General features: G+C 33.9%; 17 protein-coding genes, 6 long non-coding RNA genes, 2 other non-coding genes and 3 pseudogenes across 35 annotated transcripts; 14 read left to right on the top strand and 14 right to left on the bottom strand.

The window, feature by feature from the left end:
• Positions 1-18,945: 18,945 nt before the first annotated feature.
• LOC146909072 (uncharacterized) lies at positions 18,946-19,508 on the bottom strand. Its single transcript, XR_015020577.1, has 3 exons — positions 19,383-19,508; positions 19,166-19,292; positions 18,946-19,068 (listed from the first exon to the last, which is right to left on the bottom strand). It is a non-coding gene; the product is annotated as an uncharacterized LOC146909072 (long non-coding RNA).
• Positions 19,509-22,557: 3,049 nt separating this feature from the next.
• LOC146909070 (uncharacterized) lies at positions 22,558-30,344 on the bottom strand (annotated as a pseudogene). Its single transcript, XR_015020570.1, has 5 exons — positions 28,405-30,344; positions 24,231-24,828; positions 23,830-24,141; positions 23,652-23,751; positions 22,558-23,568 (listed from the first exon to the last, which is right to left on the bottom strand). The product of XR_015020570.1 is annotated as an uncharacterized LOC146909070 (transcript).
• On the bottom strand, positions 25,190-26,797 carry LOC146909071 (uncharacterized). The gene is made up of 3 exons (XR_015020578.1): positions 26,390-26,797; positions 25,736-25,793; positions 25,190-25,594 (listed from the first exon to the last, which is right to left on the bottom strand). It is a non-coding gene; the product is annotated as an uncharacterized LOC146909071 (long non-coding RNA).
• Positions 30,345-40,981: 10,637 nt separating the features above from the next.
• LOC146909069 (uncharacterized) lies at positions 40,982-47,127 on the bottom strand. Its single transcript, XR_015020579.1, has 3 exons — positions 46,807-47,127; positions 45,774-45,976; positions 40,982-41,926 (listed from the first exon to the last, which is right to left on the bottom strand). It is a non-coding gene; the product is annotated as an uncharacterized LOC146909069 (long non-coding RNA).
• A 2,915-nt stretch (positions 47,128-50,042) lies between these two features.
• On the top strand, positions 50,043-55,822 carry LOC146909068 (uncharacterized). The gene is made up of 6 exons (XM_085729322.1): positions 50,043-50,510; positions 50,628-51,438; positions 52,192-52,310; positions 52,438-52,978; positions 53,618-53,791; positions 55,719-55,822. The coding sequence occupies exons 1-6, from the start codon at positions 50,043-50,045 to the stop codon at positions 55,820-55,822; spliced, it is 2,217 nt and encodes a 738-aa protein (XP_085585448.1).
• A 1,813-nt stretch (positions 55,823-57,635) lies between these two features.
• LOC146909067 (LEAF RUST 10 DISEASE-RESISTANCE LOCUS RECEPTOR-LIKE PROTEIN KINASE-like 1.4) lies at positions 57,636-58,400 on the top strand. The gene has a single exon (XM_085729321.1). It carries the CDS (start codon positions 57,636-57,638, stop codon positions 58,398-58,400), a length of 765 nt encoding a protein of 254 aa, XP_085585447.1.
• A 2,157-nt stretch (positions 58,401-60,557) lies between these two features.
• LOC146909066 (PR5-like receptor kinase pseudogene) lies at positions 60,558-64,918 on the top strand (annotated as a pseudogene). Its single transcript, XR_015020571.1, has 2 exons — positions 60,558-63,494; positions 63,595-64,918. The product of XR_015020571.1 is annotated as a PR5-like receptor kinase pseudogene (transcript).
• A 40-nt stretch (positions 64,919-64,958) lies between these two features.
• On the top strand, positions 64,959-73,999 carry LOC146909065 (LEAF RUST 10 DISEASE-RESISTANCE LOCUS RECEPTOR-LIKE PROTEIN KINASE-like 2.4). The gene is made up of 3 exons (XM_085730493.1): positions 64,959-67,167; positions 70,815-70,847; positions 70,972-73,999. The coding sequence occupies exons 1-3, from the start codon at positions 66,396-66,398 to the stop codon at positions 72,132-72,134; spliced, it is 1,968 nt and encodes a 655-aa protein (XP_085586619.1). The 5' UTR covers positions 64,959-66,395; the 3' UTR covers positions 72,135-73,999.
• Positions 74,000-79,020: 5,021 nt separating this feature from the next.
• LOC146909064 (short chain aldehyde dehydrogenase 1-like) lies at positions 79,021-80,659 on the bottom strand. The gene is made up of 2 exons (XM_085730497.1): positions 80,234-80,659; positions 79,021-80,153 (listed from the first exon to the last, which is right to left on the bottom strand). The coding sequence occupies exons 1-2, from the start codon at positions 80,332-80,334 to the stop codon at positions 79,334-79,336; spliced, it is 921 nt and encodes a 306-aa protein (XP_085586623.1). The 5' UTR covers positions 80,335-80,659; the 3' UTR covers positions 79,021-79,333.
• A 2,704-nt stretch (positions 80,660-83,363) lies between these two features.
• LOC146909063 (uncharacterized) lies at positions 83,364-85,128 on the top strand. Its single transcript, XR_015020580.1, has 2 exons — positions 83,364-83,507; positions 84,073-85,128. It is a non-coding gene; the product is annotated as an uncharacterized LOC146909063 (long non-coding RNA).
• A 21,347-nt stretch (positions 85,129-106,475) lies between these two features.
• Positions 106,476-117,405, bottom strand: LOC146909062 (receptor-like kinase TMK4). Its single transcript, XM_085730492.1, has 2 exons — positions 115,927-117,405; positions 106,476-107,787 (listed from the first exon to the last, which is right to left on the bottom strand). Exons 1-2 carry the CDS (start codon positions 117,287-117,289, stop codon positions 106,574-106,576), a joined length of 2,577 nt encoding a protein of 858 aa, XP_085586618.1. The 5' UTR covers positions 117,290-117,405; the 3' UTR covers positions 106,476-106,573.
• A 19,243-nt stretch (positions 117,406-136,648) lies between these two features.
• On the bottom strand, positions 136,649-140,962 carry LOC146909061 (uncharacterized). The gene is made up of 2 exons (XM_085730499.1): positions 139,197-140,962; positions 136,649-139,120 (listed from the first exon to the last, which is right to left on the bottom strand). Exon 2 carries the CDS (start codon positions 138,815-138,817, stop codon positions 138,092-138,094), a length of 726 nt encoding a protein of 241 aa, XP_085586625.1. The 5' UTR covers positions 138,818-139,120; positions 139,197-140,962; the 3' UTR covers positions 136,649-138,091.
• Positions 140,963-142,782: 1,820 nt separating this feature from the next.
• Positions 142,783-142,889, bottom strand: LOC146909060 (small nucleolar RNA R71). Its single transcript, XR_015020811.1, has one exon. It is a non-coding gene; the product is annotated as a small nucleolar RNA R71 (small nucleolar RNA).
• A 14,633-nt stretch (positions 142,890-157,522) lies between these two features.
• LOC146909059 (receptor-like kinase TMK4) lies at positions 157,523-161,587 on the top strand. The gene is made up of 2 exons (XM_085730491.1): positions 157,523-159,264; positions 160,228-161,587. The coding sequence occupies exons 1-2, from the start codon at positions 157,821-157,823 to the stop codon at positions 161,367-161,369; spliced, it is 2,586 nt and encodes an 861-aa protein (XP_085586617.1). The 5' UTR covers positions 157,523-157,820; the 3' UTR covers positions 161,370-161,587.
• Positions 161,588-161,899: 312 nt separating this feature from the next.
• LOC146909058 (LEAF RUST 10 DISEASE-RESISTANCE LOCUS RECEPTOR-LIKE PROTEIN KINASE-like 2.4 pseudogene) lies at positions 161,900-170,420 on the top strand (annotated as a pseudogene). Its single transcript, XR_015020229.1, has 2 exons — positions 161,900-161,921; positions 169,258-170,420. The product of XR_015020229.1 is annotated as an LEAF RUST 10 DISEASE-RESISTANCE LOCUS RECEPTOR-LIKE PROTEIN KINASE-like 2.4 pseudogene (transcript).
• Positions 170,421-170,580: 160 nt separating this feature from the next.
• Positions 170,581-176,236, bottom strand: LOC146909057 (plastidic glucose transporter 4-like). Of its 2 annotated transcripts, none has more exons than XM_085730494.1 (13): positions 175,871-176,236; positions 175,083-175,197; positions 174,623-174,690; positions 173,956-174,088; positions 173,774-173,873; positions 173,562-173,674; positions 173,001-173,094; positions 172,204-172,357; positions 171,756-171,902; positions 171,596-171,669; positions 171,240-171,328; positions 171,037-171,151; positions 170,581-170,872 (listed from the first exon to the last, which is right to left on the bottom strand). In XM_085730494.1, exons 1-13 carry the CDS (start codon positions 176,001-176,003, stop codon positions 170,690-170,692), a joined length of 1,518 nt encoding a protein of 505 aa, XP_085586620.1. In that variant the 5' UTR covers positions 176,004-176,236; the 3' UTR covers positions 170,581-170,689. The 2 variants fall into 2 exon arrangements, with proteins under 2 accessions (XP_085586620.1, XP_085586622.1); XM_085730496.1 differs by lacking the exon at positions 175,871-176,236 and adding an exon at positions 175,406-175,850.
• A 6,221-nt stretch (positions 176,237-182,457) lies between these two features.
• Positions 182,458-183,270, top strand: LOC146909056 (zinc finger protein 6-like). Its single transcript, XM_085723885.1, has one exon. The coding sequence runs from the start codon at positions 182,480-182,482 to the stop codon at positions 183,176-183,178; it is 699 nt and encodes a 232-aa protein (XP_085580011.1). The 5' UTR covers positions 182,458-182,479; the 3' UTR covers positions 183,179-183,270.
• Positions 183,271-188,218: 4,948 nt separating this feature from the next.
• On the bottom strand, positions 188,219-188,290 carry TRNAD-GUC (transfer RNA aspartic acid (anticodon GUC)). Its single transcript has one exon. It is a non-coding gene; the product is annotated as a tRNA-Asp (tRNA).
• Positions 188,291-188,425: 135 nt separating this feature from the next.
• LOC146909054 (chloroplastic group IIB intron splicing facilitator CRS2-B, chloroplastic-like) lies at positions 188,426-190,958 on the top strand. Of its 2 annotated transcripts, none has more exons than XM_085725258.1 (9): positions 188,426-188,482; positions 188,579-188,804; positions 188,972-189,056; positions 189,159-189,226; positions 189,419-189,469; positions 189,563-189,636; positions 190,113-190,171; positions 190,262-190,338; positions 190,718-190,958. In XM_085725258.1, exons 2-9 carry the CDS (start codon positions 188,583-188,585, stop codon positions 190,832-190,834), a joined length of 753 nt encoding a protein of 250 aa, XP_085581384.1. In that variant the 5' UTR covers positions 188,426-188,482; positions 188,579-188,582; the 3' UTR covers positions 190,835-190,958. The 2 variants fall into 2 exon arrangements, with proteins under 2 accessions (XP_085581384.1, XP_085581385.1); XM_085725259.1 differs by having other exon boundaries at positions 188,426-188,486.
• Positions 190,959-191,925: 967 nt separating this feature from the next.
• On the top strand, positions 191,926-192,974 carry LOC146909053 (homeobox Hox-B3-like protein). The gene has a single exon (XM_085727573.1). The coding sequence runs from the start codon at positions 192,057-192,059 to the stop codon at positions 192,621-192,623; it is 567 nt and encodes a 188-aa protein (XP_085583699.1). The 5' UTR covers positions 191,926-192,056; the 3' UTR covers positions 192,624-192,974.
• Positions 192,975-193,767: 793 nt separating this feature from the next.
• LOC146909052 (uncharacterized) lies at positions 193,768-198,845 on the bottom strand. Of its 2 annotated transcripts, XM_085723674.1 has the most exons (6): positions 198,405-198,545; positions 198,192-198,373; positions 198,022-198,077; positions 196,139-197,911; positions 194,724-194,835; positions 193,768-194,636 (listed from the first exon to the last, which is right to left on the bottom strand). In XM_085723674.1, the coding sequence occupies exons 2-6, from the start codon at positions 198,343-198,345 to the stop codon at positions 193,900-193,902; spliced, it is 2,832 nt and encodes a 943-aa protein (XP_085579800.1). In that variant the 5' UTR covers positions 198,346-198,373; positions 198,405-198,545; the 3' UTR covers positions 193,768-193,899. The 2 variants fall into 2 exon arrangements, with proteins under 2 accessions (XP_085579800.1, XP_085579799.1); XM_085723673.1 differs by having other exon boundaries at positions 198,192-198,845.
• A 12,502-nt stretch (positions 198,846-211,347) lies between these two features.
• LOC146909051 (uncharacterized) lies at positions 211,348-213,497 on the bottom strand. The gene has a single exon (XM_085725674.1). The coding sequence runs from the start codon at positions 213,000-213,002 to the stop codon at positions 212,232-212,234; it is 771 nt and encodes a 256-aa protein (XP_085581800.1). The 5' UTR covers positions 213,003-213,497; the 3' UTR covers positions 211,348-212,231.
• Positions 213,498-228,560: 15,063 nt separating this feature from the next.
• LOC146909050 (small ribosomal subunit protein mL104 (rPPR9)-like) lies at positions 228,561-230,675 on the top strand. Its single transcript, XM_085730490.1, has one exon. The coding sequence runs from the start codon at positions 228,845-228,847 to the stop codon at positions 230,576-230,578; it is 1,734 nt and encodes a 577-aa protein (XP_085586616.1). The 5' UTR covers positions 228,561-228,844; the 3' UTR covers positions 230,579-230,675.
• Positions 230,676-233,300: 2,625 nt separating this feature from the next.
• LOC146909048 (uncharacterized) lies at positions 233,301-236,214 on the top strand. The gene is made up of 2 exons (XR_015018191.1): positions 233,301-233,628; positions 235,259-236,214. It is a non-coding gene; the product is annotated as an uncharacterized LOC146909048 (long non-coding RNA).
• On the bottom strand, positions 234,404-235,549 carry LOC146909049 (uncharacterized). The gene is made up of 3 exons (XR_015018192.1): positions 235,411-235,549; positions 235,183-235,292; positions 234,404-234,707 (listed from the first exon to the last, which is right to left on the bottom strand). It is a non-coding gene; the product is annotated as an uncharacterized LOC146909049 (long non-coding RNA).
• Positions 236,215-236,371: 157 nt separating the features above from the next.
• On the bottom strand, positions 236,372-241,403 carry LOC146909047 (uncharacterized). Of its 4 annotated transcripts, XM_085724711.1 has the most exons (15): positions 240,919-241,403; positions 240,344-240,426; positions 240,209-240,276; positions 239,955-240,124; positions 239,802-239,873; positions 239,567-239,710; positions 238,651-238,710; positions 238,327-238,460; positions 238,160-238,242; positions 237,927-238,068; positions 237,677-237,834; positions 237,401-237,521; positions 237,140-237,310; positions 236,946-237,056; positions 236,372-236,841 (listed from the first exon to the last, which is right to left on the bottom strand). In XM_085724711.1, exons 9-15 carry the CDS (start codon positions 238,171-238,173, stop codon positions 236,659-236,661), a joined length of 900 nt encoding a protein of 299 aa, XP_085580837.1. In that variant the 5' UTR covers positions 238,174-238,242; positions 238,327-238,460; positions 238,651-238,710; positions 239,567-239,710; positions 239,802-239,873; positions 239,955-240,124; positions 240,209-240,276; positions 240,344-240,426; positions 240,919-241,403; the 3' UTR covers positions 236,372-236,658. The 4 variants fall into 4 exon arrangements, with proteins under 4 accessions (XP_085580837.1, XP_085580836.1, XP_085580838.1 ...); XM_085724710.1 differs by having other exon boundaries at positions 240,209-240,426; positions 240,919-241,143; XM_085724712.1 differs by lacking the exon at positions 239,567-239,710 and having other exon boundaries at positions 240,919-241,143.
• Positions 241,404-243,335: 1,932 nt separating this feature from the next.
• Positions 243,336-247,364, top strand: LOC146909046 (RNA-binding (RRM/RBD/RNP motifs) family protein). 2 transcript variants are annotated; one of them, XM_085723446.1, is made up of 8 exons: positions 243,336-243,525; positions 243,617-243,714; positions 243,799-243,850; positions 243,977-244,047; positions 244,344-244,434; positions 244,514-244,589; positions 245,308-245,386; positions 246,366-247,364. In XM_085723446.1, the coding sequence occupies exons 1-8, from the start codon at positions 243,381-243,383 to the stop codon at positions 247,092-247,094; spliced, it is 1,341 nt and encodes a 446-aa protein (XP_085579572.1). In that variant the 5' UTR covers positions 243,336-243,380; the 3' UTR covers positions 247,095-247,364. The 2 variants fall into 2 exon arrangements, with proteins under 2 accessions (XP_085579572.1, XP_085579571.1); XM_085723445.1 differs by having other exon boundaries at positions 243,784-243,850.
• A 1,199-nt stretch (positions 247,365-248,563) lies between these two features.
• LOC146909045 (peptidase M50B-like protein) lies at positions 248,564-253,751 on the top strand. Its single transcript, XM_085723444.1, has 11 exons — positions 248,564-248,699; positions 249,600-249,695; positions 250,929-251,013; positions 251,564-251,685; positions 251,798-251,822; positions 251,912-251,995; positions 252,122-252,151; positions 252,250-252,355; positions 252,898-252,962; positions 253,050-253,101; positions 253,470-253,751. Exons 1-9 carry the CDS (start codon positions 248,610-248,612, stop codon positions 252,959-252,961), a joined length of 702 nt encoding a protein of 233 aa, XP_085579570.1. The 5' UTR covers positions 248,564-248,609; the 3' UTR covers position 252,962; positions 253,050-253,101; positions 253,470-253,751.
• Positions 253,752-261,219: the final 7,468 nt, after the last annotated feature.

Genomic DNA, 261,219 nt, shown 5'->3' with positions numbered 1-261,219 from the left:
ACACCATAATAGACCCCTGTTTTATCTTGGTTTTCGGGTGTCAAACATTGATTACGTTTGAACCTTTTAAACCGGTGATATCTTATTTTTTCTTGGGAAGGGAAAAAGTAAGCAAAACCCTTGAGAATCGAGGTCCGGGAGTTGTTTTCGCTACGGGAAGGTGTTAGGCACCCATAACGACTATAGTAACCTATAGGAACCGTCTTTAATTTCTACGCGCGCGCTTTATTTTTAAATGCTATTTGAAAATGTTATTTACACCTAAGAGTTACTAAATGAAGAATTGGAGGGAGAAGAATGTTTTTGGATTTTTATTTTAGTTGAATTGAAGGAATTTTGTTCCTTGCCTACGTACCCGATTAAAGGATCAAATCCACCGTAGTTCTCTCTCAAAAAATGTTTTTGTTGGTTGATTTTAAGTTTGAAAAATGGAGTTTGAAGAATAGAAAGAGGCCTCAAGGGCATGAGTTTAGGAAATAGTGAGGTTGGATTAGTGAATTGCAAAAGAGGTCAAAGTTTGATTATTTTCATTGAAATTTGATTAAGAAAATGGAAAAGAAAATACAATGGGATATTGGATCCCAAGGTTTATTTGGAAAGGGTTTGAGTGAAGTTGTTCACATTTGTTTGGAAAATTGGGTTTTTTCTAAGTATAAGTCCTAGGCATTCATCTAAACATACAATCCTAAACATACATCTAAACACGCATATTCTAGCTATAGTGGTGTGTGTGCATGTGTCGGTGTTTGTGTCGGTGTACATCATTAGAGTCCATTGTCCTTTACATCATACCCTAGATACATTCTATGGCCTCTTTGCCAAGAAAATTAAAGTGCATAAAGGAAAAATATTACAAGAATTCCTAAGTGTTTACATTCTAACTTTGGTACAAATTAAGTTGCAAGAAAGAAAAAGAGATGAATATAGGATGAAATGGAGATGCTCATGAAATGATGAAACATGAAATGAAAGGAGTTAGTAGGACATGACAATATCAAAGAAGTGAAATAAGAGAAATACTAGAATATAAAAGATAGAAAATAAGTGCAAACATGGCTAAAATTTGTTCATAAAATGCAAGAACCAAGTGACCTATAATTCTCACATTTCAATTGCATTTTAAAGGTTTAGAAACAAGTTTTGGAATGGGAATTAAGGCTACATGATTTACTTGACATTTTTAAAACAAATTTGGAGCATATTTACATTATTTAACTACCTAATGACTTGTAAGCTAAGTAACCTACCAAAATTCACAATTATGCAACAAAATTAAACACAAACAGTAGCTAAACCTTATGAAATCAAGTGGCATAGGTCACTAAAATTCAACAAGCAATTTGGATTGAAATCAAGCAAAATTTCACTTATTTTTAGCACAAAATATGACAAAACTAGCAAGAAAATTAACACCTCATTTTTTAACCAATTTTAACATGTGAAAATTATCACAAAATGCTACAAAAATATCAAGAAGCCTACATGAATTTTTTTGGAATTTTTTAAAGGTTTTTTGGACTAAAAAGTGCAAGAAAATTATTAATTCTAACAAAAATAAGAGAAAAAAATGCTTCAAATATTTTTCACAGGCTTTAGCACAAAAAATACCACAAAAATGTTAAAGAAAATATCAAGAACACATAGAAAAAAATTTAGGAATTTTTTAAAGGATTTTAGGCAAGGCAGTGGTGTAAAAATCAAAACACAGTGTAAAAATAGCAAAAAAAATGAAAGAATACGAAATCAACAGCAACAATGGGCCCAGGCCCAACGCTAATGCTGGATCTGGACCATCCAGATGCCTCAGGGGCCATTGGATTGATCCAGATCTAGCAAACCCTAGATCCAACGGTGAAAAACCACACAGCATGTGATAGGCTTAAACAAGCACAGATCTGGACCGTACACAAGATCAGGCAGCAAGATCAACGGTCATAAGGGCGAGGGAGTAGGGGAATACAACGCACGCGCGCGCGTAGGAGCAAACAGGGAGTATATAAGGGCAATCTCTTCTCAAACCTTCATTTGAGAGTTTCCTTTCTCTCTCTAAGCAAACTTACTCTCACTTCTCTCTAAAAAGGCTCGGACGGAGAAGAAGAAGACAGAAATTCCGACGCGGCGGCCGGCCGGTTTCCGGCGGCGGCGCCACCGCGTCGGAAGGCTTAACTTGCTCTTTTTCTTAAAATTTTTTATGGAATCTGCTTCTCTTCTCCTCCTCTTTTCAGTTTTGCACTCGGATCTTTGAAATCAACTATGTATTTGTCTAGATCTAAGCAAACATGTACGGAAATGGAATGATTAGTTACCTCTGGATTTGTTCGGATCTTTGAACCTCTGAGCTTTTCTGATGCGTGTTGTTCTTGTTAGGTTGCGAGTTCGTTGAACTTGCAATCTTGTTGCGTTGATTCTGCGATTCTGAGCCTTTGCTGGATTTAGTGTTGCAACTGGATTCGAATTCGATCTTTCTTCTTCTCCAGTTCACTCCAAGCTTCGAATTCCTCTTCTTCTCCTCTCAGCTTTACCTTTCTGTGATCGTGCAGGAATTCTGCGCTGGAATTGCAGAAAGATGCGATCCGATGATGAAGATTCGATTGAATCTGAGGATTTCGTAGATTTCGTTGCAATTTTCGTGATTGAATGTATCAGTTTGTGGTGGAATTGACGTGAATTTGACGATCTAATGATGAATTAGTGATGACTTGATGCAATTTGATGTGTTGGAACGGTTAGGGTTTGGAGGTTGAAGATGAATCTTCAACCTTGTTCTTGAGGCTTTTCTGCGTTTCTTTTGCGTTTGATCTGCGAGAAAGAGAGAGAGAAAATGGAAACTGTTTCTGCTGATTGTGCAGAGTAATGATTGGTGAGAGAAAAATGACTGCATTTGACTGTATTTATAGGCCTGTTGACTGAACCTTTGGACCAATTGGGACCTGACACGTGGCATAACTAATTCTTGAACCAATGAGGGACTGACACATATACTGGACTAATGACATGGAAAAAATGGACTAAAATGCAAATTTAGAAATTTAGGACTAAAAAATAAAATAAAATGAATTAAAATTGGTAACCGGAAAATAACGTAAAGTGAAACAATTAAAACTGACAAAACGGACTAAAACGAACCAATGGCCTAAATGAGGTACTTTAAAGTACCTCTCTGCCGAAATTTCGTGTGAAATGACCAAAATGCCCCTGGGGCTAAAAACGACTAAAAATGACTCAGATGCAAATTTAAAATGGATTTTTAACAGGAAAATGAAGCAAGAGCCTATACAAACAAAGTTAAAAGACTCAGAGACAAATTTTTTTGGATTTAAACAGTGACTTGACACTTGAAATGACCAAAATGCCCCTAGGGGCAAAACTGACTCAAAATAACTTCAAATGCAGTTTTTGAAATGGATTTTGACATAGAATGAAACAGAGGCTTATTCACACTACTTGAAAGGACTCAAACAAAATTTTGAAAGACTGAGAGAAATTTGACACAGGAAATGACTAAAATACCCTTGCATGTGAATTTTGCAAATAACATTGAAACAAAATGCAGAGAAAGATGCAATTGATCAGAGATAGTTCAAATGACTTATAATGCAAGAAAAGAGGAATTGAGTTAGTATTTTTAGGTCCAAAATTAGGGTATAACAGCTGCCCCTATTTAAGTTTCTTTGTCCGGGGAGTCAAGAGACGAAGTCTTAGAGTTGACGGGACGAAGATACTTAAATATTAACATTTGCACTGCTTTTGGACATAAAAATACGCTTTCAGAGTTTCAAAGACATGAATGTTATGCAATACTTTGATTATGAATGCAAGACAAACAACTGGAGTCTATGGAACCTATCATGTCACTGGGGATTCAGGTGGACATTGGCAGGGTAGACAAACCAGGGATAGAAAATAAGGTGCAAGCTGTTCTTTGGGTCGAACTAGTCACTTGACCAAGGAATACAAAACAAGAGATAGGTGCAAGCTGTTCTTGGGATTGAACTTGGCACTTGACCGGAAACATAGACACATAGGCAGATACGAGCTGTTCTTTGGATCGAACTTGACACTTGGTTGAAAATACAAACAGATAGGCAGACACAAACTGTTCTTTGGGTTGAACTGGCCGTTTGGCTGGAGACATAGACAAAAGGGTTGATACAAGCTGTTTCTTCGGATCGAACTTGCTTGTCGGATTATCACCACATCATGTGGGAAAGTGCAGACTGTTCTCTTAGATCGAACTTGTCGTTTGACCGATAACAAAGCATAAGCTGGGTACAAACTGTTCTTCAGATTGAACTTGCTGTCTGACTGATAACAGAGCATGAGCTGGATACAAACTGTTCTTCAAATCGAACTTGCCGTTTGTCCGGTAACAAAGCATAGGTATATAAGCAGGTACAAGTGGTTCTTTTTTGGATCGAACCTGGCACTTGACCAGTAACAAGATACCGATTGAGAGTCTGGTTTAACAAGATACTAATTGAGGGTAAATTGTCATTGACTTGATTTGAGAATAGACATGACCATTTTTGTTGGCCCAAGAGTAAATTGAGAGTGAATTGACATTGATTTGAATTGAAAATTGACATTGAAAGTTGAGATTGAAAGTTGAGATTGAACAGAGACATAGACATAGACATAGACATTGGATTGAGAGTTGCAATTGAAAGAGACATTGGAAATTGGAATTGGATTGAGACATAGACATTGACATTGACATTGGATATTTGACATTGACATTGGATATTGTCATTGGAATTGGAATTGACATTGACATTGACATTGGATATTGTCATTGGAATTGGAATTGATATTGACATTGACATTAGATATTGTCATTGACATTGGAGATTGAAATTGGAATTGAAATTGGAAATTGGAAATTTGGCATTGACATTGGAAATCGTTATTGAAATTGGAGATTGACATTGGAATTGTCATTGGATATTGGAATTGAAATTGGAGATTGGAAATTGCTTCGAATTTGACAGTTTGACATTGAATTTGGAAATTGCTTCGAATTTGACAGTTGACATGGTTTGAAATTGAGATTGGAAGGTTGAGATTGCATCGAATTTGACAGTTGAAATTGAATTGGATTTGACAGTTGGAATTGGAATTGAAATTGAGACTGAATTTGACAGTTGACAGTTGGATATGCAATATGTATGTATGGTATAGCCAGATTATTGGATGTATGAGCACATAAAATGCATAATTATGCATGTATGAATGCTTGAAATGCATGATTGACTTGTAATTTGACAGAGAAGTTTCACAAAGGTAGATGAGACATTGGAAAATTGGGCACATAGTGGCTCGTGTTGCAACATATTCACAGGGGAGAACCTCTTTGGAGAGACCGTCGTTGAGAGACGTATCAAAACCATGGCTGAGGGCAAAAAAACTTGTAGAGGAGGGAACCTTTGGAAGATCCTTGGGTACAGGTCGCCGCTGCTAGGCGTGTCAGTGCTGGGTAAACATTGGATGTTCGCATCTGTGGTCAATGCTTTTCAATATTCTTTTCATTTTTCATTTTCAAACCCCTATTTTTGCCTGAACCGCCCATTCGGGTTTTCGATTCACCGGGGAGTAAAGATTCTTTTCATTGCCCCATTTTTGCCTGAATTGCCTTCATAGGTTGTTAATCAGCGGGGTGCTCATTTTTGCCTAAGCCGCCCTTTCGGGTTTTCAACTTAGCGAGCTTTTCATTTGCATTTTTCACTTTTCATTTTCATTCTGTTTTTTCATTCTTGCCATTGACCACAGATCATCCTGGGGAGTAACCTGCTTGTAACGTGTATTGTAATAGACATTGATGCTCATTCATTCATGCATGTTTCATTGAAATGTACCCTATTGCTCAGGTTTGTTTTCAAAATAGACAGGGAAAGATTTTTCAGTTTTCAAAAGATGTTTGTTTCAGACATTGACATTATCAAATAGAAAGAAAATGTTTTGTGTAAAGCATTGAAAAATAGAAAGAAAATAGAATTTCAAACAATAGAAAGGCTCAAATTGATGTAGAAGAGTGAAAGTCGGCCAAAGGCGTGACTTCACGGATTTACAAAGCTTGGAAAATGGTAATTTTATTGGTTGGTGATACATTGAACACGATGACCGCTACATTTCATAGAAATTTTGAATCCACAAGTACAGAAGCCTCTGATGAAGAAGATCATTGACAGTTGCAGATGCCCCAAGGGGTGATGGTGATTTGCCAGATATAGTTACTCGTCTTTTATTGTCAACCTCATTTTTGCATGAACCGCCCTTTCGAGTTTTCGGCTCATCGAGGCGCTCATTCTTGCCTGAGTTGCGTACAATCTCAGCGAGCTCTTTCATATTCATTTTTTTGTCCCTAACTTTTGCCTGGATCGCCCTTTCGGGTTTTCGATCCACCGGGAAGCGCATTTTTGCCTAGGCCGCCCTTTCGGGTTTTCGACCTACCACGCTGTTCTTTTCTTTCTAGACAAAGTATTTCTTGACTATATCGGCATTAACAGGATTTGGAAGCTCAACACCATCCATGTGTGTAAGAATCAAAGCACCACCAGAGAAGGCCTTCTTGACAACATAAGGACCTTCGTAGTTAGGTGTCCACTTGCCCCTTGGGTCGGGTTGCTGACTTATCCTTCTTTTCAATACAAGTTCGCCTTCCTTGAATTCCCGAGGTCGGACTTTCTTGTCAAAAGCATTTTTCATTCGCACTTGATACAACTGTCCATAAGCCATAGCATCCATACGTTTCTCTTCAATCAGATTCAATTGATCGTACCGACTTTGACACCATTCAGCCTCAGTTAACTTTGCTTCCATGATCACCCGAAGAGATGGAATCTCCACTTCCAGGGGGAGAACTGCTTCCATACCATACACAAGAGAAAAAGGAGTTGCCCCGGTTGAGCTGCGCACTGTAGTACGGTAACCATGCAGGGCAAAGGGTAACATTTCATGCCAGTCTTTGTAAGTAGTGACCATCTTCTGAACAATCTTCTTGATGTTCTTGTTAGCGGCCTCAACTGCACCATTCATCTGAGGTCTATACGGAGAAGAGTTGTGATGTTCAATTTTGAATTCTTCACATAAAGCTTGCATCATGCTATTGTTCAGATTGGAACCATTGTCAGTGATGATCTTGTTGGGAACACCATATCGACAGATGATGTTGTTCTTGATAAACTTGACAACCACTTGCTTGGTCACATTGGCATAGGAAGCAGCTTCCACCCACTTGGTGAAATAGTCAATTGCCACTAGAATGAAACGATGTCCATTGGAAGCCTTCGGTTCAATTCTTCCGATCATGTCAATGCCCCATATGGAGAAAGGCCATGGGGAAGATATAACATTGAGAGCGTGCGGAGGCACATGAATCTTGTCAGCATAAATTTGACATTTGTGGCATCTTTTAGCATGTTTGTGGCAATCACGCTCCATGGTGATCCAGTAATAGCCGGCTCTTAACAATTTCCTTGACATGGTATGACCCGAAGCATGGGTCCCGAAAGTACCGTCATGTACATCATGCATCAATTTCTCAGCTTCTTGTTTGCCAACACATCTCAACAAGACCATGTCGTAGTTCCTCTTGTATAGGATTTCTCCGTCCAGAAGGAATCTACTAGCCCATCGTCTCAAAGTCTTTTTATCCCTGTTGGAAACATCAGGTGGATATTCACGATTCTGCAAGAATTGTTTGATGTTGTAATACCAAGGCTTCTTATCATTCACACCTTGATCAGCTTGATCTGGCATATTTTCAATAGTAAACACATGAGCGGGTCTATCGAGACGCTGTACTTTGATTACAGGCACATCATTCCAGTGATTGACTCGAAACATGGAAGACAAAGTAGCAAGAGCATCAGCCATCTGATTTTCATCCCGAGGGATATGGTGCAGCTCAACCTTTGTAAAGTACGTCAACAGGCGTCTTGCATAGTCACGGTATGGGATCAGCTTCTCATGATGAGTCTCCCATTCACCCTTTATCTGATTAATAACAAGTGCAGAATCTCCGTAGATGTCAAGGTGCTTGATTCTCAGATCAAGGGCTTCTTCAATGCCCAAGATGCATGCTTCATATTCAGCTATGTTGTTTGTGCATTCAAAGGTTATTCGAGCCGTGAAAGGAATGTGGTGCCCCTGTGGAGTTACAATGATGGCCCCAATTCCTTTACCATAAGCATTAACAGCACCATCAAACACCAATCCCCATTTGCTGTTGGGATCTGGCCCTTCATTGATCAGTGGCTCTTCACAGTCTTTTGCTTTCAGATACATAATCTCTTCATCAGGGAAATCAAACTTAATCGGCTGGTAGTCATCAAGAGGTTGACAAGCGAGATGCTCAGCAAGGACGCTTCCTTTGATTGCTTTCTGAGCTTTGTACACAATATCATATTCAGACAACAACATTTGCCAACGTGCGATCTTTCCAGTAACAGCAGGCTTTTCAAAGATGTACTTGATTGGATCCATTCGGGATATCAACCAAGTTGTGTGATTCACCATATAATGACGCAGGCGTTTGGCAGCCCAAGCTAAAGCACAACAGGTCTTTTCAAGCATTGTATACCGAGTCTCACAGTCGGTGAATTTCTTGCTCAGATAGTAGATAGCATGCTCTTTCTTACCAGTCTCATCTTGTTGACCGAGAACACAACCCACTGAATCACCTAGCACTGACAGATACATAATCAATGGCCTTCCTTCCACTGGCGGGACAAGGATAGGTGGTTCCAACAGGTATTCTTTGATGCTATCAAAAGCTTCCTGACATTCATCATTCCATACAACAGGCTGATTCTTCCTGAGCAATTTGAAGATTGGTCCACAGGTAGTAGTCATGTGAGATATGAATCTTGAAATGTAGTTCAGACGTCCGAGGAAACCTCTGACTTGCTTCTCAGTTTGAGGGGCCGACATTTCTCTGATGGCTCGGACTTTGTCAGGATCAACTTCAATGCCTCTCTGGCTGACAATGAAGCCTAGCAACTTTCCGGATCTTACACCAAATGTACACTTGTTAGGATTCAAACGCAGCTTGTATTTTCTCAGTCTTTCAAACATCTTTTTCAAATACACAACATGCTGCTCTTCATCACTTGACTTCACAATCATATCATCAACATATACTTCAATCTCTTTGTGAATCATATCATGAAACAGAGTGGTCATACCCCTTTGATAGGTAGCACCGGCATTTATCAAGCCAAACGGCATCACTTTATAACAGAACGTTCCCCATGGAGTGATGAAGGACGTCTTTTCTCGATCTTCAGGAGACATTCGTATCTGGTTATAGCCAGAGAAACCATCCATAAAGGAGAACACTTTAGACTGAGCAGTACTGTCAACAAGCACATCGATATGAGGCAATGGGAAGTTATCTTTTGGACTGGCTTTATTCAGATCTCTGTAATCAACACACATTCGAACTTTCCCATCTTTCTTTGGTACTGGTACGATGTTGGCAATCCACTCAGGGTATTCAGCTGTCATGAGGAAACCCGCATCAATTTGCTTCTGTACCTCAGCCTTGATCTTAAGAGCCATGTCTGGACGAGACCTTCTCAATTTTTGTTTGACAGGAGGATATTCAGGTCTTGTCGGTATCTGGTGTTCCACAATCTTGGGATCTAGACCCGGCATATCTTCATAGGACCATGCAAAGACATCTGGATAATCATGGAGAAGCTGAATAATCTTCTTTTTCACCTCTGGCTCAAGTGCCGCACCAATCTTGATCTCTCGCTTGTTCTCTTCAGTACCCAGGTTGATAAGCTCAATCTCTTCCTGGTGAGGCTGAATGGCTCTTCTTTCTTGCTCAAGCAGTCGAGTGATCTCATACGGTATCTCTTCATAATCATTATCCTCATCTTCAGCTTCATATACAGGGAATTCAAAATTTGGAGGAACCATAGGGTCACGGTGTTCAACGGGTTTATTATGGTTCAATCTGCATAATATGATTGGGATGATTTTTTAGAAAAATGTTTTCTATGCAGATTTTTGAAATTAATAAGAAAAATACAGATGTTTTGGTTTTTTCTGGCATTACCATTATTTCCAAGAAAAAGGCACTAAAAAGTAAAAAACAAAGAGTCGTGAGAAAAACGACAATCTTTTATTGAAAACGGCAATGCCGAAACAAACACGCCCTTACAATGATATCACTTTCGCCTTGGGCAGAGCGAAAGGATTGTTATTTTGAAAACAAAAAACATGAGCAACAAACACATTACATGGAAGCATGCATGACTAAAGGGACATCAATGGCTTCCCAATTTCGCACAGTGCCTCCTGGTATAACAAATGCAGGCACGTGACCACCCTCAGCAGCATCTTCAGTAATAGCATTGATGTACCCAGCACTGTAGAAAGTTCCCTTTGAAACAGCAGATGTCGGGGAGAATCCAAGGCCTTCTTTACGCTTGTTTTCCAGAATTTGAATCACTTTACCCCAGCCTGCAGCTTGCCCTGCTTGAACAGCCTTCTGGGCATCTTTCAGTGAAACCGTGCTAGTATCAGCCCTCCGGGGTTCTGTACCCTCAGCAGTCAAGCCAATCACGCATACATCACTGGTAATCAAGTGCTTGTCATCCATCAGGCTCTGGATATCATCTTGCACAACACAGCAGCCCATAGGATTCCGAAGACATTCTGAACAAGAATTATGATCATGTTTGAACAGAGAAGCCTGGCAAAGCTTGACATGTAATGGCACCAAGGGAGTAACAACATTGCGGACATCCAACACGGGATCCTCTTGAGGAACGGGAACCCCTTCAAAGGCCTCAATCATATTGACAGCAGCATGGTTTGGAAGCGGGTTGTCAAGGACATGGGGAACACTGTTCTCAAAAGTCAAACGTCCCTTTTCTATCAAATCTTTCACAATATATTTCAGAGCAAAACAACCTTCAACATCATGGCCTTGAGCACCCTGATGGAATTCACATGTTAGGTCTTGACGGAACCTGGGAGGCAATGGATTAGGCGGAGGCTTGCCTGGTCTAGTAACACAGTGTCCCTTAGCCAATAGAGTTGGGAGCAGCTCACCGTACCGCATTGGTATTGTTGGAAAAGAAGGTTTGGGTCGGGGACCCTGTTGTTGCTGCCGTTGCTGTTGAGCAGGAGGCTGTTGTTGTACTTGTTGAGGAATGGCATTGACGGGCATTGGTGGTTGACCCGGTGGCAGAGGATATTGCTGGTAGAATGGCGGGAAGAAAGGATGTTGAGAGTACTGCATGTATTGATAGGGCAAAGGTAGTTGCATGGCCGCTGCAGACGGGTTACCAGACACCATTCCTACGTCAGATTCTTTCCTCTTATGATGACCATTACCGTACTTCTTCGGTGCACTGTTTGAAGATTCACCCTTCTCAAGGACGATAATACCATCTCGGACGGCCTCCTCTAGGCGAGTTCCCATTGTAACCATATCAGAGAAGTTGTTTGGAGCAGAGACTATCATTCTCTCCTTATATTCCTTCTTCAGAGTCTTCAGGAATGTCTGCGTTAATTCTTCCTCATCAAGTCGAGGAGAAACACGGGCAGCTGCCCCTCTCCACCTTTGAGCGTATTCACGGAATGTTTCATCTGATTTCTGAGATAGGGCTTTAAGAGAGTCCCTGTTTGGCCTCAGACGGGTGTTGAACTCATATTGACCTTCGAAAGCAGCAGCGAGTTCCTCAAAGGTGTGGATGTTATCTTTGCTCAGACTAGTGTACCAATCTGCTGCATCATCTGTCAAACTACTCTGGAAGCAGTGGATCATTAGTGCATCATTGTCGGCATAGTTAGCCATCTTTCGGACATACCGGATAACATGGTTATGGGGGCAAGAAGTCCCATTGTACTTGTCAAATTCTGGCTCTTTGAATTTCTTCGGAACCTCAAATCGGGATACCAAGCATAGATCACGAGCTTTAGCAGGAGCACCATTGTTTCCTCGGCTAGCCTTGACCTCACGGAGTTCTCCAGCCGACTCCCTCAACTGTCTCTTCATAGCTTCCAGTGCGGGATCTTGTCCACGCGGAGTATCAACATCAATCACTTGTTGCACAATGTGTACAATAGGGTCGGTAACAACAGTGGTCACCTGAGGCATAGCAGTAGACACAGGAATCTGTCCTTGACCAGCAAAACCAGAGACACCAGCAGCAGTATTAGGAGAGTAGAAAGGTGGGAGTCCGTACGGACGGCCGTTGGGCATAACAAAACGAGCATCAGTAGCCACAGTAGATAGTGGGATAGAGGGAATCACCTCAGCAGTAACTGGAACAGAAGTGGCTGGCTGTTCTTGTGAGCGTCATGAGCCTTAGCCAAGTCTTCTTTCATAGCAGCCAATTCGGCACGGAGCTGAGCATTCTCTTCTTCAAAATTAGCCATCATCCTTCTCTTGTGAAATCTTGTTTGATGAATTCTACTTGGTTGGTAGACTTTGCGAACACGAGCCACTTTTCAGACTGCGGCGGACAAAACCAGGAGGCAATGATCACGAGAGAAGTTTTTTGTGACTGATGAGTGCATATGATGCATGAAATGTGTTAATGCATATGCAAAAAAGACTCTTTTTGTGTTATCAAAGGGTTTTAGACAAATTATAAACTCGTAAACATTACTAAACAACAATTAACATAATCGGGAAACAAACAACCAACATATAGTTTTACAAGACAATTTCAACATAAACAAATGGAAATAACAACAGAAAATGGCAACCCTCAAGCATAGGAAGTGGAAACGTCGTCCTCAGACTCAGACTCATAGTCGCAGTATCGTGCATAGAAGTCACGGGCACCCCTAGCTCTCTTGGAGTCCCTCATAAGCAATCTATCTTTCTCCTCAATCTCTCTCTTAGCCTTAGCTAGCTCTTTCTTCAGTGTCAAGACCTCATGAGTCTGCTGCTCACCCTTTCCATCCAAAGTCATGATCAAGTTCTCAGCCTCATAGTATCTAGCTCTCCACTGATGCTTCTCCCGACTCTCCATAGCTAGATGCTCCTGATACATCTCCTGGGTAGGTGGGAGTAGAGGCAAAGGCATGGTAGGAATAGATGCAGACACATATCTCATAGAGGGGTAAGGCATACCAATCCCCTCAGCTTGGTTTATCACCCACTGTGTATAGGCCTTATGAGCAATACCAGACCTTACACCCATATGTTTCACCTCTTTCTTCCGAAGCTTAGTCCAAGCTTGCATGAAATCTTCTCTGATTCCGGTGGGAGCATTGGAGTAGTGAAAGAAGTAAGGAGCTGTAGCAAGATTGATGGGCTTATCTCTCATCGGGAAACCAAATTGTCGCAAAGCAAGCTCCGGGTTATAGTTGATTCCACCCCGGGTACCAAGAAGAGGTACATTAAGAAACTTTCCACCACCAAAGATAATTTCCTTGACCCTAGAAGCGGGAGTGAGCCAAACCACCTCATTAGGAGTGAGAGCCATGATCCTCTGTGAAATAGACCAATTCCTCGGATTGTCGTGGAAAGACTGCGGAAGGTGCGAAATAAACCACCTATAGAGGAGAGGCACACAACAAAGAATGTATCCACGACCTTTGTCGGAACGATCGTGAATAGCATGGTATGTGTCAGCTAGCAAAGTAGGAACCGGATTCTTGGAGTGGAAGATCATAATAGCATTCATGTCCACGAAGCCATCAAGATTCGGAAAGAGAATAAGCCCATAGATGAGAAGTGCAAGAATAGCCTTGAGAGTGTCCTGACAAGTGGTATTGGCTTTCCCAAGAAGATATTCTGAAGTGAACCCTCGGATGCGTGCCTTAGTGACGAGATTCTTGGAGACATCGGAAGTTGTAAGATGGAGATCCTTAGCAATAACCAATGGAGGAGGAGGATCTTCAGGTCCTGAGAAAGGTATCCCCTTAGCAATAGATAAACCCATCAAGGAAGAATAAGCCTCTAGAGTAGGCACCAACTGAAAGTCTGGGAAAGTGAAGCACCGATACACCGGATCATAGAATTGCACTAGAGTGTGCACCAGCTTCTCATCCACATTAGTATGGAGAATAGGAAGTAAAGCCCCGTAACGACGTCGGAAACCAGTCGGATCCTCAATCTTGAGTGCCAAATCCCTCAAACTAGCCAAATCCACTTCCTTGAACTTGTAGGACTTAGTCATCTTCATGCCTACAATGTTTACAAATTCAACTTGTCTAAGCCCTTCGATAACAATGCATGACAAAAGTTTATGCATGTATGCATGTATGCATGAATGCATGATTATGTTCAAGTTCGGAGAAAACATGGTGGGTTGAAGTTCAAAAGTCGAGGAGTCATGGGTGGACACGGTGTCCGGTGAAACTAGGGCTTTAGGATAATAGTAACCGGGTTCTAAAAAGGTTCCCAAGTTGCAACCTCTCCGACGTATCTCATGGTGCCACGAGACAACACTCGCGCCATGATTATACGTGGAAGGTCTAACTTGAGTGTAGTATCGCGTGACGACTAAAACTCGAGACAACACTCGGTTTAGCCTCCGCACTACATCCTAGAAAATGGCCATGGATGGGTTTGGTTATCTACGGTTCATAGCGTCATAGAACAATTAGAAGTAAAGTGCCTAAGCGCGACGACACGCGCCGACAACATCACCTCCAAAATGCCTCAGCTATGTGGGATTGATCGCATAATCCAAAACACGAGGCAACCCCCGGAATGAATTGTCGATTATATCCCTCCTAAATCCTAAGTTCACTCAGCCCGGGTGCAGGACTTTTGATATTCTCACCCCACACGTTTGCAAGAAATTAAACATTTATTCACATAGGAAAGCAAGTGAAAGAAACAAGTAAGAAGAGCGCAAGCGTGGAAATAAAGACTAGGCGTAACTCTGGAATCTCCCCAGTGAAGTCGCCAGCTGTTTTATCTTGGTTTTCGGGTGTCAAACATTGATTACGTTTGAACCTTTTAAACCGGTGATATCTTATTTTTTCTTGGGAAGGGAAAAAGTAAGCAAAACCCTTGAGAATCGAGGTCCGGGAGTTGTTTTCGCTACGGGAAGGTGTTAGGCACCCATAACGACTATAGTAACCTATAGGAACCGTCTTTAATTTCTACGCGCGCGCTTTATTTTTAAATGCTATTTGAAAATGTTATTTACACCTAAGAGTTACTAAATGAAGAATTGGAGGGAGAAGAATGTTTTTGGATTTTTATTTTAGTTGAATTGAAGGAATTTTGTTCCTTGCCTACGTACCCGATTAAAGGATCAAATCCACCGTAGTTCTCTCTCAAAAAATGTTTTTGTTTTTGTTGGTTGATTTTAAGTTTGAAAAATGGAGTTTGAAGAATAGAAAGAGGCCTCAAGGGCATGAGTTTAGGAAATAGTGAGGTTGGATTAGTGAATTGCAAAAGAGGTCAAAGTTTGATTATTTTCATTGAAATTTGATTAAGAAAATGGAAAAGAAAATACAATGGGATATTGGATCCCAAGGTTTATTTGGAAAGGGTTTGAGTGAAGTTGTTCACATTTGTTTGGAAAATTGGGTTTTTTCTAAGTATAAGTCCTAGGCATTCATCTAAACATACAATCCTAAACATACATCTAAACACGCATATTCTAGCTATAGTGGTGTGTGTGCATGTGTCGGTGTTTGTGTCGGTGTACATCATTAGAGTCCATTGTCCTTTACATCATACCCTAGATACATTCTATGGCCTCTTTGCCAAGAAAATTAAAGTGCATAAAGGAAAAATATTACAAGAATTCCTAAGTGTTTACATTCTAACTTTGGTACAAATTAAGTTGCAAGAAAGAAAAAGAGATGAATATAGGATGAAATGGAGATGCTCATGAAATGATGAAACATGAAATGAAAGGAGTTAGTAGGACATGACAATATCAAAGAAGTGAAATAAGAGAAATACTAGAATATAAAAGATAGAAAATAAGTGCAAACATGGCTAAAATTTGTTCATAAAATGCAAGAACCAAGTGACCTATAATTCTCACATTCCAATTGCATTTTAAAGGTTTAGAAACAAGTTTTGGAATGGGAATTAAGGCTACATGATTTACTTGACATTTTTAAAACAAATTTGGAGCATATTTACATTATTTAACTACCTAATGACTTGTAAGCTAAGTAACCTACCAAAATTCACAATTATGCAACAAAATTAAACACAAACAGTAGCTAAACCTTATGAAATCAAGTGGCATAGGTCACTAAAATTCAACAAGCAATTTGGATTGAAATCAAGCAAAATTTCACTTATTTTTAGCACAAAATATGACAAAACTAGCAAGAAAATTAACACCTCATTTTTTAACCAATTTTAACATGTGAAAATTATCACAAAATGCTACAAAAATATCAAGAAGCCTACATGAATTTTTTTGGAATTTTTTAAAGGTTTTTTGGACTAAAAAGTGCAAGAAAATTATTAATTCTAACAAAAATAAGAGAAAAAAATGCTTCAAATATTTTTCACAGGCTTTAGCACAAAAAATACCACAAAAATGTTAAAGAAAATATCAAGAACACATAGAAAAAAATTTAGGAATTTTTTAAAGGATTTTAGGCAAGGCAGTGGTGTAAAAATCAAAACACAGTGTAAAAATAGCAAAAAAAAATGAAAGAATACGAAATCAACAGCAACAATGGGCCCAGGCCCAACGCTAATGCTGGATCTGGACCATCCAGATGCCTCAGGGGCCATTGGATTGATCCAGATCTAGCAAACCCTAGATCCAACGGTGAAAAACCACACAACATGTGATAGGCTTAAACAAGCACAGATCTGGACCGTACACAAGATCAGGCAGCAAGATCAACGGTCATAAGGGCGAGGGAGTAGGGGAATACAACGCACGCGCGCGCGTAGGAGCAAACAGGGAGTATATAAGGGCAATCTCTTCTCAAACCTTCATTTGAGAGTTTCCTTTCTCTCTCTAAGCAAACTTACTCTCACTTCTCTCTAAAAAGGCTCGGACGGAGAAGAAGAAGACAGAAATTCCGACGCGGCGGCCGGCCGGTTTCCGGCGGCGGCGCCACCGCGTCGGAAGGCTTAACTTGCTCTTTTTCTTAAAATTTTTTATGGAATCTGCTTCTCTTCTCCTCCTCTTTTCAGTTTTGCACTCGGATCTTTGAAATCAACTATGTATTTGTCTAGATCTAAGCAAACATGTACGGAAATGGAATGATTAGTTACCTCTGGATTTGTTCGGATCTTTGAACCTCTGAGCTTTTCTGATGCGTGTTGTTCTTGTTAGGTTGCGAGTTCGTTGAACTTGCAATCTTGTTGCGTTGATTCTGCGATTCTGAGCCTTTGCTGGATTTAGTGTTGCAACTGGATTCGAATTCGATCTTTCTTCTTCTCCAGTTCACTCCAAGCTTCGAATTCCTCTTCTTCTCCTCTCAGCTTTACCTTTCTGTGATCGTGCAGGAATTCTGCGCTGGAATTGCAGAAAGATGCGATCCGATGATGAAGATTCGATTGAATCTGAGGATTTCGCAGATTTCATTGCAATTTTCGTGATTGAATGTATCAGTTTGTGGTGGAATTGACGTGAATTTGACGATCTAATGATGAATTAGTGATGACTTGATGCAATTTGATGTGTTGGAACGGTTAGGGTTTGGAGGTTGAAGATGAATCTTCAACCTTGTTCTTGAGGCTTTTCTGCGTTTCTTTTGCGTTTGATCTGCGAGAAAGAGAGAGAGAAAATGGAAACTGTTTCTGCTGATTGTGCAGAGTAATGATTGGTGAGAGAAAAATGACTGCATTTGCCTGTATTTATAGGCCTGTTGACTGAACCTTTGGACCAATTGGGACCTGACACGTGGCATAACTAATTCTTGAACCAATGAGGGACTGACACATATACTGGACTAATGACATGGAAAAAATGGACTAAAATGCAAATTTAGAAATTTAGGACTAAAAAATAAAATAAAATGAATTAAAATTGGTAACCGGAAAATAACGTAAAGTGAAACAATTAAAACTGACAAAACGGACTAAAACGAACCAATGGCCTAAATGAGGTACTTTAAAGTACCTCTCTGCCGAAATTTCGTGTGAAATGACCAAAATGCCCCTGGGGCTAAAAACGACTAAAAATGACTCAGATGCAAATTTAAAATGGATTTTTAACAGGAAAATGAAGCAAGAGCCTATACAAACAAAGTTAAAAGACTCAGAGACAAATTTTTTTGGATTTAAACAGTGACTTGACACTTGAAATGACCAAAATGCCCCTAGGGGCAAAACTGACTCAAAATAACTTCAAATGCAGTTTTTGAAATGGATTTTGACATAGAATGGAACAGAGGCTTATTCACACTACTTGAAAGGACTCAAACAAAATTTTGAAAGACTGAGAGAAATTTGACACAGGAAATGACTAAAATACCCTTGCATGTGAATTTTGCAAATAACATTGAAACAAAATGCAGAGAAAGATGCAATTGATCAGAGATAGTTCAAATGACTTATAATGCAAGAAAAGAGGAATTGAGTTAGTATTTTTAGGTCCAAAATTAGGGTATAACAACCCCTCACACCATAACAATCAAATACAATAGTAAAGGACATTAAAACCAGTAATAGACCTCTAACAACATAAGAGTCATACACACACTCGTCACAACATAAAAATCATAATTAAACCCCTCACAATATTACGGTCAGACAAAACAATAAACGAGATCGGTACTCCATGAGAAAAGACCATAATGCAGTTATTGAAGTGTTATAATATAATATAATATTCATGTTGGAATAAAGTAAAAGAAAGGTTACTACCAGATTATCTTTGTGTTGAGAAACGGTGATAGAGCCGCAAGTGTGAAGGGACCCTCCCAACCCTCCACAATCGGATGCTCGATTGGTTTTGGCTTGTATCCTCTTTTTTATATATCCTTGACTTGCCCAATGATTACATAAGTTAGGCCAAATATCCTCATTAACCAACTCGGCCTATCCATTACCGTGCGATCCTTGTTTAAATTATTATTCATAACTGCTGCACCTCTCATTTCAAAGTTCTTTCTTGCCCATCTATCATCGGGTGGACAAATTGAAAACTTTTTCTGTACAAAAAAACATAAACAAAACTGAGTAGGGAGAAAATAGGTGTATGTGAGGTTTAAGCGGATAAAATCTGAATGGAAAAGGAATAAAACATACCTTAAATTCTCCAAACCACATGTCTCTTGTCGCACTAGGTACCTTTTTCCACGATAGTCATGGCCCATTAAAGTGACTCTTAAAAATTTCCCCAATACAATTAGCTGCCGGGTAAGAGGGCAAGAATCTACAAAGTGAACAATACAATATATAGTAAATAAAGAGAAACAAGTTATGTAAATATAATAAATAAATATAATATATAGGAAATATATACCCTTTTCCATTGAGAAACAAAGTTATCTTGCCAACATTGCTTTGTGTCTCTGATGCAGCTACATTTTCACTAGTTCCTGGGGAAGGTTCCTCTGAATGAGATGGTTGTGAAACTGATGGTGAATCTTGTAACAGCCCGGGGCCCACCCGGTCTTGTGAGTAATAGTGAGACCGGGTGGGCCCCGGGCTGTTACAAATCTACACCTCTTATGGAAGATGGAGGTGTTACATGAGATGAACTTGGAAGGGGTGCAACCTGAGATGTTCTAGGTGATGAAGTAGTAGCAGATGTTCTAGCCGTAGGTGAGACATGAGTTGTCCTAGCTGTAGGTGCAACATGACTTGTTCTAGTTCCAACAAGACTTCTCCTAGCTGTAGGTGCACCATGAAGTGTCTTTGAAGTAGGTGGAACAAGAGGTGTTCTTGAAGTAGGTAAGACATTAGGTATCCTTAAACTAGGTGCGACGTGCAGTGTTGTAGAAGGATCTGTAACGTCCGTCGTAATTATTTAATTATTTGATGAGTTTTGGCATATATATTATATGATTTATATGAGTGATCTATATGATTTATGAATTTGAGTGGTTTACATGATTTATAGATAAATTATGTGATTTTCGAGATTTATGTGAAGTATATGATTTTGTGAAGTTATGATGTTGGTGTGACTTATTTTATTATTAAATAAAATAAGATATGAAAAATAAAATAAAAATATTAGAAGTAGGGCTGTGAGGTAAAATGAGTAAGTTGAGAGGTGAGAAGAGTAATACAAAAAGATAAATAGGGCAAACATAAGTTAGAAACGTTTTTACGTGAAACGCTTTTGGAGAAAAAGGGAGAAAAGTCAGAGAAGAGGAGAACAAGAGGGAGAGCTGCGATTTCATCATAACCAGGTAAGGGTGAGACTAACTTTCAATATTATTAAGGGTATAATTCTGTAGAATGAATTTAACATGATTAGGTTGAGATTTTGTGAGAATTGGGAATTTAGGTTTATGATCGATTTTGATGATTGAACCATGAAAAGATGTTAGAATGATGCAAAACCTGTGTACAGACCTTAGATATTACCTAGGGTGATAATTAGAGGCTATTTGGATGGAAGAACCATGAGGATAGATGAAAAGTTGTGATTTTTAGGTTTCTAGCCGTACTGACATTCATCGCTCGCAACTGCGAGCAGTAACACTCGCAACTGCGAGCTACCCCAGACGCTCGCAACTGCGAGCAAGATCGCCCGCCATTGCGAGCTCAACCCAAACACTTGCCATTGCGAGTGAAATCACTCGCCATTGCGAGCTCTACCCAAACCCCTCGCCATTGCGAGCAAGATTACCCGCCGTTGCGAGTTAAGCTGTTAGTTGCCCAATTTGTTTCCCATGCGATCCTTTCGCACGTGTAGTCATGAGTTGATCCTAGAAGTGAGAATGAGGCATGTTTAGGATGCTTTCAAAAGTTCCAGAAGTCTGTTTAGGTGACTGAAATTATTAATGATGATGGATGAGTAATATTATGATGTTTTATGATGTATATGATGATGTAATTCATTCCTCCAATGATGTTAATACATTCAAGCACTGCTACATGTTGTAATCTTACTGTTATTCAATGTTGTTGGCAGTAATGTCTTGAAGTTGCATGAGTCGGTATAAGTTGTAAAGATTTAAGAAGTTGTCCATATTTATGGAATTGTAAAAGATGTTCACGTTGTTGTCTAAGTTGTAGGAAGATTGAGTCCATTGCATACTCATTAAAGACGGGGGCTTGAGGCCCGGCAGCTTAATGCTCAAACGACATTGGGGGCTTGAGGCCCGACAGCTTTATGCTCACATGTTGAGGAGCCTATTTATGCTCATTTATGTTGGGGGCTTGATGCCCCGAATGGTACCACATGCATTTGCATATCAAGAAGTTTACGATGTTATAAGTTGTTAAGAGTTGCATTTGTCAAGTTGTGTCGCATCGTCGAGTTAAGTGTCAAGTTGAACATGATGTCTGATGATGATTTAAAAGATGTTGTTGATTATGATTTACTGATGATATTTGATTATGAATTGATATTATGCTAAGTGATAAATGTTGATAATGATTTATGTTGTTAAATGCATTTTGATGAATTATATGTTTAATTTATTGACTGTGAAATCTCACCCCTTCTGCTTGAAAATGTTGCCCTTCGTATGGGTAACTTGCAGGTAATAAAGACTAGAGGCGTTCGTGAGTGGACTCCTCACATTGTGTCTAGGTGCTCTGATACGTAACGGGATGGGGGCTTGCTTTTACTACTATTCCTTACGTGTCTTTATGAACTTTTTATGAATAAATGTTGAACTGAAACTATGAGATTTTTGATGAGGCTTGCGTGCCAAGACTTTTATCATGTTGAACTATTTTCCGCTGCGAAGTTTCAGATTTTATGATGTTAAATTTTGAAGGATAATTCTTATTATCTATTTTATGATTTTCAAGAAATATGTGACATTCCGTTTATGATTTAAATACTCTGATTTTATATGAAATTTTCATGTTGGGAAAATGGGGTGTTACAAGTGTTACATGAGATGAACTTGGAAGGGGTGCAACCTGAGATGTTCTAGGTGATGAAGTAGTAGCAGATGTTCTAGCCGTAGGTGAGACATGAGTTGTCCTAGCTGTAGGTGCAACATGACTTGTTCTAGTTCCAACAAGACTTCTCCTAGTTGTAGATGCACCATGAAGTGCCTTTGAAGTAGGTGGGACAAGAGGTGTTCTTGAAGTAGGTAAGAAATTAGGTATCCTTGAACTAGGTGTGACATGCAGTGTTGTAGAAGGATCTGGGACATGAGATGTTGTAGAAGGAAGGGGAACTTGAGATTGTTCAGAAGTAAGAGTTATGTGACCTGGACGCTTATGAGGTTTTTTGGACTTAGGAGGACTCTTTGAAGATTTTCTTTTGTCTACCATCTGCAATGAATACAATATAAAATTCAAATTAACAACCAAAGTCCACTTGAGAACAACAAGCAAATTTTTTTTTTTGAAGAAAAGAACAATAAGCAAATTAAAGCACTGTGTATATAACATGTTCAAAAATAATAGATAAGAGATAAAAATAATTACCTTTAAGACAGAACTATATAAGACCATATATAAAATAAAGAGATGGCATGTAAACAACTACCTTTAATATTCTAGATAAGCAAAATATATATTAACAAGAGATAGAAAGATTACAAGCACTGCAACTAGCTAGCAGGTAAACTACTCAAGTCTATTGGCTAAAACCCCTGTAGTGGTAAAATATGCAACCGGACCAAAAAGACACAAAGCCCCGCAATAAAGAACAGTATATCATATCAAAACATCAGGAACATACATGATAAACATGTGGTGTCACAACAAAAACACAAAATGCATGCACAATAAAGAAGAAAAAAAACAACACAGTAGGCATGATTTAAAAATAGCTCATGGACTGAGACTTATAATTTACTAATCTTCATTTTCATCATCCTCCTCATCGAAATCCACATCTTCATATTCATTCACATCTTCATATTCATCCTCATCTTCATCCTCAATGCCTTCTGCAACATCAATGATTGTGTCTAATTCCTCATATTCCCCTTCATCTCCCAAATTGCAAAGTACGTCACCATTTGCTACAGAATCCACATTAGTGGTTCTTGATACGCAACCTCTAATGCATATCGATCATCAACTGTACCTCTTGGTTTGGTTTTAAAGACAACCCACCAATCAACCTTTTCTTTTCTTTTTTCTGGGTAAGGTACATAATACACTTGAATTGCATTTGTTGCAATTATGAAAGGATCATATTTTTGATATCTTCTACGATGATTAATCTCAACAATACCATATTGGGATGAACCTTCACACCACGGTTCACAGCAACATCAAACCATTCACAATTTAATAAAAATAATTGCTTGGTTGGTTCTCCCGGGTATTCAACTTGCATAATCTCTTTAATAATACCATAATAATAATTCTCATCGGCTCCTCCATCATCACCCTTAACACAAACTCCACAATTGATGGTTTTCTTTCCATAACTCCAGTCTTCAGTATGAAACTTAAAAGAGTTAACAAAATATATAGGCCAAAGTATGAACTTTTTTTTTAGGACCCCATGCTAAGTGATGCAAATGCTGATTTCGTACCAAGTTATTTTTATCATGTACCTGCCAATATCCAACAGTATTCATTATATTCCAACACTGCATGATTAAGATGTATTTTATTACTACAATCGTAAGAAACTTACATAAGTTTGGAACCAAATTGGGAATTCTGACGCAATCCTTCTATCAACTTCAGCTTGACATATATTTGGATCATCATCTTCCAAATATTGCACAAAGCGTCTAACATATTACATATTATATTGTTATAAATCTGTTTAGCATAGCATGAATAAATAAAATACAATTAAACTTACTTACTCAATATATGGTTGAACTTCTTCACAATTTAAAAGGATATGCAAGTGTGCAGCCCTTAATTCTCTATCAGTCAAATACCGACTCTTACAAGCTCCAGCTGAGCGACCATGATGATTGAAAATGGATAATATTATTTGACCTTCATCTTGACCTCCATCATCATTTCGACCTACTCTATTTCTCAACGATTGAACAAGAAGCTCAAAAAAATATGAGAGAAAATAAGAAGTCTCATTACAAATCTATGCCTCACAAATGGACCCTTCCACACGTGATTTATTTTTAACCATTCTTTTCAACTGATTCAAGTACCTAAAACAAAATATATATAAACTGTTAACTACTGATTGTAAAAAAAAAAACAAACAAAAAAATTGAACATTGGTGATGTCAATAACTACCTTTCAAATGGATACATCCAACGATATTGAACAGGACCCCCAACCCTTGCTTCATACTGAAGATGAATAGGTAAATGTTCCATGGAATTAAAGAATCCAGGTGGAAAGATTTGTTCAAATTTACATGTTGTAGTGACAGTATTTTGTTCCATCAACAACAAATCGTCCACTCGCAATATTGTTGAGCACAAATCTTTGAAGAATTTACTCAACTCAGCAATAGGATTTAACACTTGACGTGGAAGTGCACTAAAAGCAGTTGGTACTAATCGCTCCTTAAATACATGGGCATCATGGCTTTTCATTCCAACAAGCTTTCCCTCTTTTATTGACACATCTACGCAAATTAGAGGCATGTCCATCAGGCATTTTCAACTCAGTGACCCATTTATACACAGAATTTTGCTGGTCTTTGGACAAAACATATTTTGCTTTAGGCTTTATAACTTTTCCATTAGACTGCTCTTGTAGCTCTAGCTCCTTTCTTCGAGAATACACCTTCAAATCCATTCTAGCCTTCAAATTAGCTTTAGTCTTATCTTTGATGTCCATCACTGTATTGAAGACATTATCAAACACATTTTTCTCAATATGCACACTACATCATTTATCCTCTTTAGGAACAATTGGAAAACGTTGTCAGAACCGTAAAAAGCGTTGCCTAAAAAGCGTATCGCACTTTTGGGCACACTTTTTATAAACGTCTCCTAAAGTCCGCGAATAGGGGACACGCTTTTCTGAAGAAACTTTGGCTACGTTTTCTACTGTTGCCATATCAAACAACAGTTCATAAACGTTGCCTATTACTTAAAAAATTTTAAAAAAATTAATTAATTAATTAGTTTGATGCTTTTGAACCTTGATTGATTGGATGCCATTTATAAATAAAAATAGAGTCATTCTCATTTCTGTAGTTTATGTCTTCACCATATTTTCATAAAAATTCATATATTGCAAACTTTTATCGATACAAAAACTCATACAAATGGTTAATTTTTTTTTTAGCTTCAAATAACAGGGACCATTTCCTTACCCATAAAAAAAAACGGCAGTAAGTTCTGGAACAAATCAAACCCAAGAGTTCAAACCAAATTGTTTGGCTAGCCCCACTAAACTACGAGCTTCAACATTCTTTATACATTTTGATAAAAATTACCTTACGATTATACAAACTAGATAAAATTCCACAACAATCTAGCATAACATTACGAGTGGAAGCTACTTCAATTTTACCTTCGAGGCATTTGACACAGACCCTAGTTCCATTTCCACTAGAAAGTGACCATCTTGATTAGGTGTTCAGACACTAACGAAGGGCAAGTGCTTCATCCAAGGTGGGGTCAACTTTTAGTTGTTGCACGTGTCTATGAAGGAGAACAACCAACATCATGCGTCAATGCTTTGCCTTACTTTCTATGAAAAGCTTTGCCTTACTTTATATGATTCAAAACAACCAACATCGAACATTAACTATTGTCTAAACAATATTAAAAGTTTTGTCTTACTTTCTATGAATCAATTTCATGCGCCAATGCTCCTTTCCACATCTCATTTACTTACTTCCTACACAAAAATGAGAACAATTACACAATAAGGAAGTATACACATCTACATATTACAAAAAAGCAATTGTGTTTGAGCCAACACACAAGTAATGCAAAGAACCCAACAACAAAAATATGGAATTTAGGATTAAAACATAAACCATTAGAAATAGATTAAGTAAAACATCTCTGAGCTTTCAACAAAATCCAATGGCAGAACAAAATGAAGAGAATCTAGTAGAAGCATAACACAATCCTCAATAGTAGAACCCAACACATCCTTACTACCATTTTCTAAGGTGAAACCCATTTCTTCTTTAATTATTTTTTTTCCTGAAAAATACAATGAATGCAAGAAAGTAGCTACATGTCATTGAAGTGTATAATTTCAAAACCTACAACAATATACTACTAACAATAGGTACTTTTGAAGCCATCTAAATATACCAGCAACCTACAACCGTCCACTTCTAATATTGATATTTGTGAAAAACAATGAAAAGTATTATTGAATCTTTTAGTATTACAAAACCATATCTATCAGTTAAAGTTTCAATTAATACTCAATAACATTAACAAATAAATCAATCAACTAACAATAAGAGAAAAAAAAACCTCATTTGATCATTGTGCCATCGTATGGCCTGCACTCACGTCACCATTCTCTAGTTTCAGCGTTGCTTTGTAGCACCCAAGGCTTGGAGGTGCTGGCCGTAATGGATTTCGTACCATCTCTTGCTAATTGACATCCCTTGCAGAACTTCAAACCAACTCCAAAACCCAAACAACAGATAACACAAATTGGGTTTAAAATCACAATGATTTGATTTTTTTTTTTAAGATCAATAATTTGATATATTAAATAACATACAAATTTCGTCACCATTAATAATTTGATAAATTATTCAAATTGATCAATCATTGTTAAATAAAAATTAGGGAAAAACCTACCTGAATCATGAAACCTAGTTCCACTGATATACATATGAAATTGAATAAACATGAACGAGATCCATGAACGAAAATTACCTTAACAACTCGAAAATGACCCCAACACAGTATGTTGAAGGATTTAAAGCAACCATCGCATAGGATTTAGGTGGGAACGACAAAATCAAACTTGCAGTTGTTTCTCTGTCACCGCTGTAGAGGGTTTTGTTTCTCTCGCATTTCATAGCGTAAACTGTGAAAATCAAAATCACAATAGGGTTTGGAAGGAACAGCAAAATTAAGAGAATTTGGGAGTGAGAATCCAAAGTAGATAGAAGATGAGCATACGTAGAAATCGAAATCGTAAGGGGTTAGGGATTTGAAGAGAGAAATCGAAGGGATGAAGTGAGTGAGTGGCTGCAAGTGTACGTGTCTCTGTATCTGAAAGGGATAATGTTCTAAACTAAATGTGTAAATTGTGTAACTTCTAGTTATGTGTGTATTATTTTATTAATTTTTTTAAAATGTGTACTTTTTCTTTATGGATAAGTTCGGATTAGTTAAGTTGATTATTTATTTTTATTTTTTTTTAGGAGGATGAACTATGTTTATTAATATTTATTTATATAGTTTAATGAATATAACAAAAATGTATACACGGTGACTTGTATAAAAAAATTAGAAAGATGTACAATATTTTATTTTTTTCTTTTAATAATACTATGACCCATATTTTTTTAGGAAGTGACCCATAAAACTTAATATTATATTACTCTAGCGAAAAGACGGGCACGTTACGTGCTCGTCTTTATGCTCTTTTTACTGTGCTAACGTTTGAAAATTATGAGCAGTTTTTTTTAAGGAAATTTTGATTTTAATTAAAACTAAAAATACAAATGTTTATTGCTTTCAATTATAACAAACCAAATTAACTATGATTATCTATTTCAATGACACCAACAATATAACAAAAAAAATATAATCTTTTTTTAATGACATCAACAATGATCTTTATTATAAAAATGTTGTTTAAGAGTATAATTGGGATAATGAAAAAGTAAATATAAATATACTCATCTAGTTTGTTACACTTTTTAAATGATAAAGAAATAAAAAAACAGACATATATATATTTATATCGTATTTGTTACATTTTTTTTTATATTTAAATTTATTCTTATCTCTTTGTTACATGTGTTATTTGCATTTAAAATTGAGGGTATTCTTCCAAAGAGAAAAAAGTCAGCCCAAAATAGCTAAAAGAAGTTATTTTCTTTACATGTAGTAAAAAAATAAAAATTAGAAATGTGGTGTGTTGACCAGGCCAAAGTGGAGGGAAAAATTGTTTTTTGGTAAACAAGCTTGGAGGGAAGATTGCCACAGAAAATTTGATGTTGATGAAATTTTTATGCAACAATCCAAAATTGTCCCCAAAAGTATCTAAGGGGACAATTAATGGTTGTCACCAAAGAAATAATAGTGTAACGCTCCAAAATTGTCCCCTAAAGTATCTTAGGGGACAATTAATGGTTGTCACCAAAGAAATAATAGTGTGACGCTCCAAAATTGTCCCCAAAAGTATTTTAGGGGACGTTTATCAGGGGTTGCAAAAATATTTTTGGCATCAGTCATAAAACGTTGCCTCAGAGACTTTTAGGGGACAATTTTTACACGTCCCCTAAAAAAGTGTTGCCAGAGACAATAAATGGTGTAGTGGCATCACATCAAGATTATGTCTTATTAGGTTTGTCTTCCAGTAAGGCAACTGCCAAAAGATACTTTGTTTTTTCCAATTATGAGTCTCACCAAATCCATCACATTTATCTTCACAAGGACCAACCTCAATTATTTGAGGAAGATCAGAAACTTTTTCCCACACTTCAGCCCCAATCAACCGTTGTGGAGGTTGAGAATTTTCCTTTTTATTCTTGATAAATGCGTCCTTATTTTTTTGAAATGGATGATCCATATGTAAAAATTTACGAGTTTGATCAAACCAGGAACACTTGCCTCCATATTCCAAGGAAAAAGCCTTTGATTTACCCATGCAAGATGGACATGCTACTTTTCTTGCTGTACTCCAACCCGACAGCATACCATATGCTGGAAAATTGTTGATGGTCCACATTAATGCAGCTTTCATGTTAAAATTTTGTTGCTTGGAAATATCATATGTCAACAATCCTTCATTCCATAACAACTTTAGCTCATCTATCAAAGGCTGCAAAAACACATCTATATTGTCCTTAGGATTATGTGGCCCGGGGATAATTAAAGTGAGAAACATATAAGGAGTTGTCATGCAAAGTTTGGGAGGAAGATTGTAAGGGGTGACAATTACTAGCCAACAAGAATATGGTGTGGCTGATTGATTAAACGACGTAAAACCATTAGTGTATAGACCTAACCTTACATTCCTTGGTTCAGCTGCAAAGTTAAGATATGTTTGATTAAAGTGTTTCCAGGCTTCTCCATCCGAAGGATGACACAACACTTCAGGATGTCTCTTTTTATGATGCCACCTCATATGGGAAGCCGAACTCATCGAGGCATAAAATCTCTTTAACCTAGGAATTAGGGGTAAATAATGCATCCTCTTCCCATGTGCCTCTTTGAATCTCTCCTTACCAACCTTTTTTTTTTGTATAACGAGGTGCATTACAAAACTTACATTCTTTTAATTCCAAATTTTTTTCAGTGTAGAATAACATACAACCATTCACACAACAATCTATTTTTTGTGCTGTGAGACCTAGTTTTGAAACTATTTTCTTTGCCCTGTAATAATCTTCATGAACTAGATTATTTGGAGGATGCGACTCTTTCAACAAAGCCACCATTTCATTAAAATATTGCTGCGACGTATTTCCCTTCGACTTAATTGTCAACAATCTTACAGCAAAAGATAACTCGGTGTGATTAGTACATCCCGGCCACAATGGCTTTTGAGCTGCTTGTAATAAATCATAAAACTTTTGATCGTCACTATTTGGAGAGTCTACCATTTCTTGGTCATCGTTCATTCTACGCTCTGGACAAAGAGCATCATAAACCATACTCTCAAATCTACTATGTTCACCTTGTCGCTCTTGTGTACTAGTAGTGGTCCTATGATGAGTGTTGGATTTTACACACAAGTTTGGATCTGTTTCTCCATGGCAAGTCCAATACCAATAACCAGGTTTAAACCCCTTCTTGTGAAGATGAACTATAACTTCATCTGGATATAAGTGATCGAGATTTTTGCATTTAGAACAAGACACCTAATCTTTCCATTTGAAGTGCCTGGTTGTTGGTTTGCGTAAGATATAAATTCACCTAACCCTACCTCAAATTCACGAGTATAATCTTTCCGTCCAGGCATTAATCTATTATACATCCAACTACGACTTACACGAATATCCATATTCTGTCATATAATGAAGCAAACTTTATAGATTACAATAAACAATCAAGAACAATACATACAAGTTTATCAAATCCCAATAAATGGCTTCGAAAATTATGCTTGTCATAGTATTATTTTTATATATTACTGCTAGTATCATGTTTCTTTTGTTCTAGCAGCAACTGTGAATATGACTTATGCTTACCTCAAGGTTGACAACAACGGCTTGCATAAAAATAGCGATTTTTTCAAATTCTGCTATGCTTTAGAGCTATATTGTCGTTACAAATACTATTTAACAACATATTGTGTACTACAAAGAAGACAGGGATGTTGTTGACAACTTAACCCATAATATAAAGCAAAATAACCTGGCGTCTCATAAGTTAAAATCAGAACCATATAAAAGTTGAAGAACAAGAAACTCTCCTTTCACAAATAGAGTTTCCCTTTCCTTAGTTGTTCTTGAACACAAAAAAAGAAAACAAAATTTGTCAATGAAAAAATTGATGATATGGATAAAACCATGCGATCTATATTTTCTCAGTCATCTAAATTGTACTTCTACCTGCATTTTTTTTAAAACAAAATATTATACATGACAGACCAACTGCAAAAGAATTGCAGAACTGGTCAAGGAACAAAACCAACAATACAACCCAGTGCATACACATAGGCGCTCAACGAACAACACGAAAACATCAGAGGAACGAACAGAAAAACAGCACCAAAAAAAAAAGACCAAACAGCCTCTGCAGGTGCCTAAAAACACAGCACATGCATGCGTTAACAGATTGCTACAACAAAATAGTTGTTAAATTAATTTCATTTTAGTTGCTACACACCTAAAAAATGAAATTATATCTATACCTTATATGAATACCTTGTGGGACAATTAAATAGTTGTTAAATAACATTTCCCATTTTCTTTTGTTTCAAAAAAAAAAACATTTCCCATTTTCTTATAATAGAGATAAGAGGAAGTACTAATTTGTCATTCATTATGATATATTTAGTGGCCAACAAGATTGATATAATGTTGTTATATGATGTTTTGCATGCTTGTAATAGTATTGACTTCTTTTCTCATTTTTTTAAGAAGTCAAAATGAAATATATTTGAGTCAACAAGGAGCCATATCCAACACATGGAGTAAAGGATAGGATCCCAAACCAATGTACCTAATTCAGGGAGTGTGTTTAGGTGTATTTAGAAGAGATTTCTCAAGATAATGGTGAGTCTGAAACGTGAATTAGATAAAGAAGTAAAGGGTGAAGCCAAGAGATATAAATGGATAGTACATGAAGAATTGACAATCTAACAATAAGACGAAATATGGTAGCAGAACCGGTTTTGACATAAATTGATGATGTTTGAAGTGTGACTCTTTCCGCATCTTCCTAAACATACTGTAAGATAAATTTAATTACATCACAAAAGTAAGATGGAATTTAAATATTCTACCACAAATTTTATTATTTTTCAATAACAAAAATTCAGTTCTAGTTTTTTTTTAATGGCAAACATTAACTGATTTTAAATAGACAAAAACCCCAAGTACAATTGCAATTGTATTTTTGAATTTAATCAACAATTTCCGACAACAGCGGAAAAAACATGATGGATAATTTATCAAATGTAGTAAGTTGTCGTCAAGTAATAATATTTATAAAGACCGTATCCTCAGTGATTCTGAAATTTCTACTAAACATTGTCAATTGTAAATAGGATATTAAATTTGGGGATGCACACAACAAAAATTTGGTTTGCAAACAGAAATAAACTTATAAAATCAAGATAAAAATGTGAGTAGGTCGTTTTTGAGTCACTTATGTTTTGTTACTTTGTAATCAGGTCCTGTTACTACAATTTCTTCCTTAGAATCATGATGTTTTAACAAAATAGCTATAATTAATGTCTTTACTCATAACCCGTTTCATTGATCTCAACCCCCTAATATCTTATGTGAGTTTAGGGTCATTAAAGGTTTGATTGTATGTTAAAACTGTTATCCCAAAGGTAGTAATATGATATGCCTAAAGTTTTTACAGTTTAAATCTCTACAATCTAGTTCGTATTTCATAATATAAACAGAGGATATTTCAAAAAAAAATAAAATAAGAGGTACGAAAAATAGATAAGGTGAAAAAAATGGTTTAAAATTAATAGTCCATGTAACGAATGCTTCAAGTCTTCGAAGACCATAAGGAAAGTACTATATTAATGTTTCTACCCAATTTCCTCTTGTTTCTTTCTACATGAATAAAATAGCAGGTACAACCAAAATAAAAGTAAGACCGATAATTTGTACCAAAGAAAAGTCATATATTAATGTTTCTACCTAAATTCCTATTGTTTCTTTCTACATGAATAAAACAGAAGGCACAATCAAAAAAATTGTCATAAAATAGATGTATAAATATCATTTTCATATCCAAAATAATGATATATCTAAATTTCACTTGATAAAAAAATAAATATGAAAAGTGGGTATTATTAAGGCTTCTGCCTAATTTCCTCTTTGTTTTTTCTGCATGAACGTACAACAGAAATATCTATGACGTGGTCTGTGGTGTGGAGTCAATAATGAGCAGTAAGTGATGGTCGGTCGGTACATGTCCTAATCAGTGAAGTGGTCTTTAATTGGGTAATATTTTTACTCCATGTGATGTACGGTTCACCTCGTATACCATTAATAACATACCACATTGTATATATTTTTTACATAAATAAATAATATTTATTCAATCAACTTGATACAATATATAGATACAATACAAATTCAAAATCGCTAAAAACGAAAAAGATGAATCTGCGAAAAAACTCATAACAATTATGTTAATAACATAAAACGGTATAATATTTATTCCTAGAATTATGACTATATTCAAGTCTCCAAACAACGTATGTGTTGAAGCGAGGTGCAATATTTCGGACGATATGAATAGAAGGTATCGTTGAAAACTATCATTGCCCTGCTTTTAAATAGTGTATATACCTTTGTTAACAAAAAAACAAAAGTATCTCAACCTTATATATGTCCAATTAAAATAAGTAAATATTTTTAAATAGAAAGAAAAAATAATAAAAAATAAAATTATATCTATACGTTATAGAAATACATTGTTCGACAATTAAATAGTTGTTAAATAACATTTCTCATTTTCTTATAATAGAGATAAGAGGAAGTACTAATTAATTTGTCATTCATTACGATATATTTAGTGGCCAACAAGATTACTCTTGCTATATGATGTTTTGCATGCTCGTAATAGTATTGACTTCTTTTCTCACTTTTTTAAGAAGGTAAAATTAAATATATTTGAGTCAACAAGGAGTCATATCCAACACAAGGAGTAAAGGATATATTCCCAAACTAATGTATCTAATTGAGGGAGTGTGTTTAGGTGTATTTAGAAGAGATTTCTCAAGATAATGGTGAGTCTGAAACGTGAATTAGATAAATAAGTAAAAGGTGAAGCCAAGAGAGATATAAATGGATAGTACATAAAGAATTGACAATGACTAGAGTAATTTCTTAGGGTAATTAAAGAGTTTAATGTTTTAAGTTAATAAAGAGGGTATACACAAGAATAAATTAAGAATACGGTGATAATAGTTTACGATGATTGAAGGTATTAAAGGTGATTAAGAGTATTAAGATAGGGTCTTAAAATATAAAGAAGTCTTAGTTAAAGGTGATTAAGAGTATTAAGATAGGGTCTTAAAATATAAAGAAGTCTTAGTTATAGAAAACAGAAGATATTATATGTAGGGGTGTTCGTGGGTGGATTTGGGTTGGGTTTGCCCAAACCCAAAACCAAATCAAATAGGGTACTCCGGTTTGGGTGAGATAAAATAACCACCTGTTATACTATTGGTTGGGTTTGGTCAAACCCACTAATTTTTGGGTTGGGTTGGGTTGGATTGGGTAATGGGTTGCCCAACTTATTTTTCTATTTTTTTAATATTAAATGACTAAATGACAAGCCCTCATAATTTTGTTTTAAAATAGTACTCTACTTTTTAATACTCTTAAAAAAAAATGTTTAACTTATTTTACTATAATTTTATGCATCATAGAATATCAAATAATAAACTTCATCATAAAATACTTGCAACAAACTAAAGTTGCATGACATAAAATTGCATTAGTATCAAAATAACCAAAAAGTGCAACATGTTAATTTGTAACTCTAGTATGTTTTTATTTTCACTATATAGGGTACAATGTGTATGTTTTATGAAATATAACTTTTTATTGCTCTTGATCTAGTTATGAACGCTAATCTTATGTGTTCCGATCATAGTAACATAATTCGTCCACTTGGCGGAGAACCGCGAACCAATTCGCGAGTACGGAATTCGGGTAGTTTCGCGTATTGGTACACATCTAATTCACGTGGAATTCAAAACAAATGGCATATGAGCATACCAGAGAAAGGATAAGGCTAATTAGTTGGGAAAAATGGTTCGAACGACTATCAAATACACAATAAACAATAAATAAGCGGTGATATGTATTGGATGAGGACAATGCTATTTATCACTACACTGCTACGTGTCCTACAACAGCGTTGTGCACTTATGCTAGCTACTTGCTGCTGTCAACTTTGATGGGGCTCATTTTTTTCTTCCATGATGTGGGTCATTATTTTCTTTTAACACTGGTACTCCAATACGTAGCGAATTTGGGTACGCATTCAATTCACGTGGAATTCACATCAAATGGCGAAAGAAACGTACCAAAGAAAGGATAGGGCTAATTAGTTGGAAAAAAGGTTCGAACGACTATCAAATAGACAATAAACAATAAACAATAAATAAGCGGTGATATGTATTGGATGAGGACAATGCTATTTATCACTACACTGCTACATGTCCTACAACAGCGTTGTGCACTTATGCTAGCTAGTTGCTGCTGTCAACTTTGATGGGGCTCATTTTTTTTCTTCCACGATGTTGGTCATTATTTCCTTTTAACACTGGTACTCCAATACGTAGCGAATTTGGATACGCATCCAATTCACGTGGAATTCACAACAAATGACGAAAGAAACGTACCAAAGAAAGGATAGGGCTAATTAGTTGGAAAAAAGGTTCGAACGACTATCAAATAGACAATAAACAATAAACAATAAATAAGCGGTGATATGTATTGGATGAGGACAATGCTATTTATCACTACACTGCTACGTGTCCTACAACAGCGTTGTGCACTTATGCTAGCTACTTGCTGCTGTCAACTTTGATGGGGCTCATTTTTTTTCTTCCATGATGTGGGTCATTATTTTCTTTTAACACTGGTACTCCAATACGTAGCGAATTTGGGTACGCATCCAATTCACGTGGAATTCACAACAAATGGCGAAAGAAACGTACCAAAGAAAGGATAGGGCTAATTAGTTGGAAAAAAGGTTCGAACGACTATCAAATAGACAATAAACAATAAACAATAAATAAGCGGTGATATGTATTGGATGAGGACAATGCTATTTATCACTACACTGCTACGTGTCCTACAACAGTGTTGTGCACTTATGCTAGCTACTTGCTGCTGTCAACTTTGATGGGGCTCATTTTTTTTCTTCCATGATGTGGGTCATTATTTTCTTTTAACACTGGTACTCCAATACGTAGCGAATTTGGGTACGCATCCCATTCACGTGGAATTCACAACAAATGGCGAAAGAAACGTACCAAAGAAAGGATAGGGCTAATTAGTTGGAAAAAAAGGTTCGAGCGACTATCAAATAGACAATAAACAATAAACAATAAATAAGCGGTGATATGTATTGGATGAGGACAATGCTATTTATCACTACACTGCTACGTGTCCTACAACAGCGTTGTGCACTTATGCTAGCTACTTGCTGCTGTCAACTTTGATGGGGCTCATTTTTTTCTTTCCATGATGTGGGTCATTATTTCCTTTTAACATCGGTACTACGAACTGACGCATACTTAAGCTCTATACTTTCATACTTAGCGAATTATTTGACTATGATTCTGATTCCTGTTTCTTTTCTTAATTTTGATGTATGTTATATCCAGATTCATCGATTTTGATTTTTCATTTGTTGACATTTCATATGATCGAGTTTTGATTCTTCTGCAATCAGTTCTTGCATCAAATCTGTTGTGAAAGTGACTCAAAATTGGAGTTTGGAGGCCAAAATTGATGTTTGCTGAAAGTACAAATCGGTGGCCGATTTGGAAAATCGGTGGCCGATTTTGGCTGCCTTTTAGGAGGCTTCCTGTTCTGGAAAAATCGGTGGCCGCCGATTTTGCGTGCTGTTATTTTTCAGAAACGTATTTTTTGGGCCAGATTTGTTACAATTTTATGGGAGTTTCTTTTACTATAAATATAGGCATTGTATCAGTGTAAACCTTGAGATAGAGGGGGCTGAAACAAGGGTTTAGAAAGGCAACAACAAAACTAGGGTTTGTTTAGAGTTTGTCTCTTTGGAACAAAACTAGGGTTTGTGGGTTGATTCACCTTGGGAAACACTATTAGGATTGAGTCTCTTGGTTACGGGAAGAGGCTGGGATTTGGGTAGAATTAGGCGGGAGACTTATTCTTGTAATCCATCTCTTTTGTAACGTTACTCATCATTAGTGAATTGGAGGGCTGCTCTCTCCCCCAGACTAGGTCAATTTGGACCGAACTGGGTCAACAAATTCTTTGTGTTCTCTCTTTCCTTTTCTCTCGCTGTTGTTTTCTACTTTTGGCTTGTGATTATAATTGTTCCATACACTTTGATTTTGGTTGCTTAATTATCCCTTGCTCCACACATCAAGTTGTTATTGGTGTGAGTTTTTCATCGAATCCGCAACAATTGGCGCCGACCGTGGGGAAAGGGTCAAAGGATAATCAAGTACCATGAGTTCAAAGTGGGATATTGAGAAGTTTACCGGAGATAACGATTTTGGGTTATCGAAGGTAAAGATGGAAGCGGTATTAATATAGGAAAAGTGTGAGAAAGCTTTGAAGGGTGAAGGTTCGTTACCGGTCACCATGTCACGAGCGGAGAAGACCGAGATGGTGGACAAGGCCAGGAGTGACATTGTCTTGTGCCTCGGAGATAAAGTTTTGAGAGAAGTAGCAAAGGAACCAACCGCGGCATCGATGTGGGCAAAGTTGGAATCTTTGTATATGACAAAGTCTTTGGCTCATCGGCAATTCCTAAAGCAACAACTCTACTCATTCAAAATGGTGGAGTCAAAGGCCATCATGGAGCAACTTACGGAGTTCAACAAAATCCTTGATGACTTGGAGAATATTGAGGTGGAACTTGAGGATGAAGATAAAGCTATACTCTTGTTGTGTGCTCTACCAAAATCTTATGAATCGTTCAAAGATACCATGCTCTATGACAAAGAAGGTTGTTACCTTGGAAGAAGTTCAAGCGGCTTTGAGAACCAAGGAGTTGACCAAGTCCAGGGACTTGAGAATTCATGAAAACGGTGAAGGCCTAAGTGTCTCAAGAGGGAATGGTGGAGGTAGAGGTAACCGGAGAAAGAGTGATAAGAAGTCAAAGTCTGAATGCTTTAACTGTCACAAGATGGGTCACTTCATGAAGGATTGTCCGGAGATTAATGGTAACTCCGCACAAATTGTCACTGAGGGTTATGAGGATGCAGGTGCTCTGATGGTGTGGTGTTGTTTGGAGGATGAAGGTGATGTTGGTCACCTTGGGATTGATGCCTAGTGGAGCGGTGATCGTCTGGAGAGACGTTAAACACTCAACATCAGCCTAGAGAGGCGGTGGTAAGAATACTCATGATCAGTCTGGAGAGGCGGAGGCAACAATACTCATGATCTACCTGTTGAGGTGGAGTTTCAAGGTTGAAGACATAGTGGGATGTACGCATTTTCTAGTTGAGGTAGAGTACGCTCAGCATGAGGTGGAGTTGAACACACCGGTAATGGTACGACTATGGAGGACCTTGGGTGCTATAGGGATAGCACAGCTTGCGGGATTACTCTAAAAGAAGGCCAAGGGTGATTGGATGCAAGGAGACCTTCAAGGAAACGGGAGATGTCCTGTGTTGAAGATGTCATGGTGAATGCTTGTGGGACTACCTAAAAAACCTAGCGTAGTTAGACTATAAGGACCTTCGAGAAGGCGGAAGACATTCCGAGGGCTAAAGGGATGGGAGGTGTATACTTGTGGATTACTCTAAAAGCCAAGGGTGATTGGGAACAAGTAGATCTTCAAGGAAGCGGGAGATGTCTCGTGTTGAAGAGGTTATGATAAAGGCTTGTGGTACTACCTAAAATTCCTGGCGTAGTTGGACTGCAAGTATCTTCGAGAAGGCGGAAGACATTCCGATGACTGAAGGGATTAGGGTGTAAACTTGTGGAGCTACTTGGTGTAGTGGGAAGCAAGGGAAAGAGCAGCAAGGTGTTGATGTTAAATGGGCATCATCACTAATTTGGAGTCAAGGTGGAGATTGTTGTGAAAGTGACTCAAAATTGGAGTTTGGAGGCCAAAATTGATGTTTGCTGAAAGTACAAATCGGTGGCCGATTTGGAAAATCGGTGGCCGATTTTGGCTGCCTTTTGGGAGGCTTCCTGTTCTGGAAAATTCGGTGGCCGATTTTGGAAAATCGGTGGCCGATTTTGCGTGCTGTTATTTTTTAGAAACGTATTTTTTGGGCCAGATTTGTTACAATTTTATGGGAGTTTCTTTTACTATAAATATAGGCATTGTATCAGTGTAAACCTTGAGATAGAGGGGGCTGAAACAAGGGTTTAGAAAGGCAACAACAAAACTAGGGTTTGTTTAGAGTTTGTCTCTTTGGAACAAAACTAGGGTTTGTGGGTTGATTCACCTTGGGAAACACTATTAGGATTGAGTCTCTTGGTTACGGGAAGAGGCTGGGATTTGGGTAGAATTAGGCGGGAAACTTATTCTTGTAATCCATCTCTTTTGTAACGTTACTCATCATTAGTGAATTGGAGGGCTGCTCTCTCCCCCAGACTAGGTCAATTTGGACCGAACTGGGTCAACAAATTCTTTGTGTTCTCTCTTTCCTTTTCTCTCGCTGTTGTTTTCTACTTTTGGCTTGTGATTATAACTGTTCCATACACTTTGATTTTGGTTGCTTAATTATCCCTTGCTCCACACATCAAGTTGTTATTGGTGTGAGTTTTTCATCGAATCCGCAACAACCACTATAGGGGGGTGGTGATTAAGCTTGTGAGTAACTGTGCCGGGGGGTACAGGGCCTAGTCGGGACCCGCCTGGGCTGTTACAGTCGCCTATTGTCTATGGGGACGTTTTTTTCGCTCTTTAGGGCACACTAGTAATAAACGTTGCCTAATGTCCGGGAATAGGGGACAATTTTCCTGGGACCTAGGAACATTTTCAGAACGTTGCCTAAAGCTTTTCTAAATTAAAAAAAAAATAAAATACTAGTTGGACTACTTTTTTTTTGTCAAAAAAGAGAGTATACTGGACTACTATTTCTTTTATAAAAAAAAGGGTCAACTATGCCTTCCAAGGTGCTGATTAATCACAAATAAATTCACACCGAGTGTCATACCCCAATTTTTGACATAAGATTATATAGTGGGGGTGTATCTTTAATTAATGGGGGATACATAATTGTGTGAAGCACTAGAAAAATATTATTTGGAAATAATGATAAATTAAATAATTAATCTGGTCATTATTAAAAATTGCTTTCTTGGTCCCCAAGTTTTGCTAAATTATTTTAGAACGCAATCTAGAATATTTTGAACACAGTCTGAAAATATTTTGGTAGGCAATCTAATATATTTTAGTGCTTGATCTGAAATATATTTTGATACTCAATAATATATATTTATGTACTGAATAACATATTTATGTACTGAATAATATATTTTTGTACTCAATATGACATATTTTGGTACACAATTGGGATATTTTTGTACTAGATGAATTACTTGTTTCCAAAGTTTCTCACTTATTAGTTGTGAATTTTCTCTATAAATAGAGAACTCACACAATGTATCCCGGAGACCGAAATTCACAGTTGATGCTTCCGGTGTTTTTCCTCTCTTCTCCCTCCTTCGACTTGTGTTGACGAGTCTTTCTTTCTGTCCCTTTCGGTTTCAAGGTATTTTTTATTTATTTTGCTTTATGTTATAAAAAATGCATAAAAAAATGAGATTAGGTTAAGAGATTTTGTGGTGATCCAACCTCACTACAAAATTCTCATGCTTTAGTTTTAGGTTTTATTTATCATTCAAAATAACAAAAAACATTCAAATAACAAAAATCACAAAAGTATTTTCATAATAAACCTTGATTTTCAATCAAGTGATCGTTCTTTTTTATTTACTTTCTTAATCAAATTTCAAATCAATTTTAATTCTACTTCAAGTCTATTCTCTTTCTATATAAAAAATACAAGCCAATTCTTATTTGCCACTTGGCTTTTTTATTTCAAAACTTTTTTCAAAACTAATAAAAAACACAAAACCAATCAAACGTCAATTTCTACCCCGAACTACGAGGTTTTGATCCCTTACAGGTACGTAGCCAAAGGACCATGTCCTTCCAAATCAATAAAAAATGTAAATAAAAAACTTTCTTTTTTTTCCCTTTATTTAATCACTACTCTAAATTTCTTTTTAAAAGCAAGCAAGTTTAAGCACAAAAAATTAAATAAAATCAAGAGGTTCTCGTAGAGTACTATGAACATAAAGGGTGTTAATACATTCCCTTTATGTAACCAACCCCCGAACCCTTAATCTTTGAAAATGTGGTATTTGAACCTTTTTCCACATTCTTTTAAAAAATAAAAAGTTCAGTCGTGAATAAAAATAGTGAGTCAAACGCTAATCAAATAGCCCTGATCTCCGAAAAATGACGCAACACCGAGTCATCTCAAAATTGCTTAAACAACACATACATATAAATGACTATGATGAGAAACAAGAGACACGATTCAACCATCACATATCAACAAAACATCAAATAACTCAATAAAAAGTTTCTAAAAGGTTTATAATGATAAACATAGCTCATAATAACAGAATAAAAGTGCATTTGAATTCCTGATCTGCACCTTTTGACAAAACATGAACACATACCATTCCAAAAACAACAAAGAATAGCATATGACAAATGCATAAGAGTAAGTTAAAACAGAAATGGCTAAATCACGTCAAACCTTAAACGAAAATGTGGATCTCAATGCTGAAAAACAAACGCTCCAAGTTGAAACTTTGTACCATGACCAGGACCTATTTTGATGTAGCCATAGGGCACTCAAATCAGAAGCGAAAGTTGCAATTACTCGTCTAAATTTAGTTCAACAGCCACATAGTCAGAACAATATCAGTTTTTATTATTTTAAAAAATAGTGTCCTACACAATAATTATTTGACAAAAACTAAAAGAATCATACCAAAGTTTGGTTACATGACACAAAAAAGGGAAGATAGAGAATACAAGCTCATCAAAAATCTTAATCACCTAATAATTTTTACGATAAATTAATTTAAGCCAAAATTTAATAAAAAAATAAGAAATTCATTCACCTTGCTTTTAGAACATCATTGCATTATTCATTATTGAACAATGAATCCATAGCACAAGCATATGATGAAAATATGTACTACCTATATGTGGGTCACATCAATCCACTTAGGACCAAAATTCTTTTAAATAAAGAAGTTACTGATTATGGAGGATACTTATAAAGATTTACTTCCTTTCCTTCTATGTATAGCATGTCATTTCAAATAAGCTTACTTTCATACTTATATATAGTAGCCTAAGTTGTAACCAAGAAACAAAGTTTACATACGTTACGGTACCATGTAAAAAGTAGGACTCATGTGTTATACCCTAATTTTGGACCTAAAAATACTAGTCAATTTTTCCCTTCTTGCATTATAAGTCATTTGAACTGTCTCTAATCAATTGCATCTTTCTCTGCATTTTATTTCAATGTTATTTGCAAAATTCACATACAAGGGTATTTTAGTCATTTCCATATGTCAAATTTCTCTCAGTCTTTCAAAATTTTGGTTGAGTCCTTTCAAATAAGTTTGAATAAATCTTTGTTTTATTCTATGTCAGAATCCATTTCAAAAATTACATTTGAAGTCATCTTAGGCCAGTTTTGCCCCTAGGGGCATTTTAGTCTTTTCATGTGTCAAGACTCTGTTCAAATCTTAAAAATTGTCTCTGTGTCTTTCAAGTTGGTTTAAATAAATCTTTGTTTCATCTCCTTGTAAAAAATCCATTTTAATTTGCATTTGAGTCATTTTTAGTCGTTTTCAGCCCCAGGGGCATTTTAGTCATTTCACACGAAATTTCGGCAGAGAGAGGTTACTTTAAAGTACCTCATTTAGGCCATTGGTTCGTTTTAGTCCGTTTTGTCAAATTTTAGACGTTTCACTTTACGTTTAGTCAAATTACCTTTTTTATTCCAATTTTATTTTAGTTTTTTTTCCTAAGTCCTAAAGTTCCTAAAAATTGCACTCTGGTCCTTCATGTTATTTTCTCTTATTTTAAGACTTTTTTTTTTTATTTTAGGTCAAATTTTGTTTAAGTCTTTTTGGTCAAAATTGCACTTTAGTCCCAAAGTCCCAAATATTGCAAGATAGTCCTTTTTGTGTCCAGGTCATCTCTTTTTTAAGTTTTTTTATTTTTTGCAGGTCAGTCCTTTTATTTCTCAAAATTGCAAACAGGTCCCCAAGTCCAAAAATAGTCCAAGGCCGAATTATTTCAAGTTCAGTTCCAGGTGTCACAAGGCTATTGGTCCAGAACATTACACTTGGCCTATAAATTGAGGCCACATCACCAATTACAGAGAACTTTTCCAATTACTCAGTGACACATCACCATCAGAAAACTCTAACAGAATTTCTCTCTCCAATCACCACCGTAACAGAATTCCATCACCACCGTAACAGAATCCAAAACCGCCACAACAGAATCAAAACCACCGCACAAATTCTCAGTTTCATACTAGTTCCACCACATTCATCATCAAACATACAGAATCAATATGAACTTTTGGAAAATCAAAACGGAGGCATAAAGATTCAACGAAGTTCTTTTGAGTTTGGTTCGTTCTCAGAGATTTTCTACGAAAATCATCATCATTGAACGGTTTTCCTTCGCTTTCTTGCAATTCAAGTCCAAAGGACGATCACAAGGAAATTGGAGGAAGAGAAGAAACGGGAAATTGAAGCAAGATCACAATTCGAAGAAGAAGAAAGTCAAAACACCGATTTATTTTCGGTCTCGAAGTTCACCAGAAGAAGCCGAAGCTTGCTCAAGGATCTTACGTTCGAACCTCCAAACAAATCCAGGTATATTCATGAAAAACCTTCTCGTTTTTGCTTCGAAATCATCATCGAAGGTTTGAAATCAAGAATAAACGGTGAATTGAAGAAAGATTTTGAAAAAAGTTTCGAAGAAGTTCGAACGAAACCCTAGAAGTATGATTCGTCCAAGATTCACCGTTTATTTCATCAATTGAGGTTCAAATCCATGATTAATGAAGAAAGTAGTTCGAATTAGGGTTTTGATTCAGAAAAAATTTGAAAAGAAAGTTGAAACCCTAAAAAACGTAAGGATCCAAAATCAAACCTGTAGAAACATGTAGATTGAAACGTTTTGAACGCTCGTCTTCAAAGAACTTGTAGATCGAAACGTTTCGAACTCTTGTTCTCCAAAAAAGTCAAAATCGAACGGTTCGAACAACTTTCTTCAGAAAAATAGCAAGATCTAAGTGTTTCGTGTCCATTCTATGTTTGATTTGAGTGTTGATTCATAGTTCATAGTCCAAAATCATGTTTGATGTGTGAATGCCATGAACGGCGCCGCTAGGGTTAGGGTGAGAAGAAGAGAGAACGAGAGAAATCTGAGAGAAGAGAGAGAAACGAATGGGAAAATGAAATGAACCGGTCTTCAAGACTTTTTATAAGCAGACTGAACCGGTTTGGTTCAGTCTTGGACCACTGGCTTTGCGTCCTGGCCGTTAGATCTAAGGGTTGATCCAGTTGGATCAATCCAACGGCCTTCTGTGATTCCTGAAGGATCCAGGATCCGTTCCTCCCTTGGGCTTGGGTTTGGGCCTAGTCTTACTGCGTGTTTCCTTGTTTTTTGCTATTCTTGTCACTGTTTCTTGCTATTTGCACACCTTCATGCTCAAAAACTTAGTTAAAAAATTCCAAACCATTTTTCCATGCTTTCTTGATATTTTCTTGGTGTTTTTCTAATACTTTTACACTGGAAGTTTTGATAAAAAAATACATAAACAATTTTAGTGTTATTTTCTTGAATTTTATGTTAAAAAGTGGTGAAAATTGGTTCAACTTTGTTTCTTGTCCTTGGTGCATGTTTGTGATACATAATATGAGTGCCTATAATTTTTTAGCCACTGTTTGAACATGATTTTGATACTTGTGTGTGAAATTTAGTTAGTTACTTAGCTTACAAGTTACTTGTGTAAATAAATAATGTAAATATGCTTAAAATTTGTTTTAAAATGCTAAGTAAATCATGTTGCCTTAATTCCCATTCCAAGACTTGTTTCTAAACCCTTAAAAATGCATTGGAATGTGGGGGATTATAGGTCATATGGTCCTTGCATTTTATGAATAAATTTTAGCCATGTTTGCACTCATTTTCTATCCTTTATATTCTAGTACTTCTCTTACTTCATTTCCTTTTGATATTGTCATGTCCTACTAACTCCTTTCATTTCATGTTTCATCATTTCATAAGCATCTCCATTTCATCCCATATTCATCTCTATTTCCTTCTTGCAATTTAATTTGTACCAAGACTTAGAATGTAATATTTAGGAGCTTTTGTAATATTTTACTTCATGCAACTTTTAATTTCTTGGCAAAGAGGCCATAGAATGTATCTAGGGTATGATGTAAAGGACAATGGACTTTAATGATGTACACCGACACGAGCACCGACACATGCACACACTTCACTTTAGATATATAGCTAGAATATGCATGTTTAGATGTATGTCTAGGATTGTATGTTTAGATGAATGCCTAGGATTTATACTTAGAAAAAACCAATTTTCCAAACAAATGTGAACAACTTCACTCAAATCTTTTCACAATAAACCTTGGGATCAAAACCCCATTGATTTCCCTTTTCATTTTCTTAATCAAATTTCAATGAAAATAATCATGTTTAGACCATATTTTGCAAATGACTAATCGAACCCCACTCTTTTCTAAATCTCATGCCCTTGAGGCCTCTTTCTATTCTTCAAACTCCATTTTCAAACTTAAAATCAACCAACAAAACAAAAAAACACTTTTGAGAGAGAACTACGGTGGATTTGATCCCTTAATCGGGTACGTAGGCAAGGAACAAAATTCCTTCAATTCAAATAAAATAAAGATTCAAACACATTCTTCTCCCTCCAATTCTTCATTTAGTAATTCTTAGGTGTAAATATCATTTCAAAATAGCATTTAAAAATAAAGCGCGCGCGTAGAAATTAAAGACGGTTCCTATAGGTTACTATAGTCGTTATGGGTGCCTAACACCTTCCCGTAGCGAAAACAACTCCCGGACCTCGATTCTCAAGGGTTTTGCTTGCTTTTTCCCTTCCCAAGAAAAAAATAAGATATCACCGGTTAAAAAGGTTCAAACGTAATCAATGTTTGACACCCGAAAACCAAGATAAAACATCATGAAAATAATTTTTTGGGTTATGCTTATTAGGAAGAAAGTATCACTTGGGAAGGAACATATAAATGAAAGAGTCAAACTAACTAAATGGTATTTAATTAACAAGAATTGAAGAGTAATGCAAGAAATTTACCTCTTTAAGATGGACCACTCCCATGTTTCATTTGCTAAGTTCATATTACAAAATAAAGTGTGATGTCCCTGCCAGATTAAATATAAATATTAAAAGGTTTTTGTAGCATGTAATAAACACAACTTATTGGCATTATTAATAAGTTATAACAACTTCATAGAGGTGTTTGGTTTTTGGGCAACCTAGTACAAACTTTCTTTCCACTCATAAGAGGTAGCTTTAGCAAGGGCAATTGTTGCCCACACAATAAAAATAACTAGTCCAATCATAAACTTTACACTCCAATGAAAAACAATCTTAAGCTATAATAACAATAATAACAAAAATCGAGATTAGATGAAACTTCTATGAAAAGTGGATCAAATTATAACTACCATATATGTAAATTCTAAATTTCTAACTTGACTATGGAAATGGAAACAATAGTGAAAATAAAAATGACACCTACAAACACAACACACATAATTAGATTTATTAAATATGAACATTACCTACTATCTACTAATCTCCCATGTGAAAAATCGCCTAAATCATCATGAGAATAGAGCAGGAAACATAGACAAGACATCAATGATATATATTTCCAAACACAAAGATAGCAGCACAAAACATAGGCAATCAATAACCCATAAATAAATAAACAAATGAAAATATACAATTGATTGAGAAAAGAGAAGAAACAGAGAAGTAAACTAACTAAAAACCACTATAGACCTAACGAATCAACATCACATGTAACAAATTACCACACAAATATCTGACTGAAGAATCTATTGTGAAAATGAAACTTAAAATTGATGATTAAACATGACAAAATGATGTTTCAGATGAGCAATTAGTGATAACATTTGGTTCAAATAATTGTATAAATAAAAAAAATGATTTTTTAGAGAAATACACTCGCGAGGAAATACGATTAGTAGAGAGGACGAAACCGAAACTCTATGAAAATCTCCGACGGCAAAGACGGACCCGTTATTTTTCATGAGTCCGCTGAAGGCGACGACGAACTCTGACCAGAGTGGATTTGGTGACGGCGGTGGATCTGAGTCGGAGCAAGCAGTGTGTCAACGGAGCGTGAATGGAGCGGTGTGTGTTATGGAAGTGGATTCACACTGTCGTGGATTTGAATTTCATGACAGTGGTGGTGGATCTGAGTCGGATCTGATGGCGGTGGCAGTGTGTGAATGGGGAAAGGGAAAGGCTCTCAAACAAAACTATGTTTAATTTGGACAAGGGCGTGAGAATTAAAACTAAATATTTCCAGAATGTTTTTTTTTTATTTGAAAGAGGATTTTTGGTTTTGTTTATATATTTTAAATAATTGTAAAATATTAAATCTTTTTTTCGTTGAAGTAAAAAAAAATCTAGCCATTATGCTGCCTGCCCAAAAAAAAAAAATCTAAGAGGGCAGAAATATCAAATCTTTTTTTGTGGGGACAGTAAAATCTTAAACACCAAAAATATATATTTTTTAAACCAAATCTTTTCTTTAAAAGAGAGTAAAAATCTTAATCAAAAAAATATACAATCACTATAAATAATAATTACCCGATTTCACAAAAAAATAATATTATTACTACTATAGTTTTTTTTTTAGGGACTACTATAGTTATTATTACTATAATGTGACATTTGAGAATTGTTCCCAAAGACGGCTGAGGAGACGTTTACGGATTGTGGCAAAGAGAAAATCGTAGTTACACTTAAAAAGCGTCCCCTATTGTAATTTAGGGGACAATTTTATGATGTTGTGAAAATGTTAAAGGCAAAGGGTAGAAAGTGTCCCTTATACTTACTTTTAGGCGACAATTTTCACATGTTGTTTAGAAAAGTGTTGCCAAAGACAATAAATGATGTAGTGACATGAACAAACAAACAAGAGGAACAAACCTTGTGATTCAGATGTCGATTACAAGAACTTGAACAGCAACAACAAGCTACGATTCATATGGGACCAAAAACGTGAACAGTACAACAAGAACATGAACATGAACAGTACAGTGAGAACAAGTAATGGAAAAACTGGAACTTTATCAATGGGGTTCGATTTTGATTATGGGGTTTGATTTCATGATTACTGATTTTGATTTCAAGAAAAAATTATGAAAAAGGGAAATTTCTTGTTGAGTTAGGGTTATACGTTCTTTTGTTCAAGTGAAAAGAGAGAGAAAGATAAAATAGGGTAATATTAAGGTTTAATTTTTAATTTTTAATGAAAATATGAAGAAGCAAATTCATTCAAGAGGGAAAGTTTTAGATATCACTTTTGATGAAAATATCAAAGGGGGGAAATTTTTTGACAATCCCGCTCAAATGAAATTGTTCCACAATCTTGAGTAGGTTTAATAATAATAATATTAATAAAATAAAAATTATTCTTTTTTGAGACTAATAATTCGGTGGCTGATTATTATAATCAATTTTTATTTTAAATTCGGTGGCTGATTATTATAATCAATTTTTATTTTAAAAATTGAAAAAAAGAGAGAGAGGATATACGGTGAAATTTTGGTTGTTGAACAATCAGTTTTTAAATTGGTCACTAAATAAATTTAGTGACCGATTTAGAGATAGTCTTTGTTTTGGTTAATTGTTTATAATAAATGGTGGTTATATCGGTCACTACTGAGACTAATTTATTTTGGTGTCAAAATTGGTCTCTAAATGACTGTTTTTTAGTAGTGGCATTTTTTTGGCATTTTGTGTTACATCCTTCATTTCTCAATCAGGTTCTTTGATCTCTCAGAATGGCTTCCATGTTTAATATCCTCCCTACTTTCCATATTCTTCAATTCATAATCCTCTTTACACTAATTCAGATACCTTCATATTTGAGCTCCGATGAAGGTTGTGAGAATCTATTTAATTATGGAACTATAAAACAAATTGGTTTTCCATTATGGGGATGGGATCGACCAAAAGAGTGTGGCCACCCTTTGTTGAATATCAATTGCAGAAACGACACCAGCTGCATAACAATCAATGAAATCAAGTATATGGTTTTGGAGGCCAGTCCTAATTTACATGTTATGAGAATTACCAGAGACGACTATATGCAAGATGTCCATAAAAACATTTCAACACAACATTTGACACCGACCTCTTTGTCTATGGTTTAAACAACAATCTCACACTCTTCTATGGTTGTCCACTTTCAATTAATTTCCCTTCGCCTAGTGAACGCTTTCTGTTGGAACACTAGTTAAAGTCTAGTGAAAAAAAATTGGAAAGAAAGAAAACACTATGAGAAACTAGTGTGTGGGTATGTGACTTAAAAATGTCCCACATTGGAGAGTCACCCCAACTAGTAAGTGTTTATATAAGGGTGGGGTGACCTCCAAGGGTGTGCCCTTGGGGTACCCATTTTTGTGAACGGGTGAACGCTTACAAAATATATGTATCACGCGCGGCGACGCCGTCCGTCCGGCCGGCCGGGCCGGGCTTGGGTCGTGGGTCAGAAAATTGATATATTTTTTGTCACTTGAAAATGTTAAATTAATTAATTAATTTTTCATTATACGAAAGCGTTACACGTAACAAATTGATGTGTTACATTCCGACCCGATCCAAGAAACTTCCGGATATTTCCAATTAAGAAAACGCGTTTGCTTTGCTTAAGGATTAAGCAAACTTAATCCCCAAGTCACGCGTAAAACGCGTTTGCTTAAGGATTAAGCAAACTTAATCCCCAAGTAATTCTCGCGAACTCTGCCTATAAAAGGAGAGCTCCCCCCACTCATTCTTCACACCAAAATCTCACAGTTGATGCTTCCTGTGCGGTTTTCTCTCTTCTCCCTTCGATTTTAAATCGTTCTTCTTCTTCTACTCCTTTCTGTCCCATCGGTTTCGAATAGAGCGGCTACGTACCGTATCGAGTGGTTTCAATCATACGATTGAACCATACTTTGAGGTGTAATTCTCGAGCGACTATATACTGTGCAGTATATACTCGTAACAGTGATCTGGGCTGTTTTATCCTGGAGACGGCGTGGTTGTTAGTCTACCTTGCACAAACTAGGGTAGTGCCGCGAAACGTCTTAAAGAAAGCGACCTGGTCGTGACTCACCCAGTAATTTCGTTCGGTATAATTTTTAAATCGAAAAACAACAATTTTAAGACGTTTCTGAAACCATGAATACCAACAACGAAATTACTGTATCTGGAACAGCTGTCGATTTCAACAAACCGTTTAAGTTTCACGGTAGTAACTTCAAGCGTTGGCAAACAAAGATGATGTTTTTTCTAACTACGAAAAAGGTTGCCCACGTCTTGAAGGATAACATACCCGTGATACCATCGATGTCGGTTCCTATGGAAACGACTAGTAACGGTAAGACAACAGTGGCTACAGATGCTTCTATATCTGCAGCAAATGCTGAGTTGGAAAGGCTTACTGCCGAACATGCTGAAAAGGTGAAACAGGCTGAAAAGGATATACTCCTCTGGAAAGAAGAGGATTACCTGTGCAAGAATTACATATTGAACTGTCTTGCGGATCATCTATATGATCTGCATCTGATTCATAAGACAGCTAAGGATGTTTGGGATGCTCTTCAGAATAAATATAACACTGAAGAGGCTGGCTCAAAGAAATTTGCTGTGAGCCGGTACCTAAACTATAAGATGAACGACGAGAAATCTGTCAAAGAACAATCTTAGGAGCTTCAGAATATAGCTCATGAGATTTTTGTTGAAGGGATTCAATTACCTGAGCAGTTTCAGATTGCTGTGATAATTGATAAACTGCCCCCTGCTTGGAAGGACTTCAAGAATGCCCTTAGGCATAAGACTAAGGAGTTTTCTCTTGAAAGTCTGATTACTCGACTTCGTATTGAAGAAGAGGCAAGAAAACAAGAACTAAATGAAGAGGTGTTTGCTGTCTCGCACAGCAACACTAAAAAGAAATCTGTGGGTGCTGTTCTGAAGCCTGCTGGCAAACAATTCAAGAATCAGAACCGTCCTGCAAATAAGAATTCCAATCGGAATAAGAATGGGAACCCTCAAAAGGCCCCAAGAGCTCAATCATCAAAGAATGACCCTGCTCAACCGTTTAATTGCTACAATTGCGGACAACCAGGTCATATGGCACGAAAGTGTAGAAACCCATCCACTAGACCGGCTCAAGCTCAGGCTCACTTGACAACAAATGAGGAGCAGCCGTATATGGCAATGATAACTGAAATCAACATGGTGGGTGGATCTGATGGTTGGTGGATAGACACTGGTGCCTCTCGCCATGTCTGTTATGAACGTGCTATGTTCAAGACATACACTGCTGCTGAAGATCTGAAGGTGCTGTTGGGAGATTCTCACACCACTGAAGTTGCTGGAACCGGAGATGTGGAGCTGAAATTCACCTCCGGGAAGACTCTCATATTGAAGGATGTGCTGCACACTCCTAGAATTAGGAAGAATTTAGTTTCTGGCTTTTTACTGAATAAGGCTGGTTTTGAACAAATCATAGCATGTGATATGTACTCTATTACTAAGGATATGGTTTTTGTTGGGAAATGGTATGCTACTGATGGTATGTTTAAGTTGAATCTTATGAATAAAATTTCTCCTTCTGCTTATATGTTGTGTGATTTTAATATTTGGCATGCACGACTCTGTCACGATAATAAACGAATCATTTCTAATATGAGCAATCTCGGTTTAATTCCTAAGTTATCTTTGAATGAATTTGAAAAATGTCAGTTTTGTAGTCAAGCAAAAATAACAAAAGGATCTCATAAATCTGTAATAAGAGAAACCGAACCATTTGAATTAGTACATTCTGATATATGCGAACTTGATGGTAACTTGACTAGAAACGGGCAAAGATACTTTATAACTTTTATCGATGATTGCTCTGATTACACTTATGTGTATTTAATGAAAAACAAAAGTGATGTGCTTGATATGTTTAAAATTTTTGTCAAAGAAATTGAAACTCAATTCAATAAAAGAATCAAGCGCTATCGTAGTGACAGAGGCACTGAATATTTATCACACACATCCAATGAGTATTATAAAGAGCACGGAATCATTCATGAAACAACTGCACCTTACTCTCCTGAGATGAACGGTAAAGCGGAAAGAAAAAATAGAACCTTTACCGAATTAGTAATTGCCATCATGCTTAATTCTGGTGCAGCGCCTCATTGGTGGGGGGAAATTCTATTAACTGTTAGCTACGTGCTAAATAGAGTACCTAAAACTAAGAACAAAATTTCTCCTTATGAAATTTTGAAGAAAAGACAACCAAATTTGTCTTACATTCGAACATGGGGCTGTCTAGCCTATGTAAGGATTCCTAATCCCAAGAGAGTCAAACTAGCAAGTAGAGCCTATGAATGTGTATTCATTGGGTATGCCTTGAACAGTAAAGCATATAGGTTTTATGACCTAAAGGCTAAGGTGATCATAGAATCAAATGACGCCGATTTCTATGAAACGAAATTTCCCTTTCTATCAAGAGATAGTGGGGGTAATAGTGGGGGGCGCAAATATGAACACTACACCTGATCACACTCTGGTGATTAAGGATAGTGATAAGAACATCACAACTGATGTAACAGAACTTCGAAGAAGTAAGAGAGCAAGAACTGCTAAAGAGTATGGACCTGAATATGTGGTCAATACATTAGAAGAGGATCCATCAAATCTTAAGGAAGCTCCGTCTTCCTTGGATGCTGACCTATGGCAAGAAGCCATAAATGATGAGATGGATTCTCTACAGTCTAATGAAACTTGGCACTTGACTGAACTGCCTCCAGGCTGCAAACCAATAGGTTGTAAATGGATTTTGAAAAAGAAACTGAAACCTGATGGAACTGTTGATAAATACAAGGCACGCCTTGTAGCCAAAGGTTTCAGACAAAGAGAAAATATAGATTTTTTCGATACCTACTCACCAGTTACTCGAATCACATCCATAAGGGTACTAATTTCTTTGGCTGCTGTTTATAACTTGATAGTACACCAAATGGATGTGAAAACTGCCTTCTTGAATGGTGAGTTGGAAGAAGAAATCTATATGGAACAACCTGAAGGTTTTGTAGTCCATGGACAGGAAAGCAAAGTCTGTAAGTTAGACAAATCTCTGTATGGTCTAAAACAAGCCCCTAAGCAATGGCATGAAAAGTTTGACAACTTAATGATTACGAATGAGTTCAAAGTGAATGAAAGTGACAAATATATCTACTACAAGTATGATAAAAACATTTGCACTATCATATGTCTATATGTAGACGATCTACTCATATTTGGGTCAAACATTCCTGCCATAAATTCTGTGAAATCACTGTTGAGTAACAACTTTGATATGAAGGACCTAGGAGAAGCTGATGTAATTCTTGGCATCATGATTACTAGATCAGATAAAGGAATTTCCTTGGATCAGTCTCATTATGTTGAGAAGATATTAAGGAAATACAACTACTTTGATTGTAAACCTGCAAGCACACCTTATGATCCAAGTGTAAAACTTTTTAAGAACACTGGAGATGGTGTTAGAAAAACTGAATATGCGAGTATCATTGGCAGTCTCAGATATGCCACTGATTGTACTAGACCCGACATTGCCTATGTCGTGGGACTCTTATGCAGATTTACAAGTAGGCCAAGCAAGGAGCATTGGCATGCTATTGAGAGAGTCATGAGATACCTGAACGGGACTATGACATTAGGACTGCATTATCAAAAATATCCTGCTGTACTTGAAGGGTACAGTGATGCAGATTGGAACACCTTGTCGGATGATTCCAAAGCGACCAGCGGCTATATATTTAGCATAGCTGGAGGAGCTGTTTATTGGAAGTCTAAGAAGCAGACTATTCTGGCTCAGTCCACAATGGAATCTGAGATGATAGCACTAGCTACTGCTAGTGAAGAAGCAAGTTGGCTAAGATCCTTGCTAGCTGAAATCCCTTTATGGGAGAAACCGTTACCAGCTGTGTTAATTCATTGTGATAGTACCGCGGCTATTACAAAGATTAAGAATCGTTATTACAATGGTAAGAGACGACAGATAAGGCAAAAACACAGCACGATTAGAGAGTGTATCTCTAATGGAGTGGTTAGAGTTGATTTTGTACGTACTAATGAAAACTTAGCTGATCCTTTGACGAAAGGACTTAATAGAGAGAAAGTCCGAGAAACATCCAGTAGGATGGGACTAATGTCTATAGCCCACTAAATGATGGTAAGCCGACCTATATAACTGGAGATCCCAAGATTTAGGTTCAATGGGTAAAAACAAGTCATGAAGTGGTAGAACATGCTATGAGAGAAAGAATATAGAAAGCATGATCCTGCAGCGAAAGAAGGATGAGTTAATAGTAACTCTTAATGAGATCTATACTCTAATTGAGTGGGGTACACAGCTACAGGAGTACCCTTGATAGACTCACCTATACGAATGTGGAACTTAGGCCGGTCCTATGGAATTTTGAGGCAGAATTCCTAGTGCATTCGTTAAAACCGGGATACACGTGCAGGGCCTTAAAACGCACGGGCTTTTAGAATACACCTATGAAAAGGTTTGTGTGTGGATTCTATGTCTGAGATAGAGTTCAATGTTGTAAGCAACTCTTGTTAAATCAGAATACCTTCCACTATGCAAAGGTTCAAGTTGTTAACAACACCTTTGTATATTAGCAAATCTTATGGAAACGTTTTACGTTATTTCTCGAAACCATTTTGAAGTCAAGTGGGGGATTGTTGGAACACTAGTTAAAGTCTAGTGAAAAAAAATTGGAAAGAAAGAAAACACTATGAGAAACTAGTGTGTGGGTATGTGACTTAAAAATGTCCCACATTGGAGAGTCACCCCAACTAGTAAGTGTTTATATAAGGGTGGGGTGACCTCCAAGGGTGTGCCCTTGGGGTACCCATTTTTGTGAACGGGTGAACGCTTACAAAATATATATATCACACGCGCGACGACGCCGCCGCCGTCCGTTCGACCGGCCGGGCCGGGCTTGGGCTTGGGTCGTGGGTCGTGGGTCAGAAAATTGATATATTTTTTGTCACTTGAAAATGTTAAATTAATTAATTAATTTTTCATTATACGAAAGCGTTACACGTAACAAATTGATGTGTTACATTCCGACCCGATCCAAGAAACTTCCGGATATTTCCAATTAAGAAAACACGTTTGCTTTGCTTAAGGATTAAGCAAACTTAATCCCCAAGTCACGTGTAAAACGCGTTTGCTTAAGGATTAAGCAAACTTAATCCCCAAGTAATTCTCGCGAACTCTGCCTATAAAAGGAGAGCTCCCCCCACTCATTCTTCACACCAAAATCTCACAGTTGATGCTTCCTGTGCGATTTTCTCTCTTCTCCCTTCGATTTTAAATCGTTCTTCTTCTTCTACTCCTTTCTGTCCCATCGGTTTCGAATAGAGCGGCTACGTACCGTATCGAGTGGCTTCGATCATACGATTGAACCATACTTTGAGGTGTAATTCTCGAGCGACTATATACTGTGCAGTATATACTCGTAACAGTGATCTGGGCTGTTTTATCCTGGAGACGGCGTGGTTGTTAGTCTACCTTGCACAAACTAGGGTAGTGCCGCGAAACGTCTTAAGGAAAGCGACCTGGTCGTGACTCACCCAGTAATTTCGTTCGGTATAATTTTTAAATCGAAAAACAACACTTTCTATGTACTTCAAATGGTTCTTCTGATTTGAAATGGACTGGAAATTCTGGAGATAGAAATAATCCACCGAAATAGGGTGTTATTACCTGCGATACAGAACATCCAGGTGGGAATAACTATTATATGGTTGCTTGTTCAAATATCTTCATATATACATCAGATCCTCGTATTATCGTGATTCCGATTTTGGGATCCCAAGTTGCACAACTTGTAAATCAAATTAAAGGTTTTGGTGATATAGATGGAGCATTACACGGGTTTTGATTTGAAATGGACTGGAAATTATGGAGAGTGCCAGAGGTGCCTTGATTCCGGTGGAATGTGTGGCAACAACGGAAGAACTGAATTCAGATGTTTCTATAAGAATGGAAGTAATACTACAACATGCCATTCATCAATTGCCTTATCCTCAAGTAAGTTAATAATATTATTTTCTCAAACTCTTATCTATGTATGTTTCTACAATTAACTGGTAATATTGCAACTTACCGGACAATAATGGGTTATTTATTTCTCATTCGTTTTACAATGAATGTCCTTTAATAGGTAAATTTCTCAGGATGTTGATTGGGTAGTTTGAAAACCATTTGTAGTTCAAAGAGGTAATTTTGAAACGTCAAGTTTAATGCATGGGGGTTTAGTGGGTAGTTGGCAGTTGAAGGTACAATTAATGTGGACGAAGGAGGGAAAATCAGGATTGATTAAGGCTAACTGCTAGCATGGTAAGTTTAACTTTTATAATAAAGGACTAAGCTGAACATCATACTCTACAACTTGTTTGAAAGTTTTCAATGACTATTAATATTTCGTCTATTTAAAAATCCTCGTCTATTTACTACCCACACCCCAAATAATCCAAGTTACACCCCAAAATTACTAATATACCCTTTAATTAAAATAAACTAGCGTAAATTCATTTTACGTAGTTTATGTAAAATGAGTTTACATACACTATGTAAACTGAGTATACATAAGTTAAGTAAACTAACGTAAGCTGAGATTACGCAGTTTATGTAAACTGAGTTTACGTAGTTTATGTAAACCGAGTTTACATACACTATGTAAACTAACATAAACTTGGTTTACACAGTTTATGTAAACTGAGTTTACATACATTATGTGAACTGAGTTTACATAAGTTAAGTAAAATAACGTAAATTGAGTTTACACAGTTTATGTAAACTGAGTTTACTTAGTTCATGTAAACTGAGTTTACGTGTATGTTATTTCTTTTTAGAATATGTACGTAAACTAAATTCACGTGAGACCTATGTGAACTTAAATTACGTTACCCTTCTATGTAAACTTAAATCAAACAAATCGACATCGACAGACAAACGTGAAATTAACAACAACGATAAAATCCATGGTAAAATTAACAACATCGAATAAATTATAGAGCAAACGATAAATAGAAACTCGAAGAAATTTATGAAATTCACTTACTTGTATGAATCGAGTACGTATCAATCGATTTTAGTAGGTATTGATTGCATATCCATGGTGGTTTGTGGGTGAAAAAGAATGAGGGTTTAGAATGATAATGAAAGAAGGGTTTTTAGAAATTTACATGAAGAGGACAATTTTGGTATTTTTGTAAAATTTTAAATAAATTTAGGTGTAAATAGAATTATATGGGGTGAGACTAGAAAGAGTCTATATACTACCTCGTAACATTAGAAAGTTAAAACATTTGTACATTTATTTACATAGTATCATTAGAAAGACGTTAAGTATTAAACTATCCATATTACTAAATAACGACTGAGAGTATTCAAATCCAACATTTGAAGAACTTAATCTATGTATTCACACACATGACACTGATGCTTAACCAAATAATAAAAGCAACATCCTAATTAAACTTAATTATAAACAGGCCACGTATATAAACAAGACCAAGAAACAAGAATCACAGCATGTAAAAATTAGCTAAATTTTGAAAAGTCAAATGTCAAAAACAAAGACAAACATATTAAAAAGAAAACTCTAGTCTAGTCTAGTATACTTACATCATCATGGAGAATCACAATCATTCAAACTCACATTAATCTGTTTCATTTCTCATGTTTCTTCCATGGCTTTGCCAATATTGTTCTTGTTCTTGATTACTTTGTCAACAACAATTTGCCAACAACATAACAAACATGAAGGATGTACCAAACCATACACATGTGGTGAAGTATACGGCATATACTATCCATTTTGGGGACAAAACAGACCAAGTTATTGTGGTAGCAACAATCAATTCAACCTTAAATGTGATTCTCATCTTCAAAACACAACCATTCAAATTGCTTCACAAAATTTCTCTGTCTTACGTATTGATCAATTGGATTACACCATGTCAATGTTTCGAAAAGACCTTGTTTATGATCATTGTTCTTCTGCTTTAACCAACACCTCTTTAAACTTTAGTCATTTTCATTATATGCCTAATGTGAGGAACATCACTATTTTATACAACTGTCCAAATGGCATCAAGCTTCCAAATGGTATGAACGGTAGCACGAACTCGTTTTCGTGCAAGGAAGATGAAAACAAGCGTGCTTTATTTATGGATTCTGCAACTGCAGAGAGTATAAATTGTGAAGGAGTTCGTATTGAAGTTCAGGTAACACAGAAAGTGAAGCTAGGTAGTGGAATTGAAGGGTTGAACAAAGCTTTGAGTGGTGGATTTGATGTGAGATATGTGTTTGATACTCAAGCATGCTTAAAATGCACTTTAAGTAATGGAACTTGTGGGGGAAATGATAAGAATAAATTTTCATGTTATTGTCCTGATGGAACTGAAGGTTTAGATTGTTCACATCTCCACGGTATGTCTTCTTTTCCTTTTTAAGGTTAGTATAATTAAGTGCTTATAGCATAAACGCTTGTCATATAAGTTATTTCTATATCATATAAGCTATAAGTTATCTTCATAAGCTATTATGGAGAGCTTATGAAAATAAGCTGAAAAGAACTTATAGACATGTCATAAAGTTTATGACATGTCTATAAGTTCTTGATTACATGTCTATAAGTTCTTGATTACATGTCAAACAGTTTATGACATAAATTGTTTGCATAAGCTATCTCAAACATTATCTTGATACCATGTTTTTAATAAACTGTTTTCCTAATGTTATGAGTGTGAACTGTGAACATTGTGTATTTTTTTTGACTTTGACCATTTTGCTTTGCTCATAAACCATTATAATTGACTTTTATGAAATTGTTGACTTGAATCTTATATTTACCAGTTAGCTTTAGTCAATGAAAGATTTCTTTAATTTCCAACAAAATATATTTCTTTTGTTAAACTCTTGGACTAGAATATCCTCCTTGATTTGGCATGAACTTTCTGCAACATTTCCTTGAAAATACTCACTCATCTTTGCCTTGTTTGAACTGTCACTGGATGGAATTCGAAAACAAAGGTTGCTGTAGGTAATAAATTTAATCAATCGATGGCAAAAAATACTATTGAAAAGATGTAATTGATATTGTGAAAATTGAAAGTGACATTTATTTTAAAATAATTTTCTTTTTTTTTTTAAAGCGACATTCATTTTAAAACAAATGAAATAATAGAGTTGAGTAATTATTCGACATCAAAACTAGTCGTTTTCATTTATTATGTTTTGCATAATTTGTTATCAATTTGTACAATATCTTGTCTCACAATTTTAACTCTATTAATATTCAATATAATATTAATTATATTTTTCAATTATACTATTTAATTAATATGGACCGGAAACTATAGAGAGTGCCAGAGTTGCCAGAGTTTTCAATTATATATTTTTTCAATTATACCATTTAATTAATTAATATTTTGTCTCACAGTTATTCTTTCTCTTCTATTTATAGTTTTTTTAATCTACTTGAAATGTTCAAATCAATCTCTTAATATCTTATGGAGTAGTTAGTGCCCTAAATCATGTTTTATAGGTTTTGTACTGTCCCAAGACTGCAGTCTTGGTAACAAATAGAAAATAAATTTGAGAGAATGTTTGATTATATTTAGAATTAATCGGGTGAGAAAAATTGATTACAAGGGGTATCACATACACTTTATATTGTAATTCTAAGTAAGCTAACAATCATAACTACTAGGAAATTAGTACTAATCAAGCAACTTGCAACAAATTATAATCAACTCCAACTATATCTAACCAATCTCTGGCAAGTTGGAAGTGCAAGATTAATATTTTTCAACTTAGAATAAACAATATAATTAGAATAAACAATATAATCCAAGATAAAGACAATACACGCGAGGGAATGAAGCAAATACAAAGCGAAAGTTTAGGTGGGTTTTTCTCCCACTGGGAAAAAAACTCAAATGATAGACAATGATCAAGAATAATATGCAAGTCTTTAGAATACTAAAAAATAATATGGAAGTCTCTAAAATATTAAAGAATAACATGGAAGTCTCTAGAACACTAAAGAATGATATGAAAGTCTCTAGAATCCTAAAGAATAATAAAGAAGCTACTAGACACTCAACTAAATAATGTTTCAAAATAAAAATAAAAAAACACTCCACTAAATAAAATAAAATTAAGTACTAGGGAAGTCTTAATGTTTCTAGATCCTTCAAGTCATATGAACTAGAGTATCCATATCTCTAGACTTTGCTTTGTAATCAATGCTTCTAGATCATTATAATTTGTAATGTGGAGCATTACTAGAGTAGTATAAATATGGTTCACCACCAAGTATTTAGCATACCCAAGCATTGAAGCATTCAAATAATAATATCTTTCTTTGAGAATATCAGAGAGTATCTCTATTTTCTCTACCTTTCCTTTTGCCCTTGAACCAGATTTGGCATTAGAGGAGGTTACGATACCTTGGGGTTGAGTTTGAGCTAAGGAATCAACATAAAGTGAGTTTTCAAGTGAGTAAAGAGTTACTTTCTCAAAACTTCACTTTGCGGTCATTTGTTCGCGAAACTAACACCACAAACAAAACAACCACGCACCACCACGATCTTCAGAATAAAAAGATCACCGATCACCAATGTCAAAATGCCACCTAAAAAAATAAACCAAAGAAATTTGCAAGAAATTGAGATAGAAGAAATGAGGCGACATATTCAACTACTACAGAAGACTGTCAACGCTCAACAAGTATTATTGGAAGCCCAACATAGACGATCTGATGATGGCTCCCGTAGTGACTCTTCATCATCTAGAAGCAATCACTCACACCGACGTCAACTTCAGATGAATGTATCAAAGTAGACATTTCAGATTTTAAAGGGAAACTACAACCCAATGAGTTTATTTGTAGATTGGCTACAAACTGTTGAACGTGTGTTTAAGTATAAGGAGGTTCCACAAGAGCAAAAAGTAAAGATTATTGTTGTCAAGCTGAAGAAACATGCTTCAATTTGGTGGGAAAATATTAAAAGGAAACAAGAGCGTGAAGGGAAAAGAAAGATCGAGACATAGAAGAAGATGCGTCGAGAATTAACCCGAAAGTTTTTACCTCCTCATTATTATCAGGACAATATTACTCAACTACAATTATCGAAAAAATCTTCTTGTCAAACTCTTCCCTCTACTAGAAATCATATTGATTCTCACAATCCACCAACCCATAAACCTATTTCCTCATGCAATCCCTAACATAACACAATCATAGAAAAAAATACGAAGACACCCAAATGTTTCTTGTGTCAAGGTTCTAGCCACATAGCCTTAAAATGTCCAAATCGTAAATCAATCACCATCATTAATGGAGATACACATGAAATTTTTGAAGAGGAAAGAGAAGACATCCATGAATCGTTTGAAGAAAAATCAATGGAAGAACCAATATACGATGAAGAATATGTTGGTGTTGACATATGCGAAGTGTTTAAAGAAGAGAGAAAAGGAGATCCAATATATGATGATGAATATGTTTCCGATGACATTCTTGAAGTTTTTCAGGAAAGATGAGCATGATGAACCAGTATATAACGAGGTATATCTTCCTGCTGAATTTGGTGAATCTTTGGAGGTTAAAAGAAGCTTGCAAAAAATATCAGCCAAAGAAGAACTTTGGCTAGGACATGTGTTGAGTATTTGTATTGGCTTCATTATTGCTAAAACATATATTCATGTGTTGATGTTGGATGTGATGTTCCAACATCCTGGCACGATTCAGTGTGCCCTGTTTTTATGCCTAGATGTACGCACGCTTTATCTTATTAAGGAATCCACGCCTTTATTTCTTGCTGGTCAAGCAACGCGCTATTTGTTCAGAATCAGATGTGTTTTTATTCCTAAAAGAGTAACAATATTTTAGGGAATCTATGGATATGTTTGGTGGTTCCTAAAGATGTTCCTACCTTTTAGGACTTTCTATATTTGTTACTAATTCTTGTTACGTAGATCAGCTGAAGGATCTGCATTGTTCTGAAGCTCAACAAGACTATTTAGCCCATATTTCTTCAGTATATATACAAGACTTCAAGACCTAATTATTCATTCAAGCCGTCATTCAAAAGAATAGCTTTTAGGGTTTTGAGTCGTGTTCTTTGTGTATCTTCTCTTGTATCGTTTTGATGCAAATCTAGGACTGTGTTTTTTGTTATTTGTGAGCCTTTCTTGTATCACCTTGATGCAAGCTTAGGACTGTTTATTGAGTTATAACTTGTTTCTACACCAAAGCTTTGAAGCAACGTAGTAGTTTGTGTTTGAAGGTAACTTCACTATATTGAGTTGTAATCTTATATTCACAGGGGCTGTGATTGTTTGTGGGATAGTGAGATGGGATCTCAGATCTAGGAGTTCCTAGATTGAAATCAAGATGGGTAGGTCCTAGGTCTTAAGTTGTAAATGTGGTTTGCTGAGAACTTTAGAATAAAGACTACACTAGTGAATTTCCTTCCTGCCTTGGTAGCCCCCAGAGTAGGTGTGTTTGTCACCGAACTGGGTCAACAAACCTTTTGTGCGTTTTACTTTCTTGTCATTTATTTTTGCGTTTTTTTATGTTTTTTAGCATGATGTTTAAACATTAAACTCAACATTCGTTTTCTGTGTGCCTGGTGTTGGAACATCACATAGAACATCTACTAACTGACGCGCTAGAATTTCAACATGATATCTTCCGCACTCATTGCACCCCATAAGACATGGCTTCTAATGACATCATCGATAATAGAATATGTGAAATGTTGCATCAAACTATATAGCAGAAAAGTTAAAGTCTCAACCGATTGAGCACCAAGATCCATACAAGCTACAATGGATTAACAAGGACAATAAGGTAAAAGTATCTCAACACTGCATTGTTTCATTTTCCATTAGTAAAAATTATAAAGAAAGGTTATGGTGTGATGTTATTCTCATGGATGTTTGCTACATTCTTCTTGAGCGGCCTTGACAATATGATCGTCCTGCCTTATGTGATGGTTATGCCAACACCTACACTTTTGTAAAGATGAGATACAAAGTTATACATGCCTCGTCCAGTTCCCAAGCCACCTTGGGAAGATGTTACTATTGATTTCTCCCTTGGATTACTTTGGACTCGATAACTGAAGGATTTTAAAATGGTAGTCGAAGACATGTTTTTTAAAATAGCTAATTTCATCCTAAGTGAGAAGGTTACAAATGTTTTCTTGAGGATGAAGAAGATCTTGACTCGAGGACGAGTCCCAACCCGAGGAGAATAATAGAGAATGATGAAGATCAATATGGAAGTCACTAGAATATTAAAGAATAATGTGGAAGTCTCTAGAACACTAAAAAATAATATGATAAAGTCTCTAGAATACTAAAAAATAATACGGAAGTTAATAGACACTCTACTAAATAAATAAAATTAAGCATTAGGGAAATCTTAAATGACTATTTCTCTTCCAGATAATGCATGAGCGTGATTATTATAAGTTCTATCTAATTTGGTTTTTGAATTGTAGGTTCAAAACGGAACCGGGGGCTTGTAATAGGTAAGAATAATTAATAGTATCACTTTCTAGGATCAGTGTTTCTCATCCGGCATTATGGGGGCTTATGAAAATTATTTATCTGTGCTTTACATAAATTCAGGTGCTTCAGTTGCTGGATTTGGAGTAACCGTGTTCATAATCATTATGATTAGCTGTCTCTTTAAAAAGAGTAAAGGCAGACAACAAATGAGTATTTTCAAACAACAAAGCCTTATTCCACTGAATATTTTCAGAAAAAGAAGAAAACTGGTTGACCACAATGTGGAGATTTTCATGCAAAGTTATAAGTTATCAATGCCAAGAAGATATAGTTACACAGAAGTAAAAAGGATCTCAAACTCATTTCGAGATAAATTAGGTCAAGGAGGATATGGTGTTGTGTACAAAGCATGTTTAGGTGATGGTCGACAAGTGGCGGTGAAAGTAATAGACGAGTCAAAGGGAAATGGAGAAGAATTCATAAATGAAGTTGCTAGCATTAGTAGAACATCACACATCAACATTGTGTCACTTTTAGGCTTTTGCTATGAGGTGAACAAAAGAGCATTGATATATGAATTCATGTCCAGAGGATCATTGGATAAGTTCATCTATAAAAGCCAATTTCCTAATGCTATTTGTGATTTTGATTGGAACACTTTGTTCCAAATTGCAATTGGCATTGCTAGAGGTCTAGAGTACTTGCATCAAGGATGTAGTTCAAGGATTCTGCATCTTGATATCAAACCCCAAAACATTCTTTTGGATGAAGATTTTTGTCCAAAAATATCTGATTTTGGACTAGCAAAAATATGCCGAAAGAAGGATAGTACTGTGTCAATGCTAGGGGCAAGAGGAACTGTAGGATATATGGCACCAGAAATATTTAGTAGAGCCTTTGGTGGAGTTTCTCACAAGTCTGATGTGTATAGTTATGGCATGCTGATTCTAGAAATCATCGGAGGTAGGAAGAACTACGACTCAGGAGGGTCATGTGCTTCTGAAATGTACTTTCCAGATTGGATTTATAAAGATCTTGAGCAAGGTAATGAACCACTTTTAAATTGTTTGACAATCTCCGAAGAAGAAAATGACATGGTTAGAAAGATTACTATGGTAAGTCTATGGTGCATTCAAACGAATCCATCAGACAGACCACCGATGAATAAAGTAATAGAAATGTTGCAAGGACCACTTTCATCAGTGCCATATCCTCCAAAGCCCGTCTTATTTTCTCCTGAAAGGCCACCACTACAAATGTCACATATATCTTCAACCGACTGGGATGAGACAAATTCAATTACAATATCAAACTAATTGGTCTATCTATAAATCAAATTATTAGTTCAGTTGGTACCAAAATGAAATAATTGTAACTTGTCAAAACTGGGTCTGGCATACACCTTTGTGAATCATTTTTTGAGCTTCAAAACCAATTTTATATAGTTTTATCAATCATTTTAATGATCTTACATCTCATGAAAGCATGCATATCCTCGCTTCTTTTTAGTAAGATTTAGTCCATTCTTTCCTAAGGAGGCCTTCTTTCCCCTATAACTAAGATACTATGCCAATTGAACACCCAAAATGAGACCTTAATTATTTTTTATACTCTAATCCATTGGTGCTCCTATAATAACAGCTTTCTGCATGTCCCATTCGGACATTATTTCTAGCAAGAACAACAAAATGGTTTAACCTCTCTTAAAACATGTAGTCACCCATATATGTAGTACCAACACTACCGTTACCGTTAAAAGTGTGTCTGATGTCTAACACCGACACGGCACATGTGATTGGGTTCAACAATTCATTTTTTCAAATTTGTATCGGTGTTGACATGTGTCAGTTACACGTTGATGTTAGTGTTTGTAACAGTGTCTAACGTAATTACACTAACTTAAAAAAGACTCAAATTATTATTAGTACTAATCTGAATGCCAACGATTATAAGAGAGTTCACAGTTCACACCCCTTGCAGATTCCTTTCCCTTCCCACGATGGTCCCCCCGAATCATTCCGCTATTTATAAAAATCAAAATAGCAGAATTCTCCATGTTCAATGCAACATAGTGTATGGACGTGCTAGCATAGCACATAAGAGAACATCACAAACTTGTATTTCTTAATAAACATCTTTTCCCTCACATCTTTTTTTTTTTAGGGTGGTTTTCCCTCATATGTTTTTTGTCTCTTAAGATCACTCAACAAATGAGTGAAAGAATGCTTAAATATGGTTCAGAAAAAGAGACCTGCCTAGAGGAAGCCCCAGGCCACCTCAAGCCCACAAGACCGTTAAGCAGAGAAAAAAATCGACCTTGCAACGCAGAAGACAGGGCAGAACCTCCAGTCTTCTAATCTTTCTTTGAAGAGATTTTAAGACATATCCAACGATCATCGACTACAACAATAAGTTAATGTATCAAATTCAACATTACAGTTTTCTAGAAACTACACAAAGTATGGAAATTATGATGCATTGAAAGATGAATTTGATTTTTCATAATATAAACATGAAAGTGAAAGTAGAGTTGAATCAACTCCCATTATAATTATTAATTTTAAGCTGACTAAATCAAGATTTTATGTTTATATCACGGACACCAATCCTATAATTCACTCACACTTGTCCTACTTTGTTCTAGCGCAAGAAAGAAATCTATGCTTCGTCATTATTCTTCTATTATTATTCTCTTTTTCTCCTCATTACGACAGCAGTAATAACTTTTTCTTTCAATCCTTAAACAATTTGAAATTACATGACGTCGTTTTTTTGCTGGGACCATTTGTAAATTGTCTTAATTAACTACATTACCGAATTTTTTATACAAGTCACTATCACCGCGTATTTTCTTAAATGCATTTTTTTGTCATTTTGTGTTACATCCTTCATTTCTCGATCGGGTTCTTTGATCTCTCAGAATGGCTTCCATGTTTAATATCCTCCCTACTTTCCATATTCTTCAATTCATAATCCTCTTTACACTAATTCAGATACCTTCGTATTTGAGGTCCGATGAAGGTTGTGAGAATCTATTTAATTGTGGAACTATAAAACAAATTGGTTTTCCTTTCTGGGGAGGGGATCGACCTAAAGAGTGTGGCCACCCGTTGTTGAATCTCAATTGCAGAAACAACACCAGCTACATAACAATCAATGAAGTCAAGTATCTGGTTTTGGAGGCCAGCCCTAATTTACATGTTATGAGAATTACCAGAGAGGACTATTTGCAAGAAGGACTATGTTCATCAAAACATTTCAACACAACATTAAACACCGACCTCTTTGTTTATGGTTTAAACAACAATCTCACACTCTTCTATGGTTGTCCACCTTCAATTAGTTTCCCTTCGCCTAGCGGACGCTTTCTATGTCCTTCAAATGTTTCTTCTGATGAATATGTTTATACTTGGTTTGGTTCTAATATTGGTTCTCAAGCTTTGTCATGCCAAGAAAGCACGGTTGTTCTTGTCACTCAATCATCGATTGATGTTAGTGATTTGACTAAAGTACAAAGTGCAATCAGAGATGGATTTGTGGTGAGATGGATAGCTGGTATTGAAGATTGTGAGAACTGTCAAAAATCAGGTGGATTTTGTGGCTATAACTGGACTTCAAAGCAAACAACCTGCTACTGTGGAGACCAATCTTGTTCTAATGAAGCTCCACAGTCTCAGCAATTTCCATCTCCAGGTATGTCTAAAGATTTTTGCTAATTGCATTTCTTTATTAATGATAATCTAATATGAACATATAATATTTTTTTTTTTTTTACATTATAGTTTACTTAATTCTTATTCATAAACACTAACAGTCCCACATTAGATGACAAGTGAGGCAATCTCTAGCATACAAATTGATTTTATAAGAATTGAGTTAGATTTAACCCAAGTTCTAGTATATTATTATAGTTATTTCAAAATTCGTTAGACTAGCACTATCAAGTAGGTCACGCTATAAAAAAAATCCTTAGAAAAAAAAATAGGTCATGCTCTAGATGTATAGTTTTGCGTGAAGACTTGGGACAACCACATGTTTCGTTTTTTGAGTTGGATTGCAATCCCAATCCTAAGTTGTTTGTTAGTTGGCTAATTCAAAGTATATCTTTATTGCAAATTAATTCAAACTTCAAAGTATAATCTATCTCTTTTGAGTTTGGCTCTTGTGTAGGCTTGAAACTAAAGACATTTTCTTGTTTAGATGACGTTGGAGGACTTTAATAGTTTAATTAGTCTAAAGACCTGAACATAGTACGTGTACACATGTTTAATTTTATTTTATTTTAGAGAAAAGAAATTATATTATGAAATTGCTTATGAAATTGAGAGGAAAGAGATGGAATAGAAAAAAAATTATGAAAAATGTATTAAGGAAGAGGATTGATATACCGCACGACAGTATTAGCACACGAATTTGCACGACAAGACAAATTCATGTGGTTATCTCTTTTAATGGTGCTAGCTTATAATATTTTAAAATAAAACATGAATCTAGTTATTATATAAACATCAGAGAAGACAAGATGTGGTATTTAGCCTTGTGTCCTGGTGCAATACATGTTGGACCCTCTGACTGTCAATAGAGATCGACAATACACTGCATTCAACAATGATATGGAGAAAAGTATTTTTGATTTCTCATAAACAAATATCTACTAGACCAAATTCATCATTTGGTGTAAAATCTAAATTAAAAGAGAACTCAAATCATTACAAATAACCAAGTCGTGCAATTTTGACGACTATTTTTGTCGTGTATTTTAACTTTTTCCATTAAGGAAAGAGTGTGAATAATGTACACAAATTACTATTTTTTTCGGTGGATTATTTATTACTCTTATTAAGTACGTATTCATCGTTATCATAAATAGTTAAAATTAGTTGAGAGTGATGTGAGTAAAGATGTTTACGGTGCAGTTTGGGTCGATTTTGAGGCAAAAAAATCATTCGATTGAAAAATAAAATCACATGTTGTTCGGTTTGGATGACTATTTAAAAAATTATGATTCAATCCAATTAAATGAAGTTTAATTTGGATAAGTTTTTGAATATCGAAAATGAAAAATATTTATATTTCACATAAAATAATATGTTTCATGCAAAATATTACATAAAATATATTAAAAAATTTAAAATTGAATAGTGAAAATGATCAATTATGTTTGAAACATCATTAGGCAAATGGGGTGCAGAAGAAGAACCAACTACAACATCCTAATTATATATTAAAAAAGTGATAAGAAAAACCTTCTCAAACGATCAAAGCAAACCAAAATGTAAATGAGGCAATTTTTTCACTTGGTCTGTTTTCTCGCTTGGCAAGTTTAACGGGCCCAATTACTTAGAGCGCAAGGCGCACAAAATGTCTATAGATACAAGACACTGATTTTTTCTGTTCAAACATCAGGTGGGAGTGAGGTAAACTATGGTTCATCAAAATAGGGAATTCTTAGATAGTTAGAGGCTAAGAATTGAGTGATTTTGTGGTAGAATATTGAGTATAGAAATATTCTAAATACTTTGGAGAGTGAAATCATTGAGTCTTTTGTTAAAGAGAAGAGACTAGAGATTGGGAAAAAAAGGTAGAAATTATAGATTATTTTTTAAGGCTAATTTCTTGTAATCTTGTATCTTTAAGTAAAAAACTCGTTAATATTGTATAGATGCTCTCTCCCGTACACGTAGGTCAATTTGAGCCTATTTGGGTAAATAAATTTTTGGTGTGCATTCTTCTCCTCCTTATTTTAAAGGCTTAAATGCACTTTTGGTACCCCTAACTATTTTCATTTTTCTAAAATTTTGGTACCCTTATTTTAAAATTCAGCTTTTTGATCCCCCTATTTCAATTTTTTATGCCTTTTGATCCCCATCCCAACTACAACAAACTTAAATTTTAGTGACAGTAATTTGTGAAGGTAAAAGTCCTTTAACTGTATAGGTATAGCGATAGATACGAAACTTAACTTTTTGTGACAACAGTTATTCGTAGAAAGGTCTTTTTACCGTAGGTATAGCCCCAAGTACCTAGAGTCGTGGATTTGTATGTTCTAATTATGCCCTACACCTACGGATATAATTCATAGGTAAAACCAAAAAAATCTTGTCTGACGAATCAAACCTCTCACTGCAGATTAATTTTGTGGGTATAGGTACTGAAAGCTATACCTACAGCAAAAAGGACTTTTACCGACGGAAATTTACTGTCACTAAAAGTCAAATTATATGTATTGGGGGATCAAAAGTTAGAAAAAATTGAAATAGAGGACCAAAATGCTAAGTTTTAAAACAGGGGTTCTAAAACTTCAACAAAAAAAAAATGAAAATAGAAGTACCAAAAGTACATTTAAACCTATTTTTAATGTATGTGATTTGTTTAGTCAATTTAGTTATTGGTTGCAACTAATTTGGCTTCACACATCATAGTATTAGTGTTAGTTAAATCAAATTCTCAACAATTATTTTAGGAAATTTTCTGCCAAAATGGTCCAATGATCTATAGTAACCTAGAGTTGTCAAATAAGATCCAAATTAAATTACCCCATTTCTTGACCAAAAAAAAGAATGCCCCCTTTATTATGCCCCCATTAAACCTCATATTTCTCGGGGGCCTCTTGAGTGAATTTGTTTGGCCCCATCTCCGTTTCATCAAGAACCTTATTGAGGGGCAACTCTTAATCCAATTTACAACATTTAATGAAAAAAAAAAATAGGAAATAAATAACTGTTTGCAAATTCATTCTGAAAAATAAATTTTTCATAGAATTTTTTTTATTTTCCTAAAAAAAAAAGGTAGAACAATATTTTTCGAAAAAATATGATTTATTTTGTGCCAAAAAAATCCTGATTTTTCTTCAAAAACAATAAACTGGATGAAGAAAAAACAATGTTAGGGTTTGAGGGATAATTTTAAACTTGTGTGACTTCAAATGCCTATGTTATTTTGGTGGTTGCTCATAGAGACCCCTCAAATTGCTCAATCAATTGGGCGACTTTTTTTGTGTGTAAATTCTATTGGATCGTAACTCTCGATCAGTTTTTTTTTTTTCCAGGAATGTGAGCAATTTTAAGGGTCTATTGAGCAACCATCATTTATCATAAGAGTTTTTTAAACCCTTTTAACACGTGGACTGTGACCCAAATTACTTTTTTTTTTTTTTAGGGAACTATGACCCAAATTTTTAGACCCCTAAAATTATCAACATGCACATATTTTTGGACACCATTTCTTGTCATTGCTGCAGGCAAATACAAACCAACGAGAAAAGAAATGACCTTGATTTCTCTCCAAGAGACAATGCATGCTTATAATATGTTCTATCTAATTTGAATTTTTTATTGTAGGTTCAAAATGGAAGTGGAGACTTATTGTGATTGGTAAGAATAACAAACAAATATAACTTCCTAAGATCGATCAGGGTTTCTCATCCCACGCTGAGGTGGCATTTACTTTATGAAAAAACTGATGAAAATTATTTATTTGTTCTTTGCATAAATTCAGGTGCTTCCCTTGTTGGATTTGGGGTAACAATGCTCTTAATTATTTTGATAAGTTGTCACCTTAAAAGGGGTATAGGTAGACAACATAAGATCATTTTCTGGAAAAGAAGAAAACTCGTGGACCAACATGTGGAGATTTTCATGCAAAGTTATAATTTATCGATGCCAAGAAGGTATAGTTATACAGAAGTAAAAAGGATCACCAACTCATTTCTAGATAAATTAGGCCAAGGAGGATATGGTGTTGTATACAAAGCAAGTTTACCTGATGGTCGTCAACTGGCAGTGAAAGTAATAAACGAGTCAAAAGGAAACGGGGAAGAGTTCATAAATGAAGTTGCTAGCATTAGTAGAACATCACACATGAACATTGTGTCACTTTTAGGTTATTGTTATGAGGTGAATAAAAGAGCGCTAATATATGAATACATGCCCAAAGGATCCCTGGATAAGTTCATCTATAAGAGTGGATTTCCTGACGCTGTTTGTGATTTTGATTGGAACACTTTGTTCCAAATTTCAATTGGCATTGCTAGAGGACTAGAGTACTTGCATCAAGGATGTAGTTCAAGGATTTTGCATCTTGATATCAAACCTCAAAACATTCTTTTGGATGAAGACTTTTGTCCAAAAATATCTGATTTTGGACTTGCTAAAATATGTCAAAGAAAGGACAGTACTGTGTCAATATTGGGGACACGAGGAACTATAGGATATATGGCGCCAGAAGTATTTAGTAGAGCATTTGGTGCAGTTTCTTACAAATCTGATGTATATAGTTATGGCATGTTGATTCTTGAAATGATTGGAGGAAGAAAGAACTATGACACTGGAGGGTCATGTACTTCTGAAATGTACTTTCCAGACTGGATTTATAAGGATCTTGAGCAAGGTAACCATACTGTTTTAAATGGTTTGACAATCTCAGAGGAAGAAAATGATATGGTTAGAAAGATTACTTTGGTGAGTCTATGGTGCATTCAAACGAATCCATCAGACAGACCACCGATGGATAAAGTAATAGAAATGTTGCAAGGACCAGTTTCGTCAATGTCATATCCTCCAATTCCCGTCTTATTTTCTTCTGAAAGGCCACCACTACAAGTGCCGCATATATCTTCATCCGATTGGTATGACACAAATTCATTTACTGTATCAAATTAACTGTTCTATCTTGAAATTAAATTGTTAGTTCAATTTTATATAGTAATTGAGCTTCAAAACTAATCTTATGTAGTAATTTTTTCAATGATGTTAAAGATCTTACATCTCACGAAAAGATGCATATCCTCACTGCTTTTTAGTAAGATTTGCAATGTCCATATTATGCAGTATCTTGTTTGAAAATTTGTTGAGGGCTAGCTTCCTTCTCAATGAAGAAGCCGTGAATAATAAGTTGATTTATTTTTGTGTGCAGTGATGGCATTGAGATTAATTTAAAGTTTGAAAATCCACGCCATTATGCACCTCTATGTGACTTCCATGATGCAACCAATAAGGAATTTAGTCCATTGTTCACACCCCATCTAGATTCCTTCCCCTACTCAATATAGTCCCCTAAATCATTCAACTATTTGTAGAAATCAAAACACTAGAAATTTCTAGCACTTAATGCATGATTGTTTACCTGTTAACCTAGCACATAAGAAAGCATCACAAACTAGTATTTCTGCATCAACCTTTTTTTCCTCATATGTTTGTTTCGTTATTAAATTCTGAGGAGTACTTAGAATATGAAAATAGGCTGCACAATGATAATCAAATAAAAATTAATTTCGTCCATGCAATAAATATATTGAGTGTGTTGCAACAAAATATTCAACTTGAAATGAACTATAAGAGTGTGTTACAAGATAGGAAGAGGAAATTTGAATATAACACAATGGATACCAAAATTATATGCTCTTTGAATATAACACAGGTTAACCATATCACAGACTTTATAAAAAGTTGTAATTTTGTGACTCAAAATCGCACAAGACTCTTTCTAGTGGACCCAAATTGATAGCTCGAAGTAGTGAGAATGGAGTACAATAATGAGAAACACAGTATTCTTTGCATTAACAAACATAGTATTCTTTGAATTTTTTGAAAACACCTTGCATCATTTTGAATGATATCAATCTTTTTGCATGTGCTGCTGTCTTTTATTTTATTTTTCTGACAAATAAATCTTTTTTAATGATTTTTTTTTAAGAAATTATCATGGAGTAAACCATCAATTTGGTCTTTGTCTTTGTAAGTCACTCTCAAATTAGTCTCTGACTCTATTAATATTTCAAATTAGTCTCTCGATAAATAGAGAAGAGCTTCAGCAAACAAAACACAACATAACAACCCAATCCTCACTCACAGAGAGTTGAAAGAAAAATAGAGAGTTCCAAGAGTGTGAGAGAAAAAATAGAGAGCTTCAGTTAGTGTTTTGGGAGAAAAATATAGTGAGCTCAATTTGTGAGAGTTGTATCTACAAATTGAGATACATAGCTAGGTCCACCTGAGGGTGAAGATTTGTATTCCCGTTACTATGGGTGGGTGAAAGAGGAGTGAAATGAATGTGAGGGTCATCTCTGGGAGAGTTAGGAAGGAGTTCTCACAAGAATGACCAAGGTGCGGAAAACAGTTCTCAAAAAATGAAGTTATTATCTCAGGCTTGGCTTACTTGCCATCATTACCGCCTTCATCGTCTTCGAGCAATTTTTTAGAGTCAAAATCAGCAAGCTTACTGAAGACGGGTTCAATGAAATCAGATAAGTTCCGCAGTGGCAGAAATGAAAATGTGATTTATGTGTGTAATTAAAAAAAATAATTTTGATTTATAAGTAACAATATAATTTATGTATTGAATAAATCCTAGTCTTGTTTTTATTTTTGTAACTGAATCTGTTATCAAGTTTAGTTAGTTTCATTCTTTTTAGATGTGTTATTGGGGTTTCTCTTGTGTAAATTAATCTTGGTCATTTTTCTCAATTCATAATATGTATTCACATTTTATCATTAAATGGAAACCCTTTGAGGTATATTCAGATAAATCACTCTTTCTTCTCTCAATTCAAGATGATGCATCTGATTAATTTTGAATAAATTGAGCAGTCTCCAAAAAATTTGAGATTTAAGACTTGCTTTTGTGATTTTATGCATATTTGGATTCACAACGTGTTTGGTAGAATCACGATGTGAAATCACAGTGCCTACATGATTTTGTCCAAGTCATTGTGATTTCAAACATGCACTTTCCACTTGTAATTTCAGTCTTTCCATGGTTGAATAAATGTCTATTACTTTTACAGTTGAAGAAGTTGATGAAAGAATGAAGTTTATGGAGCCTTAAAAAATGGGAACTTGATTCCTTTGTATCAGTGTATATTCTCTGATCAACTTATTCCTTTTATTGTTTTCTTCTTAAATCCATATCAAGTTTTCGTTTCAGAGTACTAATTAAACCCTTGTTATCAATCCATATCAAGACTTTGGTCCTTAATTATGGTTGTTAATCCATATCAACTTGTTAAAACTTATTCCAAATAAAACACAAAAAACTATACTCCAAAATTCTTATGTTTTAGTTTTCTTAAAAATGTATTTTTTTTTTTACTTACAATTTGGGACAGTATAATACTGCTGGCAAACTTGTGTATGAATACTGTCAGTATTCATACACAAGCTACTTATATTCAACTAATTTTTAATTAAAATCAAATTTATAAAATCAATTCAACTCAATAGCAATTTTACTACTGATGTAAGATTTTTACATCTCATAAAACTATTTACACGTGAGTGTATATATATATATATATATATATATATATATATATATATATATATATATATATATATATATATATATATATATATAGGATCGTATCCACAGGGAGTTGCGTATATCTTAAGCATTTTCACAATATTTATCACATTAAGGGTTTAGGTATAAATTGTTTGTTTGTGTAAAACTATTTTTAACTATTCGACATAAAAGCAAAACGAGAAGAGATAGGGCTATTTCGCTTGGGGTCAGAGATATCAACCAAGCGTAACAGCTCCAATCTCTCGATCGATTAACGGATTCTAGCTTTTTAAACGATATTATCACAATCACTCGACAATATCATTCGTGTCCAAATGATATCATTATTTCTAAGGGAACATTTAAACATCGATTTCCCAAACATTTAAACGATCACAAAGTCGATTGGATAGTTTAATCGACGATTTCCCAACCGATTAAATTACCCAAAAACATTAAGTTCTAGATTAAAAGTGATTGTCAAATATTAACATCTATGTCTAGAGTCATAACTTAAGATAGATTGTTATTCTATTTCTAGATTCAAAAGTATGTGTCCATATCATTTTAAATCTCAATAAAACATTAAATGCAAGAATAATAACAATATTGAATAAATAGCTAGAACCATATATTAAATGATCAAAAGATTACATAATAGCTTGTTTGAATACCTCAAAACCTCAAGAGTAGATGTGGCTACATATGTCTATGATAGCCTTGCAAAGGATGAAGAAGAGATGAAGATTCAATGACAAGATCCATGATGTCTCAACAAATCTTGGCTTGAATCTACTCCTAACTACCTTGCTTTGTGTTTCTCTCTCTAGAAAATGCCCTAACCCCTCTCTAGAATGCAGAAAAATGAATAAAACAGTAAGTGAATGAGAAGAGAGAGAGGAAAAATCTATTTATATGGGCTGAATTCGTGAAATCTCGCTTAAGCGAGATGGATCTCGCTCAAGCGAACTTCCTGAAAATCCCACTCTAGCCATTGAAGTCTTGCCACGTGGACCTTATCCCCTGAAGATGTTGAATCTCGCGTAAGCGAGCTGGAAGCGAGCTAAGAGCGAGTCCTGAAGTTGCTCTCTGGACTAATCTCGCGTGAGCGAGCTGGCTTCAGACTTTGAACCTTTGCTTGCGCGAACTGGAAACGAGATGGAAAGCGAAATTCCATTTGCTCTCGACATTGATCTCGCGTAAGCGAGATCCCAATTTCCACAAGCGAGCTGGCTGCGAGATGCTATGTTGCTCACTGGAACTTTCTCGCTTAAGCGAAGTGATCTCGCTTAAGCGAGTTCTGCTTAGCTTGGAAAGTTGATTCTTGGTCCTTGCTTGTCATTTCCTGCACAAGTTTGAGTAGAGTGAGACATGTAAAGCATAAATGGTGAAATTACAACAATTGATCACTTTTCCTTAGATAACTTGCGTAACAAGTCACTAAAATGCCTATTTTAACATATAAAAGATATTACTTTTAAACACTTATCAACTACCACAAACCAAACACACATTTTTTTTTTTTTTTACATGAAGGTAAATCACATGTGGTTTCTTTTCTTCATGTAAATCACATATTCACATGACGAGCTGGAAACAATAGACTATAGATTAGAGACAATAGTGACATAACATTGTGATGTGCGGCCGCTTGCAACGTACTAGCATGTGGATACTTGTACAATATGTCCCTACTTGCATAAGTTTTTGTACAATAATATTTTTGTTACTTCACTTTTTGTTTTTGATTGCGAGAAATGCTTGCATAAGTAAATGTACAACACAATAATGACATGACAAAGCTCACAGTACAATAATTTTGCTATTTCACTAGAATGACATAACAAAGCTCATTGTACAATAATTTTGCTATTTCAATTTTTGCCCATGTTTGTATAAGTCCCTAAGTGCACCGTACAAGAACGTGTGGTTATTTTTTATAATGTATATTTTTTGACAAGTATAATGTCTTGTTTTTTATTAGGGTTTTTCTATCATGTGCAAATTTGCACATGTTAAGAAGCTTAAAATAGAAATTTTGAATTGGAACTTGTACATTTAATGTTAAATATAAAACTTTTGAATATATAATTGTTATTTTCCAAGAAAAAATTACTACTATTAGTTGTTTTAACATGTGCAATGTTGCACATGTTAGACAAACCCTTTTTATTATACCAAACAAATATAATGTTTTTTACATTTTATTATATGAGAAATGCTAGCAACACTCATTTTTTAACACTCTTTTTAGCACTCACTTTTTTATGGGATGAAATCAATGTACGTCCCACCACTTTGTGTGGGTTCTATTTCCAATTTGTAGACCCACAATGATTTAAACCAATAAAAGAGTGAGTATCAAAGAGAGTGTTCAAAAGAGAGTGTTGTTAACACTACTCTTTTTATATAAGCTAAAAATTCATTTATTAAAAAAAAAAAGTTTAGGAGACATAAACTTAACTCACTCTTTGACCAAAAATAATAATATTGTAATGTTAACCTGCTTCACATCCTAATCACTTTGTTTTTGGTAAATATAGTAAAATAAAAACTCACGTTGCTACTTGCTAGGACACAGTGATTTGTCACAATTAAACTCAATTTATATGCTGGTTTAACTCTATTCTTTCATCAAACTTCGAACTCTTTTTTTTAGTTATTCTTTCATTAAACTCAAACTAAACTAGGTTTTTTTAGACCTCAAACTCTTATTATATATAAATATATACACACACAAAGATATTTAGTAATTTACTTAATTTATTATCTGGTATGGTAGGGGAGGACCTGTTAGGTCCTAGTGTGGGTGTGACAAGTGCCACACCAAACAAATCCTATTTTTTTTAATATTTTTTTTGTTTGGTCCTAAACACTCATAGCCAAAACTTTAAACTAGTGCAGTGCATTTGATGCACAACGTGAATGGCCCACAACGTACAGTGCAATTGATGCAACACAAAGATAATTGTTCTACCTTTGCCTCATATTGTTCACTTATTTATATTATGGTTTGGCTTTGTAAGCTTGCAATGTAGCCGATGCGGGACTTAGTATTTATCTATGTTTTACAAAGCACATGCATATAACATGAAGTATTTTTTTTTACATATAGAGAATGAAATTACTTCTATAAAAAAATAGAGAATGAAATTAATTATTTAATTTAATATTAATAATAAGTAATATAAGTTTTTGTGATTATCAAGCTATATTTTTTGTGCTGCTTGTTGGAAAGTGGTTTTACAAAAGACATAAAAACTGAGTTTTTATTGTTAGCAACATATGTTTGTCAAGCTATTATTAGGTTTTGACTACTAAAATTGATTTTATATTGTTTGAAATTGAAATTGAATCAGGATGAAGAATATGTACAGAGTCAACTAAGTAAGAAGATGAGTGATCAATGGTTAAATGATCGTCGTGTAACGTATATAGAAAAAGATGTTCTTAGAACAATTAATAATGATGTAATTTTAGCTCATTTTCAACAAATGGAAAATATAGTTTTTTTTTAATTTTGGTTGCTACAACTATTTTTAATATAATTTCTTATTAAATTTAGTTTTATTTAATTATTTGAAAAAAAAAATTGTGCCCCACGAACATTGTAAGTCCAGGTCCGCCCCTGGGTATGGGTACATGCGGGCACGAGTATCATCAAATTTGTGTCCATATCCATAAAATAATCGGTTGTTAAATATCCATTTAGTATACTAGTGATCATTGTAATATGGGAAATGTTAACTAGTTCTCCCGAGGCACTAGTTAAGAACCTTAAATGTAAAAGTTTTATTAAAATTTGTGTAATTAGTGCATTGAAAATTGAAAAGTTTCATATTTTTAAAAAATAATTACTAAATTTAGAATGCTTAAAGAGTGTCCCGTGGACACTCGTTAACAAGACCCTTGTAATATATCTTAACATTTCTTTTCTTGTAAGGGTTTTTGTAAAAGTTTTCGTGTAAGTGTTTTTTTATAAAGTTTATATTCCAATTAGTTTGCCAAAAAATTATTTATAACTTAGCTCATTAAGTAATGTCACAATTATGACAAGGTTCTTTAGTCTTTGTTAAAAAAAATCAAAATATGTCATATATATATATATATATATATATATATATATATATATATATATATATATATATATATATATATATATATATATATATATATATATATATATAGAGAGAGAGAGAGAGAGAGAGAGAGAGAGAGAGAGATAGATAAATAGATAGAGAAAGACAAAGGCAAAAGCACACAAAATTTTGTAGAAACCGCCTAAAATTCATAGATTCTTATTTAATTATTAATTTTATGATAATGCATAGTCACACTAGTTACAAATCAGAGGGAAAGCATAGTAAAAATGCTTCATTGCACTTTTGGTTTATTTTATCACTTTAACAAAAGTGGTGTACCATTTTTAAAATTGAACTTCTTTTATTATTCAAATATCTCCAAAAATACTATTAAGTCAAATAAAAATATATATAGAACTATGCATAAATTCAAGAGCTCTGCATGCATCCTCATAATAGTTCAGTGCAGTTGCTGAGGATCCGAATCCAAATTCTTACTACTGATCAATGTGGTTGGTGGTGCCATTCATGAAACATTTTATAAGTGCAGAAGTGAATGACATATTGGTGGTGCTATAACCTCCATCCAAAACAAAGTTGACTCCATTCACAAACTTTGAAGCATCACTGCTCAAATAAAGTGCTGCCTCAGCTATATCCTCAACTTCAAGAATAGCCTCTTTCAACACACCAACTGAGGACAAAACTTTCTCCATTTCACTCTTGTTCATATTCAGTGCATTGGTTAGAATTGGAGTAGGAATAGCTCCTGGTGAGATACAATTCACTTTAATCCCATATTGTCCTAATTCTACACACAAATTCTTCATAAGTCCCACTGATGCATGCTTTGAAGAAGAATAAGCATGTGTTGATTCACCAGCAGTTTCTGTAGCAACACTTGCAGTAAAAAGAATAACACCTTTTTTGTTTGGGATCATTACCCTAGCAGCATGCTTAGCACCCAAGAAAGCTCCATAAACATTAACATCAAATACCCTTTTGAAAGCTTCGCTATCATAATTTAATATTTCTCTATTTTTGTCATCTGAGATACCAGCATTGTTAAACATGATGTCAAGCTTACCATAATTCGAAACTACGGTATCAACCACATTTTTTATGTCTGATTCAATAGTTACATTACAGTGAACATAGAGAATGTTCTCTCTGCCAAGTTCATTGCAAAGGGATTGACCTACTTCATCTTGAATATCTGCAATCACAACTTTAGCACCATGTTGAACAAATAGTTTAGCAGTAGCTGCACCAATTCCACTAGCACCTCCTGTGATTATTGCTACTTTACCTTCAAGCCTGCACAAAGAGAGATTACTTGAGATTTTATTCGTAAAAATATTCTATAATACTAGTACTCTATTCCACAATATAGTTACCTTTTGCCAATAATTGAAGCCATGGAAGATGATTTTCCCACCAACTCCACTAGAGTTTGAATGCTTTTTATAGTAGCAGATTTTTGTTTTTTTAAATGCATATATATTCATTAATAGTTGCGGATACTATTAATTAGAACAGCTAATAATAAGATGAAATCTACGTACCGACCAAAACTGTTCCAACTACTAATTGATCTGTCTTAATCAGCTAAGCTTAGATTTCAAAAGGTTGCGTGCTTAGATTCAGTTGTGGAATTAGGTGAACTACTAACCATAAACAAATTCTTTATAGTTTACTTTCCCGTGCATGTCGTGCAGTGTTGCATATTTATTGAACATTCACTGATGTAACATCTGTAATATTTGGTTTGAAAATATTACCAAAACCCTTCTCAAACGTTGTGTGAATTGTGATAGATAGGATGGCACGGTCCACAAGATTTTATTTGATTTTTGACAAAATGGGTAATATATGGACGGCATTATATACGACATATAATCATGAACTTATGAATTAGCATAAGACGCCCTAACTAATACTCTCTCCGTCTTAAAATGAGTGTCGCTTTAGCCAATTGCACACATATTAAGGAATGTAATAATGTAGTCAAATGTCATTGCAATTTTACCAAATTATCCTATTCAACTATTAGTTTGTTTTTCATTAAAGAAAAAATAATACTTTGGAAGTAGTGTAACATAGTATTAATTGAAGGGTACAATTAAAAATTATTATTATTGCATTGGAAACTGAAAGTGACATTCATTTTGAAACAAATTTTTTTGGCTAAAATGACACTCATTTTGAAACGAAGGGAGTATATGAACAATATTATTTGTTTCTCTAATGAAACTTAGCTTGCAAGTGTTCAAAATCGCGTCGAATATGGATTTGGTGTTGAAGTTGCTAGCGATGCCGACTTGTTTCAAATCAATTTCGATAGACATCGAAGGAAACCACAAAGTATCGAGCCACTTTATCACTTCTTTTAGACCTCTTGTTTCAACTTATTTAGGCTATGGGAGACCTTTGTACCAAGTTGTCTTCGCTCCATTGAACTCCCCTCGACCCCTTCTTAGACACATATACCGACCGCATAACATCTTTGATCCTTAAATATTGCCGCATCTAGTTAGATCATTCTTTCTCGTATATTTTCAACTGCTTTGTTTCTTCACCCAATAAAAGAGAAAAAAAAAATGTTCTAACAACTAATTAATAACATTTTCCATTTAAAAAATAAAAACATTTAGATATGTGTATTGCTTCATATTTATTTTCTCTCATTTTATCCACTCTACTACTACCAAACAGTTATAGAATTATCTCCTTAATCATTTATTTTCTATTCCCTTTCATTCATGCAATTTCATTTCACTAACACTAACATTCCCACATTGGGTGACTAATGAGATATATGAACACATGTTTATAAGTGAGGCATTCCCTAAATCACAAATTGATTTTATAATAATTGAGTTAGACTCAATCCAAATTCTAATATGTTATTATATTTTTTTCAAAATTCGTTAGACTAGCACTATGAAGTAGGTCATGCTCTATATGTACAGAGTTGCGTGAAGACTTGTTCAGTTATAAAACCGCTTATTTAGTTTATTGAGTTGGATTGTAATTCCAATCCATAGTTGTTTATTAGGGCTAATTCAAAGTATACCCTTTTTTGTAAATTAATTCAAACTTCAAAGATACCTTAATGTTATCTATCTCTTGTAAACTAAAGACATTTTCTTGTTTAGATGACGTTGGAGGACTTTAACAGTTTAATTAGTCTAAAGACCTGAACATAGTACGTGTACACATGTTTATTTTTTTTTTCTTTTTAGAGAAAATGAAATTGCTTATGAAATTGAGAGGAAAGAGATGGAATAGAAAAAAAATTATGAAAAGTGTATTAAGGAAAGAGTGTGAATAATGTACTTACTGTTTTTGGTGGATTACTTATTACTCTTATTAAGTATGTGTATTCATCGTTATCATAAATAATTAAATTTATTTGAGATGATGTGAGTAAGATTGTTTACGGTGCGGTTTGGGTCGATTTCGATCCAATTAAATGAAATTTAATTTGGATAAGTTTTTTAATATCGAAAATGCACAATATTTATATTTCACATAAAATAATATGTTTCATGCAAAATATAACATAAAATATATTAAAAAATTAAAATTAAACAGTGAAATGATCAATTATGTTTGAAAGATTATTAGGCAAATGGGGTGCAGAAGAAAAACCAACTACAACACCCTATATATATTAAAAAAGAGATATGAAAAACCTTCTCAAACGATCAAAGCTAAACAAAATGTAAATGAGGCAATTTTTTCACATGGTCGGCTTTCTCGCTCGGCAAGTCTGATGGGCTCCAAGACTATTACTTAAAACGCAAGGCGAACAAAAAATCTATAGATACAAGACACTAATATTTTTCAGTTCAAACAGGGAGTGAGGTAAACTATGGTTCATCAAAATAGGGAATTCTTAGGTAGTTTTTTTTTTTTTTTTTTTTTTGACAAAGGGAATTCTTTGGTAGTTAAAGGCTACTAAGAATTGAGTGATTTTGAGGCAGAATATTGAGTTTAGAAATATTTTGAATATTTTGGAGAGTAAAATCATTGAGTCTTTTTTTAAAGGGAAGAGACTGGAGAGTGGGGAAAAAAGGTAGAAATTATAAATTATTGTTGAAGGCTAATTTCTTGTAACCTTGTATCTTATGGTAAGAAACTCGATAATAGTGGATTTGAGAGATGCTCTCTCCCGGACACATAGGTCAATTTGAGCCTTTCTGGGTAAATAATTTTTTTGGTGTTCGCTTTTTTTCTCCTTATCAAGGTTTAAATGCACTTTTGGCACATTTTTCTAAAATTTTGGTACCCTTATTTTAAAATTCAGCTTTTTGATCCCCCTATTTCAATTTTTATGACTTTTGATCATCCATCCCCACTACAAGAAACTTGACTTTTAGTCATGAAAATTGTTGTTGACACATTAGAGAAGGCTGGGACACACATGTAAAATACGTTTTTGCCCCCTCGGCAGTTAACTGCCGAGGAATTTAAAATCCGGCTGCAGTTGACTGCCGAGGATTTCCTCGGTAGTTAACTGCCGAGGATCTTCTGCTACAAGTCTGGCAGAAGCTCTCTCATCTCCATTATTCATCACATCTTCAAAAAAATTTTCTCAAATCTCTCTCACAAATCTCTCTAAAAAACCCAACCAAATCCAACCAAATTTATTCAACAAAATCACAAGTAAGTAATTATAATGCTATTAACTTAAATTTTAGTTGTTATAAATGTTTTTATTTTTTAGTTTTTGAGTAGATTTATTTTATTTTAGTTTTTGAGTAGATTTACATAGTATAATTCATTTTTAGAGTAAAATGTTTGTATGATGTTTATGTTATAGTTTAAAGTTTATTGGTTATATTTTAATTTGGTGTTTTAAATTAATTTTTTATTTTAGTTTTTAATTAGATTTACATGTTATAAATCATTTTTAGATTAGATGTTAGTTGATTAATTTTGTTAAAATGTTTGCATGATGATTATGTTATAATTTAAAAATTTTAGGGTTATTTTTTAATTTGGTGTTTTATATTTTTTATTTTATTTTAGTAAGACTATATGATTTATTTTAAGAGTAAATATAATTTGAATAATTTTGCTATATTTTACGTTAATTTTTTTTTTAGACAATTACATTTTAGGGTTATTTTTATGATTTTTAGAGTCTATGTATAATTTGCACATTAAGTGTTTGATGAAATGTTTGAATGAGTTTTTCATTGATTATTTTAAATTTCTATGTGCGTAGATTTGAAACAATGGCCGGATGGATCGACGTTCATGCAACATTCAACGGAGGAGAACCTCAAAGGTTGAAGGTTCGGTGCCTTGATGTAACGTTAAGAGATCTCAAGGATCAACTGAATGAATTCAACCAAGGAGTCAACCCAAGAGACACAAGAAGGGTGCAAAATGTTCGGTATAAACGTCCAAAGCTCGACGAGGGGAGCGTATCATTCACTTGGGTGGAGTTAAAGAACGACGAAAACGTGACGAGTATGTTTTGGGAGCACACCAAGTTCCAGTGGATCGATATGCGGGTGACGTTGCTGAGATCAACTGAAGATATCATCAACAGCTTGATTCCGCTAGAAGATCGTCATTAGTTAGGGTAAGGTGCATTCAAACTACAACAATTGTCTTACCTCTGAAATGGGGTGATTCAAACTTGCCAAACGGCTAGGACTCAAGCATTTCGCCTCGCGTTCATGTTTTTCCTTTGAAAAAGTTAAATTCTTGTTAGACTGATTTAGATGATGGTATTAAGTGTCAAGGAATGGACCTCATTTCGTTGGCACTTGAATACCATCATCTAAATCAAATCTGACAAAAATTTATTCTTTTCAAAGGAAAGCATGAACGCGAGGCGAAATGCTTGAGTCCTGTTGTTTGGCAAGTTTGAATTTACCCCATTTCAGAGGTAAGACAGTTGTTGTAGTTGGAATGCACATTCCAACTGCAACAATTGTCTTACACTGGATAGGGCAATTCAAACTTGTTAATCGGCAGGTCTCCAACATTCGATGGGCATCTCGAACGATGGTATTCAAGTGTCAAGGAATGGACCTCATTTCGTTGGCAATTGAATACCATCGTTCAAGATGTTCATCGTACGTTGGAGTCCTGCTGCTTAGCAAGTTTGACTTTGCCTCATTCAGTGGTAAGATAATTGTTGCAGTTGGAAGGTACATTCCGGAATGTGATGTAATTGTTTTTTTTAAAATACGTCGTTTATGTAATGTAACGAAACATGTATCGCAATATTTATTCGAACGAATTCATGCTATTGTAATATTTATTCGAATTCACGTTATCGCAATATTTATTCGAATTCACGCTATCGCAATATTTATTCGAATTCACTCTATCGCAATATTTTAAATAACATAAAATAAATTTTAAAGAATTCCTAATAATTTTCTAACACAATTCTATTCTAAACAAAATAAAACAAAAAAAAAATAAAAAAAAAACTCGGCAGTCAAGTGCCGAGGAATACCTCGGCAGTCTAGTACCGAGGAAAACCTCGGCAGTTTACTGCCGCCGATTTCATCATTTCCTCGGCAGTTAACTGTCGAGTCGTCCTGAAGCCAGAATTTCCAGAACCTGTTGAAGGCAGAACCTGTTACATGTGTTTTTACACATTGTAAACACATTGTTTCGATGCCAAACCATAAAGCTAGTCAAATAAAATTACAAACATAATTGAAATTGAATATATAATACGGAAACGAGCAAGTGTCATAAAAAAATGTCATCGAAACAACGTAAGAACAAATGTACTGGAAGTACTAACAAAACGGCCAAATGTCATGAAAATACAAGTCCTAAAAATAAATCCTAAAAATAAGTCCTGAAAGTACATGCTGTCCTACTGCTGGTCCTGGTCATGCTGGTGCTGCTGGTGCCTCCTCCACGGTCTCTGGGCTCTCCTCCTGGTAATGATCGGCGCGATCTGCTGCCTAACATCCTGCAAGGCCGCATACAGCTCCTGAGGGGTCATGCTCGTCACCTCCTGACCCAAAAACTGATCAGCATGGGCAACAGCGCCGCTAACCATGTCATAGGTGTCAGGGGAGCTTCTCGCCTCGTATCACTCCCACTGCTCTGCAACGATCTGCTCCTCGTTTGGAGGCCTCGGAACATCTCCCGGGACAAGTGGTAAAATCTGAGGGTGAGACACAACCGTGTACCATCGTACATAGCCCTCTGCCATACGCCATGGTTGCTCTCCTGCCTGCTCACCCCAATCAGCCGCCTTAAGCGTGCCGGGGCGGAAGTCGATGGAGGCCTGCACAATCTCAGCCGGTGTCAGCTCTGCAACATCAGTCGGAGGTCTAGGGACCGACTGGACGTATCCGTACTGCCTCAATACCCTCTCCGGGAGGTGACGGTACACCCTAATATCGCCGCACATGATCCAGCCAGAATACCAGAATACCTCCTCGAAAGGCTGGTACTCCCTGTGCCCTTCGTATGGCCTCCAGCATACGTCATCAAAAGTAATCCGATCAAGTGCCATCCGATACGTGGCCCCCTCTCCATGACCCTTCTGAAGAGTCCACCTCGCCGCAACCGGTAAATTTTCAATGTAGTCCGGGTTTGGATCAACAGTGTAAAACTTAGGGAAGTGCGACAAAAACCATGCCTGCACAAACCATACAAATCACAGTTATAAATAAATTAAAGTTAACTAAAAAAATAAAATTTCAATTTAACAAAATAATAATAGTAATAATAGTTAAGAAACAAAATAAATATAACAAAATATAACAAAATAAATATAACAAAATAATAATAGTTAACAAAAAAAATAAAATTTAAATTTAATTTTTCTTACAGTGAGCAGTGTCACGCTTCCCCCAAGTTGTCTGTCTCCGGGCAAGCAGGCATGAGCTAACTCATCATAAAGGTATGCAAGTGCCATCCCTCCCCACGAATAAGCACGCATCCCCGCGTAGCCGTCCGCCATAGTCGTCAAATAAATCAACTGGATGCGCTTGTTGCTTTTATCCCCAAACAACAGGCATCCAACCAAGTATAGAAGGTACCACTTCACACAATAAGTCATAACCCTCTCCAACTCCTCCAGCTCCTCTGGATCCTGTGTATCCGCCAAAAGGTTGTCTCTACCAAGGTGCGTCGTATAAAACTCCCTCAGCTTTGGATAACTAATGTATCCACCATACTCTGTATTGCAGATTTTCTCTTCCTCCTTCCTCGACGCGCCCAAGTGAGTCATCAGTAGTGCCTCTCCCTCATGTCTCAGCATCTTCTTCCGGTGGCCCAACATCCGCCCTTCAATCGGGACATGCATAAGACATGCGACATCATCCAAAGTCACAGTCATCTCCCCCATAGGCATGTGAAAAGTGCTGGTCTCGGGATGCCACCTCTCGCATAGAGTCATCAGCAAAGCGTGAGGCACAGTGGCGTAGCCCAAGTAGACCAAGTCATGTAAGCCACTCGCCCTAAGCGGATCCCAAAACCATCTCTGATTGGGGTTTGGACGTCCGAGACTCAAAATCTTGGGGCCATGATTAATTGGCTTTACAACACGCTTCTTGCGGCACTGAAAAAATAGAAAAATAAACATAGTTTAAACAATGTAAACATTTAAAACTTAATAAATGCTAAAATAAAAATAAAGAAAACATATAAAGAAAATCACATATTAATAAAAGTTGATATAATAATTAAAAAAAAACATAGTAAGAAAACATATAAAAAAAAAACATATTAATAAAACATATAAATAAAACATATTAATAATAATTAAACAAACACACACATAATTAAACATATTAAACATATAAAATGGAGAAAACATATTAAGAAAACATATTAAATCAAGAAAGAAAAAATAAAGAAAATAATTAAACAAACACACACATAATTAAACATATTAAACATATAAAATGGAGAAAACATATTAAGAAAACATATAAAGAAAACATTTTAAGAAAACATATTAAATCAAGAAAGAAAAAATAAAGAAAATAATTAAACAAACACACACATAATTAAACATAAAGAAAGAACATTTAAAAAAAGAATACTTACGTCATCCTTATTATACCAAAGCCGCAATGCCACATGATTGGCATAAGAGTGAAGCAAAGATATGTCATGCGGTCCTCCAGGAAAGGGAGCGTCCGTAGGCAACACCTCCGGGGCAGCCGCCATAGCAATGTCATCCTCGTCTGGCTCCCCTGGCATATGTGGCTGCTCTGGCATATACTACTCGTCGTACCCACCATCAGTCACATCATGGTGATCCTGATAGTTCAGGTACTCCACCTCCTGGGTCGGGTCAACCACCTGCGACTGTTCAGGATGCGCCTGAGAAGCCTCAGATGCCTGAGAAGTCCCTGAACCATCCGCCCACCGACCTCTTCCCCTCTTTGGGATGTGCCCCCTTTGCCTCTCCCTCCGGTGGCTTTGAGTCATCGCACGCCTACCACCAATCATCTTAGATGGATCAATGGGCTCCTGATCGGCCATATCTACACATCATAAAATCAGTCATACAATCATCATTATGTCCATCATTCATAACCTAAACTAAAATCATCATTACAATCATCATTATGTCCATCATCCATAACCTAAAATCATTCATACACTAAAAAAGCAATATACACTTAATATCATTCATTTCCATAACCTAATATCATTCATATAAACCTAACTAAACCTAAAACCATTCAATATAACCATCATTTCAATATAATCATTATTATCATCATTTCAACATCATTCACATTTCCATAAACATAAACATAACTAAACATAAAACCATCCGATATAATCATCATTTCAATATAATTTGTGTGCAACATTTCCATCATAACCTAAACATCATTCAATATAATTCTCATAACATAAACTAACTAAATAATCAATAAAATTGTCATTGAGGCATTTTATCAAACACTATGTGTGCAAAGTATAAAACATATTCAAATTGTGTTCATTTGCCACCATTCAAAGCCACATTGTCATTTAAACAGCATAGGCAACAACTACATTCGTTTATCATTTCAAAAACTACACATGCAATCATTAAATTGTCAATTTTAAAATCAACCCTAACCACATGCAAACTACTCTAATTTTTTTAAAAAATAAACCTAAACAAACTAACATTAACATTGCAATGATTAAGGGTACTTACTTGTGATAATGTGGTGATGATTGGCTTTCAATTCGTGAAAATGTGCTTTGGAGTGAATTTGGATGTGTTTGAAGCAAAAGAATGCAACTGGAACTGCTTCTGTTTCGATCTGTTTATGTTCAGAAAACTTCGGCAGTTAACTACCGAGGAATTCCTCGGCAGTTAACTGCAGCCGGATTTTAAATTCCTCGGCAGTTAACTGCCGAGGGGGCAAAAACGTATTTTACATGTGTGTCTCAGCCTTCTCTAATGTGTCAACAACAATTTTCTTTAGTCATAGTTAATTGTGTAGGTAAAAGTCCTTTTACTGTATGTATAGCACCATATACCTAGAAACTTAACTTTTTGTATTAGGAGATTTTCGTATAAAGGTCCTTTTACCGTAGGTATAACCCTAAGTACCTAGACCCATGGATTTGTAAGTTCTATACCTATGTATAGAATTCATAGGTAAAAAAAAAACAAAAATTTCCTAAAAAATGGTAGAACAATTTTCTTTTTGAAAAAATATGAATTTTTTGTGCCAAAAAAATCCTGATTTCTTTAAACAAAAACATCGATGGAAAAAAACATAGTCAGGGTTTGAGGGCTAATTTTAAACTTGTGTGACTTCAACTGCCTTATGTTAAAGGGGGGTCATTTCTTTTGGTGGTTGCTCAATAGAGACCCTTCAAATTGCTCAATCGATTGGGTCGTAACTTCCGATAAACTATTCTTGTGTGTAAACTCTATTGGATCGTAACTCTCGATCAAATCTTTTTAAGAATGTGAGCAATTGTAAGGGTCTATATGTTGAGCAACCATCAATTATTTTAATTTTTTTTTGAGAGAAAGGTGCTTATAACATTTCATCAATAATAATGGATTCAATACAACTTGGGATAACATAATAAATTGTGGGACTAGCTGAGGAAATGGCTTCTCTTGCCAAGGCATGAGCCGCCGCATTCGCTTGTCGCCTAATAAACTCCACCCTGGAGTTTGTAAAATGTGCAGAGAACATCTCCCTGCAAGCCTTCATAATGCTTCCAAATTCTGTATTGTCTGTATGGCGTGAATGGAAAGCATCCCTCGTAACCTTCGAATCGAGCTCAAAATCAATATTATTAAATTGCATATCTTGCATCCATTGAATAGCATGAAAAAGGCCCAAACTTTTAACACGTGGACTGTGATCCAAACTTTTAGACCCCTAAAATTATCAGCATGCACATATTTTTGGACACCATTTCTCGTCATTGCTGCAGGCAAATACAAAGCAACGAGAAAGAAATGACCATTAATTTCTCTCCAAGAGACAATGCATGCTTATAATATGTTCTATCTAATTTGAATTTTTTATTGTAGGTTCAAAATGGAAGTGGAGACTTATTGTGATTGGTAAGAATAACAAACAAATATAACTTCCTAAGATCGATCAGGGTTTCTCATCCCACACTGAGGTGGCATTTACTTCATGAAAAAACTGATGAAAATTATTTATTTGTTCTTCTGCATCAAGGATTCTGCATCTTGATATCAAACCTCAAAACATTCTTTTGGATGAAGACTTTTGTCCAAAAATTTCTGATTTTGGCCTATAACTAAAATTTGTCAAAGGAAGGATAGTACTGTGTCAATACTTGGTACAAGAGGAACAATAGGATATATGGCGCCAGAAGTATTTAGCAGAGCATTTGGTGGTGTTTCTTACAAATCTGATATATATATAGCTTTGGCATGTTGATTCTTGAAATGATCGGAGGAAAAAAGAACTATGACACTGGAGGGTCGTGTACTTCTGAAATGTATTTTCGAGATTGGATTTATAAGGATCTTGAGCAAGGGAATAATAACTTTTTTAATTGTTTGACAGTCTCAGAGGAAGAAAATGATATGGTTAGAAATATTACTCTGGTGAATCTGTGGTGCATTCAAACAAATCCATCAGACAGACCACCGATGGATAAAGTAATAGAAATGTTGCAAGGACCACTTTCGTCAATATAATGTCATATCCTCCAATTCCCGACTTATTTTCTTCTGAAAAGCCACCACAACAAGTGCCGCGTATATCTTCATCTGATTCATATGAGACAAATTCAATTAGTGTATCAAATTAATTATTCTTTCTTTAATTTAAATTGTTAGTTCAATACTTCCCTGAATGAAATATTTGTAACCTGTCATTTTTTTGAGCTTCAAAACCAATTATATATAGTAATTTTTTCAATGATGTTAAATATCTTACATCTCATGAAAAGTCTTCACTGCTTTTTAGTAAGATTTGCAATGTCATATTACGCAGTAACTTGTTTGAAAATTGGTTGAGGGCTAGGTTCTTCTCAATAAAGAAGCTAATAAGATGTTATATCATCAATGATTTATTTTTGTGTGCAGTAATGGCATTGAGATTAATTTAAAGTTTGAAAATTAAGAATTCATGTGTAGTAATCAAACTCAATAGTATTATGCACCTGTATGTGACTTCAATTATGCAATCAATGAGAATTTTGTCCATTGTTTTCTCAGCAGGCCTTTTTATTTCTAGCATTTAATTAATGATTGTTTACCTGTTAACCTAGCACATTTTCACTGTGTTGAACTTATTTGATTTTAACATTACAATCACATGACATTAATGGGAAAAGAAATGCAAATGTAAGAAGAATGATTGAAAATTGGAAAAGACATAACAATATTTTTGACAATTGTAACACTCATGAAATAGAGGGGATATTTTTTTTATTAGTATAGTAGAGAAACTTTAGGAAGTCTGTTTTCAAAAATTCAAACTTAATTAATCCAAACAATCATATAGGAGTATTTATATGATTCACTAAATATATCTCCTTCTTTCCTCTCACTCATATTAAATAATCAAAAAATCATCTCACTTTCAACATTTTGTCCTCTTATTTTTTTCTTTCTATTTTATTTTTTCATCCACACAAAACATGAATCTTAAGAGTCATGTTGTACCACAAGGGATACCAAAATTATATGTTCTTTGAATATAACACAGGTTAACCATTATCGCATACTTTATAAAAAGTTGTAATTTTATGACTCAAAATAGCACAAGACTCTAGTGGACCCAAATTGATAGCTCGAAGTAGTGAGAATGGAGTACAATAATGAGAAACACAGTATTCTTTGCATTAACAAACATAGTATTCTTTGACTTTTATGAAAATCATTTTGAATGATATCAATCTTTTTGCATGTGCTGCTATCTTTTATCATCAATCATTCTCGTTTATGTGGAAGTTTCTTCACTCTTAAACTAAATATAAGAAAGCAGAAGTAGCACCTCTGCATTTCTCTTTCATTTTTGAAGCAAAACATTGGTATAATTACTTTATTGAAGGGAGATTGCTATATTTATTGGTTGAAGAATGATATTTATACCATTACTGTGACAACTTTTAAGATAATTTTGATCTTGCCTCTTTTTCAGACAAAAACAATAGAAAGAAAAAAGAGAAAATAAGAACACAATGGGAATTATAGAAGAATTATGATGGAATAACATTTTTTTATATGCTTCATTCTGTGAGAGTTTAACTCATTTATTCTTGCATCAAACTTCGAACAATTTTTTTTAGCTATTTTTCTTAGAGATTCTCAATTTCCTCTATTTCATTATCAAACTCAGAAATCTAGTTAGACCATTCTTTCTCAGATATTTTCAACTGCAATAAAGTGTTACTATGGGTGGGCGAAAGAGGAGTGAAATGAATGTGAGGGTCATCTCCAGGAGAGTTGAGGAAGGAGTTCTCACAAGAATGACCAAGGTGCGGAAAACAGTTCTCAAAATGAAGTTATTATCTCAGGCATGGCTTACTTGCCATCATTACCGCCTTCATCGTCTTCAAGCAATTTTTTAGAGTCAAAATCAGCAAGCTTACTGAAGACGGGTTCAATAAAATCAGATAAGTTCAGCAGTGGCAGAAATGAAAATGTGATTTATGTAACATGTGAACATTACTAGTTAGTTGTAAGAAAAATAATAGAAAAGACAAAATACAAACATGACTATTTGGATAATTACCACCACAAGAGATAATTATGTAACATGTGACTGCTTGTAAAGAGATGCATGAGAAGCTAAATGGGTAGACTTTAGTCAAATAAAAATTAAGAAAAATCAATCAAATTGCAACCATCAACCTATTCGTGCATATATAACGACAATTGTGTCGTACATTTGAGAACTATTAATTAGACGATGCTTCGATTAACTTTCAAGTTCGATGACAATATTCAAACACAAGTTACATACATTCAACTCATCTTTAATTAAAATCAATTCACTAATAACAATTTTACTACCACTAACCAAACACACATTTTTTTTTTACATGAAGGTAAATCTCATGTGGTTGCTTTCCGTATGGCATGTGGTTATTTTCCTTCATGTAAATCACATGACGAGTTGGAAACAATAGTCTATAGATTAGAGACAACAATAGTGACATAACATTGTGATGTATTTATTGAAGTGGCCACTTGCAACGTAATAGCATGTGCATCTTGTACAGTATGTCTCAACTTGCATAAGTGTTGCTGTACAATAATATTTTTGCTACTTCACTTTTTGCTTTTGCTTGCGAGAAATGCTTGCATAAGTCGATGTACAACAATAATGACATAACAAAGCTCACATTACAATAATTTTGCTATTCCTATTTCACTTATAATGACATAACAAAGCTTATTGTAAAATAATTTTGCTATTTCAATTTTTGCCCATGCTTGTATAAGTCCCCTAAGTGCGCACCGTACAAGCGTGTGTTTTTTTCTTCATAATATATATTTTTTGACAAGTATAATTTCTTGTTTTTTATTAGGGAAACAGGACACTAGTTAAGGAACTATAAAAGGAAATGTTTTCTCGAAAAGTGTTGATTTTAATGCTGACTTTGGTTTTTCTTTCTAATTTTGGCCGTTTAACTAGTGTCTGGGGCACTGGTTAACATAACCCTTTTTATTATACCAAAAGAATTGAATGTGATGAGATCCACCAAAAATATTATGATTGTTATTTGGCATTCGGATAGAAAAGGGGATGAGATCCTCTCCCTCGAAGTTTTTGCCCAAATAAATATCAACCTCTTATTTGTTTTTTGTCACTGTAATTCATCACAACAAAACAAAGAAAGGAACGAAACAAATGTACAGTGAACCTCCTCCGGTGAAATGTCCATGGGAGAGGATCCACACCCGTAGAAAAAGGGTTGAGGCAGTTAGAAGCTTTGAGCCCAAATTTGTTAGCAAATATATAGGAAAAAATAATTGAGCAAATATATAGAAAAGAGTTGGACCAACATAAATCGGTATATTTGGTTTAAAATTTGGACCATATATCAAACTTTGATTCAATCAACTTTTGCTTGTATATAGGGAGTATTATTTTTTTTACATTTGTATACCTATAAAACTTAAGGCAATTTCTTTTTTAACTCTACTCCATTCTCACGCACCCAACTGAATATTTTTTTTTTTTATTTTATATGTAAAACATCATTAAATGTTTAAACTGCACTTTCCTAAAAAAAGAAAATTGAACTGCACTCGTTACAAATTTTATGTACTTATATATACGTAAGCAAATTTTATGTATCGACATAAAATAATTAATATAGTAAAATTTTAAAAACTCATAACTATTTTTAAAGTATTTGCGCACATACATAAAGGATAATATTTAAAAGAAAAATAATTTAATCACATCATTTAATATCATTTCTCTTTTAAAATTGTATCTTCATGTGCGTATACAAATTTTATCTGGAGTTGGACATACGCAAAAACTCCTCTTTAAGTTTCTCTTTGGAGTTGTCCATTTGTAAGTAACACTTGTATCATCAATCATTCTCATGTGGAAGTTTCTTCTCTCTCACAATAGAGATAAGAAAGCAAAAGTAGAGTCTCTGCATTTCTCTTTCATTTTTGAAGCAAAACGTTGTAAATTACTTTGTTATTGCTATTTATTACATTGTAAACATTGATAATTTTGTTCTTGCCTTTTTTAAAAAAAAAAACAATAGAGAAAAAAGTGAAAATAAGAACACAATGAAAATTATAAAAGAATTGTTTTAAAAGTTGTTCTAAAATAATTATACAAATGTCATTTCTCTTATTTTCTCCAATCGTTTTTGTAAAAGACAAACTAATTAACAAAAGTTGATCTATTTTTCTACAGTGTGAAACAACAACATCAAATTGTGTTGACTCATTTCTCTATTATAAAAGGCTTAAACACACTTTTGACACCTTAACTTTTAACAAATTGCGATTTTGGCCCCCTAACAAAAAAAAAGTAATTTTGGGCACTTTCGTCCCAAAATCGCTGAGAAGACGCCACATATACTAAAAAAGGCGCCATAATCGCAACTTTTTGTAAAGATAAGGGGTCAAAAGAGCATATTTCCCTTATGTTAGAGGGTCAAAAGAGCATATTTCCCTAAACATGGGGTCGCTTTTGCCATTTTTTTAAAGAGGGGACCAAAATCGCTAATTTTGCAAACTTAGGGGGTGAATAGTGCGTTTAAGCCTTTATAAAAAGGATTTAAGGGAGTATTTGTTTGATTCCCATTTCATAATTAATTCCATTCAAGGATAGACAAACAATAATTTTGGTCGACAAGCATAGCTCATTTATGAAAGAGGAATGATATTTTGAAAACCAATTTTAAACAACTTTGGATGACAATCTTTTTCCTCCCTTCTTATTGGACAATAACAATAGATATATATATATATATATATATATATAGAGAGAGAGAGAGAGAGAGAGAGAGAGAGAGAGAGAGAGAAATGAAGAGAGAGAATAAAAATACAATGAGAGTATGAGAGAGAGTTGTCATCAAAGTTGTTAAAAATGATTGTCAAAATATCATTCCTCTTTATGAAAACCACGTCCAGCTAGCAACCACAACAAGGCAGGAGTAACTCTATATATTTCATCCTTCCTTCCTTCCAAAATCAAAACCACCCTTCTAATTGTATCCTCCCTTACTTCCATATCTTTCTTTCCCCCTCTCTCTCTTTCTCTCTCATTCTTAACTAATAATTTTCTTAAGCAAATTTTCTCACCTAATAATAATATTGTAATGTTAACCTGCTTCACATCCTAATCACTTTGTTTTTGGTAAAAATATAAAATAAAAACACATGTTTCTACTTGCTAGGACAGAGTGACTTGTCACAATTAAACTCATTTTATATAATTCATTCTGTGAGAGTTTAACTCATCTATTCTTTCATCCAATAAACCATTACTATGGGTGGGCGAAAGAGGAGTGAAATGAATGTGAGGGCCATCTCCAGGAGAGTCGAGGAAGGAGTTCTCACAAGAATGACCAAGGTACGGAAAGCAGTTCTCAATAATGAAGTTTTGGTGTTATGTACAAATCAAGCTTACCCGATGGTCGCCAAGTAGCTGTGAAAATAATAAATGATTCAAAGGAAGAAGGGTAAGATTTCATAAATGAAGTAGATAGAATTAGTAGAATTCATGTCCAACGGATCATTGGATAAGTTCATCCTCAAACCTAGAATGACACATTCCAATTCCAATTGGAATGCAGTGTACCAAAATGCAATAAGCATTGCTCATGATTAGAATACTTGAATCAATGTTGTATTTCAAGAATTTTGCATCTATTTCAAGCATTTCTCTTTTGAACAATATAATTAGCGGTTCACCCTTGTTCAGTTGTTTGTAGATTCACCTAAAGCAGTTCATTTCCTTATCTAATGGTTTCATGTTTTTGGTATCATTTGTTGATGATCCCTTATATATTAGTTACATTTTGTTTAGGTAGTAAATTAATTAATTCTAATGATAGGATTATAATTCGATTTGGAAATTGTTGGAACGATTGAGTTTTCCCAATGTAACTAACACAACAAAGAGAGAATTAGAAATCAAAAACTTTTATTGGTCGACTTACTCACTTGATTACACACAATTCATTTTATAGAATAAGTTTGTATACTCAACAAACTATTAGCTTCTTACTAACTCTAATTCACTTAAGTCTACATTACACATTCCAATTTCTGTATGGGTTAGTTTGTCTTCTTAAAAAAATTGAATTACACATTACTTCTCAACACCCATCCTTATTCACATTGGTTAGAGACATCATTCCAAGCATTCCTTAAAAAAATTTAAAAGAGTTTTTAATAATGCTATAATATATCTAAAAAATCTATATTTGAAAAAAAAATAGTTTTTGCAAAGACTATAGTGTGTGTTTAAATATTTTGTAAGAAAAATAATATGACACTATGTTGATGGAAACGAAAAATGAAAGTTTAAAATATTTAGAGACGAAAAACATATTTATGGCCCTTTCGGATTGACATATTTACCACAATTTCTACCGTCAATTTAAATATGCATTGTCACCGTGAGCTTAGCTCAGTTGATAAGGACATTGCACAACCACTATAAGAGTGGGTTTCTGACCGACGCTAAAACACAGTTTTCTTGTAGTGCTTGAGCACGGCATTGTTTTACCTACGACCAACAAATTATCGTCACTAAAGGATTTACCTTTTTATTTTTTATTTTACATGTCATTATCATTATTTCACAAAGTTAAACTTTACATATATAACTCCCGCTTTAAAACATATCTCTCTTATTCAAAATTGAAACCCCTCAATGTTCCCCAAATTTACTTTTGTTCTTGGTATTCTACTTCAAAATCCCTAATTCTTTGTATTCTAATCCAAAATTGTGCATTATACTCAACAATCTGGAAGGTAAAGCTTGAATGGATTGTCACTCTCGAGTTCGTTGTTGCAAAGGAAGGTATTGCTATATGATCTATGTGAATTTTTAGCCACTAAGTTACTTGAGAAAAAAAAATAAAAATACATTAAATATAAGAGAAATTCTTACATGAACTCTTACCTAAGAGATCATTCTTACACCCAACCAATTAAAATCAAACATCTCATTAAAATAATAAAAATAATTAATATCATAATTTTTTCTCATTATTTTTAATATTTCTCTTTCCTTTTTCCACTTTCTTTAACCAACAAAACCACCCACCACCATTTATTGTTTCCATTTCCTTAATTAAAATCACATTTTTTTAAAGTTAATAACATGTGTCATATTTTTATTAGTTGGGTGTAAGAATAATCTCTTAGGTAAGAGTTGATGCAAGAATATCTCTAGATATAATTGAATAACTTGCATGCATAAAAGAAGTTGCACGTGGGAATGGAATCAAATAATGTTTTCTGAAATATACTATACATTTAATAAAATTATGGACAATATTAACTTGTGCTCTAGATAATTAATCAAATTATTGGAATTTGTGCAATAAGTTTAATTTTAAAAATTGTAATAAATTGAAGGGAAAATTACAATCAAGTTTTAGTTAAATGTCACACACACACCTCCCCTCTAGTTTCAAATAATCAATAACCTCCCCTCAAGTTAACTCTTAACTATCCTGCTTAGTTCCAAACAAATCCTTCTAGAAATCTGATATATTTTCATAGCAACCTAATTATTGCAGCTAATTAAGCATTCGATCAAATTCTTCAATGATGGCAATAATCAGTTTTGCCTCCAGTGAGTGTGTAATTTTCCTTCAACTTGTTTGGGATTTTCTACTAACTATTCTATACACTTACTATTGTTTTTGGAATTCCAAACTGTTAAATTTGAATTTCCAAATTCTATCATCTACCGAAGTTGTTTCTAGGTTGAGTCACGACCAGGTCGCTCTCTTTAAGACGTTTCGTGGCACTACCCAAAGTTGTGCAAGGTAGACTATCAACCACGCCGCCTCCAGGATAAAACAAGCCCAGCTACAACTGTTTGATTAACTACTGCACTGTAGAAAAATCGTTCGAGAATTACACCCTCTAAATATGGCTCAATCGTTTGATCGAAGCCACTCGATACGGTACGTAACCGCTCTATTCGAAACCGTTCAAATTAATATGGTATTATTATCATTCTATTATGGTGCTGAGACCACTCAAATATGGTGTTACCACCATTCTAACTTCTCCAAAACATGAATATGGCACTACGACCACTCAAATATGATGATACCACCATTTCTCCTTAAAATTATTAAAATAATATATATACTATTAAGATCATTCTTTAATATGATGTTAATAGTACTCTATATTCCGAAGAATCATATATTATCGAAGGGAATATGAACTTAAGACAAAGGGACTATGGTCTTAAGAACACTCTTAATACCGAAGGGACAGAAAGGAGTAGAAGCAGAAGAAACTTGTTAAAAACAAGTCGGAGGGAGAAGAGAGGAAAAAACACAGGAAGCATCGACTGTGAATTTTCGGTGTAAAGAATCAAATGAGGCGAGCTCTCCTTTTATAGGGAGAGTTTGTAACAAAAAACGAGTGACTTGGGGATTAAGTCTGCTTAATCCTTAAGCAAACGCGTTTTGTTTCTTAATTGGATATATCCGGAAGTTTCTGGATATGCTTTTGGATCGGGTCGGGTCGTAACAAATTTATTTGTTACGCGTAGCGCTTACGGATAATGATTAAATTAATTAATTAATTAATTTAACATTTTCAAGTGACAAAAAAATATATATTAATTTTTTTTTTAAGCGTTCACCCGTTCACAAAATTGGGTACCCCAAGGGCACACCCTTGGAGGTCACTTTTCCCATATATAAACACTTACTAGTTGGGGTGACCGTTCAATGTGGGACATTTTTAAGTCACACCCACACACTAGTTTTTTTCATAGTGTTTTTCTTTCCAATTTTCTTCACTAGAATTAACTAGTGTTCCAACAATCCCCCACTTGACTTCAAAATGGTTTCGAGAAATAACGTAAAACGTTTCCATAAGATTTGCTAATATACAAAGGTGTCGCCAACAACTTGAACCTTAGCATAGTGGAAGGTATTCTGATTTAACAAGAGTTGCTTACAGCATTGAACTCTATCTCAGACATAGAATCCACACACAAACCTTTTCATAGGTGTATTCTAAAAGCCCGTGCGTTTTAAGGCCCTGCACGTGTATCCCGGTTTTAACGAATGCTCTAGGAATTCTGCCTCGAAATTCCATAGGACTGGCCTAAGTTCCACATTCGTATAGGTGAGTCTATCAAGGGTACTCCTGTAGCTGTGTACCCCACTCAACATAGAGTATAGATCTCATTAAGAGTTACTATTACCTCATCCTTCTTTCGCTGCAGGATCATGCTTTCTATATTCTTTCTCTCATAGCATGTTCTACCACTTCATGACTTGTTTTTACCCATTGAACCTATTTCTTGGGATCTCCAGTCATGTAGGTCGGGTTACCATCACTTGTGGGCTATAGGCATTAGTCCCATCCTACTGGATGTTTCTTGGACTTTCTCTCTATTAAGTCCTTTCGTCAAAGGATCAGCTAAGTTTTCATTCGTACGTACAAAATCAACTCTAACCGTTCCATTTAGAGATACACTCTCTAATCGTGCTATGTTTTCGCCTTATCTGTCGTCTCTTACCATTGTAATAACGATTCTTAATCTTTGCAATAGCCGCGGTACTATCACAATGAATTAACACAGCTGGTAACGGTTTCTCCCATAAAGGGATTTCAGCTAGCAAGGATCTTAGCCAACTTGCTTCTTCACTATTTTTCTCTAGTGTTCTCATCTCAGATTCATTCCATAGTGGACTGAGTCAATATCATTTGTTTTAACAAACAACTCCTCTAGTGATGCTCAATGTGCAAACACTAGTCGCTAAATATTCATCTGAAAGATGTTCTATTTTATATCTTGTACTATTTAAGTACAATATGTTACTCCTAGTGAAGTAATCTTAGAGTCATATTCTTCTTAAGGCACCTCATGACTCTTTCTATAGCATGGCAATGCTTCTCATCCGTCTACTAGTAAACTTGCACAAGAGTTTCACGACATCGACAATGTCGGATCTAATACATTCAGTGGCATACCTAAGTGCTGCCAATGATGCTCGTATATTCTGTTTTTCTAATTCCATCTCAAGTGTTCTTACACTTGGATCATAATATGTGATTGCAAGTTTACATTTCTTTAAGATCTTCTCAACTTTGTGAGAATTATCAAAAAAGTTATCTTTTCTGATCTAGTAATCTTGAAACCAAGAATTACTTCAATTTTTTGTTTAGGTCTTTCTTATCAATGTTGTTGATAAACAATGATTTCACATAATTCATAACATGAATCTTTCAATATGAGCAAGTCGTCTTCATAGAGATATATGATCGTGCAAATATTATTTGTCACTTTCATTCACTTTATACTCATTCGATAACATTAGAATGTCAAATTTTTCATGCCATTCCTCAGGAGTTTATTTTAGACCATTCAAATAATTATCTAACTTAGAGACCTTGTTTTCTTGTCCATGAATTGCAAAATTTTTCAGGTTGTTCCATATAGACTTGTTCTTCTAGTTCATCATAAAAAGGCAACTTTCACATCCTTTTGGAGTACTATCGAGTTATAAACGGCGGCTAAAGGGACTAGTACTCTTATGGATATGATTTTCGTGACTGGTGAATGAATGTCGAAGAAGTCTATATTTTTCTCTTTTTCTAAGACCTTTGACTACAAGGAAAGCCTTGTATTCATCAACCGTACCATCAGGTTTTAGTTCCTTTTTTTTTTTTCAAAAATCCAAATACAACCGATTGGTTTTGCAACTATGAGACAAGTCAACTAAGTTTCATGTTTTGTTAGACTCTAGAAAATCCATTTCATCGTTTATTGTTTCTTGCCATAATTCAGCATCCATGAAGGATATAGCTTTTTAAGGCTTAATGGATCTTCTTCCATTGTATAAACCAAGTTCATACTCTTTAGCAATTTTAGCTTTCTTACCTCCTTGAGGTTCTATAACATCTCGTATGATGTTTTCATAACTATTTCTAATTACATGAATGTGATTAGATATATATAGTGCCCCCACTAGTTCTTAATTTTTAAAGGGAATTTATTTTGCCCCCACTAATGTCGTGCTCCCATTAGAGCCTCCACCAGTGCCCCCGCTATTCTTTAGTTAAAGGGGTAAATATTTACATAGAATTCGACATCTTTTAAATTCTATGATCACTTTAACATTTAGGTCATAAAACCTATATGTTTCGTTATTTATCGCATACCCGATGAATACATATTCATAGGCTCTACTAGTGAGTTCAACTCTCTTGGGGTCCAAGATCTAAATCTAGTCCAGACAATCCCAAGTTCAAAAAATAAGACAAGTTGGATTGTCTTTTCTTCAAAAATTTCTTAATTAGAATTTTTGTTCTTAGACTTGGGAACTCTATAAATTTCAATTTTCGTTATAAAAATTGAACATTCAAGCTCATCAATTTTATTTTCCAAAATTCACAGTCATCAATAAATATGATAAAAATATCATTTTATCATTTCTAATTTATGTGTCTTCAAATTAACACATATCATAATTTATTATGTTTAGAGATTCAATTCTCTAAATTCTGATTTATATGAACTTTTGGTTCATATATCTTGACTGCAATAAATAAAATTGTCTAATTATATAACGTTGGAATTAAGTCCAAGTTACTCAAAAATTAAACTTGTTCATGATCAATTTTGATATGTCAAATATTAAAATCACACAACTAATAACATAGAAGGAGAATTTAATTTTTTAACATACCATCAAAGTGCAGTCTTTTCCCACAAGAATGCATGGTACACAAGTCTTTCTTTAAGTCTGAGTTAACTCAATCTTATTCAATAGAAATCTGAAATTCAGATTCTTTCTTATTTTTATATGAAATATTTGAAACAAATTTCTCATATAATTTCTAATTCATCAATACCTTTTTCAATTTGATCCATTCATTGATTTTTCAATGTTCATATTTTGTACAGGAAACATTATGATGGTTAAATTGTCTTCTTGTTCGACGGTACATCCCAAACTATTCATTAAAGAGGCTCTGTTGAGAACATGACCGATCAACTTTAACAATTTATTTCTTATCATGATAATGATTATATAATAAGAATTTCATGTTACTGATTCACAAGGAAAAACAACACGTAAGCATGTGTTATTAATTTTCATCCTGAAAATTTTTGAGTTAATCAAGACAAAACCGCAACCTCACGTTATTTTTCTTTTTCAGTCCAAACATTTTCTTATGTTTCACAAACTCGTCTGTTTTATCATTATCAATGATAATCTTAAACTTTTTAGTGTTGTTGTTATATCAACAACAAACACTTCATCGTTTCGGTCGAAATATGTAATTCTTATAGCTTGATTTATCCATAATTTATTTAGGGACAATTTAATCTCAATAAGTAACTTCTTCGGTAGACATAGCATATAGAAACGTCTTAAAATTGTTGTTTTTGGAATTCCAAACTGTTAAATTTGAATTTCCAAATTCTATCATCTACCGAAGTTGTTTCTAGGTTGAGTCACGACCAGGTCGCTCTCTTTAAGACGTTTCGTGGCACTACCCAAAGTTGTGCAAGGTAGACTATCAACCACGCCGCCTCCAGGATAAAACAAGCCCAGCTACAACTGTTCGATTAACTACTGCACTGTAGAAAAATCGTTCGAGAATTACACCCTCTAAATATGGCTCAATCGTTTGATCGAAGCCACTCGATACGGTACGTAACCGCTCTATTCGAAACCGTTCAAATTAATATGGTATTATTACCATTCTATTATGGTGCTGAGACCACTCAAATATGGTGTTACCACCATTCTAACTTCTCCAAAACATGAATATGGCACTACGACCACTCAAATATGATGATACCACCATTTCTCCTTAAAATTATTAAAATAATATATATACTATTAAGATCATTCTTTAATATGATGTTAATAGTACTCTATATTCCGAAGAATCATATATTATCGAAGGGAATATGAACTTAAGACAAAGGGACTATGGTCTTAAGAACACTCTTAATATCGAAGGGACAAAAAGGAGTAGAAGCAGAAGAAACTTGTTAAAAACAAGTCGGAGAGAGAAGAGAGGAAAAAACACAGGAAGCATCGACTGTGAATTTTCGGTGTAAAGAATCAAATGGGGCGAGCTCTCCTTTTATAGGGAGAGTTTGTAACAAAAAACGAGTGACTTGGGGATTAAGTCTGGTTAATCCTTAAGCAAACGCGTTTTGTTTCTTAATTGGATATATCCGGAAGTTTCTGGATTTGCTTTTGGATCGGGTCGGGTCGTAACAAATTTATTTGTTACGCGTAGCGCTTACGGATAATGATTAAATTAATTAATTAATTAATTTAACATTTTCAAGTGACAAAAAAATATATATTAATTTTTTTTTTTTAAGCGTTCACCCGTTCACAAAATTGGGTACCCCGAGGGCACACCCTTGGAGGTCACTTTTCCCATATATAAACACTTACTAGTTGGGGTGACCGTTCAATGTGGGACATTTTTAAGTCACACCCACACACTAGTTTTTTTCATAGTGTTTTTCTTTCCAATTTTCTTCACTAGAATTAACTAGTGTTCCAACACTTACATCAACTTTAACCGAGAAAATATACTCACCAAACTTGAAATCCCTTTAAACATGTTTTTCCTTCTTGACACTAGGGTACTTCTTTTTGTTCAATATCCCTTATTATTTTCTCCATTTGCAAGTTTAAAGTTGAAAACATATTTTCTGTTCCAATTAATTTGTTTGGTAAATATGTTTTAAGTGAGGGGTCACAAATGGAGGTGACAATGTGTAGAACAAGAAACTACTCAATGGAGGACTTAACTTAATTGATCTATACTGCAATTTAGAACGACTAATTTGGCTATTGTGATTTTACTAATAGTTGTTGTCAATGTGTTGTCATGTGGCACATAAGAATGGCTTCAACAATGGTATAAGTTTTTTTTTACCTTAACAGAGAAAACAAACAGCGTTAGAAGAAGAGGGAGGTTTTTGTTTATTTAAATAGAACTAAGGGAAAGTTGGTGCCTATTTTAAAACTAGAGGGGATGTTTATGTCATTTGAAAAGACTTTAAAGGAGGTAGATGCAATTTCTCTTAAATTAAATGCACAAAACTTAAGAGAATATTTCTCTTCTGGGTTCTTTAACATGAGCTATTAGGACATATGTTAGCATCACTCTAAAATTATTTATTGGTGCAAAAAACTGACTTGAATAAAAATCTTGACTTGATTTTGTCAACAAAAAAAAATAAACCTAAAAGCTTAACTATAAAAAAATTATGCGGCGCACGTTGGTTGATTGCATATTAAGGTATGAGAGTGAACAAGATGGGATTTATAAATAAAAATAAAAAAAAATTACGGTAGATTTATAAACTCAATCTAAGATGAGGATGCATGCGTGGATAGAGGAAACAAAATTGTCATGAAGGAAGGAAGATTAAGTAAAACATGAGATGCATACTCTCATCAAGAGGAAAATGAAACATTATCTGCGAAAATTGTCGAACAAAACTAAATTATGTAGAACCGAAGACCAGTAGAACTAGTAGTGTTGCCTATAAATATCATAATTACAAAATTCATTTGACACACACAGTCAAACAAATTATATCTCTAAAGACATGTGGTTTTTCATGAGTCAATCTTCCCTTTCAATTCAAACTTTTATGCATCCAACCCTACAATCCCAACCACACATTCAAGTCCTCCCTCACGCATATCTCGCCACCCATTAATTCTTCAGCAACTTCAAACACATTCCTCCTACAAATACTCCAACCATTACCCCCCAAAATCCTATCTCTTTATTATCTACCCCTCTTCTCACTCCAAATACACCTACATCATTCTCTCCATCAGTTGACCAATCCCTATCAACCCAACCCCTAGAGAATCATCACTACACATGGACTCGCACGCATCAATATGGCCTCCTGAACCTATGGTTCTTCGCCAAATCACAAGATCAACAGTGAATCAGATATCAAAACCAAATTCCAAATACGTCCTGACCACTAAACACCTTGTTCCTGTCTCAATTGAACCCACGTGTGTAAGCCAATAGTACTCAAAACAATTGAATGGTGAGATGTTATGATCAAGGAATTTGATGCCTTAATCAAACAACACACATGGGATCTCGTGCCTCAACCTAGCGTAAAATATCTCATACGGTGCAAATGGATTTATCGAGTCAAAAGGAAAGCGAACAGCGATATATATAATTACAGATATAAAGCCAAACTAGTGGCTAAAGTGTTCCACCAAAGACATGGACTTGATTATACTAAACATTCAGCCCAGAGTTAAACCTATAACAATAAGGTTGGCTATTTCCTTAGCCTTACAATATAAAGTGGCCACTAGGTCAACTAGATATGGCCACTATGCCACTAGGTACTACCTTTTAAAGATGAACAAAACATAAATTCACTTATTCTCTCGTCTCGAAGAAATAGACGACAATTTTTTTAATTGTTGAATCTATAAATATCTTCAAAGTCATGATTAGTGCTTAAAAGTTTACCAACTATAAATATATGAATAGTTTTGCTGTTCAACAAAAGGATTTGCAATGTTGTACTCAAGTTATACCAACAAGATAATTAAATTACAATCACATGTTCACTAATATCATTGCCGAACTCACCTGATTTTATGGAACCATTCTGCAGTAATGTTATTGAACTTTTCTCTAACAAATTGCTGGAAGACGCATATGAACTTTGTAATGATGGCATTTTAGGAGAATATAGAAAAGGCTTTGGAGGGTATGGCACTGAATCAAGTGGTCCTTGTAGCATTTCTATTACTTTACTCATCGATGGTCTGTCTAATGGGTTAGTTTGAATGCACCATAGACTAACCATAGTTATCTTTCTTACCATATCAGCGTCTTCCTCGGAGTTTGCTAAACCATTCACAAAGTTATTACTTAGCTCAAGATCATTATAAATCCAATCTGGAAAGTACATTTCAGAAGTACATGACCCTCCTGTGTCGTAGTTCTTTCTTCCACCAATCATTTCTAAAATTAACATACCATAACTATATACATCAGACTTGTGAGAAACTCCACCAAACATACGGCTAAATACTTCAGGAGCTATGTATCCTATAGTTCCCCTTGTGCCAAGTATGGACACAATACTATCCTTCCTTTGGCATATTTGAGCTAGTCCAAAATCAGAGATTTTAGGGCAAAAATCTTCATCCAAAAGAATGTTTTGGGGTTTTATATCAAGATGCAAAATCCTTGAAGTACATCCTTGATGCAAGTATTCAAGTCCTCGAGCTATGCCTATTGCAATTCGGTACAACGTGTTCCAGTCCAAATTACAAAGAGCATTAGAAAATCCACTTTTAAAGATGAACTTGTCTAGTGAACCATTTGGCATGAATTCATAAATTAGTGCTCTTTTGTTCTCATAACAGAAACCCAAAAGTGAGACGATGTTCACATGTGATGTTCTACTAATGCTAGCAACTTCATTTATGAATTCTTCTCCATCTCCCTTAGTTTCGTTTATTACTTTAACCGCCACTTGACGACCATCAGGTAAACTTGCTTTGTACACGACACCATATCCTCCTTGACCTAATTTATCTCGAAATGAGTTTGTCATTCTTTTCACTTCTGCATATCCATATTGTTTGATTGGCACCGACAAATTATAACTTTGTATGAAAGCCTCCACATTGTGGTCAATAGATTTTTTTGTTTTCTTGAAGATCCAACTCTTTTCCAAAATTGGATGCCTCTTATATTTGCAAATAACTACAATAAATATTACAAATCCAACACTAAACAAGAATGCCCCTGCAATATGAGAACACAAAAGTGAATGATAAGTATAAACAATAATTATTATATTCTATTATCATATAAGTAAAAGTAGTTTAGTATGTTATTAAATATAACATTGTGAAATCTAACCGATTTCTAGAAGAAGAAAAAAGGGCCTTTAAAATTTGGAGTGAAGTCTAACCGAAAATTGCTCCATAATTGAATTTAAATAGAAAGACAGAGTGATCAGCTTGTAATATTTGCACTCATGGGATGGAAATATTCATATGTACAAAGGATAAATTAAAGAGTCAGACATATGGAGTAACAGAATAACCACCAAACTAACCAAGACAGAAAGTACTTGTAATTTCTAAAACATAAATTGTCTTGGAGACGCCGCTGGAAGTAACACCAACACATCCAATTTTAAGTAGCAGCGTTGCTCAAAAAAATCTTACAATTATTCAAGAAGTTTTGACTCTAGAAATATCGAAGAGAATGTTGATAATACATGCATCACAACTTACGCGACGAACAGTAATATGAAGTCTAAAATTGGAAATATCAAATACTGTTGTTTTTGGATTTCCAAACTGTTGTATTTGGATTTCCAAATTCTATTATCTACCGAAGTTGTTACTAGGTTGAGTCACGACCAGGTCGCTCTCTTTAAGACGTTTCGTGGCACTACCCAAAATTGTGCAAGGTAGACTATCAACCACGCCGCCTCCAGGATAAAACAAGCCCAGCTACAACTGTTCGATTAACTACTGCACTGTAGAAAATCGTTCGAGAATTACACCGTCAAATATGGTACTAAGACCACTCTTTAATACTGAAACCACTTTAATATGGTATTATTATTACCATTCTATTATGGTGCTAAGACCACTCAAATATGGTGTTTCCACCATTCTAACCTTTAAGTTCTCCAAACTTTCAATATGGTACTACGACCACTCAAATATGGTGATATCACCATTTCTCCTCAAATAGAAAAATATTTAAATAATTCATATACTGTTAAGATCATTCATAATTCCGACGGGACATTATTATTACGAAAGGGACTATGATCTTAATAGTACTCTTTATTCCGAAGGGACATATATTATCGAAAGGGACTATGAACTTAAGACCACTCTTAATTCCGAAGGGACATTAAACCGAAAAGGGACTATGGTCTTAAGAACACTCTTAAAAATATGGTTCAATCGATTGATCGAAGCCACTCGATACGGTACATAACCACTCTATTTGAAACCGAAAGGGACAGAAAGGAGTAGAAGCATAAGAAACTTGTTAACACAAGTCGGAGGGAGAAGAGAAGAAAAGAATTCCCGACAACTCAATGAAATTCTTTTCGGTGTGTGGTATGTGAGTACTCTATTTATAGGGAAAATTCACAACTAATAAGTGAGAAACTTTGGGAACAAGTAATATGAGAAACTTTGGGAACAAGTAACATATTACTTTGCGATTAAGTAATTCACATATTAGATCTAGTACAAAAATATCTTAATTGAGTGCTAAAATATATTAAATTTAGTACAAAAATATATTATATTATGTACCAAAATATTTTAGCAAAACTTGGGGACTAAGAAAGCACTTTCTAATAATGATTAAATTAATTATTTAATTTATCATTTCCAAATAATAAAATATATATCAATATATATTTTTTCTCTAGTGCTTATGTACCCCCATTAATTAGAGGTACACCCCCACTATATAAACACTACTAATGTGTGTGTTCCATCCGATGTGGGACTTCCACTTTTTTCAATTCACACAACACTAGTTCTACCCAACATGGGAAGTTGTGTTTAGTCTTTTAACTCAATTTCCACACATGTTCCAACAATCCCCCACTTGAATTTAAAAAAATGGTTTCAGAAGTAACGTCAAAAACGTCTCCATAAGATTTGCTAGTAAACAAAGGTGTCGCCTACAACTTGAACCTTTGCATAGCGAGTAAAATTCTGATTAACAAGAGTTGCTTACAGCATTGAACTCTATCTCAGACATAGAACTCACACACAAACCTTTTCATAAGGTGTATTCTAAAAGCCCGTGCGTTTATGGCCTTGCACGTGTATCCTGGTTTTAACGAACGCTCTAGGTATTCTGCCCCGAATCCCATAGGAACCGGCCCTTAGTTCCACATTCGTATAGGAACCGGCCCTTATGTACTCCACTCCAAATAGAGTATAGATCTCATTAAGAGTTTCTATTATCTCATCCTTCTATCACTGCAGGAATCATGCTTTCTTACTTTTATCATAGCATGTTCTATCACTTGTGACTTGTTATTACCCATTGAACCTATTTCTCGGGATCTCCAGTCATGTAGGTCGGGTTACCATCACTTGTGACCTTTGGGCATAAGTCCCATCCTATTGGATGTGCTTAGGACTTTCTTTTTAGTAATTCCTTTCGTCAAAGGATTAACTAATTCTTTATCAGTACGTACATGATCTAGTTTAACCGTTCATTTTGAGAGTAGCTAGCTCTCTATTTCTCTATGTGTTCGTGCCTTAATAATCGCCTCTTACCATTGTGGTAACGATTCTCAATTTTGTAATAGCTGCAGACTATCACAATAAATTAACACTTCTGGAAACGGTTTTATCCACTAAGGGATTTCAACTAGCAAGTATCTTATCAACTTGCTTCTTCACTAGTTTTCTCTAGTGTTCTCATCTCAGATTCATTCCATAGTGGACTGAGTGAATATCATTTGTTTCAACAAATAACTCCTCTAGTGATGCTCAATATGCAAACACTAGTCGCTAAATATTCATCTGAAAGATGTTCTATTTTATATCTTGTACCATTTAAGTATAATAGGTTACTCCTCATGAAGTAATTCTAGAGTCATAGTCTTCTTAAGGCACCTCATGACTCTTTCTATAGCATGGCAATGCTTCTCATCCGTCTACTAGTAAACTTGCACAAGAGGTTTACGACATCGGCAATGTCGGGTCTAATACATTCAGTGACATACCTAAGTATTGCCAATGATGCTCGCATCAGTTTTTCTAACTCCATCTCAAGTGTTCTTACACTTGATCATAATATATGATTGCAAGTTTACGGTGAAATAATAATATTTCCTTAAGAACTTCTCAACTTTGTGAGATTTATCAAAAACGTTCTCTTTTCTGATCTAGTAATCTTGAAACCAAGAATTACTTCAACTTTGTCTAGGTCTTTCTTATCAATGTTGTTGATAAACAATGATTTCACATAATTCATAACATGAATCTTTAAATCAAATATGAGCAAGTCGTCTTCATAGAGACATATGATCGTGCAAATATTATTTGTCACTTTCATTCACTTTATACTCATTCGATAGCATTAGAATGTCAAATTTTTCATGTCATTCCTTAAGAGTTTATTTTAGACCTCACAAAGAATTATCTAACTTACAGACTTTGTTTTCTTGTCCATGAATCGCAAAACGTTTAGGTTGTTTCATATAGATTTCTTCTTCTAATTCACCATAAAAAAGGCAACTTTCATATCCATTTGGAGTACTATCGAGTTATGAACGGCGGCTAAAGGGACTAGTATTTTCATGGATAGCATTTTCGTGACTGGTGAATGAATGTCGAAGAAGTCTATATTTTTCTCTTTGTCTAAAACCTTTGACTACAAGGAGAGCCTTGTATTCATCAACCGTTCCATCAGGTTTTAGTTCCTTTTTCCAAAATCCAAATATAACCGATTGATTTTGCAACTATGAGACAAGTCAACAAAGTGTCATGTTTTGTTAGACTCTAGAAAATTCATTTCATCGTTTATTGCTTTTAGCCAAAATTCAACATCCAAATAAGGATATAGCTTCGTTTAAGGCTTAATGAATCTTCTTCCAATGTATAAACCATAAGGTCCATACTCTTTAGCAATTCTTGCTTACTTACCTCTTTGAGGTTCTATAACATCCCGTACGATGTTCTCATAACTATTTCTAATTACGGAATTTAGTTTACCCCCACTAGTGCCCCCACTATTCTTTAATTTACAGGGGTACTTACTTCATAGAAATCAGCATCTTTTAATTCTATGATCACTTTAACATTTAGGTCCTAAAACCTATATGTTTCGTTATTTATCGCATACCCGATGAATACACATTCATAGGCTCTACTAGTGAGTTTAACTCTCTTGGGTTCAAAGTCCGAACTTATGTCAGACAATCCCAAGTTCAAAAAAATAAGACAAGTTGAGTTGTCTTTTCTTCAAAAATTTCTTAATTAGAATTTTTGTTCTTAGACTTGGGTTCTCTATACAACATAAATTTCAATTTTTGTTATAAAAATTGAACATTCAAGCATATCAATTTTATTTTCCAAAATGTACAGTCATCAATAAATATGATAAAATATCATTTTATCATTTCTAGTTTATGTGTCATCAAATTCACACATATCATAATTTATTATGTTTAGAGATTCATATTCTCTAAATTCTGATTTATATGAACTTTTGGTTCATATATCTTGACTGCAATAAATAAAATTGTCTAATCATATAACGTTGGAATTAAATCCAAGTTACTCAAATTTAAAATTAAAAGCTTGTTCACATGTCAAATATTAAAATCACACAACTAATAAAATAGAAGCAGAATTTAATTTTGATCATGTCATCAAAGTGCAGTCTTTTCTCATAAGAATGCATAGAGTACAAGTCACTAGACATGTTCTTATAGGATTAACATCCTAAAATAATTGAGTGCTCAAATTTATATCCGTCTGCCAAAATTGATGCTCTAGCACATGGTTTTAATCGATAACATAAATATAATATATGTTGTAGCTTTCATTTACCAAAAGAAATTTATTTAGTGCACGTGCTGAACTGAAGCAATTTTGGCAGAGCAGGCACACATTGATTCTAACAATGTACACTCATCTTTCAATTAGAACCGTAGCATCCTTTTTCATTTGTCAATGCACCGTACAAAATTTCCCAATCCTTGACAATTAGTTTTATCCTACTCGATCAGCCCTGTGTTACGTTAAATGTTTGTCTTTGTCAATCATCAAAGATTCAATAGAAAATTAGAAACGATGCATCAACACTCGGGGGTTCTATTCATGTACCAATTAAGGTTATTTATTCACAGAACCGTATTGTGAATTTCTTAGTGTTGTTGTTATAACAACATACACTTCATTGTTTCAGTCGAAAGATGTAATTTTATAGCTTGATTTATCCTTAATGTATTTAGGGACAACGAAATCTCAATAAGTAATTTCTTCGGTAGACATAGCAGATCGAAACGTCTTAAAATTGTTGTTTTTGGATTTCCAAACTGTTGTATTTGGATTTCCAAATTCTATTATCTACCGAAGTTGTTACTAGGTTGAGTCACGACCAGGTCGCTCTCTTTAAGACGTTTCGTGGCACTACCCAAAATTGTGCAAGGTAGACTATCAACCACGCCGCCTCCAGGATAAAACAAGCCCAGCTACAACTGTTCGATTAACTACTGCACTGTAGAAAATCGTTCGAGAATTACACCGTCAAATATGGTACTAAGACCACTCTTTAATACTGAAACCACTTTAATATGGTATTATTATTACCATTCTATTATGGTGCTAAGACCACTCAAATATGGTGTTTCCACCATTCTAACCTTTAAGTTCTCCAAACTTTCAATATGGTACTACGACCACTCAAATATGGTGATACCATCATTTCTCCTTAAATAGAAAAATATTTAAATAATTTATATACTGTTAAGATCATTCATAATTCCGACGGGACATTATTATTACGAAAGGGACCGAAGGGACATATATTATCGAAAGGGACTATGAACTTAAGACCACTCTTAATTCCGAAGGGACATTAAACCGAAAAGGGACTATGGTGTTAAGAACACTCTTAAAAATATGGTTCAATCGATTGATCGAAGCCACTCGATACGGTACGTAACCGCTCTATTTGAAACCGAAAGGGACAGAAAGGAGTAGAAGCATAAGAAACTTGTTAACACAAGTCGGAGGGAGAAGAGAAGAAAAGAATTCCCGACAACTCAATGAAATTCTTTTCGGTGTGTGGAATGCACTATGTGAGTTCTCTATTTATAGGGAAAAGTCACAACTAATAAGTGAGAAACTTTGGGAACAAGTAATATGAGAAACTTTGGGAACAAGTAACATATTACTTTGCGATTAAGTAATTCACATATTAGATCTAGTACAAAAAAAAATATCTTAATTGAGTACTAAAATATATTAAATTTAGTACAAAAATATATTATATTATGTACCAAAATATTTTAGCAAAACTTGGGGACTAAGAAAGCACTTTCTATTAATGATTAAATTAATTATTTAATTTATCATTTCCAAATAATAAAATATATATCAATATATATTTTTTCTCTAGTGCTTATGTACCCCCATTAATTAGAGGTACACCCCCACTATATAAACACTACTAATGTGTGTGTTCCATCCGATGTGGGACTTCCACTTTTTTCAATTCACACAACACTAGTTCTACCCAACATGGAAATTTGTGTTTAGTCTTTTAACTCAATTTCCACACATGTTCCAACAAATACAATACCCGATACAATGGTGAGCATGTCAAACATATATGAAGTTTCTCTTTGGAGCATTAGGGGTATTGCATTGTCATTCCTTCTATTGCGACCAAGGATGTTATGGTTTGAGAAAATTCGTCGGATGATGAAATTCCTTTGTTTTTAAGAGATGTTTTGTCGGGGATTGCCTAGAATTGCTTAATTCTCGATTCCCTCAACTCTTTTTTTTTAATGTTTTTATTGTTTTTTTCCTTGGGAACAGGGCCCCCTTATATCTCTCTCTTTTGATAATTAATTTTTGAATATGCTTACAAAGGATTTGTGGTTCTAGGGGCATCAACCTAGTTGAGATGTCTATTGACACTTTGATGCAAGTTCGTACTCTTGCTTTATGCATAATAATATATAAAACATAAACTGACAATAGGACTAGAAATAACCAAGTGTTTGTTTTAATATTTTGTTCGACTTTAAATCTACAAAATTCGACAACAATTAAATGTTTAAGCACTAAATTGTGAAGCTTAATGTGTTATGTTAATCTTATTCACAGAAGAATGGCTTCAACCAGCAATTCTAACATCATTTTGAAATATGCGCATTGTGAAGTTGTAATTATCTACAAAAATAAAATTAGCTTGTTAATTAGGTTTTATATATATATATATATATATATATATATATATATGAGACAGGATCCGTTGACACCAGGTGTAAGTCTAATGACTTACACCAAATCTCGACCATTAATTTCAATCAATCAAGTGGCTAATAATTCACAATATATCCAATTAAAAAAAAAACCCAAAAACGGTGGCACATGTGATCCGTCTCCTTCATCTTCTCTAACTTTTACTCGCAGCCTACCAAACTTGTTCCCTTGAATAAATATTTTCCAGAACAACATCAGCTCACCGTCTTATAAGTCAATGGTAGGGATTCAATTTGAATTTATCTTACGATGATGCCAAATAAAAAAGAATTATCCCCAATTTTGGAAGAGGAACAAAATCAAGATTTGAGGGTTATTTATATCATCGTAACATGAAATTGCAAGTCTCAGGTGTAATCAAACAAAAGGAATTTATTTCCATTAGTGTTGAGATTCAGAAATTAACACCTTAATCTATTTATAATTTTATCTCAATGATTGATGATTGATGGTTCAACACTAGTAAGATTCAACAAACCACAAAAATTGCAGATCGTAAAATAAATGAGTTTATCTCAAAGGTCTTTGAAAAAATAGCATGAAAAGAAAAACTATCTAAATGATCACATAAAATAAAGAAAGGGAATGGCGACATTGATCAATGAACGGCAACCTAAAAGAGATGAAGGAGACAAATTGTATGTGCCGCTGTTTTTGGGTTTTTTTTAATTGGATATATTGTGAATTATTAGCCACTTGATTGATTGAAATTAATGGTTGAGATTTGGTGTAAGTCATTAGACTTACACCTGGTGTCAATGGATCCTGTCTCTATATATATATATATATATATATATATATGCACATGACCGAATTAATGAGCAACATTACAAGAAAAACTAAACAATATTGAAATATATAATGGGTAAACATACATACATACCTACAATCCAAATTGTTTTAGATGGTCCTCCATCTTGTAGAAAAGCATTTCCAGTCGTAATCAACTTGACCTTGGATGGAAATTTGGGAATTTGTCCGGATAGATTATTATTAGAAACATCAAGAAACTGAAGTTGAGGTAAAGTTGTAAGACTCTTTGGTAGCGAACCGGTCAAATTATTGTTAGCAAGAGTCAAGTTCACTAAACTTGTCAAATTAGAAAATGCTGGAGAGATAGTTCCCCTTAATTGTTCACCGCTAAAATCAACGCTCACAACCTTCCCTCTTTGACATGTAATGAATGCCCCGTCCCCGCCAGTACAAACATCATTCCCCTCAATTGATGAAAAATCAAGATACCCAAAAGTTGTGAAAATTTCAAGCACAGCCATAACCTGGGGATCACAAGGTCCAACATCGCTACGACAAAAATCATTTGATTCCCAAGTTGCCTTAACACCTCTATGAAACATAGGTATCGGTCCTTTAAATTGATTGTGGTCCAAAGAGATGTTGGTCAAGCTAGAGAGAGAGAATAATGAAGGTGGAACCAAACCTTCTAAGCTATTAAAGTGAAGTTGCAAATCAAACAAATGAGTTGAATTTGACATGTTAGGAATTGGACCAGTGAACGCGTTGTTGTTAAGCCACGCTTGAGACAAAAATCTCATAGACGATATCACTTCAATTGTACCCGTAAACCTGTTCACTATTCCTTGGTTGTTGAGGCGTAAATACCTTACAACAGATTTTCCTAGGGACAGCGGAAGTGTTCCACTTAAGTTGTTGTGAGAAAGAAAAACAGTATGCAAATGCGGAAACCAATCGAACATGTCTGATGGCAATGAATCTATGATATTTGTAGCTTCGAGATCAAGGGTATGCATAGACTTGGAATTAATTAAATCCTTAGGAAATACCCATTGCACGAGATTCAAGTTATTACTAAGGTTGAGAGTTTGCATCCCTGGTAAGAATTGAAAGCAAAGATCTGCGATGGAGGTGAAGTTATTGTGACCAAGGTGCACGGTTTCGAGCACGCCGAGAGAAGACATAGAAGGTAAAGTACCGGTGAGTGAGTTGTTGTGGAGATCAATGTAGGTGAGATTAGTGAGTGTGTTGATTAATGGAGGGAGTGTCCCACTGAGTGAGCTTGATGGGAGCTTGATGGCCACAACTTGGTTAGATTGGCAAACAATGCCATTCCAGTTGCAATAGTGAGTGTTGTTAGACCAGCCAGAAGGAGTTGGGGTCAATGTTTTCAAAAGTTGGGACATGTAATTTGCCTCTAGGTCTTCTTCTTGCCATGCATTAATAGTGACAACTAAGAGAATGGAAAACAAAAATGTTATTGATATCTTCATGCTTAATGATGCAGAGTAAGTTCTGTATATGATTTTGATTAATAATGCATGAATTACCTAAACTACTAGAGGAAGGAATATTTGACCACAATTGAATTAATGTAACGGACTTGTTTATTAAATGAGCAATGATATTTGTACATCAATTTAATGACAACTTTGATGACAACCTTGTTTTTCTCTCTTCTTATTGGTCAAAAACAATGGAGAGAGAAAAAGGAAGAGAGAGAATAACCACATCATGTGAGTAAAGTTGTTTAAAGGTTGTCACAAAATGGTTGTTAAAATATCATTTCTCTTATTAAATTGCTTGTCAAATGTGTACGTGTGATAATCTCGATCTAATTGCCGTCAACGAAGTCATGCGCGCCACCGAGTTTTTATTAAAAAATATTAAAATTAAAATAAAATAAAAAAAGCAAGCAACACATGTTTCAACTTTAATTATTTAATCCTTTCAAATAAAAAAAACTTTAGTTATTTAAAAAATTATAGTTGATAATCTCGATCTAATTATCACAGACGACAAACAAAGCAAGTGGCACATATTTCAACTTTAATTATTCAAAAAATAAATAAATAAATGATCGCATATGTGAAGCAGTTTAGATACAGACTTGCAATACATTTCTTCCTCTGATCTCATGTATTAGCGACAAAAAACATTTACACTCTTTAACAAAAAAATTCTCTTAGTTCATTAACAAAATTAGTTAGTATCCTTTAATTTTTTTTCAAAGTTATAAAAATAGAGTTCTAATAATAAGAATCTTATGAGTTTTTTTTTTCTTTACGAAACTCCTTTGGTATTTTCTATGACTGGAAATCCCATATGGTTTTTATCATCGTTTTAGTTCAACTAGCAAGTTTATTTGTATTTTTGTAGAGTTTTGTAAATGATTCATAAAAAGTCATAATTAATAGAACAATAATTGGAAAATAGCCATGAAACCATAAAAAAAAATTAAAAAAAAAAAAAAAAAAAAAAAACCACTCATATCGGACAACTTTGTGCACTTTAACCTGAAGGAAATATGCCATGTCCAGCCTCATCACAATTTGCATCACACAACCTAAAGGAAATATGCCATGTTCAGCCTCATCACACTTCGCATCGTTCAGGAACCAACGTGAGTCCGTGACTGTTGTGAAAATATTGGGAAACATAGCTCATTAGTTCTTGGATCTTCTCAATTTATCTTTCAGCTTCATTACTCTAAAACCAAGCCTTGAATGAATTTCAAAATTGCTTAACTTAATGGGAGATAACATTGGGCATGGTTTCTTACCCCCTCAATCCAAGAAGGAACTCCATAAGTAAGGAACCCTGATCTTTTGAGCATATTAGCGAAAAGGCTCATTCGCACAGGCAAGGAGGCCAAAAGCATTCTCATTTGTTAGCTTCCTGAAGAGAGCAGATACGTCTTCAAATCAAACCTTGAACCTAACCCTTGGAAGGATGGTCTTGGTTGTCCTTTGACTTGCACATCACATGATGGGCCTTTAGTTAGTTATTGTTGACTCGACAATTGGCTTAAGAACTGTGATTGTCTCGTACATTAGGATGAGAATAGTATCCGCCTATTGTATCATCCTCAACATCATATTGTGATTATCTTTTTCCAATTGTTGCCTAATCATAGCCACCTCTTGGTTGGTTGTCCTTGCAATTGCCACTTCAGGGCGGGGGTTGGCTGGCGGAGCCACAACAACGAGATTGGCCTCCACGGTTATAGCTTATAGAAATAAAAGTCATAGGTAAGTGGGAAAAAATCATCTAACTACCAGCAAAAACAAAATTTTGGAATGTTACGAGAAACCAGAGTCATTTGAGAGTCAGGGAATCATCAACCAGTGATCTTTTTTTTTATGTTTTCTTTTCATGTTCAATAGTGAATGTTTAGAAAGCATGAGTAACTAATTTTCTTGGTTAGGTCATGAAGGCTGAACTTCTATGTAATTTCATGATCATGTAACATTTAACATCTCAATACAATTGTTTGCTTTATTTCATTCGGTTAAATTTATCCTTAATACTTTTTATGCGTTTACGAATGTTGATAAATTAATATATGTTTCGATGACTACTAACCTTAACTTTGGGGCTTGACCTAATTTAACGGTTCAAACTTTAACAACTTTGGAAATATTCTATTAATGTTTTTCATTTGTTTTCTTAAGTTTCAGATAATCAAATCATTTTCCTAATGCAACCCCTCATTTTTACATATTCTAACCATTATCATAGTATTTAAGTTGAAGTTTTACAATCCATGTGGATATGAACTTATAAATTTTACTACTTGGTGATTATTTAGTACACTTGCTAATTTATAAGATCATATCAAAAGTTTATTTTATGATGGTATATGTAGTTTAGATTGGAACACAATGTACCAAATTGCAATAGGCATTCCTCAGATACCTGTCAAGGATGTACTTCAATGATTTTGTATTATCAAACCAATAGCATTCTTTTGGATGACCATTTTTGCCAAAAAATCTCATTTTTTTACCGGCAAAAATATGCCAAAGGCATGTTAGTGTTGTGTATGTAATTGGGACAATAAGATAAATATCACCAGAATTATTTAGTTGAACAATAGGATAACTGTACATTTGAAAATATTTAAAGTATTGTGTTACCATGGCGTATGTAAAAAACAAAAAAACAAGAACATAAACGGATATAAAAATGGCTTTCACTTAATATTTAGTATTTTAGAGTGTGCATTTAGTATTAGCGGGGAAACTTCCTTCCTATCAAAAAATAAAAATCACATAATTATTGTAACAACTCTTCCTCCAATTTCCTTCAACATTATATTACTTCTTGCTAAAAAGCATGCAGAACCATTATTCGTGTTGCGTTGTTAATTATTTTTGTGTTACGCCTTTTCTTGTGTAAAATGCAAAAGCAAGGACAGCCATTAAGTTTTTTTTTTTTTTTTTGAAATAGACAACCATTAGTTTTTGTCATTCTAAAAAAACATTAAATTCTTGTGGTTGGTTCTCCTTACTATAAAAAGCAGAACCATTTTTTTTTATTTCCAATAATTACTTTTCTCTTTTACTAATTCTGTCCTATTTTTCATTTCAGATGGAGGGAGAGACTAGACGATGTTTTACAAAGATGTGGTTTCATGTGCTTTCCATTCAATTTTATTTATCCGTGTGAACCCTAATCACTCAATGATATCATATTATCATGTGACTTATTGGTAGTACCTTGATAGAGACTATTTTCAATTTGCACAACGAGTAACAATTGATTGGACATAAACCCAAATAAAAATATTTAGGTACACACAAAATTAAGAAAAAACTAAAGGAAAATAAAATTACAATTAATTAATGTAACTAAATATTTTTAATTTAATTTTATTAGTTTTATGTGAGTGTGCTCAAATAATATTTGCTTAAGGTTGTATTCATGAAAGACTTTATCTTGTACAATTGAAAAACAAAATAATAGATTAGTACATGAGGCATAGTTTTAAAAACCGGACCGGACATCGACTCGGTTAAGGTACTGGGTCACTGGGTCATTGGTCGAACCAGTGAGTCATTGGTCGAACCGCATGACTGAACCGTATTAAACCGGAAGACTCGGTAGTATGACTCGGTCTATATGAAAAAATTATTGTATGGTTTATCTTTAATGAATTAGATTATTTGATCTATATAAAAATATTCAAGTGGCATGATGCCTACAAAATATAATAAAATAAAATCATAATAAACCAAATTAGCATTATGTTACTCATAAAATAAATTAACATAAGACAAATATAAATGTATATGGATTAATTGTTGTAAAAAAAAATGTATATGGATTTTTTTTTGACGTTGATTATTGTTTTTTTGGTACAACACAAACTATAAACTATAAAAAAAACAAGAGTACTACTGTGTCAAGCAGGCATGGCAACAAAACCCATACCCGCGGTTACCCGCCCAAACCAAACCCAATCTGACGGGTTTTCCCCGTTTTGACTGGGTTTGGGTATGGGTATGGGTTTTCCCCTATTTCAAAACATGGGTATGGGACGGGTAACAGGTATATAGGTACCCACCCCGAACCCATACCCAAACCCGTCCCAAATGTAAAAAATTACTTTATGTTAATATGTCATGTTATTTTGTTTGATAATTGTCATGTTAATAAAAACTACCATTGATATTTAAAGTATCAACTAAATCATTCCATCTAACAATTGTTAAAATGAGCGTATTGTTCGATAATGTATTACAACATTGCTCTTGGGAATGAAAAAAACTTCTATTTTTTATTAAAAACAATTATTCAATGCGGGGACGGGGATGGGGCGGGGATACCCGAACCCGTCGGGTACGGGGATGGGATTCAATTTCTCATCCCCGTTGGGTATGGGTAGGGTAACGGGTAAATATATGAGAATCGGGTATGGGGACGGGGAAGGTAAAACCCGTCCCCACCCCGCCCCATTGCCATGCCTAGTGTCAAGCAAATAATAAAAAGCAAAGTTTCAAGCAGTGCATAAGCATCACGTGATTCAATATAGATGGAGGGTAATATTGAGATATTCTTTTTTTTTTTGGTCGAAATATTGAGATATTCTAATAAGTAGGGTTTCCATTCATTTGTTTAAAGAGATAAATGCAAGCGCAGTGACTCTGAACAAATATCAGCAGCCGTCACCTCTTCTCTTTGTAACCTCATCTCCAATTTTTATGAACAGCAATGGCAATTAGAAAATATAGATTCAACTTCCACAAACAATCAATTGTCTCCTCTTACATTTACGATTCCATCTATCTGAATTTTCCTTTTTTGTTTCTTACTTCTTCTTTCTTGTTTCTCCGTCTCAAATGAAATCTAGATCTGCCATTTTTTCAATTATTGAAGAAAAAAGTAGAGGTAAAACGCTGAACCGGCCGGTTTACAGAAACCCCCGAGTCACCGGTTTATTCCGGTTTTGACCGGTTCACGCCGGTTTGCACCGAGCCAATAACATGGACGATCCGATAACCAGACCGGACCGGTTACCCTACCGGTTCCTGGTTCAACCGGTTCGACCGGCCGGTCCGGTCCGGTTTTTTAAACTATGCATGAGGGAACACTAATGGCACACATTTTAACACATAATTTTTAACACAGGTTTTTTGGTGGAACTCACGTAAATTATCAAATAAAATGTGTTGAAAAATGTCTGCTAAGATATGTGTTACTACTATTCCTCTAGTAACTAGTATTACAACCATGACTGTTTCTCAAGACATTTAAAAGCAAGTTTTCTTAGTTATACATATGAATTGTAGTGTTAACTTTTCTTAATAAGCATGCATAAAAAGTGTAAATGATTATAGAAATAAGAACAGAGGAAGTCACCACTTTTTTTCTACATCTAAAAAAAAGAGTGGCTTATGGCCAATTTTGGTATGAAATCACTCATGCAAAATGTTTTTTTATTTCTCTTTAAGTGATTTTTACATATTTTTAGTTTTTTCTCGTATGTTTTTGTGATTTCATCTTCTTAGTACGGTGTTGGTTTTGATTTCTCGTCTTTGTGCAATGTTATTTAATTTTTCGTCTTAGTGTGATGTTTATAATTCAGATTGAAATATAAACTTTAATTGAGTGCAGATTCAACCAATGACTTTGACGTCGTCAATCTGAACACAAGAACTTTGACGTCTTCAATACTTTTATGTAATTCTCTTCAAACGTTTAATAGTATTTCCAAGAACTTGATACATATATCCATGTTTTTTTATCAGTTTATTGTGGTTAGTGCATTTTTTCAATCAATTGATTTTATCTGTTTTTCTACTTTGAATTGGAATCAAAATTTCTGTGTTAAGTTGATTTTTATTTTGTTCTTAATTTAACTATGAATGGTAAGATCCCTCTATATCTCAATGATCACGCCACATATTTATCTATTCAAAAAATTAGCTGTTTCATAAAATATTTATTTGCTTAATTTAATCGCACCATAGATTATGATATTATGAAACACTAAAAATATTTTATTTGGGAAAAAGGTATAAAATTGTAGCACAAAGATGGTAACACAATTAAGTTCGGTAAAAAAAAAAAATTAATTAAGCTTAAAAGAAGTCAGTAATTTAATTTTGAAATTTATTCCATTCCATCGTGAACCAAACACATTTTTAATTAAAATTTTCCCTTCCTCATCCCTCGTTGAACATTCAAATTAAATATATATTTAATGAAAGAGTTAGGATCCGTTGACACCAGGTATCAACGGATTCGTTAACACCAAATCTCAACCGTCGATTTCATTTAATCTAAGGTTAATAATAGTGTCACGTTTTCATTTATTGTGTATCCTTTTTTTCAATCACACACTATTATTGTTTTTTGTTCTATCTATTTAATGCAGTAAAGGCAATCATAATTACAGACCTGGATTTTTTCCCGTACACATAAGCAATTCGAACTCTCAATTGTTTGTGTTCAACTGTTCATCCCTCAATGGAATCTTCATATGTGGGTTGTGTTTAACCTCTCTCATGAATCTTTTATTTGCTCTCTCTCATGAATCTTTGTATAGAATTAGGATCCTCTGTACGGCTCAATTGATCGATGGACACAAACAATCAATTATGATATTGATGCAACGCCACAAATTTGATCAAACTTGAGACTCACAAATTTCCACTTGATTTATAATTTCATCACATGATTAAAGGTTCACCATTACGATTATGATTACGGCATAAAAAAAAAATCTCAACAAAGTCACCGCAAACGTAGGAGAAGAGATCATAGAGGGAATTGCATTTAACAACTAATATTTCCAATAATTCCTATTTTAATTATTTAGTTATGGAGTATTTTAATTTTGCAGACAAGAGAATAAGGAGAATTATGATATGATCATGTTTCTAATTTGGGTTTTGTAATCATTAAAAACAATAGTAGTGTGTGATTGAAAAAAAATACACAATAAATGAAAATGTGACACTGTTATTAACATTTGATTAAATGAAATTGACGGTTAAGATTTGGTGTCAATGAATCCGTTGACACCTGGTGTCAACGGATCCTGACTTTTAATAAAGAGTAATATCTCACATCCCCTCCCTACCCTCCTCTTCATACCCCTTCATTAAAATTCATCCCCTCACTTCTATCGAACAAAACGAACCCCTAGTATAGTCACCTCCTCACTCCCCCCTCACTATAAATTTTTAAGTGAACACAGCGGTACCCATCTATTTTGGTTGTGTATATACCTCTCATCCAATTATCAAATATCATATCATGTTTTTATATTAATTTATTTTAAAATGAATACAAATGTTAAACAAATTTCTTCTAAGTGCTTAAGAGTTTATTAAATTTTTATTCAAAAAAATCAATGAAGTTAATGAACGCACATGGGATACCTTCTGCAAAAAAAAATAAAAAAAAATAAATGAAGTTAATGAACACCGTTAAATATTTGAACATACTTCACAAAAAAAAATGTACCACATTCATTGTGAGTTTTATGTGCTTATATGTACTACATTTCTCTTTCCTTTTTAAAGCAAAACATTGTTTATTACTTTATCGAAGTGAGATTGCTTTTTATTGGTTGAATAATGATATTTTTTTTTTTTTGGTTACGGTTGAATAATGATATTTATATCCATTATTGTGACAACTTCTACAATAATTTTGATCCTCCCTTTTTTTTAGATAAAAACAACAGAAAAAAAAAGAGAGAAAATAAGAATTCGGTGAGAATTATAAAAGAAATGTCACAAAAGTGTTGGAATAATTTATTATTTAGTTATATTTCAATTTCATTTTATAGGAAAATATCCTTATAATAATTATACTAGTGATGTAAGATTTTTACATCTCATAAAACTATTTACACGTGAGTATAATATAAGATCGTTTTCACAGGAAGTTGCGTATTTCATAAGCATTTTCACAATATTTATCACATTAAGTGTTTGAGTATAAATTGTTTGTTTGAGTAAAACTATTTTTCTATTCGACATAAAAGTAAAACGAGAAAATATAGGGCTATTTCGCTTGGGTTCAGAGATATCAACCAAGCGTAACAGCTGCAATCTCTCGATCAATTAACGGATTCTAGATTTTTAAACGATATAATCACAATCACTCGACAATATCATTCGTGTCCAAATGATATCGTTATTTCTAAGGGATTGTTTAAAACAATCACAAAGTCGATTGGATTGTTTAATCGACGATTTTCCAACCGATTAAATGACCCAAAAGCATTAAGTTCTAGATTAAAAGTGATTATCAAATATTAACATCTATGTCTAGAGTGGTAACTTAAGATAGATTGTTATTCTATTTCTTAAATCCAAAAGTATTTGCCAATATCATTTTGAATCTCAATAAAACATTAAACACAAGAATAACAACAATATTGAATAAATAAGCTAGAACCATATATTAAAAGATCAAAAGATTACATAATAGCTTGTTTGAATACCTCAAAACCCACAAGGGTAGATGTAGCTACATATGTCTATGATAGCTTTGCAAAGGATGAAGAAAAGATGAAGATTCCATGCCTAGATCCATGATGTCTCAACAAATCTTGGGTTGAATCTACTCTTAACTACCTTGCTTTGTGTTTCTCTCTCTAGAAAAGCCCTAGTTCTCTCTCTAAGTATGCAGAAAATGAATGAAACAATAATGAATCCTGTGGAAAGAGAGAAGAAAACTATTTATATGGGCAGAATTTGTGTCTGCATGCTTAAGCGTGCAGTGGTCGCTTAAGTGTGCCAGCAGAATATCTTCCGTTGGCCGTTGATGAGTTGCCACGTGTGCCTTATCTACTGCAGATGAAGGGACTTCGCGTTCTGGAAGCGTGCAGGAAGCGTGCAAAAGAGTTGCTATCTGGAACTTGCACGCTTAAGCGTGCTGAGGTCGCTTAAGCGTGCTGCTTGAACTTTGGGGGAGCGTACCAAAAGCGTCCTGATAGCGTGCAGAATGGTTGGCTACTGGAACTTGCACGCTTAAGCGAGCCGAGGTCGCTTAAGCGTGCTGCTTGAATCTTGGTGTTATACCCTAATTTTGGACCTAAAAATACTAATCAATTCTTCCTTTCTTGCATTTCAAGTCATTTGATATGTCTCTGATTAATTGCATCTTTCTCTGCATTTTATTTCAATGTTATTTGCAAAATTTACATGCAAGGGTATTTTAGTCATTTCCTGCACTCAACTCATCTTAACCTTTGAAAATTATTTGAGTCTTTTAATTTGGTTTGTATAGGTCCTTGTTTCAATCTCATGTCAAAATCCAGTTCAAAATTTGCATTTGAAGTCATTTTGAGTCAGTTTAGCCCCTAGGGGCATTTTAGTCTTTTCATATGTTAAAACCCTGTTTAATTTCTAAAATTTGTCTCTGAGTCTTTTAACTTTGTTTGCATAAGGTCTTGCTCTAATTCCTTGTTAAAAATCCATTTTAAAATTGCATCTGAGTCATTTTCAGTCGTTTTAGCCCCAGGGGCATTTTGGTCATTTCACACGAAATTTCGGCAGAGAGAGGTTACTTTAAAGTACCTCATTTAAGCCATTGGTTCGTTTTAGTCCGTTTTGTCAATTTTAATCGTCTCACTTTACGTTATTTTCCATTTTACCAATTTTAATCCAATTTTATTTTAAATTTCATTCTAAGTCCTAAAAATTCTAAAATTTGCATTTTGGCCCTTTTGTCATTTTATTTTAAGTCTTTGATTAATTTTAGGTCAATTTTCGTTTAAAGTTCTTTTTTTAGTCAATTACATTTTGGTCCCCAAAGTTCCAAATATTGCAAAATGGTCTTTTTTGTCCAGATCATCTTTTTGTTAGTTCTTTTATTTTGCAGATCAGTCCCTTAAGTTCTCAAAATTGCAAAAAGGTCCAAATGTCCAAAATAGGTCAAGGCCGAATCAGTTAGAGTCCAATCCAGGTGTCACAGGTCCATTGGTCAAGGCAATACACATGTCAGCTATAAATACAACACATCATCATCACAGAGCCACACACTCATTGCCAACTCACCAAAATACAGTCACAACCCTTTTCACGCGCCCTACGCGCCACCCTAACAGAATCTTTCAGCCATTGAAACCACCGTAACAAACACCAAATCACACCAATTCGCCACAAATTCGAATCAAAACGATCACAAATTCACCGATTCATTGCCAAATCCACGAAAATCAACACAAGTTTTCAAGAATCGAAATCAAAAGCTTGCAATTCATCAAAATATTTTCGGATTCAACAAACTCTCAGGGATTACATTGCGTAATCATCATCATCGAGCTTGTTCCCTGCAATTCAAGCATGAATTCGTCACTGGAGTGACGAATCATACGATCACAGGGATTTGGGGAAGAGAAGAAGAGGATCGAAGCAAGATCAAATCAGTTCGAAGAAGAAGAAGATCAAAACACCGATTTATTTTCGGTCTCGAAGCATACCAGAAGAAGCCGAAGCTTGCTCAAGGATCTTTCGTTCGAACCTCCAAACAAATCCAGGTATATTCAAGAAAAACCTTCTCGTTTATGCTCACAATCATCATCGAAGGTTTGAAATCAAGAATAAACGGTGAATCGAAGAATGATTTTGAAAAAGATTCGAAGAAATTCGAACGAAACCCTAGAAATGTGAATCGTCCGAGAATTCACCGTTTATTTCATAAATTGAGGTTCAAATCCATAGTCAGTGAAGAAAGTAGTTCGAATTAGGGTTTTGCTTCAGAAAAATTCGAAAAGAAAGTTGAAACCCTAAAAACCGTAAAGATCCAAAATCAAACCTGTGTAAAACACGTAGATCGAAACGTTTTGAGCATCCTTCTTCAAAGAACACATAGATCGAAACGTTTCGAACTCTTTCTCTTCAAAAATGTCAAGATCGAACGGTTTGAACGACTTTCTTCAGAAAATAGCAAAGATCGAAGTGTTTCATGTTCATTCTATGTTTGATTTGAGTGTTGATTCATAGTTTATAGTCCAAAAATCATGTTTGATGTGTGAAAATCATGAAAGAGGCCATTAGAGAACGAGAGAGAACGAGAGAGTCTGAAGAGAAGAAAGAGAAACCTAGGTTTGGAATGAAGGTGGACCGGTCTCCACGTTTTTATAAGAGAGTGAACCAGACCGGTTCACCTGAACCAGACTGGTTCACTTCTAGACCGGTCTCCCTTTCGTTTTACAACGTTAGATGCATGCAGTGATGACGTGGACGGTCTGGATGCGTTGTTGTGGTGGTCTTGTTTGCCTTATTGTGCGCCATACGTTTCCAGCCCTTAGATCTAGGTTTGTGATGGACTTGGATCAATCCAACGCCTCTAAGGCATCTGGATAGTCCAAGATCCATCAAGAACCTTGGGCCTGGGTGTTAGCCAATATATTTTACTAGCTGTAATAAATGTGGTCAAAGTATAGTTGACCTAGATTTAAAGAAGATTCGAGCAGAGTGTTGTATTGAAAGCAAATATAGGTTCGAAGATGGTAGAAGACTTCGATAGAGCAGTTTTCGAAGGTGGTTATCAAACAGTTATTCTTTAAGTCAGTTTGTATTTTAAGTTTGTTTTCAAATAAGCAAAACTGTCGACTTGTGGCAGTTGTAGTTTGAATTTCAAAGAAGTGTAGTTATTTCTAGACTTAGTATAAATAGTAGTTTTTCATAGGAAAAACAGGTCACAATTCCATCATACAAACTTACACTCAAAGTATCCGTATGGAAGCGAGAAACGAGTCACAAGTTGCAATGTATGAATCTGTGTACCAACTTTTATTTAATCAATACAATTTACCCTTTTTTCTTTAAGTGTTTTTGCACTTTACTTTGTTAAGTTCGATTGAGTTCAAGTGGATTGAATTCGATTGTTTTTATTGTATTTCTTATATTTTCGACACCAAAAACACAGAATTTCTAACAACAAGAACAAACACAATATGTCCTAAGATTTACTGGTTGATCTTGCAAGTTACCATTTGTAAACCAGCGGTTGTTTACGAAAATCCAACGTAAACAAATTGGCACGCGCCAGTGGGACTGTTTGTGCTTTTTGTTTATAGTTTTTGTTAGAATTTCTTTTAATTCTGGTTTGTTTTGTTGTGTATGCAATTAAGAAACAAGAAATTGCTTCTTAATATGACACGCGCTAACAACCAAAAGAAAACAAATCCAACATCTTCAAATGAAGATGTGGATCAAGTGACGGTTGAAGATGATGTTTCATCCCCAGGGAATGTTAGAACATCACAGGCTGTTCCAACTAGTAATACAGTCACTCAAACATCGTCTCAGGCCATGCCTTCGATGGCCACAGTAATTTCTCAAGCCATGCCTTCGATGGCTACCCAAACTTCCCATGATTATCCAAATAATACTTCTATTCAAGGAGTTTGGGATCATAGATCAATGCCATATGGTATGCCATCATCATTGATGCAAGGCTTACAAACTAGTGGTAATATGTTTTCAGAGAATTTAAATGTTTCATTACCACAACTTTTTGGTCCTGGGGTATCTACAACATATAGAAGTCCCCAACAAAATTTAACCAACGCTTCTATGGCTGCCATTAGGCAAACTATGGAAGAAACTAATCATGATATGGTTAATATGATGACCCAACAAATTGGTACTGTCATAAATCCTTTAATTCGAGACACCAACACTAGTTATCAACGGTTGTCTGATCAAATGGAAAGAATTGCCAATTTCTTTGGCGCTCCACCAATCCAAAATACCCCATTGCCTCAAAATCGAAATTTGAGGGCAATTGAAATAATTGCTGATGAACCAGTGGTTCGAAATCATGGAAATATTGTCCAACCACAAGTAGTACAACCACAAGTTCAGGCACAACCCATTTTGGTTAACAGAAACCAAGATGCCGATCAAGTGGTTTTACAAGCCCGTCGGAACAATTTCGATGGTCAGAATAATATAGCGGGTATTGTCGAGGCTTTGTTTGCCCAAAATGGTTTTAATATGGGTTTACATAGACCAAATTTTGTGTCTCCTTTGTCTGAGTATGTTTTAGACGCTGAATTGCCTAGAAATTGGAAAATTCCGAAGTTTACCAAATTTGCTGGAGAAACTAATGAATCTACTGTCGAACACATTGCTAGGTTTCTCATGGAAGCAGGAAATATTGCAGAAAATGAAAATTTGAGAATGAAATATTTCCCAAGTTCTTTGACAAAAAATGCTTTTACTTGGTTTACAACTTTACCTCCTCATTCAATTTATAGTTGGAACCAATTAGAAAAAGCCTTTCATGAACAATTTTACATGGGTCAATCTAAGATTAGTTTGAAAGAATTGGCCAGTGTTCGACGTAAAAGTCATGAGTCAATCGATGATTATCTCAATAGGTTTCGTCTCCTTAAGGCTAGATGTTTTACTTCTGTTCCAGAATATGAATTGGTCGAAATGGCTGCTGGTGGCCTCGATTATTCTGTTCGAAAGAAATTAGATACCCAGTACTTAAGAGACATGGCCCAATTGGCAGACAGAGTTCGACAAGTTGAAAGACTTAAAGCCGAAAAAGCTAGAACTCATAACAAATTTCCTAAAAAGGAAAAAATTGCCTATATAGAAACAGGAGATAGTGAACCTGAATTCGATTGGGGTTTAGATATCGTTGAAGACAATGATATAAACCTAGCAGAATTAAAAGATGGACCTCCATATGCTTGTAAAATGTTGAGGCCATCCAATGGAAAAAATCCTGAAGATCCCAAGAGTGACAAATATCCTTCTAAAACTTATACTTTTGATATTACTAAAAGTGAAGAAATTTTTGATCTTTTAGTTAATGATGGCATAATATTAGTGCCACCTAATATGAAGTTGCCTCCTTTGGAACAAAGGAAGAAAAGAGGATTTTGTAAATTCCATGGTTTTTTAGGTCATAACCTATCTCGATGTACTCGTTTCAGGGATTCTGTACAAAAAGCTCTTGATGAAGGGAGGCTGAAATTCGGAGAGAAACCAAAACAGCAAGTGGATGGAGATCCTATGAAAAAGGCAGAATCCATGTTTGCTGATGTGTCTGCCAATGTGGCAGAATCCATGTTTGCTGGTATTTCTATCAATATGGTGGAAATTTTAGAGAATATTGATGCAGAAATGGTTACTGAGGACCATCAAATTGAAGAGCCAGTGGTTACTGAAGATCAATTAGCCAAGGAAATGGAGAAAGCATATCCAAAGGCTGAAGAAGATTTGGTTGATTTCTTAAACCGATGTAAAATATCTAACACCAATGTTATGCTTTGTCCTCGATGCAGTGCAGTGTTCGATAAAGAAGCTGCGAAATCTGTTGAAGGATATCAACCTCAAACAAAACGTAAAGGAGGGTGGTTCGAGAACCGTTCTAAATTTGGCTTTAACAAAAGAGGTGTTCCTTACAAGATGAAAACTTCAGAGAAGTATCAAGTGAAGAACCATAAGAAGACTTTCGTTCCTTCATCGAAGTCTCCTATTGATACTTGGGTTTTCTCTGGGGGCAAGAAAACTGGTCATTCTGCGCCTCCAGCACCACCAACAAAATGGGTAAAAAGAGCTGTCAAAGTTCCAGACCAACCAGAGAGTTCTAATCCTAACAAGTATGCTTACAAAAATAACTATAAAGGTAAGAATCCTATGACTAGAACTCAATGGTGCCGTTTTCAACGCCAGAAAAAGGAAGGAGTTTTGAAAGATGTCACTAATGGTGACAAAAGTAAGGGAAAACAACCAATAGTTTTCGAAATGGTTAAAAAACCAGCTACTGAAAGAATTTTCCCTCCATTATCTTCTGCTTTAAACATCCCCAAAGGGGATGATGATATTCTAACTTCTACTTTTTCAGATTCTGAACCAAGTCTTGACATTATATGTGTGGTTTCTGTACTACCAATTGAATATGCATATGATGTATCTTCGAAGGCCAATCATGATGATGAATGTGATTTCACTGAGGAAATGGCTCGTCATAGGCCTCTGTGTTATTATGTTATGAACAATGGCTGCATCGAAGATCAACATGCAGTGTTCGAGAAACCTGATGATAGCATGAAGCTTCATTTAAAGCCTTTGTTTATTCAAGCTAAATTAAATGGTGTTGGAATTAACAAAGTGTTAGTAGATGGTGGTGCTACTGTTAATCTCCTACCACAATCTTTTCTAAGAAAACTTGGTATTTCTGAATGTGATTTGAAACCACATAATGTAGTGCTCACTAATTATGAGGGATCTACTGGACAATCTCTTGGTGCTATCGAACTAGAATTGGTAGTAGGAAGCATAACCAGAGCAACTGTGTTTTTGGTAGTTCCTTCTAAAGCCAATTTCAATGCATTATTAGGAAGGGAATGGATCCATGCTGTAGGTGCAGTTCCTTCTACAATGCATCAAAGGATTGTGATTTGGAGGAAAGATGGTTTGGTAGAGAATATTGAGGCTGATCAGAGTTATTATTTCAAAACTGAAGTTGATAATCAAGATATCAACAAAAAGAACTTTGACAAACAGCTTCAATTTATTGCACCATTCATGGAAAATGATGCATCAAGTTCTATGACTAAAGAAGAGAAATTCTTTGTAAAACTTGCACCAGAATGGGGTTTTCGTTGGAAAACTGCATTTGACGATGACTTCGTAGTGGTGAACAATGAAGATTGCCATGAGAAGATGCCTGTAAAGGAAACAGATTTGCTGAAGACAAGAAGTACTTCATACAAGAGGGTTACTGATGACCAAGGATATTCAGCAAATAGAATCTCACCAACTGGGTGGGATATCAATAATTGATCAATGGTTGAGCCCAGCATATGGGAAAAGATTACGGCTTATGTAGCCGAGAAAAACTTCGATTTGGCTGAAACAGCCAAAGAAGAAGAGGTCTTCGATGCTTCAGTAGAAAATAATTCTGATGACCTCATTGATGATAAAAAATTAGACTGTATCTACGATGATGAACCTTTAGGTTTTGAAGAAGATCCAATGGGATCTACAATAAAAATGAAGGCCCAAGATCCTCTTGAAGAAGTGGATATAGGAGATGGTTCTGTAAAAAGACCAACATACATAAGTTCAAAGATTCCTAAGAGCTTCAAAGATCGAATTGTGGCGCTTTTGAAAAATTACAAGGATTGCTTTGCTTGGGATTATCATGAAATGCCTGGTTTGAGTAGAAAGGTAGTAGAGTTGCAATTGCCAATCAGGACAGACAAGAAACCAGTGAAGCAAATTCCAAGAAGGTTTGCACCAGAGATTCTACCAAAAATAAAAGAAGAGATCGAAAGACTCCTCAAATGTGGCTTCATCAGACCTGCGAGGTATGTTGAATGGTTAGCTAATGTAGTTCCTGTTAAAAAGAAAAATGGTAGTATAAGAGTTTGTATTGATTTTAGAGATTTAAATCTCGCCACTCCCAAAGATGAATATCCTATGCCAGTAGCAGAAATGTTGGTAGATTCTGCAGCAGGTTTCGAATATTTGAGTATGCTTGATGGTTATTCAGGTTATAATCAAATATTTATTGTTGAAGAAGATATTTCTAAAACAGCATTTCGATGCCCAGGGGCATTAGGATGTTATGAGTGGATAGTAATGCCATTTGGTCTTAAAAATGCTGGTGCTACATATCAAAGAGCAATGAATTCAATGTTTCATGATTTTATTGAAGATTTTATGCAAATTTACATTGATGATATTGTTGTGAAATCATCTTCTGAAAACAAACACTTAGAACATTTACGTTTATCATTCGAAAGGATGAGACAATATGGATTAAAAATGAATCCATTAAAATGTGCGTTTGGTGTTTGTGCAGGTGATTTTTTAGGATTTGTTGTCCATAAAAAGGGCATCGAAATCAATCAAAATAAGACTAAAGCTATAATGGAGGCTAAAGCACCCTCTACCAAAAAAGAGTTGCAGTCTTTATTAGGCAAAATAAATTTCCTCAGAAGATTTATATCTAATCTAAGTGGCAGAGCACAAGCATTCTCGTCATTACTTCGATTAAAGAAAGAGGAAATTTTTAGATGGGAGCCTGAACACCAAAAGGCATTTGAAGACATAAAGTCATATTTATCTAATCCTCCTATTCTTTCACCTTTGTTGAAAGACAAAAAGATGAAGTTATATATAGCATCATCTGAAAGAACTATAGGGAGTATGTTAGCACAAGAGGATGAAAATGGTGTAGAAAGAGCCATTTATTATCTTAGTAGAGTTTTAAGTGATGTTGAAACAAGATATCATCCTAGTGAAAAATTATGTCTTTGTTTATATTTCTCATGTATGAAACTTAAGCATTATATAAAGCCTTTTGATGTTTATGTTTATTCCCATTTCGATATTATTAAGCACATGTTATCTAAACCTATTCTGCATAGTAGAGTTGGTAAATGGGCTTTGGCACTCACAGAATATTCTTTAACTTATCAATCTTTGAAAACTGTGAAAGGCCAAATAGTGGCTGATTTTATTGCTGATCATTCCATTGAAGAACCTGTGACTGGGGGCATCGAAACATTTCCATGGACATTATATTTCGACGGGTCTAGTCATAAAAATGGTTCTGGAATAGGTATAGTTATTGTTTCACCAACAAATGAAGTAACCAAATATAAATTTCGAATTAGCCAATATTGTTCGAATAATGAGGCAGAATATGAAGCCTTAATAAATGGTTTAGAGATTTTGCTCGAACTGGGGGCAAAATGTTTAATTATTAGAGGTGATTCTGAATTAGTAATAAAGCAAATAACAAAAGAATATAAATGCCTCAAAGAAACTTTGATAATGTATTACACTATAGTTAATGCATTATTTAAACATTTTGTTCAAATTGAAGTTCAACATGTTCCTAGAGCAGAAAATCAAGAAGCTAATGATTTAGCTCAATTAGCTTCTGGGTACAAACTTTCGAAGGAACAAGAGCAAGAGGTTATTGAAATTAAAACAAAGCGTAATTCGATAGACATTGTGCTTAACAAATTGTTAAGACCAAAACTTGGGGGCATGGAAGCATCTCAAGGATACCTTCAGAGTGCAAAATTTTCTGAAATTTTGGTCATTAACAATTTGGATGATGATGATTGGCGAAAACCCATAGTCAATTTTTTGGAAGATCCAGATGGCACAACTTGTAGAAAAGTCAAATATAGAGCCTTGAGTTATGTGATAATAGGCAATGAATTATTTAAAAAGACTCCAGAAGGAGTTTTACTTAAATGCCTCAGTGAAGCAGAAGCATATTTGGCTGTATCGAATACTCATAGTGGTGCTTGTGGTACACATCAAGCAGGCCATAAAATAAAATGGCTTTTGTTTCGACAAGGTGTTTATTGGCCAACCATGTTAAAAGATTGCATAAATTTTGCTAAAGGTTGTAAAGAATGTCAAGAACATGCTGGAATTCAAAAAGTACCAGCTAGTGAATTACATTCAATAGTGAAACCTTGGCCATTCAGAGGATGGGCTTTAGATGTAATTGGGGAAATCAAACCTAAGTCATCCAAAGGCTACAAATATATTTTGGTTGGAATAGATTATTTCACTAAATGGATAGAAGCTGTTCCACTAAAAGATGTTACTCAAGATGAAGTTATAAACTTCATTCAAAAATTTATTATTTATAGATTTGGCATACCAGAAACTATTACTACAGATCAAGGATCTGTATTTACTGGTCGAAAGATGGTAAAATTTGCTGAAGAAATAGGATATAAGTTGTTGACTTCAACACCATATTATGCTCAGGCAAATGGTCAGGTAGAAGCAGCAAATAAGAATTTGATTACTATAATCAAAAGAAAAGCTAGCCAAAAGAAAAAACCCAAAGAATGGCATGAGTTTCTTTATGAAGCTTTATGGGCAGTTCGAACTTCTCCTAAAGAATCTATAAATACTACTCCTTTTCGATTAACATTTGGCCATGATGCTGTATTGCCAACAGAAATCTTACTTCAATCTACTCGAATTCAAAGACAAATCGAAATTCCAACAAATCAATATTTGGATATGATGTTGGATGAATTAGTAGATATTGATGAAGAAAGATTAATGGCTTTAGAAGTGCTTACAAAGCAAAAAGAAAGAATAGCAAAAGCCTATAACAAAAGAGTTAAATCGAAATTATTCCTGCAAGGGGACTTAGTTTGGAAAGTTATCTTGCCGATGGATAAAAAGGATCGATGTTTAGGAAAATGGTCTCCTAGTTGGGAAGGACCATGGAAAATTCTAAGAGTTTTTTCGAATAATGCGTATGAGATCGAAGAACTACAAGAAGATCAGAGAATTATACGCATAAACGGTAAATATTTGAAAAAATATAAACCGATGTTACAAGAAATTAAAATTACACAAGAGTAATTTGATTCGAAATAAACTTGGCATTAATTTAAAAATGCCAACTGATGGGCAGGTTACATCGAAATGCTTAAAATGGAAAAACCATTACAAAAGAAAACACAAAGTACTTAAAGACTAAAAAGCGTTTAAAGATGGTTTTCACCATTCAGTTACAATCCCAAAACGATCGAGAAACCAGCGAATTTCTGTATCGAGACGACACCTGAAGCAAGCATTGACCAAGTAGTATTCATGATCTGGCCCAGGTAGAAGTGCATACCAGCCTCCAATTCTCCCATCCCCTGCACAGTTGTGGTAGTTGTTGCAAAAACGACGCCTAGTAAGCCAAATAGGCATGGGCCTATTCCACCAAGGACAGCGAAATCGATAAGTTGAAGTCCCTCCCAAAATGTCGCTTCGAAATTCTGCCAATCGATGTGTCCATGCAAGATCTTCGAAGTCTTCGAGGATGTTTTCTGGCATAGGCATGGAGAGCGCATTGATGAGAAGACGGTAGTACCTTGCACTTAGAGAGCCAGTGGCGTTGATAGCAGTCGTAAGGAGGCGTTTCATTTCTTCAATGTTTGGATTAGCATCCAACATGTGTTGAGTGCTTCGAAGAATACAGAACATGGCGTTGCCATGATTCCAGAGTCTAAGTTTAAAAGCAAACTTAGAATGAGCCACCATAGCATTGTTGTACCATTCATTGGGGTCGTAGAGGAAGTAAAGGACATCATTTCCAAAAGCCCTAGAAACTTCAGAATCCTCACTGACACGCCAATGCCTGCTATTGGTATGGCGAAAGGCGAAAAGGTCTTTCCTGCTTTGAGCAGCAATCTTTGCAGCAATCTTGACTAAAAGATCATCACTCAGATTATCAATGGTGGTCATGATGATTTAAGAAAAAAGTTTTGAGTAAGAAGGATTTTTCAGACGAAGACGAAACAAAGAAAAGAGTGATTTTTTATAAAAGGAAAATCATATTTATAGTGGAGGGAAGTTGAAAGAAGTGGCTCAATCAGACGGTTCTTCTTGCTTTGAAGATGATGACACGTGGGAACAGTTATTCCGATGGCCAATGGTTACTTAACTTTGTAACCTGAGGGAAGTTTTAAAGGTTTTCTTTTTTCTTTTAAAAGGATTAATCTGTGTTAAAAGGTCATTTATTTGTTTTATTTCTTTTCAACTTCCTAGACAAGTTTAACTTGTTGGGTTAAACAAAAAAGTTACTTTTTTGTTTCCTCATCATTAAAATGTCTTGGAAATTGTTCCAATCTTATTTGGATTTAAATAAAATTTGAATTAGATATAAGAGAATAAGAAAGGAATTTCGATGATTGAAAAGAAATTGTCGTTCGAAATAGAAAATGGTCCACAGATTGTTATAAAGACATTACAGACCAAGATATTCGATAAGGCTGAAATAAAATAAAAGTCTTAGAGAATAAAATAGAAACAGAACTAAATCTCAAATGATGAGATGAGTTTCTCGATTTGGCTTTTGTATTCAGCCAGTTGAGTATCGAGAGCATGGTTGTCACTTGCAAGTTGAGCAATGGTAGACTCTAGTTCCTTGGAGAGCTTGAATTTGTTAACAGCTTCATTGGCTTCTTGATTTCTGGCTTCATCCTTAGCCAAAATTCCAGCTTTCTGAGCTTCCAACTCTTTAATCTTGGCATCGATGTCAACCACTTGCTGCTTTGCATTGTTTCTCTCTTGCTGAAGAGTTTTAAATTTCTCTTGGAAAGATGACAGTTCGATCACAATTTGATCATGATACGCTTTCTTCTCTTCCATTTGAGCTTGATCAATTTTTCTCTTCTGGAAGTTTTGATTAGCACTCTCCAACATTGGTTCAAGATAATTAAACAGGTTTCGAAATTTCCAACCAGTTGGGAGAGCACCAAGCTTTTCGAATAAACTCCTGATTTCAGCAAGAGCTCCAGCATCCTTTTCAATCAACTCTAGCAAGTTGGCTTCGATGATCCTCTTTTGAAATTCTGCTAGCAGGTTGTTCTTTGAAGTCTCAGAGGGATTTCCCTTGGATGAATCAGAAGTTTGGCCAGTACTAGTTGAGAAAAGAGTATTACTCTTAGCTATCAAGGCAAAGGCATTGAAAGGATCATCTTTGGCCAATCGATCGATTTCTTCCAGATCGATCATAGGAGTATCTTGTTGAGCAATCATATCTGCATCACCAGGAGCATCTTGTCGAGTAGTTATTTTTGTATCTTCAGTAGCAAAGTTTGATACATTATCTCCAAGGGTGGGTGCAGAATGAGATTGGTCATTGTTGAGTGATTCATCATTTACCAAGTCATCAGTGGGTGTTTCGGTTTGTTGTTGTTGAGGAGGATCCACTTTAAGACCTTCTGGACTGCTAGCATCATCATGCTCATCTTCTTTGTCTTCAGCAATTGGTGAAGTGGTCTTCGAAGAAGGAAGAACTTGCCCATGTTGTGATGGATTAGTTTGTTCTTGTTCGATACCCTAAAAAGAATAAGATAAATGCTTAAAACAAGACATTTAGAAATATTTCGTATAAAATATGGTTTCGATAAAATACCTTCGAACCATTATCACCAACATGTGAATGAGCACTAGAATGAGAAGTCTTTCGAAGACGTTTGAATGGTTTAGATGGTGAGATGGGGGGAGAACCTTCAGAAGCTTCCACTTCGACTTCCTTTTCTTGGACAAGTGATATTTGTTCTTGTTTTCTTTTCCTTCTTCCTTCAGTATTGACTTTGGGAAGTGTTACTTTGGAAGCTTCGATCTGTTCTTTAGTTATCTCCACCTCGCTATCATCATCAGAGAGATCGACAGTTGCTTGTTCTTTCTTGTTCTTCGATCTAGAAGGTCCTTTTGATGAAGTTGTTTTCACTTTGGGTTCCTTTGATTTAGGAGGTTCCTTCGATGCAGCCTCAGATTTCTTCGATTCAACTTCTTTAGTTTGGGAAACTTTCTTTTTCTTCTTGTCAGACTTGCTTTTCGAAGTGTTCTGGGTGCTGGCATCATCAAGCTTTGTTTCTCCTGGAGTTAAAGGCAAAGCTGAAATATGTGATTATACAGATAAGTACTATTTCTTCTAAAAATAGTATTAATATATTTTAGTAAAAGAAAAAATCATACCCATGATACTGGGAGTTTCGATTCGAACTTGGGATAATTCATAGCCAAGTTCACCATTATATTGGTATCAATTGCATTTAGCATAGGTTACTAAATTATTCTGTGGGAATTTGAAATTATAAAGTAACCATTTTGGGTATGGTGGCCTAAAGGCCAAAGCAAGATTACAAGATGGAAGTTTTGCTAGTCTCATTTTCTTTTCTAAAACATAAAGATATTTATTGGGTGTTCCAGGGGGAAAAATTGTTTCTGGAATTTTTTCTCGAACTTTATCTCTCAAAGTTTGAGCAGTATAATATACTGTCCTCTTTGGATGTAAAGGGTTATATGATGTTTGATAATATCTTTGAAATTGCTGAATTTCTTTAATGTGCGTACCTCTAGTCTTCTTGTCTTTGTTCTGCAAAGTGTGAAAAGTACTGGTCAGTTGAGGCAGCAATTCATCAGGATTCCCTCGATTGGATTGGCGTGTGTAATAATTTTGCCACCATCGAAAGAATGTTTCAGAGCATGCAAATGATGTTGAGAAATATGTAGGCTCGAACACAGTTGTTCTCCTGGCTTGAATTATGGATTTCCACACAGGTTCGATCAGAGGAATTTTCCATTCACTTATACTTTTGAACAAGGAGCTGGGGTTCGATTGAACCATACCAAACTGTCTAGCTACATGGTTAGGTTGATAACCATATACTCCATAAGGGCTACCAGGTGTAAGTCTGCTAGATAGATAGGTAGGGGTCAAATAAGCTTCCCATATAGCATTGATTTCTGTTTTGTTGGCTGTTTTCGAAGTAGTGGGAAAGTCCTCTTTGAACCAGTTAGGTCCATATTTCCTAGTGGTAAATGGTGCCATTATAGGGGTGAAAATGGGACAATCAAGCAAGGTTTCGTAAGCATTCTCAAAAAGTTGTTGTGAAGACTTGTTCCCATCAGGGTGAAACATAGCTAAGCCTATACCTTCAGTGGTCCTTTCTGAGTATGCTGATGTGTAAGAGGAAGGTAGGATCGAAGCAAGTTTTGATCCAAAAATGGCTAAAAGCCATAGTTGGAACAACCATATGGGTCCTGATACAACTAAATTCCCACCAGTTTGGGGATAATCTCTAAGATTATTAGTTGTATGGTTAAGGGTTTCATACAAAGAACCTAGAATCAGTTTGCTTAAACAGATATCTGTTCCTTCATGTAACTGACTAGCTAGATGATGAGTCATAGATAGTATTATTTATTGCCTTATTTAGTTTAGTTTTATTTTAGATTTGATTTTATTTTATTGCATTTTATTTTAGTTTAGAATATTTTACTTCAAATTGTGTTTTATTTTATTTTAGGAATAAATATATGGTGGAAGGTGTCTTGGAGCAAAAGAAAGAGGACTGGAGCAAATACAGCGCAAGAATACGAAGATACGGGACAAAAATATGTTCCCACCAAGTCAGAAGCTTGGCACGGCCAGTGCCAACATGTGGCACGGCCGTGCCACCTCCCAGAGCCTCTTTTGCTGCTTTTTCTTCGGGCCCAAGTTACCCTGTTGCAGCTTTACTGTTTTACCCTTTTAGTTGCTTAGTTTCTAAGTCGATTGTAAAGCTATAAATAGAGTAGCTCTCCACCATAAACAATCATCCTTTACTTTGTTTATTTCAAGTTTTATTTCAATAAAAAGTCTTTATTTCCTTTTACTTTCCTTGCAATTTACTTTTATCGCATTCTCTCTTCTTCCCCCATGTCTACGATGAACATTAGTGAGTAGACTTCTTTGTCTTGGGATCGTTGGGTAAGTCTAATGACGTAATCCGGATCAAGCCAAGTCTTAAACCTTAATTAATTGTTACCCTAATTCCTAATCTAAACTCACCGTTTTAACATGAATTAATTATTATCAAACTGTGGAAGCGAACGCGGAGGGTTTGATAATGGTTAATTCATCATCACAGATATCAATTCATAAAGCGAACGCGGAGCTTTGATATCCGAACAAGTGAATTTAGACAAGGTTTGCGAAACATGAGAATAGTCTAGCAAACCTTGGGACACATAAAGTTTCGATCTTCAAGGGTCCCAAAGGCAATCACCCATGAGAATAGGTGTGATTGTTGGAGGGATACACTCACTGACTTCGAGAGGAGCTGTGATATGCTAAAGAGAAACTTGTCCTTAGTAATTAGGATTAACGTTTAATTATAAGTTTAAGGCTTGCTTGTGAAAAGATTCGTTATTACGATAAACCAATGATCCCAAGGCTTTTTAATATTATTGTTATTTACCTTCAAAAACTGCACTCTCCAAACTTCTTATTTCTTTCCCTTCTAATCAATTATTAAAAGCTAATTGGATTGATCAACTCCCTAGCGGAACGATAACTCTACTTACTACTATTACTTCGATAGGCCGTGCACTTGCGGTTTGGCCCTATCAAGTTTTTGGCGCCGTTGCTGGGGAGTTAACTAATTTAATTAGCTTTTTCTTAGTGATTAGAATTCTCTCTTCTTCTTTCTCGTTTTTTTTTTTTATTTTTAACTTTTTATTTTTCTGTTATCGTTAACTTCTTGGGTTCTCAACCTTGTATGCGAAGAACTAGAAATCAAGCGGTATTCATACCCGAGATCGAAAGGTTCTTACATAGAAGGAGGAGAGCAGCACAAAATAACACCGCCATGGCCAATCGCACTCTCAAAGAGTATGCAACGCCGTCTACGGCTGAGCCACAAGCTGTTATAGTGTACCCAACGGTTGAGGATGACAACTTTGAAATCAAGCCTGCCCTACTTAACTTGGTGCAGCAAAACCAATTCTTGGGATCCCCCACTGAGGATCCCAATCTTCACATCTCTGTTTTCCTACGAATTAGTGGAACCATGAAGGAGAACCAAGAAGCCGTAAGACTTCATCTCTTTCCCTTTTCCTTAAGGGATAGAGCTAGCGCTTGGTTCCATTCCCTCGAAGTCGGTTCCATTACTTCATGGGATCAGATGAGGCAAGCATTCCTTGCCCGTTTCTTTCCACCATCTAAAACCGCTAAACTTAGAGACCAAATCACGCGGTTCAACCAAAAAGATGGGGAATCTCTCTATGAGGCGTGGGAGCGTTTCAAAGAAATGCTAAGACTTTGTCCCCACCATGGCCTAGAGAAGTGGCTTATAGTCCACACTTTTTATAATGGCTTGTCTTATACCACTAAGATGTCTGTTGATGCAGCTGCAGGTGGAGCACTTATGAACAAGAACTACACGGAAGCGTATGCCCTAATTGAAGACATGGCTCAGAATCATTACAAATGGACCGACGAGAGAGCCATCTCTAGTTCTTCACCCTCCAAAAAGGAGGCAGGTATACACGAAGTCTCTAACTATGATCACCTTGCTTCTAAAATTGATACACTAACTGAAAAACTTGAAAAATTCAATGTTAGTGCTATCAATTCTGCATCTACTCCTTCTTGTGAAATATGTGGTATAGCTGGTCATGCTGGTGTTGATTGCCAACTAGGTAGTGCTATTAATGGTGTTGAGCAAATGAATTACGCTCAATACAACCAAGGGATGCGACAAAATCAAAATTTTTATAAAAACCAAAATCCCTATGGACAAGTAGCACCACCCGGTTATGCAAACAACCAAAGATTCACTCAAAAATCCAATTTGGAAATTTTGTTGGAAAATTCTATTGCCAACCAAAACAAACAACTCCAAGAACTCAAAAACCAAACTGGATTTCTGAATGATTCTCTTTCCAAGCTCAATACCAAGGTTGATTCTATTGCTACTCACTCTAAAATGCTTGAAACTCAAATCGCTCAAATAGCCCAACAAGTGGCTACATCTTCCCAAACACCGGGAGTCTTTCCTGGTCAAACCGAAGCCAACCCCAAAGCCCAAGTTAATGTCATATCTTTTAGGGGTAGTAAGTTAGGCGAAACTTTTGCTAAGGTTAAAAACATTGGGAAAGAAAATGTCAAGCCCTTAGGTGATAAAGTTGTGATAGAAGAAGCGAAACCACTTGAAAAAAACAAAACTCCATCCCCCTTAAATCCCGAAAAGCTTAAACTAGAGGGTAAGTTTGAAAAATTTGTTAACATACTTAGGAAGATTTGCATTAAACTCCCATTTGCTGAAGCTTTGTCTAGGATGCCTCTATATGCCAAGTTTTTAAAGGAAATTTTTTCAAAGAAAAAGGCTATAGAGCATAATGAGACAATAGCCTTGGCTAAGGAAACTAGTGCAATCATCCAAGAAGCACCCCCTAAGCTTAGAGATCCAGGTAGCTTTGCCATACCATGTGAAATTGGGAATGAAACCATAAACAAAGCCTTATGTGACTTAGGAGCTAGTGTTAGTTTGCTGCCTTTGTCTCTTTTTAAAAGGATAGGGATAGGAGAATTGAAACCTACCGAAATGGAACTAAAGATAGCTGATCGTTCTACCATGAAACTTGTAGGATTTGTCGAGGACATACCTATTAAGATAGAGGGGATATACATCCCCACTGATTTTGTAGTCGTTGACATTGAAGAGGACGACGACGTCCCTATAATCCTAGGTAGACCTTTCCTCGCAACTGCGGGAGCTCTCATTGATGTGAAACTTGGTAGGATAGTCTTTCAAGTGAGTGATAAAATGGTAGGATACGAGTTGGAAAATGTTATGAAGGGTCCCGCTCTTTACTCTTGTTGCATGCTTAACGATCATGTTGTGAAAGAACATTTTATAGCGTCATCTACACAATATGATATCTTTGATCCATTCTAAGGACTCTTTCTAACCGTCAAGCTAATGACATTAAAAGAGCGCTTCGTGGGAGGCAACCCACGCATTTAATCGCTTTTGTTTTGTTTTTCTTTGTTTCAAGTTGTTTTGTAGGTAATTGTCCAAGTGTGATTCGAAAAAAATCAAGAAATTGAAAAATTCTGAAGCCCCCAGGACCAGAAAGGTGGCACGGCCCGTGCTAGCATTGGCACGGCCGTGCCAAGTTTTTAAGAAAAAAAAGGGCATATGAAGTCAGAATGATGGCACAGCCCGTGCCAAGGGTGGCACGGCCGTGCCCGACCTCTTGCACCCTATATCACAAATTTTTTCTCTTCTTCTCCCTCATTCTCAAACCACAAACCTCTCTCTACCTTCAAACTTCTCTCTAAACCTCCATAACCTTCAAACCTTCAAACCACCATATCTCCCTCAATTCTTAACCAAATCACTCCATTCTTTCACCAATCAACCACAAACTTCACCCAAAACAAAAACCACCAATCAAAAACATCTTTCATCCATCCAAACCCACAATTCACCAAAACCCTAATCCTTCAAAACCTAACCCAAACACCACAAAACCTTAACCAATCTCCATATCCAAACCAACAAAACTTCCTTAAACATCAACCCCAACCCTAAACCAATCCTTTCCACCAAAAATTTTCCCAAACCCTAAACCTTCAAAACCAATTCTACCAAAGGTCAATGGCTTCAAGAAGAAGTGGTAAAGAACCAGCAAGCTCTCAAGGAGGACCTCCCCCAAAGAAGCAAGCCCAAGTGAAGAATCATGGGATCCAGTTCAAAAACAACAAGCAAAGGGACAGGTATAAAAATCTTATCTCTAAACATCTGCACCCTTCTCGTTATCCTGATTCCCATACTTTAGATATTCTAGAGCTGCTTGATGATGTTTCTAGGTTGATAGGAAAGTTAGGTTGGACTGAATTGCTGAAACCTATGAGGGGTTATGAAAATTTCACGTATGAATTCTTGAGCTCAATAGATTTTACTAAAGATAAGATGAATTTTGATAACCCTAACCATAGAGTTGTTTTCCGGTTAATGAATATTGATTATGACATGTCACTTCAGCACTTTTGTGATGCCTTAGGCTTTGCAAATGAGGGATATATTCATGATCATTGGGATCCCAGCCTTAAACCGGATAACTATGACCCAGCTGCCTTTTGGAAACAAATCACCGGTCTTAACAAATACGTCCCTAGGGCGAACAAAGCTAGCAATATTCACAACCCCGTACTTAGGTACCTTCAGAGGGTAATGGCTTGCACTATTTGGGGTAGAACCGAGCTAGGAAACACTAGAACCGATGAATTGTTCATGCTTTGGGCAATGCTCCACAACCACCCCGTCAATACCTGTTTTTATTTGATTGATCACCTAGACTTTGTCGGTACTAGACCGGCCGGTAGAGGAGACATAGTGGTGGGTGGCATCATTACATATATAGCTAGGTGTTTTGGAGTGGGTGAAGATGAGGGGATCAAACCAATTGAGGGAAACAATAGGCTTAACATAGAGACCCTTATTGCTATGAATTTCATCAAACATCGTCCACCCCTCCATTACCAACTTAAGCTAAACGTGCCAATCATGTTTTTATTGCCTAACCCATCTCGGACTACCACCGAGGTGGAAGAAAATTGGTTGTATGTTAATGATGTGCAGGTTCTTGGTGAGCAAGATGATGATGCGGGAGAAGGTGCTAACTTGCACCGTGATGAAGGAGAAGGTGCTAACTTGCACCATGAAGAGGGGCACCATGGCCATGAAACCGGTGAGCTTCATGAAAATCAACAATGGACATGGATTCACAATGAAATCGAGAGGATGAGCACCGAGCAACAAAGGCAAGGTGTTGAGATCTCCGGCCTTCGCAATGAAGTTCAAAGGGGCAACCGTGTCAATGATGAAAATAATGAAATGCTCCGTCGGATGATGCAACACCTCCAACTTCAAGGTCCTCCTTACGGACCTCAATAAACAAATGTGAGCTTTCCACTTCCTCTCTTCCCTTCTTCTTCTCCCTATCTCTCTCATTCTTCTACTCATCTCCTTCTTTCATCTTCTTCTACTCCTTCTTCTTCTTCTTCTTTTAATTTCTTTTTCTTTTGAATCATTGAGGACAATGCTTCCCCTTAGTGTGGGGGGGGGCCTAATAAAGTGTCTAGAGTTGTAGTGTCCAAACTCCCTTGAACTTTATTCTTTTGTTTTGTTTTTATAGCAAGAGGCATGACTAAGTAGCTTGTTTTTAATGTAAATATGGCATGAAAATTTTTGTTTTGTCTCTTCTTTAGGTCGCCTCTTGTACATGAAAATAGTTTCTTGTGTTTCTTATGTTCTTGCTATACCCATATCATGTTTTATTGTGAAATTCTCCAATGAGAAAAGCACCCGGTTGCAATCCTTGAGTAAATGTATGAATAGGTATTTTAAGGAACACGTTCTATCTTTAGTGTTAACTTAGACCCTTTAAAGTCTTAAGAGTAAAAGTAGTATAAGTTTGTGTGGGAAAATTAATCAAATTGTTCTTAATTGTTATATTCTTATTAATTTGTTAATGTTAAATGGGGCGGGAGAATGGCACCAACATATGGGGGAAAGGACAATTACATCCTAACTTCCTAATTGTGGTGGTGACTCCTTAATTTGAACCTAAAGTGAAACAAATTCATCAATGCTAGGGGGAAAGGACAATTACATCCAAAAAGACTTCCTACGCGGAGATGAAACAAACAATAATTTTGCAGCACTACTTAGGGTGATTTTGAATCTAGGGGGAAAGGACAATTACATCCGAGAAGACTCCCTACGAGGATAGATAGCCCCTAAGCATCTGCAGCCCCTTGTGCTTAATTGTTATATCTAATTTAATTTTAACTCGAATTCCCATCACTCTTATATGAAATGAAGAAAGGACTTTTCTCGGTTACTTTAGCACTAAGGATAGAACCTATTCCTCATAATATCTGTCTTATACAGGAGCAAGAAAAGGGTTGGACTGCACACACACACTCACTTGAGACTTGATGTTGGGTAGAATATGTTCATGAGAAGTGTTTGAAATTGAAATTAGTGTACTTGAGGCAAAACCTTTCTTTGAGACTTATGTTCTTAATATTGCCATAAATCAATCTTTGTTGCTGCTATGTTTGCTGCCTTTTGCTTGAGGACAAGCAAAGATTCAAGTGTGGGGGAGTTTGATGAGTCATAGATAGTATTATTTATTGCCTTATTTAGTTTAGTTTTATTTTAGATTTGATTTTATTTTATTGCATTTTATTTTAGTTTAGAATATTTTACTTCAAATTGTGTTTTATTTTATTTTAGGAATAAATATATGGTGGAAGGTGTCTTGGAGCAAAAGAAAGAGGACTGGAGCAAATACAGCGCAAGAATACGAAGATACGGGACAAAAATATGTTCCCACCAAGTCAGAAGCTTGGCACGGCCAGTGCCAACATGTGGCACGGCCGTGCCACCTCCCAGAGCCTCTTTTGCTGCTTTTTCTTCGGGCCCAAGTTACCCTGTTGCAGCTTTACTGTTTTACCCTTTTAGTTGCTTAGTTTCTAAGTCGATTGTAAAGCTATAAATAGAGTAGCTCTCCACCATAAACAATCATCCTTTACTTTGTTTATTTCAAGTTTTATTTCAATAAAAAGTCTTTATTTCCTTTTACTTTCCTTGCAATTTACTTTTATCGCATTCTCTCTTCTTCCCCCATGTCTACGATGAACATTAGTGAGTAGACTTCTTTGTCTTGGGATCGTTGGGTAAGTCTAATGACGTAATCCGGATCAAGCCAAGTCTTAAACCTTAATTAATTGTTACCCTAATTCCTAATCTAAACTCACCGTTTTAACATGAATTAATTATTATCAAACTGTGGAAGCGAACGCGGAGGGTTTGATAATGGTTAATTCATCATCACAGATATCAATTCATAAAGCGAACGCGGAGCTTTGATATCCGAACAAGTGAATTTAGACAAGGTTTGCGAAACATGAGAATAGTCTAGCAAACCTTGGGACACATAAAGTTTCGATCTTCAAGGGTCCCAAAGGCAATCACCCATGAGAATAGGTGTGATTGTTGGAGGGATACACTCACTGACTTCGAGAGGAGCTGTGATATGCTAAAGAGAAACTTGTCCTTAGTAATTAGGATTAACGTTTAATTATAAGTTTAAGGCTTGCTTGTGAAAAGATTTGTTATTACGATAAACCAATGATCCCAAGGCTTTTTAATATTATTGTTATTTACCTTCAAAAACTGCACTCTCCAAACTTCTTATTTCTTTCCCTTCTAATCAATTATTAAAAGCTAATTGGATTGATCAACTCCCTAGCGGAACGATAACTCTACTTACTACTATTACTTCGATAGGCCGTGCACTTGCGGTTTGGCCCTATCACTAGACACATGAATTTCTTAGGGACTTGTACTGACCTTGAGCAAAAAACATGCGTAGATAACCAGTAGGTCAAGAAAGCTACATGTTCATCTGCAGATACTTCAGCACATTTGGTATCATGGTTGTTAGCTATAAACAAACCATAGGCAGGGCTATCGAAATTTACTGAGTATTGAGAGGTAGTAACATCTGGATTAAAGGTGTATCCAGTTGGTTTTAAGCTAGTAAGGCCAGCCACATCTAAAAGGGTAGGAGTGAGCATTCCACATTTCAAGTGAAGGCTGTTGTTCGATGGGTTCCAAAAATGTAAAGCAGCAAATATCAATTCATTATGGTATTTTGGACCATATCGAGATATTTGGATGAGATCAAAAATCCCTTTCTCCTTCCAGAATTGTCCTTTTTGTTTTTGAACTTTGTCTAACCAAGCAATGTATTCTGGATAAGTTTTTGGTTCAGTCCTAATTTTGGATTTTACAAAACTTAGGTCAAAAGGACCTTTTGTGAAAATTAAAGGAGGTTGAGTTTCAATACATGGGAAAAGAGAGTTAATCTCTGGAGTTTCAGGTTCTAGAGAAATGGGGCCTAAGAATGCATGTGGAGTATCAGTACAAGGGATGATTACCTGGGTTTTCCAGATAGCTTTTTCAGCTTCATTGATCTCTGGTTCGTTCACAAAAGCAGGAGTAGCACTGGTGATTTCTTCAGTGAAATCAATGGGTTCTTCGCGATTCACATGAGAAGTTCCTGCTGCGTTCGTCATTGTTTAAGTGTTTTTGTGAGAAGTTGATGAATAGTGAAGATTTCGTGTTTAAAGATAGGAGTTGCAGAAAATTCAAAGTTTTTTCTTCGAGAGAATTTTGGCGGAGAAGAGGAACAGTGAAAGTGAAAATGAAATGGTGAAAAGTGAGAAGAGTAAAGGTGAGTTTGTTTCTATATGGACCTTTGATCATGACACATGTCAAGATCTTATTTTGACAGTTTTACCATTAAAGTGTTATCTTTTCCAATGTTAGAGAACGTGGCCCACTAACTAAGATTGTGGGGTCAGTATTTAAAGGAAATCTGAATTAGTTTTGAATTAAATACTAACATCATTCATTTCGATGGAGAATGTTAGTTATTTTTTCAAAAACGTCTTTTTCTTCTTCGGTGAAATCGAAAATGGCGTTTCTGGGGGGCAATTTGTTAGCCAATATATTTTACTAGCTGTAATAAATGTGGTCAAAGTATAGTTGACCTAGATTTAAAGAAGATTCGAGCAGAGTGTTGTATTGAAAGCAAATATAGGTTCGAAGATGGTAGAAGACTTCGATAGAGCAGTTTTCGAAGGTGGTTATCAAACAGTTATTCTTTAAGTCAGTTTGTATTTTAAGTTTGTTTTCAAATAAGCAAAACTGTCGACTTGTGGCAGTTGTAGTTTGAATTTCAAAGAAGTGTAGTTATTTCTAGACTTAGTATAAATAGTAGTTTTTCATAGGAAAAACAGGTCACAATTCCATCATACAAACTTACACTCAAAGTATCCGTATGGAAGCGAGAAACGAGTCACAAGTTGCAATGTATGAATCTGTGTACCAACTTTTATTTAATCAATACAATTTACCCTTTTTTCTTTAAGTGTTTTTGCACTTTACTTTGTTAAGTTCGATTGAGTTCAAGTGGATTGAATTCGATTGTTTTTATTGTATTTCTTATATTTTCGACACCAAAAACACAGAATTTCTAACAACAAGAACAAACACAATATGTCCTAAGATTTACTGGTTGATCTTGCAAGTTACCATTTGTAAACCAGCGGTTGTTTACGAAAATCCAACGTAAACACTGGGTCACTTTTTACTGAATCCCTCGTTTTTGCTCATTTCTTGCTATGTGCACCCCTGGACTTTGCTTCCTGCACCTCCTGTGTATCAAAATCTTTTGCGAAAATTCCCAAGCTTTTTTCCATGTTTTCTTGATGTTTTTTGGTGTTTTGCTAATACTTTTACACTGGAAAATTTGATAAAAAAACATATAGACAATTTTAGTGTTATTTCTTGAATTTTATGTTAAAAAATTGGTGAAAATTGGTTCAACTTTGCTTCTTATCCTTGATGCACACTTGTGGTACATGATATGTGTTTCTATAATTTTTTAGCCACTGTTTGAACATGATTTTGATACTTGTGTGTGAAGTTTAGTTAGTTGCTTGGCTTGCAAGTCACATTTGTGAATAATTTGTGTAAATATGTCTAAATTCACTTAAGAATGTAAGGCTCGTCATGTGGTTTCAATTCTCACTCTTTAAAATAGAATGTATACTTTTAAAAAATGTACGAGACTATGAGAGTTGTGAGCTCTATGATGCTTGCATTTTATGAGTGAATTCTTAGTCATATTTTGCACTTGGTTTGGTTTATTTTGTGTTAGATTCCATGCTTTTATTATAGTACCTTTCTTGCCTTATTTTTCTCCATATTATCATGTGCTACTAACCATTTTCTTGTGTTTCATGCCTTATACATCATAAGCATACTCCCTATCACACTTTCTCATCCCATTTCTTTACATTTCTTTTGCCTTTAATTCATTTGTGTGGGATTAAGTTCTCACAAGGAAGTAGTGTGTAACTAGGCCAAATGATGTAAAGGACAATGGACTCTAATGATGTACACCGACACAAGCACCGACACATGCACACACACCACTTTAGGTATATAGCTAGAATATGCATGTTTAGATGTATGTTTAGGATTGTATGTTTAGATGAATGCGTAGGCTTTATACTTTGAAAAATCATTTTCCAAAAAATGTGAACAACATCACTCAAAATCATTTTCACAATAAACTTTGGGGTCAAAACCCCATTGATTTTCCTTTTATTTTCTTAATCAAATTTCAATGAAAAATAATCATATTTGACTTCTTTTGCAATTGACTAATTCCACCCCACTCTTTTCATAATCTCATGCCTTTAAGGCCTCTCAATCTCCATTCTTCAAACTCCAATTTTCAAACTTAAAATCAACCAACAAAAACAAAAACATTTTTGGAAGAGAACTACGGTGGATTTGATCCCTTAAACGGGTACGTAGGCAAGGAACAAAATTCCTTCAATTCAACTAAAACAAAAATCCAAAAACATTCTTCTCCCTCCAATTCTTCACTTAAAACATTCTTAGGTTAAAAAAACATTTTCAAATAGCATTTAAAAATAAAGCGCGCGCGTAGAAATTAAAGACGGTTCCTATAGGATACTATAGTCGTTATGGGTGCCTAACACCTTCCCGTAGCGAAAACAACTCCCGGACCTCGATTCTCAAGGGTTTTGCTTACTTTTTCCCTTCCCAAGAAAAAATAAGATATCACCGGTTTAAAAGGTTCAAACGTAATCAATGTTTGACACCCGAAAACCAAGATAAAACACTTGGAAGTGTGCTGGAAGCGTACATTAAGTTGCTCTCGACATTGTGTACGCTTAAGCGTGCTGAGGACGCTTAAGCATGCTGACTTTGGTTCTTGAGCTTCTTTCTTGTTCCTTGCTTGTCATTTCCTGCATAAAAGGGGAGGAAGTCAGGCATGTAAAGCATAAATGGTAAAAGAACACAATTTGGTAGCTTTTCCTTAGATAACTTGCAGAACAAGTCACTTAAATGCCTAGATTAACACATAAAATATATTACTTTTGAGCACTTATCAACTAGCTATTTACAAGTTTGTAGACTTAATAGATTAGTGATCAAATTAAGTAAGAAGACTAATTAGGTTTTTATTAAGATAATTAATATGGACTCAATATGAGGGAAAACTTGAGACATAAAGATACCAGTTAAGAAAAAACCAAATCAACCCATTGCTAACTTTACTGTGTATTTCAGATAAATGTTAAAGAACCCTTTTTGTCATGGATTCAGGTATTCCTATGTGATCCTTAATATTTAATCTTTGATATATCAAAACATATTGTAGATCCGATCAATTTCATGCTTAATGTTTTATCCGCTCCCGCTAATGATTTATATTTTGTTTTTTACCAAACACGTCTTGTGAATTTGATCTTTATTTAGATCTAATTCCAACAAAATGTTGTTTCAAAATAATTGTACAAATAAATCAGTAATAATTGATGTATTTTTTTTTACATCATGAAACCAAATACATCAAATTTTATTGATTTATTTGTCTTTTATAAAAAATATTAAAGAGAGTATTTGTTTGATTCCCATTTCATTTCATTCCATTCAAGGATAAACAAACAATAATATTGGTTTACAAGCATAGCTCATTTATGAAAACCACGTCCAGCTAGCAACCACAACAAGGCAGGAGTAACTCTATATATTTCATCCTTTCACTCACTCCCAAAATCAAAACCACCATCCTCCCTTACTTCCATGTCTCTCTCTCCCTCTCTCTCTCTCTCTCTCTCTCTCTCTCTCTCTCTCTCTCTCTCTCTCTCTCTCTCTCTCTCTCTCTCTCTCTCTCTCTCTCATTCTCACTAATAGTTTTCTTATGCAAATTTTCTCACCTAATAATAATATTGTAATGTTAACCTGCTTCACATCTGAATCACTTTGTTTTTGGTAAAAATAGTAAAATAAATACACATGTTGCTACTTGCTAGGACAGAGTGACTTGTCACAATTAAACTCATTTTATATGCTTTATTTTGTGAGGGTTTAACTCATCTATTCTTTCATCAAACTTCGAACATTTTTTGAGCTATTTTATTAAACTCAGAAATCTAGTTAGACCATTCTTTCTCGTATATTTTCAACTGCTTTGTTTCTTCACCCAATAAACCGTGACTATGGGTGGGCGAAAGAGGAGTGAAATGAATGTGAGGGTCATCTCCAGGAGAGATGAGGAAGAATTTCTCACAAGAATGACCAAGGTGCGGAAAACAGTTCTCAAAAATGAAGTTATTGTCTCTGGCATGACTTTGTTGGCATCTCTACGGCTTCCGAGCAGTTTTATAGAGTCAAAATCAGCAGCTTACTGAAGACGGACTCAATAAAATCAGATAAAAGTTCAGCAGTAGTGGCAGAAATGAAAATGTGATTTATGTATTGAATAAATCCTAGTCTTGTTTTTATCGTCTGTAACTAAATTTGTTATTAAGTTTAGCTAGTTTCCTTCTTTTTAGCTGTGTTAGTCAAGGTTTCTTTTGTATAAATTTGTCTTGGTCATTTTTCTCGATTCATAATTTGTATTCACATTTTAATCATTAATGAAAACCCTTTGAGGTATATTCCGATAAATCACTTTTCTTCTCTCAATTCAATATGGTATCAATTTGGGGGAAATTATCTGTTAAATTTTTAGGATTTGTGTTTGTTGATATAGTGGAGTCTATGTGTTGATGTTATGTATACATGTGCCGTCTTTTTGCAGTAACAATGTATTTTCTTCGCTTGTTTCTTGCACTCCTTGTGCTTGAAACTTGACACCTCGTAGCAACACCGCCGAACAAATTTGTAGCTATTTATTCTCATTCATTTTGTTACTCTTCCTGTTAGCTAGAACTAAAACAAGAATGTTGTAACTCTGGATGCAAGATGAGCACTCTCCAGAAAATTTGAGATTTAAGGCTTGCTTTTGTGATTTTGTGCATATTTCGATTGACGAGTTTGGTAGAATCACAATGTGAAATCACGGTGCCAACATGATTTTGTCCAAGTGAGTGTGATTTCAAACATGCACTTTCACTTGAAAGTAATTTCAGCCTTTTCATGGAAAAACAATAAAGAGGGAATCTTTGAATAAAGGCCTATTACTTTTGCAGTTGAAGAAGTTGATGAAAGAAGGAAGTTTATGGAGACTTCAAAAATGGGAACTTGATTCCTTTGTATTAGTGTATATTCTCCGATCAACTTATTCTCGTTCTTGCTTGCTAGAATTTGGTTAGTGAAAATGACTGGGAAGCTCCAAGTTTTCTTCTTGAATCCATATCAAGTTTTCTTTTCAAAGTAATAAACCCTTATTATCAATCCATATCAAGACTTTACTGGATTATCTTTGTGTTAAGGAAAATTAGGTACATATGTATGAATATGGTTTCCTCAAAACAAAAACAAAAAAAAGATGTATAAATATGGTTCGTCGAAGTTATTGTGAACCAAAATCATTGATAAAGAACTCACTATTACACTGTGTTTGGAACGAAAGAGATACGTGAGAGAGAGATTGCCAAGAGAGAAAGTCTGAAGAGAGATGGCATTTCTCTAGTTTGGAGCATCAGAGAGTTAGTGAAGAGAGATCATATTTCATGGGTCCCACCTACTTTTTATTTCTCTTCACTTATGAGAAGAAAGTTTCTTGACGTGTTTAATTCCAAAACTGTCCTCCCCTATTTTTCAAAGCTCATGCGTTATTTTTCTTTGATTGAATGCTAACATGTGAAGGTATATGCTATTATCAAGGGGTATGTTTTAATTAATTTACTTATTAAAATAATAATAAAATTAATTATGTAAATTAATAATTAAAATAATAACTAAATTATATTAAAAGACAAAATAAACTTGACCAAAAAGAAAAAATCAATCAAAATTAAATGCAAGGATATTTTTGTCTTTTTAAAATTAAACATACTTCTCTCTCTTCTATTTTTCTCTTCTTTCTCTTATACCAAACAACCCATCAAATCTACTCTATTTCTCACCTATTTCTCTCTTCTCATACTCTCTCTCACCTATTTCTCTCTTTTCACTTTCTTCTCGCTGCCAAACACACCCTTAAGGATCAAAGTTTCTTCCCCAACATAATCATTTGAAACGCAAAGAGAATCACATTTAAGAGTTGTTGATTAACCAATATTTCGACTTTCAAGTTCGATAGACAGGATTCAAATAGAAGCTTATTACATTCAAATCGTTTTTAACTAAAATGAATTCACTCAATAACGAGTGGTTGCTTTTCTTCATGTAAATCACATGCACTCAATAACAAGTGGTTGCTTTTCTTCATGTAAAATAAAATGAATTCACTCAATAACTCAATAACGAGTGGTTGCTTTTCTTCATTTCACTTCATGTAAAATAAAATGAATTCACTCAATAACGAGTGGTTGCTTTTCTTCATGTAAATCACATGCACTCAATAACTCTTCATGTAAATCACATGCACTCAATAACAAGTGGCTTTTCTTCATGTAAAATAAAATGAATTCACTCAATAACTCAATAACGAGTGGTTGCTTTTCTTCATTTCACTCAATAACGAGTGGTTGCTTTTCTTCATGTAAATCACATGCACTCAATAAAATCACATGCACTCAATAACTCTTCATGTAAATCACATGCACTCAATAACAAGTGGTTGCTTTCTTCATGTAAAACACATGACGAGTTGGTCTTAGAAATCGTGGTTGGACCTAATACAACCCCACAAAACCGGTTTGTGAGGTGAGGATTTGCCCTCACTTATAAACACATTGTCAGATCATCTCTTATCCGATGTGGGACTCTTTAACAGTTGGAAACAATATACTATAGATTAGAGACAACAATAGTGACATAACATTGTGATGTGTTTATTGAAGTGGCCTCTTGCAACGTAATAGCATGTGCACCCTTGTACGATACGTCCCTACTTGCATAAGTGTTGCTGAACTATAATATTTTTGCTACTTCACTTTTTGCTTCACTTTTTGCTTTTGCTTGCAGTACAATAATTTTGCTATCCACCGTAAAACTAGTAATTAAATTATTAAGTAGAACTTATTATTTGATTTACGAAAATAGAGAAACACGATCCACCGTAAGATACAATGCATTTGAGTGAAATATGGTGCATCTTAGTGTGCTTAAGTGCTTAGTTTGTTGACCACAAACCCTAGTTCACATTTTTACATTTTTACAAACCCTAGTTTTTTAAACCTAAAATCGCACCCTCTCTATCGCTCCAAGCCTTCATTTAAATCAGCTAGCTCTCTAAGTGAAGCTCTATTCATCTAGACTTGGTAGAGGAGTTGTCATTCAAGTGACGCTCTCTATTCTTGATGTTGTTCTCCTTGACGTTTCAAGATCAGGTAAACACATAAATCTCTTTCAAAGTGTTGCTTGTTTTGTGATTAATGGTTTAATCGAGATTCGTTCTTGGAATAATTCAAGGATCGATTTGATAATGAGTGACATAATTCAGGGGCCAGGTTGACTTTAAAAATAATCCAGAGATCGATTTGACAGTGTAACAATTTGTAATGTCTTTCATTTTTTTTAAAAATCAAAAGTTTTATCAAATTTGTCCCTGTACACATGAAAGCTAACTTGGAACTCCACTCCAGCATCGTTAACAGTGAGACTTGATGGAATAACTAAATTGATTGAACATTATAAAATTCAAGGACGTTCTAACTATTTCAATTAATTTAGAGAAGAATTTGATCCATGAACGAAAAAGTATATTCATCTATTTGTATCTCTCTGAATCGGAGAAATTGTGAGGATCCTAATGGGAGAAATCCACTAGACCCGATCCGTTGATCATGGAGAGTACTTTTCATTTTGACGGATTATGTTATTTTTTGTATTTAATAATGTTAACCTGCTTCACATGCCAATTACTTTTTGGTAAAAAAATATTAAAATTATACTTAAAGCTAAAACATGTGTCGCTTTCTTTGTCCACTTTGTAACGTTCTTTATAGGCAATTTTTCAATTCATTTTCTAATGAAAAAACACTGGTGGCTCACCATGTTTGACGACAATTAGGCTGTCATGACTCATGAGTTCACACTTGGGTTTGGGAGGCAATGTTTTTTAATGAAAACGTGTATAGTAATTTAATTCAACTGTGATAGGGAGTGTTATTCCTTCTTCTAACCTGAGGAGACTCATCCATCATCGATCAATATACAAAATTTAGTACACTGTTAGTGACATAATAAGCATGAAAACATTGTCCCAACAATCAATTTTGTACTATTTTTCCATCATCATCATTGTCACGGTTACTATAACTTATGGAGAGAAAGATGCAGATTACATGTCCCAACTTATGAAAGCACTGACCCCAACTCCCAAAGGCTGGTCTAGCAACATTCACTACTGCAAATGGAACGGCATCATGTGCGACCAATCTAATCAAGTTGTCACCGCCATCAAGCTTCCATCAAGTTCACTCACTGGAACAATCCCTCAGAATTTCAACTCTCTCAATAATCTCACCGACATCGATCTTCATAACAACTCACTCAACGGTCCTTTGCCTGATTTGTCTTTCCTAAGCGCGCTCCAAACCGTGAACCTTGGTTACAATAACTTCACTTCAATCCCAGACTTTTGCTTTGGACCCCTACCAAATCTAACAACCCTCAACCTTAGCAATAACTTGAATCTCATGCCATGGTTATTTCATGATGAATTGTCCGCGTCCTCGTTGATACATACCCTCGATCTCGAAGCAACAAATCTCATAGGTCCATTACCATCAGAAGTATTCACATGGTTTCCGCGTTTGCATACTGTTTTTCTTTCTCACAACAACTTAAGTGGAACTCTTCCCCCTTCTCTTGGGGAATCTTCAATAAGGTATTTGCGACTCAATGACCAAGGGCCGTTTAGTGGGTTTACCGGTGCAATTGATGTTATATCATCTATGAGGTTCTTGTCTCAGGCGTGGCTTAACAACAACAACTTCGCAGGTCCAATTCCAAACATGTCTAGTTCCACTAATCTGTTTGATCTTCGGCTTCAATCAAATTCCTTAACTGGTTTGGTTCCACATTCGCTATGCACTCTCTCTAGCTTGAAGAACATCTCTTTGGACAGCAATTATCTTCAAGGACCGATACCTGTGTTTCACGAGGGTGTTAATGCAAGTTGGAAAGGAAATTACTTTTGTCGAAATGATGTTGGACCTTGTGATCCCCAAGTTACAATTTTGCTGGAGATTCTTGGAGCTGTTGGGTATCCTTCTTTTATGTCAAATTATGAAGGGAACAAAAACGATGCTTGTTCAGGAGACGAATATTTAAAGTGTTCAAAAGGGAAGATTGTGGTCTTTCATTTGGACGGTCTGCAAGTAGGCGGAACAATCTCTCCAGCGTTTTCTGGTTTATCAAGTTTAGTGAACTTGACTCTTGGTAGCAATAATTTAACGGGTTCAATACCACATAGTCTTACAACTTTGCCAAACCTTCAACTTCTTAATGTTTCTGATAATAATCTGTCTGAACAAGTTCCCAAATTTTCTTCAAATGTTAAGTTAATTATAAGTGGCAATCCTTTGCTTGGGTTAAATATTTCCCAACAATTAGGTGGAGGAGAAAACACAACTGCTTCTCGTGATGGAGGCTTATCTAAGACAACAATTGAACCTGCTTGGATTGTTGGTATGTATACATACCCATTATTATATGTATTTTAATATATTTTCTTCTTTCATATTAGTGTGGCAAATATGAATATACTTGGTAAATTTGGATTTAGATTTAGATGGTAACGGATTAAAATTTACTCTATCCGTCCCAAATTATATAATATTTTGGACATTTCATACATATTGAGAAATATAATTAACTTTGTGTAGGAAATATATTATGAGTTGTTTTATAAAATTATATGTGAAAGATAATTGAAAGAATGGAGAATAATAAATAGTTAAGGATATAATAGGAAGAGTAACATTACTATTTTATTGGTATTGTAAAGCGATGTATAATTTGAGACGGAGGGAGTACCAAGTAAGAGAATTTATATTATTAGTTAGTCTTGTGGTTAGTTGCTTATTTTGTTATTTTCAACGTGATGTACATTAACAATATACTCAATTTAATTAACTACAATATTACATGTTATTAACCAAGGTGTCGTAGATGTAAAAAAAAATTGGATGTCGATGAAACATTTTTATTTTTGCATTCCCCTTCATTGTATCTCTCTTTTTTGTTGAGCTTAAAAAATGGCCTACGTTACTGATATTACTAAGTCTTCCATCCACAACAGCACCGCCATCACCACAGCAGAAAAACAAAATTTGCCATGTAATCCTACCAACCCCAACTATATTCATCCTATAGCAAATATGAGCTCATTCGTCTCTCATCCTTACTTGACCAAGTGATTAGACTTACAGTCGAGTCAATTAGGAGTAACCGAGTTCTATCATTTGCTACAACAAATTTAGCTAAACTTTATCCAAACTTCGAATTACCACATAAATAGATAAATAATGTTATATTTAGATTTTAAAATTTAAGTTAGTTATTTTATCTTTACTAACTTATTGTTTTTCTGTTTGTGATAATAAAATATTTATTGTTCATAATTATCCTTCGCTTTTTCTTGTGGTGCAGGGGCCTCCTTGTTTAGCGTTGGGTTCGTAACACTAATTGTGATTCTTTGTCGTAAGAGATATCTTATTTTAGTACAAAGGTGGATCTTGAGGAAAACAAAAAAATCTATTGGCAACAATGTGGAGGATTTTATACAGACTTATAATTTGTCTGTGCCAATAAAGCAATATAGATATGCAGAAGTGAAAAGAATGACAAACTCGTTCCGAGATAAATTAGGTCAAGGAGGATATGGTGTTGTTTACAAAGCAAACTTACCTGATGGTCGTCAAGTAGCAGTGAAAATTATAAATGAGTCTAAGGGAAATGGAGAAGATTTCATAAATGAAGTTGCTAGCATTAGTAGAACGTCACATGTGAACATCGTCTCACTTTTGGGATTTTGTTATGAGAACAAAAGAGCACTAATATATGAATTTTTGCCCAAAGGATCATTGGATAAGTTCATTCTTAAAAGTGGATTTCCTGATGCTATTTGTAGTTTGGATTGGAACACATTGTACCAAATTGCAATCGGAATTGCTCGAGGACTAGAATACTTGCATCAAGGATGTACTTCAAGAATTTTGCATCTCGATATCAAACCACAAAACATTCTTTTGGATGAAAATTTTTGCCCCAAAATCTCTGATTTTGGACTAGCTAAAGTATGCCAAAGGAATGATAGTATTGTGTCTTTACTTGGCACAAGAGGAACTATAGGATATATAGCACCAGAAGTATTCAGCCGAACATATGGTGGAGTTTCTCACAAGTCTGATGTATATAGTTATGGTATGTTAATTTTAGAAATGGTTGGGGGGAGAAAGAATTATGACACTGGAGGGTCATGTACTTCTGAAATGTGTTTTCCAGATTGGATTTATAAGGATCTTGAGCAAGGTAATAACCTTGTGAATTGTTTAGCAAACTCAGAGGAAGAAAATAATATGGTAAGAATGATTACTATGGTGAGTCTATGGTGCATTCAAACAAATCCAGCTGATAGACCATCGATGAGTAAAGTATTAGAAATGCTACAAGGACCACTTGAGTCAGTGCCATATCCTCCAAAGCCTTTCTTATATTCTTCTGAAATGCCATCATTGCAAACTTCATATTTGTCTTCCAGCAATATGTTAGAGACAAACTCTTCATCCTAATTGAAGAATGGTTCCATAAAACCAGATAAGTTCAGCAAAGACAAAAGTGAAAATGTGATTGTAATGTAACTATATATTGTTGGTATTTGAATACAACTTTGCATATCCTTTGGTTGAACTTCAAAACCTGTTTCTATATTTAGTTGGTAAATTTCTAGATATTAATGATTTGATTCAATATAACAATCCAAAACTTAATGTGGTTTATTTTTCTTCGATTTGTTTTAAGTGGCATGCAACTCCCCAAATTTTTCAGTATTCATACCTAGTATATTCTCATATGACTGTCCCATCTTCTACTTGATGGAAAATAAAATAAAAGGAAGGAAAAGTCTCCTTATCAAAACTTTAGTGGGATGGTAACAATACCACAAAGTCTTACAGCTTTGCCTCATCTTCAACTTCTTGATGTTTCTTATAATAATCTGTCTGGACAGATTCCCAAATTTCCATCCAAGGTTAAGTTATAGAAACATACCTAGAATCCAAACAAGTGTGTTTTTAGACGAACCTTGTTCAAGGAAATCACAGGCAATGCTTTCCTTGAACAAGGTTCGTCTAAAAACACACTTCTTTGGATTCTAGGTATGTTTATATACCCATTATATAATCAATAATAATAAGTTGTATTTTTTTTTTGAAGAATAATAAGTTGTATTTTGTGTGTCAAAAAATAAGTTGTATTTTGTAATTTAAAATACAAATAAATTTTCTTCTTAAAACCAAATACAAGTAAATTTAATTATTTTTTGGTTTAAATGCACTTTTGATCCCTCTATTTTTGAAGTTTTGATCCTCTTATTTTAAAATCAAACATTTTGATCCTCTAATCTTAAAATTTATTGACTGTTGATCCTCTACTCAATTTTGAGGTCAATTTTGATGACGTCACTATATCATTTATGATGTGGCAAATCTATGTTGACAGTGGACACTTTGATTATATATATCATTATTAATTACTTTAATTCAATATTTCATATTTTAGAAAATATTACTATTATTAATATATTAAGGAACTCCCCTAAAAAATATATTAAGGAACCTATATATTAATTATAATATGATTCACCAAAAAAAATATTAAGAGTAAACTACACTCCTCTCTGCTTGAAATATACTTGAATTACACTCACCTCCTCTATTATGTTAAAATATATATTTCTCTCTTCTCTTATTCAAAACATATTAGAAAACATTTCAGAGCGAAGTTTGAATTGCATTCCTCTCCCCTCTTATATTAAAATATACACTTTACTTCCTTAATAATTTTTTATGAGTAGTGCTAGCAACACTCTCTTTTCAACACTCTCTCTAGCACTCATCTTCTTATTGGCTTATACCATGGTGGGTCTCATACTTTAGAAATGGGTTCTGCCAAAAATGGTGGGTCCTACATTGGTTTCATCCAATAAGAGAATGAGTGTTAAGGAGAGTGTTGAAAAGAGAGTGTCATTAGCATTCCTCATTTTTTTTATTTCTATAATCTAGCAAAAAAATAATAATCTAACACACTTCGAAGAAAAATTGTATTGCAAATCCATTTTAATATAATCAAAGTTCAAATACATATTTTTCGCTATTTTTTATTCATAATTTCATTAACATATTTTTAAACTCTATTATAAAATATGACACAACACAAAATAAAATTAAAATATGTGAAAATTTACTAAATTCGATAAATTATGGTTATTTAAAAGTGAATTTTAAGAAAATATTTAAATTTAATTATACATTGACACTTAAATCATAAAGAAATGAATTTATGGTGGTTCAAAATTAGTATATATCATAAAAAATAAAAATGCTAACAAGTGCCGTTAGGGCATTGTTTGTGGAACTAAAATAAGTAACTTTAGCATAGATAATGATGAAATTATTACTTTGAATTTAGGGGACCAAAAGTCAAAAATATTTGAATTTAGGGGACCAAAAAATTAGATTTCAAAATAGGAAGACCAAAACTTCATAAAATTGAAAATCGAAGTACCAAAAATGCATTTAAATCCTAGGCTCTTTTTTGTAGAAAGATAAAATGACAACAGCAAATGAGAACACACACGAGCGAAAGAGATGGGATTTGAACCCCAATCACAGCGTATGACCTAACAACTTCGATATTATTTTCAGTTGAGGCATGACTTATGAACTAAATTTAATTCATTCTATTGTGTTTAATTATTATTTTTGGTCAAGTAGTCTAGTGGTTAGAGCTCACACAATTTAATTGTGGAGAAGGGAAATGTATGAGATTCGAACCTCCGCCCCTGCATGATCTATTGTGTTTGAATATATTATTCTTAAAATAATCTCTAAATTATTGGTGACAATACTCGCTATTTAATTTAAGTTTTTTTTTATCAAAATCTTTTTTTATTTGCATGAAACAAATTCCATAAGGAGCGATTTTGTTAGGGATCCATAAGGAGCAATTTATATACCACTACTTTTTTTAGTGGTGTCATGGGTTTGAACCCCGGACTTTACATGCATTGTCCTTACCAACACTACAAGAAAATGTAGCATATGCTACCAAATTTTACTACGAATGGCGATCATAGTTAATCTCAATTAAAAATACTCCTGTTTTACTAGAACTACACGTATAGGCTTGTATTTTTGTCACGAGTGTCATTGGCTCACGTGTTTTCAGCTTAAAATACCCCTTTATTTTTATTTTTTTTTGACAAAAAAATACCCCTTTATTTAACTTGTTTCAAATTACTTATTAATTATTAAAAAATTACATATTTCCAAACAAGTCCTAAATTTCTAATAGAAAGATACGTGTCTCGTTCTTCATCTTCTTCGCAAAATCGCAAATCCATTCTTCATCTTCATCGATGCAATCGCAAAATTCGTTCATCATTTCAATCTCAAAATCCCTCATCGCAAAATCGCTACTCAAAATCGCTCCTCAAAATCCCAGTGGTTCACGTTTGCACCGCTTTAACTTCCTCAGAATCGCTAACTCACCGGTTCTCTAATTCTCAACCGATTTTCGCTGCTTCGTCGTATTTTCTGTGGATTTTCGCTGCTTCGCGGCATTTTGTTTGAGCTTCTCTATCGATCTAAGGCATTGATTAGTAAAACTATGATTAACTTCAAATTTTATTTTCTATCATACAAATATTTGGTAGTTTTTCACTTTTTCTTTGAATTGCAGTGAAGGTGTTTGATAAAAGTACTTTCTTAATATTTTGTGAGTTTCATACTGATCGTTTTCAATTTTCTGTTTGAATTGTCATGTTCTTTGATTTTCTGTTTGAATTTATCATAGTGTATTTTGACTGTTCTTGGAAATGAGTGAGATTGAAGAGATTTTGAATTCTCCAACCCTCATTCTACCATTTGGAAAGTTTGACTGATTTTCTATGTTCAGTCAAATTGCTATTCTTACTTTGTTTGGCTCATTGATTAAAGTTCTCCCTTAATTTTTCATTTTTTGATTTGGATTTTTCAGCTTGTACTTGCTGTGGGAACTAAGCTGGAGCAATGTGATAACTCAATTAGCTTATGATGTAGCATAAAAGCATCCAACCGTACAAGGTGAATTATTTGTTCAAACATCAGATGATCACCTATTAGTCTTAAGCTCAATTTATGATATTCTTTGCTACACTTTTATTTTCTTCATTTTTTCTGTTCATCACTTTAATGGTTATAACCTTAAAAGATTGTGCATCTCAAGTAACATATTGCTTTGATTCATGTATAAATTATAACGAGACAAATCGTTTACAATGTTCCTCGGCTTAAAGGGCACTTGAAGTTTAAGGTAAAACTGTTGGATTTGTAAAATTAAAATGATCCTTGTCTCTTTAGTTTGTGCCACTTTCTCTTACTGGTTTTGTGAAATTAGTTGTTTTGCTTTGTATTGTGATGTTTCACTGGTGTTAAAATGAACAAACTTACCACTTAACTCTTTTGCAGGTTCTTTGTCATTTGCCTTTACATATAGCAATTCCTGCACACATATCAGCTTATTGCAGAGTGTTAATAGACTATGGTTCTACCGGACATCAGGTGTGTTTTTTCTATTCCTGGCCCATTGCCATCAAACTTGACACCGATTATTCCTTATAATATCCCCTATATCGGTGTTGCTCAGTATGGGTGTATTATGTATATTAACCTTAGATTGTACCTTAATGGCAAGTGTTAAATAGATAATGACTACAATTGATGGATGTATAATAGTAGTGTAGCATATTTTCTTACGGTAGGAAGTGTTTTAACATGTCGTTAACTTGTAGCTTGTTTACCCTGGGAAACTTTCTTACATTAATATGGCTGATTCAAAGTTACCAGTTATGCTTGTTTCTTTGAGTTTCATATTCATATATTTCTCTGTGATGTTGGTTAGGAGAGTATTGTTTGAGATATTTTCAAAGTGGAGCAAATTGTTAATAAGGAACCAAGCCATGTCTTAAAGGCAAGCATGTCTTTGATCTCATTTCGATACAGAATTTGTTTGACCTTCTTTCTCTTTTACTATATCTATTTTTTCAGTAATGGTCAACTCATCGGCCCTGAATCATGGCATTTTGATGTTTTTGTAAGTGTTCTCTTAAAGTATATGTCAGCTAGCAATGGTTTTTCGGTTTGCATGTTTCTTAGCTATCCTTTCATTCAACCAGGAGGACGTTCTTGCTCTCTCGAATGAATTTTCAGATGATTTCAGGTTTGTCTCTGTTGTGGCTGTTTGCTTTTTGTCCCTCAGTCATCTTTGCTAGAGGTGTATTTAATTGACCTTTTATGGATGAGCCTAACTTTCATTGTACTTTTTATCTAGTTCTAAGTATAAATATAGAAGTAAAGAGGCTAACAATGGCTGAGTTAGTCATTTCTATGGCCAAATTCTCAAACAAAGTGTGCTAAATTTCTTTGAATTGTTTATATCTGATTCTGAACTGCTTGCGATACAAAGCTACTTCTCTTTCTCTCTCTTGTTCTATATGTATCTTTATGTATCTATTTTTAAATTTTTAATATTACATATTACTGATTGTACTCTCTCTTGTTCGCAGAAACAATGGAAATGATGGAGTTATGTTATCATATATGCTACACACTCTGTTTTGAGTTCTGTCTCCCTCCTTTCATGGATTGGATCAATGCATTTGTGACACACTTTGTATCGCTAAATTTCTAAGTGAAATGCCATGCAAAGACCAGCTGTAATTTTTCTATCCCATTTCTGTTGATGTGTATCCATATTTAATATTTGGAATTGTTATTTGTAGTTGCTGTTCTTCACGATGGACGTTGTTATTAATGAAAATGTTGGTATTGTAGGTTTACTCTGAAGAAGAGAGGTGCTGTTCCTGGAAAAGATGATACAGAGATCACTGTTAATGATTATTTTGTCAACCGCAGAAAAATTTCTCTGCAGTACTCAGCTGATCTGCCATGTATTAATGTCAGAAAGCCAAAGGGACCTACATTTGTCCCAGTTGAGGTAGATTAGTTGCTTTATATTAATTTAGTACTAACCTAATAATGTGTATTAGCTAGTAATTTACTGAAATCTCACCTAGTTTCTCAAGCACTCAGCTATTATGTATTATTTAGGTAGTAGAGATTTTTAAATAGCTCAAAGCTTTACTGTTAAGATTAACATTCCATTTTCTAAAAGAATTGAAGGGTGAATTCACAAACTAATGTTCATATTTAATGCAGATAAGGTGCTTGGTAATTCGGTTTCTATGGAACCAATGAATGAATTAACAAACTTTCAGTTTTCTTTTCTCTCTGAAATTCTCTTGATGTGCAGATTGATTTTTACTGTTTGATAACTAATTTTTAACATTTATGTAGGGCTGGCAATGATCCGAACCAACTCGACAATAGTTCGAAACTCGATTCGACAATTATCTCGTTGAACTTGGTTCATGAACCAAATGAGCTGAACTTGAGCTGAAAATTAAGTTCGTTAAATAAATGAGTCGAACTTGAGTTGTATATAGTTCGACTCGGTTGGTTCATGAGCCGACTCGATAATATATATTACTAATTTAATTAACAATAATTATAATAAAAGAGAGGGAAAAAAAGAAGCTAATAACATACTTGTACGTGCTTTTAACTATTCTAAACACATATATATACTAAAATTAGTCCCACATCGGGGAGTTTGAAAACATCTAACAGGAGAGGTAGATATAAAAAGAGGAGTGCGCTGCACATTATATGGATTACGCTGCTACATGGACAGTGCAACACTACCATTGATATAATTTTCATATAATTATAAAGTTCAACTTTTTTTTCTTAAGTAGTCTTAAGACCAGCATGGTCTGTAGTTTAATATTTAGTTCAATTTTTGTTTTTGTTTTTTAAATTAATTAAAAGGTCAAGCTATACATTTTGACAAAAATAAAATAAAATTTGTCAACATTTTGACAAAAATAAAATAAAATTTGTCAAATGAGTTGAACCTAACGAGCTGAACCGAGTGGTTCGTGAACTTTAAACGAGCCGAACTCGAGCTAAAAAAAAGGTTCGTATCGAACTCGAGCCGAGTTTCGAACCGAGCCAATTCTTATCGAGTCGAGTCGAACTCAGAAGAGTTCGGTTCGACTCGACTCATTTCCAGCCCTACATTTATGTGTTTTACTTAGGTTTGCTCGTTGGTATTCCTTCAACGTTATACCAATGCCCTGCCCACACTCCAAACATCCTCCCTTGTGAACAAGTCTAGGCAGAAGCCTCAAGAGCGGATGAGGGTCTTGACGGATGTAAGTCTCTTTGATTTATAATGAGTAATGAAATGTCATATGATTGGCACTTTGCTGAATATTATTTGCTGATTTACAGACCTTGAAAAAGAAGTGACTATGGCTCCGAACCCATGTTACGTAACTGTGGAATTTCAATAACCTCTGTTTTTTTCTTTTTCTCTTGAGGGATTGTGTTTAGCCTCTTTTGATGTTGAATTACTTGTATGATACCTAATTTGTTATCAATACTATTTTGCATTTCTTGTGGTGATCATCTAAAGTTTCTTTTGAGGGATTGGTAGTGATTTAAATGTTTTATTAAAAGGTTAAAAGGTCCTAATTGCTAGGTTCCATTAAAGAATTATATTTTTTTTAATTTCTGCTGTAGATTTGCTATGGAATTGCTACGACTAGTCTTAGTTATGTTGCTTTAGATTTATTGCGAAATTGCTATGATAAGTCATGGTTATTTTGCTGCGGATATTTCATTTTGATTGCTTTTTTGCTGCGGATTAACTAAATATTTGCTAGGATTTATGATTTACTATCTACGGATTTACTAAGAACTAATTCCCTAGCAAATTTGTCTCTCAATCCATGCTACGGCCGAATCAATAGGTATTCCCTAGCATATCTCTAGCTAAACTCGTTAGCTAGGGATTAGCTACGAATTAACTACGGAATTGGGCATAGCAAATCACATATTTTCTTGTAGTGCAACTGAACTAAACACACGAGGACTATATACCACTACTTTGAAACATTAAAAAGTATACAATTATTATTTTATTAATTTAAGAAAATTAAGTATGATCAAATGGCTAATGAGTTTTAATTAAGGTCAAATTTATTAAAATAAAGAGTTTGAATCTCGACTACAATAATCTTTGGTCAGATATTGTTTACTCATCAAGCAAACTCTAGATTATTAGAGTTTTTTTTTTTTCCTAAAAGTCCAAGGGTTAAGACAAATATTTGGTTATTATTTATTGAGACATACATTGGAAAAAATCACTCAACGAAATACATAAATGATATTATATTTAATTTGAAAATTTGAAGTTATTTATTTTATCTTCACTAATTACTCCTTTTACTTTTGTGATAATAAATAAAATAATTATAGTTTGTAATTATCGCTCACTTTTTTTGCAAGCATGCAGGGTGTTCAATGTTAAGTGTTGGACTTGTCATACTTATCGTGTTGATTGTTTGTAAACGAAAGAAGTATCATATTTTAGTACAAAGGTGGATCTTCAAGAAATCAGACAAATTTACCGACCACAATGTGGAAGATTTCATACAAAGTTATAACTTGTCAGTCCCAATTAAGCAATATAGATATTCAGAAGTGAAACGTATGACAAATTCATTCCGAGACAAATTATGTCAAGGAGGTTACGGTGTAGTTTACAAAGCAAGCTTACCTGATGGGCGTCAAGTTGCAGTGAAAGTAATAAACGAGTCAAAGGGAAATGGAGAAGAATTCATAAATGAAGTTGCTAGCATTAGTAGAACGTCACATGTGAACATCGTTTCACTTTTGGGCTTTTGTTATGAGAACAAAAGAGCACTAATATATGAATTCATGTCCAAAGGATCCTTGGATAAGTTCATCCTTAAAACTGGATTTCCTGATGCCATTTGTAGTTTGGATTGGAAAACATTGCACCAAATTGCAATTGGCATTGCTCGAGGGCTAGAATACTTGCATCAAGGATGTATTTCAAGGATTTCACATCTTGATATCAAACCTCAAAACATTCTTTTGGATGAAAGTTTTTGCCCAAAAATATCTGATTTTGGACTGGCTAAAATATGCCAAAGGAATGATAGTATTGTGTCATTACTTGGCACAAGAGGAACTATAGGATACATAGCACCAGAAGTATTTAGTCGAACATATGGTGGAGTTTCTCACAAGTCTGATGTATACAGTTATGGTATGTTAATTCTAGAAATGATTGGAGGAAGGAAGAATTATGACACTGGAAGGTCATGTACTTCTGAAACGTACTTTCCTGACTGGATTTATAAGCATCTTGAACAAGGTAATAACCTTGTGAATTATTTAGAAAATTCAGAGGAAGAAAATGATATGGTGAGAAAGATTACTATGGTGAGTTTATGGTGCATTCAAACAAACCCATCCGATAGACCATCAATGAGTAAAGTAGCAGAAATGCTACAAGGACCACTTGAGTCAGTGCCATATCCTCCAAAGCCTTTCTTATATTCTCCTAAAATTCCATCAGTACAAACTTCATATGTGTCTTCCAGCAATGTGTTATAGACAAATTCAGAAAAGACAAAAGTGAAATTGTGATTGTAATGTAATTTTATGTTATTGGTATTTGAGGACAACTTTCCATATCCTTTGGTTGAACCTCAAAACATGTTCATATATATTTATAGTTGCAATATTCAATAGTTCAAAATTTAATGGTGTCTAATTAATAACTTGTAAAGTATAAGGACTTTAAGAATTTATAAAGTAAATTCAATAAATGGGTATATAAGATAAAAATACGGGTAATACTTACTACATCAAGAGGAAACTAGGTAAAAAAGTACTTCTATTGTGGTACAAAAGTTCTAAGTTGTAGGAGTAAGAGCACGTTCAATTTCTTCCAATGAGCGACCCTTCGTTTCTACAACATTAGCAGCTATGTATAAGACTGCAAGAAGACACACAGTTGAGAACCCCAAGTATACACTGTTGATACCAATCTTGTTTACAACACTCAAGAAATATAGCCCTATCACAAAATTGGAAATCTGAAACAAAAATACAAATTTCCACATTTTATCATTAACATAATTTTCAGGAAAGCCAACAAAATCAATTATGAATAATCACAACGGGTCCAAGAAACTTCAAAATTTACAGAAAGATGAAAGAATATTGTGTAAATATTAGATTCCAAAATGAAATCACTTACCCAATGTGTGCCTAATGACAAAGAAATTGCTTTTGCTCTGATTCTAGATGCAAATATCTCCGGTAGAAGAAGGGCAGGCACAGGACCAGCACCAAGAGAGAAGGATAATACATAACTGCTTGAAATTCATATGCCACCAAAGTCAAATGTGAAATGAAAATTGAAATGGAATCAATTTTGTTGACAAAAACTAAATGACTTACAGGACAGTTCCGAGGACCGCAAGGGTGCCCGAGTATGGTGCAAGGACTTTCCAACTAAAAGACACAGAAAGAAGCAACATAGAAGCAGCCTGGAAAACACAGAAAATGTTAAATTACATGCGAGAGAAGATTAGGCCATTGTGTTGGAATGAATGTTTGCATTACTTTAGCCAAACAGAAAGTAAAATAGAAATTGCAAGAATTCAAGTGTGACTAGTTAGAGTCCCACATCGACTGAGAATGAGCCGAATGAATGATTTGTAAGACTTAATATTTTGAGGCTCAAAGAATCACAATCATAAACACAAACACCTTGCTTCAAGCCTTACACAAATGTGAATAAAAATTGTTATTACCATCCCACTAAAGCTTGTGATAAGGAGACTTTTTCTTCCCTTTCTGTCCATCAACGAGGAAGCAATAACAGTGCCTGCACCAAAATCAACATCAGTCATGAAAAATGAAATCTTTGTGCAAATGGCATAATAATATATTTTTGGAATGAAAAATACTAACCAAAAACATTTGATGCACCAACGAGAGCACTTGCTGCAACATCTGAAGAAATTCCAGCACTACGAAAGACCGAAGTTGAATAATAAACCACAGCATTTATTCCAGCGAATTGCTGCAACAGGAATAGTGATGCGCCAATGCTGACAACTGTGACAGAGAATGTTGTTTAGAAGTGCTCCATCAATTCATTAGGCATCAATCAACTTCACAACAAACAAAATGAAGTTGAGCAGTGAATCAAAATAAGAAAACTAAGTAAATATAATTATAACCAAAATTTCAGAAGCTGAAGGTTAACATCTATAGTAACAAACTAGTAGAATTAACTGACGAAGATATAATTAGTATCAGTTCTCTGTTGCTAAAATTATACTTAAATACACAGCAAACCTTTTCAACAATTGATAATCAAACCTGGAATCAGTCTTAACTTTAATTTTTGCATTACCTTTCCGATATCGGCTGCTGAACAGTTCAGACCATCCTGCTTCAGGTTCAGAAGAACCTTGACTTGCTGCTGTCAAGTCCTGCATAACCGAAGCAACTATTTCTTTTCCATATAATGTTTTAATAGCCTTTTCAGCTTCAGAGATTTTCCCTTGCTGTAAAACAAACAATGTAATTTTCTTAGAAAATTAATGAAATTGCACTGAACTTCTAACATAACGATTTGCTTCGAAGGAAACAAGGCATCATATACACATAAATGTATGTTTCATTGCATTCAGGTTACACAAAATGGCAACTGTAAATCTAAAATTTCAACCCATATAAAATCTTTCCGTGTCTTTTAGAGATTTCAGATTTATTTATAAAAAATCTAATTGTTTATTTGGAAAGTTGTCACCATAGGAGACTAGAATCCAATCGATAGGTATGTGAAATTAATATATACAGAAAGTTATTATGAGTCTGCGAGTAGTATCTTTTTGTCTTAACCATCCGGATCCTAGGGGAAATGAGCCCTAATAGTCTGGAGTTTAGTCGCGAGGTAAGTAAAGTATGATTGAAGATTATTCAAGCCACGGTTCGGACTTGGGTGCTCCTGATTAATTCGACTTTAACAGAAGCCAATTAACTACCGGAGCCTAATCACTTGGTTGTCTAAGAGTAGTATTTTATATAAGAAAGTAAGCTCACGAGGGGATAAATTTTGCGCTGCTTGTTTTGCAATACTTGGTTTACTTGACTTGACATCTAAATGTATTTTCCTTGACAAATGACAGAATAGGGTTGCAGGACAACCTGATAAAGCCAGCGAGGACTCTCCGGACAAATTGCCATTCCAAGTGCTAATAGAATAGATGGAACTATTGCAATTCCAAACATTGTCCTCCACCTGAAAAACGAAATGAAGATTAGACATGAGACTAACTTACACTTCACAATGGAAAAAAAATTTCCAAGGTTTTACCACCTCTATTGTAACTACATATTAATAACTAACAAACCGATAAATGATTCCAGATCCTCCGAGTAAAATTCATGCAGCTGATACTTCAGAAAAGTATAGGGCTGTCTATAAAAATTCTTTTGGAATTCTAGTAAGGAAGGAATTGATGTACAAAACTCTCTTCAAAAAGGACTGGACATTTTCGATTGCCTCTTGATTTATTTGTCATTCATGAATTGCACATATCTCCATTTTCTTTCTCTTGGAATGCCTTATAATAGTAGTTTTCTAGCTTCTAAAACTGTACACTGAATATAGTCATTTTCATCTCAAATGTAAATGCTCTCTAGTTGACATTTGACCTATGAAAAATAAACAGGTGACAAGAGATGAAGCATTTCAATACTACATACCACGTAGGATTTCCCTCCAGAGGCAAACCGGCAACAAGTGCAGCAAGAATCCCAATACATATAAAAAGCTGATTAACAGATCCAAGTGCACCACGAATTTCGGTTGGAGAAATCTGTCGATTAAAAGAAGTCAGAAGTCACCGTGACCCTGAGATCCATATACCATATGTAAAAACGATCATAACTGTTAAAATAATTTATAAAGGCACCACCTCAGATATGTATAGTGGTACGATGGCAGATGCAATACCGATTCCTACACCAGCTAACGAGCGACCAACGATCATTGTCTGAACACTCTGAGCCGTAGCACTGTAGATGAATTAAAATTTAAAACATCCGGTATCAAATATACATTAAAGATCAATCCTCGTATTAGGGACAATAGACAGACCAAAGAAATCCTCCGATTGCTAGAGGGATCGCATCCAACTGAAAAGTCCTGGTTCGACCAAATTTGTCAGCTAATGCTCCACCAGTAAATGAACCGACAGTAGCGCCTGCAAGTAACGTGCTGACAATCCATCCTGTTACAGGATCTTATTTTGTTAGTATGAGTTGATTAGTTAAGAATGCAAGTGTACTCTATAAATAGGATAATTATGTACACATCTCACTATCTTCTATCAAAGTAATTTCTTTTTTACTTTCATTCAAGCTTTCAAAGCTCTTTTCACTCATTTTCCTCAAATCCTTTGAATTCTAACACATCCTGTTCATGGATTTAACTCATGAAAATCATGAGATAACAAATGGAGCATATTCGCCTATAAAAAAAAGGAGCATATTCAAAAAACAAACAGATTTTACTGTTAAGACACTAAAGTTTGTTCTTACTTAATATAAAAGTAACAATAACAAGTTTAAAATATGTTCACAAGTATGCCGAAAATTTACTCATTACATGCAACAAAATAAAGAACATAACATCAAACCAGAAGAAGATAGAGTATTTGCAAAACAATCTAGAATTTCATTGCTGATAAAATCAATCAGGCAGATAAAACGTATTAGCAAGTTTTTCAACTAAAAACAACCAAAATAAAATAGAAGAAAAAAACCTTGTAGAACAGTGTTTTGAGTGATTCCGAGATCCTTGGCAAGGTACTCAAGAGCACCATTTACCACCCTACACCAAACAGGGCATTATCAGAGTTTCCCACCTAAGAATGAAAATCAGTAGTATAACAGATGAAATTCAACATAAGACATAAAGAAATGGATTATGTTATTCAATTAAGTTTGATGGAAGTTTAAAGAAAAAGGAATTGTGCTATTTATGACGATGGTTATATACACGAAATGCAAGAATTACTCTTTCAAAACAAAAACAAACAAAAAAATTGAACAAACACATAAAACTGAGATGTGGTTGGAGATAAATTCAGTGGACGAGATTTATTTGTTTCGTCTCATTATATTGTAATTCATAATATGAAACATTTCTCAAGAAGAAGATATATTGAATGTCTGTACTATAAGTCCATTGATCTTCATACTCAACAAAGATGAAATTCGTACCCAAGATGATAACCAAATAAAAAGGCTCCAAGACAAGCAACACCAACATAGGGAAAAACAGTTCCAGAAGGTCTGCCTGGAGAGTTATTGGGCAGAAGATCCTCAACATCTTCATCTGCAATGCAATGTTTTCAGTATCATTTCAGGGAAACAAACACATTCGTAACATACATATGAAATTAACATCATCAATGTAAAATTAAAAAAGACACAGTAGTAAAAGATAAACAAAATTGACTTAAACATGCACTAGTAGGCTATTCTTAGAGGAAAAGTTTTAACAGCACACTCTAATACCCTTATCAACACTCCCTCAATAGTACCATAAAATTCACGTGGATTCCACCGTTTTGTCTTGCTAAGGAAACTCCAAGACATTTGGGATGAAATTTCATGCTGGTTAGTTTCAAAACAGGCTTAATCTCACCAATGTCAACAACCCTAACAGACACAAACATGAATGCACATTTACTTTTACATGGAGACACAAACATTATGTTAATCAATTTGACACAATGTTAAATTATATTTCACCATACATTGATGTACAAACATTGCCTAAGACATTAAATATAATTGGACGTATCTGCAATGTAACATCATTTTAGTACTATAAAATCTATAATTTATAAACTCAATGAAAGAAAAATAAAACATAACTAATAATAAATCTAGCCATGAGAAAAAAGTCAACAGGGCATGAACTAAACGACAAATCAACAATATATGTAACAAACGAAACAAATGAAAGTCAATAGTTATATCAGAAACAGTTACAGAACACAGACCAGAAGTTTGAAACCTGGTTGGTCTAGACTTAACAGTAGAACCGAAAATGCTACCAAAACCCCTTCTACTACTACTAGTCAATTCAGTTTCCATGATGGCTGAACCAGACCTCAAACCACAGCAGCTACTCATTACTCTCTTCTGGTTTTGATTTCACCAACGTCAAAAGTTGACACTAATTGCATATCTCATCTAAAACTCCAATACCCAAAAGTCAAAGAACGTAAATTTTTTGCGATAAAGAAAAATTTTTGGGATGAAATTTTTGGGACATGCAAAACTGGAATGGGGTTGACTGTTAGGACGAAAAAACACAGTAACCTACCAAATCGGGAAGTGAATCTACTAGCTAGGTAGAACACTGAAGCTTCCAAAATTTTGACAAACGTAAGCTAGAAAGAAAAAAAAGATAACACGGTGGTATTTACCACACGGTAAAAACTAAAGACCTTGATGGTAAGGGTGGTGTATGATTTGCGGTGTGGATTAAATCGATTTTGAGATGAAAAAATTATTTGGATAAAGATAAGATTAATTGTGTTTTGATTTGATTTTGAGCGATTAATTTTAAAATTTTTATGACCATTCAATTTAATGTGATTTAATTTGAATTGGTTTTTGGATATTTAAATTGTAGATTGAGAAGTTTTTATTGATATTACTATTATAAAGACAAGGTAAAATAAAATTTTATTGCAAAATTTAACATATAATATATTACAAATTAATATTATTGAATGATAATGATCGATTATGTTTTAAATAATTGAAACAATGAAAAGGGGATTAAATTAAACTAATAATTGTTTTTATGTTTTTTTTTTAAAATAAATTAAACTAATAAATAGTATTAAAACAAAATTAAAACTAACGAAAAAATAGATTAATGCAACATGGCTGTTCAATTCAGGAGTTATGAACCAAATCTATCGGAACCTAACTTGTATTTGTTGTATTTCATGAGTTATGACCTGATCAGTCATCGACTAATAGAAGAATATGGGTCAGTGTTCTCATATGTGTATTTGTTGAAAGAAAAAAAAAACACAAAAACTCAATTCTTAACACAGTCAAACACGCTCTTTACTTCAAGCAATGATTTTCATCTAACCGTGGTAGAAGATCTTGTATTTGTTATCACATATTAAAATATTATTAACAAGTACAACCTATGGTCACTATCATAAAACATGTTTATTGAATAATTGATGTACCTGGTCATTATTACCATATACATCAGTAATTCAATGAAACTAAAAATTAATTTTTTTTTTCCCTTACATTAGTGTCTGAAGGATGTAAGATTTAACTTCTTCTCATTGTTGTTGTTCAATGTTAGAGTTTTTAAGTTGTTGATCAATTAGAATGTGAACGTCAATGTAGTTTAGGAATTTTGTAGTTTTTTATCAAGTTGAACGTGAATGTAATTTACGATTTGAATTAGTGAAAATATGGTATTGAAATTCTAATTAGGAATATGAATGATATTTATGTGCTTTATGTGATTGATGAAATACTTCAATGATTAATTTTTTCTTTTCTATTGGTTTTTTTAGATTTGATCAACGTTGTTGGTCGAACGACCATCCCTGGACATTTTGTTTAAGTGTCTTTCAAATGAATTAGGAATTCAAACGTTTCTTGTTACATGTTGTACCTGGAGACATGTGGGGTCCATTTGTGGAGATTAACTGAAAAATGAATCTTGATTATATTTTCTGGTTCTATAGGGTCTCTCATCCTATGATATTGTCTTATGTAGAGAGCGATCAACCAAGACCCACAAAGAGAGGTTCTAATAGAGCAGGATAATGCAAATGGCATTGTGGATGCTTTGCATATATGGAGGAAGGTTAGAAGCATAGCTTTGAATGCAGTGAATAGTTGTGGGGAATATGTAACACCCCGTTTTCCCAACTTAAAAATTTCATAAAATTATCAGAGTTTATCATCATAAACGGAGCATCACATTCATCAATACAACATTTCCAACGATCATAGTAATAGAAAATACTATTTAATAAAGCAACCCGTCTTTATAAAATTCAATAATCAAATGCTGCGGAATTTAGTTTACATCATCTCATAAAATTCTTGGCACTAAAAGGCCACAACTTAACATCTTAAATAGTCTTCATAAGTGGTTCAACATTATTAAAAAGAAATACGTAACAAGGAAAACAAAGCATCAGACAATCCCCATCCCGTTACGTATCAGAGCATCATAGACGACACGACGGAGATCACTCACAACTGCACTACTCTTGATTACCTGCAAGTTACTCATACGAAGAGCAACATTTTCAAGCAGAAGGGGTGAGATTTCACAATCATTAATAGCAAATAATAATTCATAAAGAATAGTCAACAACATATAATTAACATTAATATCAACATTTAACATCATTTAATAAGGTTTAAGCAACCAACAACATCATAGGAACAACAACATCATCATCAGAACAGCAACATCATCATCAGAACAGCAACATCATCATCAATATATATGTTATGACGACTCTACAATGCAACAACCACTACTCATCTTGACAACAACATCTTAGACAACTTCAATATGCATGTGGTACCACCAGGGCATTAAGCCCCCATCTCTAAGGTCATATTTGGACCTGTCGGGCATTAAGCCCCCATCTCTAAGGTCATAAAGGACCTGTCAGGCATTAAGCCCCCATCTCTGACTATGCAATGACACAACCCTAATGCAACAACTTCATCTTCAATGTTAATTCATTAACAATTATTCACAAGGACTCATTACATCAAAACAGCATTACTGGAACATCATATTTAACAACATCATCATTAATATAAACATCAGGAACTAACTCATCAAGGAAACAGGCGAAAGGACAACATTTCGCAAACAGCAGGTCTGTACTGCACTAACTCGCAGTGGCGAGCTATACTACTCGCAATGGCGAGCTCGGGGGTTTACTCGCAATGGCGAGCGGGGAGTTCACTCGCAGTGGCAAGCAAGATCACTCGCAGTTGCGAGTGATGACAGAACAGGGTTCTGTCGCTGCTATGCTCTCTCACTCAGCACCCAAAATTCTACTACTCAAGCTCCTAAATCATCAGGAATCAACATCTAAACGTTTTCTATGACTAATTAACATCTTCCTACATCAAATTACACAACGTTCACTTAAAATCTCCCAATTTTAATGATTACAACCCTAATTCTCTCATCCTTAATCTACCACAATGATTAAACTTCATGAATCAAAACTTGATAATAATGAGAGTTAGTCTCACCCTTACCTTAATTTGTTTTTCTCTGAAATCCAACAGCCGCGTTCTTCACTCCTAGAGTTCTCTCTGAGTTCTCCTCTTTCACCTCTTTTCTCCTATTGTACGTGTTATGTTTTTCTTTCTCACTTACAGACTTTATTCTTTCTCTAATTACTCTTCTCACCACAATCCTACTCTCTTCCCTAATAATTATTTATTTCTACTAATAATAATATTTCTCCCCCACTTAAGAATAATACTTATATTATTAGCTATTAACATAAATTCTATCCAAATATATATATAATAAATCATACAATATTCTACTAAAATGCAATAAATCAATTAAATAATAATTATTAAAAGTGGGCGTTACAGAATACACAAATCTATATTCTATATTCTAGTCTCCACGAAATTGTCACAGAAATAGAGTCTGTCATCCAATATCGATTGAGGCTAACATTTGCCACTAAAAAAATAGGGTTTTATTTACATATCTTGATATTTTCATGTCACATTGTTGTATATTGATATTTTAATCGTTCGCTTTTGAACATGTACAGTTTAAAGTGATTTATCAGAATGTTTGAATATTTTGGTAATGAACGAACACACACTATTGATTTATCGAAATGATTGTAATATGATTTTTTAACATATTGTCTTGTTATGTTTTATCATTCTGATGAACACATAATTTTATGTAGGCTTAAATAGGTCTTTCGTTCCTGCAAATATAGGATATTTGAATTTTCGTCCCTGAAGTTACTAATCCTTCCAATCTGCTACTGCAAAATTTAATCATTTGACTTTTGGTCCTAATTAGGTTTTTTTGCTGAGGTGGGCTGTCATTAGCGACGTGGTGCCCATGTGGCAAGGGATGATTGGGCGAGGTGGTTGGCTTAAATAGGTCTTTCGCCCCTGCAAATATAGGTCATTTGAATTTTCGTCCCTAAAGTTACTAATCAGATGTAATTAGGACCACTTTTCAAATGATTAATATTTGCAATGGCAAAATGGAAGGATTAGTAACTTCAGGGACAAAAATTCAAGTGGCCTATATTTGCAGGGACGAAAGACCTATTTATGCCTTTTTTTGTAAAATGTATAATTTTGAACACAAAGAACATGTTTTGCCATTTCTGCTACCATCTCCTAACTTTGTCATTAAATCTATTTGTCCAGGCACATTGAATTGTATCTTCTGATATTGGACGAGACTAAATTCCAAAAGGATCGAAGGCTAACTCTCGAGAGAATCAACCTGGAATTTTTTATGTGTTAAAAAAGGGGCCTTATAGGAAACTTGAGGGACATGTGAGCAATTGGAGGGGGGCCTAAAGCAATTTTATAGTTTTGAAGTCTTCAGATTTTTTATTAATTGGGCTTCTATTTGAACAGCCCAATGCTATCTTATTTAGATCTTTGTGTGCGTTGAGAATCTCTTTTTAGCCCCCTATAAGTTCTCTTTTTACTCGTAAATCGTAATCTATACATCTAAAAGATATCTACCAGAAGGTTAGAGAGATAACACTCGGATGTTACAATGACATAGAAAAAAAATTAGCTGAAATGAAATGTAAACGAAGGTAGTAGGTTTTACCTTTTACTCTTAATTGATCGCAAGAGAGTGAAGATTTACCTTATTTGTAGGAATGATTGTGATAAAAAAAAAAAAAAAACCTCAAAAATCACCCAATCAAGTTACATGTTGATTGCACTTTCACCCATTGCCTAAAAATCGCAAGGTTTTAGAGAATTAGTAGGTAAAGCTTACTACATTCATTTACATTTCGTTTCTGCTAATCTTTTTCTCTCTGTCATTCTAACATCCGGTAGTTATCTCCCTAACCATATCCACCGGACATACATATTAAGAGTAAAAAGAGAATTTTAGGAGGAGTAAGAGATATCGAAGGGGTCTAAAAACAAGTAACACTTTAGTAACAAAATTAAATCCAAAAACGTTTTATATATAACTAAGGTGCATCATTCAAAATTAAAGTAATAAAGCACTTTTTTTCTATCCTAAGAAAAAGTCTTAATCATGTTTATGTAAGACGTTGATCACTTGTATCATTATATCAACCCTTCGATCGACTAAGAACGTGAGGGTCTTTGGTCCTCTTTCTTTTACCAAAAATATAAAGAAGTGGAGTCCTAATATGATATCATCATACATTGAACCCAACAAGTGGAAGTTAGTAAGATTCTTATAGATTTGTCTAAATAATTAATGACTAACTCAACGTTAATCACGCAAACATGTTTGAGATAACTAGCACTCTCTACACATCATTGTGACCTTTATTCCACTTGATCACACCATTTCTCTAGTCCCTTCTCTCGTAGTATTTGACTTCCTCTCTTAGTACTTAACTGTATCTACATATTTCCTTTTTGTATAGTACTAATACTTTGTATACATTTCCTAAAAAATGTACTTTGTACATGCTTGTGTGTAACAAACCACGATATAAGCCCATTTGAGTTCAAGCTAGATTACAAATAATCCAAGGAAACTTAAAAAAAAAAAAAACTTATAACTTTTTTTAAATGACAGTAATATTCAATATAGGATAAGATTACATAAAAAAAAATCAAAAATCGATTTTAAATGACAAACTCTTGTATATTTTAAAATTAATCACACCAAAATCCATGCCAAAAATAGTCAGATCCACTAGATTACAAATATGCAAGCATTTAAAACCAAAAAGCATATACCCTTTTGTTTTTTATGCCCAAACCACCATCACTCTATACACGTATGCTTTAAAATAAATGTTATTTTATAGGATTCTTGTGGCTTTCTATAAATTATTAAAATTTGCGGCAAATAATTGAGCATCTTCATTCTACTAAAAACACAAGAAAACAAAAATACAATAAGAAAATATATTTCTCCACGCTTAAAAATTTTTGTACTGTTTATGATATGATGCCCAAAAAAATTTGTACTGTTTATGATATGATGCCCAGAAAAGCATTGCTCCTCTACGATTTCGAAATATGAATATATAATTTATAACTTACGTAATGTTATTTATCATGTCATGCGTATAATGTCACACTTCTTGTTTATGAAATTAAAATTAGAGAAATGGATTTTTGTCATTTGATTTTTGTGCTTATTTTTAAAATACGAGTAAATTGAAAGAAAAAAATATAAAACAAAAGAAGATGTAGATACATGTCTCTATTTTGATGTTTGTAGGTATAATATATTCCCACCAAACCAAACACACCATGCTTTTAGCTCTTGATTCGATTGTTGTCTCTTTTCCGTTGAAATTTTCACAACAAACAAGTTAATCTACCCCTTAGCATCATCTACTAATTAAATTCGATCCATGTGTGTTACAAATTATAGTATTATATATGCTACATCCCTTTTCTCAAGCTTATGCATAAATTTTCCACCCTCTTATATAAACCCTTCACATACATATTTTGTAGCTCACACACACACATCACATATTTTGGTGCATCTATCTCACTCACATATATCACTCATGGCAGATTTTGATTACCATGAAAATTCCATTGCTACCCCTACCTCCACCAATACCCTAAAGCTTTTTGGTATCAACATTCAAGAAGCTTGTTTGAACCAATCTCCAACACAATCAGAATTATCTGAGCCTTTGAATGGTAGAAAATTATACGAGTGTCAATATTGTTGTAGAGAATTTGCAAATTCACAAGCCTTAGGAGGACACCAAAATGCACACAAGAAAGAAAGAAAACTTTTGAAACGTGCTCAAATGCAAGCAGCTCGTGCCTTTGTTCCTTCACATTTCCATAATAGATTCATGTCATCACCGCAGTGGCTGCCACAACAAAGTCATTTCCTCGCCAATGCTCCACCGTCTCAGACACCTTCGTCGGTGTGGCTATGCACCACCCATGCAGCAAGTTCGGGAGCTTTTTTAGCTCCCGCAACTGCGTTTGATGGTAGTGCTCGTCGCCATAGTTCTAAATTTGATGGATTCAACAATGGTGATTGTAGTGAACAAGGGTTTGGTTTAAATTTGCATCTTGGACTATAACAACTACCACTACAATTAATGTACTAGTAATTGTATTTTTTTTTGGGTTTAATGTACTAGTCAATTTTAATGTGCTAGCCTAGTGTTTAACTTTAATTATAATTGCTTTAAAAACACGTTAATTATAATTGTCCAGTCGAAAAATAAATAAGAGATTAGAGAGACTTTAAATGTTAAAATGAGAAAATAAAGTGTTTAAAGATGCATATAATTGTCTCGTTCAAGAAAACACAAGAGTTTTAAGGGAAACATGTTCTCAAGGGACGTGTGTTTGTTGAGTGGGGGTAGAAATAATCTGCGCAGGGTAATATTGTTTTAGGGAAGTAAAAGTAACAAAAAGGTTACAAATACATATGATTGTTGCTAGGTGAGCATAACTCATTTGATATGAAAATGCACAATAATAGTAGAGGTTGAGATTTGAACCTCAGACATCCGTCAAAAAGATATCGTCCGAAAGGCTTATAAAAAAATAAAAATAAAATCGTTGAGAAGTTACAAATCGAACCGCTTTAAGGGTGTAACCAAAAAACAAAAAAGAACCGCTTTAAGGGTAAACAAGAAAAATTAAAAAACAACATCATTTGTCAATAAAATATTCGACTAATAAAAGTCATAAGCCTCTAAAAAAAAGTCATCTAAATAGGCGTAATTGTTCTTTTTTTTTTTTTTGAGAGAAGGCGTAATTGTTCATATTGGTCCAATTTTGCGTATATTTTATCTCTTAAATTTACAGAGTCATGATATTCATCGTGGAATCATCACAAATGAATTTTAGTTTTGGATTTATTAATTGACTAAATACATGAATATAGATGAAAGTAAAAGGGGGTTCTACTATCGATACATGTTTGCTTATTGTGTTACTCTCGTGAGCAAGTTTCCCGTCACATATATCACTCTCGTGAGCAAGTTTCCCGTCACATATATCATTATCCAAATTTACATATATTTCACGTGACATATATTTGTTGTATGAAAATTGATGACTGTAAATGTCACAAGAGTCAAGAGCTAATTATCTTCTCTTTTTTTTTTTTTTTTTTTTTTTACGGAAATCACGGAGAGGTTGGATTAAAGTCATCCGATCGTATTTGTTGACAAAAAGATTAAAGTCACTTCCCATTAAAAAAAAGTATACATATCTATGATAGTGTTCAAGATACGGTGTTAGATTTTCCTTTAAAAATGTCAATGTAATTCTTAATGTATGACTATAAAATTTTAAGTGTGTGTTTGGTATGGCGGCGGGAAGAATTGATTTTGATAAAATTGAGTTTGAGAGAATTGATTTTGGTTAAAAGTGGGTTAGATATGAATTGATTATGTTTGGATACGCTTAATTAAAAGTGATTCTTTTGAGTTGATATTGTTTGGATACATTGAATCAAAATTGATTGTGAATGTATAATGACCATATTATCCTTTTAGTATTTAATGGTAGAAAATTGGGCATTTTATAAAAAATAAAAAATAAGAATAAAAAAGATTGGGCCTTATCCTTTAACCCATTGTCATCGTCTTCTCTAACCAAGAAAATCTACTCCCCCACTCACAGGAGTCACAACAAAAAAATAAACTCTGTACTGTACTCCATTGATGCACCAAGGCAAGAACTGAAATGTCCATTTCTAGCGTAATCAAATAAATTCGTTTCATTTTCTCTTTTTAAGTTTAATTCGTCAAATTTTCCCCTCTCTTATCTCTATTTCACTTGCAAAACTTAAAAATTAGGACAGAACTGCAACTGATTTGCAATGCTCGTTATGGGTAATTTGGAGAAGGAGAAAGTTGTTTGATGTGCTAGAAAGAGGTTTATGGGTAATTTGGTAAATCTGAAAAGTTAAAGCATATTCTTGCTTTTCTTCTGCCGCAGAAGCTTGGATTTATAGCTTCTGTCGAACCGGCGTTTTGGTGCTAAAAGCACGGTTGGTAGACTTACGTTTGAGTTGTCCAAACATCACTTGGAAAGTTACAATCGTGTTTGCAGAAGAAAACGTGGGTTTGGAGTGGGTAAACGCCCAACCAAACACACACTAAGACCATGTACAATGGTTTATAACCTTCAACACCCTTCAACACCCACTTTTTCAATTTTTAATACTCCACATCATCTTCTCTCTCTTAATTCAACACTCATTCAACTTTTAACCTCTCCAATGGTTTTTCATTCAACACCCTACCCCACAACTTTTTATTTATTCCTTATTCTTATTTAACTTTTTGCTTTTATAATTATATAAAATTATAATTATCGATTATAATTAAATTTAAATAATATAATTAACAAATTATTTTTTAGTTTTTTTGGATAAACAAAATTTTGTAAAACTTGGTTTTTGTTTCTATGTCCAAATCAAGGGTCCATTTAGTTTGGACCAGTGTATGTTTTGGTCCAACTTGAACTAGTTAAATGACTTGATATTGCAGGTTGTGTTCAGGTCACCCCATACCACACACCATATTGTCGTAATACACTGTAGTAACCCTTTTTCGCAAATAATTTACAAAGTTTTTACTTGTTTCAGATCTTTTAATCATTTGCAACCAACTACAACTATCTCTTCGTAAAAAAAAAAACTACAACTATCTCTCATCTCCGCAAGCCCCGTCACCGCCCCAAGGCTCCACTCTCTCTCTCTGCTCTAAAATATAATTTTTCATTTAAATTTTTTTTAGCCTTTTGTTCTTTCTGTCATTGTAATTTCTAAACAAAAATGATCCACCTCTTGTGTTTTTTTTTTTTTTTTTTTTTTTAATTTGAAAATGCAAAGATAATTTATTGAAGGAGAATATAAACAAAAGGGCCATGCCACTTCCGCCGTCACAGCATAAGCTTCAACCCCCATTGGAATTTAGAGCACATCAAACTAATCACATGAGTGGTTAAAATCCCAATCACCTAATCCAAGAAAAATCAGGCCCTACGAAGGCCATGCCACTGCCGCCGTCATGCAAACTCTCCTTCCGCCGCCGCTAAACGTGGTGCCATATTCGAAGGTCATTTTGTTGCCGCCGTTCATGGTTCCCGATGATGAAAGGGCCCAATTATGGTACACTTTATACATCTATTATATAGACCCGACCCAGAAACCATTTTTCACAAAATGACAAAAACGCTACTGTGCGGTCACTCTCACACTAGGCTTGGATACCCTTAACTTATATATCAGGTACTAGACTATGAATCACAACCGTCTACATTAAATATTATTATATCAAAGGCTAGATTTCAATTGGTCTAAGTTGAACTCCAATTTTTACTGGTCCAAATTAAAAGAAACCCCAAATCAAATGATCCAAGAGAGTGAAAAGCTAATAATAAGAATAAGAGGGTGAAAAACTTGATTTTTGTTTCTATGTCCAAATCAAATTATCCAAGTCTCTATGTGTAGAGAAAAAAAAATCACGAATTTTAGTAAAAAAATAAAAAATAAAAAATTTATTTGCAACGAAATAATTGAGTCCAAAGCATTAAGAAGATAAAAATTCGAAACAGCCAATCCTGATGCACCACTTGTCCCTCCTTCCCCCACAATTTTTTTCTCTCTCTGCATGCAATGAAGCCTGACGCGCCCTGTCTGCTTGTGTTAGGCACTCGCTCGTTTTCAGCAATTAAAACACTCACGCGTGGCACTGCGGGACCAGTTTAAACATGTTGAAAGCTTTCATCTACTCTCTCCTCCACTTCAGCTTTCATCTTTTTCGGTTTAATTTAAAATATATAAAAATCAATCATGTATCTAACGTCTTAATATTTTCAGTTTACCTTAGTACAAATTTTGTTGATTTGTTGCTGGTTTATCATTGCACACTATTTTCCTTCATTAGTACAAATTTTGTTGATTTGTTGCTGGTTTATCATTGCACACTATTTTCCTTCATATGTGTTTTCTAAGTAAGATTTTTGGACAATTGTTTTTGTACTTTTATACTCTCTTGAATTTCAGTCTAGTCCCCCAAAGGTTTGTGTACTTTTTAGTAATATTTCATAGAGTGCTGCAAATGATTGGTGAAAAATATGAAGTTCTAACATAGTTGTGTTCTCACTTCTTTCTCATGATATTTTTGCACTCTCTTTTGTTTAAAAAATAATTATTTTAACAATATGAATTAAAATTTATCAAAGACAATAATTAAATTGATGGATTCTATTTTTTTTATAAAATAAATTGATGCACTCTCTTTGTATAAAAACTACTCATCTCATGTACAACAACAACAACAAAAAAAAACAAGACTACTCATTATTATATTTTTCGTACAATTTAGAGACTAAATTTGAGAAAGAAGTAACACTTTAAGATTAATAAGATTAATTTGATTGTTTAATTTTTTTTTTTTTTTTTTTGTGATGACAAAGAGATGGTTTGTTCGATAGATTTTATTTCTAAAGTAATTTGTATAATATCTCAAGCCTTTGATTTGTTGTTTTTTATTTTATATTTTTTTCACCCAACCAAAATTGCTTTGGTTTGAGCTCCGACATGTGCGTTGCTTCAATTGAATATACCGTGTGAATTAGCACGTGCACAAAGTAAGCAAAGTAAGTAAAATAAAAATATTAAAAAAAAATTCGCCGTTGCCGGGGAGTAAGCAAAGTAAGTAAAATAAAAATATTAAAAAAAAATTCGCCGTTGCCGGGGATCGAACCCGGGTCACCCGCGTGACAGGCGGGTTTTTCACCCAACCAAAATTGCTTTGGTTTGAGCTCCGACCTGTGCGTTGCTTCAATTGAATATACCGTGTGAATTAGCACGTGCACAAAGTAAGCAAAGTAAGTAAAATAAAAATATTAAAAAAAAATTCGCCGTTGCCGGGGAGTAAGCAAAGTAAGTAAAATAAAAATATTAAAAAAAAATTCGCCGTTGCCGGGGATCGAACCCGGGTCACCCGCGTGACAGGCGGGTTTTTCACCCAACCAAAATTGCTTTGGTTTGAGCTCCGACCTGTGCGTTGCTTCAATTGAATATACCGTGTGAATTAGCACGTGCACAAAGTAAGCAAAGTAAGTAAAATAAAAATATTAAAAAAAAAAATCGCCGTTGCCGGGGATCGAACCCGGGTCACCCGCGTGACAGGCGGGAATACTTACCACTATACTACAACGACTTGATGATATTAAGCCGAACAATTAATATCATAACGTCACAAGAAAAATAATCTGATACACACAAAACCAGAGAAAAATCTCCTATCTTCTTTTATTGAAACAAAATAAATAAACCTCTTCGCTTTCTCTTCTCCACTCACTCGGCTACTATTCAGAAAATTGTGCTTTCCCTCGCATATTATTGGTTAATGGTCTGTAAGTTTTTCTTAATGATGATGTTTTGTTCTAAATTATATGAAGTTATGTGTTTCTTAATCATTTCTATATGTTTTTCTGTTTCTTAACAGATAAATGTTGCATCTTGCATCTTCTCCAACCTTATCTTTAACCTATCCCAGAAGAAGGAACTTTCATTATCCTCGTTATTCACTTAAAACATCATCATCATTTTCCGTTCGTTGTTCGGTTCCACAGACAAATAACAATGGAGATACTAATAAAGTGGAATATACTCCTTGGCTTGTTGTTGGCTTGGGTAACCCTGGAAATAAATACCATGGCACTAGACACAATGTAAAAATCAATTTCATAATCAGAAGCTCCAAATTCTAGCTTTAAGTTAAAATAATTCTATTCACAAAATCAATTTTGCTCAAGAGCAACCAAACATGCACTTAAAGTGTTTGAATCAATGTTCTTCTAGTTGTACTTAAACTAATTTTGTGGATTCTCTATGTTAGGTTGGATTTGAAATAATTGACAGTCTTTCTCGGTCAGAAGGTATTCTGATGAATACAATACAGTCAAAAGCCTTGATTGGAATAGGTGCATCGTCTCCTACCATTGATTTTAATTTTATCTACTATATCCAACCTTCCAATGGTTAATTGCAACATTGATTTATATTTAATTATTTGATATGTACAGGTTCTATAGGAGAAGTACCAGTTTTGTTGGCGAAACCTCAAACATACATGAATTTTAGTGGGGAATCGGTTAGTTTTTCGTCATGTATTAATAGCTAGATTTTTCATGATTAACACACACACAGAAATTGGTCATGGATGAATTATCTGATTCAGTGCTTATAGTTATTTGTGTATATGCTTATTTGTGCTTATTGTCATTCGTCAATTTGAATGTTATCTTTCTGTTATTGAATTGTCTCATTTTTAATATTGTTAAAGGTTGGGCCTCTTGCTGCATATTATCGAGTGCCGTTGCGCCATATTCTAGTGGTAAGTATTTCATATCTTGATTCTGTTTAGATACAGTTTGGAAATTTGTTGATGTTTTTCCTTGACTTTAAGTTTGTGGAAATTTTTATGTAGGTTTATGATGAAACTAGCCTTCCAAATGGTGTTTTAAAGCTTCAACCTAAAGGTGGACATGGGCATCACAATGGGTAATGCTTGTTGTATTTCTAATAACATGGTTATTAGGATTTTTTAAGTATCGTAACAAAATATGATTTCAAAAATAGAATTTGATAGTCTAGCAATTTTGAACTTTTTACTTCATGAATAATGAGATGGTGAACAAGAATTCTCTTGTCTGAATTTAACTTGTTTGACTCTGATTAATTATTATGTTCTAAACATGACTCATTAATTTGTAAACCTGGATAGTTACTTGAATCTTGCCATGGGTAACATGTAGAATTCTTGCTCTCAACTTTTTTTCAATGCATTAGAGTGATGAAGATATGTCTGAATTATGTCTGAACTTGTATGATTTTATGGATAATACAAAGACTGGCATCTCTATATTGTAAACCTTGTTTTCTTGACATATTTAGAAGCCAGCGTTACATTTTGCTATATATGTCCTCTCCTCTTATACCCATTATGAAGTCTATAACTGGTGTTAATATTGTTACAGATTGAAAAATGTGATTGGCCATTTGGATGGTTCTCGTGATTTTCCTCGACTTGCAATCGGTTAGTTCTTTGTCTAATGTCACTTTATAAGCTGATATAGCCTTAGTTGTTTATCAGAGTATATTTCAAAGTTGCATTTTTACTTTGTAGGAATCGGAAACCCTCCTGGAACTATGGATTTAAGAGCATTTCTTCTACAAAAGTTCAGTTCAGTGGAAAGAAAGCAGGTTATACCTTCTAGTCTTCTATCAAGTGTAAATTAGTTTAGTTCTTCTGTCATTGCATAGAACTTTTCTGCTTATGCTAGTTGTGAAATGCTTCACAGTCTACATGTGTTATGTTATCCATAGATAAGAACAATTTAGGATTTAGTTTCTGGTTAATTATCAGTAACAAATTTGACTAAAATGACATAACTGTGAAATGTATCAAAGCAAATTATAAGTTAGACCAGGCAAATATTTAGACAGTTGGTGTGACCTACAAAAGCAATAGGAGGGGTAATAAACCTGAAAACTGTGGCACTAAGATCATAGAATGTTTCGAATTATGTACCTTTTTTTGTATTTGAACAATACTGTTTTCTTTTTATTTTTTTAATGGCAGGTTGATGAGTCATTGGAGCAAGGAGTTCAAGCTGTTAAGACCTTAGTGCTCAATGGGTTTAACCATCATGTCAATAGATTCAATTTAGGGCAAAAATACAAGTACAATAAAGTTTAATTTCTCTCAAATGTACCACTAGTTTTTTGTTATTATAGATGAAATCCATGTTTACCACTTACCACATTGTGTATGCTAGCATTCTCACCTAAAAATGATGGCCTAATCTGTTGTTTCGTGCAAATGCTCACTCTCCCTCACATGGCTAATCTACGAAATTGGTACCATATGTTGCAAGGCAACCTTTGCTCTTTGGCATCTCATAACCTTTCTCTATGAGAAATTCTATTACAGCACCACTTTTGTGCACTTTTTTTTATATCCTTGGCTTGCATTCTGTACAATTAATAAATCCTTACTTCACAAAAAAAAGGACCTGCAATGTAGGAGTGTAGTAACTAAATGTATAAATACAGAGGATGCAGAGCAAAACTAAAAATTGTTGAGCACAGTAATTTTGATGCTTGTTGGTTACAACATCGTTTGTGGGGTAAGTAAGACAGTTAACATCGAATGGGGACAGTCTATATTAACCGTCAATTTGGTAACTACTGAAAATATTTGGGATACCAGGCAGACCAAAAATTCATATGAATTGTACATGTAATCTTTTTTTTGAATAAATATGAATTGTACATGTAATCTTTATTGTTCTGGAATTGCACGAATCACATTTGTTGTCTAAAGCAAAACCAAAAATTTCACATTTTACAACGTGAGCTTCATAAAAAAAAGAGCTTTGTTGTAGTCCAATGTTATCCAATCTAACTGATACCCCCGTTAAAATGAGTAAATCACTGATTCTCAATTTAGTCCCTGACTTTATTAATATTTCAAACTAATCTATATCTTTGTCAAAAGTTTCTTAATTAGGTCTCTATCTTTATGTTTTCCTCACATGACGAGGGATCTAATCGAAATTTTTTTGACAAACATAGAGACTAGTTTAAAATATTAATAAAATCGGAGATTAATCTAATAATCTCTTGTAAACACATGGACCAATTTAATGAAATAATCCATCACACAATGAATATAAAATTCCACGTGCAAAATAGTGAAAAAAGTGAGTTAATGTCAATGTGCCTTCACAGTTAAAAGAATCTTCTCTCTCATTAATTAGACCGTTGCAGTAATCTATTTTTGTTTTATTTTAGTAGAAAAAGTGGTTAAAAGTGCAGAAGAGAAAGATATCGTAACGGCTCTATTTTTCACTTTCATCATCCTATTCCAAACCAAACCCCCCATTTTTTCTTATCACCTCCATCTCCACAACAACACCATGGATATGGAGAGAGGACCAAGATACAACGCATACGCTAAATTAAGAGAAACAAAGCTTCAAAACAACTACCTAAGACTACAACAATACCAACAACAACAACAACAAGAAAATGAGATACAAGTTGAAACAAAAATTCCAACTCCACCAACAAAACAAGTCAAGTTTCATGTTAGTAGTGTTGCTTCTGGGACTGGAAGAAAAGGGTCTTCTCTTATAGCTCAATCTGTTCCAGATTTCTCTTCTATGTTACGAAAAGAGAACCGTAAACCGACGAATATACCACAACCTTGTACTACTACTTTGACACCTCCTTTGAAGAACAAGAACAAAGGTTGTAGTGGTGGTGGTGTTTTGTCAAGTTCAAGAGGGAATAGTAGATCAGCAAATGCTGCTGCGGAGAAGAGAAAGGGTGGTGGGATTCTTATGGCAAGGAAAAGCTATGCTAATTTTGATGAGCTTAGAAGTTTTTCTTCAGCTACTGCAAATGCTATCAATGGTGAGAGTAGGAATAGTAGAGTTGTGGGGAAGAATAGCAAAACTGTTTTAAGATGTAGAGAGCTTTGAGTTCATTCAAATTTGATTGATTTGTTTCATTTATTTAGTTTTGAGAGGCTTTGATTTTATGGCTTCAGCTATTTTTATATTTTCATCTTTTTCTGGTTTTTGGTTTGCAATTTAAAAATAAAAAAAAAAAATTGGGAAAGGACTAAGGAGGATTATTGGATTTGCAGCAGTATTGTGCAAGTGTATTGTAGAGCTTTGTGTGATTTGAGTGTTGGTTACTGCAACATTACTGTAATAAGAAGGAAGAAGAAGAAGAAGAAGAATTTTCATATTCTAGTACTATTTTCCTCTATTGATTGGGAAGGAAATTGTTTGTTGTATTTTGAATGAAATAAATGATTTTTTTTATTATTTCTTCATTTTTTTTTGTTTTTGAAAGATTTATTATTTCTTCATTGATTGGTAAAGACTTTGTATATTAATTGAAGTATGCCATTTATTATTAGGGAAATGTTAACAACCCTTATTATTATTGGAAAAAAAACTGAACTCTTACATTAATTATATTGATACAAACTAGTAAATCACATTGATTAAAGGTATGACACCAATTTTTTGTTTGTTTGTGTAAATCGGGTGTGCGCGTGTGGAGGCTAATCCCTCGAGTTTTGTGGGACCTAAATGAGCGACAAACTCTCTCTAAGAGTTTTAACGCTACTACATACCTAAGGTTGGATTCGAACTCAGGACCTTGATTAAGTTAGAAGATGGTAAAACACCTATTTTATTTTAAAATGATATTTGTTCATTTTTTTTTTTTGTCTTACATCTCAACATAGAGCTAAGTAAAAACTAACTAAACTTGGTTTCAATCACTCAAATCACAAACTTGGTGTTCTCAATTGATTTATTGTTAAATGAAGCACATTATTCACTTGATTCCAATCAGTTGGTTCAGTTTTGTGGAATTCAATTAAGCATGAAAGTCTAAATTTTATAAAATCACAATTTGAATAACATGAGTAAAAATATATGGACCATGCTTGTCATTGTTCAAAAATGACTGTATAAAATGAGATTTCAAGGTGGAATTCATTTTAATGATCTTCTTTCTTAAACTGTAAAAAATATTCTAAGCAAATGCTGAAACCACAAGCATGTTAATGATTACTTGTTTGCTAATTTGCATAAACAAAAACAAATATGACAGTAACAATTCTAATAATAATATATCAAAACAGCGACATTGTCACTGGGACTTTATTTGTCCACTAATTCAAAGAGCCTAAAGAAGCCTCCATTAGAGATACCGTAATCCCATTTATACACATTGATTTTATAAGCAATAAGAATTATTCTTGAAACCAACAAGGTCTTGAACAACTTCTTCAACCAAACTATGAAGTATGTCTCCATCAATATCACCACCAGCCTCAAATGCTTCAATGTCAAAGTCATTCCATTTCCCAAGGGAATGACTCATCTCCCATTCGATTATTTCGTCAGGTACCATCCCAACCATACACACCCACTTATTAACCTCTCGTTTGACCTCTTGAGCCAATGTCTCGGCTTTTACGCATAGTGGCAGCTTCGTCCAGGCCTTGAATCCGGTGTAAAAATATTGCCAACAATTTGATTCTAGATATTCCATAACGCAATCAAAGACAAATCCCTTGATCATCTTTGTTGATTTGGAATCCTCATAACCCACAAAACAATTAAAATCAGTCCACATAGCATCATCTGACATCGTGTTCAATTCGTTAAGAAGAAACCGATAAATCAGAAGCTGCGGTATTTCTTCCTCGCTGTGGTAATTTGCAATTCGAAGCACTAATTCAGCATTCAAGAGAGTATCCTTCATATCATTGAGTTTGCTTCTTGTACATTGTTTTCCAAAAGAATATAAACTTTGCAATGCCATAGGAATTTGGTTGATGATAACAGTTAGTATTTTGCCTATACTTTCTTTATTAAAAGATGCAGCACAATCTAAAAGTTCATCATCATGTTCTGATGGTTCCGGCAGACTGTATGCGAAATTCATGGAGTCAGGGTGAAAACCACGCCCTGGAATTCAATCAATCACAGAGGTTATATAAATTGAAATTATGAATCACTTTTACACGATTACAAATTTTTCAAGTTCCAATTTACCTGAGCTATCGTCTAGACTACTAGAAGAAAATGAAGCTTCTAAAACAGATCCAGGACTGAGATGATTATCATTGCAAGAGGTTCCTAACAACCTTTCTTGTTTTGCTCCACACTAATAAGAAAAGAAACCAAAAATAATGTCAGGTATACCAGTCACAATTATAACATTCCACAAATCAGTGTAAATCTTGATGCAATATTACAATTAGTTAACAGATTTATGCTCAAACTAACAAAGCTCAAGTTACTTAAAATAATTGCACTGGTTTCAGGAAATGATTTTCTGTTTATCGAGGCAAATAGGCTTCTTCCCATACAGTCAAAGTGTTGGAAGTAAAATCTCTATATTACTTAATAATCATCTCACTTTCCAAGCAGCAGAGATTGATTTTTTTTGTTAGATAGATTAAATGGCAATAGCCATTGGAAACTCACACACACACGAGTGGAGGAGTCAGGGTTCAAACCCCGGTCACACGTCTGGTCTAGCAATTTAAGCATTTTTGCCAATTGAGCTAGGACTAGATTGATTTAATAGAGGAAGAATAGATTCAATGTATCTTAAGGAATCAAATTAGCATGATTACTCTTCTTTTAAATTGCATTCTGAAATTATTACCAAAATTACAGTCAATTTATTACAAAATATCAGATTGATGTGTTTTATATTCAAGCAATTTATTACAAAATTACATCTCTCTTTTTGGAATTCAAAGTATTGCCAACATTAAGAGTGGATCAGTGAGTTTCTACAAAGTTCGACATGTGCCATGATATGACCAATTTTCTGTCCTTTAGACAAATTATAAATGAACAAAATTGACAGACAACTTTGAACTATATATGTACATGATTGTTTAGACCACTATTTGAGTTCATTAGGCCAATATTTGACGCCCATTATATGGGTAGGCATAGCATTTAGCAGTACTCATCTATGAGTCATAGACATAAGACATGTGGTTTCAACTCAAATAGAATTCATGGAAATTAAACTTTCCATGTGTCTATAACCTACTGCGACATTGATGTATTCTAATCAGCAGAGCATTTCATTGAAATCTATTAGGTAAAACAACAGGGTGAAGTCTAAATAATAATTTAGGGGGATAGTTTTGATGCAGATGTATAAAGTGTGAAATATAAACAGCAGCAAAAGCAAAGTTCACATAAAGAAGAGCAGAAAAATCAGGTAGAAAAGCATTTCTGATCGCAGTATATCCAAGACTATCTTTTTTTTTTTTGACAAAAGACTATCTAAAACATAAAATTTAGACTACTCAAGCACTGGCACTGCACTACAAGTTTTCAACAAAAATGAGGAACTGAAAATTGTCAAACAGCTAACTGATAACAAAAGAAGAAAATATTCTAAATTAGGGCACACTAAGATGGTCATGATGAAGAATACGTACAAGGAAACTAGCATCTTCATTATGGATGTGGCCATCATGACAGATCAAATTCTCTGAACTTAGAGCAGATATCAGCTCTTGAAGAATCACGGCACTTGATTTTTGAGGTACACCACTTGTAGCCAACTCATTTTCTTGAGAGGTCAATTCCTTCAGCTTTTGTTCAAGAAAGGCACCTAAATTATCAACTTTCAATGGTGGAAGCCTTTGGAAGTATGCCTTCCTCTCATTGTTGCTGTATGTCTCTTCCTCTTCAACATGTATTCCTGTCTTTTGCTTCAAAGGGGAACTAAATGTGAATGAAGCTGCATCATTGTTCATATTGTGGCTCGCCTTAACTGGTTCTCCTTGACCTTTATTTTTTATATTGGAACTGTTCAAGGACGAAGAGTTGAAGTCCCTCCTTTTTCCATTGGTTGCCTCACGACGAACATTTCTCTGTTTCAAACCAGCTGAATTAGCAGGAGTCATGCCTTCAAGTCGTGTGACATTTGGTGTCCTTTTCCTCTCTAATGTCCTTACATGAGACAAGGACTCAAGACGTTGTCTATTACAAGGTTTTTTCTCTAAGTCAAATTTGGAACTGTCAGCTTTAGTAGGCGACCTCATCCTTGTTTGACCACTGATGCTTCTATTCAAAGCAACAAAGTCTTTAGTTCCACTTGCAGTGTTTGCACACGATGATACTCTTTTTACTTGCATACCACACGTTGTAGATCCAGATGAAGAACTTTCACTGCTTAATTTCGATTCTTGTGCTTTGCGTTTGTAGGAAAAAGAAGATGCATCATCCTCTTGGGCCCTTATTGGTCGGCGGCATGATGAACTCCATTGAGCCGGACCTTCGCGGGGCATTGGAATTCTTATGGTAGTCGGTTCATTCCACGATTGTTGTGCATAATTTTCCTCCTCTCCATTTGTAACATGAGATGCAAATTTTTCCTGACTTCTCAGAAGTACAATATCTCTTCCTTGTCCATGAGAGGGAGTAATCGGCATTCCCTTCTTACACGACGATGCCATCGAGGTAGCAGTGATCACAGCTGAAACAGTCGGTGGAGGAACATCGGGTGGTCCCCTAACCTCGACCTTGCAGTCAATTACATCAAGCAAATTGCCACAATTCTTGCAAGAAGCCTGCCCTATTAAAGGTTTGGATGTGCTGGAAACGTAACAGGAATGATTTGGCATTATCACATTTCCCACACCACCTTTTACAATGCCAGCCTTAAGAGAACAAGCGGAAGCAGGATACGTCAGAGTGCCTTTACCTTTACTTGCCTGCAGTCCAGGTTCCAAAATCTTAGCAGCCGCTCCCATTAACCTAGAGCTTCGAGAAGCACTTTTCCCAGAAGTAACTCTAGGACTCTTCAAAGGAGAAGCAAGCTTTGGATGATGATGGTGGTTATGCTTTTTCGCTCGCGACAAAACACTCCTAATATGAAGGGCCTCAGCTCCAAACCTAGTCACGGCCTTTCTCTCACACACTCCAGTTTTCTGAAGCTTCTGAGGTCTTGAATCATGCTTTACAACTCTCATTTCCAAATCTTTACCTTTCCTATCCAACTCACAATGACTACTCAAACACTCTTCCCCATCGCCACAACTATCAAAATACAAAGCTTTCTTCGATTTCTCTCGCTGAGCAGCTGGTATAGAATCTAAACCCATCAACCTAGCTACTAAACTCGGAACTCGCATTTCACTCTTTCGTTCTACATCCACACCATGACTCCCACCTTTTGGAAAACCTCCACTATTCTCATTAGCAATCTACAATTGAAACACATCCACAATATCCAACAAAAAGATTAAGTACTAAACATCAAAGAACGCCAAATTAGAAATCAACACAATAAACCAAAACCATAATAAAGCCTTACCAAGTGAAGTTTGGAATTTGGCATTTTTTCATCTCCCCTAAACTTTTTAGCACGACCTGAAATACACACATCAACAAAGATCAAAACAATGCTTGGTATAATTTTTCATGCCAAATCATCTTATTATAAGAGAATTATATGAAAATAGATAAAATTACAAAGTGACTAACCAGGAGTCAAAAGTTTCTTTGAGAAGAACTTTTTCTTAACAAGCCTCTTCTTCCAATCAATAAGCTGAAAGAAAATACCAACACAACCACCAGGTTTTTGAACCTTATCCGTAATAGCCAAATTCTTCACAGAAGAAGATTCACTCATTTTCATAAAACCTTCCAACAACACACCCCAAAAACAAAACAAAAAACCACTCCAAAAAACCAAAAAGATAAAAACAACTTCCTTAACAATGAATTTCACTCTACATTGTACAAAACCAAAAAACCCTCCACCCCATAACAAAAAAAAAAAAAACAATTTTTTGATAACCCTTTTACTACCTGAAAACTTTGCAATTCACATTACCTCACCAACCTCCTAAAAAAACCATCTTTTTCTACCAGAAATGTAAACCATAATGACAGAAAAGAATCCCAAAAACTAGTTCTTTAAGGTAACAAGGTACAATAATGTAATCCAAAACAAACCCTGCAAAAACCTCTGGTGCTACTCACGACAGCACTGAGCATGAAAGCAACATATGATACTGCAAAAAAATGTTCTCACGACAGCTTTTTCACTCTTTCTTTCTTCTTCTGCTTTTTGTGGCGCGTGCAGGTTGTAGAGAGTGACAGAGAAGTGAGTAGGATAAGATGAATGAAAGAGACAAAAAGTACATAAACTTCGCTCATCTATGTATTATTGGTCAACACACAATATTTATATAAGTACATTCTTTGTGTTGATGTATAATACTGTATACTTCATCAAGATTCATGTTCATAAGTATAATCTTCACGTAATCATAAATAAAGATTAATCTTATGAGATCATAATAGACAACATAACTCTCTCAAGAGATTTATGGCTGCATTTATGCGTTCATACTAGCTGAGTTATTTTAAAATATTGAACAAAACAAAAAAATTAAAATAATCAACACTTTGGATTTTGGGTCTTTTACACTATATGTATCAACTATCAATCATAATTATTAGAAGATACAAACTTACGATGTTCATGACAAATACATGACCTTCCTTAGTCAAATCGTAGAGATTCTCTTTAGTCAGATTATATATTTACTATTATTCTCTAAAAGCATCAACAATGGAGACACTCTGATTTGGGTACTTAAATGAATCTCATGTCTACAAATCATTTATTTATAATTTTTTTTATAGTAGTACTAATAAGTACTTAATCCCTCCAATTCATGTTTCATACAAATTTTTTAAATGGGATCTACTAATCAATTATCAATAACTTTATATCATTAGTTATCGTGAGCTTAACTCAGTTGGTATGGAGAATACATGATATATGCAAGGTCGGAGTTTGAACCCCGGCCACCGCAAAAAAAAATTTATACCATTACATTTCAATTTTTAATATTAAAAAAGTGTGGATCCCATTTAATATTGGAGGTTTTAATTAAGACCCCAAATTTTATAAGACCCCGACAATTTTTCTCCCTTATAGGTAGTCTTATATGTTTAAGAATCCCTCGTTGTGGATGCTCTAAGGATGTATATTCCCTTAGTATTTTTTTTTTTTTGAGAGGATATTTTCTTCGTATTATATTATTGGTTTTCTTGTGATTTTACACGTTTTAATAAGAAAAAAAATTACACAATTCGTCTTTAAATTTAATTTTAAGTAACACTTTCGTCGTTTATCTTTTTTGTCCTCATTTAATTTTTTATGTTATAATTAGGTAACGTTTTCATCGTTTATCTTAACATTATTATCCTTTTTATAAGATTTTTTTTCAATGAAATTTGATTTTCTTTATGAGTTTGATGAATTTTTTATATGTTGTATTTTATGCAATTTTGATTTTGTTATGATAAAAAAAGACAACAATATTGTCATTTTATAACATAAATGACTAAATCGCAAAAATAAAAAGATAAATGGACAAAAATGTTATCTAATTATAACATAAATGATTAAATTGGGACAAAAAACAAATAAAAGAACGAAAGTGTTACTCAAAATTAAATTAAAAGACAAACTGTGTGATTTATTTTTTTGAGAGATAATTGTGTAATTTATTGAAAACTTAAATTATGAATGATTTTATAAAATCATCCTTCATTTTTTTTAGGTGAAAATCATCATTCATTAATGACACGAGAAAGAGATATTAAAATAATTGGAAGGAGAATAATAAAAATAGTAAAGGGTATGTATAAAAATGCTAGCCTTGTCCATGGTCCTGCCATTTCTGAAGTATTATATGTAGTCTTACCATGTTTTTTAACCAAAAAATTGTTTCTAAAACTTGAATTCATGATCGAATATTTTAGTCACGTGGTAACAACTTTACTGTTATGTCAAGACTCTCCTTGATAAAGGGAATGTATGATTGAAAAAAATTACATTAATATTTTAGTATGGTAAAGTCATATATAATAAAACTTTTTTTTTCCAGAGTGTCATATAAAAACCCTGCAGAAAGTAACATTGTTTTTACAATTTGTCATTCAAAAGAGATAATTAATTTACGCTCTCAATATAATATTTATTGTTTATCGTAGAAAAAGATGAAAAATAAGTAATGGTACGTTGATAAATAAATAATTAATGCAATTGAAAATTCAACCAATTTTTTTGAAAAAGGTACAAAGAAGTTTTTTAAAAGGATCTTATATTTAAAGACAAAAATAATTTTTGACTTTAATCACAATTATTTCTAAAGTTGCACGTGTAAATAGTTATGGTACGGGTTAGTGTAAATAGTTATGGTACGGGTTAGTACAATAACTGCCAATAATTATAATTAATTGACAATAAAAAAAATATAATGTCTCTGTGAGTTTAGCTTAATTGAGCAAGACAATGCATTATATATGTTGGGTTCGGAGTTCGAACCACATACATCTTACTTATTCATCTACCATGTTACTTGACCAAAAAATATATATTTATACCACAAGTGTATCAAAATTAAATTCTCAATTTTGATATGTATTAATTATATTTTTTAATTATATGGTGTAATATGAGAGGAAGATAGTATTTTATTTTTCAATTTTATTTTTCAATGAGGTAAAATTAATACTTCATTCAGTCACGTTTATAAGCAAAAAACAATTTTTTAAGTTCAAAGAGAGTACATTTGATTGTGATTTAACTACGATTTTAGTGTGTTTTTCTTGAACTTATGGAAGAGGTGAAATGGATTTTAAAAGTATAAAATTGATTTTATTTTTTACGAAAATATAGAATTGATTATAATTAACTTTGAATTATAATTTGGAACTTTTAACAAAAGAATTGATTTTTAACCTCGAACTTTTTCATTCAATTGACTTTTATATATTTAAATATAAATAATTTCATATTCAACATATTTTATTTAAAATTACTTTTTATCTATCGAGAACCAAATCTCACCAAAATCTTTTAGATGTATCAAATTACTTCAATCTCGTTTTATTTTTGAATATATAGTTATGAACGTGTAACGAATAGTCACAATAAACTTTCAATGTATCAAATTCTAAAATAGTCTTTAGTTGTGCATTTTGTTAGTCGATATAATTTTTAACGTTAAAATAATTTTTCAGTGATGACCGCAACCATTTTCTTATAAGGATTGATATGTTAGTAAATATTTATGCTGGTTAATATGACAGTAAATACATTGAGGGACATATATGACAATATTAACTAAACTTTTTAACGTTAGTGACTATGTTGACTGATGTAGTGCACAACTAAAAAATATTTTGAAATTTCGACACGTTATGGAACTATTGTGATTATTTGTTATACATTCAAAAATGTAAAATGACTATTTTGCCCTTTTATTTTTATACTTACAAAATGGAAACAAGAAACGGAAAAAGAGGTTCGGGTTTTTGTGTAACGTTGTGTCTACGTTTGTCTGCTATTGAATTCAACACTCAATAGTAAATGGACGGTGCCTTGGACTCACGCGCTTTCAAGGGTATGTGAGACCCACTAGGGTTGATAATGTAGTTACCTTTTCTATTGCATGAAAACTACAAAATTCACTAGTGTAGTTGGATTGGAACTGAATTGTACAATGCTTGCAAAAGGAAATTAATCATGCAAAACTTTTTCCTTTCTTTCTGGTTATTATTATTACATGCCAAATTTACTTGTTTGGTTTGCATCAAGAAAAAAGTTTGATAATGCATGCATGATGGGAGGGGCCATTTTGCTCCATCTTTTCAGTTAAACCACTTACTTTCTTGTTTTCTTATCAAACTTTTGATTGATCGTAGAATAATGATTCATATTACTATGTGTAAGTCTGCAAGATTGGGGAAGAAGAGCACATGATCAATGTTTTCTAATTTTTATGAAGCTTTCTCCCTATGTTTAATTCCAAAACTCTCCTTTTTCTTCATATTTTCCAAATTAGTTTTTCATATTCAATTCAACATGGAGGATCCTAATATATAAGACTGGTTTAATAAGGAGACTTGAAAAAATTAATAAGGAGACTTGAAAAAAAAAAGATAGGTGATAAAAGGTAGGAAACACATAAATAGTCTGTTTAGTTTGACGGTCTGGGTTGCAAACTCACATAAATTTTTGTTGTGATTTCGCCAACTCCATATCATGTCAAACACATACAAAGTAATAGAATATAGAAAACCGTATTGTATATATTAATAAAATATTATTTTGTATATATATTTTATAATACTTTTATAATGATTTATTTTAACTTCTTTTTATTCAAAAATTTATGATATAATAATTAAAATACACAGATCAAACTTCTTAACTACGACATATCTCCTAGGTGTAACAAGTAAACCAATAGTATGAAGAATAATTTTTTTTATACATATCAATTAAATTGATATTACGTAAAACAAAACCAATTAAATTGATATATTTATTTTGTTAACTCAGCCTCTATTAATTCAATTATTAGTATCATACTATCACGTCATTCAATATATGCTCTAAAATATATATACAATACGATTTTCTTAATATATAGTGAAAAGAACTATGTGCCCACATGAACCGAGGGTGGACTGGACATCACCTATGCCCTGATTGAAAATGACTATAACAGTAACCAAGGTTAAAAAAATGTGAATATCAATAAATAGTGAAAAGAACTATATTCCCACATGAACCGAGGGGGGAGTGTTTGTGACAGTGTGAGAATGAGAAAGTGAAGGGACCAGTGTTGGCTCTTTAACGTGGTTTCATTTCTATAGGAGTACGTACGTACACCCAAAGAATTTTTCCTCAACTACTAGCTTGCGTATACTACTAAAGATTATACTCAGGGTGATTAGTTAGAAATAGATTGTCCACAATTATGAACAAACAAATCTTAGAGGAAATGGACATAAGATTTTGTTACTTTCGTGTTTAGAGATACCAATCCGTCAAGCCAAGAGAAATAATTAGCTAACTTGAATGGAATTTGTTGAGCATATATGGTCAGATGTTGATATATAACATATCTAAATAGAAGCTGTTGAGTATCATAAGACATTGATACAAAACTTATCTACATACGTTATGAAAATGACCGATTATTTTTGTATTGGTTTATAGGCAGATTATTTTATATTTGTATCGTTGAAGTTGGTTTTAAAGTGGTTTGTAGTTCATTTTTAGTCTCGTATTGTTCAGGTTTTCGGACCGTTGACTGTTGAGTATATAAATATGTTTGAGTACCCACATCCTTTGAACTATCTTTTGGGATGAGATTCAAATATATTTTACATGGTATTAGAGTTGGGTTAAGGATTGCAATATGAGAATTGGACTCAGACCCATGTTAAGTGTGAGGGTGGGTGTTGAATTGGATTCGAACATATTTATTATTTTAAGAGATTATCTAAAGATATTGTTGGTACTGTATCAATGGTAAATTTCAAGAACTAGTGAAATATGAAATTGATAAACAAGGCAAGACCATTATTCTATGTCTTCCATTACATATTTACATCCATAAGAAAAATGCAATCCAATATCATATTACTTTCCCCCAATTGTTGATTAATATGCCACAAATTTGCAACTGATATCAAATTGTCATAGTTGCTTCCATTCATACTTGTTTTGGTTATTGTCATACCATGTTCAAGATTTTATATTCAGTTTTTTAATTGTTTTTACTTTTCAACCGTGATGCTATCTAGATATAAAGTGGAGACTTGTTATACTTGGCTTGTGAGAAGAAGAAAAAAATCAACTTGTTAGTATCAAAGTAGCATTCCTTTGTTTTCATAAGTCCCACATCGGAAGTGGGTAAACAATAGAGGGAAAGCTTTGCCTATAAATAAATGTTGCGTATACGACACTGTTCAAGGTAGTGGTGGAGACTCAGTTTCACTACAATGAATTTATGTGTTGTATATAAGATTGGCCAATTAGAATGTGCTACATGACATACCTTTTAAAAAAATCTATCAAATATTTGTCCCGTACACCGCTTATGTACCGTCAATTAGAATGTGCTACATGGCATACCTTTTAAAAAAATCTATCAAATAAAACATTTATAAAGTAATATTGGTAGGTGACACACTCTAATTGACCAATGGTATATAACATTGGTACTATTACGGTACAGAAGTGCTCTTTGTCCCTCTATCACTTATTTGTTTAAATTGTTTGTTTTTAAGTATTGGGCCATAGTTTTGCTCAAAATGTTGATGTGAGCAATTGAGTCTCTAGTAAAAAAAATTGAGTAAATAGACAATTACCCCCCTGAAATTGTAAGTTTCGTCAATTACCCCCTGAAATTAACAAAATTTCAATTACCCCCCTGAAATTGCACGACGTTAATCAATTTACCCCCTCCGTCAAATTCTTCTGTTAGTCAACATGACGTTTTGCAAATACTCTCCTGAAGTTTTGCACTTATGTGCAAAATGCCCCCTGAACTTGAAAATTTATTTATTTTTTTCTTATCCTTAAAAGTGACTGCATTGTCACTGAATTGTGGAGCATATTAGCTAAGTTTTGACGGTATACAACCATATATGTTCCTTTAAACGATCAAACATTAACCATGTATTAGAGTCTAATGATATGAAAGTCAGCATAGTAAAGTACAACCACACTTGTCACATGGAAAACTAATATCTGTCATACATAATGAAGCACATAAATTATATATGATTGACATAACCAAGAATTACCAAGATGTCAAAATATATGGCTTTGTTATTGCTAATTTTAACCACACTAAAAATTTCCACTTCCTTTATATTGTGAGCGGTGCACATCACCAACACACTTCTCTCACTTTCAAGAAAAAATACATAAACTTGTTACTTCTCTCACTTTATAAAGGATCTTGAAGGAATCATGATCTTCTTCCCTCCGTTAGGATTCAAAGGAATGGTAATAATATTATATTATGTATATTTCATTATGTTTTTTTAAGAGAATAAAAAAACAAGATAGCCACCATCATTTTGATCTCTAATGGGGTGAAGGACAACTTGAAAAAGAAAAAACAACATCTGATGTTGGAACAAAGAAATACTATATTGTTTGTTTTGTAAATATTCTTGAGTTTTGAACATTATTGTAGGGTTTACCAAATACTACCAATTTGTTCTACCATACTGCCAATATATGGTTGTATATCGTCAAAACATAGCTAATATGCTCTTCAATTCAGTGATAATGCAATCACCTTTAAGGATAAGAAAAAAAAATATAAATTTTAAGTTTAGGGGGCATTTTACACATAAGTTTAAAACTTCAGAGGGTATTTGCAAAACGTCATGTTGACTAACAGAAAAATTTGACGGAGGGGGTAAATTGATTAACGTTGTGCAATTTCAGGGGGGTAATTGAAGTTTTGTTAATTTCAAGGGGGTAATTGACGAAACATACAATTTCAGGAGGGGTAATTGACTATTTACTCAAAAAAAAATCTGAAATTTTGGGACTAAAAAATTATTAGGTTGAAATTAGTTGAACCTAACTAGTCGAACCTAATTAGTTTGAACATAAAAAAAAAGTTCGTTTCGAACTCGAGTCAAGTTTTAAACTCAGACGAGTTCGACTTAACTCGACTCATTTCCAGCTCTACAATAAATCTATATTCTTGATTTCATTTTGTGAAGCTCTCTAATCTCCCAAAGAAAAAAAAATCCCCAACAACTTATTTTCCTTTTTTATTTTCTCCTATGGATTCAGCACCACCAACAACAACATAATTGATAACATGAATATGAGCGAATGAGTAAATTTGAGAGTGGTTGGGAAACACATGAAGATGGGAGGGAGGTGGCCAGTGAAGCTTCAATGGGAAAATACCAAACTTCTACTATTTCCAAATAATTTTTCTATTTTTTTCGAGATACAAAGTATACACCAAATTTGAAAAATAACATTGTAATAAAAAAAGTGCAGAGCCTACTCGTGTAATTTGAGATTTTCCTATTTTTGACCTCATACTTTTCTTTATAGACATAAAGTCCATAAATGTGACATAGATGTTAAATTTTTCCATGATTTTTCGCAAGAACGCTAAAATATGACTTTCAACATAAAACATTAAAATATGACTTTTTTTTTTTTGGTTACAAACGTTAAAATATGAATTTCAACAAAAAATTAGAATTTTCTGATAAAAGACGGATCAATTATGAAATTTTAAAACATCAAAAACTCAAAAAATAAAACAATGGAAATTTTAATCTAAAAATTGAATTTTGAGTTGGTTTTTCATGAACACCTCTATAAAAATACGTAGAATAAAACTGCAAAATTTTGTAGCATTCGAACTATTTCTCAAATTATTTTGATTTTTCAATCAAAATGTCCAAAATTTTGAAAACTAACACGTTGATTCATGCATAAAAGAAAACACTTACTTCCTCCGGTCACTATTATAAGTAAATTTCTACTTTTTAGATTCATTTAATAAATGATGTATGTAGTCTTAAATATAGACCACATACGTCATTTATTGAATGAATCTAAAAAATCAAAATTTGTTTATAATAGTGACCGCATGAAGTATTTAAGAACAATATTGTTATTCTGAAGTACAATCATGAAAACATTTTAGAAAAAGTAGTTAGTGACATCACTTCACATGGTTGGTCTTGGAGTTGGGAAACTATAAAATGTGGACTGTTGCTGTTTGGGTCATCATGTTCTACTGTTTTGCCCTTTAGCTAAGTCACTTCTCAAAAATATAATTAATGTTTTTTTGTTAAAGCACGTAGGACCGGTCCAACATATTTAAATGTTTAAAATCAATTTTATAATAAAAAAAATTTAAAATAAAAAATACATAAAATTAAAATTTGAATATCAAGTTTTGTTAAATTTAAGGTTTTGTGATACACATTTTTCGGTTTTCCTAACACGTCTTATGTTTGAGAGACTAATTTGTTTTTCTCTAATATAATTCGTTTAGATTATTCAAAAAAAAAAATAACTATACTTAATTTCATATTTTTATACTTATAACTAAATTGTATTATTTTTTAGGTTTTTTCCCCCTAAAACTTTGAGGAAAATATAATTACAAATAATGATATATGAACAATCATTTTCTTTTGTGGTGGATGGTTGACGACCAATACGATGGAGCTCAGGCAACCTTGCAATGAAGTTAATGTTTCACGGATACCCACTAATTGGATCCATTTGACACCCCGTGAAAAATTATTTTGATAAACAAAAATAATTTTATTTATTATTTAAAAATTGCATTTTTCATAATTTTAGAAATAAGCTATTTTTTAAGGGTAGAAATCAGCAATTTGTTTTTTTAAAATTATCTAAAATTAATTTAATAATAACAGTGATAGTGCGAGACGGTTGACTATCAGAGCTCTACCACCGATCACAATGAAACCGCTAGTCTTGCCACCAACTACCGTGAAGTCCGTGGAGTTCCATCACTGAGCACCATATGGTCACTAGAGCTCCTTGTACTGATCATCGACTAACTGTCATCAACCACCACTATGAGAGATAATAGGTGTTCAATGTACTTAATAAATGAGTGTCCTTGTATTGATTTGTAATTATAGTCGTGAGAGCGTATGATATTCCGTGCTGGGAACAAATCTCCTCCTGTGGAGATCTCCATGGACACTCAAAATTTTTAATCTAGACCACTAAAACTCGACTTTTTTTTTATTCTCTCTATATCTTTTTGTAATGGTTGTGATTTCACTGGACAGTAAAGTTGTTCCAGGGAATATATTTCCTAACATGCTCTAATTGAACAATATTTAAGTAAAAAGATGTCACCATTGTCAGGCAAGACTAGGTACTTATGTGTAAAGAGTCCATATATTTGATACATATGTTTCAATCTTTCTTCTAAAAAAGGTTTCAATCTTTGTTTTCGAGTGTATCAATTTTGCGTTAAACTCACCCATCTCCGCGTATGTTTGGTTCAATATTTAGAGGAAACAAAATCGCTGATTCTGAAGGTGTATGATTGATTCTCACATGTTTAGTTGTTTTCGACTAGAATCAATTACTTTTAGAGTTGATTATCTTATAAGGTAAAATTTGTAGCTTTTGATTCTACAATTTATTTTTACACACAAATTTACAGTTCAACTTGTTTTTACATGACTATATCAAACATAAATTACATTACCTTCAACTCATTTTTGTCAAAATCGATTTTACATAACCAATTTCTCAAAAATCAATTATTGTCACAGCAGAACCAAAGATACGCTTCAATGATAATATTCTTTAAGAAGTGATTTTTAAGTTTAAGAAACTCATCAATGACAAAAGGTTTAAGAACCAATTTTTAAAAGCAATAATATATGTTCAACCATTTCATGATAACTTTTGAGACAACCTTCGCTATTAATAAACTCATCAACAACTTTCATGAAGATATTGTAAGATACACACCAACATAAAAACTTGTATTGATGCTCTATCAATTATTCATGATTTGAATTTGCTTTTTAAAATGAAGGGTTAAATAACATATTTAACCCTAAAATGAATGGTCAAGATTAAAATGATTTTATTGGTAAAATGCTTTTCCATTTAACCCCCGTTTTCGTGGTTAATTTCATTGCAAAAACAGCTACCCACATTAGCACCATGATTCGTAGTTCATACTTTAACTTTTCATAATCTCCATTTACATTTTACTTTATATCTTGTCTACATCCTTCGTTATGGCTTTGACACTTCGTAGAAAGACACCACCCATGTTGAAAATTAGAATTAGAAATGTGAGTAGATCAAATCGACTAATATAAGTCTATGGTTTTACTTATATCGGGCCTAAGTTAGGTCATGTAATAAACTAGACTTGAACCCTATTTTTGAAACAAATGAAGTCTATTTGTACAAAAATCTAGCTCAATAACCTGTTCTAACCCCTAATTAGAATATGGCTATGCAGCCATTCCATTTTCAAAGGACTTTTCAGTTGCAGTAGTTCCCAGCCATTCCATTTTCAAAGGACTTTTCAGTTGCAGTAGTTCCCATATTTATTGGTAAGTTGACAATGTTGCTCATCTTTTTAACTGAAGTTGACATACAACAATATCCACCGATTAACAGAAACAAAAATTGACAAAGCTTTTCAATTTTCATATTTGAAGTTCTCCCAAAAGTTATGGCATAAAAATTGACACTAGTTTAGTTACTACTGATATTAAACAAAAATTATAACCAAGCGTCTACATGTAAAATCCACTTTTAAGAGTTCTTTCTTGTGGAATGATTGTTTTACATGCCCTTTGTATTGTTGCAAAAACCCTTCAAAACACTCGTTAGAAGATAACTTTTGATCTGAGAGAAAAAACCTATCGAAAGATACATTTTGATAGGTTGAGTGACTCGGAGGCCTCTTCACGATTGTTAAGAATTATGCTCTTCTCCCATAAATAAGTAATTGCTCGCTCCCAACCAAACTTTCAAAAATACCATGCGTGACTTAAGTTACGTTGCGTGAGTTAACTCATGGTGGTTATGAATCCTGCGTGAGTTAACTCACGTAGGTTATAAACCTTGCGTGAGTTAACTCACGAAGGAGTATTTGCGGAAGTTTGGTTGGGAGCGAGCAATTTTTGATGGGTGAAGAGCATAATTCTTGTCTTATTGTGAATTTTGTTATGCCCCTGAAAAAATAATGCTACAACTTTTCAAAGGTCCACCGGTATATTTGGATCACCACCTCTGATTTCAGAGTCCAACACCTAAGACATTACTCGTTTTCTTACAAATTCTTTCATATTTTTTATTTTAAAAAATAGCAAATATTATTAACTAACCGTTAAAAATGTCCCTCAAAAAAAAAAAACCGTTAAAAATGTTTGTATTTTTGACCAAGAGCACTTCGTAATGGCGTGTTACTCATAATTTCACTAAGCTTCGAGTTCTTCTCCATACTCCAAAGAGTGTGTTTGATATTCCGTTTGCAACATACAAAAACACGTTTACACGTTTTGCAATACATTTTTGCTGTGATTTTTATCAAACTCCGTTTTCTAAACGTTGTACCAAACAGACACTAATATTCCTTGTTCTGCATTGAGCAGGAATTTACATAAGTGAGACTAAGGAGAAAAGGGTCTACCTCAAAAAGCTTATCTAATCTAATCTAATTTAGTAAGATTACCACCTAAGATTAAAGCCACGAATTTAAAGAATTACAGGACACCGTTCAAAGAAACACCAGAGGACCCTCACAGGAACTTCATAAAATAATTATATTTTGATTAGGCCTATAATAGTGATTTATAGATTATCTATATTTATACAAAATTGCCAAAACCTCTAAAATTAGTATCAACAAAAGTGTCCTAATCATTTACATAAGCATAGAACATTGTTAATGTAAGTAGATAATTGAACACGATTATATCGATATAATGTAATAACAAGTATGTATATGCGATAGTGCTGATACTAGATAAAGAAAGAACATTGAAATCCTTGTAAACATAGTTTAATTGACACGGAGATTGTAGTATGCAAGAACTTAGGTTTGAACCCTGCATTTTCCACTAATTTTTTGATGAATTTCTAACTCGTGTTACTTAATAAAAAATAAACATTTAATATCATTGATCAATTTATGTCATTGAGAAAAACCAAAGCTTTCCTTGTATAATTGCACAATCAACTTTTTCATTAAGCCTCTTAAAAGAAATCCAAATTAATACATGTGTAGAGTAAGAGAGATCCAAATTAGCAAAAAAATAATAATAATTAAAATCAATGTATTTACACGTAGACCAAATATCAAAAGCAGAAAAACCAAACACAAGGAAGAGAAGGGACCGCCATGAAAACAACATCTACCTGTCATTTTGTGTCCTCATATCAAAGCATGTGCTTGCAATCCTGCATTATGCCATTCTTGTCTATCACCTTCACACACATCTCTTCTTTATCACTTTAACCTTCTTGATGCAAACCACTCACCTTTCCAAAATTTAACCTCTATCTGTATTTTCCTAATCACATGTTAAGAATAAATCATCAAATTGATTGTTGTCTTTATAAGTTATTCTCAAATTAGTCTCCGACTCTATTAATATTTTAAATTAGTCCGTATCTTTGTCAAAAGTTTCTCAATTAGATCTCTGTCTTTATATTTTTGTCACATGAACCAAATTGAGAAACCTTTGACAAAACAAGGACTAATTTGAAATATTAATAAAGTTAAGGACTAATTTAAGAATGACGTAAAAAGACAAGGACCAATTTAATGGTTTACTCTACACGTTAAACCCAACAAGTTCAAAGGAAAAATAAAATAGACACACCCCATTGATATGCAAATATAGGATAAGGCTAGTCTAAAGTGAGTAATATCAATAATAGATAAACAAATCAATGGTTCATATATTATATGCACAAACATAATTATGGATGATTAACATATCAACCTCGATTTCTTAACTTTACTAACTAATCACTCTAGGGAAGTCAAACTCACATGCAAAAAAGTAAAGAGAGTTTTGTCACACGTTGCGATCTTATCTGACTTGATGAATTAGTCTCTGCAGTTGCATGCGTTGCATGCAGAGATATCTGTTCACAAAAATATATAGTAATGCAAAATAATGCTACTTTTTCTTGCTCTTGTTGGAGAAGATTGAACTCAAACCAAATAGGTTAGCAGGAGGAACATTCAAAACAGGATTAACTCTAACAGAATGACCATGAGATCCATAACTCTTATTCAATGGAGGTTTAAGATAACTGTTTGAACCAGATGAGTTAGAAAGCCTTGTTGAAGAAAGTTTCTGTGAATTTGATTTAACAGTACTAATACCCTCTTTTGACAAAGAATTCCTTTTGTTGTTAACACTTGAGGTAGAAGATCCAGTTGAATTGCTTCTAGATAAAAGTGGTAAAGGACACAAACTTCTTCCATACCCACTTCCACAACTACTACTTCTCTTGAAACTCCAAAATGACTTTGAATTTGAAGTTTGTTTCTCACACACTTCATCATTCAAGAACTTGCTTTCTTTTCTCAAGTTTTTACCATTAGACTCATTGTTAGAACTTGAATATGAAGGATTCAATGGAGGGTTTGGAGATGATGATTGAGTTGTTAAACCTTGCTTCAAAGGAACTTGTTTTTTCTTGATTTCAGCTGGAAGAATTCTTCCATCTGAGAAAAGTTCTGCTGCTGAAGATGATTCTTCAAGGTTGAGACTTTCACTTACATTGAAATCAAAATCAATACTTGAATTCAACCCAGAAGATTTTGATCTAATGGGGTGTTGCTCAACAGGTATGAAATCAGATTGTGAAAAATCATGTGAGAATGAAATTCTTGGACTTACAGAAGAAACACCACAATTTTCTGAGCAAAGTTCAAGTGCCATTATTTCATTCAAGTTTTCAAGGAAATTGAAAATGGAAGAAAGAAAATTCTTACAAGGAAAGGATTTTTGATGAGGGAAAAAGGACAGAACAGAAGAAGTTATAAATGAGGCAAAAAGTTAGTAGACAAGTCAAATTGATTTATTCAAACCTAACTAACCATAAAAAGCAATAAAAGAAGTATATATCAATGTCCCTTCTCAACAAAAAAAAGAAAACGATGTTATTTATAAGGTTTTGAATTATGTTACAAGAAAAATAAATAAAGAATTATTAAAGGTATAAGAAATGAAGGTTATGTGGTCCAAAAAGTGGAGAAATAGGTGTGGGAAAAGGATATCCCTTACTGGGTTTGTTTGTTTGATGGAAAATCAAAAGGTGTTTTTGTTGATAGAGATATAAAGAGACGTGGGAAGAGTGTTGGAGAGATATAGTTTGATAGATTATGCCGGCTTTGGGTTGAGGTGGTTATGTTAACCACTTTTTAAAATATGTATAATACGAAATTAACTTCCAATGAGTAGTAGATAAATAATGCAAGTTTTTGGCTAGTTGCATGTACAAACAAAGATACTCGAAATGATGCCAAATATAATACAGCTTGTACTTCTCTCAATGATGGACTCACTAATTTGATTATGCAGGCAAGGCAACATGTATTTTTTTTTTTTTTAATAAGAAATGATACTTGAACATTCATTTTGTGATAATGTTGTGAGAACTTTTTCTTTCATACTCACATTATTTTTTAGGGCGTTTCTAATGTGCAGTCAGGAAATTGACTTTTTTGAAAAAGTTATTTTGTTTAGCCAATCGTATAACGGTTGATGACATGTCAGCTAGTGTTTTGCTGGTAGACCACTCGAAGACTAAACTTTACCTTATTACCAATCAGTCGTCATACAAAATATTAATTACTTGTGATTTATTAACTTATTTTATTAATATTAAATTATTTATTAATTATGCACAAATTAAATCATTTTTAATCATCATCTCTCTTCGGTGTCTCCATCTTCATCTGCAGAAGGGGATTTCTCTAACCTAAATTATTCATTTTGTTATCCATCTTCATTTGCATAAGGGGATTTCTCTAACCTAAATTATTCATTTCGTTCGTGTTCTTCTTCTCTTCCCATTCATATGCAGATGAAACAAATGGTTGTGAAGATCGAAGTGGGTTCGAAACCAAAGGGCGGAAGTGATTAAAGGTATGGTGCGCATAAACATTCTTATTGGTGTTGGAGCAGATGAAACGTTCTTATTGGTGTTGGAGTAGATGAAACGTTCTTATTGGTGTTAGAGCAGATGAATTTTCGAGTGAAAGGGATGAACATAGTCGAACTGATGAAGATTATAAGATTTTGGAGTGAAAGGGAGTGAAATAATGACAAAATAAGATGATAAGATTTTGGGGTGAAAGGAACTGATGAAGTTGAATAGATTCATACCGATGAAGATGAAAAGGATTCAAAGTTGGTCTTTAACCCAATTTTGATTTACGGTTACAAACTAAAATAATAATAAAAATGTTTAATTTTGATTTAATCAGGGATACAATTTCAATAAGTAAAGATATAATGACACATCTTATGAACAAATGTGCAATACACCGTATAATCTGACGAGGCGTGGATTAAATACACATATGCTCAATGATTTGTCATAGGGTTAACTTCACTAGAAAAGTCATTCTCATGACTTCACCATAGAATTTTCCTATTTTTTATTGGGTCTTTGCTAACCGGTGCCCTCAGGGCAATGGTTAAATAATCTAAAAATAGAAATTTTGTCTTGAAAATATAAGATGTTACTTTTGATAAAGTAATAATTACACAACTTTTCATAAAAATTTACTTGTTTTGGATGCTTAACCATTGCCCTTAGGGCACTGGTTAGCATTCTCCTTTTTTATTTTATGATATTGTATTGCTTTGGTTTTCGTGCAAATACCTATTTTTTTTCTTTGTAAATTATATAGTTGACTCATAAGTTGTCAAACAAATGATTGTTCAAATGACACTCCTCATTTTTTATTTAACTAAAAATTGAGTGACTCACAATCTCACATTCATCCATATTATTAGGCGTAAATCAATAATGATATATTTTCTACGGAAACAAATTTAACTATTTTCATTCATCAATGTAGTTTCAATAAATGATGCGATATGGTTAAATTCTTGGCAACTAAAAAAGACAACGACACTTAACTAACAAGTAAGCAATATTGTTGACTTTTCTCCTAATAAAACTTATCATAAACTCTAAAGTAAAATATTTTCATTTAAAATAAAATTATTATTACAAATAAAAAGAAATTAAGTATAAATTGATTTATTCCATTGAAACAAAATGTCCATTTTTTTTGTTTTGAAAAGAAGATCTCAATTGTTTATCATCTTTTATAAAAAAATAAAAATATACAGTCCATTGTTTAAATCTGAATTGCCATTGTGGGAGGCAGAGTTAAAGAATCCAAATTAATTAGTTGCTTAAATTGGCTCCATTTGGTGATATCGAACAAGAAATATGAGTACAATGACTATATATACACAAATATGATGCCAAATCCTAATACTAAACCATTACGTCGTGTTAACAAGTACGGCAGTACCAGTCCCTCTTCGGCTCTTCCTCTCATTTTTTTATATTTTAATTGATGAATTTCTGCTCAATTGTTTTTCTTTTATAAATTATAGAAGTTGAGTGTTAAAGATTCTTCGGAGTTAGGAAAGTCCCCAAGATTGTAATTTACATATTACTATCAACAAAAACTTCGGATATTTAAATATTTATCGGCAAGATTATCATCTACGATATGATTCAAACTTTGCTTCTTGTAAAATTGAGTTGGTGCTAACTAAACCTATGCACATTTGCTCAAAAAAAAAAAACTAAACCTATGCACATGGACCTAAAAATTTAGGTTCATTAATACATAGCAGAAAGTGATATATAAGAAAAATAATATTTTTTTTGAACAAATCAAAATGAGATTTCAATATAACCATAGTGATTCAACCTGCACAAGGTGTGCAAAGGACAAACCACCAGAAAGTATTTACAGAGTCATACTGCCATTACCAAACAGCAGGAATAAAAATAGAAAAATCACACCTGAACACCCATACAAAGAGTCGGGTGTTTCCACCAATCATTAAAACTAAAACAAAAGGAAGGTTGCTTCAATTTCAGCCATAGGAACGAATTCCTCTTGACCTTTTCAATAAGAACATCGGAATTAGAGACCTTATGTTGGAAGATACGGTAATTCATTTCCTTCCATATTATCCAAACTGTAGCAAACCAAATTGTCATAAAGAATACAAAGGAAGACCTTGACCAGCCCGCCATCTTAGTAAAATGCATGAAATGATGCCGCAAATGGAATGGCGGAACAAAAGAAAGGCCTAACCAGTTAAGAACTTTATGCCAAAGCTCTCTGGATGTGTCACAATGTAGAAATAAATGATGTGCTGATTCCATAATTCCACACCCAGCTGTCGCACTCATGGTATCATCTGAATTTATAATATTCCTCCGCAACAGATTATCTTTTGTCGGCAATCTATTACGTAAGAGACGCCAAGCCATCAGAGACACTTTCAACGGGACCTGTTTGTGCCACACATCGTCCACACAAGACCTGTCGGCAGTACTACCTGAGTGAGTAATAAATTTGTATGCTTCTCGCACCGTGTAACCATGAACAGGATCCAACCTCCATCTCCAAGAGTCATTAACGTTATCCTGCAAAACAACATTATGTAATAAAATAGAGCACTCCCTAACACTTTCCTCCTCCCAAGCTAACAGACGACGTCGCCACTCCCACGCCATACCTCCTTCCGTCCACCCCAACCTCCACATATCCTCCACCGAACACTCCTTACTGACAGCCAGATCAAAAAGACGGGGAAACTTTAATCTTAAAGGCAATTCCCCCACCCAACAGTCAAACCAAAACAAAGTATTGCGACCATTACCAACTACCCTACAAATAATATTGAATCATGACTAAATGATTTTTGGATTTTTTACCTAACTCGTGAATAAATTATGAAATGCACATGTACAAATTTTCAAGAGAAATATATTTGTATAACTATTTTGTAATAAGTTTTTTGGTTTTGAGAAATATATTTATAATAACTATTTTGTATAACTCATTTGTGACTAAATGATTTTTGGTTTTTTACCTAACTTTTTTTTTTATAATTTTATTATGTTTTTACTTTTTATCTACTAATTTGATTTTCGTGTCAATACCTACATTTTTTTTTTATATATTTGATTGTTCCATAAATTTTTGACAAAATAGTGGTTCAAATAACATACTTCAACATTCAACATTCAATTCAATAATGTTAAAAACATTTTTTTTTACTATAGAGTAATGCTAAATACATTGTTCAACAACCAATTTAAATTGGGCAATTATACTATATTCATGCAGTTTGGTCTCGGGGGACTTCAATGTGCCTCTAATACATTAATGTGTGTGTACACACATATATTCTTTTTTTATAAAGGCATCAATTTGCGTTTATATATGAGAATCTCTGCAAAACTGTTATATTTGAAGATTTGTCGACGGTGAATTTTCCTACATCGGGTGAGGATTGGGGCAAAAGTCATATGGATACACTGTGAAGATGGAGTTAAGATTCTCTCCATTTGTTTAAAATAAATAGACAATGTTATTTGATGAAAGATAGATACAAAAAAGTATGTTGTGTGTCTCACAACTATTAATTATTTTTTTCAAACTTCTGTATCTTTATCTCTTCAAATGGAAGAAATGTAGAGACTAATAAATAGAGATGATCTTTACTCACGAAAATGGGACGAAGATCATACACCAGGCCCTATAATTATATCAATTAATTAATATCAACATTATTATTGATAAAAAATGATAATCATTCATCATTACTCCTCCTCGTGAAGCAATTGATAATTTGGTTATAGTTGCTCATGTTGATGGTTTCTTTCACAAATTAAACCATGTTTTTCTTTACTCTTCTGGCTGGGGTCGTTGCCCATAGTGTAATTTCATTTTCACCAATCGAGTCTACTATTTTAGGTGAGTCTTTTTCTCTGTCTATCCTTATTAAGGTGCCATTTTTTCAATTGTACGTGCTTTCAAGTTTCAATCAAGTTTAGACAAGGGATCACCAAAAAACTTGACTTTTCACATCTACCTAGCTAATACTATGGTACAAGTAATCTCAATTGCTTCACCGTCCCTATTGATCCCACTCATAAACATTCATAACTGATTGCTTTTGAGAATGGTATAACGTTATTAATAAATCTCATATACCAATTTCAATGTATTGAATTTGATAGCGGACTGATATCAATTTTGATCAATGTCTTAGGGAGACATATTTTCTTCAATTCATTACTTATTTAGCACGTATTTCTCTCATTTTGATAAAAGAAATTTGATCATCAACCAAATTCATTTATAACAATAAATTACGAGTAGTTGAAAATAAAAAAGAGAGGACTATAAAAAGAAATTAAGTGTTTCTTTCACAATTCACGTGTACATTAATTTTTATATACTCCACTACTTAACATCTAGCATTTTTGTTATTAACATTGTCACCCTTGACGTAAGACTTTTTTCGCCAATAGAGAATCATCTGAACCGTCTATATACTTTGTTAGTTATGTTGATAAAAAGTTGATTCATGTTCTATAAAGGTAGAATTTGAACTTTCAACTATTAAACATAAAAACATCGTTGGTGGATGGATAACTCTCAATACATTATTTTGTCCTTTTCAACTTAGACTATGATTTTTATTGTATTTTTTAGCAAAGACAAATGAAACTTATATTAAATAACACTTTAAATTCCCTAAAAAAAATGTACACTTTAAATAAAAATACAATTATTTCATCGTTGGAGAGTGAGGAAATGTTGTGAAAATGTGATTTTCTATATATTTTCTGTATTTGCAGCTAAAGGATTACAACATACACCAATTACATCACTTGTGCATGTTAGCAATAATCATTATTATATAATCATGGTAACAAAATTCCTTGATCCTTAATTAGGTTGAGAGAGTATCTATAAATGGCGGTTGATCTAGAGTACTTTGGCTTTTTTAATGGGATACTATCTATGACATTTCTAAGAATAGACTATAAACCAACTAGAATGACTATGATATTATGGACTACTCTAGTCTACATACACCCATCTTTTTCTACAAAGCATACTTTCACAATTAGGTAGCAGATGATTGAAAAAGAGTAGTGATATTTGAACAATCATTTAAGACAACTTTTATTTTCTCTCTTTTTATTGGTAAAAAATAATAGGAAAAAAATAATAAAAATACAATGTGAGTATGAAAGAAAATTGTTAAAATGTTGTCACAAAGTGGTTGTACAATTATCATCTCTCATTGTAAAATGAGACGGTGGTGATTAACAAATAAATTTGTCTTACTTTTAACGTATTAACCACTAACATTTCCATATAAATTAAAAAAAACAAACCATCAAATATTCAAGTTGCCATTTATAATATTATGTCAGACTTGACCCTTGCAAAACCTACATTGATTCGGTCTACTCTCATATCTATTTATACGATGCAATATCCGGTAAAATTTCAGGATACTAAACAATTTCCTTAACAATTATATATACAACAAGTAAATCATATAAATCTATCATAACATTGTCATTTTTTTTTCTTTTTCAATATTGTATTTTACACTATAAATTAAAGAAAGTTGATTTATTAAAAAGAGCCAACTTCCTCGACAAGGTATGTGACAAAAGATTGGTGTCTGCCTTCGAATGTTTTGCAAGTGGCTTCCATCACACGTAAGCCATATATATAAAGTGACAATACAATTCATGCTTGTTGCTGGTTGATTAATGAACAGCAATACATACACATGGATGGAGGGACTGATACTGTATTTGATTAAAGCCTTTGCGATGTGACATTCATGCCCAAATGTCCATACCGATGAAAAAAAGATCAAAGCTTTACAGAATGTGAAAGAAATTTCAGAAAGAAAAAGCATACTAAAACTAATAGTGTGTGGGGTTGTAGTTAGTGGTACGTACAGATATCATGCTTGGGTTATATAAGCAAATGAGAGTGAAGAGGATATCATATAAAAATGAATTGAGGAAAAGTGAAAGTATATCATATAAAAGGGAATGAAGATGATGCAAGGTCGCAATTATTTTTATTAGGAAATGTCTGCATAATTTCTCTCTATATGAACTCAAAACTGACATCAAACGGAAGTAAAAAATAAGAGAAGAGAATACGTGAATTACATTAAAAAATTTGATGTGGAAAATCATATCAATAAGAATGGGAAAAACCATGATACCTAATCGAGTAAGACATCTTCACCGTAGAAAAGTAGAATTACAATAGCTCTCGAGGTCACGGGCGGATCTACATAGATCCCATTGGGGCAGCTGCCCCCACTATGTATATATTTTGTTTGATGTGTTAGTGTTTTTGTTCCTACTAAAAGTTAAGTGATGCCCTCATAAAAAATATTAAATCATTTTATTTGTGAACAATCAAATACACAATAATATGAAAAATGAATTGTTGAATGATTTTTTAGTCGTATGCATTATATTATATATATATATATATATATATATATATATATATATATATATATATATATATATATTCTCGATAGGGTCAAAAATGAAAAATCATACAACAATTATAAAATATGAATACACGTAGAGAAATATAATTCATAGATGTCTACGTGTCTTTAACTGTTTTGGTATAAATAGTTTATATATGATATTATCCCCACTAATCAAAATTTGTGGATCCGTCACCGCTTGAGATACAAGAGAATATCTTTCAATCTCACTCAACTTGAATTATATAATATATCCTTTAACTCTCGCCAAAATATGTTGAAAACAAAACTATATTTCTCTCAAAGAGGACTGCTAGAACTCTCTTTTTCACTATCACTATTGGTTTGCTTCTTTTGGAGGAGATAATGAAATTCCTCACAAATCTTCCCATTTATAGAAGAAGAATGTGACTTAGACACTTTAAGAGAGATAAAGAATAATCAATAGTTAGATTTACAAGAACTTTGTAACTCTCATCTTCACATATTTTAAGTCGAATTTGTAGCCTCCCATTTCCATGCATTGAAATTTTTTGTGATGACTTGACAATAGTGTACTACCTATTAAGGAGGGGAATACCAACAAACCTCAAAGTCTAGTTTTGTAGCAAGAACAACGATTTCTCTAATGGGTGTCATCTTCACCACTAGTGAGACAGTTTTGTTAAAAATTATATTTTTTATGGCATCCATTCACGACAATTCTTGCTCTGAACTTGAAGCTCAAGTTGATCATACAGACTTGAGTTTGAACACCTATTTGATTTTCAATGGCATTCTTTATTTTGGTAACTTCACCAAATCATACATTTGTTTCTCCTTTCGTTACTACAGAAAGTACATTTCACATCAGTTCCACATACGGTATTTAATATTGTTATAATATGTTGGTATCTTCCACTTCGAGTACACAAATGATAAATATATATTTCACGTCGGTTCCATTGCACGGCCAATATAGATTACTTATGGTGAATGGGGACTTCTTTCACTTGGAATAAGCACAAATAATGAAATTAGATTATAGTTTCTTTCACGTGGGTAATATTTATGTCCAAACAATATAATATTTTAACAATATATTGACGTGTGTTTAATTCTGTTTTTAGGAAAATGTTAACGAGTGTCCCCGAATCACTCTTTAAGACCTTTAAATGGTAATTTTCTTATAAAAATATGTGTAATCAATGCATTGGAAATCAAAATATTTGACTTTTTTTTATAAAAGAATTTCTCTTTTTAGAATCCTTAAAGAGTGTCGAGAGGCACTCGTTAATAAGACTCTTTGTTTTAACTTAAAGTGACCATAGCAACATATTATCTTGGTTTTATCTTCATATCAGTTGCACATCATTGGCTTGCTTATGTTATTGAAGTTATTGGTTGGCGAACAAGCATGAAACTTAGAAGTGAATTAGAAGGTATTCAAGTGAGTGTTCATCGCAATATTAAAATTACCATTTTTTATCTTGCCACTATATACATGTAACAAGACAAAAGAGAGTAATTTCATTATTGCGATGACAACTGAACTGAATACATACTTATTCACTACCAAGTTTAATGTCAGTTTCCAAGCAACAACTCCACGAACATAAGCAAGCAAATGTTGGACAACTAACATGAAGTAGAACCAACTTAGTATATATTGTTAAATCTATTTTACTTAGTATATAGCTGACATTAAATCTCTCACCAATTTTTTCTGTGAATAAAGTACAATTTCTTTTTCCAATTAAAAATAATCCTTCTCTTTCTATAATATGCATCTAATAGAATAAAACAAAATATATAATATATATGTTAAAATATTCTTAAAACATTGATCTCCATTTTTAAACGTTATTTTGATCTCTGAAATTATTTCAAAAGATATATTGTATATTTTTTATAATTTCAAATTTCATGTGAAGTTTCTCCAAAAAAAAAAAAACAAAATTCCTATGAAGTCATATTAATACAAAAAAATGTTTTCACCAAAAAGACAATGTTAGAAAAATAAAAAAAAAAGTTGATGACACCTGCGTTAAAAAACAACGTAGATGTAAAAAAAATGTCGCCGCACAAAAAAAAAAAAAAACTATTACATAAAAGCAAATTATATTAATGCTCATTTATCAAAATGGTGTTTATCAAATATACGACTCAATTTTAGTAAAAAGTAAATAGGAGCAGACTTTTTAATTTACTTTACTGATTCAAATATAGGTGTCAACTACATTAAAAATAAAGAGAGTGAACAAATAAATGAACGAACCTTTTGCGAATTTTGGTGACCAATAAAAGTAAACTCCTCCGGATTAGTGACAAATGATTTTGGTGATGGAGAAGAGAAAGAAATAACAACGAAGAACATCAATATTATTTCACAATGAGAATAGCATACACACGAGTCTTCGTGTCGACATTTCTTGTCATAATGGTTCAAACTTGTTTATCATCTGGCCTTCTAGCTTCACTCTAAACAACAACACTTTTTTTTTTTTTTTCTCTTTTAATCTTCTTGAAACAATTAGAGAAGACATGACGAGATATATGAGATTTTTACTAATGTTAATGTTATATTATATAGGTTTGTTGTAACTTGTACAGTAATTGATTGAATCAGATCATAAGTGACTAGTTAGTTATTGAATGTAACAAACTTTCGAAAATTTAGCTAAGAAATAGAAGAAAACAAATTGAGTGGACCAAGCACCTTATTGAAGGCTGAAATGGTCTTGTTGGTTGCTCTTAATTCACGGTGAATTAAGTTGGCCAAGTATTTTGTTTTGATTTATTTAATCTTTTATTTTTTGGTGGAATTTTCATATTTATTTAATCCTTAATTAACAAAATTTTCCTCTAATTCATCTATGCCCATTTTTGTTCTAGAAATCACGGAAATGTCTCTATTGTTCCTCTTACTATTTTTTTTTTAGTATGTCACACTTGCTTTTTTTCTTTCCAAATACATACATATGCGTTACATATTTTTTTTTTCAATTTAAAGTTGCGTGTGTGTTTGTTTTTTTTAAATAAAAGACTGAAATTGTTGTGCAAAATTATTACTAGTTAGAATACTACAAGATGTTATATTCATATAGACTTGAGTTTGAACACCTATTTGATTTTCAATGCCATTATTTATTTTGGTAAATTCACCAAATCATACATATGTTTCTCCTTTCGATACTACAAGAAGTACATTTCACATCGGTTCCACGTATGATGTATTTAATATTGTTATAGTACGTTGGTATTGTTATACCCTAATTTTGGACCTAAAAATACTTGTTCAATTCTTCTTTTCTTGCATTATAAGTCATTTGATATGTCTCTGATCAATTGCATCTTTCTCTGCATTTTATTTCAATGTTATTTGCAAAATTCACATAAAAGGGTATTTTTAGTCATTTCCTGCATTCAACTCATTTTAATCTTTGAAAATTGTTTGAGTCTTTCCTTGTTTCAATGTCATGTCAAAATTCATTTCAAAAAATAACAATTAGGTCATTTTTTAGTCAATTTAGCCCCTAGGGGCATTTTAGTCATTTCCTGTGTCAAATTTCTTTCAGTCTTTTAAAAATTTGTTTGAGTCCTTTCAAATAGTTTGAATAAGTCTCTGTTTCATTCTATGTCAAAATCCATTTCAAAAATTGCATTTGAAGTCATTTTGAGTCAGTTTTGCCCCTAGGGGCATTTTAGTCTTTTCATGTGTTAAAACCCTGTTTAAATTCTAAAAAATTGTCTCTGAGTCTTGTATAAGCTCTTGCTTTAATTTCCTGTTAAAAATCCATTTTAAAATTGCATTTGAGTCGTTTTTAGTCGTTTTAGTCCCTAGGGGGCGTTTTGGTCATTTCACATAAAAACTCTTGTCTGCTTCGTTGTTTTTAATCGTCTCGCTTTACGTTAATTTTCAATTTACTTTTTTCAATTCAATTTTAGTTTTAATTTCCATTTTGGTCCTTGTACTTTTGTTATTTGCATTTTAATCCTTTTTTAGTTTGTTAGAGTCCAAGTGCCACGTGTCCAAATGTTATTGGTCCTTAAGAGTTTGTTACAAGTGCAGTGCCATGTGGCGTTTTTTCATTGGTCCATACATTCCCACATCACCTATAAATAGGTCAAAGCCTTGGTCAAAATTAACAACTAATCATTTTTTTACACTAATTATTTTCATAAAATCCATAAAAATTTCACAAAGCCTTTTTCTCTCATTTTTTTCCACTTTCTCTCTCCACCACAACAAACTTTCCTCCACCACTCAACCACCCTAACTAACTCCCTCTTCCACCTTCAACCACTCTAACAAACTATATTCACCACTCTCTTCATCTAACAACCTCCCACCACCACCAAAACCACCATAACAACCTTACACCACCTTCAAAATCCTCCATAACCACCCAACTTCATCACCATTTTTCATCATCACCAATTTCAACAACATAAGCCTTCGATTCACAACCGAATTCAACAAACAAACCTTGGCTCAAATCAGTTCCAATCCTCAACACCAAGCTTGGGTTCGAATTCGAAGGATGGAGGAGGTATAAACTGAATCAAACAACGACGAATCCACCGCCGCCACACTCCAAACCTCAACCTCCGGTCCACTCCCGTCATCAGTAGTTTCACTCGCCACTTCTCTACGCTGTATCCCATCGGAAAGAGACTTCCTCTTTTACTGCAATTTCAACGAATCCAAACTCCCAATCAACGAAATCTCGCGTGAATCGCAATCCAGACTCAAAGCAATCGGTGTAGCTTCGAATTCTCCTTTTCCTGGTGACATTGATGATAGTATGATCGGCTTGTGAACGCGAATGATGACGTTTCGGAGCGATTCGATGTCGCAGCTGACGAATTTCGCGAGTATCAAAGGATTCGAGAAGAAGAGGCCAAGAACGGTGATTGATTGAATTTCGCAGCTGATGAATTTCGCAGCTGATGAATTTGTGATTGTTGAAAACGGTGGAATGTGCGGTGGAGAAACTTGTGCAGAACAAGATTCGTGAAAAAGAAGAAGAAGTAACGATGGATTGCTAAACGTCAGGGGATTTGCGTGCTGTTGTTGTTCAAAGAGGATTTGTTCAGGCATCGGAGCATTTGTTCGAAGAGGATTTGCGTGCTGTTGTTGCTGAACGTGAGACAAGGATGAACCTAGTGAAGTGGAGGAAGAAAAGGAACGATCCTGTAGAGAGAAAGAGGAGGAAGAAGAAGTGCTGTGAGGCTTATGTGTTGTGAGTTTGGGCTTGGGCCTCTGCTGGTACAGCTTTTCTTATTGCTTGTGTTTTTTTTTTGCTATTTTCTTACGCTGATTGTGCTTTTTACGCCCCTGTGATGGCTAAAGCTTCTTGAAAAATTCCAAATAACTTCCTATTGTTTTTCTTGTTGATTTTTTTGATTATTTCTTGATGTTTCTTGCATGATAAGTACTGAAAATATGTGAAAAATATTCACCTTTTGTCAATGCATTTCTTTTAATTCTTGATAAATTCTTGTTGAAAGATCTTGTTAAAAATCTCTTGAAAATATTGTGAACTCTATTGCTTTTGTTTTGGATGATCAATCTTTTTTTTTTTTTTTGTGATTTTGCATATTAGAAATTGATAAAAAATAATACGATGCCTTCCTTGCTCACTTGCGATGCCTAGTGTTTAAAGCTTGTGAAAATTTTGCATGATCTTGGCCCTTAATCTTGAGTATTTGATATGGAACCTTGTTATATGAATTTTATGAAAATTGTGACTTTGAATCCATGAAATTGGTGCTGTTTGTAAATATGTCATTAATGCCTTGTGTTCCAAGTTTTGTTTGTGAATAAATAATGTGAAATTTGCCTAATTTTTGTCTTAAATGCTTGGTAGTGTATATTCCTTTAATCCTCTTTGTGAAAATTGAATTGAAATTCTTTGGAAACCCTTTGAAGTATGAGGATTATAGGTCATATTCAAGCCTTGCATTGGTGATGATTTTTTAGGCCTATTTCACATTTGTTTTTGCTTGTTTTTCTTATGTTAATTTTCTTACTCTTGTTATGATAGCTTTGACTTGCTTTATATCTTGTGCTACTAACCATTTGTTCATTATTTCAAACATCATAAGCATTCCATATCTCATCTCTTTCTCCATCTTATTTCTTGCACCTTAAGTTTCAATTTCATGCAAAAACTAGAATGTAAAGATTTAGGAGTTTTTGTAAAATTTTACTTGCATGCTTTTAATTTCTTGGCAAAGAGGCCATAGAATGTATCTAGGGTATGATGTAATATGGACAATGGACTCTAATAATGTACACCGACACAAGCACCGACACATGCACACACTTCACTTTAGGTATATAGCTAGAATATGCATGTTTAGATGTATGTTTAGGATTGTATGTTTAGATGAATGTTTAGGCTTCATACTTAGAAAAATCAATTTTCCAAAAAAATGTGAATAACTTCACTCAAATCATTTTCAAAATAAACCTTGGGATCAAAATCCCATTGGATTTTCCTTTTTCATTTTCTTAATCAAATTTCAATGAAAATAATCATGTTTAGACCACATTTTGCAAATGACTAATTCAACCTCACAATTTCATAAATCTCATGCCCTTGAGGCCTCTCAATCTCTATTCTTCAAAATTCATTTTCAAACTTAAAATCAACCAACAAAAACAAAAACATTTTTGAGAGAGAACTACGGTGGATTTGATCCCTTAAACGGGTACGTAGGCAAGGAACAAAATTCCTTCAATTCAAATAAAATAAAAATTCAAACACATTCTTCTCCCTCCAATTCTTCACTTAGAAACTCTTAGGTTTAAATAAACACTTTCAAATAGCATTTAAAAATAGAGCGCGCGCGTAGAATTTAAAGACGGTTCCTATAGGATACTATAGTCGTTATGGGTGCCTAACACCTTCCCGTAGCGAAAACAACTCCCGGACCTCGATTCTCAAGGGTTTTGCTTACTTTTTCCCTTCCCAAGAAAAAATAAGATATCACCGGTTTTAAAAGGTTCAAACGTAATCAATGTTTGACATCCGAAAAACCAAGATAAAACAGGTATCTCCCACATCGAGTACACAAATGATAAATATATATTTCAGGTCGGTTCCATTACACTACTAATAAAATGACCTTTAGATTATGAGAAACCGATGAGAAATATAGATTTCACATTGTTTGCATCACAAAACCAATAAAATGACCTCAAATTACTTATGGTGAATAAGGACTTTTTTCACTTGGAATAAGCACGAATAATAAAATTAGATTAAAGTTTCTTTCACGTGGGTAATATTTATGTCCAAATAGTATAATATTTTAATAATTTTATTAATTTACTAACGAGTACAACACATATGCGAACATGAATAACATTACCTTAGAGCATCTCCAATGGGGGGTCCTTACTTAACAAGGACCACTCCCCGTTAAGGACCCTCCATTGGAGGAAGAAAAAATGAGTCCCCGTTAAGGAACGGGCAACTATATAAGGACCCTCTCTCTCCTGGATAACTAACGGGTCCCACGTTTAAAAAAGTAATAAAATGCGTACTACTTGGTCCCACTTGCATAAAGGAGTAATAAAATGTGTACTACTTGGTCCCACTTGTAAAAAGGAGTAATAGATAAATTATTTTTGTTTAATGATATAAAGATAGTGGGACATATTTAAGTACTTTTCATTGGAGTCCTTATTAGTGTATTACCATTGGAGTCATTGAGTCCTTAATAGGTACTTTTATTTAAAAATTATAAATAAGTGATGTGTCACGTGGGGTCCATTTAAAGAGTCCTTGTTAGGGAACTACCATTGTGGATGCTCTTAGGGCTTAGGCTCCATATTCATCAACTAACAAATATTTTTTGTCAAAAAAATCAACTAACAAATATTTAAAATATCTATTTATTTTATCGTAAATCTATGCTATCCATCCCGTGTCCATCGTGGATATCCGCAAATACCCGAGAGTATAATTTTCTTTTTCCCTTCTCCTCCTTCTCATTCCTTCCCCACTTTCATTATTTCCCATCAAGTCCAAACAATGAAAATCTCTCAAATTTTCCTTTCCATAATTCATTTTCACCGTTTTTCTTTTAATCCAAACAGAAGAAAAACAAAACAAAATCCAACCTTTCCTTAGAAGAATCGAACAGAGACACGACAAGGAATCACCGGTTGAGTTCGGAAAATTCGAATGATTCTTTGTAGAACAAAAAATGCTGTTTTTTCTCATGTTTTCAAACCTTCTCTTTCCTCTTTTCTTCATCTTTATTCTTCATCTTCCAGAAAGAACAAAACTAACCCTAATTTCATAAACCCTAAAACCCATTCTCCCAAATCACTTCGACCCACTTCCTCAAAACCTTCAATTTCGAACCTTTCACCCAAAACAACCCTTTACTCTATTCTCACCGACCTCGTTTCTTGTCCCACTGACACTGACACTGCCATTGACAATGTTTTGGATTGTTACAAAGCAGAGTTAACCTCTGACCTTGTGCTTCGTGTTTTGATGAGTTACAATCACTTGGGTAGAACCAAAACATTGAAATTTTTCTCATGGGCAGGGACAAAAATGGATTTTCAATTTGATGACTCTGTGATTGAGTACATGGTTGATTTCTTTGGTAGAAGGAAACTTTTTGATGATATCAAGTGTTTGTTGATGACAATTGTTGCTCATGAGGGTCGAGTTTCGTCTAAGGCGTTGTCGATTTGTATTAGGTTTTTGGGTAGAGAAGGGAGGATAAATGAAGTGTTGTCATTGTTTGATGAAATGGAAAGTGTGTTTGGGTGTAAACCTGATAATCTTGTTTGTAACAATGTGCTTTATGCGTTGTGTAAGAAACAGTCGTCGGTGGAGATGATTGAGCTTGCACTTTCGATTTTCGATAAGATTGAAACTCCTGATACTTATTCTTGTAGTAATATGATTGTTGGATTGTGTAGACTTGGTAGATTTGAGGCAGCTCTTGAGATTTTTCGGAAAATGGATAAGGTTGGTGTGCATCCAACTCGTTCTGCGATAAATGTTCTTATCGGGGATCTTTGTTTGATGAGTGCGAAAGAAGGGTCTGTTGAGAAAGTAAAAGTGACGAAGACTCGTAGACCGTATAGTATTTTAGTTCCTAACATGGGAGGAAATAGGGCTGCAATTCAGCCTGCTGTTGAAGTGTTTTTCGCAGTTGTAAATTCTGGTTTGTTGCCTAGTACTTTTGTTGTGTTTAGGCTTATGTCAGAGCTCTGTCGCTTAGGTAATACCGAAGAAGCTGTTAAAGTGTTGAGGATTGTTGAGGAAAAGAAGCTAACTTGCGTTCAAGAGGGATACTCAATTGTCATCAAGGCATTGTGTGATCATCGTAGAGTAGAGGAAGCCGGTAAGTTGTTTGGGAGAATGTTGGAGATCGGCTTAAAGCCGAAGTTAGTTGTTTACAATTCTGTTATATCCATGTTGTGTAAATTGGGAGATTTAGACAATGCTAATGGTGTGTTTGAAATCATGAACAAAAATAGATGCTTTCCAGATAGTATAACTTACATTGCTTTGATCCATGCTCAATGTGCTTGTAAGAATTGGAAAGTCGCTTATGAATTGTTGATGGAAATGTTGGGCTTGGGATGGATTCCACATTTTCATACCTACAATTTGGTAGATAGTCTTTTGAGAGAACATGATCAGTTGGATTTGTGTCTTAAATTGGAAAGAAAATTGGAGAATCAGAAGTTGTTGAAGTTGTGTAAGGAAGGTCAACTTGGTGATGCTTACGAGAAAGTAAAAGCAATGCTCGAAAAGGGTGTTCGTTTATCAGCTTATGCTAGAGACACATTTGAGCATGAGTTTCAAAAGTGTGGCAAGTTAGAAATAGCACATGACTTACTGGAAAAGACTCAAAGAGTTCAGGAGCCTCAAGAGATTATCAGAACTTAACTAGTTATAGAATACAAATTCCTTTGCTGTTGTAACAATTTTGGGTTTTATAGTAGATATTTTTTCTATAATATTTAACATGAATTTTTTCCTCAAACCTTCTTGTCTCAGCTTTAATTTGTTCTGTATCTTCCCAAGTTTATAAAACTAAATTAAATAAAGAAAATAAATGTCATAGCTCTAGAGTTGTGGATTCTTTTCCTTGGAAGGTGCTTATTCCAGTTTATTAGACTCGTCCATTTTTTCCCCCACATATCTGTTCAACTTTACTGTATTTGAGTATTGTGGCAAAACCATTTCTGTTAGACTATTTCAATATCTTTAATATATATAGATAGATATAGACTCAACAAATCATGTGAGAGTCACAAAGCTCTTGTGATAGACGTGGAGCTACTATTGAGATTGGATCACCCTAAACATTAACTAAGGCAAAGGCACTCTTCTCACAGTTGCTTGTTTGACAATTTGGAGGTCTAGATATGATGAAATTTTTAATGAACTGCGAAGGATTGACATATATTAAATAAGTACCATTCAATCCACTTAATTATGATCTGATTATCAAGTCCTTTGACAAGAATGGTAATTAAGATCTCTTTAACGATCAAGTTGATGACAGATCCTTGGATAATATTGGTTGATCATGCTTTAGAGGAGTCTTGAAGAACCATATTGGTGATTGGGTTTGTGGAATTATAGAGTCTATATCTTGGTTTAATAACCATGTTTTACGTATGCAATATCTGTTGTTTAGCACCAATCTTCATTGAAAAACATGTTAGGTTTTCCTTGCAATGCAATTTTTTTTTTTTTTTTACATGCAAAAGTCAATAATTGAACCGCTGACCACTTACTTATTTAAGATGTCGAGTTTCCGTACCACTCATGATATATTTATGATAGTTAAGAGTATGATAAAAAAACATATTTATAATATGGGTCTTGTTAACGAGTGCCCCCGGGGCACTCTTTAAGCATCCCATATTTAGTAAATATTCTTTTAAAAAGTCAACTATTACAATTTCCAATGTATTTAATACACAACTTTTCATTAAAAACTTACTATTTAAAGGGCTTAAAGAGTGCCCGGGGGCACTCGTTAACATTTTCCTTATAATACTAGTCGAGATACCCGTGCTAAGCACGGGTAGCGCGGCTTCGCCGCGCTGTATGGCCGCGGCTCCGCCGCGTGTCGTGTCTCGGCTGTGCTTCGTATAGTATTTTTGTTGTCCATAGTGAAAATATGTAAAGTATGTCAATTAATAATGTATATATTGATTAGTAATAATAAAAAATTATAAAATAATTAAATTTGAATATGAAAAAATATATATTAAATTTTAGTATTGACGATATTAAAAACCTAATAAATAAAAATAATCATAGTTTTTATTTACTAATCTGTTTTAGTGTGAAAAATATTAATAAACATCCCGTGAAAAATCATAATTAATGTATTATATTTTATTGTTATCGTAAAATACATTTCATAAATAAAAATATACTAAAATATTTCCATAAAAAAAATATAGTGAGATATATTTTTGTTAATATATAGTTTAAGTAATCATTTGTATTCTATCAATATATATTCCCATAAAACAAACATATAGTCATATATATTAATATATAGTCAATTCACTGACATATTTTTTTTAATATATTCAAAACTTAGGCAATCATGATGTTTAATTAAATATATTAAAAAAGGTAATAATTAAAACTGATTACTTGTTGTATTTACTAATATGGGTTGACAATCGTTAAGTTACATATGTATTTTTGTATACATCAGACCAATGATCAAATTGTGTCCCATAAATTGTGTCCCATATGTATTTTTTATCGATTATTATTATTATTATTATTATTATTATTATTATTATTATTATTATTATTATTATTATTATTATTATTAATGTATTATATAATATTGTTATCGTAAAATACATTTCATAGACTATTTTATGAATATATTAATTAGTATATATATATATATATATATATATAGTTTTGATATATATAGTTTTGATATAACTTTTATTTTTTGATTTTATTAATCTGAGCAAGAGTGATGAAGGTGGTTTTAGACATAATATCTTGATTTTGTGAATACTGGGGAACTTTGACTGAATTGGGAAGCACTCCGAAATTCCCATCTGCTGAATTTGTTTAAATCTGTCATGAATAGAATTGTTGATGGTGTCAGATCATTAGGGTCGTGAAGTGTTTTGCCGCGATTTAGTGAAGTGATCAAATAATAGTTGATACATCGACATATATTTTATTAATATATTAATAAAATTTAGACAATCGCGGTGTTTAATTAGAGATATAAAAAAAATACTAATTAAAATTGATCATTCGTTGTAGTCCTTAAAATGGATCTCATCTTACAATTTGACACTCCAACGAATTTTTTAGTGATATATTTTTTAAAAACAACAAAACAAATTGAAGTTTAATTAATCATAATAGATTATGATATTGTTGTTCTTTTATACAAAACCCACCTAAATTTTTTTTAACAAAAAACAGAGCAGCAAGAACGCTAATTTTGTCCCACAATCTCTCAAAAAAAAAACTAATTTTGTCCCACAAACAAATCAATTTGCTCTCAAATAGAAACTTTATCAATTTTTTATGATTTCTTTCCATCTTTGACTTTTCAACTCACACAAGTGACATTAAATTTTGTCTTATTCCCCATTTATGTTTCGGGAATCTCTCACCCATTCCATTCCATTATTACTTTTCATTCTATCACTTTCCTTCTTCTTCAATCTCTCCCAAAACTCAAGCCTCCAGCCACAAACCGGCCACCTATGTCCATTTCCGATCACCTTTTTTGCAAATAAAAATAATATTTTTTATCCTTTAATCTTCCTCTATATTTCTGTTAAAACAAATTTTTTTAAGGAGTCACTTTGAAAAAAGGGTCATTATAATCTTCTCATATTTCTCCACCAGAAAAAAATAAAACTTCTTCCCTGTAATCTAGATTTGACTCGCATAAAGATTAGTACCAGATCTGCAAGATTGATCATGTAAGCTTTTATTTTATTGTTTAGTGTAGGATATGTTTGTGTTTATTTTTGAATTTTCTAATGAAAAATATTTTGTATGAAGATCACTCACACTTCCATTTTCTTAATGATTTTTTGAATTTATTATTGTTGATACAAACATAACAAAGAAAAAAAAAACTTTGTTTTCAGAAGTATCTATGTTATAATTTGTACAATTTTGTTTGAGATTAGAAATATCAATGTTTACCTTTTTATAAACGGTTTAATATTAAATCGATCTGAAAAATTGATAAACATAGTAGAATATTATTTTGCAAAGTTATGAATTTTTATTGATTTGCCTGGCTGCACTCTTATTTTATGTATTCAAATTTGAACAGTTTGTATAGATATATCTTAAAACATTAGTATTAATAGTTACGAAGACACTTAATGTTTATAGATTATAAATCGGTAAAAAAAATAATCGTGTATTGTGATAGTTTCACGGAATTTTTTTATATAAGGAGTAAGAAAGTATGAAAAATATATATTTAATATTAATAATATTCAAAAAAGAAATGAAAGGTTAAAGATAATTGATTGGTTTTTTTTACAAATAATAAGTTTACTTTTATTTTTACAAAATATCTAATTGAATTTTAGTATTAATATTAAATATTGAGTATTAATATAAATGAAAAATATAGTTAGTAATTGTTTTTTGTTACAAAAAATATATTTAGCATTAATATATAGTGTTTTTAAGATAAATTAAACAAAAGGCATGATGGTGGGCAATGCAAAAACCAAGAAGAAGAAAAGCAACCTTCACGTGATAATTGAGGCAATCAATACAACTTAGTGGCAAGCAACAAAACAAAAACACCATTCTCCAAAAGTCACATACATTAATTAAATTACTCAAAACATCATGTTCTATGTTCCAAAAAGATGCCTTCTTTAAATTACTCAAACTTCATTGCTGTAAAACGTGTTTTGGTTCTATGTTCTTCACCGTAAATTACTCAAAAGTTTCTTCTATGTACATCTTCATCTCTTTCTCTCTTCCTTTCTGCAATTGTTTGTATTCTTCATCTTTCAATCTTCCTTTCAATCTTTCAAATAAGATAAATGAGATAAGGGTAATTTGTTATTCTTGAAAATATTTTCAGATATTAAGTCAAAATGCAAATTCAAAGTTTTGTACAAAAATTCTTGTGTAACAATATCGAGTATAGTGTTAAACTTTGTTATAGATCTGAAATAAGCTATTTGAATTTCTTATTTAAACTATACATCTCCAAATATTTTTTATCATATAAATATTTGAAAGTGACTTAAAAATCAGATTTTAACTATTTTTTTCTTCTCAAAATACATTTATGAAAAAATAAGTAATTCATTTTAAAATTTGTTATTTATTATTCTATTTGTATTTTTTATCTCGAAAAAGTTTGTTTAAAAGTCTTGTCAAGTTTTTTTTTTTCTTCTCTAAATATATTAATCTGTAGATTTAAAAAAGCAGGTTTGTTAGATATTTGTTTGTTATAATAGATATATAATTTTCATATATAAATGAAGAATCATCACCTCATATTTATTTCTTCATAACAATGACTTTGCTGCAAACTATCACCTCATTTGTGTCTCTTTTCTTTGTTTGTAGATCAATGAAGGGACAAAAACTCCATTACATTATCCTGCAACAACATTTATAGAGCAGAGAGACAGTGGTTGGTCTAATTGAAAAGAAATTCAAACATTTTTTTAAGGTTGAGAAAAGAGACAGAGCACATGAAAGACAGAGTCAGTTTGTACCTTCTCTCCCACACACTCTTCAGTTTTTGCAATTTCAGGCGACAGTTTAAGGAAACAAAATTAACAGTTAAAATCATCTCATTTTCGGTTTGTACATCTTTCTTCACCTGATGAAGACGAGTAATTTCTTTTCTCTCATACCTGCAGCAATAACAACAATCAAATGAGAAGATTAGTTGTAGAAGATGAGAGATGACAGAAATGAATTGAAAATTAGAGAAAGTAGTAGTAATATAGAAGATGAGAAGGATAGAAGAGAGAAATGAAGATACACATTTTTAGAAATAGAAGGTAAATGATGGATATAAAAACAATCAGTGAAGTTTGAAATTTGAAGAAATAGAAGGTAAATTATAAGAATAGAAAACAATAAAATGTGAAGAAGAAGAAGAAGAAATAGATAGATATAACATTGAGAAAGAGTTTTAGCTAAAATGAGAAGGAGACATGAGAGAAATGAAGTATGTTTTTGTAGAAAGAATGTAAGAGAGGGAATATAAAGTGAATGAATGAAATTTCAAATTTCAAGTGAATGAATGAAATTTGAAATTTGAAATTTGAAATTTGAAATTTGAAATTTTGATAAAAGTGGGAAAGTTGAGTTTAGTTGCAAAATATCAAGTGTAACCTTTGTGTTATAGTTATAATTGAGTTTAGGAGAAGGGTATTATAAGTCCGGTAATGGTAAAAAGCATAGGAGTCTCCCATTTGAAAATTTGTTACCATCTTACCCTTGAAAAAAAGTGTAGTTAAAAATTTGAAACAGGGACAGTTATGAAATTTTGGTAGGCATTTGTTTTCTTATATAGTTAACTAGTCGATATACCCGTGCTGAGCACGGGTAGCGCGGCTGCGCCGCGCGGCAAAACTTGTGTCGTTGTGCGATTAGGTGTCATTCAACCTACATGTGATTGAACAATTTGACACAAACGGTTGAACAGATTCTTATAAGACACTAACATATATGAACATTCACACAAACATTATATAAGATTGATAATAGGTAATTGGTAGGAATGAGTTCAGTGGCATTCAACCAACATTCAAGTTCTGAAATAAGTACCATCATTGTCTTAGGAGATATTAGATATTATAATAAAGGGTAATCAAGTTCCATGAGGAGTTCCTCAAAACATTCAACCAACAAAAGTTCAAAGTTCAACTTAGTTTATAAATCAAAAAGAGGCATGACAGTTAGGTGACCAAAATCACGCTGCCAGGTTCTTCACACCATACAACATCAAAGATCTAGCGCTCGAGCTTTGGAGTTTTGGCATTCCTTGGAGGCTTTCGTTCTTTGGTAGTTGAACGCTGGGTAGGTTCCACATCTTGTGTAGCAGGTATGACTTTAGAATCAATGTCATCCACGGAGAGTCGTTTGCTTGGAGGAGTAGAAGTTACACTCAGATCATTTTCTCCACAAAGAGACTCCTACAAAAAATTACCATGGTATATTACTAAAATTGAAGATTTTGAGTAAAATGTGATATGAGGGGTAGAAATATGTATATGGTGTAGGGACTTAGAACAGCAACCATAGAAGTATCCTTTGACGACAACTCAAGAGAATTAAGTCCAACACTTTGGTTACTTGAAGTTCCTATATCAGCCATCTCAAGTCCAAGAGGTTGCTTACTTGAAGATGCCTGCATGTAAATGCAAAAGTTAACCTATACCTATATAGATTGAAACAGGGGAGACAATTGCAATTCCATTTATTAGATCCTACCTCCACCAATCCAAATTGTTTCTCCAGATTTGCCAGAAGTGTTTCACTCTCACTAACTTGGCTAACAGAGCATGGATTTCCTCCTGGCAGTGCTTTAACCTTAAAAACTTTCTTCCCGAATAGCAACTTATCAAGAGCTTTTGGGTAAGTTCGTGGATTGGTATGCCCAGCCTAGTTTATAAGAGCTAGAGAGTAAGCAGGTTTGACCAAAACACAAAAATGTATGATACTAACAATAAAGCAAAATAATGGACAACTCACCCTAATCATCTTTTGCCTCAAATCTGCAGCAGAAATTTTCAAGATGGAAGCAGATAATTCATCCCATAACAGTAGTCTAACTTTTTCACCTTTATGTTCAGCAGTGACTTCAACCTTGTATCTTATATCACAAAAATTTGATGGTAAGAAAGTTATTATATGGTTAGAATGTAGAAAATGATACCATATGTTCTTCATAAAAGTGAATTGACAGTGCATTGTGGAGAATTTAAAGGATATTACATACATTGAGACAGATACGACAACACATTATACCTTGGGCATGGCCGATCATTTTTACGTCCATTATTACACATGTACTTTTCACCTTCGATGTGAACACTTTTAGTGCAGTGGTGACATCCATCATAAGTCCAACCATGTCTGGTAGCATTTAGTTTTTTGATTTCAGCAACAGTGACACATGATAACTCCTAAAATCAATTGGTTATAATGGTGTGATGAAACAAAGTTGGTTATGTTATTTATATTGCTTCCTTCTGTTAACCAATAGAAGAAAAAGTACCTGGGTAATATCTGAGATCTCATCAAGAGTCAGAAATTTGTCATTAGCCATAATATCAGTGTTTTGTGAAAATTGTGATCCCTGACTGAGCTGGGAAGCAGTTTGAGAAGCACAAATAGAATCTGATGGGAGATCTTTAAACCTATGTCAAGATATGCAAAAATCAATCAACAAATGACTTCACAAATAATCTTCATCAATTAGAAAACAAAATTTTTTTTTTGAAAACAAACCTCTGTTTGAACATCTAGTAAAGGTGGATTGAATATATCTTGAGTTCCATCCCAAGTATTTGTAAAACAGAGTGGGTAATTTCCTGCAAATAATGGATATTTTAAAAGACATTAGTTCCTTTAACAAAGAAAGACAATATTGATAGTAAAATTAAAAGTGTGGGTACCTGCTTCCTGTTTAACCCTTGCATGTTTGACAACAATAACATATGGTTGAGGTTGAGTTCCATCAAATTTGGAGAAGGCATCAGCACACAGTTTGGCATGATCATCCCACAAACAACAATGAAGAATATTGCCACTAAATTAGGACAGAAATTAAGAAACAACAGTGTAAAAAAATTAGTTAATTATATTGAAGCTGGACCCATGCTTTGTGGTAGAAACCATGCTTTGTGCTTTGTGCTTTTCACTTGTTAGAGAATATAGTAATTTGTTAACTATAATAATAATATAATAATAATAATAAAAAAGAACGAAGAACAATATACCCAGATTATTCTTGTTAATCATCTTCATTTGGCTATCTTGTTTGCTGGTAATCAACTTTCCTGCATAAGAAAACAAAATCATTGTTAGAGAAATATAGTTGAGTACACTAATATGGTTCATATGTTAATCTACTTCATTTGGCTATCTTATTTGTCATTGTTATAAAAACAATATAGTTTACTATTATTTCCACCATCCTATTTATACCTAGCAAGAACAATATATATTAGCTAGTGTAAAACGTAGAAATGTGTTAACATAACATAAAATTTTAATTAATTAGTAGAACTTAATCATACAAACTTGCCATAAATGAGTAGGCAGTTTTAGTACAAACAGTGCAACATATAAATGAAAATAGTACAGATAATATAATATAATATAATATAATTTAAAGAAACAATTGCCATACTATTAACTAACTTCTATTCTGCTATGCTATTTCCTGAAATTGTCAAAGTCGAAAAGTTTGAATTTCAAATTATCAAACTGAAAAATAGGCTTCCCCCCAAACAGAATTGAAATTCAAATGAAATGATAGAAGGTAAAATAGGCAATAGAGGTAAATAAAAACATAGATTTTTGCTGAACCAAAATATGACATCTATTGCACATAATTGACCAAGATATCATTTTTGATTCACCAGGATAGATTTGTTCATTCGAGCATAAATGTCTCAGTTGAGGTTTAAACAAAATACTGAATATTCAAGTACACCAAAGTATCAGCAGAAGTTAGTAATCATCAGAAGGAATTGTTCCAAAATACAAATGTTGAACATAGTTCGGTTAATTCCAAAAAAGAGGCATCATAGGTTGGGCATGAAGATCAAACATAACAGCTTATTGAAATGATGTAACAACAAACATATAGCGCTCCAGCTTTGGAGTCTTTGCATTCTTTGGATTCTTTACCAGTTTAGTTGTTGACAGTTGAGTTGGCTGAACTTCTATTGGAGTTGAAGGTATGATTTCAACATCAAGGTGATCTAAGTAAAGTCTTTTGGCTGCTGGAGTTTTCTAAGTTACATTGGGATCATATTCACCACAAAGCGACTCCTATGATATAAGCAATGATTTATCATCATATATTGCAAGCTGTTACATTCAACATATAGACTATAAATCTGAATATAATCAAGTTACTTACAACAGGATCCATTGATGTGTCCTTGATTTCTGAAATGATCTCAAGTCCAAGAGGTTCTTTACTTGAAGATGTCTGTATTTTAAATTTATGAGATTAAAGGTAATTATATAGATAAAGAGTAATGTGATTGTAGAGTTGACCCATATACAATACCTCTAACAAACCAAACTGTGTTTCTAACTTCTTCAGAAGAAGCTCACTATCACTGATTTTTTTACAAAGGATGGATTTCCACCTGGATGTGCTTTCACATGAAAAACCTTATTTTCACACAACAATTGATCAAGTAATTTCGGGTATTTCCGTGGATTGGTATGAGCAGCCTACATTATCAGAGCAACCATATAGTTTAAAATTGAGTGAAATCAAAAGTGGGTGGCAGGAAATTAACGCAAAGGACCACAAACCTTAATCATATGTGCCCTCAAATCAGCAGCATATATCTTCAAGATCTCAGCACATTGTGCATCTCAGCCTACATTTTCGGGTATTTCTCATTTGTACAATTTGGACAATTTGAGTTTTGATATAAAGCTTCATACCTTGGCAATGGCTTTTCATGGACATGATCACTCGTACACTTTAACTTGCCACCGTCCATCCTGACACTAAAAACACATCTAAACTAAAAACAAACAAATGAAGAGGACGAGTTAATAAAGGTTCCATCTAATGAAATGATATGAACAAACAAAAAAAAACACGGTTTTGGTAATAAAAATGCAGCAACATATGAAGAAAAACACATCCATTAAATGAATGTAAACATATCAAAACTTCAAACCAACAAATCTTGCAGACGAGTTGATAATGGTTCCATCTAATGGAATGACCTAAACCCAAAAAAATTGATTTTTGGCATAAAAATATAGCTACATTAAAACACGAGACATTAAAACAAACACCTTGCATGCGAAATTTTATACAGTTTGATGAAAAACATTTAAAAACTTTGCAAAAATTCAAACCATATCAAAACTGATAATCACGTGGATTTCTCCTTATTTTACATTTCAAAACTGAGAAACAACAGATTATGCATGAGAAATCAATCATATTCCAATCGAAAGACAGCAAAAAAAAATCGAAATACATACAAATTGAAACACATACTAACCTGTATTCGATTTGTGGAGATAATTAACATTGAGATATTTCTGACCAGAAGTTTAATGGGAGAAATGAAAGAAATTTTTGGTTGAGGTTTTGAGATGAAAGAAGCGCGCAGGAGGGAGAGAGAAGAGGATAGATGATAGCTTTGTTTTGGTTGGAAAGGGTGAGAGAAAAAAGGAATCTGTTTTTGAATTAAAGTGATGACAATTTTTTGAATTAAAGTGGTTATGTCATCTATTTGTACTTGCAGTAATGAAATAGATGCTTTCCCTGATATATTTTCGTGCTTGTACCATATTTACCCTTTATTTAATTGAATCAACAGTGTAATGAAAAGGGCAGAAAAGGCACATTGTGGTAATAAACTCAGGAGCCTCCCATTTCAAAATTTGTTACCATCTTACCCTTCAACAAAGTGAAAAAACTGTGCAGTAAAAAAATTAGTGCCAAGGACAGTTGTGAAATTTTGATAGGCATTTGTTTTCTCATATAGTTAATAGATAGATAGATTGATAAAAAACATGTTTATAATATTTTATGAATATTATAAAACAACCTATAAAACGGAACAATTATTAAAATGGAACAATTATATTTTTTTTTTGGTGGCCGGGGTTTGAAACCCGGACCTTGCATATATTATTATGCATTGTCCATACCAACTGAGTTAAGCTCACGAGGACAGAACAATTATATTTACCAAAACAATTAATAAACTATAAAAAAAATGAAATTGTAATCATTATCTGTTTCGCTTTTTTGTCCTTTTTCCATTTATTAAAAAAACCTAAAATAATTGTAAATAATAATTTTTTTTAACAAAGTAAATAATAAATTTTAAAAGGAAAAAATGTATTTATTGTAATCATTATCTGTTTAGCTTTTTTGTCCCTTTCCCATTTATAGAAAAAACTAAAATAATTGTAAATAATAAATTTTTTTGAACAAAGTAAATAATAAATTTTAAAAAGAAAAAATGTATTTTATCCTTTTGTAGAAAAATGACATTGACTGTTGACATAAAAAATGATTTATGGGAAATACACGGAAATGTATAGTAAAGTTGTTAGAATTGAAGACCAAAAAAAAAAAAGTTGTTAGAATTGAGATTTTGCTGTAGATCGAAAATCTTCGATCTGAAGCGACGATAATACGCCGAGACGTTTACTTCCGTGACTAGTAAAACGAAGGTAGGCTATTTCCCACTTCGAAATACGCTTGCAAAATCAGAGTAAGATAAAAACGAGAAATACAATACAAGACGAATATACACAATAAAAATAAACAAAGTCTTTATTATTATTCATAGAAGTTACAAAGGGATAATGATACAAATCGGTCGGAGAGACCCATAATCTTACAAGAAAAACCAAGCGAGGAAGAACCCCATGTCAAAAGACAAGAAAGAGGGGAAACAGAACGAGATTCCCGCTTAGCAGAAACATTACATGGGATCCCAGAACCAAGCGGAGGAAAGCCGCACCCAACAAATCCTCGAACAAACCACGCCGAAGGAACGACTGCATAAAGGTAAGACTGGTGTTATATTAAAATCAAAGTATTCTACTCAAATAATATTAAATATTATAAAGTGCATAAATTTCTGAAAGTTTAAAATCTTAAAAACAAACTTATAACAACCAAATCTCAAATCTTAGGGGGTGTATTTGATTAGGATTATAAGATATTTTAAAAGACTTTTTTATCATGAAAAAGTCTTGTGGTATTTAATCAAGACCCTTTGCAACTTAAAAAAAGTCTTATGATATTCAATCAAGACTCTTTGTTATTTAAAAAAAGTTTAATGGTATTCAATTAAGACTTCTCATCACTTAAAAAAAAATCTTGTGGTATTCAAAATCATTCAAATTTCAAAGGATTGTTTGATAAATTGAATTTTGATGGATTTTGTAGGAATTTTTTTTTTTGGGTACAGGGATTTTGTAGGATTTTGTAGCGAAATTTTATCATGAAACATGAGATTTATCAGGATTCTTATTTCTTTTAAGATTTTATTATCTCTCTTCGCTTCTCTTTATCACTCTCTCTCTCTTCCCTTCCCTCTCATCCCTCCTCTCTCTTTCTCCTCTCTCTATCTTTTGAAATTGTGAAAGAGAGTGTGTTATAATCATTTTTTTTCTTCAACGAGTACTTAAAATTCATAAAATCTTTTGAAATCCATCAAATTATTTCAAATCCTTTAAAATCTTATGAATTAAATCCACTGAAATCCAAATTGTAAATATGGATAGTCTTTTAAAATTATCAAAGTTATTAAAATCTTGAAAAGTATTTTAAAATCCTCAAGATTTTTTTAGATAAAAATTGTTTTTTAAAATCTTAATCCAATACACCCCTTAAACATATACGAGTCAATTTGTGGTATCTTAAATATAAAACAAGTTTTGGGTAGAAACTTTTACCCACACAAAAAGGCGAAATTGAAGTTAGACCAGAAACCTAACAATGAGTGCAAGGTCGAGAAACTTGAACTCTGTTTTCTACTCCAATGCCTATCATCCCATTCAAGCTGGAAGCATTGATGGCACCGATATTGTTCCTCACGATAATGCCATTTTTCGTGCTCAACTTTGTTCCTCTATTGGCCTCTGTCAGTATTATATTCTATTCTATTCAATTCTCCATTTTCTTTTTTCTTTCAATTTTCATCCATTTTTAATTTCTAAAATTTAATTTTGTAGATGACCCATTTGGTGATCCTAAGGCCACTGGTGACCCTTATTGTACCCTTTTTGTGGGTCGTCTTTCTCGACTCACCACTGAAGAAACTATCCGAAAGGTAATATTTTTCTCCCTTTTAGAGTTCAAGTTCAAATATATATGATACTCTCATTTTTGTGATGTGTAGGTTTTATCTTTTCAGGTTATGAGTGAGTTTGGTCAGGTGAAGAACCTGCGCTTGGTGAGGGACATTGGTAAATTTCTTTGATCTATCTTAATTTTGTGTGTTTGGAAATTTTGTGTGTTTGTTATTATGAATGATATGTGTTTTTATCATTCTGTGGGATTCAATTTTTTATGTTTGATTTATTTATTTGCAGTGACTGGAGCTTCTCGTGGTTATGCTTTTGTTGAATTTGAAACTGAAAGAGAGATGCGGCGAGCATATATGGTGATGCAATTTGTTTCAACTTTGTTTAATTTTTATCTTAAATAAAAGAATCAAGCTTAATTACATGAAATTTTAAAACCCCAACAAGCCTTTATGCTAACACACAATTCTACTTGAAGACACCAATCATCTATATCATTCGAATACTTCACTTTTGACAAAAGTGAAGTGAATTTACAGCCGCAACTTCACTTTTGACATAGCCACGGGCAAATCAATTCATGTTGGCTTGTAATATATACCTTTTTAATGAGATGGTAACATTGCTAATATTTATCGAACTTTATCATTTGCAGGATGCTCACCATTTGATTGTTGATGATTGTGAAATCATAGTTGATTATAATAGACAGCAGCTGATGCCTGGATGGATTCCGAGAAGATTAGGTTAGTTGAAGTGACTCATTCTTGATGTTACAATTATAACCATTCAGCCTGAGTGATTAGCTTCTGTTTTCTATTACAGGTGGTGGTCTTAGTGGTAATAAGGAATCAGGACAACTTCGTTTTGGTGGAAGAGAAAAACCATTTCGTGCACCCTTGTATGTTTACTTTCTCTCATACATGCAACTATATTTCCCCCTATTTCTATAGCTTCCCTTATTTATTATTTATCCGATAGCCTAATTTTTAAAGACTTCTGATGCCCTCTAGTGTGGTAAATTCGAAATGAATACTCGTTTTAGCCTAGTTGATCTATAATGAATTGGTCAATAGTGACTGAAATGTAAAAGGGAAGAATGATAAGATGAGTGAGATTGAAATGACCTGTTGAAAAAATGGTTTATATAACTACAACATGTGTATTGAAGGTTACAGTGCCCTAGGATGATTTGATGTCTCAATATGGTGGAAGCTATGAATTTAAGAACCAAAAAAACTTATGCGTATAACAATTCTTTATTGAAGAGGTTTTGGAAAGGATTTAAAGGATATGCATTATCAATGTAAAAACAGTTTTACATTGCCGTCCAGTGAAAATCCACGATTTTGCCACATCACTCAACTCTTGTATGGTTATTTTGAAATTGATTGTTGACATGGAAGAATGGTAGTCTAGTCTCTCATTGGATGTCAGTGAAAACAGTGTTACACTGACAGCGTACACCCTTTAAACTCTGAAAAAGGTTAAAACTAGTTTTTGTATTGTAGCCTTTGCAAGAAATGGCATATCTCCATTTGATTTGTGAGTCATGGACTTACAGAGTGTTACAGTTTTACGGTTTTATTGATTATGTATTTTCTCTACTATTTAACCAGGAAACCAATTCCTTATGAGGAGTTGAAGAAGCTTGGTATCCCACCTCCACCTGAGGGAAGTTACATGTCACGTTTTCAGGTATTGTTATTTTTCCTTTTGACTTTAAGCAGGTGTTTTTTTTTAGTTACTGATTGAATATTTAAGATAACAATACAATATATGATTTTGTATATTGTCTAACATTGTTAGCGGTTGGTAATGGCACGTGTTTTAGGGTGGCATTTAGTATGGGAAAGGGAAAGAGTTTCCCATCATGGGAAAGCTAATTTTGACCATTAAATTAACTAAAGAACATAGTTTTATAATAGACCCTCAACACCAAAATTTTTCTCTCTCCTTCATGACTCATCCAACCACCACCAGCTGTGTTTATTACAAGTTCTGACCAACCATGGCTACCCTTCCAAGAGCTTGAATCACACATTTCTACATCATTCATTGGTTTTGCTTAAGCGGGTTAATGTAAATATGGGTCGGGTTATGGAGTTGGGTTTGTGTTGAAGAGGTGATTTATGGTGATGAGAAGAAGATGAAGTTGAGTTTGACCAAAGTATTCGGAATGTATTTTGTTAAAAAAAAAAAAGTATTAGGAATGCATTGGTGTCTTTGACTCACTAAAATTTTGCTCTGTACATGAACCTGGTAAAACTATGTCACCCAAAGCTTAGCATTTATTTCATGTCACGCGTTACTAAAAAAAGTAAGAGTAAATTAAGTTAGCTTTTAAGACATATCAGATTTAGAGATGAAGTGATTCCACCATGGAAAAGATTTAAAGATGTGAAAACTGACATATAAAATCTGAGGAAGAAGGTATAATGGTGGTGGGTGCAAGGAGGAAGATGAGATGTAGAGGGTGGATGGTTGGATTTGGTGTTGATGGTATATGATAAAACTATGTTCTTTAGTAAATCTGATGGTCAAAATTAGCTTTCCCATGGTGGGAAACTCTTAACCTTTCCCATGCTAAATGCCATCGTGTTTTAGACCAGGATATTGGAATTTACAATTTTCTTGTATTTATTTTTTTATTGAAATTTTTTCATACATTGTACAGGTTCCATCCCCTCCTAGAAGAGACACCAACCTCTCAGACAAGGATGAAGACTCTGATAGAAGAGGTTCTAGTGATAGGAACATGACAAAAAAGACTAAGATGGAGGAAGAGCACTACAAAACGAGTTCAAGTCACCGAGGAGACTACTCACGTGGAAGGAGTTCTTCGGAGAGGAGTGATCATTACCATGACCGAAGCTCGTTGGAGAGGACTGATCGTGACCGTTACCATGACAGGAGCTCTTCAGAGAGGAGTGACCGTTACCATGAGAGGAGCTCAGCTGAGAAGGCTGATCGTGATCGTTACCATGACAGGAGCTCTTCAGAGAGAAGTGACCGTTACCGTGACAAGAGCACTTCAGAGAGGAGTGATCGTTACCAAGAGAGGAGCTCAGCTGAGAAGCATGACAGGAGCTCTTCAGAGAGAAGTGACCGTTACCATGACAAGAGCACTTCGGAGAGGAGTGATCGTTACCAAGAGAGGAGCTTAGCTGAGAAAACTGATCGTGATCATGACCGTGACAGGAGCTCTTCAGAGAGGAGTGACCGTTACCATGACAGGCGCTCTTCAGAGAGGAGTGGTCGTTACCAAGACAGGAGCTCAACTGAGAGAGAACATCGTAATAGGAGTTCAACCAAATCGGATAAACATTCACGTAAAAGAAAAGAAAGAGACGAATCCTCGCGTAGGCGGGAAAAATTTAGTCGGTATTCTCCTGCTGAGGACTAAGGTCTACAACATATTATCACTCCTCTATTGTGCCTTTCTGACCATCCAGAAAGATTTCACGTTGAAAATGATGACGGTAAATGCATAGGTTCAATGATCATGGTTTTGGTTTTTATATTTAGTGCGGTTTTATATGAAGAGCACTTGATCTTTATACCAAACATGTGTGATGTAGTTAGACAAGTCATAGGGAGCAGTATAACTGTAACTATATTTTGAATTGTCGGGTTCCGTGAGCTATATTATGCAAAGCATAATCATTTTTGTTTCTTTTTCTGTTTTACATTATTTTCGCTAGATGAAAGTAAGGGGATGAAAGAAAAAAATGAATAAAAATGTTAGATTTATAAATTGGAGAAAAATAATTTTCCGACCAATTTTCCAAATCAGCGTAAACATTGGACAATGGTCCATGGGATAGATTGGATATGTTGTATGGACTATGGGCACGAGTGTGATACGACACGATTTTGATACGGTAATAAAATTTTATAATTTTTTTATATTAATAATTTTAAAGAAATAAGCATTGATAATTTAGTTTTAATGTATAATTTCAAATTACAAACGATACATGTTAAAAAAAATGTAGAGTTTTTGTCTAAATTAAATTATTTTATTGCTACAACAATAAAATTCACAGAGGAACGTACACGAGACTTTAGTTGTTTTTTTTTCCTTCTTTCAATATGTAAAAACAATGTAATCTGTCTATAAACAATACCTCTTTATATAGTTTTTTTTTCTCTCTCTTTCTTTCAATAGATAAAAACTTAAATGATATTTTTTTTTTGAAGGAAAAACTTAAATGATATTTAAAATTGTGTTTCTTAAATGGTTAATAAACTAATGCATATTGTTATATTCATTAATCATCAACTTTAACCATATATTGAAACTACTTATTGTCAAATTTAATGTCAAGATTGTTTAAAAATATATTTCATTAATCAAAATACATTTACCTTTTTCAATTAACACAATTTATCCTTACAACCGGTATTAATGTGAATCGAATATTCTTTACACACAACTTCATAAACTAATCCTTGAGCTGATTAAATCTGCAATGGACAAAGAAATTTAACACCAAAGTTGGATTGAAATCCAATACTTCTGTTTAAACCGAAAGAGATCCGTTATCGTGTCATCCAATTAATTTTGTGTGAAATTCTGAATTTTTCTTGATACTTGTGGAACTGAAAAACATGTTGATTGGTTAATTTGATTTGACTTTATTACTACGCGTTGATGACAAAGCCTTACCCAATTCATACAGTATAAGAATTTTTTTGACTGGATCCAGTATCAGAAACAAAATATACTTTACTCTATTTGAATTTTCCTTTTCTTATAAGCAATTTTTTTTTTCTTTCCTTCCTTGCAACTTTCTCTCACCTTTTCCACCCACCCTAAACCAAAAAAACCGCTCCTTTTTATTTACCAACAGCAAAAAAAAAAAAAACATCATTCTTCATTTGTTTGAATTTTGTTGAGTTTAAGGAGACTGTAGCAATGCCAAACTGGGAGCTTAAGAACTGTTGTGATCACGACCAGAAACTCTTCATTGCTTTTGTTGGTGTCTACACCGTTGTCATCCTCCTCGTACCCCTCTCTCTCTCTCTCTCTCTAAACCCATTTTTCTTAATTGTTGAGGATTTAGTTTATATTTTACTCTAATTGATGTTTAATTTATAATTAATGTTCATATTTTATGTTGTTATAATGATGCTTTACTTTATTTGATTTCTTTTATAACTTCATGATAGTAGAAAAGAGCTTATGAATTTGGAATGTCACAAATAATGTTGCTCTATTGATTTGTTTTTTGGTTTGTTTGTTGTGAATTTTGATTGCTCATTTGCAATTAAAATCAAGGACCGAGATTCCATGCAGTCATTGACTGCACGCATTCGCGCAGTTAGTGATTGCATGCTCATATGGTCAAGATCGGACGGTCCAGATCTTAAACTTCGTAGTTTTAGTTTTTGTAGAAAATTAAAATTTGTTTGAGATTGGACCGTCTGGTCTTGATCAGATTGTCATGCAGTCACTAATTGCTTGAATGTATGCAGTCATGAGAGTGCCACGCGATTGAATAGCTTAGAGGTTTATGAATTGTTTTTCACTGTTGTATGAATCAAATCTCAGATTAGTTGTGACTGGATCAAAGTTTGGTAGATAGATCAATTGGGTGACCTAATCAGAATAAATCCTAAATACTACCTGAATGTGTGAACTCAACAACCAGGTTGACTTCACATTTGACAATTGAATTTTTCAAAACAAGGTCCTTACCTTAGTCTTTTATCATATACTATTGATTTATGTGCTACATTGAATTTGGATTGTTGTTAAAACAGTGAGGTTGGAGATATTTATCTAGACTTAATAACCTTAGATATTTATGTGATGTATTTTTTTTGTTTTTTGGTACAATGTCATGTGTCTCAGTGGCTGTACAACTGATCTTGTTATGCTAATACTTTGTTGTGGTGATTACAGCTATGGAGGACTTTTCTGCTTACACCTTTTAAGCTCATCACTGTGTTTCTTCATGAAGCGAGTCATGCAATTGCCTGTTTGCTCACTTGTGGCAAGGTAAAACTTTAAACGTAGGAGCTTAATAGTATTTACTGATACAATTATACAACTCTTGATGAATTTTTCCTCTATAACATGTTTCATGTTTTAGCTTGTATTCTATTCCCTGAAGAACATGAACATACAGATATATATATATATATATATATATATATATATATATATATATATATATATATATATATATATGTAATTGCTTTCAATATCATATTTCAAAACCGCAGAGAATTTCTGGGACCAAAGTGGCTCTTATTGCTGTTATTTATAAGCAACTATGTGACCAACCATTGTTCACTAGCAACTTATCTATTGGTCTAATTTATTTTGTTGCATTTTATACACGGATGATGGATTTTTTCTTCACCAACTAAAAATTATTAGCAGGGCATGGTCTGATTTAAGATTGTAAAGTTAGTTAACCGGTGAGTTGCTTATGACGGAGAGTACCAGGGTTTTGCCTTAATGATCTTAGTGATTGTCTGCTATACATTTGTGTCAGACTCAAACTTTGAAAGGTAGGGGTTATAGAACTATTCTTGGATGTAATGACTTACGCTCTTTTGAAGCTATTGGAAGTTTTGATTTGACAACGAGGGACAGGAGAGCACAATTCTGATTTTCTTAATATTGTTCCTTGACATCAAAATGAATTATATGAACAGATAAAGGGGGAAAAACACAAAAAAGGAACCTGTTTGTATTCCATGACAGTACTACAAGTTCTTTTATGATTGTCTTGCCTTCATACTCTTAGGAACTATGCCTTGTAAACATGCAAGAATCTTTTTTGTATAAAAAATAATCGCTGTATTTTTAATTAATTTGTGGTAATTACAGCAATATCAATTTCACTATCCAGCTTACAAATTATGGATTCATAGATTCAAGGAAAAGTTATGTTATTTTAGTTGTTGTAAGTTAAGATGTTGAATAACTTATTCATATCAAGTCAATACTTCTGAATCCTGAATTCCAAATGCATCAGTGCTGCATGTTTCAATAGAGTGAAGTTTTTATTTTTTTTAATGGCAATAAAGTGAAGTTGTGTAATATATTCTTACCAATACATTCTGCTTCATGTTAGCATTATGTGGTTTTCTGCTGCTGGCCGGGCCTCATCAGCCTTATTTTATTAAAACTGAAAAGTTTCATGTTTGATTCTGCTGTAAGTTTTTTTGTCCATATTTATTTCCAATGCATGCTGAATCATTGTTACTTTGATGCCAATAGGTGGAGGGAATTCAGGTTCATGCAAACGAGGGAGGGGTAACACAGACGCGTGGTGGCATATACTGGTTGATCTTGCCTGCTGGATGTAATGCATTTTTCTCCAATAGTTTTCAGTTCGCATATTAACTCTGAGTTAGGCTATATCATTTTTTCAAATGCCACTTCAAGTAGCGTTAGAGCTCATAATATATCATTTTTCTCCTGATTATTTTAATTGTAAAATTTGAGTATTAATTAAAAATAATTTTTTATCTCATTATATTTTGTATTTATCAGTTCACTCATTAATTTTACCAAACACTTCAAATTCAATCTGTCAACGTATCCTTTATCTGCTAACTTATCCGATACTTTTTACCAAATAGAGACTAAATCTTCTGAAGCCAATTTTGAAATGGGGCTTTATGCATAAGCCTTTTGATACTAACAACACCACAAGTTGCACTGCTATGGCTTTGATGTTAAATTACGTACATCCTAAGTTCCCGCCAATAATGAGGTTTATAAATATATCAATGCTATAAACCTTGAATGGAAACACAGACACCCAAACCTTAAAAGCAAGCATATGATTTGAGATTGATAAGAGCACTTTTCAATTGTATTTACCATTTTTCTGATTGGTTTTTCTCCAGATCTTGGTTCATCATTTTGGGGAATGGCTTTGATTCTTGCTTCTACAAATATTCTTACTGCAAGGATTGCTGCTGGTTGCTTTCTTGCTGCTCTGGTTATTGTGCTCTTTGTGGCTAAAAATGTAAGATATTATACATGCAGAAATGAAATTGTTTGTATCAAATCTTTTGAAGATATTTGTTTTTGACTTTTCTCCCTTTTTCTGTCTCGCTAACATACCCTTATCCAAAAAGTGGACGCTGCGGGGACTCTGTATCGGTGAGCAATTTTACAATCTTCTGAAATAAAAAGGAAAGACGATATCATTAGGGTTTCTCACATTATGCTTCTTGATCAATGAATATCAGGGTTTATTGTTTTTATTGCTGTGATTTGGCTTCTGCAAGAGAAGACGAAAGTCCATATCCTTCGCTATGTCATTCTCTTCATCGGTATGTTCCTGTCCTCTTCACGTGTTCTTCAAATATTTTGAACCTGTCCCTGGTTGGTATATGTGTCATTTCTTTGAAATGTATGGATAACTAATAAGTAATAACTAATTATGATTTGATTTTCAGGAGTTATGAACAGTTTGTTTTCAGTTTATGGTATGCTTTCAACCACTTTTTATACGTTTCATTTTCAATTTGGATAACAACTCTATTGACACCACTTATATCATTTGATTGAATTTTGTATGGTGTAGATATTTATGATGATTTAATATCTAGAAGAGTCAACTCTAGTGATGCTGAGAAGTTTGCAGAAGTCTGCCCTTGCCCTTGTAATGGTTTTGGGTGGGGAGTTATTTGGTGAGTTTTTTCTTATGGAAACATACTTCGATACAAAAAAGTCCTTTTGGACCAACAGTTACCGGTTTTATAGGATTGAAATTTGGAATTTTTTAATACAAGTTATCCTATAATAAATAAAGCCCACTATTTTTTATGCTCGTTTTAATTGTCATCTTGTTGTTTACTGAAAGTTTTGAATTTTCTTTACAAAAATAGATTATTGGGATTGTAATAGTACTGTTTTTCTAACATCTGCAAAGTTATTGTAGGCATCGTTAATTGCTAATTTTTTCTTATGAATTACCCACTTTCTTATTTGGTGGGAAGAGAGGGATTACAGGAAGTGAATTCACAAAATAAATAGGATAGGACAGTGGATGATTAATAAGGAAAAAGGTAGTAATTAATGATGCTTATCATCTTTAACATTGGAGATGAAGAAAATACGATAACGGTAATAGTATAGCCATAGGGGGTAAAGTGAGATAGTTAGCATGCACTGTTTTTGTTTTTTACTATTCATCATTGACATTCCTTTCTATAATGTATTCCACTTTTAGGGGAATGATATCGTTCGCATTTCTTTGCGCATCTTTGTACCTTGGACTGGTCATATTATCATGAGGTAACTAAATATACGATTTCTATTACATTATTTCTATACAAATCTTTCCATAACCACTTGGGTTGAAAATGTCTTGATTGATCACAGATAACCATTCGGTGTAAAGAATGTAAAGGCGTTGACATTTGTAGTCTGAAAAGTGAGTGCTTCCTTTTTCTCCTATCTAAATCTAAATATTATCACATTATGCACACTGGAAAATTTCTATACTGAATCAAAGCTCATTCTACATCCCATCATAATCGCCTTCTCCAATAATCAAATTACTTTCATGAAATCCGAGAGCTCAATTTTCTCTTTTCAATTTTCTCTTTTACAATGTTCATATTAATCTTTTACTAAGAGCATTTAACTGTCCAGTTATTATTGATGACGAGTTGACGTTTTTTGGTATATTCATTTCATAATAGAGTATATTAACAATGTGAATAAAAGTACCATTATTTTATCAAAAAAACACATAAAAAAATATTTATTCTTATTATCTTCTGTGATTTACATTTACAGATTGAGAAATCGGTATCCAAGCTGTTTGTTGCCGGCAAGATATCGACTCTGTTCTATTTTGGATGCTTTGTATACTGATTTTTTGTTTTAGACATACATTTTTTTTCAATTGCTGGGAGTTTGCTCTCTCCATATTACTCCCATAGCATCATTCTTTGCAGCCTATATTTTGGGTTGCTCGGTATATGATTGCTTTTGTATATGAAACTGGCTCATGCGTCGGATTATTGATGCTAATTTTTACTTAGTGAAATACAACTGAGTACTTCGAGACTTGTTTCAGAGTGAGGAGGATGGATGAGAATCTATGATCTTGTTGGAGTGTTATTGAGAAAAAAGAGAGGTAGGGGATGGATGAGTCGTCCTAAATTGTGATATGCAATATTCATTAAGTTGCAGCGACAGGCAATGATGTATTGATATGTCGAAGAAGTAGGAACGACACCCACCAGAGTTGGTCTCTGGACCAATACATTGATAGATAAAACCTAAATTATTATCAAAATTGATAGGTTTCTTGCTCAATATTCAGCTCCTCATACGCTTCATTCTAGTTATAGCCAAAGAGGTTCTTCTATGAATGCAATTTTTTTGATAGAATGGTTTTGAATATTGAATCATATTCACATAGAAGAAGCTATCAAGTTCCTACAAAACCTTCCAGCATTCAAGTAATTAGATGACCGAATACTGGAAGCCTTTGAGGGAACATGAAAAGTTCCTCAAACAATCTTAGTTTATGTATTTCTCATCATATGTTAGCAAAGAAATATATAGTTAGGCTTATATTTATACACATGCATGGTTGCCCCTTGCTATGAGATAGAGGTAAAACGAATATTTGGTCATATCATATTTGCTCCAACATTAGTTATTCGGTTCTCTTTGTCTCGGTTTGCTTTGTTTTTTCTTTTCTTCCATACTTTATTGTGATACGGCTAATCTTGGTGACTGTGTATATAGAAAGAGTAAGAATGTATATAGAATGAAGGAATAAATACAAAGGTCCAAATCTTTTTGGACACTGTTTGCTTGATTAGGATTGAATATTAATCAAAAGTAGCTTGCTTGTAACTTGGTTCTGTTGATTTAGAGAGAGGAAATACCGAAGGCAGCCGATTAATAGCCCGTTTGTTATAGTTTTTTTTTTAAAAAAAAAATCACTTTTTTTAAAAAATAATCATTTTTAAGAGTTTTACATCCGTTTGTTACAACTTTTTTTAAAAAAAATCTAAAAACAACTACAAATTAGAAGCGCTTCTCGAAAAATAGATTTTTTTTAGAGGAGAGAGAAAATATGGTTTAAAAGATTGAACTAATTCTCTAACGAAAAATCCCGTTTATATAGGTGTATTCAAACAAACTAAATTATTTTTAAAAAAAAATGATATTTATTACGGTAAACAAATGCAAAATAGATTCTGATTTTTCATAAAATCTCTAAAATATAATCTCTAAATTATTTTATGTTAAAATCATTTTTATTTTAATCCGTAACAAACGGACCCTAATATGCATATAATCGAGCTTAAATTACTTTTAATCAAAAGTGGGCTAAATGGCAAAAGTTATGGTGCATAAGGAAATCTTTATGCACTGTGCATAAACAATTCACATTCATCAGATCTAGAGTGTACACGTGTAATAATCATAGGCTTCTTCTCCTCTCATCTCACTCCATCTCCAAATTGCTGCACCTATCGTATTGAAACCATCACCACCCTTTACTCCGTTTGAAGAAGGAATTGAAGTCAAATAAAATTGACTAGGAAAAAAAGCATTATCAGACACGAAGGAACGAACATAGGGAGTAGTTGAAGGAGAGAAGATCGATCGATCAAGAATCAAGATGGAAGATGAAAACAGTTACGGTGGAAGTAGCGGTGGTGCAAACTTGGAGACATCAAAGGCAGAGAGATCGGTGTGGCTTATGAAGTGTCTTGTTGCTGTTGCTAAATCATGGCAGAATCATCCACCTTCTCAACCTCTTTCTAAAGTCGTTTACTTACTGAAAATGATTAATAACAATAAAACCAAATTAAATAGTTGAAAATCTATATTCCTGATTGATTGATTAATTAATTAGGTATACAACAAATCGACCTATCCATATGTTTTTGATTTTTGATTGTCATATGCAGCCTCCTAGATCAAAGAAAATCATTAAGTACATCTAATGATTTTGGAGTACAACTCACATAAACCTTTTCCACAGCAAAATGGTTTTGAAGTACAACTCACAGAAATCATACCCAATAGAAAAACCATTAGACAATTATTTTGGTTTCTCATAGAAGACTATCAAAACCATTAAACCATAATTATCGTTTTAGTAATAATTTCAGTGTATAACATCTTAATCATTATTTAAAACCATGTAACAATATTAATTTCATTAAAAACCATTACACAATTATCTTGGTTTCACATACAAGACTATCAAAATCATTAAATCATACTTATGGTTTCAGTAATCCATAAGACCAACCATTAAAATGACTAAGAGATGCAATTTGATGTGAATATTACTAGTTTGGTGAAAGTTAAAAAAATTCCCAATATGGTGTAAATGAACATTTAATTCACATAAAAGCTCCAAAATCATGGACTCATTTTCACTAAGTTATTCTAACAAGAATTCAACTTAATCATACAATTCTAGATAGCAAACTTGTTTAATTAAGTGCTAGGTGTACCACAAAAATGGAGCCAGGAACAGAGGAAACCCTGCCATAAAAAAAGTCATCTGCAAGTTCCTAGTAACATTCAGAAATTATAACGGCTTGAATTCTCTCTATTTACAAACAGCCGTAACTATATTATGACAACAAAAAGCTAATATAAAAACATGGATTTGTTGAAGGTGTCATCTACCTATGCCATAATTTCCTACTAACGCGTGTGATGCTCTGTTTTGATTTGTTTGCTTTCTTCACATGTTTTTCTTTGGGGTGTAGGAAGTAATTCTGTTGGGCTAAGTGCATAATGTGCTGGACTAATGCAGGCTTATGCATGGTGCATAAACCCGGGCTAAATAGGTCAACCCACGTATCAATCCTAAATCAACGGAGCCCTCTATATAAGCTTTTGATTAAGATTGAATATTAATCAAAAGTAGTTTGAGTTAGATTTATTTAGTATTTTTTTTAGAGGTGTTGAGTTAATGAATGTAGTGCTATATGGGATGTTCAAGTTGAAAAGGTAAAAATGAGCGATGCGTGGATGTAGCATCCATTTAAGAATGCTTTTATGTAGGTTATTTTTTATTTTTTGGCAAAATAGGTTGGATATGTTGGTTGACTTATTTAGTCAACTTTTTTTTTTGGTGAGATGAGTTGAGATTTCCACCTCCAACCCATCTCTACTTGCCTTGCATAATCCATAAAAGGGTCGAGAATTGTGGGTATTTAATTTAAAAAGTTACAAGATGAAGTTTATGTTGTCTTCGAAGAATAGTAGATGAAGTCTAAGTTGTCTTTGATGAATTGTTGCCAAAATAGGTTGGATATATGGGTTGACCTATTTAGCCCACTTTTTTTTTGGTGGGATGAGCTGAGATTTCCAACCCTCCAATCCATCTTGACATGCCTTGCATACTCCATAAAAAGGCCGAGAATTGTGACCCTCCAATCCATTTTGACTTGTCTTGCATACTCCATAAAAAGGTCGAGAATTGTGAGTATGTTATTTAAAAAGTTATAAGATGAAATCTATGTTGTCTTCGAAGAATTGTAGGTGAAGTGTACAATGTCTTTAACGAATCGTTGTCAAAACAGGTTGGATATGTGGGTTGACCTATTTCCCATAAAAAAATGTGGGTTGACCTATTTAGCCCACTTTTTTTGATGGGTTGACCTTGCCTTGCATAATCCATAAAAGGGTAGATAATTGTGGATACATAATTTAAAGGGAAATGCTAGGGCACTTGTTTAGAAGTCATTTTTTTTTTTTTTTGGAAATTGTGTATTCAACACATTGAAACTTAAAAAAAGAACTTTTTTTGCATAAAATTTATAAATCATTTTTTTTTTGAATCCTTAACAAGCACCCTTAGGACAATTGTTAACTATAAATTTTCGACAAAAGAGAAAAGCTATAAAGTGAAGTCTATGTTGTCTTTGAAGAATTGTAGGTAATTTACTCAATAATCAATAATAATTAACTATTTGAGTAAATATACAAGTAGTACCCACAAGCTGGTTTTTACCCTACTTGCATATTTAGTAATGTTGGCTAATTTTCAATGGTTGATAGGTAAATTACCGCAATTTTTCATAGACAACCAAGACACAAATTACAATAACAAAAAATTTCGTTGATTTTGGTTTTAAATTTTGTTTTTGATCTCTTTTATAATTGAGGCTAAAGGAGTAATATGTGAAACTTGAAAAGACAATTACTATATAATATGACTATATAAGAATTTTTGTAAGTGGGATCAAAGTCAAGACATTGTCAAAATATGTATAGTTGATTCAATTATTAACTTATATGGCAGCATTGGTGATATATATTATATAGTATTTGTATGTGGCGCTTTGGATGGATAACTTATTCTGCATGGAAAGAGTCGTTGCATGCATGCATCTCCAAAGAGGTTGATATGCAATATGATGCTGTTTTTATGAGAAAATGGCACGTTTTTGAGTACCAGAAGAATGTCAACGCACTAACATCATTTTTGGCAATCACATTGAAACCCATGGGCAGAATTTAGTAAAGTAAAATAGAAAGATCCTTCAAACACATAAAATGCAAACACAATCTGTTCTCCACCGAATCTTAATTAATTAGTAGCTTATCAAGCATGTATTTTAAAGCAACAGGCTCAAGGATGGAGTAATTATGATTATAATATTTTATTTTTGCTTTTTAAATTTGTTTTCACGAAGAAATAAGGTTCAAGAAAAAGAAGAAGATAATATGATTGTTTTTCTTTACAATAATGATTTTAATTTGTTAAAATTCTCTTAATGGAATTCAGCGTTGATGTTTTGAACCGATTTAACTATTAATTACATTCCATCAAAAAATAAATAATATAAAAGCCTCCATTCCCACCTTCAACATTGTACTTCCAAGCATTTCCTCAAAAATTTTGTCTTTTTATTTTCTGTTGAGAAAACCTTTAAGTCACATAAGATGAATTATTCTTCCTCGATAGTATTTTTTTCATACACAAGAATCATGGATCGAACATATGATCACATGATTAAAGTGCCCAAATATAATTGTTAGTGCAGACGACTCAGCAACAATGCGGAATGGAGTTTATCGTAATGGTGGATTTGGGGGAAATACATACCAAAAGAATGGTTAACTAGTATGAGGAGTTGAACTCATGATCACCTCATAACTCCAACCTCTATCTCCCCCACCTCAAATCACCTTAAACCTTCTTAACACTCTTTAGGCTCCATTTAAGACAATGAAATGATATGATATTGTCTATGATTAACATATTTTTAGTTTTGAAAGTATTGTAGCACAATGAAAAGAAACTAAATATTTTTAAACCCTCCAAAACTCTCATCTAATATAATTTTTTAGTTCTTCCACATTAAAATTTTTTTGTAGCATGAAGAAATATAAATCCCTTGTACAAGTTATGGGTCTATCATTCTTTATCTTCCCCTCTCTCTTCTCCTTACTTTTTTCCAAAGACCTCTCATTCCTTCTCCACTTAAACTCCCAATTAAAGCCTTAAAGTCTATTTGTTCAACATATGGGAGGAGAGTTATTTTAATGGATGAGAGGGGAGAAGAAGGGAGAAATTTTAAAATATTTTTTGTTTGATTCAACAAAGTGATGTGCTAGATTTTAATGTTTGGAAATTATAAAATTTTCCACCATTCTAATATTTAATATTACATTAAATAAAATGATATTTGGGTATAAATATGCAATACTTATTCTTTTCCCTCTAAATCCTCCACTTTTTGGGAAGCTAAAATTGGTTTAGCCACCCCAAATAATTAAATCAAACAACTCAAATATAAAAAATAATTTCCGACCAAACACACCCTTAGTAATAAACAACTTTTGTTAACGACAAATTTGATAGTTGTTAGTTTGATAGTGAGAAGAGTTAAACTCATAATCTCCTCAATGTATCATTCCGACCCTTGTGTGGCTCTCCTCAAATCACCTAGCAATATTATCAATCCTTAGTGATAAAGTACTTAGTGATAATGTACTTGATGAATCCCCATATTCACCTAGAAAAAACAAAATGCACTTTATGAATTTTATTTCTTCATCTTTACTTTTAGCTGTTAATTATTTATAGCAAATTAATATATTTATTTTTAGTATTGATTTTCATATCTTGCTATATCTCGATAGGACTGTCAAGATTTATTTTTTGTGCGCACACATAGAGCACTGAACACTAGAGTGTGCATGCAAGTTAATTGGGAATAAATTCTAATTTATCTTTAATCAATATTAAAGTGTCTTTATCTATAATTTTGAGAATCAATTACTGGTTCCTAGCTAGAAGGAAAATAAATGTTGATATTTTAATTAATTGTACGATCCTAGAGAATAAATTATTCTTATCATGAGTATACTATAAATAGGCTTTCCTTTGTTTGTAATTGTAAGTAAGTGAGTGGCTTTGTGTAAGGAAATTAAATTAAAAGGAGTAAGCATTCAGTAACCCTCAAAGGCTTCCACGGCACCAATATATCAGTCAATCAATTACATGTAAATGTGAAGTCGTGGAAGTGCTTTTTGGGTTTCTGAAGGTTTTAATCCTATCTTTTTGTTCAATTTAGTGTTTGCATCCTCTCCACACCAAGTATGCTTGTCATGCACTTAATCTTCTCACACATGCTTTCAACTATAAGTATAAAGATCATCATGATTAGCAATTAATCGTAAAAATGTTATTTATGGAGATGTTAGTATATTTTCCACATCTCAGCATTAATTTTTTTGTGAAACTCAGAATTTTCGAGCAATATTCATGTAACTTAGAGTTAGATGATGACAATTGTCACCGTAATCGGTGTTAAGACTCTTGGATCTTCTAAGTGATCCTACTTGAGGATTCAGGATTACAATACTCGATATGCTATATTCTATTTTGTTTATAAAAAAATACTTTATAAAAAAAAAGGAAAAGTTGGATTATTTTTTGCAATACCATGTGTATACATGTAGTCAGGGCCGTTCCTATGAATCTGGAGGCTCGGCTCTGTAAGTAAAAATAGGTCTGTAATAAAATAAAAATGCATTTTAAAAAAAAAACTATGTTCTATTTAAATTGAAAATGAAATCCGTAAACATAAGAAATACTCATCATTGTAACTAACACAAAAAATATCCATATTAGAATAAAATTTTACAAGTTCAGGCGAATACTTTTATCAACCTTCCAGTCACTAAAACGAGAAGAAGGAAAGTCTGAAACGCGCGTATCAGAGAAATGAGAATAAGATTTTTCTTTTAGTGGGGGTAGTAGTACTGGGCTATAATATTTTTTTGAGGCTCATACCTTGGGAAGACACAGTTCAATTGACCTGTTTGCTCCCCCAAGGGACGGGCCTGCATGTTGTGCAAATGAAAATCTTCATGAGCACAATCGCAAATAAAAATATTCGGGCACACTCACATAAAATAAAGAAAAAAAACAAAAATAATTTATTCATATCAATCAACCTCATTTAATTTCATTCTCTTTTAATTTTTAAATTTTATGTGAGTGTACCCTTATATTTTTGATTTGGGGATAGAAGACTTGCTC

Source organism: Medicago sativa, chromosome 7 (genome assembly GCF_051527215.1).
Source record: "Medicago sativa cultivar Bolivia chromosome 7, Bolivia_mono, whole genome shotgun sequence".
In the NCBI taxonomy this organism is placed as follows: domain Eukaryota; kingdom Viridiplantae; phylum Streptophyta; class Magnoliopsida; order Fabales; family Fabaceae; genus Medicago; species Medicago sativa.
This window is presented reverse-complemented; position numbering and strand designations above follow the sequence as displayed.

Coding starts and splice junctions, on each gene's coding strand:
- LOC146909046 (XM_085723445.1), top strand. CDS start 243,381: ATGAGTGCAAGGTCGAGAAACTTGAACTCTGTTTTCTACTCCAATGCC. Junction 243,526..243,616: donor TTGTTCCTCTATTGGCCTCT/GTCAGTATTATA, acceptor TTAATTTTGTAG/ATGACCCATTTGGTGATCCT. Junction 244,435..244,513: donor ATGGATTCCGAGAAGATTAG/GTTAGTTGAAGT, acceptor TTTCTATTACAG/GTGGTGGTCTTAGTGGTAAT.
- LOC146909068 (XM_085729322.1), top strand. CDS start 50,043: ATGAATACCAACAACGAAATTACTGTATCTGGAACAGCTGTCGATTTC. Junction 51,439..52,191: donor GAAATGGTATGCTACTGATG/GTATGTTTAAGT, acceptor GGGGCTGTCTAG/CCTATGTAAGGATTCCTAAT. Junction 53,792..55,718: donor TACTGCTAGTGAAGAAGCAA/GTTGGCTAAGAT, acceptor TATATACATCAG/ATCCTCGTATTATCGTGATT.
- LOC146909065 (XM_085730493.1), top strand. CDS start 66,396: ATGGCTTCCATGTTTAATATCCTCCCTACTTTCCATATTCTTCAATTC. Junction 67,168..70,814: donor TCAGCAATTTCCATCTCCAG/GTATGTCTAAAG, acceptor TTTTTATTGTAG/GTTCAAAATGGAAGTGGAGA. Junction 70,848..70,971: donor GTGGAGACTTATTGTGATTG/GTAAGAATAACA, acceptor GCATAAATTCAG/GTGCTTCCCTTGTTGGATTT.
- LOC146909062 (XM_085730492.1), bottom strand. CDS start 117,289: ATGAAGATATCAATAACATTTTTGTTTTCCATTCTCTTAGTTGTCACT. Junction 107,788..115,926: donor TAAAACAATTTGGATTGTAG/GTATGTATGTAT, acceptor CTCATATTGCAG/GGGCATTCTTGTTTAGTGTT.
- LOC146909064 (XM_085730497.1), bottom strand. CDS start 80,334: ATGCATTTAAAAAAACAAAAATCTGCTACTATAAAAAGCATTCAAACT. Junction 80,154..80,233: donor GCTTCAATTATTGGCAAAAG/GTAACTATATTG, acceptor CTCTTTGTGCAG/GCTTGAAGGTAAAGTAGCAA.
- LOC146909047 (XM_085724711.1), bottom strand. Junction 237,311..237,400: donor TGAGGCAAAAGATGATTAGG/GTGAGTTGTCCA, acceptor CTTATAAACTAG/GCTGGGCATACCAATCCACG. Junction 237,057..237,139: donor AACAATTTGGATTGGTGGAG/GTAGGATCTAAT, acceptor ATTTACATGCAG/GCATCTTCAAGTAAGCAACC.
- LOC146909067 (XM_085729321.1), top strand. CDS start 57,636: ATGGCTTTGCCAATATTGTTCTTGTTCTTGATTACTTTGTCAACAACA.
- LOC146909050 (XM_085730490.1), top strand. CDS start 228,845: ATGATTCTTTGTAGAACAAAAAATGCTGTTTTTTCTCATGTTTTCAAA.
- LOC146909057 (XM_085730494.1), bottom strand. CDS start 176,003: ATGAGTAGCTGCTGTGGTTTGAGGTCTGGTTCAGCCATCATGGAAACT. Junction 173,874..173,955: donor GCAATCGGAGGATTTCTTTG/GTCTGTCTATTG, acceptor ATTCATCTACAG/TGCTACGGCTCAGAGTGTTC. Junction 171,152..171,239: donor GCGGTCCTCGGAACTGTCCT/GTAAGTCATTTA, acceptor AATTTCAAGCAG/TTATGTATTATCCTTCTCTC.
- LOC146909052 (XM_085723673.1), bottom strand. CDS start 198,345: ATGAAAATGAGTGAATCTTCTTCTGTGAAGAATTTGGCTATTACGGAT. Junction 194,836..196,138: donor ATGAAGATGCTAGTTTCCTT/GTACGTATTCTT, acceptor TTTTCTTATTAG/TGTGGAGCAAAACAAGAAAG. Junction 194,637..194,723: donor TAGTCTAGACGATAGCTCAG/GTAAATTGGAAC, acceptor ATTGAATTCCAG/GGCGTGGTTTTCACCCTGAC.
- LOC146909056 (XM_085723885.1), top strand. CDS start 182,480: ATGTGTGTTACAAATTATAGTATTATATATGCTACATCCCTTTTCTCA.
- LOC146909054 (XM_085725258.1), top strand. CDS start 188,583: ATGTTGCATCTTGCATCTTCTCCAACCTTATCTTTAACCTATCCCAGA. Junction 189,227..189,418: donor TGAATTTTAGTGGGGAATCG/GTTAGTTTTTCG, acceptor ATATTGTTAAAG/GTTGGGCCTCTTGCTGCATA. Junction 189,470..189,562: donor CGTTGCGCCATATTCTAGTG/GTAAGTATTTCA, acceptor ATTTTTATGTAG/GTTTATGATGAAACTAGCCT.
- LOC146909053 (XM_085727573.1), top strand. CDS start 192,057: ATGGATATGGAGAGAGGACCAAGATACAACGCATACGCTAAATTAAGA.
- LOC146909045 (XM_085723444.1), top strand. CDS start 248,610: ATGCCAAACTGGGAGCTTAAGAACTGTTGTGATCACGACCAGAAACTC. Junction 251,686..251,797: donor TGCTCTTTGTGGCTAAAAAT/GTAAGATATTAT, acceptor TTATCCAAAAAG/TGGACGCTGCGGGGACTCTG. Junction 251,823..251,911: donor GCTGCGGGGACTCTGTATCG/GTGAGCAATTTT, acceptor AATGAATATCAG/GGTTTATTGTTTTTATTGCT.
- LOC146909059 (XM_085730491.1), top strand. CDS start 157,821: ATGAAAACATTGTCCCAACAATCAATTTTGTACTATTTTTCCATCATC. Junction 159,265..160,227: donor TGAACCTGCTTGGATTGTTG/GTATGTATACAT, acceptor CTTGTGGTGCAG/GGGCCTCCTTGTTTAGCGTT.
- LOC146909061 (XM_085730499.1), bottom strand. CDS start 138,817: ATGATTGCTCAACAAGATACTCCTATGATCGATCTGGAAGAAATCGAT.
- LOC146909051 (XM_085725674.1), bottom strand. CDS start 213,002: ATGGCACTTGAACTTTGCTCAGAAAATTGTGGTGTTTCTTCTGTAAGT.